The sequence below is a fragment of the Vipera ursinii genome (genome assembly GCF_947247035.1).
Source record: "Vipera ursinii genome assembly, chromosome: Z".
NCBI classification, from domain to species: Eukaryota; Metazoa; Chordata; class Lepidosauria; order Squamata; family Viperidae; genus Vipera; species Vipera ursinii.
Window position 1 is genome coordinate 52,695,311 of NC_139517.1, and position 221,039 is coordinate 52,916,349.

General features: G+C 38.9%; 2 protein-coding genes across 2 annotated transcripts; both read left to right on the forward strand.

Annotated features, from left to right (window-relative positions):
* The first annotated feature begins 85,881 nt into the window (after nt 1-85,881).
* LOC310649820 (uncharacterized protein) lies at nt 85,882-93,307 on the forward strand. The gene is made up of 3 exons (XM_083378615.1): nt 85,882-86,742; nt 91,038-91,271; nt 92,535-93,307. The coding sequence occupies exons 1-2, from the start codon at nt 86,202-86,204 to the stop codon at nt 91,070-91,072; spliced, it is 576 nt and encodes a 191-aa protein (XP_083234741.1). The 5' UTR covers nt 85,882-86,201; the 3' UTR covers nt 91,073-91,271; nt 92,535-93,307.
* Nucleotides 93,308-96,926: 3,619 nt separating this feature from the next.
* TMEM245 (transmembrane protein 245) lies at nt 96,927-218,194 on the forward strand. The gene is made up of 16 exons (XM_083377083.1): nt 96,927-97,553; nt 103,461-103,578; nt 113,149-113,250; nt 114,720-114,830; nt 121,746-121,937; nt 124,942-125,111; nt 130,819-130,923; nt 140,028-140,110; nt 156,867-156,957; nt 157,827-157,925; nt 161,003-161,134; nt 165,176-165,298; nt 172,713-172,858; nt 211,475-211,575; nt 214,721-214,895; nt 215,539-218,194. Exons 1-16 carry the CDS (start codon nt 97,005-97,007, stop codon nt 215,687-215,689), a joined length of 2,448 nt encoding a protein of 815 aa, XP_083233209.1. The 5' UTR covers nt 96,927-97,004; the 3' UTR covers nt 215,690-218,194.
* The last annotated feature ends 2,845 nt before the right edge of the window (nt 218,195-221,039 follow it).

A 221,039-nucleotide genomic window follows, 5' to 3' on the forward strand; every position in this document is an offset into this window, starting at 1 on the left:
TTTGTTCACTTTCCATCTCTAAAGTTAACAAAAAATTATACAACTTTTTAATTAGTTTCTCATCAGAAGTTAATAATATCTTATCAAACACATTTTGTTCTTTATAAAATTCAAACATTTTCATGTCTTTTTCATATCTATTTTGTATTTGTAAATGTACCCACCATGACATGTTGATACCCTGATGTTCCAATTCTTGCTTCGATTTTAATGTCCCATCAATATTTAAAATACCTTTGTATGTCCACGTTTTTTCAAAATCTAACAAATTTACGTGTGAAAAAGCTTCAATTGTTGATAACCACCCTGGAATTTTACATATATTTTCATTTTGATTTTTTCCCATACAGTTATCAAAGCATTTCTAATACAGTGATTTTGAAAATATCTATGAATTTTGTTTTTCCCATACCATAGAAACGCATGCCATCCCAACTGTAAATCGTGTCCCTCCAAACATAACAACCTTTTATTCCTAAGCATTATCCATTCTTTCACCCATGTCAGTACAGATGCTTGATAATACAAAGTCCACTCAGGTAAACCAAAAACCCCATTTTCTTTAGTATCTTGCAAAATTTTCTTTTTTATTCTAGCTTTTTTTCCCTGCCATATAAACTTCAGAACTAAGGAGTCCAACTCTTTAAAAAAAAGTCCCCCAAGTTTTATCGGGATTGTCTGGAACAAGAATAAAACCTTAGGCAATACATTCATTTTAATTGTAGCTATCCTTCCTAGTAAAGACAGTTTTAAATTCTTACATTTTTCCAGGTCTAACTTTATTTGTTTCAATAGTCTTATATAGTTGTCTTCTTTTAATGTTGAGCATTTAGCTGATAAATATATACCCAAGTATTTTACCTTTTTCACGATCTGTACCTCTACCACCTCTGATAGTGGATTTTTTTGCTTATCCGTTACATTTTTCACTATTATTTTAGTTTTTTCTTTATTAATTTTTAATCCCGCTACTTCACCATATTGTTCCAATTTTTCACACAATTTTGGAATCATCTTCAAGGGATCTTCCAAAATAAATATCAGTAGTTTATTGTTAGCTTCTTTAAAGCCTTTATTTATAAATATATTTGTTAACATTTCTCTTCACAGACGAAATGGGAGCACGGAATTTCTTTTCCCCTTGTTAGCAAACTTTTGAAGCCATTATTCCTCTACCACAGGCATATCAAACTGCTGGCCTGTGGGCCGGATACGTCATGCCAAAACTGCGTCCACCCCATTGCCGTCAATGGGGAAAAAGTCATGATACGTCACGCAACATCACATGATGTCGCGAGTGACATGCCTGCTCTACCAGAATTCAACATTTAAATAACAAGGACTCCAAGATGTCTATGGAAATTCTCAGTCATCCAGGTCATGATTGCCCCAAAAATGCTTTCCCAAGAGGCAACTAGACTTCTTTGTTTTTCCTTGAAGACATTTCGCTTCTCATACAAGATTTATTTTTATTCTTTTGAGATTGTACCAGACAATTTTAATGATATTTATTTTTATTCTTCTCAGATTCTACCAGACAACTTTAATGATAGTAAACAAAAAAAGAAAGGGCTAGTGAAAAAAATTCAGGTAAGTTCTATAATAAAGTTAGAGTGTTTTGCATGTAAAGCAAAGATTAGAAAATCAGAAATTACAAATGGTTAAAAGTGCATTGGGAGCATTGTAACTTTGGACTTGCAAGATATGGCTAATGTAGCTTTAAAATAGATTTAGCTAAAATGTGTGGGATACAGCTAAAGCATATTTCAGAGGGTTGGCTGTAACTTATATAGCTAAAAAGAATAAAGAAAAGAAACAACAACAGTTAAAGTTGAAGGAAGAATCAGAAAGTTAGAATCAGAATTACCAATAGATCCACAAAAGAAAATATTTAAGAAACAAATGGGGGTAATAAAACATAAATTAAATCTAGCCAAGATGGAAATAATGGCTCAACAGATTAAAAGGGTTAAACAGAACTTTTTTGAAAATGCCAACAAGCCGGGGATATGGTTAGCATATAGACTGAAAAAAGAAAAAGATAAAAAATTGATAAACAAGCTGCAAGATCCAAAAGGTGAATTACAGTTTCAAAATGATACAATTAAAAAAATTATGAAAGATTATTATCAGATACTTTATAAGGCAGAGGAAATTCCAAAAGAAAAAATACAGCAGTATTTTAAAAAAGCAGATTTACCAAAAATTCCAGAGAATATTCAAAACATATTAAATGGAAAAATATTAATAATGGAGATTATAGAGGCTATAAAAAGGCAAAAAAATGATAAAATTCTTGGCCCAGATGGATTACCTAAATCATTACAAGATGTATTAAGTCCAATCCTGAAAGAACTGTAATGAAATACTTCTGGAGGCTAAAATACCAAATACATGGACTGAAGCCAACATTACTTTAATACACAAAGACTCTTATTTAACACAAATAAAAAGTTATAGACCAATATCACTATTAAATGTAGATTATAAAATATTCACCTCAGTAATGGCAGAAAAACTAAAGAAATTTTTGATCAAATTTATACATACAGACCAAAATGGTTTTCTACCTAAAAGTCAGATAAAAAATAATTTAAGAATGATTCTTGATGTGTTAGAGTACAAAGAAATTCATTCAGGGAAACAGATGGCTTTAATATTCCTTGATGCAAACAAACATTCAAAAGATTTTTAAGAGAAGGATAAAGTTTACTCCACAATTATTTTTATTGGGTGTTATTACAGATTGTGATACTAAAGAAACTAACTTAATGTTGAATTTGATAACAGCTGCAAGGTTATTGGTAGGGCAAAATTGGAAGAAGGATTGCTTGCCTACTATAGAAGAATGGACACTTAAAGTGTCAAATTTAGCAGAAATGGCTAAGATTTCTGCTTATTTGAAGGATCATTCACAAGAAAGATACATTTCAGTCTGGAGAAGATGGATAGATTTTATTCAGAATAAATATGGGACTAAAATGTTCCATTTAGCCTATGAGTAAATTTTAGATTGTTATTATTATTAATAGTTTATTATAGTGGAATTTTTATTAGTTTTAAGTATATGGTATTTTATTATTTTTAGTATTAGTATTGTTTAATAATTTGGATATTGTATTGTTTAATAATTTGGATTTTAATTTGTTTATGTTTTTATTATTATTATGTATACTGTTATTTTGCTTGTATTTATGTTAAAGGGGAGTTAAAGCGCATTATGAACTTGGTTATTTATATAATTGGTTAATGTTAGTTAGATTATGATTATTATATTTGTAACCCTGTACTCAGCTTTGGGAAGTGGGGGAGGGAGAGGGGGGGTTGGTTTTGGGGATTTTTTGTAACTTTTATAAAACTTTTCAATAAAAAAAAAAGAAAGGCCGAGCGCCAAAGAATTGAGGCCTTTGAACTATGGTGCTGGAGAAAACTCCTGCGAGTCCTTTGGACTGCAAGGCGATCAAACCAGTCAGTCCTAGAGGAGATCAACCCTGACTGCTCTTTAGAAGGCCAGATCCTGAAGCTAAAACTCAAATACTTTGGCCACCTAATGAGAAGGAAGGACTCACTGGAGAAGAGCCTAATGCTGGGAAAGGTTGAGGGTAAGAGAAGAAGGGGATGACAGAGAATGAGGTGGCTGGATGGAGTCACTGAAGCAGTAGGCATGAGCTTAAATGGACTCCAGAAGAGGGTAGAGGACAGGAAGGCCTGGAGGAATGTTGTCCATGGGGTCGTGATGGGTCGGACACAACTTCACAACTAACAACAACATTTGCATTATACAGCATTTGTAGAGTTGGCACAGTAGGATGGTGATTTTCTATACCTAATTGTGTCTCTTGTTCTTTTTTTAATATCCTCTGTATAATTAGTATCTTTGGCCCCTAACTGATATATTATTTTCTGTATGAACCTTTTCAAAGATTTGACTAGAGACTCCAGCTCAGAGTTAAACATCTTCGTAGCTCCCTCTTGCGGTCAAAGAATATTATTTATTTATTTATTCATTTACCCCTTTTTCTAGCCAATCAGGGGTTCATAAAAATTGGAAAATTTCAACCATTCACCAGAGCACAACACAGGGCTACAGATTATTTTAAAAGTAGTTAATTAAGACCATGACTTTTACCCTTACATTTCTAAAGAAAAAATACTCCATACTTGTTTTAGCCTTATTAATATTAATATTCTAAAGAACAAGCTGTTCTGGAAAACATTTTAACTTATTTAGGGTCATTTTTTGCTATTATAGCTTCTTTTTCCCGAGTAGTCATTTTTAATATTCTCAATGTTGATAATTGTCCCAGGGATGGTACTCATATAAGCGAAATTCCACTGCTTGTAATGTAACACAAAGACAATAAATAAATTTGAGTAGAAGGAAGATAGCTGGATGCTGCACAGAGATAACTTTATAATTTATCTGCTATCTTCTACTTATCTTATATGCACTATTGCAGGCTAATTCTGCCCACAGCTGGGAGTTTGATCCTAAAGGGCTCAAAGGCCTTCCATCCTTCCAAGGTCAGTAAACCAAGGAGCCAGATTGTTGGGGGCAATATGCTGACATTGGAAACTACTCAGAGAGTACTGTAAAGCACTATGGGACAGTATATAAGTCTAAGTGCTCCTACCCTCCTCCCTCCACTAATATCCCCCTTTTTTCTAGCTTTACGTAATTTGCAATAATATGTTTTAGTAGCTGGAGAATGACAACCAGGTCTTACAATCTGATTTCCCATTGAAATGTATGATATTTCCCACTGTGATGCTCACCCCCCAAAAATAATTGCAAATATCTAAATGATCTCATAAAGTCAACTCATTATCTAAAAAAGAGATCACTACCTATTTTGTTGCCATGGTTCTGGCAATTCTATGATATCAGCAATTATGGTAAAATGATGTAACAACCAAACAGAACCCTTGAAATGTCGTGGCCTTCTCCTGCAGCCTCCATATGGAATAACATGTGGTTGCTTAGTAACCACAGAGAGCGACCGCTAATGTTTGCTGCCATACTCTAAGGCATCCATTTTGGGGTCAAATGAGCAAAAGGAGATGTGTAGAATAGAATGGCTGCCATCTCTGCTTTTCTTTTCTTAGTTGGGATCCTATTGGTATCTCTTAAAAGGTTGGATGGAGTCACAGATCCATGCCCAGCTTCAAATATTAACTGCAGAAACACTACCAATTCTGCAGGTGTGGATAATATGCTGATTATGGACACAGGAATTTCAGAAACTTCAGGTGACATCAGCCAGAGGTTTAACAGACGTCTGGAAATGTTAAAGAGCCATAAGAAAAAAGGACAGAGAGATAATTTGCTTGGAAAAAATCCAAGGGAAGAAGTCCTTTTTTAAAGGTTATTAACAAATAGGCGAGGATTTGCAACAATCACTGGAAAACCTGCCAGAGAGCAAGGGAAACCTGCTTCAGTTGAAAAATGGGGGAAGCGGGTAGGGGGACTAGTGCCTCCAAACCATAAGAGGTGGCTACAGGTGGCTCCCAAAGCAAAAATTACAGAATATGAAGAGAAAACTCACGAGTTGGCGATCCAAGAGGAATTGGCTAAAGAAATTTCAAAAACCTCTGGTGAAATCAGCTTGAAAATTAAAAGCCATCTGGAAAGGTTAAAGAGCCACTATAAAGTAGTACAGAAAGGTCAATGGCTTGGAAAATATCCAACAGGAGAAGATGTATTTCTTATGCTTCTAATAAAAAGGCGAGGATTTGCAAAAACCACTGGAAATTTTGCCGGACAGCAAGTAAAGCCTACTTCCCATACTATGGCTGAAGAAATAGGGAAGCCTCAGCACATTTCTTCCCTTAACAGGCTTCATCGAGAATCAGGTCATTCCTTACAAAAGCGCTCCATTTTACATCTTCCAACAGAGCTCCCTCCTTTGACTTCTTCTATTGTAGTGGAGGATAGCGGTAAGGACGGGGCTGGTAAGGTGGTCTTTGTTCTGAAGTCCACCAACAGATCAGCAAGGCCCAGCCATGTAAAACATATTATAATCACAGGGCAGGCAAAAAAGGAAAATACTCCAAGTGAACAAAACTCAGAGAAAGTTATTGAGAAAGAAGTTGAGCCCGAGGAATCCAGAAAGGAAAATCCACTCAGCCACTCAATAATTGGAGGAAGCAACTCCCAAATTCCTACTGATGAACTCTCACCTGATATATTATTGTTTAATGAGACACATTGGGAGCATCATGGACAAACCACCTCTGCTCCCCCTTCATTTGATTTTTTGTCAACCACTAATAATTTTCTTCTTCTGCATTATGACTTTGAATCTGAGTGGCAAAAAACGTTGGCAACTATCTTTCCAGATGAGGTTTCCAAGAACATAATTGGCCTGTTTATGTATTTTATCAAAACACACTGCAAAGAACACGCTATCCAAATTTGTCCTGTGGATCTTATCATGAAAGAAATCATTCAATCAGCAGAAATTGAGAGGTTATCTGCTCTGTGGAAGTTCTACTTGTTGCTGGCTAAAAATGTAAACCATATGCCTACAGCAAGCTCCAGAAAAATGGAGAAGCCTTCTGATGAGGTAAAAGCAACCTAGATAAGTAGTCATAAGAAGCGCACTCTTAGGAGCTTTACCAAGATTTGATTACCTAGATGTGTCTTTTTTTCCAGGAGACCAAATTGGTGTAAATTATTTGCACATTCATTTCTATAAAAGCAGTTAATCTAAAAGCCCTTTTAGATTGCTTATAGTAATGTGCGAACACCATTTCTCTTATGATTCCCATGTCTGTTCTCAAGCAAAAGTGACGTGTGTATATATATATAAAGTTGTTGCAGATGCTGATCAGCATCTGGGGAGAGTGGCATATAACATAAAGGTAAACAAAGAAAAACATTACGTGGTTCATCAGAATTAAATCAGAGATTTCAGATATAAAGATGTGGTTTTTTAAAATCTGGATTGGTAGAACTGCTTTTAAAGGGGTAAGTGAGCCTAAATATACTTTACCCCCTCCCCCTGGAGAAGGGATCTTTTTTATGGATTGGAAGAACCACAAGAGTCTGCAATTTCTTTTGTGTAAAGATCTTTATACTGGTCTTTAAAGAAAAGGGATTTCCAGAACAATGGTAGAGTTAAATGTTTCCTGCACAAGATGATGACAATGACGATAATGATGATGAAGAATAATTGTCTCTGACTGATTTATCAACAATTTCTGCTTTTGAAATTTGACACACTATTTTAAAAGGACAAAAGGGATATTGTAATAAATATCTAAAGAATTGTTTTGGTACTAAATTTGGCAAAGGTTTCCTAAACAATAGGAAAATTAACCTTGGATAATAATATACAATGGATACCTATATTTAAAAAATACCAAATAAGACTTACTTTAATTGAAATTTTTGTAATAATCCATACACAGTGTTGCACATAAAGAAATAATCATCGCTTGTTTACTTAATTGTCGAGTACTTTTAAAAAATATTTGTTAGCCTGACACATATGGTTTCTGCCATGTCCTAGCAGCAATAATACGTACTTTTCCCATCTATATTTATACGACTACATTTGGTCAGTGATTTATGCAGCCTTTAGTTAATGTTTTGTAAACAATTTTATATAAAATATATTACTTGCGTATTCACTGTATTTTAATAATTCCCAAGTGGGTTTATTATGAACTTGTATTTATAAGACTGATATAATCCAATGGGTATTTTGTCAGGTTTTGTGGGGATAATGGATGATTTGGCAGACAGACCTCAGACTCTTCCGTCTGTCTTGTATTCAGCAGACCAAACTGATGGGGAAAAGTTGCTAAGGAAAGTTACAAGACTGCATGGAGGGGAACAAAAATTCTGAAACTTGCTTTTGTCTTGCCTTGAGTTTACCATGAATTGGTAAGGGCCTCTGGTATAGCAAAGTGTAAACCAATAATAAACCAGGGCTCTTAAGTTCAAGATAATAAAACCTGATAAAAACATATTATGGATTAGTAAACTAACTTAAAGATATGGGTTTACAGATTAATTGTTGCTAAATTTTTATAGGTGTGATAATATGGGCTAAAACATTCAAATTAAGCAAATTCTAGCAGCATTATCTGAGAATTAAGCAGTTACAGAACAGTCTGATATATTCTGATGAGTACAAGTTGTCCACAATATCATTAGTCAGGATGAAGAAAATGTTGCAATACATGAAGGCTTTTGCTTCTCTTTGTTTAACCTTACAGACAGCAAGACAGGAAATTCCACAATATGGCAAAGTCTACCTTATTTACTTGGTGTTGGCTTTTTTGGTGACAGTATTTATTATGATTATTATTCTAATAATTCTTTCAATTCAGGTAAGCTAAAGTATTTTACTCGAGATCCTTATTTTAATTTATTATTCCACTATCTCTCAAAGCTGAATAATGAAAAAACAAACTTCTCCAACTCTCAATATATTGCTTTAGTGAAGAGCTAATTTCCTTTTTTATACACATATTTTATTAATTTTCTAATTTTACAATCATGAGTACTTAATAAACAACATGTTGTCTGGATCCATTGGTAATTCAGTGGTAGATACTAACTTTCTCAGTCTAATTCCAATACTACATCATCCAGTGCTTCCTTGACCCTCTCTTCTTCTGGTGGGCAAATACAATTCTTGTTACTGTTAATACATATACAATTAAATATAGACATCTTCATCACATTTTCTGGTATTATACATAATGTCAGTTTATAATATCTTTTCTAGCCAGAAAATATCTTAATTGCATTTGCACTTAAAATCTATTTGGTCAATAAATATCCTGTTTTTCCTGCTTTTTTAAAAAAAATTAATTTCCCATCAATGTTCAAAATATCTCTGTCACATATAATTTTCTCATAATAAATTATATTTGGGAAACCAAAAGCTTTCCTTATTCAAACCTTTATAGAATTCATATTTCCCATCTCATAACAAAGTATAATATTCTAGTTACAAATCCTATTCTTCTAATTATTTGATTGAAGTATTTTTGGAAGAACACTCAACCCATTTATATTCATTAAACAGCCTCCATCCTTCTCCTTCAGTGTTTTTTTCCTTTCTTGTTTGTCAATATTCAGCATTTCTCTTAACAGTTTTATCATCCATTTGATCAGCTCTTCTTCCTTATCCTCAAATGTGTTCTGAGATCTTGACAAATAATAGTTTTATCACTACATCTTCTATTTCTTTTTTTTATTATTAGAAAATTTTATTAAATGTACATTTAAAAACAAAAGTGGACATGATTCAACTTCCTTGGCTACAACACTGCTATTAGTATTACCTTATGTTACAAAAAGAAAAACAGAAACTTAAAATACATTCTATGGCAGGACAGAGTATAACAAACTGTACATATAACATCTGTAAATTTTTTGGTAAGCTGTCTTTCAGTCGTCAATGTTATATTTACATATCTTTCAGTTGTGTCCTGATATAGGTGCTAATAAGAAGTCCTTACATTATCAACTAATCAATCAATAGTCATCTCAGCGATCCTGCTTATCTCTAACCAATCGTACAAATTCTGCCAAATTTCATAATACTCTGTTTCAGATTTATTTTTAATCTCTAGAGTTAACCTGTCCATTTCGGCACAGGATAAAATTTTATTAATTTTTTCTTCAGTGGAGGTTTCCTTTCTTTTCCATTTTTGGGCATATGCCAATCTTGCTGTGGTTAAAATATGCAATAGTAAGTAGAAAGATGCTTTGCTGAGTTTATCATTAATAATCCCTAATAAGAAGGTTTCTGGTTTTAAACCAATTTTTTGTAATAATATTTCTTCAAACCAATTTTTTATCCAATGCCAAAAATTCCCACTACATGTGATAGTAAGTCCCTGGAAGCCTTCTGCATTTCCAGCATGTCGGTGAGATTTTTTAATCTATTTTTGGTAGCCTTGTAGGAGGAAGGTGTCATCTTTAAAACATCTTGTAAATTTTCTTTATAGGAGGTGGCTAGCGTTAATCTCCTGTTTCTATCCCATAATTATTGCCAATTATCTAGGTCAATACTGTAACCAAAATTTTTGCTCCAGATTAACATTGTTTCTTTTACCTGTTCTAACAAATCTTGTTCTAATAAACATTGATATATCTTTTTTATCATTTGATCTTCTGTTCCTAGAAGGATTTTATCTAATTGTCTATGCTCTAATTTTATCCCTGGTTTTTTTGTCTTTTCTGTATTGTGACTGTATTTGTACTGTAAGTATGCCCACCATTCCAACTCTATACCGTCTTCTTTTCCTTGTTTTCAGGTCTCCATTCTCGTCTAAGATATCTTTATATGTGATTACTCTTCCTAAATTTATGAATTTGGGGTGCATGAATATCTCTAATATGGAGAGCCAATTGGGGGTTTCTATATAATTATTTTTTAAAAATTTTATCCACATGTCTAATAGTGCCCGTCTAATATGATGATTCTGGAAGTACTGATGATCCTTATATTTCCCATCCCACATTATGGCATGCCACCCTATTTCCATGTCATGGCCTTCTAATGCTAGTAGTCTTCTGTTCCTTAAGTGTATCCAATCCTTTATCCATGCTGCTATTGCTGCTTGATAATATTTCTCCCAATTCGGGAGGCCGAGCCCTCTTCTTTCCTTTGCATCCTATAACAATTTTAATTTAATTCTCGGTTTTCTACCTTGCCAGATAAATTTGGATGTAATTCTGTTTAAATTTTCAAAAACAATCCTTACCTAATTTAATTGGTACACATTGGAATAAAAAGAGTAATTTGGGAAGTATATTCATCTTGATTGTTGCTATTCTCCCCATAAAGGAGAGCTGCAAGTTTTTCCATCTAAGTCTGCTGTAATTCGATCTATTAATTTGTCATAATTTTCTCTTTTGAGGGTAATACATCTTGCCGACAGTTGGAACCCCAAGTACCTTACTCTTTTAGATGTCTGGATATTAATTTTTTCTACTAGCTCAGGTTCTTGTAATTTGGACATGTTTTTAACTAACATTTTAGTTTTTTCTTTATTAATCTTCAACCCTGCGACATCTTCATAATTTTCCAGCACCTGTAATAATCATGTTCCAGATTCTAAAGGGTATTCCAAAATGAAAACTAAATCGTTTGCATAAGCCTGTAATTTAAATGTCTCTTTTCTGATTTCTAGTCCTTTAATCAGCTTATCTTTTTGAATTATTCTTTTGAGTGCTTCTAAAGAATAAATAATAGAGGAGATAGTGGGCAACCTTGTCCCATGCCTTTTTGTATTTGAATGCTATTTGTTAATTCTCCATTTATGATTACTTTTGCTTCTTGTTTGGAATAGATTGCTTCAAACATATTTATAAATTTCCCCCCAAATTCCATCTGTTTAAGTTGAGTCAACATAAAATTCCATTTGACATTATCAAACGCTTTCTGAGCATCAACAAAAATAAATGTCATTTGTTTTTCGCTGTGTAATTCATAATAATCTACGATGTCTAGTATGATCCTGACATGTCTAATTTGTCTTTTAGGCAAGAAGCTGTTTTGGTCAGTATGGATAAATTCAGCTAAATATTTTTTAAATCTTTCTGCCATTATAGTCATGAAAATCTTATAATCCATGTTCAGTAAAGAAATGGGCCTATAGTTTTTAATGCAGGTCAAATCAGAGTTTTCTTTAGGAATTAGTGAGATGATTGCTTCTTTCCATGAGTTTGGGGGTTTTGCTGTGTTTAGTACCTCATTAAATATGTCCAATAGGGTTGGGGCCAAAAGTTCTTGGAGGTTCTTATATATTTTGGGTGGTAATCCATCATGGCCAGGTGTTTTATTACTTTTTTGTTTTTTACTTGCTTCTATAATTTCCTGGACTGTTATATCTTTATTTAATATATTTTGAAATTCTTCTGGAACCTTCGGTAAGTCTGCTTTCATAAGATATTGTGATATTCTTTCCTCAGTAATCTTTTCATCCTCTTTATAAAGATTTTTATAGAATTCATATGTCACACATTTTTTCTTCATTTTGATGTACCATCTCCCCTGCTTGATTACATAATTTACTAATCTATCTTTTATCTTTTTGTTTTTTCAATCTATAGGCCAACCATCTCCCGGGTTTATTTGCCTGTTCAAAAAAATTTTGTCTAATACTTTTTATTTTTTGTGCCATTTCTCACTTTTCTATAATATTCAATTTATGCTTATTTAAATATAGCTATTGTTTTAGATCTCTACATTGTGGGGTTTTTTGTAGTTCTAATTCTAATTTTTTGTGTTCTTTAAACTTTTTCGATATTGTCTTTTGTTTTTGTATTCATTGGCCATGTATGCAATTTTAGTTCCTCTCATAACAGCCTTGGCCTGTTCCACAAATTTTGAGTGCTAGTCTCCTCTTTCTTATTTGTCTGGAAGAATGTCCGTATTTGTTCCTCCATCTTATGCTTAAATCATGTTTGGTTTAGGATTGCCTTTTTTAGAGTCCACCTCCTTGTTGTTGTCTTCTCTTCTTTCCATTTAATTATAAATGGACTCCAGAAGATGGTAGAGGACAGGAAGGCCTGGAGGAACGTTGTCCATAGGGTTGCGATGGGTCGGACATGACTTCGCAGCTAACAGCAACAAAAATAATGGGATTATGGTCTGCCCAAGTTTTAATGTCTATTACTACATCATCAATATCTGAATTTAATTCTTTCATTGTCCAGACCATATCAATTGTGGACCACAATTGATGCCGCCCTGAATAGTATGTAAATTGCTTTTCATTCGGATTTCTCTCCCTCCAACTAACTTGAATATTTAATTCTTCCACCATTTTAAAAAAAGTGCCTGGGTAATATTTTCCTGGTTCATTTCCTTACTTCCTCACTCTTATAATCTAATTTTCTGACTGTAATTGCATTAAAATCACCAATTATACAAATGTTCTCATATTCCATATCAGCAATAACCTTATGCAGTTTCTTATAAAATTGTCTTTGTTTTTCATTCGGGGCATAAATTCCTACCAGGGTGACCTTTTTTTATTCAGGGAAATTTCAATAATCAGTATTCTACCTTCCTCATCTTGATAGATTTGTCTTGCTGGGATTCTTTCTTTAACATATATCACAATTCCTCCTTTCTTCTGCTGTGAAAGCGATACAAATTTAATTGCTAACTTAGGGTAGTTTAGTAGATACTGATCTTGAATCTTTATATGTGTTTCTTGTAGAATAGTTATGTCTAAGTTTTTCTTACTGAGCTTATTCAAAATTATATTTCTGTTAGCTGGGGAGTTTAGTCCATTTAGTTCATTTACATTTAATGATAATACTGTTAATATTTCTCTATTACTGCCTCTGTTTTGATCTTGTCACTCTTGATGGTCTATCTTTCTTGAGTTCTTTGTGTCTACTTTCATCATCATTGTCATAGTTCATTCTCACTTTTTCTCTTCTCTCTGTTTCCCGTTCTTTGCCTTGTGATTCTCGTGTCTTTCTATTATGTCTCTCTGTATTGTTCTCTTCTCTTAACTCTCTCTCTTCTAGTTCATCTTCTTTGCCTAGGTGCTGCTGGAAAAACTCTTCTGCTTTGTCAATCGAATTTAGCCTATATATTTTTTCTTGCCAGATCACCAGAATCCCTTCCGGCATCTGCCACCTAAAATTGATGTTTTGTCTTATTAATTTTGATGTAATATGTTGGTAGGGCCTTCTCAGGTCTCTTACCCTCCTAGGGACTTGTTTAAGGACAGTTAGTTGTTTACCTCTGTATTCTATTGGGTCGTCCCTTGTTCTGTGCAAAATCTCATCCCTAATTGACTTCTTCATAAATCTGATATGTACTGTACTTCTTTGGATAAGTTATTTCTTCTCGCGTAATTTGTGTGAATTCTATATATCTCATCAATCTCATTTGCCATCTCATCTTTCCCTGTCCCTAGGGCCCTTGCTAACAAGTCCATCATCATTTTTGGGAGGTCCTCCCCCTTCTCTTCTTTCACATTTTGGAAACATATCTAATGGTCTGCTTTCTCAGTTTCAAGCAGGATGATGGTTTTTTCTAATTCTTTGTTTGCTTGCAAAAGTTTTTGATTCATTTCATCTACACTTCTTTCCTCCTTATTCATTCTGTCCTCCATTTCTAATAATTTCTGTTCATTTTTCAATATTTGTTGTTGGAAACATTCAAATTTTCCGTCCATTGCTCCCATCTTCTCTTTAAGTTCTCCAGTATCATTCCTTATTTCACCTATTTCTTTTTTAAAATCCTCATAATTTCTCAGCATAACCTCTTGCATGGATTGTAGCATTGCTTGTAGGTCTTTAAGTGAGACTGCACTCTCCCATGGCATCATCTCTTTTATGGAACTTTGCCCTGCTGGGCTTAATTCCGTCGATGGGGAAATATCCTTATCCTCAAATGTGTTCTGAGATCTTGACAAGTAAGATATCTTTTCCATTACCGGTTTTATCACTGCATCTTCTAATTTTTCATTTGTCTGTATCTTGTCTGTTAATTCCTTTCTTTAGGTTCTCCATCTTTAGATCTCTTTCTTCTAATTTTCCTTCTGAGTTACTAGTTCCTTTTTTGTAGTCATTGTCTGGATTTGTAAGTTTAGGTTAGAAAATTGTTCTTTTATCCCATTTGCATTATTTTTAGTCTCATCATGAAATGAAACAATTGTCTCTTGGATTGATTTCAATAGAAAAAGAATTCCTTTCTGAGATTCATTAATATTTTCTTGTTGGTATATCAAGCTGAGGATTTTGGAGACAAGTGTTAAAGATGTTTTTTTTATCATTTGAGGCTAAGTATGAAACACCTATTTTGTTTTTGTATGTAGTCTTTATAGTCCAACACAGATAAGCAGCCCAAGAGGGTTTTTTTTTCCTTTTCCCAGTTGCAGTCTGGAAAAGTGAAAGTTTCCAGGAACAACAAAGGGTCTTATTTAAGTCCGGGCTTCAAGCCAAGTTTGCTTTAAGCATAATAAATTGTAGTGACACTAGATGTCTTTGATACCACCTTCCAGTTTACCAAATCCAAGCCTATTTTACAGACTTTCAAATATCTTTTCTAAAAAAAAAAGTCTGAAAATAAGATCGGGTCTTATATTAATTTGTGCTCCAAAAGAAGCATTAGGGCTTATTTTCCACTTAGATCTTATTTTGGGGAAAATATGGTACTAAATGCATCCATCTGGCTGATGGTCTTAACTGGGGCTGATTTTTAGGGTAGAACTTATATTATGAGCATCTTGAAAAATGACGCTAGAGCTAAATGGCGAGGGTCCGGGATATCTGAGGGAACACCTGCTGCCGGCATCAAGCTCCCTTCGTCCAGTGCGCTCCAAAAAGGAGGGTCTTCTCAGGGTGCCGCCGGTAAAAGATTGCCGGTGGATAACACCCAGGGGGAGGGCCTTCTCAGTGGGTGCACCTGCCCTTTGGAACCAGCTGCCAATGGAGCTTAGGACTGCCCCCGACCTCCGTTTATTCTGCAAGGACCTGAAGACCTGGCTCTTCGAGCTCTCTGGCCCAGGCTGAGAATTTTAATTTTAATTTTAACTGGGGTTTTTATTTGTTCAGGGATTGATATAATTTTTTAATTGTTTTTAACTTTTGTATTTTTTGTTTTAATCACCCTGTAAACCGCCCTGAGTCCTTCGGGAAAGGGCGGTATATAAATATAATAAAATAAATAAAAATAAAATAAATCAATATTTTCTGGGTAGGTCTTATTTTGGGGAAATGGTATACATCTTTCATATAAATGATAAGAGTTTGTGTAATTTTCCAATACAGAAATGTATGCCACATTTTGTTTGAATATTGTTAAAAGGGTTTTATCCAGGCTAATATTTCACCATTTTTCTTTTTAATTGTTTCTTTAAGGACACTTCTGGATAGAATGGAGAGAGGTACACTTGAAAACCAGGTGTGTAAATGCAGAAGTGACCACTGGTGACCTGCTACTTAGTTATTAGATCTGAAAAACATGGCCCCACAACTATTACAGATGTGGCTTAGGTAAGCCTGAATTTAATAATAATAATAATAATAATAATAATAATAATAATAATAATAATAATAATAATAGGAGGAGGAGGAGGAGGAGGAGGAGGAGGAAGAAGATGACAACTGGATAGTGGATTTTTTTTTTAGATTTTGCAAGCTGCCATAAATTTGTTTAAATAAATAAATTAAAATATAATCCTGTCATTTTGGCAGTGTATTAAACTCAATGAGGCTTATCAGTACATATATGTTAGGACTGGGTTGCGGTGTTTAACAAAGGTTGGCTTTTACTTGGCAACTGATGTCTAGGGCAGGGCTTTTCAACCTTTTCACCCATTGTACCACTTTTAGGATAAGGCAATGTCTGAGTACCACCGGTCGCCCAGCAAGGTGTCAAAAACTTTAGGTTCTCCATCTTTAGATCTCTTTCTTCTAATTTTCCTTCTGAGTTACTAGTTCCTTTTTTGTAGTCATTGTCTGGATTTGTAAGTTTAGGTTAGAAAATTGTTCTTTTATCCCATTTGCATTATTTTTAGTCTCATCATGAAATGAAACAATTGTCTCTTGGATTGATTTCAATAGAAAAAGAATTCCTTTCTGAGATTCATTAATATTTTCTTGTTGGTATATCAAGCTGAGGGTTTTGGAGACAAGTGTTAAAGATGTTTTTTTTATCATTTGAGGCTAAGTATGAAACACCTATTTTGTTTTTGTATGTAGTCTTTATAGTCCAACACCGATAAGCAGCCCAAGAGGTTTTTTTTTTCCTTTTCCCAGTTGCAGTCTGGAAAAGTGAAAGTTTCCAGGAACAACAAAGGGTCTTATTTAAGTCCGGGCTTCAAGCCAAGTTTGCTTTAAGCATAATAAATTGTAGTGACACTAGATGTCTTTGATACCACCTTCCAGTTTACCAAATCCAAGCCTATTTTACAGACTTTCAAATATCTTTTCTAAAAAAAAAAAGTCTGAAAATAAGATCGGGTCTTATATTAATTTGTGCTCCAAAAGAAGCATTAGGGCTTATTTTCCACTTAGATCTTATTTTGGGGAAAATATGGTACTAAATGCATCCATCTGGCTGATGGTCTTAACTGGGGCTGATTTTTAGGGTAGAACTTATATTATGAACATCTTGAAAAATGACGCTAGAGCGAAATGGCGAGGGTCCGGGATATCTGAGGGAACACCTGCTGCCGGCATCAAGCTCCCTTCGTCCAGTGCGCTCCCACAGGGAGGGTCTTCTCAGGGTGCCGCCGGTAAAAGATTGCCGGTGGATAACACCCAGGGGGAGGGCCTTCTCAGTGGGTGCACCTGCCCTTTGGAACCAGCTGCCAATGGAGCTTAGGACTGCCCCCGACCTCCGTTCATTCTGCAAGGACCTGAAGACCTGGCTCTTCGAGCTCTCTGGCCCAGGCTGAGAAATTTAATTTTAATTTTAACTGGGGTTTTTATTTGTTCAGGGATTGATATAATTTTTTAATTGTTTTTAACTTTTGTATTTTTTGTTTTAATCACCCTGTAAACCGCCCTGAGTCCTTCGGGAAAGGGCGGTATATAAATATAATAAAATAAATTAAAATAAAATAAATAAATATTTTCTGGGTAGGTCTTATTTTGGGGAAATGGTATACATCTTTCATATAAATGATAAGAGTTTGTGTAATTTTCCAATACAGAAATGTATGCCACATTTTGTTTGAATATTGTTAAAAGGGTTTTATCCAGGCTAATATTTCACCATTTTTCTTTTTAATTGTTTCTTTAAGGACACTTCTGGATAGAATGGAGAGAGGTACACTTGAAAACCAGGTGTGTAAATGCAGAAGTGACCACTGGTGACCTGCTACTTAGTTATTAGATCTGAAAAACATGGCCCCACAACTATTACAGATGTGGCTTAGGTAAGCCTGAATTTAATAATAATAATAATAATAATAATAATAATAATAATAATAATAATAATAATAATAGGAGGAGGAGGAGGAGGAGGAGGAGGAGGAGGAAGAAGATGACAACTGGATAGTGGATTTTTTTTTAGATTTTGCAAGCTGCCATAAATTTGTTTAAATAAATAAATTAAAATATAATCCTGTCATTTTGGCAGTGTATTAAACTCAATGAGGCTTATCAGTACATATATGTTAGGACTGGGTTGCGGTGTTTAACAAAGGTTGGCTTTTACTTGGCAACTGATGTCTAGGGCAGAGCTTTTCAACCTTTTCACCCATTGTACCACTTTTAGGATAAGGCAATGTCTGAGTACCACCAGTCGCCCAGCAAGGTGTCAAAAACTTTAGGTTCTCCATCTTTAGATCTCTTTCTTCTAATTTTCCTTCTGAGTTACTAGTTCCTTTTTTGTAGTCATTGTCTGGATTTGTAAGTTTAGGTTAGAAAATTGTTCTTTTATCCCATTTGCATTATTTTTAGTCTCATCATGAAATGAAACAATTGTCTCTTGGATTGATTTCAATAGAAAAAGAATTCCTTTCTGAGATTCATTAATATTTTCTTGTTGGTATATCAAGCTGAGAGTTTTGGAGACAAGTGTTAAAGATGTTTTTTTTTATCATTTGAGGCTAAGTATGAAACACCTATTTTGTTTTTGTATGTAGTCTTTATAGTCCAACACAGATAAGCAGCCCAAGAGGTTTTTTTTTCCTTTTCCCAGTTGCAGTCTGGAAAAGTGAAAGTTTCCAGGAACAACAAAGGGTCTTATTTAAGTCCGGGCTTCAAGCCAAGTTTGCTTTAAGCATAATAAATTGTAGTGACACTAGATGTCTTTGATACCACCTTCCAGTTTACCAAATCCAAGCCTATTTTACAGACTTTCAAATATCTTTTCTAAAAAAAAAGTCTGAAAATAAGATCGGGTCTTATATTAATTTGTGCTCCAAAAGAAGCATTAGGGCTTATTTTCCACTTAGATCTTATTTTGGGGAAAATATGGTACTAAATGCATCCATCTGGCTGATGGTCTTAACTGGGGCTGATTTTTAGGGTAGAACTTATATTATGAACATCTTGAAAAATGACGCTAGAGCTAAATGGCGAGGGTCCGGGATATCTGAGGGAACACCTGCTGCCGGCATCAAGCTCCCTTCGTCCAGTGCGCTCCCACAGGGAGGGTCTTCTCAGGGTGCCGCCGGTAAAAGATTGCCGGTGGATAACACCCAGGGGGAGGGCCTTCTCAGTGGGTGCACCTGCCCTTTGGAACCAGCTGCCAATGGAGCTTAGGACTGCCCCCGACCTCCGTTCATTCTGCAAGGACCTGAAGACCTGGCTCTTCGAGCTCTCTGGCCCAGGCTGAGAAATTTAATTTTAATTTTAACTGGGGTTTTTATTTGTTCAGGGATTGATATAATTTTTTAATTGTTTTTAACTTTTGTATTTTTTGTTTTAATCACCCTGTAAACCGCCCTGAGTCCTTCGGGAAAGGGCGGTATATAAATATAATAAAATAAATTAAAATAAAATAAATAAATATTTTCTGGGTAGGTCTTATTTTGGGGAAATGGTATACATCTTTCATATAAATGATAAGAGTTTGTGTAATTTTCTAATACAGAAATGTATGCCACATTTTGTTTGAATATTGTTAAAAGGGTTTTATCCAGGCTAATATTTCACCATTTTTCTTTTTAATTGTTTCTTTAAGGACACTTCTGGATAGAATGGAGAGAGGTACACTTGAAAACCAGGTGTGTAAATGCAGAAGTGACCACTGGTGACCTGCTACTTAGTTATTAGATCTGAAAAACATGGCCCCACAACTATTACAGATGTGGCTTAGGTAAGCCTGAATTTAATAATAATAATAATAATAATAATAATAATAATAATAATAATAATAATAATAATAATAATAATAATAATAATAATAGGAGGAGGAGGAGGAGGAGGAGGAAGAAGATGACAACTGGATAGTGGATTTTTTTTTTAGATTTTGCAAGCTGCCATAAATTTGTTTAAATAAATAAATTAAAATATAATCCTGTCATTTTGGCAGTGTATTAAACTCAATGAGGCTTATCAGTACATATATGTTAGGACTGGGTTGCGGTGTTTAACAAAGGTTGGCTTTTACTTGGCAACTGATGTCTAGGGCAGGGCTTTTCAACCTTTTCACCCATTGTACCACTTTTAGGATAAGGCAATGTCTGAGTACCACCGGTCGCCCAGCAAGGTGTCAAAAACTTTAGGTTCTCCATCTTTAGATCTCTTTCTTCTAATTTTCCTTCTGAGTTACTAGTTCCTTTTTGTAGTCATTGTCTGGATTTGTAAGTTTAGGTTAGAAAATTGTTCTTTTATCCCATTTGCATTATTTTTAGTCTCATCATGAAATGAAACAATTGTCTCTTGGATTGATTTCAATAGAAAAAGAATTCCTTTCTGAGATTCATTAATATTTTCTTGTTGGTATATCAAGCTGAGAGTTTTGGAGACAAGTGTTAAAGATGTTTTTTTTTATCATTTGAGGCTAAGTATGAAACACCTATTTTGTTTTTGTATGTAGTCTTTATAGTCCAACACAGATAAGCAGCCCAAGAGGTTTTTTTTTCCTTTTCCCAGTTGCAGTCTGGAAAAGTGAAAGTTTCCAGGAACAACAAAGGGTCTTATTTAAGTCCGGGCTTCAAGCCAAGTTTGCTTTAAGCATAATAAATTGTAGTGACACTAGATGTCTTTGATACTACCTTCCAGTTTACCAAATCCAAGCCTATTTTACAGACTTTCAAATATCTTTTCTAAAAAAAAAGTCTGAAAATAAGATCGGGTCTTATATTAATTTGTGCTCCAAAAGAAGCATTAGGGCTTATTTTCCACTTAGATCTTATTTTGGGGAAAATATGGTACTAAATGCATCCATCTGGCTGATGGTCTTAACTGGGGCTGATTTTTAGGGTAGAACTTATATTATGAACATCTTGAAAAATGACGCTAGAGCTAAATGGCGAGGGTCCGGGATATCTGAGGGAACACCTGCTGCCGGCATCAAGCTCCCTTCGTCCAGTGCGCTCCCACAGGGAGGGTCTTCTCAGGGTGCCGCCGGTAAAAGATTGCCGGTGGATAACACCCAGGGGGAGGGCCTTCTCAGTGGGTGCACCTGCCCTTTGGAACCAGCTGCCAATGGAGCTTAGGACTGCCCCCGACCTCCGTTCATTCTGCAAGGACCTGAAGACCTGGCTCTTCGAGCTCTCTGGCCCAGGCTGAGAAATTTAATTTTAATTTTAACTGGGGTTTTTATTTGTTCAGGGATTGATATAATTTTTTAATTGTTTTTAACTTTTGTATTTTTTGTTTTAATCACCCTGTAAACCGCCCTGAGTCCTTCGGGAAAGGGCGGTATATAAATATAATAAAATAAATTAAAATAAAATAAATAAATATTTTCTGGGTAGGTCTTATTTTGGGGAAATGGTATACATCTTTCATATAAATGATAAGAGTTTGTGTAATTTTCCAATACAGAAATGTATGCCACATTTTGTTTGAATATTGTTAAAAGGGTTTTATCCAGGCTAATATTTCACCATTTTTCTTTTTAATTGTTTCTTTAAGGACACTTCTGGATAGAATGGAGAGAGGTACACTTGAAAACCAGGTGTGTAAATGCAGAAGTGACCACTGGTGACCTGCTACTTAGTTATTAGATCTGAAAAACATGGCCCCACAACTATTACAGATGTGGCTTAGGTAAGCCTGAATTTAATAATAATAATAATAATAATAATAATAATAATAATAATAATAATAATAATAGGAGGAGGAGGAGGAGGAGGAGGAGGAGGAAGAAGATGACAACTGGATAGTGGATTTTTTTTTTAGATTTTGCAAGCTGCCATAAATTTGTTTAAATAAATAAATTAAAATATAATCCTGTCATTTTGGCAGTGTATTAAACTCAATGAGGCTTATCAGTACATATATGTTAGGACTGGGTTGCGGTGTTTAACAAAGGTTGGCTTTTACTTGGCAACTGATGTCTAGGGCAGGGCTTTTCAACCTTTTCACCCATTGTACCACTTTTAGGATAAGGCAATGTCTGAGTACCACCGGTCGCCCAGCAAGGTGTCAAAAACTTTAGGTTCTCCATCTTTAGATCTCTTTCTTCTAATTTTCCTTCTGAGTTACTAGTTCCTTTTTGTAGTCATTGTCTGGATTTGTAAGTTTAGGTTAGAAAATTGTTCTTTTATCCCATTTGCATTATTTTTAGTCTCATCATGAAATGAAACAATTGTCTCTTGGATTGATTTCAATAGAAAAAGAATTCCTTTCTGAGATTCATTAATATTTTCTTGTTGGTATATCAAGCTGAGAGTTTTGGAGACAAGTGTTAAAGATGTTTTTTTTTATCATTTGAGGCTAAGTATGAAACACCTATTTTGTTTTTGTATGTAGTCTTTATAGTCCAACACAGATAAGCAGCCCAAGAGGTTTTTTTTTCCTTTTCCCAGTTGCAGTCTGGAAAAGTGAAAGTTTCCAGGAACAACAAAGGGTCTTATTTAAGTCCGGGCTTCAAGCCAAGTTTGCTTTAAGCATAATAAATTGTAGTGACACTAGATGTCTTTGATACTACCTTCCAGTTTACCAAATCCAAGCCTATTTTACAGACTTTCAAATATCTTTTCTAAAAAAAAAGTCTGAAAATAAGATCGGGTCTTATATTAATTTGTGCTCCAAAAGAAGCATTAGGGCTTATTTTCCACTTAGATCTTATTTTGGGGAAAATATGGTACTAAATGCATCCATCTGGCTGATGGTCTTAACTGGGGCTGATTTTTAGGGTAGAACTTATATTATGAACATCTTGAAAAATGACGCTAGAGCTAAATGGCGAGGGTCCGGGATATCTGAGGGAACACCTGCTGCCGGCATCAAGCTCCCTTCGTCCAGTGCGCTCCCACAGGGAGGGTCTTCTCAGGGTGCCGCCGGTAAAAGATTGCCGGTGGATAACACCCAGGGGGAGGGCCTTCTCAGTGGGTGCACCTGCCCTTTGGAACCAGCTGCCAATGGAGCTTAGGACTGCCCCCGACCTCCGTTCATTCTGCAAGGACCTGAAGACCTGGCTCTTCGAGCTCTCTGGCCCAGGCTGAGAAATTTAATTTTAATTTTAACTGGGGTTTTTATTTGTTCAGGGATTGATATAATTTTTTAATTGTTTTTAACTTTTGTATTTTTTGTTTTAATCACCCTGTAAACCGCCCTGAGTCCTTCGGGAAAGGGCGGTATATAAATATAATAAAATAAATTAAAATAAAATAAATAAATATTTTCTGGGTAGGTCTTATTTTGGGGAAATGGTATACATCTTTCATATAAATGATAAGAGTTTGTGTAATTTTCCAATACAGAAATGTATGCCACATTTTGTTTGAATATTGTTAAAAGGGTTTTATCCAGGCTAATATTTCACCATTTTTCTTTTTAATTGTTTCTTTAAGGACACTTCTGGATAGAATGGAGAGAGGTACACTTGAAAACCAGGTGTGTAAATGCAGAAGTGACCACTGGTGACCTGCTACTTAGTTATTAGATCTGAAAAACATGGCCCCACAACTATTACAGATGTGGCTTAGGTAAGCCTGAATTTAATAATAATAATAATAATAATAATAATAATAATAATAATAATAATAATAATAATAATAATAATAATAATAGGAGGAGGAGGAGGAGGAGGAGGAGGAAGAAGATGACAACTGGATAGTGGATTTTTTTTTTAGATTTTGCAAGCTGCCATAAATTTGTTTAAATAAATAAATTAAAATATAATCCTGTCATTTTGGCAGTGTATTAAACTCAATGAGGCTTATCAGTACATATATGTTAGGACTGGGTTGCGGTGTTTAACAAAGGTTGGCTTTTACTTGGCAACTGATGTCTAGGGCAGGGCTTTTCAACCTTTTCACCCATTGTACCACTTTTAGGATAAGGCAATGTCTGAGTACCACCGGTCGCCCAGCAAGGTGTCAAAAACTTTAGGTTCTCCATCTTTAGATCTCTTTCTTCTAATTTTCCTTCTGAGTTACTAGTTCCTTTTTGTAGTCATTGTCTGGATTTGTAAGTTTAGGTTAGAAAATTGTTCTTTTATCCCATTTGCATTATTTTTAGTCTCATCATGAAATGAAACAATTGTCTCTTGGATTGATTTCAATAGAAAAAGAATTCCTTTCTGAGATTCATTAATATTTTCTTGTTGGTATATCAAGCTGAGGGTTTTGGAGACAAGTGTTAAAGATGTTTTTTTTATCATTTGAGGCTAAGTATGAAACACCTATTTTGTTTTTGTATGTAGTCTTTATAGTCCAACACCGATAAGCAGCCCAAGAGGTTTTTTTTTCCTTTTCCCAGTTGCAGTCTGGAAAAGTGAAAGTTTCCAGGAACAACAAAGGGTCTTATTTAAGTCCGGGCTTCAAGCCAAGTTTGCTTTAAGCATAATAAATTGTGGTGACACTAGATGTCTTTGATACCACCTTCCAGTTTACCAAATCCAAGCCTATTTTACAGACTTTCAAATATCTTTTCTAAAAAAAAAAGTCTGAAAATAAGATCGGGTCTTATATTAATTTGTGCTCCAAAAGAAGCATTAGGGCTTATTTTCCACTTAGATCTTATTTTGGGGAAAATATGGTACTAAATGCATCCATCTGGCTGATGGTCTTAACTGGGGCTGATTTTTAGGGTAGAACTTATATTATGAACATCTTGAAAAATGACGCTAGAGCGAAATGGCGAGGGTCCGGGATATCTGAGGGAACACCTGCTGCCGGCATCAAGCTCCCTTTGTCCAGTGCGCTCCCACAGGGAGGGTCTTCTCAGGGTGCCGCCGGTAAAAGATTGCCGGTGGATAACACCCAGGGGGAGGGCCTTCTCAGTGGGTGCACCTGCCCTTTGGAACCAGCTGCCAATGGAGCTTAGGACTGCCCCCGACCTCCGTTCATTCTGCAAGGACCTGAAGACCTGGCTCTTCGAGCTCTCTGGCCCAGGCTGAGAAATTTAATTTTAATTTTAACTGGGGTTTTTATTTGTTCAGGGATTGATATAATTTTTTAATTGTTTTTAACTTTTGTATTTTTTGTTTTAATCACCCTGTAAACCGCCCTGAGTCCTTCGGGAAAGGGCGGTATATAAATATAATAAAATAAATAAAAATAAAATAAATCAATATTTTCTGGGTAGGTCTTATTTTGGGGAAATGGTATACATCTTTCATATAAATGATAAGAGTTTGTGTAATTTTCCAATACAGAAATGTATGCCACATTTTGTTTGAATATTGTTAAAAGGGTTTTATCCAGGCTAATATTTCACCATTTTTCTTTTTAATTGTTTCTTTAAGGACACTTCTGGATAGAATGGAGAGAGGTACACTTGAAAACCAGGTGTGTAAATGCAGAAGTGACCACTGGTGACCTGCTACTTAGTTATTAGATCTGAAAAACATGGCCCCACAACTATTACAGATGTGGCTTAGGTAAGCCTGAATTTAATAATAATAATAATAATAATAATAATAATAATAATAATAATAATAATAATAATAATAATAGGAGGAGGAGGAGGAGGAGGAGGAGGAGGAGGAGGAGGAGGAGGAAGAAGATGACAACTGGATAGTGGATTTTTTTTTTAGATTTTGCAAGCTGCCATAAATTTGTTTAAATAAATAAATTAAAATATAATCCTGTCATTTTGGCAGTGTATTAAACTCAATGAGGCTTATCAGTACATATATGTTAGGACTGGGTTGCGGTGTTTAACAAAGGTTGGCTTTTACTTGGCAACTGATGTCTAGGGCAGAGCTTTTCAACCTTTTCACCCATTGTACCACTTTTAGGATAAGGCAATGTATGAGTACCACCGGTCGCCCAGCAAGGTGTCCAAAACTTTAGGTTCTCCATCTTTAGATCTCTTTCTTCTAATTTTCCTTCTGAGTTACTAGTTCCTTTTTTGTAGTCATTGTCTGGATTTGTAAGTTTAGGTTAGAAAATTGTTCTTTTATCCCATTTGCATTATTTTTAGTCTCATCATGAAATGAAACAATTGTCTCTTGGATTGATTTCAATAGAAAAAGAATTCCTTTCTGAGATTCATTAATATTTTCTTGTTGGTATATCAAGCTGAGAGTTTTGGAGACAAGTGTTAAAGATGTTTTTTTTTATCATTTGAGGCTAAGTATGAAACACCTATTTTGTTTTTGTATGTAGTCTTTATAGTCCAACACAGATAAGCAGCCCAAGAGGTATTTTTTTCCTTTTCCCAGTTGCAGTCTGGAAAAGTAAAAGTTTCCAGGAACAACAAAGGGTCTTATTTAAGTCCGGGCTTCAAGCCAAGTTTGCTTTAAGCATAATAAATTGTAGTGACACTAGATGTCTTTGATACTACCTTCCAGTTTACCAAATCCAAGCCTATTTTACAGACTTTCAAATATCTTTTCTAAAAAAAAAGTCTGAAAATAAGATCGGGTCTTATATTAATTTGTGCTCCAAAAGAAGCATTAGGGCTTATTTTCCACTTAGATCTTATTTTGGGGAAAATATGGTACTAAATGCATCCATCTGGCTGATGGTCTTAACTGGGGCTGATTTTTAGGGTAGAACTTATATTATGAACATCTTGAAAAATGACGCTAGAGCGAAATGGCGAGGGTCCGGGATATCTGAGGGAACACCTGCTGCCGGCATCAAGCTCCCTTCGTCCAGTACGCTCCCACAGGGAGGGTCTTCTCAGGGTGCCGCTGGTAAAAGATTGCCGGTGGATAACACCCAGGGGGAGGGCCTTCTCAGTGGGTGCACCTGCCCTTTGGAACCAGCTGCCAATGGAGCTTAGGACTGCCCCCGACCTCCGTTCATTCTGCAAGGACCTGAAGACCTGGCTCTTCGAGCTCTCTGGCCCAGGCTGAGAATTTTAATTTTAATTTTAACTGGGGTTTTTATTTGTTCAGGGATTGATATAATTTTTTAATTGCTTTTAACTTTTGTATTTTTTGTTTTAATCACCCTGTAAACCGCCCTGAGTCCTTCGGGAAAGGGCGGTATATAAATATAATAAAATAAATAAAAATAAAATAAATAAATATTTTCTGGGTAGGTCTTATTTTGGGGAAATGGTATACATCTTTCATATAAATGATAAGAGTTTGTGTAATTTTCCAATACAGAAATGTATGCCACATTTTGTTTGAATATTGTTAAAAGGGTTTTATCCAGGCTAATATTTCACCATTTTTCTTTTTAATTGTTTGTTTAAGGACACTTCTGGATAGAATGGAGAGAGGTACACTTGAAAACCAGGTGTGTAAATGCAGAAGTGACCACTGGTGACCTGCTACTTAGTTATTAGATCTGAAAAACATGGCCCCACAACTATTACAGATGTGGCTTAGGTAAGCCTGAATTTAATAATAATAATTAATAATAATAATAATAATAATAATAATAACAATAATAATAATAATAATAATAATAACAACAGGAGGAGGAGGAAGAAGATGACAACTGGATAGTGGATTTTTTTTTTAGATTTTGCAAGCTGCCATAAATTTGTTTAAATAAATAAATTAAAATATAATCCTGTCATTTTGGCAGTGTATTAAACTCAATGAGGCTTATCAGTACATATATGTGAGGACTGGGTTGCGGTGTTTAACAAAGGTTGGCTTTTACTTGGCAACTGATGTCTAGGGCAGGGCTTTTCAACCTTTTCACCCATTGTACCACTTTTAGGATAAGGCAATGTCTGAGTACCACCAGTCGCCCAGCAAGGTGTCAAAAACTTTAGGTTCTCCATCTTTAGATCTCTTTCTTCTAATTTTCCTTCTGAGTTACTAGTTCCTTTTTTGTAGTCATTGTCTGGATTTGTAAGTTTAGGTTAGAAAATTGTTCTTTTATCCCATTTGCATTATTTTTAGTCTCATCATGAAATGAAACAATTGTCTCTTGGATTGATTTCAATAGAAAAAGAATTCCTTTCTGAGATTCATTAATATTTTCTTGTTGGTATATCAAGCTGAGGGTTTTGGAGACAAGTGTTAAAGATGTTTTTTTTTATCATTTGAGGCTAAGTATGAAACACCTATTTTGTTTTTGTATGTAGTCTTTATAGTCCAACACAGATAAGCAGCCCAAGAGGTTTTTTTTTCCCTTTTCCCAGTTGCAGTCTGGAAAAGTAAAAGTTTCCAGGAACAACAAAGGGTCTTATTTAAGTCCGGGCTTCAAGCCAAGTTTGCTTTAAGCATAATAAATTGTAGTGACACTAGATGTCTTTGATACTACCTTCCAGTTTACCAAATCCAAGCCTATTTTACAGACTTTCAAATATCTTTTCTAAAAAAAAAGTCTGAAAATAAGATCGGGTCTTATATTAATTTGTGCTCCAAAAGAAGCATTAGGGCTTATTTTCCACTTAGATCTTATTTTGGGGAAAATATGGTACTAAATGCATCCATCTGGCTGATGGTCTTAACTGGGGCTGATTTTTAGGGTAGAACTTATATTATGAACATCTTGAAAAATGACGCTAGAGCTAAATGGCGAGGGTCCGGGATATCTGAGGGAACACCTGCTGCCGGCATCAAGCTCCCTTCGTCCAGTACGCTCCCACAGGGAGGGTCTTCTCAGGGTGCCGCTGGTAAAAGATTGCCGGTGGATAACACCCAGGGGGAGGGCCTTCTCAGTGGGTGCACCTGCCCTTTGGAACCAGCTGCCAGTGGAGCTTAGGACTGCCCCCGACCTCCGTTCATTCTGCAAGGACCTGAAGACCTGGCTCTTCGAGCTCTCTGGCCCAGGCTGAGAATTTTAATTTTAATTTTAACTGGGGTTTTTATTTGTTCAGGGATTGATATAATTTTTTAATTGCTTTTAACTTTTGTATTTTTTGTTTTAATCACCCTGTAAACCGCCCTGAGTCCTTCGGGAAAGGGCGGTATATAAATATAATAAAATAAATAAAAATAAAATAAATAAATATTTTCTGGGTAGGTCTTATTTTGGGGAAATGGTATACATCTTTCATATAAATGATAAGAGTTTGTGTAATTTTCCAATACAGAAATGTATGCCACATTTTGTTTGAATATTGTTAAAAGGGTTTTATCCAGGCTAATATTTCACCATTTTTCTTTTTAATTGTTTGTTTAAGGACACTTCTGGATAGAATGGAGAGAGGTACACTTGAAAACCAGGTGTGTAAATGCAGAAGTGACCACTGGTGACCTGCTACTTAGTTATTAGATCTGAAAAACATGGCCCCACAACTATTACAGATGTGGCTTAGGTAAGCCTGAATTTAATAATAATAATAATAATAATAATAATAATAATAATAATAATAATAATTATAATAATAATAATAATAATAATAGGAGGAGGAGGAGGAGGAGGAGGAGGAAGAAGATGACAACTGGATAGTGGATTTTTTTTTAGATTTTGCAAGCTGCCATAAATTTGTTTAAATAAATAAATTAAAATATAATCCTGTCATTTTGGCAGTGTATTAAACTCAATGAGGCTTATCAGTACATATATGTGAGGACTGGGTAGCGGTGTTTAACAACGGTTGGCTTTTACTTGGCAACTGATGTCTAGGGCAGGGCTTTTCAACCTTTTCACCCATTGTACCACTTTTAGGATAAGGCAATGTCTGAGTACCACCAGTCGCCCAGCAAGGTGTCAAAAACTTTAGGTTCTCCATCTTTAGATCTCTTTCTTCTAATTTTCCTTCTGAGTTACTAGTTCCTTTTTTGTAGTCATTGTCTGGATTTGTAAGTTTAGGTTAGAAAATTGTTCTTTTATCCCATTTGCATTATTTTTAGTCTCATCATGAAATGAAACAATTGTCTCTTGGATTGATTTCAATAGAAAAAGAATTCCTTTCTGAGATTCATTAATATTTTCTTGTTGGTATATCAAGCTGAGAGTTTTGGAGACAAGTGTTAAAGATGTTTTTTTTATCATTTGAGGCTAAGTATGAAACACCTATTTTGTTTTTGTATGTAGTCTTTATAGTCCAACACAGATAAGCAGCCCAAGAGGGTTTTTTTTTCCCTTTTCCCAGTTGCAGTCTGGAAAAGTGAAAGTTTCCAGGAACAACAAAGGGTCTTATTTAAGTCCGGGCTTCAAGCCAAGTTTGCTTTAAGCATAATAAATTGTAGTGACACTAGATGTCTTTGATACTACCTTCCAGTTTACCAAATCCAAGCCTATTTTACAGACTTTCAAATATCTTTTCTAAAAAAAAAGTCTGAAAATAAGATCGGGTCTTATATTAATTTGTGCTCCAAAAGAAGCATTAGGGCTTATTTTCCACTTAGATCTTATTTTGGGGAAAATATGGTACTAAATGTATCCATCTGGCTGATGGTCTTAACTGGGGCTGATTTTTAGGGTAGAACTTATATTATGAACATCTTGAAAAATGACGCTAGAGCGAAATGGCGAGGGTCCGGGATATCTGAGGGAACACCTGCTGCCGGCATCAAGCTCCCTTCGTCCAGTACGCTCCCACAGGGAGGGTCTTCTCAGGGTGCCGCTGGTAAAAGATTGCCGGTGGATAACACCCAGGGGGAGGGCCTTCTCAGTGGGTGCACCTGCCCTTTGGAACCAGCTGCCAATGGAGCATAGGACTGCCCCCGACCTCCGTTCATTCTGCAAGGACCTGAAGACCTGGCTCTTCGAGCTCTCTGGCCCAGGCTGAGAATTTTAATTTTAATTTTAACTGGGGTTTTTATTTGTTCAGGGATTGATATAATTTTTTAATTGCTTTTAACTTTTGTATTTTTTGTTTTAATCACCCTGTAAACCGCCCTGAGTCCTTCGGGAAAGGGCGGTATATAAATATAATAAAATAAATAAAAATAAAATAAATAAATATTTTCTGGGTAGGTCTTATTTTGGGGAAATGGTATACATCTTTCATATAAATGATAAGAGTTTGTGTAATTTTCCAATACAGAAATGTATGCCACATTTTGTTTGAATATTGTTAAAAGGGTTTTATCCAGGCTAATATTTCACCATTTTTCTTTTTAATTGTTTGTTTAAGGACACTTCTGGATAGAATGGAGAGAGGTACACTTGAAAACCAGGTGTGTAAATGCAGAAGTGACCACTGGTGACCTGCTACTTAGTTATTAGATCTGAAAAACATGGCCCCACAACTATTACAGATGTGGCTTAGGTAAGCCTGAATTTAATAATAATAATTAATAATAATAATAATAATAATAATAATAATAATAATAATAATAATAATAACAACAGGAGGAGGAGGAAGAAGATGACAACTGGATAGTGGATTTTTTTTTTAGATTTTGCAAGCTGCCATAAATTTGTTTAAATAAATAAATTAAAATATAATCCTGTCATTTTGGCAGTGTATTAAACTCAATGAGGCTTATCAGTACATATATGTGAGGACTGGGTTGCGGTGTTTAACAAAGGTTGGCTTTTACTTGGCAACTGATGTCTAGGGCAGGGCTTTTCAACCTTTTCACCCATTGTACCACTTTTAGGATAAGGCAATGTCTGAGTACCACCAGTCGCCCAGCAAGGTGTCAAAAACTTTAGGTTCTCCATCTTTAGATCTCTTTCTTCTAATTTTCCTTCTGAGTTACTAGTTCCTTTTTTGTAGTCATTGTCTGGATTTGTAAGTTTAGGTTAGAAAATTGTTCTTTTATCCCATTTGCATTATTTTTAGTCTCATCATGAAATGAAACAATTGTCTCTTGGATTGATTTCAATAGAAAAAGAATTCCTTTCTGAGATTCATTAATATTTTCTTGTTGGTATATCAAGCTGAGGGTTTTGGAGACAAGTGTTAAAGATGTTTTTTTTTATCATTTGAGGCTAAGTATGAAACACCTATTTTGTTTTTGTATGTAGTCTTTATAGTCCAACACAGATAAGCAGCCCAAGAGGTTTTTTTTTCCCTTTTCCCAGTTGCAGTCTGGAAAAGTGAAAGTTTCCAGGAACAACAAAGGGTCTTATTTAAGTCCGGGCTTCAAGCCAAGTTTGCTTTAAGCATAATAAATTGTAGTGACACTAGATGTCTTTGATACTACCTTCCAGTTTACCAAATCCAAGCCTATTTTACAGACTTTCAAATATCTTTTCTAAAAAAAAAGTCTGAAAATAAGATCGGGTCTTATATTAATTTGTGCTCCAAAAGAAGCATTAGGGCTTATTTTCCACTTAGATCTTATTTTGGGGAAAATATGGTACTAAATGCATCCATCTGGCTGATGGTCTTAACTGGGGCTGATTTTTAGGGTAGAACTTATATTATGAACATCTTGAAAAATGACGCTAGAGCTAAATGGCGAGGGTCCGGGATATCTGAGGGAACACCTGCTGCCGGCATCAAGCTCCCTTCGTCCAGTACGCTCCCACAGGGAGGGTCTTCTCAGGGTGCTGCTGGTAAAAGATTGCCGGTGGATAACACCCAGGGGGAGGGCCTTCTCAGTGGGTGCACCTGCCCTTTGGAACCAGCTGCCAGTGGAGCTTAGGACTGCCCCCGACCTCCGTTCATTCTGCAAGGACCTGAAGACCTGGCTCTTCGAGCTCTCTGGCCCAGGCTGAGAATTTTAATTTTAATTTTAACTGGGGTTTTTATTTGTTCAGGGATTGATATAATTTTTTAATTGCTTTTAACTTTTGTATTTTTTGTTTTAATCACCCTGTAAACCGCCCTGAGTCCTTCGGGAAAGGGCGGTATATAAATATAATAAAATAAATAAAAATAAAATAAATAAATATTTTCTGGGTAGGTCTTATTTTGGGGAAATGGTATACATCTTTCATATAAATGATAAGAGTTTGTGTAATTTTCCAATACAGAAATGTATGCCACATTTTGTTTGAATATTGTTAAAAGGGTTTTATCCAGGCTAATATTTCACCATTTTTCTTTTTAATTGTTTGTTTAAGGACACTTCTGGATAGAATGGAGAGAGGTACACTTGAAAACCAGGTGTGTAAATGCAGAAGTGACCACTGGTGACCTGCTACTTAGTTATTAGATCTGAAAAACATGGCCCCACAACTATTACAGATGTGGCTTAGGTAAGCCTGAATTTAATAATAATAATAATAATAATAATAATAATAATAATAATAATAATAATAATAATAATAGGAGGAGGAGGAGGAGGAGGAGGAGGAGGAGGAGGAAGAAGATGACAACTGGATAGTGGATTTTTTTTTAGATTTTGCAAGCTGCCATAAATTTGTTTAAATAAATAAATTAAAATATAATCCTGTCATTTTGGCAGTGTATTAAACTCAATGAGGCTTATCAGTACATATATGTTAGGACTGGGTTGCGGTGTTTAACAAAGGTTGGCTTTTACTTGGCAACTGATGTCTAGGGCAGGGCTTTTCAACCTTTTCACCCATTGTATCACTTTTAGGATAAGGCAATGTCTGAATACCACCAGTCGCCCAGCAAGGTGTCAAAAACTTTAGGTTCTCCATCTTTAGATCTCTTTCTTCTAATTTTCCTTCTGAGTTACTAGTTCCTTTTTTGTAGTCATTGTCTGGATTTGTAAGTTTAGGTTAGAAAATTGTTCTTTTATCCCATTTGCATTATTTTTAGTCTCATCATGAAATGAAACAATTGTCTCTTGGATTGATTTCAATAGAAAAAGAATTCCTTTCTGAGATTCATTAATATTTTCTTGTTGGTATATCAAGCTGAGGGTTTTGGAGACAAGTGTTAAAGATGTTTTTTTTTATCATTTGAGGCTAAGTATGAAACACCTATTTTGTTTTTGTATGTAGTCTTTATAGTCCAACACAGATAAGCAGCCCAAGAGGTTTTTTTTTCCTTTTCCCAGTTGCAGTCTGGAAAAGTAAAAGTTTCCAGGAACAACAAAGGGTCTTATTTAAGTCCGGGCTTCAAGCCAAGTTTGCTTTAAGCATAATAAATTGTAGTGACACTAGATGTCTTTGATACCACCTTCCAGTTTACCAAATCCAAGCCTATTTTACAGACTTTCAAATATCTTTTCTAAAAAAAAAGTCTGAAAATAAGATCGGGTCTTATATTAATTTGTGCTCCAAAAGAAGCATTAGGGCTTATTTTCCACTTAGATCTTATTTTGGGGAAAATATGGTACTAAATGCATCCATCTGGCTGATGGTCTTAACTGGGGCTGATTTTTAGGGTAGAACTTATATTATGAACATCTTGAAAAATGATGCTAGAGCTAAATGGCGAGGGTCCGGGATATCTGAGGGAACACCTGCTGCCGGCATCAAGCTCCCTTCGTCCAGTGCGCTCCCACAGGGAGGGTCTTCTCAGAGTGCCGCCAGTAAAAGATTGCCGGTGGATGACACCCAGGGGGAGGGCCTTCTCAGTGGGTGCATCTGCCCTTTGGAACCAGCTGCCAATGGAGCTTAGGACTGCCCCCGACCTCCGTTCATTCTGAAAGGACCTGAAGACCTGGCTCTTCGAGCTCTCTGGCCCAGGCTGAGAATTTTAATTTTAATTTTAACTGGGGTTTTTATTTGTTCAGGGATTGATATAATTTTTTAATTGTTTTTAACTTTTGCATTTTTTGTTTTAATCACCCTGTAAACCGCCCTGAGTCCTTCGGGAAAGGGCGGTATATAAATATAATAAAATAAATTAAAATAAAATAAATAAATATTTTCTGGGTAGGTCTTATTTTGGGGAAATGGTATACATCTTTCATATAAATGATAAGAGTTTGTGTAATTTTCCAATACAGAAATGTATGCCACATTTTGTTTGAATATTGTTAAAAGGGTTTTATCCAGGCTAATATTTCACCATTTTTCTTTTTAATTGTTTGTTTAAGGACACTTCTGGATAGAATGGAGAGAGGTACACTTGAAAACCAGGTGTGTAAATGCAGAAGTGACCACTGGTGACCTGCTACTTAGTTATTAGATCTGAAAAACATGGCCCCACAACTATTACAGATGTGGCTTAGGTAAGCCAGAATTTAATAATCATAATAATAATAATAATAATAATAATAATAATAATAATAATAATAATAATAATAATAATAGGAGGAGGAGGAGGAGGAGGAGGAGGAGGAAGAAGATGACAACTGGATAGTGGATTTTTTTTTAGATTTTGCAAGCTGCCATAAATTTGTTTAAATAAATAAATTAAAATATAATCCTGTCATTTTGGCAGTGTATTAAACTCAATGAGGCTTATCAGTACATACATGTTAGGACTGGGTTGCGGTGTTTAACAAGGGTTGGCTTTTACTTGGCAACTGATGTCTAGGGCAGGGCTTTTCAACCTTTTCACCCATTGTACCACTTTTAGGATAAGGCAATGTCTGAGTACCACCAGTCGCCCAGCAAGGTGTCAAAAACTTTAGGTTCTCCATCTTTAGATCTCTTTCTTCTAATTTTCCTTCTGAGTTACTAGTTCCTTTTTTGTAGTCATTGTCTGGATTTGTAAGTTTAGGTTAGAAAATTGTTCTTTTATCCCATTTGCATTATTTTTAGTCTCATCATGAAATGAAACAATTGTCTCTTGGATTGATTTCAATAGAAAAAGAATTCCTTTCTGAGATTCATTAATATTTTCTTGTTGGTATATCAAGCTGAGGGTTTTGGAGACAAGTGTTAAAGATGTTTTTTTTTATCATTTGAGGCTAAGTATGAAACACCTATTTTGTTTTTGTATGTAGTCTTTATAGTCCAACACAGATAAGCAGCCCAAGAGGTTTTTTTTTCCCTTTTCCCAGTTGCAGTCTGGAAAAGTAAAAGTTTCCAGGAACAACAAAGGGTCTTATTTAAGTCCGGGCTTCAAGCCAAGTTTGCTTTAAGCATAATAAATTGTAGTGACACTAGATGTCTTTGATACTACCTTCCAGTTTACCAAATCCAAGCCTATTTTACAGACTTTCAAATATCTTTTCTAAAAAAAAAGTCTGAAAATAAGATCGGGTCTTATATTAATTTGTGCTCCAAAAGAAGCATTAGGGCTTATTTTCCACTTAGATCTTATTTTGGGGAAAATATGGTACTAAATGCATCCATCTGGCTGATGGTCTTAACTGGGGCTGATTTTTAGGGTAGAACTTATATTATGAACATCTTGAAAAATGACGCTAGAGCTAAATGGCGAGGGTCCGGGATATCTGAGGGAACACCTGCTGCCGGCATCAAGCTCCCTTCGTCCAGTACGCTCCCACAGGGAGGGTCTTCTCAGGGTGCCGCTGGTAAAAGATTGCCGGTGGATAACACCCAGGGGGAGGGCCTTCTCAGTGGGTGCACCTGCCCTTTGGAACCAGCTGCCAGTGGAGCTTAGGACTGCCCCCGACCTCCGTTCATTCTGCAAGGACCTGAAGACCTGGCTCTTCGAGCTCTCTGGCCCAGGCTGAGAATTTTAATTTTAATTTTAACTGGGGTTTTTATTTGTTCAGGGATTGATATAATTTTTTAATTGCTTTTAACTTTTGTATTTTTTGTTTTAATCACCCTGTAAACCGCCCTGAGTCCTTCGGGAAAGGGCGGTATATAAATATAATAAAATAAATAAAAATAAAATAAATAAATATTTTCTGGGTAGGTCTTATTTTGGGGAAATGGTATACATCTTTCATATAAATGATAAGAGTTTGTGTAATTTTCCAATACAGAAATGTATGCCACATTTTGTTTGAATATTGTTAAAAGGGTTTTATCCAGGCTAATATTTCACCATTTTTCTTTTTAATTGTTTGTTTAAGGACACTTCTGGATAGAATGGAGAGAGGTACACTTGAAAACCAGGTGTGTAAATGCAGAAGTGACCACTGGTGACCTGCTACTTAGTTATTAGATCTGAAAAACATGGCCCCACAACTATTACAGATGTGGCTTAGGTAAGCCTGAATTTAATAATAATAATAATAATAATAATAATAATAATAATTATAATAATAATAATAATAATAATAGGAGGAGGAGGAGGAGGAGGAGGAGGAAGAATATGACAACTGGATAGTGGATTTTTTTTTAGATTTTGCAAGCTGCCATAAATTTGTTTAAATAAATAAATTAAAATATAATCCTGTCATTTTGGCAGTGTATTAAACTCAATGAGGCTTATCAGTACATATATGTGAGGACTGGGTAGCGGTGTTTAACAACGGTTGGCTTTTACTTGGCAACTGATGTCTAGGGCAGGGCTTTTCAACCTTTTCACCCATTGTACCACTTTTAGGATAAGGCAATGTCTGAGTACCACCAGTCGCCCAGCAAGGTGTCAAAAACTTTAGGTTCTCCATCTTTAGATCTCTTTCTTCTAATTTTCCTTCTGAGTTACTAGTTCCTTTTTTGTAGTCATTGTCTGGATTTGTAAGTTTAGGTTAGAAAATTGTTCTTTTATCCCATTTGCATTATTTTTAGTCTCATCATGAAATGAAACAATTGTCTCTTGGATTGATTTCAATAGAAAAAGAATTCCTTTCTGAGATTCATTAATATTTTCTTGTTGGTATATCAAGCTGAGAGTTTTGGAGACAAGTGTTAAAGATGTTTTTTTTTATAATTTGAGGCTAAGTATGAAACACCTATTTTGTTTTTGTATGTAGTCTTTATAGTCCAACACAGATAAGCAGCCCAAGAGGTTTTTTTTTTCCCTTTTCCCAGTTGCAGTCTGGAAAAGTGAAAGTTTCCAGGAACAACAAAGGGTCTTATTTAAGTCCGGGCTTCAAGCCAAGTTTGCTTTAAGCATAATAAATTGTAGTGACACTAGATGTCTTTGATACTACCTTCCAGTTTACCAAATCCAAGCCTATTTTACAGACTTTCAAATATCTTTTCTAAAAAAAAAGTCTGAAAATAAGATCGGGTCTTATATTAATTTGTGCTCCAAAAGAAGCATTAGGGCTTATTTTCCACTTAGATCTTATTTTGGGGAAAATATGGTACTAAATGTATCCATCTGGCTGATGGTCTTAACTGGGGCTGATTTTTAGGGTAGAACTTATATTATGAACATCTTGAAAAATGACGCTAGAGCGAAATGGCGAGGGTCCGGGATATCTGAGGGAACACCTGCTGCCGGCATCAAGCTCCCTTCGTCCAGTACGCTCCCACAGGGAGGGTCTTCTCAGGGTGCCGCTGGTAAAAGATTGCCGGTGGATAACACCCAGGGGGAGGGCCTTCTCAGTGGGTGCACCTGCCCTTTGGAACCAGCTGCCAATGGAGCATAGGACTGCCCCCGACCTCCGTTCATTCTGCAAGGACCTGAAGACCTGGCTCTTCGAGCTCTCTGGCCCAGGCTGAGAATTTTAATTTTAATTTTAACTGGGGTTTTTATTTGTTCAGGGATTGATATAATTTTTTAATTGCTTTTAACTTTTGTATTTTTTGTTTTAATCACCCTGTAAACCGCCCTGAGTCCTTCGGGAAAGGGCGGTATATAAATATAATAAAATAAATAAAAATAAAATAAATAAATATTTTCTGGGTAGGTCTTATTTTGGGGAAATGGTATACATCTTTCATATAAATGATAAGAGTTTGTGTAATTTTCCAATACAGAAATGTATGCCACATTTTGTTTGAATATTGTTAAAAGGGTTTTATCCAGGCTAATATTTCACCATTTTTCTTTTTAATTGTTTGTTTAAGGACACTTCTGGATAGAATGGAGAGAGGTACACTTGAAAACCAGGTGTGTAAATGCAGAAGTGACCACTGGTGACCTGCTACTTAGTTATTAGATCTGAAAAACATGGCCCCACAACTATTACAGATGTGGCTTAGGTAAGCCTGAATTTAATAATAATAATTAATAATAATAATAATAATAATAATAATAATAATAATAATAATAATAATAATAATAATAATAACAGGAGGAGGAGGAAGAAGATGACAACTGGATAGTGGATTTTTTTTTTAGATTTTGCAAGCTGCCATAAATTTGTTTAAATAAATAAATTAAAATATAATCCTGTCATTTTGGCAGTGTATTAAACTCAATGAGGCTTATCAGTACATATATGTGAGGACTGGGTTGCGGTGTTTAACAAAGGTTGGCTTTTACTTGGCAACTGATGTCTAGGGCAGGGCTTTTCAACCTTTTCACCCATTGTACCACTTTTAGGATAAGGCAATGTCTGAGTACCACCAGTCGCCCAGCAAGGTGTCAAAAACTTTAGGTTCTCCATCTTTAGATCTCTTTCTTCTAATTTTCCTTCTGAGTTACTAGTTCCTTTTTTGTAGTCATTGTCTGGATTTGTAAGTTTAGGTTAGAAAATTGTTCTTTTATCCCATTTGCATTATTTTTAGTCTCATCATGAAATGAAACAATTGTCTCTTGGATTGATTTCAATAGAAAAAGAATTCCTTTCTGAGATTCATTAATATTTTCTTGTTGGTATATCAAGCTGAGGGTTTTGGAGACAAGTGTTAAAGATGTTTTTTTTTATCATTTGAGGCTAAGTATGAAACACCTATTTTGTTTTTGTATGTAGTCTTTATAGTCCAACACAGATAAGCAGCCCAAGAGGTTTTTTTTTCCCTTTTCCCAGTTGCAGTCTGGAAAAGTAAAAGTTTCCAGGAACAACAAAGGGTCTTATTTAAGTCCGGGCTTCAAGCCAAGTTTGCTTTAAGCATAATAAATTGTAGTGACACTAGATGTCTTTGATACTACCTTCCAGTTTACCAAATCCAAGCCTATTTTACAGACTTTCAAATATCTTTTCTAAAAAAAAAGTCTGAAAATAAGATCGGGTCTTATATTAATTTGTGCTCCAAAAGAAGCATTAGGGCTTATTTTCCACTTAGATCTTATTTTGGGGAAAATATGGTACTAAATGCATCCATCTGGCTGATGGTCTTAACTGGGGCTGATTTTTAGGGTAGAACTTATATTATGAACATCTTGAAAAATGACGCTAGAGCTAAATGGCGAGGGTCCGGGATATCTGAGGGAACACCTGCTGCCGGCATCAAGCTCCCTTCGTCCAGTACGCTCCCACAGGGAGGGTCTTCTCAGGGTGCTGCTGGTAAAAGATTGCCGGTGGATAACACCCAGGGGGAGGGCCTTCTCAGTGGGTGCACCTGCCCTTTGGAACCAGCTGCCAGTGGAGCTTAGGACTGCCCCCGACCTCCGTTCATTCTGCAAGGACCTGAAGACCTGGCTCTTCGAGCTCTCTGGCCCAGGCTGAGAATTTTAATTTTAATTTTAACTGGGGTTTTTATTTGTTCAGGGATTGATATAATTTTTTAATTGCTTTTAACTTTTGTATTTTTTGTTTTAATCACCCTGTAAACCGCCCTGAGTCCTTCGGGAAAGGGCGGTATATAAATATAATAAAATAAATAAAAATAAAATAAATAAATATTTTCTGGGTAGGTCTTATTTTGGGGAAATGGTATACATCTTTCATATAAATGATAAGAGTTTGTGTAATTTTCCAATACAGAAATGTATGCCACATTTTGTTTGAATATTGTTAAAAGGGTTTTATCCAGGCTAATATTTCACCATTTTTCTTTTTAATTGTTTGTTTAAGGACACTTCTGGATAGAATGGAGAGAGGTACACTTGAAAACCAGGTGTGTAAATGCAGAAGTGACCACTGGTGACCTGCTACTTAGTTATTAGATCTGAAAAACATGGCCCCACAACTATTACAGATGTGGCTTAGGTAAGCCTGAATTTAATAATAATAATAATAATAATAATAATAATAATAATAATAATAATAATAATAATAATAATAGGAGGAGGAGGAGGAGGAGGAGGAGGAGGAAGAAGATGACAACTGGATAGTGGATTTTTTTTTAGATTTTGCAAGCTGCCATAAATTTGTTTAAATAAATAAATTAAAATATAATCCTGTCATTTTGGCAGTGTATTAAACTCAATGAGGCTTATCAGTACATATATGTTAGGACTGGGTTGCGGTGTTTAACAAAGGTTGGCTTTTACTTGGCAACTGATGTCTAGGGCAGGGCTTTTCAACCTTTTCACCCATTGTATCACTTTTAGGATAAGGCAATGTCTGAATACCACCAGTCGCCCAGCAAGGTGTCAAAAACTTTAGGTTCTCCATCTTTAGATCTCTTTCTTCTAATTTTCCTTCTGAGTTACTAGTTCCTTTTTTGTAGTCATTGTCTGGATTTGTAAGTTTAGGTTAGAAAATTGTTCTTTTATCCCATTTGCATTATTTTTAGTCTCATCATGAAATGAAACAATTGTCTCTTGGATTGATTTCAATAGAAAAAGAATTCCTTTCTGAGATTCATTAATATTTTCTTGTTGGTATATCAAGCTGAGGGTTTTGGAGACAAGTGTTAAAGATGTTTTTTTTTATCATTTGAGGCTAAGTATGAAACACCTATTTTGTTTTTGTATGTAGTCTTTATAGTCCAACACAGATAAGCAGCCCAAGAGGTTTTTTTTTCCTTTTCCCAGTTGCAGTCTGGAAAAGTAAAAGTTTCCAGGAACAACAAAGGGTCTTATTTAAGTCCGGGCTTCAAGCCAAGTTTGCTTTAAGCATAATAAATTGTAGTGACACTAGATGTCTTTGATACCACCTTCCAGTTTACCAAATCCAAGCCTATTTTACAGACTTTCAAATATCTTTTCTAAAAAAAAAGTCTGAAAATAAGATCGGGTCTTATATTAATTTGTGCTCCAAAAGAAGCATTAGGGCTTATTTTCCACTTAGATCTTATTTTGGGGAAAATATGGTACTAAATGCATCCATCTGGCTGATGGTCTTAACTGGGGCTGATTTTTAGGGTAGAACTTATATTATGAACATCTTGAAAAATGATGCTAGAGCTAAATGGCGAGGGTCCGGGATATCTGAGGGAACACCTGCTGCCGGCATCAAGCTCCCTTCGTCCAGTGCGCTCCCACAGGGAGGGTCTTCTCAGAGTGCCGCCAGTAAAAGATTGCCGGTGGATAACACCCAGGGGGAGGGCCTTCTCAGTGGGTGCATCTGCCCTTTGGAACCAGCTGCCAATGGAGCTTAGGACTGCCCCCGACCTCCGTTCATTCTGAAAGGACCTGAAGACCTGGCTCTTCGAGCTCTCTGGCCCAGGCTGAGAATTTTAATTTTAATTTTAACTGGGGTTTTTATTTGTTCAGGGATTGATATAATTTTTTAATTGTTTTTAACTTTTGCATTTTTTGTTTTAATCACCCTGTAAACCGCCCTGAGTCCTTCGGGAAAGGGCGGTATATAAATATAATAAAATAAATTAAAATAAAATAAATAAATATTTTCTGGGTAGGTCTTATTTTGGGGAAATGGTATACATCTTTCATATAAATGATAAGAGTTTGTGTAATTTTCCAATACAGAAATGTATGCCACATTTTGTTTGAATATTGTTAAAAGGGTTTTATCCAGGCTAATATTTCACCATTTTTCTTTTTAATTGTTTGTTTAAGGACACTTCTGGATAGAATGGAGAGAGGTACACTTGAAAACCAGGTGTGTAAATGCAGAAGTGACCACTGGTGACCTGCTACTTAGTTATTAGATCTGAAAAACATGGCCCCACAACTATTACAGATGTGGCTTAGGTAAGCCAGAATTTAATAATCATAATAATAATAATAATAATAATAATAATAATAATAATAATAATAATAATAATAATAGGAGGAGGAGGAGGAGGAGGAGGAGGAAGAAGATGACAACTGGATAGTGGATTTTTTTTTAGATTTTGCAAGCTGCCATAAATTTGTTTAAATAAATAAATTAAAATATAATCCTGTCATTTTGGCAGTGTATTAAACTCAATGAGGCTTATCAGTACATACATGTTAGGACTGGGTTGCGGTGTTTAACAAGGGTTGGCTTTTACTTGGCAACTGATGTCTAGGGCAGGGCTTTTCAACCTTTTCACCCATTGTACCACTTTTAGGATAAGGCAATGTCTGAGTACCACCAGTCGCCCAGCAAGGTGTCAAAAACTTTAGGTTCTCCATCTTTAGATCTCTTTCTTCTAATTTTCCTTCTGAGTTACTAGTTCCTTTTTTGTAGTCATTGTCTGGATTTGTAAGTTTAGGTTAGAAAATTGTTCTTTTATCCCATTTGCATTATTTTTAGTCTCATCATGAAATGAAACAATTGTCTCTTGGATTGATTTCAATAGAAAAAGAATTCCTTTCTGAGATTCATTAATATTTTCTTGTTGGTATATCAAGCTGAGAGTTTTGGAGACAAGTGTTAAAGATGTTTTTTTTTATCATTTGAGGCTAAGTATGAAACACCTATTTTGTTTTTGTATGTAGTCTTTATAGTCCAACACAGATAAGCAGCCCAAGTGGTTTTTTTTTTCCTTTTCCCAGTTGCAGTCTGGAAAAGTGAAAGTTTCCAGGAACAACAAAAGGTCTTATTTAAGTCCGGGCTTCAAGCCAAGTTTGCTTTAAGCATAATAAATTGTAGTGACACTAGATGTCTTTGATACTACCTTCCAGTTTACCAAATCCAAGCCTATTTTACAGACTTTCAAATATCTTTTCTAAAAAAAAAGTCTGAAAATAAGATCGGGTCTTATATTAATTTGTGCTCCAAAAGAAGCATTAGGGCTTATTTTCCACTTAGATCTTATTTTGGGGAAAATATGGTACTAAATGCATCCATCTGGCTGATGGTCTTAACTGGGGCTGATTTTTAGGGTAGAACTTATATTATGAACATCTTGAAAAATGACGCTAGAGCTAAATGGCGAGGGTCCGGGATATCTGAGGGAACACCTGCTGCCGGCATCAAGCTCCCTTCGTCCAGTACGCTCCCACAGGGAGGGTCTTCTCAGGGTGCCGCTGGTAAAAGATTGCCGGTGGATAACACCCAGGGGGAGGGCCTTCTCAGTGGGTGCACCTGCCGTTTGGAACCAGCTGCCAATGGAGCTTAGGACTGCCCCCGACCTCCGTTCATTCTGCAAGGACCTGAAGACCTGGCTCTTCGAGCTCTCTGGCCCAGGCTGAGAATTTTAATTTTAATTTTAACTGGGGTTTTTATTTGTTCAGGGATTGATATAATTTTTTAATTGTTTTTAACTTTTGTATTTTTTGTTTTAATCACCCTGTAAACCGCCCTGAGTCCTTCGGGAAAGGGCGGTATATAAATATAATAAAATAAATAAAAATAAAATAAATAAATATTTTCTGGGTAGGTCTTATTTTGGGGAAATGGTATACATCTTTCATATAAATGATAAGAGTTTGTGTAATTTTCCAATACAGAAATGTATGCCACATTTTGTTTGAATATTGTTAAAAGGGTTTTATCCAGGCTAATATTTCACCATTTTTCTTTTTAATTGTTTCTTTAAGGACACTTCTGGATAGAATGGAGAGAGGTACACTTGAAAACCAGGTGTGTAAATGCAGAAGTGACCACTGGTGACCTGCTACTTAGTTATTAGATCTGAAAAACATGGCCCCACAACTATTACAGATGTGGCTTAGGTAAGCCTGAATTTAATAATAATAATAATAATAATAATAATAATAATAATAATAATAATAATAATAATAATAATAATAATAATAGGAGGAGGAGGAGGAGGAGGAGGAGGAAGAAGATGACAACTGGATAGTGGATTTTTTTTTAGATTTTGCAAGCTGCCATAAATTTGTTTAAATAAATAAATTAAAATATAATCCTGTCATTTTGGCAGTGTATTAAACTCAATGAGGCTTATCAGTACATATATGTTAGGACTGGGTTGCGGTGTTTAACAAAGGTTGGCTTTTACTTGGCAACTGATGTCTAGGGCAGGGCTTTTCAACCTTTTCACCCATTGTATCACTTTTAGGATAAGGCAATGTCTGAATACCACCAGTCGCCCAGCAAGGTGTCAAAAACTTTAGGTTCTCCATCTTTAGATCTCTTTCTTCTAATTTTCCTTCTGAGTTACTAGTTCCTTTTTTGTAGTCATTGTCTGGATTTGTAAGTTTAGGTTAGAAAATTGTTCTTTTATCCCATTTGCATTATTTTTAGTCTCATCATGAAATGAAACAATTGTCTCTTGGATTGATTTCAATAGAAAAAGAATTCCTTTCTGAGATTCATTAATATTTTCTTGTTGGTATATCAAGCTGAGGGTTTTGGAGACAAGTGTTAAAGATGTTTTTTTTTTATCATTTGAGGCTAAGTATGAAACACCTATTTTGTTTTTGTATGTAGTCTTTATAGTCCAACACAGATAAGCAGCCCAAGAGGTTTTTTTTTCCTTTTCCCAGTTGCAGTCTGGAAAAGTAAAAGTTTTCAGGAACAAGAAAGGGTCTTATTTAAGTCCGGGCTTCAAGCCAAGTTTGCTTTAAGCATAATAAATTGTAGTGACACTAGATGTCTTTGATACCACCTTCCAGTTTACCAAATCCAAGCCTATTTTACAGACTTTCAAATATCTTTTCTAAAAAAAAAGTCTGAAAATAAGATCGGGTCTTATATTAATTTGTGCTCCAAAAGAAGCATTAGGGCTTATTTTCCACTTAGATCTTATTTTGGGGAAAATATGGTACTAAATGCATCCATCTGGCTGATGGTCTTAACTGGGGCTGATTTTTAGGGTAGAACTTATATTATGAACATCTTGAAAAATGACGCTAGAGCTAAATGGCGAGGGTCCGGGATATCTGAGGGAACACCTGCTGCCGGCATCAAGCTCCCTTCGTCCAGTGCGCTCCCACAGGGAGGGTCTTCTTAGAGTGCCGCCAGTAAAAGATTGCCGGTGGATAACACCCAGGGGGAGGGCCTTCTCAGTGGGTGCATCTGCCCTTTGGAACCAGCTGCCAATGGAGCTTAGGACTGCCCCCGACCTCCGTTCATTCTGAAAGGACCTGAAGACCTGGCTCTTCGAGCTCTCTGGCCCAGGCTGAGAATTTTAATTTTAATTTTAACTGGGGTTTTTATTTGTTCAGGGATTGATATAATTTTTTAATTGTTTTTAACTTTTGCATTTTTTGTTTTAATCACCCTGTAAACCGCCCTGAGTCCTTCGGGAAAGGGCGGTATATAAATATAATAAAATAAATTAAAATAAAATAAATAAATATTTTCTGGGTAGGTCTTATTTTGGGGAAATGGTATACATCTTTCATATAAATGATAAGAGTTTGTGTAATTTTCCAATACAGAAATGTATGCCACATTTTGTTTGAATATTGTTAAAAGGGTTTTATCCAGGCTAATATTTCACCATTTTTCTTTTTAATTGTTTGTTTAAGGACACTTCTGGATAGAATGGAGAGAGGTACACTTGAAAACCAGGTGTGTAAATGCAGAAGTGACCACTGGTGACCTGCTACTTAGTTATTAGATCTGAAAAACATGGCCCCACAACTATTACAGATGTGGCTTAGGTAAGCCAGAATTTAATAATCATAATAATAATAATAATAATAATAATAATAATAATAATAATAATAATAATAGGAGGAGGAGGAGGAGGAGGAGGAGGAGGAGGAGGAGGAAGAAGATGACAACTGGATAGTGGATTTTTTTTTAGATTTTGCAAGCTGCCATAAATTTGTTTAAATAAATAAATTAAAATATAATCCTGTCATTTTGGCAGTGTATTAAACTCAATGAGGCTTATCAGTACATACATGTTAGGACTGGGTTGCGGTGTTTAACAAGGGTTGGCTTTTACTTGGCAACTGATGTCTAGGGCAGGGCTTTTCAACCTTTTCACCCATTGTACCACTTTTAGGATAAGGCAATGTCTGAGTACCACCAGTCGCCCAGCAAGGTGTCAAAAACTTTAGGTTCTCCATCTTTAGATCTCTTTCTTCTAATTTTCCTTCTGAGTTACTAGTTCCTTTTTTGTAGTCATTGTCTGGATTTGTAAGTTTAGGTTAGAAAATTGTTCTTTTATCCCATTTGCATTATTTTTAGTCTCATCATGAAATGAAACAATTGTCTCTTGGATTGATTTCAATAGAAAAAGAATTCCTTTCTGAGATTCATTAATATTTTCTTGTTGGTATATCAAGCTGAGAGTTTTGGAGACAAGTGTTAAAGATGTTTTTTTTTTATCATTTGAGGCTAAGTATGAAACACCTATTTTGTTTTTGTATGTAGTCTTTATAGTCCAACACAGATAAGCAGCCCAAGAGGTTTTTTTTTTCCTTTTCCCAGTTGCAGTCTGGAAAAGTGAAAGTTTCCAGGAACAACAAAGGGTCTTATTTAAGTCCGGGCTTCAAGCCAAGTTTGCTTTAAGCATAATAAATTGTAGTGACACTAGATGTCTTTGATACTACCTTCCAGTTTACCAAATCCAAGCCTATTTTACAGACTTTCAAATATCTTTTCTAAAAAAAAAAGTCTGAAAATAAGATCGGGTCTTATATTAATTTGTGCTCCAAAAGAAGCATTAGGGCTTATTTTCCACTTAGATCTTATTTTGGGGAAAATATGGTACTAAATGCATCCATCTGGCTGATGGTCTTAACTGGGGCTGATTTTTAGGGTAGAACTTATATTATGAACATCTTGAAAAATGACGCTAGAGCTAAATGGCGAGGGTCCGGGATATCTGAGGGAACACCTGCTGCCGGCATCAACCTCCCTTCATCCAGTACGCTCCCACAGGGAGGGTCTTCTCAGGGTGCCGCTGGTAAAAGATTGCCGGTGGATAACACCCAGGGGGAGGGCCTTCTCAGTGGGTGCACCTGCCCTTTGGAACCAGCTGCCAATGGAGCTTAGGACTGCCCCCGACCTCCGTTCATTCTGCAAGGACCTGAAGACCTGGCTCTTCGAGCTCTCTGGCCCAGGCTGAGAATTTTAATTTTAATTTTAACTGGGGTTTTTATTTGTTCAGGGATTGATATAATTTTTTAATTGTTTTTAACTTTTGTATTTTTTGTTTTAATCACCCTGTAAACCGCCCTGAGTCCTTCGGGAAAGGGCGGTATATAAATATAATAAAATAAATTACAATAAAATAAATAAATATTTTCTGGGTAGGTCTTATTTTGGGGAAATGGTATACATCTTTCATCTAAATGATAAGAGTTTGTGTAATTTTCCAATACAGAAATGTATGCCACATTTTGTTTGAATATTGTTAAAAGGGTTTTATCCAGGCTAATATTTCACCATTTTTCTTTTTAATTGTTTGTTTAAGGACACTTCTGGATAGAATGGAGAGAGGTACACTTGAAAACCAGGTGTGTAAATGCAGAAGTGACCACTGGTGACCTGCTACTTAGTTATTAGATCTGAAAAACATGGCCCCACAACTATTACAGATGTGGCTTAGGTAAGCCTGAATTTAATAATAATAATAATAATAATAATAATAATAATAATAATAATAATAATAATAATAATAATAATAATAATAATAATAATAATAGGAGGAGGAGGAGGAGGAAGATGACAACTGGATAGTGGATTTTTTTTTAGATTTTGCAAGCTGCCATAAATTTGTTTAAATAAATAAATTAAAATATAATCCTGTCATTTTGGCAGTGTATTAAACTCAATGAGGCTTATCAGTACATATATGTTAGGACTGGGTTGCGGTGTTTAACAAGGGTTGGCTTTTACTTGGCAACTGATGTCTAGGGCAGGGCTTTTCAACCTTTTCACCCATTGTACCACTTTTAGGATAAGGCAATGTCTGAGTACCACCAGTCGCCCAGCAAGGTGTCAAAAACTTTAGGTTCTCCATCTTTAGATCTCTTTCTTCTAATTTTCCTTCTGAGTTACTAGTTCCTTTTTTGTAGTCATTGTCTGGATTTGTAAGTTTAGGTTAGAAAATTGTTCTTTTATCCCATTTGCATTATTTTTAGTCTCATCATGAAATGAAACAATTGTCTCTTGGATTGATTTCAATAGAAAAAGAATTCCTTTCTGAGATTCATTAATATTTTCTTGTTGGTATATCAAGCTGAGAGTTTTGGAGACAAGTGTTAAAGATGTTTTTTTTTTATCATTTGAGGCTAAGTATGAAACACCTATTTTGTTTTTGTATGTAGTCTTTATAGTCCAACACAGATAAGCAGCCCAAGAGGTTTTTTTTTTCCTTTTCCCAGTTGCAGTCTGGAAAAGTGAAAGTTTCCAGGAACAACAAAGGGTCTTATTTAAGTCCAGGCTTCAAGCCAAGTTTGCTTTAAGCATAATAAATTGTAGTGACACTAGATGTCTTTGATACTACCTTCCAGTTTACCAAATCCAAGCCTATTTTACAGACTTTCAAATATCTTTTCTAAAAAAAAGTCTGAAAATAAGATCGGGTCTTATATTAATTTGTGCTCCAAAAGAAGCATTAGGGCTTATTTTCCACTTAGATCTTATTTTGGGGAAAATATGGTACTAAATGCATCCATCTGGCTGATGGTCTTAACTGGGGCTGATTTTTAGGGTAGAACTTATATTATGAACATCTTGAAAAATGACGCTAGAGCTAAATGGCGAGGGTCCGGGATATCTGAGGGAACACCTGCTGCCGGCATCAAGCTCCCTTCGTCCAGTGCGCTCCCACAGGGAGGGTTTTCTCAGGGTGCCGCCAGTAAAAGATTGCCGGTGGATAACACCCAGGGGGAGGGCCTTCTCAGTGGGTGCACCTGCCCTTTGGAACCAGCTGCCAATGGAGCTTAGGACTGCCCCCGACCTCCGTTCATTCTGCAAGGACCTGAAGACCTGGCTCTTCGAGCTCTCTGGCCCAGGCTGAGAATTTTAATTTTAATTTTAACTGGGGTTTTTATTTGTTCAGGGATTGATATAATTTTTTAATTGTTTTTAACTTTTGTATTTTTTGTTTTAATCACCCTGTAAACCGCCCTGAGTCCTTCGGGAAAGGGCGGTATATAAATATAATAAAATAAATTAAAATAAAATAAATAAATATTTTCTGGGTAGGTCTTATTTTGGGGAAATGGTATACATCTTTCATATAAATGATAAGAGTTTGTGTAATTTTCCAATACAGAAATGTATGCCACATTTTGTTTGAATATTGTTAAAAGGGTTTTATCCAGGCTAATATTTCACCATTTTTCTTTTTAATTGTTTCTTTAAGGACACTTCTGGATAGAATGGAGAGAGGTACACTTGAAAACCAGGTGTGTAAATGCAGAAGTGACCACTGGTGACCTGCTACTTAGTTATTAGATCTGAAAAACATGGCCCCACAACTATTACAGATGTGGCTTAGGTAAGCCTGAATTTAATAATAATAATAATAATAATAATAATAATAATAATAATAATAATAATAATAATAATAATAAGAGGAGGAGGAGGAGGAGGAGGAGGAGGAGGAGGAGGAAGAAGATGACAACTGGATAGTGGATTTTTTTTTAGATTTTGCAAGCTGCCATAAATTTGTTTAAATAAATAAATTAAAATATAATCCTGTCATTTTGGCAGTGTATTAAACTCAATGAGGCTTATCAGTACATATATGTTAGGACTGGGTTGCGGTGTTTAACAAAGGTTGGCTTTTACTTGGCAACTGATGTCTAGGGCAGGGCTTTTCAACCTTTTCACCCATTGTATCACTTTTAGGTTAAGGCAATGTCTGAATACCACCAGTCGCCCAGCAAGGTGTCAAAAACTTTAGGTTCTCCATCTTTAGATCTCTTTCTTCTAATTTTCCTTCTGAGTTACTAGTTCCTTTTTTGTAGTCATTGTCTGGATTTGTAAGTTTAGGTTAGAAAATTGTTCTTTTATCCCATTTGCATTATTTTTAGTCTCATCATGAAATGAAACAATTGTCTCTTGGATTGATTTCAATAGAAAAAGAATTCCTTTCTGAGATTCATTAATATTTTCTTGTTGGTATATCAAGCTGAGGGTTTTGGAGACAAGTGTTAAAGATGTTTTTTTTTATCATTTGAGGCTAAGTATGAAACACCTATTTTGTTTTTGTATGTAGTCTTTATAGTCCAACACAGATAAGCAGCCCAAGAGGTTTTTTTTTCCTTTTCCCAGTTGCAGTCTGGAAAAGTAAAAGTTTCCAGGAACAACAAAGGGTCTTATTTAAGTCCGGGCTTCAAGCCAAGTTTGCTTTAAGCATAATAAATTGTAGTGACACTAGATGTCTTTGATACTACCTTCCAGTTTACCAAATCCAAGCCTATTTTACAGACTTTCAAATATCTTTTCTAAAAAAAAAGTCTGAAAATAAGATCGGGTCTTATATTAATTTGTGCTCCAAAAGAAGCATTAGGGCTTATTTTCCACTTAGATCTTATTTTGGGGGAAATATGGTACTAAATGCATCCATCTGGCTGATGGTCTTAACTGGGGCTGATTTTTAGGGTAGAACTTATATTATGAACATCTTGAAAAATGACGCTAGAGCTAAATGGCGACGGTCCGGGATATCTGAGGGAACACCTGCTGCCGGCATCAAGCTCCCTTCGTCCAGTACGCTCCCACAGGGAGGGTCTTCTCAGGGTGCCGCTGGTAAAAGATTGCCGGTGGATAACACCCAGGGGGAGGGCCTTCTCAGTGGGTGCACCTGCCCTTTGGAACCAGCTGCCAATGGAGCTTAGGACTGCCCCCGACCTCCGTTCATTCTGCAAGGACCTGAAGACCTGGCTCTTCGAGCTCTCTGGCCCAGGCTGAGAATTTTAATTTTAATTTTAACTGGGGTTTTTATTTGTTCAGGGATTGATATAATTTTTTAATTGTTTTTAACTTTTGTATTTTTTGTTTTAATCACCCTGTAAACCGCCCTGAGTCCTTCGGGAAAGGGCGGTATATAAATATAATAAAATAAATTAAAATAAAATAAATAAATATTTTCTGGGTAGGTCTTATTTTGGGGAAATGGTATACATCTTTCATATAAATGATAAGAGTTTGTGTAATTTTCCAATACAGAAATGTATGCCACATTTTGTTTGAATATTGTTAAAAGGGTTTTATCCAGGCTAATATTTCACCATTTTTCTTTTTAATTGTTTGTTTAAGGACACTTCTGGATAGAATGGAGAGAGGTACACTTGAAAACCAGGTGTGTAAATGCAGAAGTGACCACTGGTGACCTGCTACTTAGTTATTAGATCTGAAAAACATGGCCCCACAACTATTACAGATGTGGCTTAGGTAAGCCAGAATTTAATAATAATAATAATAATCATAATCATAATCATAATCATAATAATAATAATAATAATAATAATAGGAGGAGGAGGAGGAGGAGGAGGAGGAGGAGGAGGAAGAAGATGACAACTGGATAGTGGATTTTTTTTTAGATTTTGCAAGCTGCCATAAATTTGTTTAAATAAATAAATTAAAATATAATCCTGTCATTTTGGCAGTGTATTAAACTCAATGAGGCTTATCAGTACATATATGTTAGGACTGGGTTGCGGTGTTTAACAAGGGTTGGCTTTTACTTGGCAACTGATGTCTAGGGCAGGGCTTTTCAACCTTTTCACCCATTGTACCACTTTTAGGATAAGGCAATGTCTGAGTACCACCAGTCGCCCAGCAAGGTGTCAAAAACTTTAGGTTCTCCATCTTTAGATCTCTTTCTTCTAATTTTCCTTCTGAGTTACTAGTTCCTTTTTTGTAGTCATTGTCTGGATTTGTAAGTTTAGGTTAGAAAATTGTTCTTTTATCCCATTTGCATTATTTTTAGTCTCATCATGAAATGAAACAATTGTCTCTTGGATTGATTTCAATAGAAAAAGAATTCCTTTCTGAGATTCATTAATATTTTCTTGTTGGTATATCAAGCTGAGAGTTTTGGAGACAAGTGTTAAAGATGTTTTTTTTTTATCATTTGAGGCTAAGTATGAAACACCTATTTTGTTTTTGTATGTAGTCTTTATAGTCCATCACAGATAAGCAGCCCAAGAGGTTTTTTTTTTCCTTTTCCCAGTTGCAGTCTGGAAAAGTGAAAGTTTCCAGGAACAACAAAGGGTCTTATTTAAGTCCGGGCTTCAAGCCAAGTTTGCTTTAAGCATAATAAATTGTAGTGACACTAGATGTCTTTGATACTACCTTCCAGTTTACCAAATCCAAGCCTATTTTACAGACTTTCAAATATCTTTTCTAAAAAAAAGTCTGAAAATAAGATCGGGTCTTATATTAATTTGTGCTCCAAAAGAAACATTAGGGCTTATTTTCCACTTAGATCTTATTTTGGGGAAAATATGGTACTAAATGCATCCATCTGGCTGATGGTCTTAACTGGGGCTGATTTTTAGGGTAGAACTTATATTATGAACATCTTGAAAAATGACGCTAGAGCTAAATGGCGACGGTCCGGGATATCTGAGGGAACACCTGCTGCCGGCATCAAGCTCCCTTCGTCCAGTACGCTCCCACAGGGAGGGTCTTCTCAGGGTGCCGCTGGTAAAAGATTGCCGGTGGATAACACCCAGGGGGAGGGCCTTCTCAGTGGGTGCACCTGCCCTTTGGAACCAGCTGCCAATGGAGCTTAGGACTGCCCCCGACCTCCGTTCATTCTGCAAGGACCTGAAGACCTGGCTCTTCGAGCTCTCTGGCCCAGGCTGAGAATTTTAATTTTAATTTTAACTGGGGTTTTTATTTGTTCAGGGATTGATATAATTTTTTAATTGTTTTTAACTTTTGTATTTTTTGTTTTAATCACCCTGTAAACCGCCCTGAGTCCTTCGGGAAAGGGCGGTATATAAATATAATAAAATAAATTAAAATAAAATAAATAAATATTTTCTGGGTAGGTCTTATTTTGGGGAAATGGTATACATCTTTCATATAAATGATAAGAGTTTGTGTAATTTTCCAATACAGAAATGTATGCCACATTTTGTTTGAATATTGTTAAAAGGGTTTTATCCAGGCTAATATTTCACCATTTTTCTTTTTAATTGTTTCTTTAAGGACACTTCTGGATAGAATGGAGAGAGGTACACTTGAAAACCAGGTGTGTAAATGCAGAAGTGACAACTGGTGACCTGCTACTTAGTTATTAGATCTGAAAAACATGGCCCCACAACTATTACAGATGTGGCTTAGGTAAGCCTGAATTTAATAATAATAATAATAATAATAATAATAATAATAATAATAATAATAATAAGAGGAGGAGGAGGAGGAGGAGGAGGAGGAGGAGGAGGAGGAAGAAGATGACAACTGGATAGTGGATTTTTTTTTAGATTTTGCAAGCTGCCATAAATTTGTTTAAATAAATAAATTAAAATATAATCCTGTCATTTTGGCAGTGTATTAAACTCAATGAGGCTTATCAGTACATATATGTTAGGACTGGGTTGCGGTGTTTAACAAGGGTTGGCTTTTACTTGGCAACTGATGTCTAGGGCAGGGCTTTTCAACCTTTTCACCCATTGTACCACTTTTAGGATAAGGCAATGTCTGAGTACCACCAGTCGCCCAGCAAGGTGTCAAAAACTTTAGGTTCTCCATCTTTAGATCTCTTTCTTCTAATTTTCCTTCTGAGTTACTAGTTCCTTTTTTGTAGTCATTGTCTGGATTTGTAAGTTTAGGTTAGAAAATTGTTCTTTTATCCCATTTGCATTATTTTTAGTCTCATCATGAAATGAAACAATTGTCTCTTGGATTGATTTCAATAGAAAAAGAATTCCTTTCTGAGATTCATTAATATTTTCTTGTTGGTATATCAAGCTGAGAGTTTTGGAGACAAGTGTTAAAGATGTTTTTTTTTTTATCATTTGAGGCTAAGTATGAAACACCTATTTTGTTTTTGTATGTAGTCTTTATAGTCCAACACAGATAAGCAGCCCAAGAGGTTTTTTTTTTCCTTTTCCCAGTTGCAGTCTGGAAAAGTGAAAGTTTCCAGGAACAACAAAGGGTCTTATTTAAGTCCGGGCTTCAAGCCAAGTTTGCTTTAAGCATAATAAATTGTAGTGACACTAGATGTCTTTGATACTACCTTCCAGTTTACCAAATCCAAGCCTATTTTACAGACTTTCAAATATCTTTTCTAAAAAAAAAGTCTGAAAATAAGATCGGGTCTTATATTAATTTGTGCTCCAAAAGAAGCATTAGGGCTTATTTTCCACTTAGATCTTATTTTGGGGAAAATATGGTACTAAATGCATCCATCTGGCTGATGGTCTTAACTGGGGCTGATTTTTAGGGTAGAACTTATATTATGAACATCTTGAAAAATGACGCTAGAGCTAAATGGCGACGGTCCGGGATATCTGAGGGAACACCTGCTGCCGGCATCAAGCTCCCTTCGTCCAGTACGCTCCCACAGGGAGGGTCTTCTCAGGGTGCCGCTGGTAAAAGATTGCCGGTGGATAACACCCAGGGGGAGGGCCTTCTCAGTGGGTGCACCTGCCCTTTGGAACCAGCTGCCAATGGAGCTTAGGACTGCCCCCGACCTCCGTTCATTCTGCAAGGACCTGAAGACCTGGCTCTTCGAGCTCTCTGGCCCAGGCTGAGAATTTTAATTTTAATTTTAACTGGGGTTTTTATTTGTTCAGGGATTGATATAATTTTTTAATTGTTTTTAACTTTTGTATTTTTTGTTTTAATCACCCTGTAAACCGCCCTGAGTCCTTCGGGAAAGGGCGGTATATAAATATAATAAAATAAATTAAAATAAAATAAATAAATATTTTCTGGGTAGGTCTTATTTTGGGGAAATGGTATACATCTTTCATATAAATGATAAGAGTTTGTGTAATTTTCCAATACAGAAATGTATGCCACATTTTGTTTGAATATTGTTAAAAGGGTTTTATCCAGGCTAATATTTCACCATTTTTCTTTTTAATTGTTTCTTTAAGGACACTTCTGGATAGAATGGAGAGAGGTACACTTGAAAACCAGGTGTGTAAATGCAGAAGTGACCACTGGTGACCTGCTACTTAGTTATTAGATCTGAAAAACATGGCCCCACAACTATTACAGATGTGGCTTAGGTAAGCCTGAATTTAATAATAATAATAATAATAATAATAATAATAATAATAATAATAATAATAATAATAATAGGAGGAGGAGGAGGAGGAGGAGGAGGAGGAGGAAGAAGATGACAACTGGATAGTGGATTTTTTTTTAGATTTTGCAAGCTGCCATAAATTTGTTTAAATAAATAAATTAAAATATAATCCTGTCATTTTGGCAGTGTATTAAACTCAATGAGGCTTATCAGTACATATATGTTAGGACTGGGTTGCGGTGTTTAACAAGGGTTGGCTTTTACTTGGCAACTGATGTCTAGGGCAGGGCTTTTCAACCTTTTCACCCATTGTACCACTTTTAGGATAAGGCAATGTCTGAGTACCACCAGTCGCCCAGCAAGGTGTCAAAAACTTTAGGTTCTCCATCTTTAGATCTCTTTCTTCTAATTTTCCTTCTGAGTTACTAGTTCCTTTTTTGTAGTCATTGTCTGGATTTGTAAGTTTAGGTTAGAAAATTGTTCTTTTATCCCATTTGCATTATTTTTAGTCTCATCATGAAATGAAACAATTGTCTCTTGGATTGATTTCAATAGAAAAAGAATTCCTTTCTGAGATTCATTAATATTTTCTTGTTGGTATATCAAGCTGAGAGTTTTGGAGACAAGTGTTAAAGATGTTTTTTTTTTATCATTTGAGGCTAAGTATGAAACACCTATTTTGTTTTTGTATGTAGTCTTTATAGTCGAACACAGATAAGCAGCCCAAGAGGTTTTTTTTTTCCTTTTCCCAGTTGCAGTCTGGAAAAGTGAAAGTTTCCAGGAACAACAAAGGGTCTTATTTAAGTCCGGGCTTCAAGCCAAGTTTGCTTTAAGCATAATAAATTGTAGTGACACTAGATGTCTTTGATACTACCTTCCAGTTTACCAAATCCAAGCCTATTTTACAGACTTTCAAATATCTTTTCTAAAAAAAAAGTCTGAAAATAAGATCGGGTCTTATATTAATTTGTGCTCCAAAAGAAGCATTAGGGCTTATTTTCCACTTAGATCTTATTTTGGGGAAAATATGGTACTAAATGCATCCATCTGGCTGATGGTCTTAACTGGGGCTGATTTTTAGGGTAGAACTTATATTATGAACATCTTGAAAAATGACGCTAGAGCTAAATGGCGACGGTCCGGGATATCTGAGGGAACACCTGCTGCCGGCATCAAGCTCCCTTCGTCCAGTACGCTCCCACAGGGAGGGTCTTCTCAGGGTGCCGCTGGTAAAAGATTGCCGGTGGATAACACCCAGGGGGAGGGCCTTCTCAGTGGGTGCACCTGCCCTTTGGAACCAGCTGCCAATGGAGCTTAGGACTGCCCCCGACCTCCGTTCATTCTGCAAGGACCTGAAGACCTGGCTCTTCGAGCTCTCTGGCCCAGGCTGAGAATTTTAATTTTAATTTTAACTGGGGTTTTTATTTGTTCAGGGATTGATATAATTTTTTAATTGTTTTTAACTTTTGTATTTTTTGTTTTAATCACCCTGTAAACCGCCCTGAGTCCTTCGGGAAAGGGCGGTATATAAATATAATAAAATAAATTAAAATAAAATAAATAAATATTTTCTGGGTAGGTCTTATTTTGGGGAAATGGTATACATCTTTCATATAAATGATAAGAGTTTGTGTAATTTTCCAATACAGAAATGTATGCCACATTTTGTTTGAATATTGTTAAAAGGGTTTTATCCAGGCTAATATTTCACCATTTTTCTTTTTAATTGTTTCTTTAAGGACACTTCTGGATAGAATGGAGAGAGGTACACTTGAAAACCAGGTGTGTAAATGCAGAAGTGACCACTGGTGACCTGCTACTTAGTTATTAGATCTGAAAAACATGGCCCCACAACTATTACAGATGTGGCTTAGGTAAGCCTGAATTTAATAATAATAATAATAATAATAATAATAATAATAATAATAATAATAATAATAATAATAATAATAGGAGGAGGAGGAGGAGGAGGAGGAGGAGGAGGAAGAAGATGACAACTGGATAGTGGATTTTTTTTTAGATTTTGCAAGCTGCCATAAATTTGTTTAAATAAATAAATTAAAATATAATCCTGTCATTTTGGCAGTGTATTAAACTCAATGAGGCTTATCAGTACATATATGTTAGGACTGGGTTGCGGTGTTTAACAAGGGTTGGCTTTTACTTGGCAACTGATGTCTAGGGCAGGGCTTTTCAACCTTTTCACCCATTGTACCACTTTTAGGATAAGGCAATGTCTGAGTACCACCAGTCGCCCAGCAAGGTGTCAAAAACTTTAGGTTCTCCATCTTTAGATCTCTTTCTTCTAATTTTCCTTCTGAGTTACTAGTTCCTTTTTTGTAGTCATTGTCTGGATTTGTAAGTTTAGGTTAGAAAATTGTTCTTTTATCCCATTTGCATTATTTTTAGTCTCATCATGAAATGAAACAATTGTCTCTTGGATTGATTTCAATAGAAAAAGAATTCCTTTCTGAGATTCATTAATATTTTCTTGTTGGTATATCAAGCTGAGAGTTTTGGAGACAAGTGTTAAAGATGTTTTTTTTTTATCATTTGAGGCTAAGTATGAAACACCTATTTTGTTTTTGTATGTAGTCTTTATAGTCGAACACAGATAAGCAGCCCAAGAGGTTTTTTTTTTCCTTTTCCCAGTTGCAGTCTGGAAAAGTGAAAGTTTCCAGGAACAACAAAGGGTCTTATTTAAGTCCGGGCTTCAAGCCAAGTTTGCTTTAAGCATAATAAATTGTAGTGACACTAGATGTCTTTGATACTACCTTCCAGTTTACCAAATCCAAGCCTATTTTACAGACTTTCAAATATCTTTTCTAAAAAAAAAGTCTGAAAATAAGATCGGGTCTTATATTAATTTGTGCTCCAAAAGAAGCATTAGGGCTTATTTTCCACTTAGATCTTATTTTGGGGAAAATATGGTACTAAATGCATCCATCTGGCTGATGGTCTTAACTGGGGCTGATTTTTAGGGTAGAACTTATATTATGAACATCTTGAAAAATGACGCTAGAGCTAAATGGCGACGGTCCGGGATATCTGAGGGAACACCTGCTGCCGGCATCAAGCTCCCTTCGTCCAGTACGCTCCCACAGGGAGGGTCTTCTCAGGGTGCCGCTGGTAAAAGATTGCCGGTGGATAACACCCAGGGGGAGGGCCTTCTCAGTGGGTGCACCTGCCCTTTGGAACCAGCTGCCAATGGAGCTTAGGACTGCCCCCGACCTCCGTTCATTCTGCAAGGACCTGAAGACCTGGCTCTTCGAGCTCTCTGGCCCAGGCTGAGAATTTTAATTTTAATTTTAACTGGGGTTTTTATTTGTTCAGGGATTGATATAATTTTTTAATTGTTTTTAACTTTTGTATTTTTTGTTTTAATCACCCTGTAAACCGCCCTGAGTCCTTCGGGAAAGGGCGGTATATAAATATAATAAAATAAATTAAAATAAAATAAATAAATATTTTCTGGGTAGGTCTTATTTTGGGGAAATGGTATACATCTTTCATATAAATGATAAGAGTTTGTGTAATTTTCCAATACAGAAATGTATGCCACATTTTGTTTGAATATTGTTAAAAGGGTTTTATCCAGGCTAATATTTCACCATTTTTCTTTTTAATTGTTTCTTTAAGGACACTTCTGGATAGAATGGAGAGAGGTACACTTGAAAACCAGGTGTGTAAATGCAGAAGTGACCACTGGTGACCTGCTACTTAGTTATTAGATCTGAAAAACATGGCCCCACAACTATTACAGATGTGGCTTAGGTAAGCCTGAATTTAATAATAATAATAATAATAATAATAATAATAATAATAATAATAATAATAATAATAATAATAATAATAGGAGGAGGAGGAGGAGGAGGAGGAGGAAGAAGATGACAACTGGATAGTGGATTTTTTTTTAGATTTTGCAAGCTGCCATAAATTTGTTTAAATAAATAAATTAAAATATAATCCTGTCATTTTGGCAGTGTATTAAACTCAATGAGGCTTATCAGTACATATATGTTAGGACTGGGTTGCGGTGTTTAACAAAGGTTGGCTTTTACTTGGCAACTGATGTCTAGGGCAGGGCTTTTCAACCTTTTCACCCATTGTATCACTTTTAGGATAAGGCAATGTCTGAATACCACCAGTCGCCCAGCAAGGTGTCAAAAACTTTAGGTTCTCCATCTTTAGATCTCTTTCTTCTAATTTTCCTTCTGAGTTACTAGTTCCTTTTTTGTAGTCATTGTCTGGATTTGTAAGTTTAGGTTAGAAAATTGTTCTTTTATCCCATTTGCATTATTTTTAGTCTCATCATGAAATGAAACAATTGTCTCTTGGATTGATTTCAATAGAAAAAGAATTCCTTTCTGAGATTCATTAATATTTTCTTGTTGGTATATCAAGCTGAGGGTTTTGGAGACAAGTGTTAAAGATGTTTTTTTTTATCATTTGAGGCTAAGTATGAAACACCTATTTTGTTTTTGTATGTAGTCTTTATAGTCCAACACAGATAAGCAGCCCAAGAGGTTTTTTTTTCCTTTTCCCAGTTGCAGTCTGGAAAAGTAAAAGTTTCCAGGAACAACAAAGGGTCTTATTTAAGTCCGGGCTTCAAGCCAAGTTTGCTTTAAGCATAATAAATTGTAGTGACACTAGATGTCTTTGATACCACCTTCCAGTTTACCAAATCCAAGCCTATTTTACAGACTTTCAAATATCTTTTCTAAAAAAAAAGTCTGAAAATAAGATCGGGTCTTATATTAATTTGTGCTCCAAAAGAAGCATTAGGGCTTATTTTCCACTTAGATCTTATTTTGGGGAAAATATGGTACTAAATGCATCCATCTGGCTGATGGTCTTAACTGGGGCTGATTTTTAGGGTAGAACTTATATTATGAACATCTTGAAAAATGACGCTAGAGCTAAATGGCGAGGGTCCGGGATATCTGAGGGAACACCTGCTGCCGGCATCAAGCTCCCTTCGTCCAGTGCGCTCCCACAGGGAGGGTCTTCTCAGAGTGCCGCCAGTAAAAGATTGCCGGTGGATAACACCCAGGGGGAGGGCCTTCTCAGTGGGTGCATCTGCCCTTTGGAACCAGCTGCCAATGGAGCTTAGGACTGCCCCCGACCTCCGTTCATTCTGCAAGGACCTGAAGACCTGGCTCTTCGAGCTCTCTGGCCCAGGCTGAGAATTTTAATTTTAATTTTAACTGGGGTTTTTATTTGTTCAGGGATTGATATAATTTTTTAATTGTTTTTAACTTTTGTATTTTTTGTTTTAATCACCCTGTAAACCGCCCTGAGTCCTTCGGGAAAGGGCGGTATATAAATATAATAAAATAAATTAAAATAAAATAAATAAATATTTTCTGGGTAGGTCTTATTTTGGGGAAATGGTATACATCTTTCATATAAATGATAAGAGTTTGTGTAATTTTCCAATACAGAAATGTATGCCACATTTTGTTTGAATATTGTTAAAAGGGTTTTATCCAGGCTAATATTTCACCATTTTTCTTTTTAATTGTTTCTTTAAGGACACTTCTGGATAGAATGGAGAGAGGTACACTTGAAAACCAGGTGTGTAAATGCAGAAGTGACCACTGGTGACCTGCTACTTAGTTATTAGATCTGAAAAACATGGCCCCACAACTATTACAGATGTGGCTTAGGTAAGCCAGAATTTAATAATAATAATAATAATCATAATAATCATAATAATCATAATAATCATAATAATCATAATAATAATAATAATAATAATAATAATAATAATAATAATAATAGGAGGAGGAGGAGGAGGAGGAGGAGGAGGAGGAAGAAGATGACAACTGGATAGTGGATTTTTTTTTAGATTTTGCAAGCTGCCATAAATTTGTTTAAATAAATAAATTAAAATATAATCCTGTCATTTTGGCAGTGTATTAAACTCAATGAGGCTTATCAGTACATATATGTTAGGACTGGGTTGCGGTGTTTAACAAGGGTTGGCTTTTACTTGGCAACTGATGTCTAGGGCAGGGCTTTTCAACCTTTTCACCCATTGTACCACTTTTAGGATAAGGCAATGTCTGAGTACCACCAGTCGCCCAGCAAGGTGTCAAAAACTTTAGGTTCTCCATCTTTAGATCTCTTTCTTCTAATTTTCCTTCTGAGTTACTAGTTCCTTTTTTGTAGTCATTGTCTGGATTTGTAAGTTTAGGTTAGAAAATTGTTCTTTTATCCCATTTGCATTATTTTTAGTCTCATCATGAAATGAAACAATTGTCTCTTGGATTGATTTCAATAGAAAAAGAATTCCTTTCTGAGATTCATTAATATTTTCTTGTTGGTATATCAAGCTGAGAGTTTTGGAGACAAGTGTTAAAGATGTTTTTTTTTATCATTTGAGGCTAAGTATGAAACACCTATTTTGTTTTTGTATGTAGTCTTTATAGTCCAACACAGATAAGCAGCCCAAGAGGTTTTTTTTTTCCTTTTCCCAGTTGCAGTCTGGAAAAGTGAAAGTTTCCAGGAACAACAAAGGGTCTTATTTAAGTCCGGGCTTCAAGCCAAGTTTGCTTTAAGCATAATAAATTGTAGTGACACTAGATGTCTTTGATACTACCTTCCAGTTTACCAAATCCAAGCCTATTTTACAGACTTTCAAATATCTTTTCTAAAAAAAAAAGTCTGAAAATAAGATCGGGTCTTATATTAATTTGTGCTCCAAAAGAAGCATTAGGGCTTATTTTCCACTTAGATCTTATTTTGGGGAAAATATGGTACTAAATGTATCCATCTGGCTGATGGTCTTAACTGGGGCTGATTTTTAGGGTAGAACTTATATTATGAACATCTTGAAAAATGACGCTAGAGCTAAATGGCGAGGGTCCGGGATATCTGAGGGAACACCTGCTGCCGGCATCAAGCTCCCTTCGTCCAGTACGCTCCCACAGGGAGGGTCTTCTCAGGGTGCCGCTGGTAAAAGATTGCCGGTGGATAACACCCAGGGGGAGGGCCTTCTCAGTGGGTGCACCTGCCCTTTGGAACCAGCTGCCAATGGAGCTTAGGACTGCCCCCGACCTCCGTTCATTCTGCAAGGACCTGAAGACCTGGCTCTTCGAGCTCTCTGGCCCAGGCTGAGAATTTTAATTTTAATTTTAACTGGGGTTTTTATTTGTTCAGGGATTGATATAATTTTTTAATTGTTTTTAACTTTTGTATTTTTTGTTTTAATCACCCTGTAAACCGCCCTGAGTCCTTCGGGAAAGGGCGGTATATAAATATAATAAAATAAATTAAAATAAAATAAATAAATATTTTCTGGGTAGGTCTTATTTTGGGGAAATGGTATACATCTTTCATATAAATGATAAGAGTTTGTGTAATTTTCCAATACAGAAATGTATGCCACATTTTGTTTGAATATTGTTAAAAGGGTTTTATCCAGGCTAATATTTCAAAATTTTTCTTTTTAATTGTTTCTTTAAGGACACTTCTGGATAGAATGGAGAGAGGTACACTTGAAAACCAGGTGTGTAAATGCAGAAGTGACCACTGGTGACCTGCTACTTAGTTATTAGATCTGAAAAACATGGCCCCACAACTATTACAGATGTGGCTTAGGTAAGCCTGAATTTAATAATAATAATAATAATAATAATAATAATAATAATAATAATAATAATAATAATAATAATAGGAGGAGGAGGAGGAGGAGGAGGAGGAGGAAGAAGATGACAACTGGATAGTGGATTTTTTTTTAGATTTTGCAAGCTGCCATAAATTTGTTTAAATAAATAAATTAAAATATAATCCTGTCATTTTGGCAGTGTATTAAACTCAATGAGGCTTATCAGTACATATATGTTAGGACTGGGTTGCGGTGTTTAACAAGGGTTGGCTTTTACTTGGCAACTGATGTCTAGGGCAGGGCTTTTCAACCTTTTCACCCATTGTACCACTTTTAGGATAAGGCAATGTCTGAGTACCACCAGTCGCCTAGCAAGGTGTCAAAAACTTTAGGTTCTCCATCTTTAGATCTCTTTCTTCTAATTTTCCTTCTGAGTTACTAGTTCCTTTTTTGTAGTCATTGTCTGGATTTGTAAGTTTAGGTTAGAAAATTGTTCTTTTATCCCATTTGCATTATTTTTAGTCTCATCATGAAATGAAACAATTGTCTCTTGGATTGATTTCAATAGAAAAAGAATTCCTTTCTGAGATTCATTAATATTTTCTTGTTGGTATATCAAGCTGAGGGTTTTGGAGACAAGTGTTAAAGATGTTTTTTTTTATCATTTGAGGCTAAGTATGAAACACCTATTTTGTTTTTGTATGTAGTCTTTATAGTCCAACACAGATAAGCAGCCCAAGAGGTTTTTTTTTCCTTTTCCCAGTTGCAGTCTGGAAAAGTAAAAGTTTCCAGGAACAACAAAGGGTCTTATTTAAGTCCGGGCTTCAAGCCAAGTTTGCTTTAAGCATAATAAATTGTAGTGACACTAGATGTCTTTGATACCACCTTCCAGTTTACCAAATCCAAGCCTATTTTACAGACTTTCAAATATCTTTTCTAAAAAAAAAGTCTGAAAATAAGATCGGGTCTTATATTAATTTGTGCTCCAAAAGAAGCATTAGGGCTTATTTTCCACTTAGATCTTATTTTGGGGAAAATATGGTACTAAATGCATCCATCTGGCTGATGGTCTTAACTGGGGCTGATTTTTAGGGTAGAACTTATATTATGAACATCTTGAAAAATGACGCTAGAGCTAAATGGCGAGGGTCCGGGATATCTGAGGGAACACCTGCTGCCGGCATCAAGCTCCCTTCGTCCAGTGCGCTCCCACAGGGAGGGTCTTCTCAGAGTGCCGCCAGTAAAAGATTGCCGGTGGATAACACCCAGGGGGAGGGCCTTCTCAGTGGGTGCATCTGCCCTTTGGAACCAGCTGCCAATGGAGCTTAGGACTGCCCCCGACCTCCGTTCATTCTGCAAGGACCTGAAGACCTGGCTCTTCGAGCTCTCTGGCCCAGGCTGAGAATTTTAATTTTAATTTTAACTGGGGTTTTTATTTGTTCAGGGATTGATATAATTTTTTAATTGTTTTTAACTTTTGTATTTTTTGTTTTAATCACCCTGTAAACCGCCCTGAGTCCTTCGGGAAAGGGCGGTATATAAATATAATAAAATAAATTAAAATAAAATAAATAAATATTTTCTGGGTAGGTCTTATTTTGGGGAAATGGTATACATCTTTCATATAAATGATAAGAGTTTGTGTAATTTTCCAATACAGAAATGTATGCCACATTTTGTTTGAATATTGTTAAAAGGGTTTTATCCAGGCTAATATTTCACCATTTTTCTTTTTAATTGTTTCTTTAAGGACACTTCTGGATAGAATGGAGAGAGGTACACTTGAAAACCAGGTGTGTAAATGCAGAAGTGACCACTGGTGACCTGCTACTTAGTTATTAGATCTGAAAAACATGGCCCCACAACTATTACAGATGTGGCTTAGGTAAGCCAGAATTTAATAATAATAATAATAATCATAATAATCATAATAATCATAATAATAATAATAATAATAATAATAATAATAATAATAATAATAATAATAATAATAGGAGGAGGAGGAGGAGGAGGAGGAGGAGGAGGAAGAAGATGACAACTGGATAGTGGATTTTTTTTTAGATTTTGCAAGCTGCCATAAATTTGTTTAAATAAATAAATTAAAATATAATCCTGTCATTTTGGCAGTGTATTAAACTCAATGAGGCTTATCAGTACATATATGTTAGGACTGGGTTGCGGTGTTTAACAAGGGTTGGCTTTTACTTGGCAACTGATGTCTAGGGCAGGGCTTTTCAACCTTTTCACCCATTGTACCACTTTTAGGATAAGGCAATGTCTGAGTACCACCAGTCGCCCAGCAAGGTGTCAAAAACTTTAGGTTCTCCATCTTTAGATCTCTTTCTTCTAATTTTCCTTCTGAGTTACTAGTTCCTTTTTTGTAGTCATTGTCTGGATTTGTAAGTTTAGGTTAGAAAATTGTTCTTTTATCCCATTTGCATTATTTTTAGTCTCATCATGAAATGAAACAATTGTCTCTTGGATTGATTTCAATAGAAAAAGAATTCCTTTCTGAGATTCATTAATATTTTCTTGTTGGTATATCAAGCTGAGAGTTTTGGAGACAAGTGTTAAAGATGTTTTTTTTTATCATTTGAGGCTAAGTATGAAACACCTATTTTGTTTTTGTATGTAGTCTTTATAGTCCAACACAGATAAGCAGCCCAAGAGGTTTTTTTTTTCCTTTTCCCAGTTGCAGTCTGGAAAAGTGAAAGTTTCCAGGAACAACAAAGGGTCTTATTTAAGTCCGGGCTTCAAGCCAAGTTTGCTTTAAGCATAATAAATTGTAGTGACACTAGATGTCTTTGATACTACCTTCCAGTTTACCAAATCCAAGCCTATTTTACAGACTTTCAAATATCTTTTCTAAAAAAAAAAGTCTGAAAATAAGATCGGGTCTTATATTAATTTGTGCTCCAAAAGAAGCATTAGGGCTTATTTTCCACTTAGATCTTATTTTGGGGAAAATATGGTACTAAATGTATCCATCTGGCTGATGGTCTTAACTGGGGCTGATTTTTAGGGTAGAACTTATATTATGAACATCTTGAAAAATGACGCTAGAGCTAAATGGCGAGGGTCCGGGATATCTGAGGGAACACCTGCTGCCGGCATCAAGCTCCCTTCGTCCAGTACGCTCCCACAGGGAGGGTCTTCTCAGGGTGCCGCTGGTAAAAGATTGCCGGTGGATAACACCCAGGGGGAGGGCCTTCTCAGTGGGTGCACCTGCCCTTTGGAACCAGCTGCCAATGGAGCTTAGGACTGCCCCCGACCTCCGTTCATTCTGCAAGGACCTGAAGACCTGGCTCTTCGAGCTCTCTGGCCCAGGCTGAGAATTTTAATTTTAATTTTAACTGGGGTTTTTATTTGTTCAGGGATTGATATAATTTTTTAATTGTTTTTAACTTTTGTATTTTTTGTTTTAATCACCCTGTAAACCGCCCTGAGTCCTTCGGGAAAGGGCGGTATATAAATATAATAAAATAAATTAAAATAAAATAAATAAATATTTTCTGGGTAGGTCTTATTTTGGGGAAATGGTATACATCTTTCATATAAATGATAAGAGTTTGTGTAATTTTCCAATACAGAAATGTATGCCACATTTTGTTTGAATATTGTTAAAAGGGTTTTATCCAGGCTAATATTTCAAAATTTTTCTTTTTAATTGTTTCTTTAAGGACACTTCTGGATAGAATGGAGAGAGGTACACTTGAAAACCAGGTGTGTAAATGCAGAAGTGACCACTGGTGACCTGCTACTTAGTTATTAGATCTGAAAAACATGGCCCCACAACTATTACAGATGTGGCTTAGGTAAGCCTGAATTTAATAATAATAATAATAATAATAATAATAATAATAATAATAATAATAATAATAATAATAGGAGGAGGAGGAGGAGGAGGAGGAGGAGGAGGAAGAAGATGACAACTGGATAGTGGATTTTTTTTTAGATTTTGCAAGCTGCCATAAATTTGTTTAAATAAATAAATTAAAATATAATCCTGTCATTTTGGCAGTGTATTAAACTCAATGAGGCTTATCAGTACATATATGTTAGGACTGGGTTGCGGTGTTTAACAAGGGTTGGCTTTTACTTGGCAACTGATGTCTAGGGCAGGGCTTTTCAACCTTTTCACCCATTGTACCACTTTTAGGATAAGGCAATGTCTGAGTACCACCAGTCGCCTAGCAAGGTGTCAAAAACTTTAGGTTCTCCATCTTTAGATCTCTTTCTTCTAATTTTCCTTCTGAGTTACTAGTTCCTTTTTTGTAGTCATTGTCTGGATTTGTAAGTTTAGGTTAGAAAATTGTTCTTTTATCCCATTTGCATTATTTTTAGTCTCATCATGAAATGAAACAATTGTCTCTTGGATTGATTTCAATAGAAAAAGAATTCCTTTCTGAGATTCATTAATATTTTCTTGTTGGTATATCAAGCTGAGAGTTTTGGAGACAAGTGTTAAAGATGTTTTTTTTTTATCATTTGAGGCTAAGTATGAAACACCTATTTTGTTTTTGTATGTAGTCTTTATAGTCCAACACAGATAAGCAGCCCAAGAGGTTTTTTTTTCCTTTTCCCAGTTGCAGTCTGGAAAAGTAAAAGTTTCCAGGAACAACAAAGGGTCTTATTTAAGTCCGGGCTTCAAGCCAAGTTTGCTTTAAGCATAATAAATTGTAGTGACACTAGATGTCTTTGATACCACCTTCCAGTTTACCAAATCCAAGCCTATTTTACAGACTTTCAAATATCTTTTCTAAAAAAAAAGTCTGAAAATAAGATCGGGTCTTATATTAATTTGTGCTCCAAAAGAAGCATTAGGGCTTATTTTCCACTTAGATCTTATTTTGGGGAAAATATGGTACTAAATGCATCCATCTGGCTGATGGTCTTAACTGGGGCTGATTTTTAGGGTAGAACTTATATTATGAACATCTTGAAAAATGACGCTAGAGCTAAATGGCGAGGGTCCGGGATATCTGAGGGAACACCTGCTGCCGGCATCAAGCTCCCTTCGTCCTTTGCGCTCCCACAGGGAGGGTTTTCTCAGGGTGCCGCCAGTAAAAGATTGCCGGTGGATAACACCCAGGGGGAGGGCCTTCTCAGTGGGTGCACCTGCCCTTTGGAACCAGCTGCCAATGGAGCTTAGGACTGCCCCCGACCTCCGTTCATTCTGAAAGGACCTGAAGACCTGGCTCTTCGAGCTCTCTGGCCCAGGCTGAGAATTTTAATTTTAATTTTAACTGGGGTTTTTATTTGTTCAGGGATTGATATAATTTTTTAATTGTTTTTAACTTTTGCATTTTTTGTTTTAATCACCCTGTAAACCGCCCTGAGTCCTTCGGGAAAGGGCGGTATATAAATATAATAAAATAAATTAAAATAAAATAAATAAATATTTTCTGGGTAGGTCTTATTTTGGGGAAATGGTATACATCTTTCATATAAATGATAAGAGTTTGTGTAATTTTCCAATACAGAAATGTATGCCACATTTTGTTTGAATATTGTTAAAAGGGTTTTATCCAGGCTAATATTTCACCATTTTTCTTTTTAATTGTTTGTTTAAGGACACTTCTGGATAGAATGGAGAGAGGTACACTTGAAAACCAGGTGTGTAAATGCAGAAGTGACCACTGGTGACCTGCTACTTAGTTATTAGATCTGAAAAACATGGCCCCACAACTATTACAGATGTGGCTTAGGTAAGCCAGAATTTAATAATAATAATAATAATAATAATAATAATAATAATAATAATAATAATAATAATAATAATAGGAGGAGGAGGAGGAGGAGGAGGAGGAGGAGGAGGAGGAAGAAGATGACAACTGGATAGTGGATTTTTTTTTAGATTTTGCAAGCTGCCATAAATTTGTTTAAATAAATAAATTAAAATATAATCCTGTCATTTTGGCAGTGTATTAAACTCAATGAGGCTTATCAGTACATATATGTTAGGACTGGGTTGCGGTGTTTAACAAGGGTTGGCTTTTACTTGGCAACTGATGTCTAGGGCAGGGCTTTTCAACCTTTTCACCCATTGTACCACTTTTAGGATAAGGCAATGTCTGAGTACCACCAGTCGCCCAGCAAGGTGTCAAAAACTTTAGGTTCTCCATCTTTAGATCTCTTTCTTCTAATTTTCCTTCTGAGTTACTAGTTCCTTTTTTGTAGTCATTGTCTGGATTTGTAAGTTTAGGTTAGAAAATTGTTCTTTTATCCCATTTGCATTATTTTTAGTCTCATCATGAAATGAAACAATTGTCTCTTGGATTGATTTCAATAGAAAAAGAATTCCTTTCTGAGATTCATTAATATTTTCTTGTTGGTATATCAAGCTGAGAGTTTTGGAGACAAGTGTTAAAGATGTTTTTTTTTTATCATTTGAGGCTAAGTATGAAACACCTATTTTGTTTTTGTATGTAGTCTTTATAGTCCAACACAGATAAGCAGCTCAAGAGGTTTTTTTTTCCTTTTCCCAGTTGCAGTCTGGAAAAGTGAAAGTTTCCAGGAACAACAAAGGGTCTTATTTAAGTCCGGGCTTCAAGCCAAGTTTGCTTTAAGCATAATAAATTGTAGTGACACTAGATGTCTTTGATACTACCTTCCAGTTTACCAAATCCAAGCCTATTTTACAGACTTTCAAATATCTTTTCTAAAAAAAAAGTCTGAAAATAAGATCGGGTCTTATATTAATTTGTGCTCCAAAAGAAGCATTAGGGCTTATTTTCCACTTAGATCTTATTTTGGGGAAAATATGGTACTAAATGCATCCATCTGGCTGATGGTCTTAACTGGGGCTGATTTTTAGGGTAGAACTTATATTATGAACATCTTGAAAAATGACGCTAGAGCTAAATGGCGAGGGTCCGGGATATCTGAGGGAACACCTGCTGCCGGCATCAAGCTCCCTTCATCCAGTACGCTCCCACAGGGAGGGTCTTCTCAGGGTGCCGCTGGTAAAAGATTGCCGGTGGATAACACCCAGGGGGAGGGCCTTCTCAGTGGGTGCACCTGCCCTTTGGAACCAGCTGCCAATGGAGCTTAGGACTGCCCCCGACCTCCGTTCATTCTGCAAGGACCTGAAGACCTGGCTCTTCGAGCTCTCTGGCCCAGGCTGAGAATTTTAATTTTAATTTTAACTGGGGTTTTTATTTGTTCAGGGATTGATATAATGTTTTAATTGTTTTTAACTTTTGTATTTTTTGTTTTAATCACCCTGTAAACCGCCCTGAGTCCTTCGGGAAAGGGCGGTATATAAATATAATAAAATAAATTAAAATAAAATAAATAAATATTTTCTGGGTAGGTCTTATTTTGGGGAAATAGTATACATCTTTCATATAAATGATAAGAGTTTGTGTAATTTTCCAATACAGAAATGTATGCCACATTTTGTTTGAATATTGTTAAAAGGGTTTTATCCAGGCTAATATTTCACCATTTTTCTTTTTAATTGTTTGTTTAAGGACACTTCTGGATAGAATGGAGAGAGGTACACTTGAAAACCAGGTGTGTAAATGCAGAAGTGACCACTGGTGACCTGCTACTTAGTTATTAGATCTGAAAAACATGGCCCCACAACTATTACAGATGTGGCTTAGGTAAGCCTGAATTTAATAATAATAATAATAATAATAATAATAATAATAATAATAATAATAATAATAATAATAATAATAATAATAATAATAATAATAATAATAGGAGGAGGAGGAGGAGGAGGAGGAAGAAGATGACAACTGGATAGTGGATTTTTTTTTAGATTTTGCAAGCTGCCATAAATTTGTTTAAATAAATAAATTAAAATATAATCCTGTCATTTTGGCAGTGTATTAAACTCAATGAGGCTTATCAGTACATATATGTTAGGACTGGGCTGCGGTGTTTAACAAAGGTTGGCTTTTACTTGGCAACTGATGTCTAGGGCAGGGCTTTTCAACCTTTTCACCCATTGTACCACTTTTAGGATAAGGCAATGTCTGAATACCACCAGTCGCCCAGCAAGGTGTCAAAAACTTTAGGTTCTCCATCTTTAGATCTCTTTCTTCTAATTTTCCTTCTGAGTTACTAGTTCCTTTTTTGTAGTCATTGTCTGGATTTGTAAGTTTAGGTTAGAAAATTGTTCTTTTATCCCATTTGCATTATTTTTAGTCTCATCATGAAATGAAACAATTGTCTCTTGGATTGATTTCAATAGAAAAAGAATTCCTTTCTGAGATTCATTAATATTTTCTTGTTGGTATATCAAGCTGAGGGTTTTGGAGACAAGTGTTAAAGATGTTTTTTTTTATCATTTGAGGCTAAGTATGAAACACCTATTTTGTTTTTGTATGTAGTCTTTATAGTCCAACACAGATAAGCAGCCCAAGAGGTTTTTTTTTCCTTTTCCCAGTTGCAGTCTGGAAAAGTAAAAGTTTCCAGGAACAACAAAGGGTCTTATTTAAGTCCGGGCTTCAAGCCAAGTTTGCTTTAAGCATAATAAATTGTAGTGACACTAGATGTCTTTGATACCACCTTCCAGTTTACCAAATCCAAGCCTATTTTACAGACTTTCAAATATCTTTTCTAAAAAAAAAAGTCTGAAAATAAGATCGGGTCTTATATTAATTTGTGCTCCAAAAGAAGCATTAGGGCTTATTTTCCACTTAGATCTTATTTTGGGGAAAATATGGTACTAAATGCATCCATCTGGCTGATGGTCTTAACTGGGGCTGATTTTTAGGGTAGAACTTATATTATGAACATCTTGAAAAATGACGCTAGAGCTAAATGGCGAGGGTCCGGGATATCTGAGGGAACACCTGCTGCCGGCATCAAGCTCCCTTCGTCCAGTGCGCTCCCACAGGGAGGGTCTTCTCAGGGTGCCACCAGTAAAAGATTGCCGGTGGATAACACCCAGGGGGAGGGCCTTCTCAGTGGGTGCATCTGCCCTTTGGAACCAGCTGCCAATGGAGCTTAGGACTGCCCCCGACCTCCGTTCATTCTGAAAGGACCTGAAGACCTGGCTCTTCGAGCTCTCTGGCCCAGGCTGAGAATTTTAATTTTAATTTTAACTGGGGTTTTTATTTGTTCAGGGATTGATATAATTTTTTAATTGTTTTTAACTTTTGCATTTTTTGTTTTAATCACCCTGTAAACCGCCCTGAGTCCTTCGGGAAAGGGCGGTATATAAATATAATAAAATAAATTAAAATAAAATAAATAAATATTTTCTGGGTAGGTCTTATTTTGGGGAAATGGTATACATCTTTCATATAAATGATAAGAGTTTGTGTAATTTTCCAATACAGAAATGTATGCCACATTTTGTTTGAATATTGTTAAAAGGGTTTTATCCAGGCTAATATTTCACCATTTTTCTTTTTAATTGTTTGTTTAAGGACACTTCTGGATAGAATGGAGAGAGGTACACTTGAAAACCAGGTGTGTAAATGCAGAAGTGACCACTGGTGACCTGCTACTTAGTTATTAGATCTGAAAAACATGGCCCCACAACTATTACAGATGTGGCTTAGGTAAGCCAGAATTTAATAATAATAATAATAATAATAATAATAATAATAATAATAATAATAATAATAATAATAATAATAGGAGGAGGAGGAGGAGGAGGAGGAGGAGGAGGAAGAAGATGACAACTGGATAGTGGATTTTTTTTTAGATTTTGCAAGCTGCCATAAATTTGTTTAAATAAATAAATTAAAATATAATCCTGTCATTTTGGCAGTGTATTAAACTCAATGAGGCTTATCAGTACATATATGTTAGGACTGGGTTGCGGTGTTTAACAAGGGTTGGCTTTTACTTGGCAACTGATGTCTAGGGCAGGGCTTTTCAACCTTTTCACCCATTGTACCACTTTTAGGATAAGGCAATGTCTGAGTACCACCAGTCGCCCAGCAAGGTGTCAAAAACTTTAGGTTCTCCATCTTTAGATCTCTTTCTTCTAATTTTCCTTCTGAGTTACTAGTTCCTTTTTTGTAGTCATTGTCTGGATTTGTAAGTTTAGGTTAGAAAATTGTTCTTTTATCCCATTTGCATTATTTTTAGTCTCATCATGAAATGAAACAATTGTCTCTTGGATTGATTTCAATAGAAAAAGAATTCCTTTCTGAGATTCATTAATATTTTCTTGTTGGTATATCAAGCTGAGGGTTTTGGAGACAAGTGTTAAAGATGTTTTTTTTTTATCATTTGAGGCTAAGTATGAAACACCTATTTTGTTTTTGTATGTAGTCTTTATAGTCCAACACAGATAAGCAGCCCAAGAGGTTTTTTTTTCCTTTTCCCAGTTGCAGTCTGGAAAAGTAAAAGTTTCCAGGAACAACAAAGGGTCTTATTTAAGTCCGGGCTTCAAGCCAAGTTTGCTTTAAGCATAATAAATTGTAGTGACACTAGATGTCTTTGATACCACCTTCCAGTTTACCAAATCCAAGCCTATTTTACAGACTTTCAAATATCTTTTCTAAAAAAAAAAGTCTGAAAATAAGATCGGGTCTTATATTAATTTGTGCTCCAAAAGAAGCATTAGGGCTTATTTTCCACTTAGATCTTATTTTGGGGAAAATATGGTACTAAATGCATCCATCTGGCTGATGGTCTTAACTGGGGCTGATTTTTAGGGTAGAACTTATATTATGAACATCTTGAAAAATGACGCTAGAGCTAAATGGCGAGGGTCCGGGATATCTGAGGGAACACCTGCTGCCGGCATCAAGCTCCCTTCGTCCAGTGCGCTCCCACAGGGAGGGTCTTCTCAGGGTGCCGCCAGTAAAAGATTGCCGGTGGATAACACCCAGGGGGAGGGCCTTCTCAGTGGGTGCATCTGCCCTTTGGAACCAGCTGCCAATGGAGCTTAGGACTGCCCCCGACCTCCGTTCATTCTGCAAGGACCTGAAGACCTGGCTCTTCGAGCTCTCTGGCCCAGGCTGAGAATTTTAATTTTAATTTTAACTGGGGTTTTTATTTGTTCAGGGATTGATATAATTTTTTAATTGTTTTTAACTTTTGTATTTTTTGTTTTAATCACCCTGTAAACCGCCCTGAGTCCTTCAGGAAAGGGCGGTATATAAATATAATAAAATAAATAAAAATAAAATAAATAAATATTTTCTGGGTAGGTCTTATTTTGGGGAAATGGTATACATCTTTCATATAAATGATAAGAGTTTGTGTAATTTTCCAATACAGAAATGTATGCCACATTTTGTTTGAATATTGTTAAAAGGGTTTTATCCAGGCTAATATTTCACCATTTTTCTTTTTAATTGTTTGTTTAAGGACACTTCTGGATAGAATGGAGAGAGGTACACTTGAAAACCAGGTGTGTAAATGCAGAAGTGACCACTGGTGACCTGCTACTTAGTTATTAGATCTGAAAAACATGGCCCCACAACTATTACAGATGTGGCTTAGGTAAGCCTGAATTTAATAATAATAATAATAATAATAATAATAATAATAATAATAATAATAATAATAATAATAATAATAATAACAGGAGGAGGAGGAAGAAGATGACAACTGGATAGTGGATTTTTTTTTTAGATTTTGCAAGCTGCCATAAATTTGTTTAAATAAATAAATTAAAATATAATCCTGTCATTTTGGCAGTGTATTAAACTCAATGAGGCTTATCAGTACATATATGTTAGGACTGGGTTGCGGTGTTTAACAAAGGTTGGCTTTTACTTGGCAACTGATGTCTAGGGCAGGGCTTTTCAACCTTTTCACCCATTGTACCACTTTTAGGATAAGGCAATGTCTGAGTACCACCAGTCGCCCAGCAAGCTGTCAAAAACTTTAGGTTCTCCATCTTTAGATCTCTTTCTTCTAATTTTCCTTCTGAGTTACTAGTTCCTTTTTTGTAGTCATTGTCTGGATTTGTAAGTTTAGGTTAGAAAATTGTTCTTTTATCCCATTTGCATTATTTTTAGTCTCATCATGAAATGAAACAATTGTCTCTTGGATTGATTTCAATAGAAAAAGAATTCCTTTCTGAGATTCATTAATATTTTCTTGTTGGTATATCAAGCTGAGGGTTTTGGAGACAAGTGTTAAAGAAGTTTTTTTTTATCATTTGAGGCTAAGTATGAAACACCTATTTTGTTTTTGTATGTAGTCTTTATAGTCCAACACAGATAAGCAGCCCAAGAGGTTTTTTTTTTCCTTTTCCCAGTTGCAGTCTGGAAAAGTGAAAGTTTCCAGGAACAACAAAGGGTCTTATTTAAGTCCGGGCTTCAAGCCAAGTTTGCTTTAAGCGTAATAAATTGTAGTGACACTAGATGTCTTTGATACCACCTTCCAGTTTACCAAATCCAAGCCTATTTTACAGACTTTCAAATATCTTTTCTAAAAAAAAAAGTCTGAAAATAAGATCGGGTCTTATATTAATTTGTGCTCCAAAAGAAGCATTAGGGCTTATTTTCCACTTAGATCTTATTTTGGGGAAAATATGGTACTAAATGCATCCATCTGGCTGATGGTCTTAACTGGGGCTGATTTTTAGGGTAGAACTTATATTATGAACATCTTGAAAAATGACGCTAGAGCTAAATGGCGAGGGTCCGGGATATCTGAGGGAACACCTGCTGCCGGCATCAAGCTCCCTTCGTCCAGTGCGCTCCCACAGGGAGGGTATTCTCAGGGTGCCGCCAGTAAAAGATTGCCGGTGGATAACACCCAGGGGGAGGGCCTTCTCAGTGGGTGCATCTGCCCTTTGGAACCAGCTGCCAATGGAGCTTAGGACTGCCCCCGACCTCCGTTCATTCTGCAAGGACCTGAAGACCTGGCTCTTCGAGCTCTCTGGCCCAGGCTGAGAATTTTAATTTTAATTTTAACTGGGGTTTTTATTTGTTCAGGGATTGATATAATTTTTTAATTGTTTTTAACTTTTGCATTTTTTGTTTTAATCACCCTGTAAACCGCCCTGAGTCCTTCGGGAAAGGGCGATATATAAATATAATAAAATAAATTAAAATAAAATAAATAAATATTTTCTGGGTAGGTCTTATTTTGGGGAAATGGTATACATCTTTCATATAAATGATAAGAGTTTGTGTAATTTTCCAATACAGAAATGTATGCCACATTTTGTTTGAATATTGTTAAAAGGGTTTTATCCAGGCTAATATTTCACCATTTTTCTTTTTAATTGTTTGTTTAAGGACACTTCTGGATAGAATGGAGAGAGGTACACTTGAAAACCAGGTGTGTAAATGCAGAAGTGACCACTGGTGACCTGCTACTTAGTTATTAGATCTGAAAAACATGGCCCCACAACTATTACAGATGTGGCTTAGGTAAGCCTGAATTTAATAATAATAATAATAATAATAATAATAATAATAATAATAATAATAATAATAATAATAATAATAATAATAATAGGAGGAGGAGGAGGAGGAGGAGGAGGAAGAAGATGACAACTGGATAGTGGATTTTTTTTTAGATTTTGCAAGCTGCCATAAATTTGTTTAAATAAATAAATTAAAATATAATCCTGTCATTTTGGCAGTGTATTAAACTCAATGAGGCTTATCAGTACATATATGTTAGGACTGGGCTGCGGTGTTTAACAAAGGTTGGCTTTTACTTGGCAACTGATGTCTAGGGCAGGGCTTTTCAACCTTTTCACCCATTGTACCACTTTTAGGATAAGGCAATGTCTGAATACCACCAGTCGCCCAGCAAGGTGTCAAAAACTTTAGGTTCTCCATCTTTAGATCTCTTTCTTCTAATTTTCCTTCTGAGTTACTAGTTCCTTTTTTGTAGTCATTGTCTGGATTTGTAAGTTTAGGTTAGAAAATTGTTCTTTTATCCCATTTGCATTATTTTTAGTCTCATCATGAAATGAAACAATTGTCTCTTGGATTGATTTCAATAGAAAAAGAATTCCTTTCTGAGATTCATTAATATTTTCTTGTTGGTATATCAAGCTGAGGGTTTTGGAGACAAGTGTTAAAGATGTTTTTTTTTATCATTTGAGGCTAAGTATGAAACACCTATTTTGTTTTTGTATGTAGTCTTTATAGTCCAACACAGATAAGCAGCCCAAGAGGTGTTTTTTTCCTTTTCCCAGTTGCAGTCTGGAAAAGTAAAAGTTTCCAGGAACAACAAAGGGTCTTATTTAAGTCCGGGCTTCAAGCCAAGTTTGCTTTAAGCATAATAAATTGTAGTGACACTAGATGTCTTTGATACCACCTTCCAGTTTACCAAATCCAAGCCTATTTTACAGACTTTCAAATATCTTTTCTAAAAAAAAAAGTCTGAAAATAAGATCGGGTCTTATATTAATTTGTGCTCCAAAAGAAGCATTAGGGCTTATTTTCCACTTAGATCTTATTTTGGGGAAAATATGGTACTAAATGCATCCATCTGGCTGATGGTCTTAACTGGGGCTGATTTTTAGGGTAGAACTTATATTATGAACATCTTGAAAAATGACGCTAGAGCTAAATGGCGAGGGTCCGGGATATCTGAGGGAACACCTGCTGCCGGCATCAAGCTCCCTTCGTCCAGTGCGCTCCCACAGGGAGGGTCTTCTCAGGGTGCCGCCAGTAAAAGATTGCCGGTGGATAACACCCAGGGGGAGGGCCTTCTCAGTGGGTGCATCTGCCCTTTGGAACCAGCTGCCAATGGAGCTTAGGACTGCCCCCGACCTCCGTTCATTCTGAAAGGACCTGAAGACCTGGCTCTTCGAGCTCTCTGGCCCAGGCTGAGAATTTTAATTTTAATTTTAACTGGGGTTTTTATTTGTTCAGGGATTGATATAATTTTTTAATTGTTTTTAACTTTTGCATTTTTTGTTTTAATCACCCTGTAAACCGCCCTGAGTCCTTCGGGAAAGGGCGGTATATAAATATAATAAAATAAATTAAAATAAAATAAATAAATATTTTCTGGGTAGGTCTTATTTTGGGGAAATGGTATACATCTTTCATATAAATGATAAGAGTTTGTGTAATTTTCCAATACAGAAATGTATGCCACATTTTGTTTGAATATTGTTAAAAGGGTTTTATCCAGGCTAATATTTCACCATTTTTCTTTTTAATTGTTTGTTTAAGGACACTTCTGGATAGAATGGAGAGAGGTACACTTGAAAACCAGGTGTGTAAATGCAGAAGTGACCACTGGTGACCTGCTACTTAGTTATTAGATCTGAAAAACATGGCCCCACAACTATTACAGATGTGGCTTAGGTAAGCCAGAATTTAATAATAATAATAATAATAATAATAATAATAATAATAATAATAATAATAATAATAATAGGAGGAGGAGGAGGAGGAGGAGGAGGAGGAGGAAGAAGATGACAACTGGATAGTGGATTTTTTTTTAGATTTTGCAAGCTGCCATAAATTTGTTTAAATAAATAAATTAAAATATAATCCTGTCATTTTGGCAGTGTATTAAACTCAATGAGGCTTATCAGTACATATATGTTAGGACTGGGTTGCGGTGTTTAACAAGGGTTGGCTTTTACTTGGCAACTGATGTCTAGGGCAGGGCTTTTCAACCTTTTCACCCATTGTACCACTTTTAGGATAAGGCAATGTCTGAGTACCACCAGTCGCCCAGCAAGGTGTCAAAAACTTTAGGTTCTCCATCTTTAGATCTCTTTCTTCTAATTTTCCTTCTGAGTTACTAGTTCCTTTTTTGTAGTCATTGTCTGGATTTGTAAGTTTAGGTTAGAAAATTGTTCTTTTATCCCATTTGCATTATTTTTAGTCTCATCATGAAATGAAACAATTGTCTCTTGGATTGATTTCAATAGAAAAAGAATTCCTTTCTGAGATTCATTAATATTTTCTTGTTGGTATATCAAGCTGAGGGTTTTGGAGACAAGTGTTAAAGATGTTTTTTTTTTATCATTTGAGGCTAAGTATGAAACACCTATTTTGTTTTTGTATGTAGTCTTTATAGTCCAACACAGATAAGCAGCCCAAGAGGTTTTTTTTTCCTTTTCCCAGTTGCAGTCTGGAAAAGTAAAAGTTTCCAGGAACAACAAAGGGTCTTATTTAAGTCCGGGCTTCAAGCCAAGTTTGCTTTAAGCATAATAAATTGTAGTGACACTAGATGTCTTTGATACCACCTTCCAGTTTACCAAATCCAAGCCTATTTTACAGACTTTCAAATATCTTTTCTAAAAAAAAAAGTCTGAAAATAAGATCGGGTCTTATATTAATTTGTGCTCCAAAAGAAGCATTAGGGCTTATTTTCCACTTAGATCTTATTTTGGGGAAAATATGGTACTAAATGCATCCATCTGGCTGATGGTCTTAACTGGGGCTGATTTTTAGGGTAGAACTTATATTATGAACATCTTGAAAAATGACGCTAGAGCTAAATGGCGAGGGTCCGGGATATCTGAGGGAACACCTGCTGCCGGCATCAAGCTCCCTTCGTCCAGTGCGCTCCCACAGGGAGGGTCTTCTCAGGGTGCCGCCAGTAAAAGATTGCCGGTGGATAACACCCAGGGGGAGGGCCTTCTCAGTGGGTGCATCTGCCCTTTGGAACCAGCTGCCAATGGAGCTTAGGACTGCCCCCGACCTCCGTTCATTCTGCAAGGACCTGAAGACCTGGCTCTTCGAGCTCTCTGGCCCAGGCTGAGAATTTTAATTTTAATTTTAACTGGGGTTTTTATTTGTTCAGGGATTGATATAATTTTTTAATTGTTTTTAACTTTTGTATTTTTTGTTTTAATCACCCTGTAAACCGCCCTGAGTCCTTCAGGAAAGGGCGGTATATAAATATAATAAAATAAATAAAAATAAAATAAATAAATATTTTCTGGGTAGGTCTTATTTTGGGGAAATGGTATACATCTTTCATATAAATGATAAGAGTTTGTGTAATTTTCCAATACAGAAATGTATGCCACATTTTGTTTGAATATTGTTAAAAGGGTTTTATCCAGGCTAATATTTCACCATTTTTCTTTTTAATTGTTTGTTTAAGGACACTTCTGGATAGAATGGAGAGAGGTACACTTGAAAACCAGGTGTGTAAATGCAGAAGTGACCACTGGTGACCTGCTACTTAGTTATTAGATCTGAAAAACATGGCCCCACAACTATTACAGATGTGGCTTAGGTAAGCCTGAATTTAATAATAATAATAATAATAATAATAATAATAATAATAATAATAATAATAATAATAATAACAGGAGGAGGAGGAAGAAGATGACAACTGGATAGTGGATTTTTTTTTTAGATTTTGCAAGCTGCCATAAATTTGTTTAAATAAATAAATTAAAATATAATCCTGTCATTTTGGCAGTGTATTAAACTCAATGAGGCTTATCAGTACATATATGTTAGGACTGGGTTGCGGTGTTTAACAAAGGTTGGCTTTTACTTGGCAACTGATGTCTAGGGCAGGGCTTTTCAACCTTTTCACCCATTGTACCACTTTTAGGATAAGGCAATGTCTGAGTACCACCAGTCGCCCAGCAAGCTGTCAAAAACTTTAGGTTCTCCATCTTTAGATCTCTTTCTTCTAATTTTCCTTCTGAGTTACTAGTTCCTTTTTTGTAGTCATTGTCTGGATTTGTAAGTTTAGGTTAGAAAATTGTTCTTTTATCCCATTTGCATTATTTTTAGTCTCATCATGAAATGAAACAATTGTCTCTTGGATTGATTTCAATAGAAAAAGAATTCCTTTCTGAGATTCATTAATATTTTCTTGTTGGTATATCAAGCTGAGGGTTTTGGAGACAAGTGTTAAAGAAGTTTTTTTTTATCATTTGAGGCTAAGTATGAAACACCTATTTTGTTTTTGTATGTAGTCTTTATAGTCCAACACAGATAAGCAGCCCAAGAGGTTTTTTTTTTCCTTTTCCCAGTTGCAGTCTGGAAAAGTGAAAGTTTCCAGGAACAACAAAGGGTCTTATTTAAGTCCGGGCTTCAAGCCAAGTTTGCTTTAAGCGTAATAAATTGTAGTGACACTAGATGTCTTTGATACCACCTTCCAGTTTACCAAATCCAAGCCTATTTTACAGACTTTCAAATATCTTTTCTAAAAAAAAAAGTCTGAAAATAAGATCGGGTCTTATATTAATTTGTGCTCCAAAAGAAGCATTAGGGCTTATTTTCCACTTAGATCTTATTTTGGGGAAAATATGGTACTAAATGCATCCATCTGGCTGATGGTCTTAACTGGGGCTGATTTTTAGGGTAGAACTTATATTATGAACATCTTGAAAAATGACGCTAGAGCTAAATGGCGAGGGTCCGGGATATCTGAGGGAACACCTGCTGCCGGCATCAAGCTCCCTTCGTCCAGTGCGCTCCCACAGGGAGGGTATTCTCAGGGTGCCGCCAGTAAAAGATTGCCGGTGGATAACACCCAGGGGGAGGGCCTTCTCAGTGGGTGCATCTGCCCTTTGGAACCAGCTGCCAATGGAGCTTAGGACTGCCCCCGACCTCCGTTCATTCTGCAAGGACCTGAAGACCTGGCTCTTCGAGCTCTCTGGCCCAGGCTGAGAATTTTAATTTTAATTTTAACTGGGGTTTTTATTTGTTCAGGGATTGATATAATTTTTTAATTGTTTTTAACTTTTGCATTTTTTGTTTTAATCACCCTGTAAACCGCCCTGAGTCCTTCGGGAAAGGGCGATATATAAATATAATAAAATAAATTAAAATAAAATAAATAAATATTTTCTGGGTAGGTCTTATTTTGGGGAAATGGTATACATCTTTCATATAAATGATAAGAGTTTGTGTAATTTTCCAATACAGAAATGTATGCCACATTTTGTTTGAATATTGTTAAAAGGGTTTTATCCAGGCTAATATTTCACCATTTTTCTTTTTAATTGTTTGTTTAAGGACACTTCTGGATAGAATGGAGAGAGGTACACTTGAAAACCAGGTGTGTAAATGCAGAAGTGACCACTGGTGACCTGCTACTTAGTTATTAGATCTGAAAAACATGGCCCCACAACTATTACAGATGTGGCTTAGGTAAGCCTGAATTTAATAATAATAATAATAATAATAATAATAATAATAATAATAATAATAATAATAATAATAATAATAACAGGAGGAGGAGGAAGAAGGTGACAACTGGATAGTGGATTTTTTTTTTAGATTTTGCAAGCTGCCATAAATTTGTTTAAATAAATAAATTAAAATATAATCCTGTCATTTTGGCAGTGTATTAAACTCAATGAGGCTTATCAGTACATATATGTTAGGACTGGGTTGTGGTGTTTAACAAAGGTTGGCTTTTACTTGGCAACTGATGTCTAGGGCAGGGCTTTTCAACCTTTTCACCCATTGTACCACTTTTAGGATAAGGCAATGTCTGAATACCACCAGTCGCCCAGCAAGGTGTCAAAAACTTTAGGTTCTCCATCTTTAGATCTCTTTCTTCTAATTTTCCTTCTGAGTTACTAGTTCCTTTTTTGTAGTCATTGTCTGGATTTGTAAGTTTAGGTTAGAAAATTGTTCTTTTATCCCATTTGCATTATTTTTAGTCTCATCATGAAATGAAACAATTGTCTCTTGGATTGATTTCAATAGAAAAAGAATTCCTTTCTGAGATTCATTAATATTTTCTTGTTGGTATATCAAGCTGAGGGTTTTGGAGACAAGTGTTAAAGATGTTTTTTTTATCATTTGAGGCTAAGTATGAAACACCTATTTTGTTTTTGTATGTAGTCTTTATAGTCCAACACAGATAAGCAGCCCAAGAGGTTTTTTTTCCTTTTCCCAGTTGCAGTCTGGAAAAGTGAAAGTTTCCAGGAACAACAAAGGGTCTTATTTAAGTCCGGGCTTCAAGCCAAGTTTGCTTTAAGCATAATAAATTGAAGTGACACTAGATGTCTTTGATACCACCTTCCAGTTTACCAAATCCAAGCCTATTTTACAGACTTTCAAATATCTTTTCTAAAAAAAAAAGTCTGAAAATAAGATCGGGTCTTATATTAATTTGTGCTCCAAAAGAAGCATTAGGGCTTATTTTCCACTTAGATCTTATTTTGGGGAAAATATGGTACTAAATGCATCCATCTGGCTGATGGTCTTAACTGGGGCTGATTTTTAGGGTAGAACTTATATTATGAACATCTTGAAAAATGACGCTAGAGCTAAATGGCGAGGATCCGGGATATCTGAGGGAACACCTGCTGCCGGCATCAAGCTCCCTTCGTCCAGCACGCTCCCACAGGGAGGGTCTTCTCAGGGTGCCGCTGGTAAAAGATTGCCGGTGGATAACACCCAGGGGGAGGGCCTTCTCAGTGGGTGCACCTGCCCTTTGGAACCAGCTGCCAATGGAGCTTAGGACTGCCCCCGACCTCCGTTCATTCTGCAAGGACCTGAAGACCTGGCTCTTCGAGCTCTCTGGCCCAGGCTGAGAATTTTAATTTTAATTTTAACTGGGGTTTTTATTTGTTCAGGGATTGATATAATTTTTTAATTGTTTTTAACTTTTGTATTTTTTGTTTTAATCACCCTGTAAACCGCCCTGAGTCCTTTGGGAAAGGGCGGTATATAAATATAATATAATAAAATAAAATAAAATAAATAAATATTTTCTGGGTAGGTCTTATTTTGGGGAAATGGTATACATCTTTCATATAAATGATAAGAGTTTGTGTAATTTTCCAATACAGAAATGTATGCCACATTTTGTTTGAATATTGTTAAAAGGGTTTTATCCAGGCTAATATTTCACCATTTTTCTTTTTAATTGTTTGTTTAAGGACACTTCTGGATAGAATGGAGAGAGGTACACTTGAAAACCAGGTGTGTAAATGCAGAAGTGACCACTGGTGACCTGCTACTTAGTTATTAGATCTGAAAAACATGGCCCCACAACTATTACAGATGCGGCTTAGGTAAGCCTGAATAATATAATAATAATAATAATAATAATAATAATAATAATAATAATAATAATAATAATAATAATAATAATAGGAGGAGGAGGAGGAGGAGGAGGAGGAAGAAGAAGAAGAAGATGACAACTGGATAGTGGATTTTTTTTTTAGATTTTGCAAGCTGCCATAAATTTGTTTAAATAAAGGCCTCGTGAACAGGACAGCCACACACGGCAGAGGTGCTGCTTGGGGCCGGAGGGGAGGCCGGGCAGATTGCAGGCACTGGTGGCAGTGCCAACATGGAGGGACTCGCCCATGTGATCATCCTACAGCCCCGAGCAGCGCCTCTGCCATGCGCATCTGTCCCGCTCACATGTGCGTTTGCCCTCCATGCTGCTGCCGCTGCCAGTGCCTACAATCTGCCTGGGGAACAGAAAGGAAGGTCTCAATAGAGATATACAAGATGCTGATTTCACACATTACTAGAATAAGATGGTCGATAAGATTGAATATTGTATAATTATATATAAATGGTATGTATATAAAATGTATATAAAACACAAAAATGATGTAAGACAAGAAGGAATGTCAGAACATTAACACTTTGTCCAAAGTTTTAAATAATAAAATTTGTAATAATTTTTTTTTTAAAAAGAAGCAGAATTGTGACAGGGCTGTCTTAGGACTCCTCTGATCTTTCCTATGTACAGTTGCTCTCTTCTGCATGGTAACTACTCACCATGTCAGAAATTGCAACAGCTCTGAAATATTGGAATTCTTACTCTTCTCAGAAAAAATAGGGCACATCAATATATGGATATTACTTTGGAAGCAGCTGAGAATAAGGATACTGGATCTATTATAATAATAATAGCTTGACAAAGGTTGAACAGCCTGATTAGAAGACTGTGTAGTTTTAAAAGCACATTGTAACATCATCTTTTATTCCTTTTGTATCTACAGAAGTTCAGAAGAGGGGGAGGAAGATGAAGAAGACTAATCCTACTCAGTGCTTTTTTTTTGTAAAAGAAAAAGGTGCCAGAACTCACACATGTCATACAACCCGCCTTGCCTACCCTACAAGGTTTCATCCCAAAAAGGTGCCGGAACTCCGTTTTGAGCATTCTATGACAAAAAAAGCCCTGATCCTACTTATCTAAAGCAGTTATTACTAAATATTATATTATTAAATACATTATTTGTTATTCACCTTTTTATTTTATTGGGATCTAAGATGGCGGACGTGCAGGCGGATGTGTTAGGCTGAGCTCTGCAGGTCCTAGAAAAGAGGTGTCCTAGGAGCCCCTCAGGGGTGTTTTATACCCTCTGTGTTGGGGTGAAGTGCAGTGGCAATGATTTAGGCAGCTGGACAAAGCTGTCTGCTGCCTGCTAACCTGGTTGTTGGCGTTCCACTGGGCTGTTGGTCTGCTGCTTGCCGGGCTGGATGTTCGCGGCATCTTTCCGCAGTGTCGGGCAACCTCCGAGCTGCTTTCGACGGCGTCTGGCGTTTTCGGCGTTTTCGGCGGCTGGTGGCGGTGTTTTCGGCGGCGACGGAGCCGGCGTCTTCGGATGGCTCCCGACTGTTGACGACTTTGGCGGAGATGTTTGCGGACCGCTTTGGGCCGTTTCTTTGGTCGTCCTGGTTCTGCTTTCAACTATGTCGGCGACGGCGCTTTCGGCCCATTTCGATGGCGACGGCAACGGCGGCGGCGTTGCTCCCGGGCCGTTCTGGGCCACTTTGTTATCGACCGCTGCGGTTTGGCCTGCTCCTCTCGGACTGTTTGTCCCGCTACCGCCGGGCCTTTTCGGCCCGCTTTCCATCGGCGGTGGCGATGGCGTCTCCTGGATTGTTTTCGGCTTCGGCGGCGTTCTGGTGGCAATGGTGATGGCGGCGGCGGCCGTAGCGGCGCTCCGGCAGTGGTAGCGGCCTCGATGGCTCGGCGGTGGTGTTGTGGTCGACCTACCTTCTCCTCTGTCTGCTCTGCTTGCTCCAGATGGTCTGGTACCCTCACTGTTTCTGGTGGCCCCGAAGGTTCCTGGGTTACCCGGTTAACCCCGGTGGAGCCCAGTGGAGCCCAGCGGACCCTGGTTATTCCGGAGGATCCTGAAAGACCTACGCTCTCCATGGCACCTGTTGTGATCCAGTCGGTGCCGTTGGATTTTGAGGGGGCTCCGGGGAAATCAGTAGACTTGGGGGAGTCAGACTTTGTAGATCACACTCTGGAAGGCCCCAATGACTGTAGAACTGAGGGCCCATGGAGTTGTGGCCAGGTACAACCTCCTGGAATGGTGGAGCAGCGGAGGACTTGGCCGTTAGCAGAGCAGACTATGATGGCTTCCTACATTACTATACTCCTGCCTTTACAAACTATCGTGCATTGTCTTTTACACAGCATCCCCAAAGGATTCAGAGGACCCTGGGTATTAGCCACCGTGAGAGGGTGGCTTGAACTTACATCTGCTGCCCCTAGAGGTGAGAGCTCAATGGGGCATGCTATACCCAGAGTGGTTGTTTCAGACCAACCCCCCCCCGGGAATTGGCTCTGCGACCGTCGTGAGAGGACGGTGGTCGTCCTGCCCGGGGGGTTCACCCAGCTGAGTGGCAGTAGCTGGGTGGAGGGCTGGGACACCTATTTATCCTCTGTCTAGATCCTCCTTATTGACTATCGACTATGGACTGCCTTTTATCTGGACTGCTCCTTATGCCTTATTTTAAGTACTCTTTCACGGACTTGTTCGCCCTCAGGGGTGCTCCCCCTTCCTGGGTGCGACCCGCCTTTCTAGCTGCTTATAATCTCGAGGAAGGGCCCATTTATTGGGACCCTGAGAGATGGCTGGGCACGGGTAGGGGCCTTCGACGTAAACCCAACAAGAGGCCCCTGGTTATTTTTTTGTCTAAATTTTTTTGGGGGTTAGGGAGGGGGGAGGGTACTGCTTACAAGCGGTGAGGCACTCCGACCCTCTGGTTCCGCCCCGAGGTCCCAGGAGTGAGGATGTGCAGCCTCCTGAGCTCCGGCTGGTGTACTTGAATGCCAGGTCTGTCGCTAACAAAGCTCCTCTCGTCCGTGATTTGGTCGAGGGTGAGCAGGCGGACCTGGCTTGCATCACGGAGACTTGGTTGGGCCCAGAGGGCGGGATTCCTCTGGTTGATCTTTGCCCACCAGGTTTCCGGGTGCTACACCGGCCTCGGGCTCAGGGTAGGGGTGGGAGTGTGGCTGTTGTTATGAGGGAGACCTTGTGTCCGCGGGAGGCCACCGTTCCCTAGATAGTCGGGTGTGAGTCTCTCTTCTTGAGATGCGGCCCTGGTGCACAGTTGGGCTTGCTGCTGGTGTACCTTTCGCCTAGTCATGCAGCAGCAGCCCTGCCTGAGCTTCTCAATGTCCTCTCTGGGTTGGTGATTGAGTTCCCGAAACTTATAGTTTTGGGGGACTTCAATCTACCATCTCTGGGAGGATCATCTGAGTTAGCTCGGGAGTTCATGGCTTCCATGAGGGCAATGGACCTGACGCAAGTAATTTCTGGACCGACTCCTGTGGGAGGCCACACCCTTGACCTGATTTTCTTATCTGGACGGTGGTTAGATGATCTTGGTGGGGGCTTCCCAATTGTTATGCCCCTGTCATGGACCGATCATCATCTCCTGCGGCTGGTCTTCCGTTTTGCCACCCCCCGCCGTGGGTTCGTGGAACCAATTAGATGGTACCGCCCCAGACGCTTGATGGATCCCGAGAGGTTCCAGGCAGCGCTGGGGTCCCCACCTGCCTCCTTTGCTCACAGCTTGGCAGATGCCCTAGTGGAAGCCTGGGAAAGGGCAGCCACTGAGGCTCTTGACCAAGTTGTACCCTTGCAGCCCCTGACCCGGTGCAGATCCCGTCGAGCTCCATGGTTTTCCGCGGAGCTCTGGGAGATGAAGCGTCAGAGATGGGGCCTAGAGAGCGGTTGGAGATCCAGCCGATCCGAATCCGACCGATTGCGACTAAGAGCCTATATCAGGTCTTATCTCGCTGCGATAAGGGTGGCGAGGTCTAATCACTTTGCTACCCTTATCGCGTCCGCAGATAATCGCCCGGCGCCCTGTTTAGGGTGACTCGCTCCCTCCTTAATCAAGAGGTGAGAGAGGAACCCTTGCAGGGTCGTGCCGAGGAGTTTAACCAACATCTGTCGGACAAAATCGCTCGGATTCGGACCGGTCTGGACTCTGACTGGGCAGAGTCTGATGATCAGGACACGGGCGGTCTTGTCGATATCACCTGGGAGGAGTTTGATTCTGTGACTCCGGAGGAAGTGGACAGGATTATGGGGCGGCTGAGCTCCACCACGTTTATTGGACCCGTGCCCTTCCTGGCTGGTCTATGCAGCCTGGGAGAGGACACGCAGCTGGTTCCAGGCAGTTATATTGGCTTCTTTGAATGAGGGTAGCTTCCCTGCCGTCTTGAAAGAGGCGGTGGTGAGGCCTCTCCTCAAGATGCCTGCCTTGGACCCAGCTGTATTGAACAACTTTCGTCCGGTCTCCAACCTTCGCTTTCTTGCGAAGGTTGTTGAGAGTGTGGTGGCGCATCAGCTCCCTCTGGTCCTGGATGAAGCGGATTATCTAGACCCGTACCAATCGGGTTTCAGGCTCGGGTACAGCACGGAGACGGCATTGGTCGCGTTGGTGAATGATCTTTGGAGGGCTCGGGACAGGGGACATTCCTCTGTTCTAGTCCTATTAAACCTCTCAGCGGCTTTCGATACCATCGACCATGGTATCTTGCTGCGGCGTCTCAGGGGACTGGGAGTGGGAGGCACGGTTTTACAGTGGTTCTCCTCCTATCTCCAGGGACGTTCGCAGTCGGTGTTGACAGGAGGGCAGAGGTCGACCGCGAGGTCTCTCGTTTGTGGAGTTCCTCAGGGGTCGGTCCTCTCGCCTCTCCTGTTCAACATCTATATGAAACCACTGGGTGAGATCATTCGTGGCTTTGGAGTTGGGTATCATCAGTACGCTGATGATACCCAGCTTTTTCTTTCGACCCCAAACCACCCCAGTGATGCCCTCAACGTGATGTCCCGTTGCCTGGAGGCGGTTCGGGTCTGGATGGGGAGGAACAGGCTTCAACTCAACCCCGACAAGACTGAGTGGCTTTGCATACCTTCATCCCAGGCCAATTTGGATATTCCATCTCTCTCCATGGGGGGTGAACTATTACCCCCCGTAGATAGGGCTCGCAACTTGGGAGTCCTCCTAGATTCACAGCTTACCTTGGAAGATCATATAGTGATCTATATGATCTATAAGATCACTAGGGGGGCTTTCGCCCAGGTTCGCCTGGTGCACCAGTTGCGGCCCTATCTAGGCCGGGATGACTTATGCACGGTCACTCACGCGCTCGTGACCTCTCGTCTGGACTACTGCAACGCTATCTATATGGGGCTGCCCTTGAGGACCACCCGGAGGCTCCAACTGGTACAGAATGCAGCCGCGAGAGTTGTGTTGGGAGTCTCCCGATACTCCCATGTTACACCTCTGCTCCGTGAGCTGCATTGGTTACCAGTTGTCTTCCCGTTAGATTCAAGGTACTAATAATGGTGTTTAAAGCCCTACATGGCAGGGGTCTGGAATACCTCAGGGAACACCTGCTGCCGGCATCAACCTCCCTGCGCCCTGTGCGTTCCCACAGAGAAGGACTCCTCAGGGTGCCACCGATCAGAGAATGTCGATTGGTGGCCCCCAGGGGGAGATCCTTCTCTGTGGGCGCTCCGGAACTATGGAATCAGTTACCGGTAGAGCTCTGGATGGCGCCCGATCTTCGCTCCTTTCGCCGCAATCTAAAAACATTTTTATTCGAACAAGCCGGCCTGGCCTGATGGGGGATTGGTGGGGTTTTTATTGCTGTATTTTTGGGGTTTTTATAAATGTATTGTATTAATTGTTTTTTAATGGGCAACTATTTAATCTTTTAATATTTGTAATTTTGCATTTTATTCTTGCCCTGTTCACTGCCCTGAGTCCTTCGGGAGAAGGGCGGTATAGAAATATTAATAAACTAAACTAAACTAAACTAAACTAAACTATTGTTATCCTTATCCTATTTCAGAATAGCCATTCTCCTATCTGGAGCAAATGCAGTTGTATTGGGCTAAGGTTCTTATTACTCCTGGCCCTAGTGGCTACCCATCATAAAGTCTATAGATTTTGTGGTGTTTTACAAATATGTAGAACATTCACATGGCATTTCTATATGGCAAGATTACCCTTGTATGTATGTATTCATTTATTTATTGCATCTCTAGAAAATTTTCAATAATATTTTCAGCTTCCCAAATGCAGAATACAGTATCAGATCTTTTTATATCTATAACTAAAAGTATGACTATAAAGTATATCATAAAAAAGTAGCAGGAAGTGAAATAAGACAGTGTGATTAAATCCACAACATTTGCAGTACAAAATGAAAATGTAACATATTAAAAAAGACTGGGGAATGTAACAATATTGATTTGATAGCAAAATAGAAAAATTAGTTCTATAAGACTATTCTCTTTTTTTAGTGAAAACATTCTATTTTCCTCACTTCATTTGTCAGGAGCATCTGAAAACAACATTTGAGAAAGCTATCATAGTTCTAATTGAGAGATGTGAGAATATAAACTCTAAAATGTTGTCCATAGATGTTGAGCCCATTCCAATTGTGGCAGAAGTGGAAGGTCCTAGAAATCTGATTTGCTAGCAATGATGGGGAAGTTTGGCAAGTCCTTGTCTAAATACCTGGGATTATTTTCTTTTGTTAGGAAAAGCAACCCTTTCAAGGGGGCAGCAGAGCTAGCAAAGTCCATTGTTAAAACAAGGAATCTCAAGACAATAAATCTGACTGAAGATGAAAGGATGAAGTTTGGCCAGAGTTGACTCCGGAGACTGCCTGGAGAAGTCCAGAACTCTAGAAGATAGGCTTAAGATACAGAAGGATCTCCACAGACTTGAACATTGGACACTATCTAATAAAATGAAATTCAGTGGTGAAAAAAGTAAGGTTCCTCACTTAGGCAAGAAAAAACAAATGCACAGGTATAGTATAGGTCAGGGGTAAGCAAGCTTGGCTCTTTTGTGACTCGTGGACTTCAACTCCCAGAATTCCTGAACAAGCATGTTTGCTCAATAGTAGCAACTGTGAGCGGGATCTTGGACTCCTAGTGGACAGACATTTAAATATGAGCCAGCAGTGTGATGCAGCTGCCCAAAAAGCCAACTCATTGCTAAGCTGCATTAACAAAGGGATAGAATCAAGATCATGTGAAGTGTTAATGCCACTTTACAATGCCTTGGTAAGGCCACAGTTGGAATACTGCATTTAGTTTTGATCATCACAAAGTAAAAAAAATGTTGAGACTCTAGAAAGAATACAGAGAAGAGCAACAAAGATGATTAGCGGGCTGGGGGCTAAAAGGTATAAGCAATGGTTGCTGCAATTGGGTATGTCAAATTTAATGAAGAGAAGGACAAGGGGTGACATGATAGCATTGTTTCAATATCTCAGGGGTTGCCACATAAAAGAGGGAGTCAACCTCTTCTCCAAAGCACCTGAAGGCAGGACAAGAAGCAACAGATGGAAACTAATCAGAGAGAACCAACCTAGAACTAAGGAGAAATTTCCTGACAGAACAATTAATCAGTGGAACAACCTGCCTCCAGAAGCTGTGAATGCTCCAACACTGGAAGTTTTTAAGAAGAGATTGGATAGCCATTTGTCTGAAATGGTATAGGGTTTCCTGCCTGAGCAGAGGATTGGACTAGATGATCGCTAAGATCCCTTCCAATTGTAAGGTCCCAGTTCCTTACATGAACTTGAGATATCATATCAATCTAATCAGATAAGCCAAGTGGAGACTTCTTGATCAAGCAGCACTTTATTTGATCAAATTAAGCAGCTGGGTGGAACGCTGGCAGAATTACGTCCAGAAGTGCCTCACCTTAGAAAGTTGGTAGCATTGCTTTATAAACTTTTTTAGCCAATGAAAATCAGTCAACAGCCATTACATCATAAGAAAGACATCAATCATTCCTGTACACTCCTTTATTCCCTCCTTCAGTATATTGCATCCATTTACATGTTTCCCATGTTTGCATGATATTTCCCTGGTGCAAAAGCCGATTACAAAAAGCAAGAAAGCAACTGTTAGACTAAACAACTTCCCTTTGCTCCAGAACCCTTCATTTCCTCCCTTTAATTTTGTAACAGAATGCTTTCTGTTACTTGGTGGCCAATGACATATATTCCTTTGTTATTGCAGTGATAATCAGGACCTTGGCTGGCTTACTGGGTTTATCACTACTTACAGAGGATGCTCTGACCCTCATCCCCAAGATGGTTGAAGTAACTGTTCTTTGGATAACAGGAAACACCATGGAGCAATTCAGTATCTAGTAGCTTGGAAACACCTCCCCTCCTCAGAAAATGAGTGGGTCAATAAACACCATGTTAGGGCACCAAAGTTACTTAAGAGGTTTCATATAGAACATCCTAACAAACCAGGCTAACATTTATATTTTATTTCCTCTACAGATCTTTCTTTTAAGGAGGGCAGATTGTCAGAATCCATTTATATCCCATTCCTAAATCCCTATCTGTATACTCCCAAATCTCACACCTCTCACTGAATTCTGCCATTCCCAAGGAGGAGGAGAAAAGATGTTTATTGGCTATCCCTATCCATTAGATGCAAGGTTGTTTATTCAGCCTGCCTGGAGGCCGTCATCAAAGACCAGGGAAAGAACCTTTGAACTGAGAAGAACAAAGAAAGGGGAGGGGGAGAGATTCTGGTTTGTATCTCCGATTAGAATCTGAAGGGGAGGAAGTAAATGTCGTAAAGGCATGGAAGATCCCTCTTCCCATGGAAGGTTTTGACACCTAAACCTTAATTGATCCTGGACTGACCAAATGGACTGAAGGGAGGGGGCTTTACTTGGGAACACTTTAAAAGTATCAATCTGCAACACAGTTTCCAGATCCTGTCTAAATTTTCCACTGACAATCATGTTTTAGTAAAAGCTCCTGCTTGGACAATCCTGTCTCCAAGAGTTCTTCTTTCCTAAAACGTGGATTGGGGTGGGTCCTGACACTTAGTTTTCTCTATGTAGGAAATCTCTTCAGTGAAGATAGGCCACAAGAATCAGGTCTGCTCACTTTTTTTATTAAAAAAAAGATTTTGGACAATGTCGAGGATAATACAACATTGCATCTGACACAAGTGGGGTAGAAGACAGAAATAAAATATTAAAATAATATACATACATCAGAAACAAATGCAAATGCATGTTAGAAATGAAATGTACAGGCATCCAGTCCAAACCAAGAATAAGGTAAAAGAAAAAAGAAAAGAAATGCAAAACAATTGCAAAGAGGGCACTAGACCTATGTGATTTCTTAAATGTAATCAGTGTATAACATGATATTATTAGCAGTAATAATAATCTTAAAACTCAGCAGTATATTTCTGGAAAGGCAGGACTGATTTAATTATCTTTCCAAGTCCATAAAAACATCATGTCAGTACCTTCTTAATAGACTAATTCCTTAAAGATGAAGGCGTTTTTGAGATAAATAACATGACTAAATATCTCTTCCATCTAGCACTAAAGTGATCGTACATCAAAGAGGTCAGTTCTGTGGATAAGAATATTAATTTTTACCTGTACTATAAAGAAAATATTAGTCATGTCTTTATTTAAACTTGGCAATTCCAGCAGAATTAAAGAATAATATAGGAAATGCTGCATGTGATTTGAAAGAAACTTCTTTAAAATGTTGATTGCACAATTTCTAATTAAGAAGGTATAGAGTCTAAGTTGCATGCCTACATATAATTGAGTACACACTTAGGAATATACTACTTTAATGTAGTTAAAGGCTTAAATAGAGTGGTTATCAGTAAAAAAAATTCCAATTACCAGAACTAGCTTCTGTTTTCAAGATTTTGGATTACATAATTCAAACAGGCATTATGTAATCACCTATTTAAACATTTTAATGTGTTCAATTTTGTGGCCATTCCTATCAAAGAACAACAAACAAGACAAATCTTTTAAAATACATTCTCAACTTAGAACCACAATTGAGCTCAAAATTTCTGTTGGTAAGCAAGATAGTTAAGTGATTTTTGCCCCATTTTATTTATTTTATTATATTTATATACCGCCCTTTCCCGAAGGACTCAGGGCGGTTATGTCCTTTCTTGCAGTGAATCATTCAATTGTTAAGTTAGTAGCACAGTTGTTAAATGAATCTGGTTTCCTCATTAACTTTGCTTGTCAGAAGGTTGCAAAAGGTGATCATATGACCCCAGGACATTGCAACCATCATAAATATGAACCAGTTGCCAAGTATCTGAATTTTAATAATCTGACCATGTGGATGCTGCAACATGTCACTTTTTCAGTGCTATTGTAACTTCAAGTGCTCACTAAACAGATTATTGTAAGTTGAAGACTACCTATATTGTGGTTTTAGGAATACACACACAAACTGAGAGTTTGTGATAGGATATTATGATAGTAAAAAGCTCATCACTACTATAATGAGGGAAGCATGTTACATGCTAAGAGTATTATGGGATAGATGAAGCTTAAGCACAAGTACTAGATATGTAAGTTTGCATTAACTGATGTATGATCTTTTTCTATAATTTTCTTGATTTAAAAAGGAATAAAAGTTATGTACAAATAATATTTAATTGTCCTTGTTAAAAGATCAGTGAGATACCCTCATTACTTCTGTGCAGAAATAAAGTTCCCTGAGTCTGTATGTCTTTTGGAAACATACATCAGATTAAAAAAATTGTCAGGTGCTCTGGCCAACAAATTCATAAAGGAGATTCTCTGTGTGATGACCAGATATAGTATGGGTATATTTGGCTTGGCACAGAACTTTTGTGAAAAAGATCTGGGTAAATCATAAGTGTTGTGTTGCTAAAAAAGGCAAAAGCAATTATAAATTCTGTCAACAGTAGTTGTAGATGAGGACAATAGTTCCTGTTGAAATAAAAAAGTGAAATATAAACCTATTAAACAAATGCATATTCTGTGTTGGTTATATTATCTAGAATTTTATGTTTTATTATTTTAATAAAGATGGTATAAATACTTTTAGCATGGCATCCATATCTCCTTCTAAGGTTCAGAAAACCTTGTTTTCTTTTTAATGAGTCACTTTTTTAATGTGCATAAACTAGCCTGTTCATAAACAATAGAGAGCATATTTTATACTTTCAAGTTGCAAGTCCAACTGGGAGAGTTAGTAATGCAACCCATACATTTGCTGCTTGTGGAATACTATCTAAAGTCAATGTTCTCTATTGTTCAATAGTCACATGTAATCAGTATCTTTTATTTGATCACTTGTTTTCTCACATATCAAATATACTAAATGTATGTCTCATTTATTTGTATACCCTATAAAAAATTAATCCTCTCCCCATAAACACTTTGGTTTTGCCTGAAATACTTGTGATTCATATTGTTGGGTAAGAGCGAAAAAGCCACTTTTGTAAAAGATATATTTTTCTCTTTCAACTTCAAAGTTCCTTCAACTTTATGCAACTCAACATGCCTGACTTTCTATACACCTTGTTCAGATACTCCTGTTCTGAGTGCTACCTTTTAAAGATTCAAACTAGAACAGGCTTAACTGAAGAAAATAGTGGAATAGTATAGAAATAATGTTCTTGCTCCCATTTGTACTTTAGAACAGCACAATCATGTCCTGACATCTATTTTATTCCTTTCCTCCTTGATTTTATCTTAATCTAATTCTAACTTATCATTAACACCTTAAACATTCATCAGCTATACATACTACTATTGCAAGCAAGGTAACTCCATACTGGGTGCATTTTATTTTTTTAACTATATTGCATTGTCTCTAATAAATGTTACTTACAGTCCATTTCTCTAACCAAAGTATTTTAAATTCTGTATCTATTTTCTTTCATATCCATTTCTTCTGCAGAAACATACTTTTGTACTTTTTTCAGGCTTCCAGAAAATAAGACAGAAAGCCTCTAAAATTTAGAAAAGAAATTGCATTTGTTTTATAGATTGATAACTTCAGACTAATTTAAGTTTCTCACCTCATTCCCTCCCTATATTGTTCAGAGATTAATGATAAACTTTGAATTAGGATTTTCTGACTATGTGGTTGATAGAAGAGGGTATTTGTCGCTCAGGGCTGAATCATGGGGTCCTTGGTGCTCTGAGTTTTCTTCCAGATGTTTTGCTGAAGTTTCTATGCATTAATTGAAAATTACCAAAGTTAAATGAATACAATGTCGACCATGTGTCATATTTTATACCTGCCTGTTGATGTCCTGAATAACAATTTATGATAATAATAACAACACATATCAAATGAAATAAAATTTTATGGCACAAAACCGCTTAATCGGTTGGATTAAAATATCCTCAAAAATGGTAAGGATTCTGTCAATCTTCAGCAGAAAAATGTTAGCTTTTTAAATAAAAGCAGGTATACGTGTTCTATGCGTAACGGGCAGCTGTTACATTTCAGGCTCTGTTAAAAGCCGAATGCCAGTGTGTGCGTTCCCGGAACCGTATTTATTAATGCCTAGTGGCTGAGATAGGGAATTGCATTCCCCAGAATTCAGTGCGGCCTCATTGCTTTTCTACGGTTGGTGCGGTGCTTTTTTAAGCTGGAGTGTGGTGAGATGTGGGACATAGCAATAATATTAACGTCTTAGCTGAGCGATATGATTAAATACAAGTATGATGATTCTTCAAGTCCGATATCAGAATCTGAACTGGACCCAGATCCTCTGCATTATCCACCACCTCCTCCTCTGCAATTGCCGCGTCTGGAGAAACCGCTGCGCCAGGCCTTCTACAACACCGGAGCTCTGGTGCTGGTGGGACTATGCTGTGGGGTGGGAGTACTCATTTATTTTATCCTCGAGGCGTTTTTGCGTCCACTACTGTGGGCTGTCCTATGCGGCACCTTTTTGCACCCGTTCAAAAGTTCCCTGACGGCATTTGGCCGTCGCTGGCTGCGTCGCCTCCGCCATTCTAACACACCAGTATTTTTGGCTACTTTCTTATCGCCACTGTTTTTTGCTAATGCGGCCGCCGAAACATTGGGCAACGAGATCATACGGCGCCGTCGGCTTCTTCTCCTTTTGAGTGCCGGAAGTCCCGTTTTGTATGGACTATACTGCGTCGGTACTTCCTTTGGAGTCCAGGTCGCTCTTGAGTATTCCGCCAGCATCATTTGCCGAGGACTAGATTATTTCAGTAGCCGTTGGGTAAGTTATAATAAACTTTGTGAAAGTAGCGGCATAGGTGGATTTACTCGTTATAGCGAGTTACATATTAACCAACCACCACGTCCGGCCCAGCCTGTTGGTCAGTCTAACCCACGTGAATTAGCATTACGAGTAAATTTCGGAGAAAATTCATAGGTGGGACGCATGCGTGAAGATTTTTGAACGAACAAGTTTAACCAGTAGCGACTTGAATTACCTCAGTGCAATTTGAACTAAGGTTACCCCCCTCTAAACTGTGCTAAACTTCAAAATCATTGAACTGAAAGGCATTAAAAATGACAATGCTTTTTGAAAGTAATGAGAGTCTATAGGAAAGAATTGAAAATAATTATTGAGCGTCATTTAAATAATTTCTTGTTACAAATGTAATCGATTAAACAAGAAACAGATCATAGAAGGAATGAAATGGATTACAGAAAAGTTATATATTGCTTTTTTAAAAAGCTGGATTTACAATACGTGTTGTTTTGATTGAAAATATGGTATCAAATATAAATGCAATAATGCTGTTTCTACTTTATTATTTTAATTGCTAATTCTAATATTTTGTTTAATATAATTTTAATGCTTTCTCTTCATAACAATGCTTGTATTATTAGACTAGAATTTCAATGTTTAAGAATATTGTAGTAATAGATTTCAAGGACATCGTGACAGTCTTCTGGGATTGTAATAGACCTTGAACTAGAAGTATGTGTACAAGCTGTTTTGGTACCAAATGCTTGTCTTGTATTCAGTCAAACTGTACATTTAAGCAAGAAACAAGCAGTCGCCATCCCCTTCTTACCTATGATGCATTTCTCTATTTTTTTATAAATTTAAACAGAGTAGAACCAAGCATAGATTCATTTGTAAGGCATATGAGCAAATAAATAAATGAAGCTATTTTTCAACAGTGTATAAATCAGATAGAATATTTTTTAACATTAGGGAAGATTAAAATTGCCCTAACAGGTTGAATCCTAAGTTTAACCCACTAGTACTTTTGAGTACAGAATAAAAGAGTTAATTGATTTTAAAAATCAAAGTGATTATTGTTTCATGGCTAACTATTTCAACCTGTTAGGGCATTTCTATTCCTAATGTTAAAAAAAATAGGGAAGGTTGCAGTGTTGCACTGCCTTTTAAAAGATTAATCAAGATCACTTGCATCATAAGTGATGTGGGAAGCAAGGCAAAGCAACAGCCCAAACCTTGCTCCCAATTATTCTTGGAAAGAATGAGAATTAGCAGCCCACCAAACAGTTTTCCAGTAGTATGTTGCTATCCAGAAACCTGCTGGTCAACCAATTGACTAATTGCTGAGGGTTTATGGAGAACAGCAATATTGAAATCCCTTTTTGAGTTGCTGGATTTTGGCACTAGGGGCTGTATGGGAATTCCCTTAATTATTACTAGAGGTAGATTGTACAAGTTCTAATGATGCAAAATTGGAGAAGGGGACATTTGGGCACCATAAAAAATGTGCTATTGTCCTCGCTTCAAATAATTTGAGTGCTGCAAGTATAGAGTGAACAACCTGCCTAAATGTAAATCTTTGCTTTTCTCTACATTGAAACTCATTTTGCCCATTGTTCAAGTTGGTCAAGATCTTTTTGGATCCTGAATTTGTCTTCTGGGGTATTGGCTACTCCTGCCAATTTGGTGTCATTGCAGATTTGATGATTTCCCCTTCAATTCCCTCATCTAAGTCATTTATGATGATATTGAAGAGTACTGGGTCTAAGATGGAAATCTTGTGGTACCCCTCTGCTTACTTCTCTCCATGTGGATGTAGTGCCATTGAGGACTACTCATTGAGTATGGTTTGTCAGCCAACTACATATTTATCTGGTGTTGTATATTCCACCTTTTTCTAATTTATCAGGGAGTAGGTTGTAGTCAACTTTATCAAATGCCTTACTGAAATCTAAGAATACTACATCCACAGCATTTCGCTGGTCTACTAGTTTAGTCACTTTATCAAAGAATGAAATAAGATTGGTTTGGCATGATCTGTTTTAAACAAACCTGTGCTGGCTACTAGTTATGACTTTGCTTCTAGTTGTTCGCAGATCCTTTTTTTTTATTATCTTTTCTAGGATCTTCCCAGGTATTGATGTTAAACTGATTGGTCTGTAGTTTCCTGGGTCCATTTTTCCCCCTTTCTTGAAGATGGGGACCACATTAGCCCTTTTCCAATCCTCTGGTACTTCCCCGGTGCTCCAGGATTTATGAAAGATGTGGTGCAATGTTTTTGAGATAATAACTGCCAGCTCCTTCAGAACTCTAGGATGTAGTCTGTTGGGTCCCTGTGATTTCTCTTTGTCAAGGTCGGATAGGAGTACTCTTACCATTTTCTTCCTTATTTTAATTTTGTTTCTAGTATGTCTTTTGCAGTAGTTTTTTTGGGCTATAGTTTCTTTTTGTGTGAAAACTGATGCAAAGTATGAGTTAAGCAGCTCTCCCTGATGCCTGTTTATTTCCTTACCATCTTCTCTCTTTAGTGAGCTTACAGTTTGTGTTTTAAGATGGCCATTATTTTGCCAGTGCCCCAAAAGTCTACAATTACGGGTCTCAGTGATTACCGTCCAGTTGCACTTACATCCATCATTATGAAATGTTTTGAGAGGCTGATAAAGGACATTATTGTATCTAGACTCCCTCTAGCACAGACATGTCAAACTCGCGACACCACATGACGTCTCGCGACATATCGGAGCTTTTTCACAATTGCCGGCAATGGGGTGGGCGCAGTTTCTTCATGACGCATCTGGCCTGCGGGCCGGCAGTTCGACACCCCTGCTCTAGCATTTGACTCGTTTCAGTTTGCTTACTGTCCAAATCACTGTACAGAAAAGAAATATGTGCAAATGCTGTTTGTGGACTTCAGTTCGGCATTTAATATAATCATTCCTCAGCATCTAAAGACAAACTGGGCCTTTTAGATTTTAATACTTTTTTGTGCAACTACCGTAGATTCTTGATTTCTTATTGACAGGTCCCAATATGTGTGAGTTGGGACTAATTTCTAACACCATTTTCTTCAGCACAGGTTCTCTTCAGGGCTGCATCCAAAGTTTGCTGTTGTTCACCCTGTTGACCCATGACTGCTGTGCAAGGTTTGCCACCAACCATATTGTGAAGTATGGGGACAATACAACAGTAGTGGGCCTTATTCAAGATAACAATGAGGGTGCTTACTGCAAGGAGGTAGAGAGTTTGATGAACTGGTGTAATAAAAACAGCCTAGTTTTAAACATTAGAAAAATTAAAGAGATCATTGTCGATTTCAGAAAAGGCAGGCACAGCCACACTCCTCTGTGTATTAATGATTCACCTGTGGAGATGGTTAGCAGCATCAAATTTCTGGGTGTGCAGGTAATGAGTAGGCTGGTTTGGTCGCTCAACAGCAAGACACTGGTGAAGCAGGCACAGCAGCACCTGCATTTTCTGCATTGCATGAGAAAAGTACATCTTCCTTCCCCTGTCCTGACCACTTTCTCTAGAAGGATGATTGAGAGCATCCTGTCATATTACATTAAGTCTGGTGTGGAAGCATTACTGCTTCAGATAGGAAGGTGGTGCAGGGTGTGGTGAGGATGGCAGAAAAGATTATTGGCAGTTCACTCTCTTCTATCCAGGACATAGCATAAAAGTGTTGCTTGAGCAGGGTCTGCAGTATTGTCTGGGACACCACACATCCTCTTCACGATCTGTTTTCCTTGTTAACCTTCTGGGAGGAGGCTTCGTGGTATGCGAAACAGAACATCCAGATTCAGTCACAGATTTGTTCCATACAGTATTAACCTTGTGTTATGTATGTATACACTTTTGAGAGTAGGCAAAAGAAATTTATTTTTAATGTGTGCCTGTGTGCCCACAGTAAAAAAATGACAATAAAGGTTGTCTTACCTTACTCCAGAGATTAAATAATATAATCTCTTGGGACCTAGAGTACATACCTTTTCCATTGCAGTCCCTGCCTTCTGGAATACTATTCTTCCAGAAATCTGCATGATTCCCACCCTGCTGATGTTCTGAAAGTCTTTAAAAATTTGGCTTTGTTCAGGCTTCAGATTAGAGTTATTGCTGAGCTCCTGCCAGTTTGTTTTTTTTGAGGTGTTTTATTTGTTCCTTCCAGATGTTCATGGTACTTCCTTTTTGTTTTATTGTTCTTATTTTTAAAACATAAGCTACCCAGAGTCCTTTGGAGTTGGAGTTACATTTAATAAAAATAAATACAAATAAATATTTTAACTTGAGAAAAGTTAAAGAACAAGGACAGCTTTTGAATAACTTTGCATGGTATGCCAATAGTGCCCTTTTATGGATCATGAGGCCCTGCACTTAGTCACTCACACGCTGGTCATTTCTTGCTTGGATTATTGCAACACGCTCTACGTGATGCTACCCTTGAAGAGTATTCAGAAGCTATAATTAGTCCACAACGCAGCAGTGACAACAGTTTTGGAGGCTATTTAGGATGGTACATATAACACTACCATTACGTGAGCTGCACTGTTTGCCAGTCTACTTCTGGATGCAATTCAAGATTTTGGTTGTTACCTTTTATGGTAGGGGTCCAGGTGATCTGCAGAACTGTCTTTCCCCATTGGGATTCTCCCATTCATGCTGGCAGAAAAGTCCCATCAACCAAGGTATTCTGGCTGGTGGGAGCAGGAGAAGAGCCTTTTCTGCCTTGGTTCCTGCCCTTTGGAATATCTTGTCACAGGAGGCAAGATCTGCCCCCTATCTTTCAGCTTCAGGAAAGTCCTTAAACCTGATTACGCCAGCTGGCATTGGGTCCTGAAGGAGTTGTTGTTGAGTGGAAATGGTTGATATACTAATAGAGGAGGCATCCCACCCTTCCCTTTCATACTTTGTTTCTTAGTTTGTTTTCATTATTGTCATCTTACTCTGTTTTTACTTTTAAAATTGTTGAATGTTTGTGGGTTTTATCTTGATGTAAGCCACTCAGAGTCACCTGAACCACCAGATGGGCAGCAAATAAATTTAATAAATTAATAAGAAATTTATTGCCTTTTAAAATGGTTGTAGTTCGTGTTGTTCACTGTTTTAATTTTGGTGTTCCAGATTTCTTTCTTTTAAATAAGTTTCTTCCAATACCTGAAGTGCTGTCATAGGGAAGAGAGGGTCAGTTTATTCTCCGAAAGCACCGGAGGGCAGGATAAAAAGCAACAGATGGAAGCTTATCAGTAGAAGAGGTAACCTGGAACTAAGGAGAAATTTCCTGACAATGAGAACAATTAATCAATGGAACAGTTTGCCTACGGAAGTTGTGGGTACACCATTACTGGAGGGCTTCAAGAAAAGGGACAACCATTTGTCCATGATGGAATAAGTTCTCCTACCCTGGGCAAAGAGTTGAACTAGAAGATCCCTTTCAGCCTATGATTCTGTGATTGTACATCTCCACTGTTAGCTTTTACCAATTCTTCCTTCCAGGGATTTTTTTCTCATAGGACGCTCAGAACGGAGTTCCGGCACCTTTTTTGGATGTAACCTTGTAGGGTAGGCAAGGTGGTTTGTATGACATGTGTGAGTTCCGGCACCTTTTTCTTTTACAAAAAAAGCACTTCTTCCTTCTACCTCTTTCTTTCAATTTCTATGATTTTATAAATATTAAATACTGAACATCTATTTGAGAAACTGCAAAAGCAAGACTATGATCATAGAAAATTATTTAACTGTCATTTAAAATGGAAAAACATTTTCTTTTCAAGTGAAGAAGATGAAACAGTTATATAATGCCTAGGAATATGCTGACTGAATTCAGCTTATGAGTTTTTAGTGCACAGTCCTGATAGACTGAACTTAATGTAATAGTTTGTTAGAGATTTATACTGAACATTGTCAAATTCCACCTCCTTTTTTAATATTCAGATATGGACCTTGATAGCAGGCTATCTGTTGACTGTGTTATTCAGATGGAACCAAAACACGGAGCGTTACTTGAGAGCAGTCTCAGTTCCTCTCTGGATCGTTCTGGTACTTCATTTGGGTGAGTGAATACATGTTACATAATATGAGTTGTTTACGTAGTTTTTAGAAACTAGTCAGAATCCCATTTATATCACATTTCATAAATGTATAGGTAGAACATTGTGCTTATTCTGGGGATTCTGCCATCTCTCTGAAGGGGGGGGGAGAGGATGGTTACTTAAGGCGATCTTCAAACAACAGGGAAACGTTTGAACTGGGGGAGGGAGGTGGAGAGGGGGATCTGGATCGCATCTTCATTTACAACTGAAAAAGGAAGAAGCCATAACAATAAAAACAAGGAGAGTTCCCTTTCCCACGGAAGGGCCTGACACCTAAGCAAATGATGGGAGCCTGACCAAATGGATCAGGGGAGGGGGCTGAAATGGGAATGCTTTATATAGGATTGAAATGTAACTTTGTTAGATTCCGTCTTGTATTGCCACAATCGATTCCATCCTAGTAAACATTTTCCTTTTGGACTAAACTTGCATCCAAGAGTTCTTATTTCCTAAGATGTGGATTGAGGTGGGTCCTGACAGTAGACGGAATCTGCTATAAGAGTCAAACTGGAAAACCTTACCGGGGGACTTTGCAACAAATACAATGTCTGGCGACGAAGCAAGAGAGGAGGGAAGCCCCATGGAGGGGGAGTCTTTCCCCCAAATGGAATCCCAGAGACGATGGGAAGCTGAAGCGGCATATTTCCCCGGGGAAGAAGCGGTGGAGCAGTACGACCGAAAACCCCAGTGGTCGATGGGCGTTGGAAGGAAACGTGAGTGGGAAAAGGCTTCGGGAGAAGTGACCCTGAGGCGGAGTAACCACCAACCGGAATGGAGGCAAGAGATGGAGAGTTCCCTGCACGCCAGTGAGGAGGAGCGGATCCTGGAAAAGGTCATTGATCTGATGAAAGCAACCCTGAGCTCACTAAGGGAGGAGAGAGCTGAAAATCGCAACCGAGGGAGCGCCTGGGGACGCAACTGGAAAGGTAACGGAGGGGATCCAGCACCTGAAACCCCAGGGCCGTCCAATGGAACAGGAATTGCTGCCTCAGCAGTACCCCCCCAGAACCACAGACGGGGACCAGGATGAGGAGCGATACCGGCCATGGCGCAGACAACGCTCCAGCCAAAGACTCCCGCCCCTGGAAGTCAAATTCAAGGGGGAGCCATCACGACTGGGATTCTTCCTAACCCAAGTCCTCAGCTACATGGAAGAGTACGGCCGGGATATCCCTAGTGACAAAACACTCATCCGAATTGTGCAATCCGCCCAGGACGGATCGGCTGCAGACTGGGTGGTGAACTTGCACGACTCCAATGCCCCGGAACTCGACGACTTCAACCGATTCATGTCATCTTTGAGGCGGCGGTTCGAGGATCCTTTGGCTGACCGTAAGGCCCGGGAGAGAATCAAAACGGTGAGGCAGGGCAGGTGAGCAGTGGCTGATTATACCCAAGAATTCCGAGCCATTGCCAGCAAGCTGAACTGGCCAGAAGACATCCTCCTCAGCCACTTCAAAGACGGTCTAAACTACGACCTGTATGACGCTTGCCTGCCTTGAGGAGACCCACCCCATCTCGAAGACTGGTACATCCTGGCAGAGGAAGTGGAAATAGACCTACTGAAGAGACACCGCAGAGGAAAACCATGGGGCCGCTTGCCACCTGAGCAAACACGCGAGGGGGAAAAACCACCAGCCACAGCAAAAAAATCAATGGGTTGTTTCAACTGCAGGAGAGAGGACCACCATGCTGTAGAATGTCGTTCAAAAGCTCCCCCACAAAAACCAGAGGCATCATCCTCCAAGAAGCCGGGGAAGCCCCAAGGCAACACAAAAGAATCTTCCATGAGGGGGACAGAGACTGTAGAGTCCACAATTCCTGCCAGGAACTGGGATTGGACTCCGGCCTGCACCGCAGGGATGGTGGACAACTCGGAAGACAGCTCAGAGGGAGAACCATTGGTAAGTGGACCCCTTCCACCCATACTTAAGACAGTGATTATATTAGCGTCCCCTATGCCTGAAGCAGCCAAAATAAAAGCTCTGATAGACTCTGGGTGCATCCGCTGCCTTATCAGCCCAACGCTGGTGGAGAGATTGAGCATCCCAGTGAGGAGGCTAAAACAACCAATCTCTTTTAGTCAATTAGATGGGACAATAGCAGGGGGGGGACCAGTCACCCTAGCCACTTTACCAATCCACCTATCACTGGGGCCCCATGAGGAGGACATAACGTTTATAGTGGCCCCAGGCATGGAATGCCCAATGATTCTAGGACTGGAATGGCTGAAGAAATGGAACCCCGGGATAAACTGGACGACAGCAGAACTCAATTTCCCAATGGGGGGGCAGAAGAACCTAGACTCCAAAAGCACCCCCCCCCAACCTGGAGGGAGGAGGCAGCAGCAGTGGGGGAAGAGAAGTTACCAGAGATACCGGAGGAATACAGGGACCTTGCTGAGGTTTTCAGTGAGGAACGTGCAGATGAGCTTCCCTCCCACCGCCCCACTGACTGTGCTATAGAATTCAAACCCGGGGCAAAACTCCCAAAACCCAGGATGTATCCCATGAGCCCAAGGGAAATGTCAGAAATGGAAAGATTCATAAAGAAAAACTTAGAAAGAGGATTTATTGAGCCTGCCAAACCCAAAGTGGCCGCCCCGGTTCTGTTCAGGGAGAAGAAAGATGGTTCTTTCCGCTTGTGCGTGGATTACCAAATCTGAATACAATTAGTCAATGTAATCTATACCCCCTTCCCCTAATGAAGGATATGCTATCCCACCTATCGAAAGGAAAGATTTTTTACCAAACTAGACCTGAGGGAAGCATACTACCGTATTAGGATTAAGGAAGGAGACGAATGGAAGACTGCATTCAACTACCCAATGGGGTGCTATCAATTCAAAGTATTGCCATTCGGACTGCAAGGGCCCCCCGCGGTCTTTATGCAATTAATTAATGACGTGCTGAGAGAGCACCTATATAAGGGGGTCCTGGTTTACCTCGATGACATCCTTATCTTCACAGAAACCAAAGAGGAACATATCAAACTAGTCAGAGCAGTCCTGAAGAAGTTGCGAGCTGCCCATTTATATGCTAAATTATCAAAGTGTGAATTCCATCAGGAAAAAATCGACTACCTGGGATATCGCATATCTTCAGAGGGCATCGAAATGGACCCTGAGAAGGTCAGGGCAGTACTAGAGTGGGCACCCCCCCCCCGCACACGGAAGCAATTGCAAAGTTTCCTGGGGTTTGCAAATTTCTACCGCCAATTCATCCCCGCATTTGGCCAAATAGCAATGCCCCTCACAAATTTGTTGAAAACGAAGGGGGGGTCACCCGTGAAACCCACCCAGCCTCTAAAATGGTCAATGGAATGTCAAGTAGCATTTGAGAGGCTAAAGAGACTTTTTTCTGCTGAATCTGTCCTAAAACACCCAGATCCCGACAAACCTTTTGTAATACAGGCAGATGCGAGGGATGTAGCGGTAGGAGCCGTACTATTACAAGAAAATGATGGGGGGACGTTGCAACCATGCGCATACACATCCAGAAAACTCACAGAAACAGAACAACGCTGGCCAATATGGGAAAAAGAGGCATTCTCGTTGAGGTGGGCATTACTAACATGGCGCCAATTTTTAGAAGGAAATAAAATACCTTTCCAGGTCTGGACAGACCACAAGAATTTGGAAGCACTAAAAACGCCCAGGAAGCTCACTCCTAAGCAAGCCCGCTGGTCCCAACATTTTCACCGATTCAATTTCATTCTCAAACACTTACCGGGGGAAAAGAACTTCCTGGCAGATGCGTTATCCCGCATGCCCCAATATAACAGCACAAGAGTTACAGACTTTAAACCACTTGTACCGGAACAACAACTGGCAGCACCAGTCACCACCAGGGCACAAGAAAAAATGAAGCTGAAGGTAGATAGCCAAACTGGAATAGAATTCAGGAACTCTTTGGAAAGTGATGAATGGTTCCAGAAAAATAAACATGTGTGCACAATTAAAGATGGACTGCCATGGGTGGGGGAGAAGCTATATATACCTGCCACACAGAGAATCAATTTCATGCAACTGTGCCATGATACAAAATCAGCAGGACTCTTTGGCTTTGTAAAAACCTTACACTTAACTAAAAGGCAATTTTGGTGGCCATCTATGAAAAAGGACATAGAAAGCTATGTGGGTAGCTGTCAAATTTGCGCGATGGCCAAAAGACTGCAAGGGAAACTGCCAGGTCTGTTACAACTGGTGGCAAACCCCTCAGCCCCATGGAAAGAAATAGCCATGGATTTTATCGTAGAACTGCCAGAAAGTAATGGAAACACCGTAGTCTGGACTGTCACAGATCTGTTCTCTAAGCAAGTACATTTCATACCTTACCAAAAAATCCCGACCGCAAAAGCATTAGCAAAACTGTGTACAGCATATTTACAGATTGCACGGGGTACCACAACGCATCATATCTGACAGAGGGGTGCAATTTACGTCGGCATTTTGGAAAGAATTTTTATCCCTCTTAGGAACCACCCAAGGACTGTCATCTAGTCACCATCCTCAGACAGACGGAGCTTCTGAAAGACTTAATAATATACTTGAACAATATCTGAGATGCTTTATTTATTTTCAGCAGTCCGACTGGACGGACCTACTGCCTTTCACAGAAGTTGCATATAATAATGCAGTCCACTCAAGCACAGTTTATACCCCTTTTCAAGTAGCTACAGGCCAGAGTTTCAACCCAATACCAGAACTAACCCCAAAAGAACCGGTCATCCCTGATATGAAGGAATGGATTGCTCAATTACAAAATACATGGCCAATCGTTAGGAAAGCGTTAGAAGATGCCAGAAAAGCATACAAGACACAGGCAGACAAAAAAAGAACCGATCCCACACCATTTAGGGTAGGAGAGATGGTATATTTATCCACAAAATACCTGAAATCACTCCAACCCTGTAAAAAACTAGGACCAAAATATATTGGACCCTTTCCAATTAAAAGAATCATAAACCCAGTAACAGTTGAATTAGAACTACCCAAAAATCTTAGACGAATACACCCAACCTTTCACTGCAGTCTATTAAAGGAGAGAACAACAATCACCACTACGAGCAAAAATCCCACCACCACCGCCCCCCATCATGGTGGAAGGAGAACAACATTTTGAAGTGAAAGAAATCTTAGATTCCAGAAAACACCATGGAACGATACAATATTTAGTGGCATGGAAACACCTCCCCTCCTCAGAAAATGAGTGGGTTAACAAACTCCATGTTAAAGCACCTAAGTTGCTTAAGAGGTTTCATACAGAATATCCGAACAAACCAGGCTAACATTTATGTTTTCTTTTCCCCATAGATGGACTCATCTTTTTTCTGAAAGGAGAGCCGAATGTCAGAATCCATTTATATCACATTTCATAAATGTATAGGTAGAACATTGTGCTTATTCTGGAGATTCTGCCATCTCTCCGAGGGGGGGGGGAGAGGATAGTTACTTAAAGCGATCTTCAAACAACAGGGAAACGTTTGAACTGGGGGAGGGAGGTGGAGAGGGGGATCTGGATTGCATCTTCATTTACAACTGAAAAAGGAAGAAGCAATAACAATAAAAACGAGAGTTCCCTTTCCCACGGAAGGGGCTGATACCTAAGCAAATGATGGGAGCCTGACGAAATGGATGAGGGGAGGGGGCTGAAATGGTAATGCTTTATATAGGATTGAAATGTAACTTTGTTAGATTCCCTCTTGTATTGCCACATCCTAGTAAACATTTTCCTTTTGGACTAAACTTGCATCCAAGAGTTCTTATTTCCTAAGATGTGGATTGAGGTGGGTCCTGACAGTAGTTAAGATAGGAAAGTTAGCTGGATGTTAGTCATAGTAGGTGATTATTGTCTAGGATGTTTCAATATGTTTTTGACATGAAAGGGAGTGTCCTCATTCCTCTGAAATATAACGTTTAATATATGAATTCATACATCATTACTTTAGATCAGGGGTGTCAAACTCAATTTCATTGAGGGCCGCATCAGCATTGTGGTTGCCCTCAGGGGGCCAGGTGGGTATGGCCAGGGTGGGCGTGGCCTACTGGGTGGGCGTGGCTAGAGTGTGTATGGCCTACTGGGTGGGCATGTCCAGCTCTACATCATTTGCATCAAGGTTACCTATGGGGGCCTGGGCAGGAGTGGGACAGATCTGATGGTCTCTGGCAAAAGGAGGGTCTCTGGGCCAGGGCCAAGGCAGTGGGGGCCGTTCCCTCACTGTTTCCAGGATGGCTTCACGGGCCACATGAAACCACTTTGCGGGCCGGATCTGGCCCCCGGGCCTTGTGTTTGACATGTCTGCTTTAGATCTAACATTATGTGTCACCTTAAACATTGTGTTTTGTAAACTAATTCATGACTCAGCATTATATATAAATGGTTATTCAAATAATGGTCTATTGTAATATTAATATTACTATATTTTTTCTTGTACATAAATATAAAAGGTAAAGGTTCCCCTGCACATGCATGCTAGTCGTTTCCAACTCTAGGGGCCGGTGCTCATCTCTGTTTCAAAGCCGAAGTGCCAGTGCTTATCCGAGGACGTCTCTGTGGTCATGTGGCCGGCATTACTAGATGCCAAAGGCGCACGGAACGCTGTTACCTTCCCACCGTAGTTGTCCCTATTTTTCTAGTTGCATTTTTATGTGCTTTGAAACTGCTAGGTTGGCAGAAGCTGGGACGAGTAGCAGGCGCTCACTCTGCTATGCGGCACTCGGGATTCGACCCGCCAAACTGCTGACCTTCTGATCGACAAGCTCAGCGTCCTAACTCACTGAGCCACCGCGTCCCTGTATATAAATATAGACCCTTGTAAATTTATGGATAACCTTTTTCAGTCTCATGGCTAAACTTTAACTTAGTACACTGCCTGGGAGTTAGATGGATTTGCTGTCTATGGAGAGAGTAAGACTGAAATACTAGGTCCTAATTTTGCATTTTTAAGGAGTTGATACTTCTGTAAAGTTAGTACCTTAATTCTTAAAAAAAACCAGAATACCAATTTTTGTTCCATAAAATTCACCAGAATGAAAATTTAGCCTGATTACTTTGGGAATTTTAGAAGTGGAACAAATGGGACTTGAGGAAATATATTTTACCCATCTTCACTTATAGATACAGTCGTGGCTGAAATTGTTGGCACCCCAGAAATTTTTCCAAAAAATGTATTTCTCACAGAAAAGTATTGCAGGAACACATGTTTTGCTATACACAGGTTTATTCCCTTTGTGTGTATTGGAACACAACAAAAAAAGGGAGAAAAAAAAGTAAATTGGACATAATGTCAAACAAAACTCCAAAAATGGGCCGAACAAAATTATTGGCACCCTTTCAAAATTGTGGGTAAACAAGATTGTTTCAAGTATGTGATGCTCCTTTAATCTCACCTGGGGCAAGTAACAGGTGTGGCCAATATAAAAATCACACCTGAAAGCAGATAAAAAGGAGAGAAGTTCACTTAGTCTTTGCATTGTGTGTCTGTGTGTGCCACACTAAGCATGGACAACAGAAAGAGGTGAAGAGAACTGTCTGAGGACTTGAGAACCAAAATTGTGGACAAATATCAACAATCTCAAGGTTACAAGTCCATCTCCAGATCTAGATTTGCCTTTGTCCACAGTGCGCAACATTATCAAGAAGTTTGCAACCCATGGCACTGTAGCGAATCTCCCTGGTCATGGACAGAAGAGAAAAATTGATGAAAGGTTGCAACGCAGGATAGTCTGGATGGTGGATAAGCAGCCCCAAACAAGTTCCAAAGGAATGCAAGCTGTTCTGCAGGCTCAGGGAGCATCAGTGTCAGCACAAACTATCCGTCGACATTTAAATGAAATGAAACACTATGGCAGGAGACCCAGGAGGACCCACACTGCTGACACAGAGACATAAAAAAGCAAGATTATAGTTTGCCAAAATGTACTTGAGTAAGCCAAAATCCTTCTGGGAAAACGTCTTGTGGACAGATGAGACCAAGATAGAGCTTTTTGGTAAAGCACATCATTCTACTGTTTACCGAAAACAAAATGAGGCCTACAAAGAAAAGAACACAGTGCCTACAGTGAAATATGGTGGAGGTTCAATGATGTTTTGGGGTTGTTTTGCTGCCTCTGGCACTGGGTGCCTTGAATGTGTGCAAGGCATCATGAAATCTGAGGATTACCAAAGGATTTTGGGTCGCACTGTAGAGCCCAGTGTCAGAAAGCTGGGTTTGCGTCCGAGATCTTGGGTCTTCCAGCAGGACAATGGCCCCAAACATTCGTCAAAAAGCACCCAGAAATGGATGGCAAGAAAGCGCTGGAGAGTTCTGAAGTGGCCAGCAATGAGTCCAGATCTGAATCCCATTGAACACCTGTGGAGAGATCTTAAAATTGCTGTTGGGAAAAGGCGCCCTTCCAATAAGAGAGACCTGGAGTAGTTTGCAAAGGAAGAGTGGTCCAAAATTCCGGGTGAGAGGTGTAAGAAGCTTATTGATGGTTATAGGAAGCAACTGATTTCAGTTATTTTTTCCAAAGGGTGTGCAACCAAATATTAAGTTAAGGGTGCCAATAATTTTGTCCGGCCCATTTTTGGAGTTTTGTTTGACATTATGTCCAATTTGCTTTTTTTCCTCCTTTTTTGTTGTGTTCCAATACACACAAAGGGAATAAACCTGTGTATAGCAAAACATGTGTTCCTGCAATACCTTTCTGTCAGAAATACTTGATTTTCTGGAAAAATTTCTGGGGTGCCAACAATTTCGGCCATGACTGTATCTATATTTGTTTCCTGTCAACTTAAACCATAAAATTTGGCAGCAGTTTACCCAAATTGATAATTGCCTTTTTCCATTATATATTGTTCTTTTTTTTTAATTTACCAGAACTTTTTAGTTTGTTTTGTACTCTTGACTTCCACTGAAAACTATATGGACTACATCAGACATGTCAAACTCATCAGCACTGTTTTGCCATTGCCGGCAATGGGGTGGGCGCAGTTTCTGTGTAATGCCTTCGGCCCACAGGCTGGCAGTTTGACACCCTTGGACTGCATCATATTAAATAGCAAGGGTTTTGCTTTGCTTTGCTTTGTTTTATGTTTTTGCCATCTAGTCAGGTTTTTGACTCCTAGCACCTTCGTGGACAAATTTCTTCAGTTTTCTTGGCAAGGTTTTTCAGAAGTGGTTTAATATTGATTAATATTGTTTCTCTAGGGCTGAGAGAAAGTGACTTTATTCAAGGTTATTCATCAGGCTTTTTGCCTATAAGACTCACCAACTTCCAGTTTTAAGCTTGATGCCTTAGCCACTATACTAAACTGGCTGTAAACAGAAAGTTAAAAATAGCATTTTCCTACATTTTGGATTAATTTTGAACATAACGTATTTTACAACAATTCAAAATTAATCCAAAGCATAGGAAAATGTTTTATCATGTTAACAGCCTATTATTTCTATTATATATCTTGGATAACAGTATTATTATCATCATCTTTGACAATATCTACCTGAGAAAAATATGGATGTATTAAATGATACATGTTTTTTTCCAGCTTCTGCAGCAGGATCTTGGAGAATTCCAATTGTTGTGCTTATAATTGTCTTAATGACTGTAGGTTTGCTACATGAGCAATCAAATGGAAAAGAGCATCCAGGTAAAAAGTAATTACTTTTTAAAAGAATGGAAAATAATTATTTTCTTTAGTGAACCTATTTAAAGACTCACAAAGATTCTAAAATTAAGATAAAGATAAAAAATTAAAAAATAGAAAAAATACAATAGAGACAAAAATAAACAATGAAAATGGGAGAAGTGATAATAACTAATGGGGAATAAAACAAATACAGTTGTACCTTGGTATCCAGCTGCTTCAAAACTTGTTGGATTTCGCACACAATGCATTTTGATGCAAAAATGTTTTCCTGCTACTTCTTGTTTGTTTGGTACTTGACTCATTGTGATAGGAAGAAAGGGATGGCCATGGAGAATGGATAGGAAGTTGGCCAAGCCAGGAAGGTCACTGCAAAAAGAAGCGGGGGATGGCTGCAGAGGGTGGACAGGAAGTCAACCCTGCAGGGAAGGTCACTGACATAAGAAAAGGGACAGACAGGAAGTCCTTCCTGATTAAAACAAAGGCTTATGGGCTTTGTTTGATACTCATCATTTTTAGTACTTGTTGCATTTCTTGGGACAATTAATAATGAGTACCAAGGTACTACTGAACTCCCGCAAAGAGCAAAAGGGCCTTCATTAATCTTTGCCAAAAGGTTGGGCTTCAAAGCCCCTTGAAACATCAGAAATGGGAGCTGTCCAGATCTCAGGAAATCTAATTCCAGAGTGTAGGCATTATTGTTTAGAAGGCACACTAAAGGTCCAGTAGATAATATTTAACTGGAGAGACTGGCAAATCAGCCAGGGCATTACTATGGGAGAAATATAGTTTTGTTTGAACACAAGTAATAGGTAATACATGCCAGCAAGACTTTTGATGTTTTTTGTCAATATGGTGGGGGAAAGGTTACTGATATTGCCATTCATTCAGAAAGGAGAGATCACTTCATTTTACTAAGTTGGATTTAGTATATGACTTTTAGAACCTATTTCAAGTTTTTTGACGTACAGGTAGTCCTTGACTTACAACCACAATTGAGGGCAAAATTCATTATGTGAGTTTTGCTCCATTTTACTACCTTTCTTGCTGCAGTTGTTAAGTGAATCATTGCAATTGATAATTTAATAACATGGTTGTTAAGTGAATCTGGTTTCCTCATTGACTTTGCTTGTCAAAAGATCGTTAAAGGTAATCAGATGATCTTGGAACACAGCAATGATCATAAGTATGAACCAATTGCCAGGCATCTGAATTTTGATCACATGATCGTAGGGATGCTACAAAGGTTGTAAGTGTGAAAAATGGTGATAAGTCCTTTTTTCAGTGCTATTGTAACTTTGAACAGTCACTAAGTGAACTGCTGTAAGTCAAGAACTGCCTGCATTCTTCTATTAAATTGTTCATATAGGTATGTTCTAAATTATTTGGATTATAATTTTACTGTGAAAAAAACCTGGAGAATTCAGTTAAAATGTATTATATGTTTCCTTTTCATTTATTTATTAATTCAGAGGCACAACTTGTTGGTCAAGTAACTTCCATTGCAGCATCTGCAGTTACTATGGTAATCTCTGTTACATGTTACGAATCAAGTAATGAAGATCATCCATTACAAACCTCAGGTGACTTTAATTCCAATGACTCTGTAAAAATATTCAAATATTTTAATTAACCTGCTTGTATGGCTTGCTTATATTGATTTGTGCAGTTTGATTTGATTTCAACATGTTTCTTTCTTGATCTGAAAGTTAGTGGATTTAAAAGGGTTGCTGAAATTAAACTTAATTTGATAGAGGTTAGAATGCAATATATGCTTCAGAAGGGATTTTATTCACCTTTTTATCAATCCTAATTATGAAACCTTAAGAAAAATTAAAATACCATTAAAGATTTTTTAACACTGAAATGTAAAGTGCAGATACTCTTCAATTTTCAGTTTGGCCTAATTGAGGAGGCTAGAAAAAACTGTTAAGTTGTCTGCTCATTTTTATATCTCATTTTCATTACAATTTGCAACAGTAACTTAATCACTTATCCCTTATCACTATCCTTTTCATTCTTACCACTGCTCTACCTGTGCTGAACTTAAAATGTATTTGAAAACTGCAGTTGATTCAAAATGCAGTGACTCAGGTACTCCTGACATTGGAAGTACATAATCACTGTTTTTGTGGAGTCTGCATGGATGCTGATTGTTGTGTGTGTGTGTGGTGTGGGAATACTTATACCTCAGAAAACAACTTCAGGATAAACAAGTATCCTGATAGATTTGAACACGGAGTCTTTTCCAGCAAAATGCAATTTAATGGTGAGATGTGTAGGGTTCCCCCTTCATGGATTACTGCCTTGTTGTGGCAAAGGGGCTTGTGTAATTCAGTGAAGCTATGAGCTATGCTGTGCAGGACCACCCAAGACGGACAGGTCATAGCAGAGAGTTCTGACAAAATGTGATCCACTGGAGAAGGAAATGGCAACCCACTCCAGAATCTTTGCCATGAAAACCCTATGGACAGTAAAGGTAAAGTTTCCCCTGCACATGTGTGCTAATTGCTTCCAACTCTAGGGGTTGGTGCTCATCTCCATTTCAAAGCCAAAGAGCCAGCGCTTGTCCGAGGACGTCTCTGTGGTCATGTGGCCGGCGTGACTAGACTCCAAAGGCGCACGGAACGCTGTTACCTTCCCACCGTAGTGGTCCCTATTTTTCTACTTGCATTTTTAGGTGCTTTCGAACTGCTAGGTTGGCAGAAGCTGGGACGAGTAACAGGTGCTCACTCTGTTATGCGGCACTCGGGATTCGACCCGCCAAACTGCCGACCTTCTGATCGACAAGCTCAGCATCCTAACCCACTGAGTCACTGTGTCCCTATGGACAGTACCAAAAGGCAAAAAGATATGACACTGGAAGATGAGCCCCTCAGGTTGGAAGCCGTCCAATATGCTACTGGGAAAGAGCAGAGGGCTAGTACTAGTAGTGCCAGAAAGAATGAAGCAACTGGGCCAAAGCCGAAAGAACGCTTAGATGTGGATATATCTGGTGGTGAAAGGAAAGTCCGATGCTGTAAAGATTTTGTCTCCATAGGAACCTGGAATGTAAGATCTATGAATCAAGGAAAACTGGACATAGTCAAACGAGATGACAAGTCTGAACATCGACATCTTAGGAATCAGAGAACTAAAAATGGATAGGAATGGGTGAATTTAATTCAGATGACCATCAGGTATACTACTGTGAGCAAGAATCCCTCAGAAGAAATGGAGTAGCCTTCATAGTCAATAAAAGAGTAGGAAAAGCAATACTGGGATACAATCCCCAAAATGACAGAATGATCTCAGTTCGAATCCAAGGCAAACTATTCAATATCATAGTAGTCCAAGTCTGTGCCCCAACCACCAGTGCTGAAGAGGATGAAATTGACCGGTTCTATGAAGCCCTATAGCACCTTATAGAACTAACACGAAAAAACAATGTCCTTATCATGGGGGATTGGAATGCTAAAGTAGGAAGCCAAAAGACAACTGGAATAACAGGCAAGTTTGGGCTTAATGAAGCAGGTCACAGGCTGACAGAATTTTGTCAAGAGAATACGATGGTCATAGCAAACACTCTTTTTCAACAACCCAAGAGACGGCTCTACACATGGACATCACCAGACGGTAAACACAGAAATCAGATTGACTATGTGCTCTGCAGCCAATGATGGAGAAGCTCTATACAGTCAGTATAAACAAGACCAGGAGCTGAGTGTGGCTCAGACCATGAGATTCTTGTTGCAAAATGTAGGTTTAAACTGAAGAAAGTATGGAAAAGCACTAGGCCACTCAGATATGAACTAAATCATATGCCTAATAAATACACAGTAGAGGTGACAAATAGATTTAAGGAATTAGATCTGATAGACAGAGTGCCTGAAGGACTATGGACAGAGGTTTGCAACATTGTACAAGAGGTAGCAACTATGCCCAATTGAATGCAGAGTTCTAGAGAATAGCTAGAAGAGATAAGAATGCCTTCTTAAACGAACAGGGCAAAGAAATAGAAGAATACAATAGAATAGGGAAGACCAGAGATCTTTTCAAGAAAATTGGAGAGATGAAGGGAACATTTCATGCAAAAATGGGCATGGTAAAGGACCAAAATGGCAGGGACCTAACAGAGGCAGAAGAGATTAAGAAGAGGTGGCAAAATTACACAGAACAACTATACAAGAACGAGCTTAACATCCCTGATAAGCACGATAAGGTGGTCACTGACCTCGAGCTAGACATCCTAGAATGTGAAGTGAAGTGGGCCTTAGGAAAGCTGAGCAACAACAAAGCTAGTGGAGGTGACAGTATTCCAGCTGAGCTATTCAAAATCTTAAAAGACGATGCAGTAAAAGTGCTACACTCAATTTGCCAGCAAATTTGGAAAACTAAACATGGCCACAGGATTGGAAAAGATCAGTTTACTTTCCAGTTCCAAAGAAAGGCAGTCCCAAAGAATGTTCAAACTATCGCACCATTGCACTCATTTCTCATGCTAGTAACGTTATGCTTAAAATCCTACAAGCTAGACTCCAGCAGTATGCCAATCGAGAACTACCAGAAGTACAGGCAGGATTTCGAAGAGGCAGAGGAACTAGAGATCAAATTGCCAACATACGCTGAATCATGGCGAAAGCTAGAGAGTTCCAGAAAAACATCTACTTCTGCTTCATTGACTATGCTAAAGCTTTTGATTGTGTGGATCACAACAAACTGTTGCAAGTTCTTAAAGAGATGGCAATACCAGACCATCTTATTTGTCTCTTGAGATACCTATATGCAGGTCAAGAAGCAACAGTGAGAACTGGACACGGAACCACTGATTGGTTCAAAATTAGGAAAGGAGTCCGGCAAGGCTGTATACTGTCACCCTGCCTATTTAACTTATATGCAGAGCACATCATGAGAAAGGCAGGGCTAGATGATTCAAAAGTTGGAATTAAGATTGCCAGGAGAAATATCAACAACCTAAGATATGCAGATGATACCACTCTAAATGGCAGAAAGTAAAGAAGAACTAAAGAGCCTCTTGTTGCGGGTGAAGAAGGAGAGTACAAAAGTTGCCTTAAAACTTAACATTAAGAAAACCAAGATCATGGCATGCGGCCCTCTCAATTCCTGGAAAATAGATGGGGAAGAAATGGAGGTAGTGACAGATTTTATTTTCCTGAGCTCCATGATCACAGCAGATGGGGACTGCAGCCACGAAATTAAAAGACGTTTGCTCCTGGGGAGGAAAACCATGGCAAATCTAGACAGCACACTAAAAAGCAGAGACATCACCCTGCCAACAAAAGTACTTATAGTCAAGGCTATGGTCTTCCCAGTTGCAATGTATGGCTGTGAAAGTTGGACTATAAGAAAGGCTGAGCGCCAAAGAATTGAAGCGTTTGAACTATGGTGCTGGAGAAGACTCCTGCAGGTCCCTTGGACTGCAAGGCGATCAAACCGGTCAGTCCTAGAGGAGATCAACCCTGACAGCTCTTTAGAAGGCCAGATCCTGAAGTTGAAACTCAAAGGTTTTGGCCACCTAATGAGAAGGAAGGACTCACTGGAGAAGAGCCTAATGCTGGGAAAGATTGAGGGCAATAGAAGAAGGGGACGACAGAGAATGAGGTGGCTGGATGGAGTCACTGAAGCAGTAGATGTGAGCTTAAATGGACTCCAGAAGATGGTAGAGGACAGGAACGCCTGGAGGAACGTTGTCCATGAGGACGCGATGAGTCGGACATGACTTCGCAACTAACAACAACGTGTAGGGTTCTGTAGTTTGGTATGAAAATCTTGTGTTCAGGTACTAGATAAGTAGTAGTTTATTTTTATTTGTGACAAGGTTTTTGTATCTTGGTAGATCACAGATTAAGGAAGAGCCTGCAGTGTGCTGCAATTGGCAAAATAGCCAGTGCAATCCTAGGTTGCATCAATAGATGATATAATATTGAAAGGAGAGGAAATATAATTTCGTTCTAATTTGTATTGGTCAGACTGTACCTGGAATACAGTTTTAATTGCCATCACACAACAAAATTGCTGAGAAACTAGAAAAATTACAGAGAATAGCAATATAGATAGCAAGGGGCTTAGAGACTAAATACTGTGAAGAGCTGTTAAAAGAACTGATTATGTTTAGCCTGAAGGCTAAAACGAAACATGATACTTGAAGGTTTGTCATAGGGAAGAGGGTATGGATTTGCCTTGTGAAGTACCCAAAGGTAAATCAAGAACTGATAGGTGGAAACTTTACAGAGAGAGAGAGAAGGAATAATTTCCTAACTGTGACAGTTATGAATGAAACAGCCTGCCTTCTGAAGTTTTGGATGCTTCATTTGTAGGCCTTTTGGAAGCAAAGTTTGAAGAGCCATTTATTTGGTATGGTCTCAGAGCAGAAGGCTGGACTAGAATATCTCCAAGATGCCTTCAATCCTATGATTCCATGATTTTAATATTCTATGTGCACTGGTGCAGAAACACCTGAAATTTTAAACACCTCTTACTGGCATCTGTTGCAGCGTCATTCTTGAATTACCATTCTGTCTGTTTGCTTTTTGCTTTATGTTCTGAGTTTTTACCACCCTCCATCTTTTGCTTTAGTTTAGAGCCTATAGATGAGACTGGTGAGGCAGCTTGTTGCAAGTTTTTCCCCCTAAACCCCCAATAACCAGACTGACCCAGACACAAAGCACTGGAAATTGACTGTGCTTTAATACCTCTTTTCAGTGGCTAAAGAATTGGACTTTTTAGTCAATATTTGAAAATCCTGAGAGGTCATATTCTTAACATATTCTGTTGTTTTTTGTTTATTTTAAAGTCTGCTAAAGCTCCAAACTCACTCATCAAATATTCTATGAGTTTTCAGGTATTGCAAAAATATAACCAAATTATCAGCAATTGCTCTCAATTTATAAACTTTCTTTTTTTGATATTTATACCTGTTATTTTCTCATCTTGCCTAATATCCCTATTTAAAACTTCCAAAACCAATATTAAGAAGGAAGATAAGGGGCATCCTTGTCTCGTACCCTTTTGAATTTCACATGATTAGTTAAATCTCCATTAACATATAAACTGCTTTGATCCCTTGAATAAATTTCTCCCCAAAGTCCATGTCTTCAAAAATTTTGAACATAAAAATCCGATTTAGGTTCTCAAAGGCCTTTTCTGCATCCAAAAATAATATCCAAAAAGCTGCCTATTTCTCACTATGATATTGTAGGTGTTCAGTGCTATTCAAAACAGTCCTCACATTGGCTTTTAACTGTCTTTTTGGCAAAAAGCCAGATCGATTTTCATGAATATATGTCTGTAAAATCTTCTTCAATCTTTCTGCTAAAATTTCACAAAAAGTTGTACATTATTAATAATGAAATTGGTCAATATTTTTTTATTCTCAAGACATCTTGACCTTCCTTTGGTAATAATGCAATATTAGTTTCCAGGTTTGAGGCATCTTTGCTCCCTATAACACTCCATTCATTGCATCCTTTAGTGCAGCGCCCACCAGCCTTTTGGGCACCTAGGACCAGTTCCAAGGAGCAAAGTTTTTCTGTGAACCAGAGTGGGCATGGTTTCACTTGCTGACTGCATGCCACGGATGAGGTTTCACTTGTTTGCATGGCTTGGTTTCTGGCATGCTATGGACCAATGCTGATTCATGGACTGGGAATTGGGTACTTCTGGTTTAATTGCTGAAGGAACTGATCTTCAAAGCATTTATAATATTGGCTTGTAAGACTATCTGGACCTGGAGCTAGGTTGTCTTTTATTTAGTTCCTGCTTTTTTCATATTTTCAGCTTTTTTCTTTCTTGCTGGGGTTGTGACTCTTTTCTTCTTCTCAGTTTTGATGCTTCTAGGGAAATGGCTAGAAAAACTTTTACCTCATAAAAGGTTTAAGAAAATAAACTCTCTTTCCCAGCAGTTTTTTCAGAAGTAGCTTATCATTGCCTGCTTCCTAGGGCAGAACAGAATGATTGGTCCAAGGTCACCCAGTGAGTTTGTACCTAATGTGGGATTAGAATTCATGGTCTCCTGGTTTCTATCCTGTTGCCTTAACTACTACAAGTAGTCCTTGATTTATGACCATTCAAACTTGAAAAAAGTGGCTAACAACTGTCCTTGTGCTTATGATCATTGCAGTGTTGCTGTGGTCGTGAGATAAAAAAATCAGACACTTGGCAACTGGCAGGTATTTGCAGCTTCCTAGATTATATGATCACCATTTGCGATGTTCCAGGGACCTTCCAACAAGCAAAATCAATGGGAAAGCCAGATTTGCTTAATGGTTGTTCATTTCATGACACAGCAAAAAATGTCGCAAAATTGGGTACCACTTTGTTAATAGTTACATCATGTTCCAATCTAATTGGGTCATAAGTTGAGGACTACTTGTAACAAAGCTGGTTCTATGTTTTAACAATAGAAGTGTTTTATGTTTAGTGATACTCTTCTAAACTTCTTCAAGGTAAGCCTGCTAATTCAATAATAAATATTTATTATTGTAATTATTTTTTTTTAGAAATTATAGGAGGTGATGGTTCCTTATCAACATCATCCAATGAGAAGAGCAGGCAGAGACCTGAGATTGCAACATTTCCTAAAAAGAAGAAAGCCAGTGATATCTACTTTGTTCTGCTGATATGGAGCATTGTAATAGTCCAGATTTGGTTTAACTTCTGGATAATTCAATTGCTGCCCTTGCCTTTCGCAGGTTATTCATTTTTTATATTGTGATTTACATTTTGATTGGATAGGTAACTAAATACTGTCTTTGAGATGGCAACATCATTCCACCTTTGTGCAGATTTATTTATCCCTTAGAACTCAGCCCAGACTTGCAGGTCTGTGAGCATACTACAACAATAGAGAAAATACCCAATCATAAAATTTGGTCAGAGCCAATTGGGAGACCAATTCTCAGAAACATACTGCCCTGACTTGCTTAATAGATAATCCTGCGTTTAACTAGCACTAAGATATAAGATGTTTTCTCTGTGTAGATACTTACTATGATGCCTACTGTATCAGCTGAGACACAGAATACTTCTAGCATGTTTATTATATTTTCAGATGATATATTTAGTCAAACTCCAATACTCTTATAGAGAGAGACAATACATTTACTAGGAGCTATTTCAAATTTTTTGAAAGTGCAGGGCTGGGAATGGGAAGCAGAGCCCAATCTAAACCCCACTTTTACTTATTCTGATTTATTATAAGCATAATTAAATAACACATCTAATTAATTTAATTACATGTATTATTTATCAGATTGTGACTACAACCTATTGTATGAAGAGAGTTACTAAATCAAATTACAACCACTCTTACTCTCTTTGTTCTAAAGAGTAATTACTTCCCCTGCCTGTCCTTTCTGTAAAGTTTGTATCTAGGACTGTTTATATTACACTAATTTTGCAATTTGCACCAAGCTTTTATCAATACTTTCTACACCTCCATTTTCATTTAAACCAATTAGTTCCCCATCTTGGATCAAAGACTTCTAGCACTGGCATAGAAACAGTTATGAAAATGTTGCTCTTAACAGTGCAAATCTTTTTCATATCTTTTTGATCCTTTTATGACCCTTTTATAGCAAAATTTCAACTGTGCTGCTAATTTACTATCTTTATATGCTAAATGAAACATTCTGTTTCATAGGAATTCAATAATATTTACTCCTCATTATATTTACCAGTTAGGATTAAATCTCTTGGGTTCTAAGACTAATAATCAGTGTTCGAAGACATACATCTACCTCCTGTTAAATATAACAGTGTTTTAAATATTTGTAAACCACTGTCATATTTCCACTCAATCCTCTTTTTGTAAATTATATTCGTCTAGTTTGTTCAAACATCCCTCATCCTGTTTTGTTTTCATATTTCTTATTCTGGAAGCTGACCTATAAATCTGTTCCAGTTTTTTTTTTTACATTTTTTAAAGCGGTACAGGTAGTCCTGAATTTATGACCATTTGTTCAGCAACCATTCAGAGTTATTGAGGTGCTTAGCTATGGCTCTTATGACTGGTCCCCATAGTTATGGCTGTTGCAGTACCCCCACAGTCACACAATCAAATTCAGACACTTGGCAACCCACTTACAGATACGACCACAGAGGCATTTCAACTCCCCCCACCTGCCTGTCTCCCCCCTGCCCTTTTGGCCTCCAGCCACAGCACTCTGGCACTCCACTCTGACACTTCACCATCTTTTTGCTCTTGCTGCTCATGAGACACTGCCTTCTGGGAGGCAGCCGTTGGTTTTCTTCTCCAGGTTGCACAAGGCCTTGCAAGACCCAGGAAGATGGCCTCATGTAATTAGCAACTGCCTCATAAAGGGCCAGTGGACGCAAAAAGACAGTTAAAGACAATTGGGACATTGGCATGTAGGGTGGCAATGGTAAGGACTGGGGCAGCAATGACTTTGCATTGTCCTGCTGGACTAGGCTGGGGCTGATCTTCATGCTTTGCTTTGGCTCAGGAGTTCTTGAGCCCCAGAACCACAGTGTTCCAAGAAGTCCCTTTGCCTTGGATTGCTGGGCCAGACTGGGGCTGGCCTTCGCACTGGCTTTTTGCACTCCCAGAGCCACAGCACAGCACAAAACCCAGTCTTAGGCTGGCTGTCCCAGTAGCCACTTGGGCATACCTCAGCAGCAGTAAGAGCAAGAAGATGGCAAGAGCAGATGGAGTGCAGCACGGAGAATCCATAATGAGGGAGAGTGCAGTTGGGACTGGGTTGTGATGGGGTGCTTCCCAGGCTATAGCAAGTGACCCCAGAGCCATGAAGTTCTTGGCTTGTTTGTTTCCCCCCAAAAGAAGGATACAGGGAAGCCAAAAAAGCAGAGAAATGGGGGAGATAAGGACCAATTGGAGGCAGTCCCAACATCTACTGAGTTGGGCTGAGAAGACTAACCCAGAATGGCTTGGATTAGGATGAGAATGTCATTAAACAACACAATCACATGATGTTGCACTTAGTAATGGAAATTATAATGCCCATTATGGTCGTAAGTTGTGGACTACCAATACTTCCAAGTGTTGTCTAGCTAGGAACTTACATCTTCATGATCTGGAATCAGATTTCTGTTCATGCAACCATTTTCAGCTTATTATTTCTAAGCACCTTCTCACATGTTTGCTTACTAACATCATGTTTGTTAAGGTTTTATAGGCTTAATGGAAAAAAATAAACATCCAGTCACCTTGAAAACTGAAGCAAAACTTATATGTGAAGTAGTATCTGTAATAGTGGTATCATAATCCTAAATTCCAGTGGTACAATTTTCATATGTATAAGAAAAAAGTTGACCATGTTTAATATTAACTGTGATCATCCAAAAGTAATCATTTTGAGGGCTTTTGATTCAAGAAAAACTTGAATATGAGCTTAATTCAATTGAATATGAGCCCTGGTGGTGCAGTGGTTAGAATGCAGTATTGCAAGCTAACTCTGACCACAGCCTGGAGTTCAATCCTGATGGGGCTCAAGGTTGACTCAGCATTCCAGTCTTCCGAGGTCAGTAAAAAGACCCAGATTTTGGGGTGCAGTATGTTGACATTGTAAAAAGAACCAGAAGGTGCTATAAAGCACTCGGGCAGGATATGAGTTTAAATGCTATTGCTATTAATTCCTACTGAAACAAATCGACTTTGTGAGCAAACAGTATGGATATTATATATGAAAAATGCTTAATTCCTTTTTTTGTTTGCAGTATGGGTTTTAAAAAAACTGTTGGTCCACTTTGGAATAGTCCAATTCTCATTGATTTACTGCAGTACGTACTGGCATATTCTGGAAGATTTTATGAGACAACGTCAAGAAGTTCTTTTACCACAACCAGTTAAGGGGCTTGGAAGAATTATCCTCAAATTAGACAGCAAGGTATTTAAAATTATTTGTGAAATTGTTCTAGCTCAAATAACTTTTAAGAAATAAGCACCCTGTACTTTGCCACAGCATTTTTCTATTAAAAATAATAAAAATACTGGTGGTGGGCTTCAGATTATGTAGCACAACTTTTCCAATGTTGTTTTTAGGATCTTATAGTTAATAACTGAATATGACAGTAAAAATGAAGCACTACTTATAGGAAAGGGACAGCTATTCTCTTACACGGTCCAAAATAATTTCTGTAAGGTTGGAGAAGCTTTTCATACAGTTTTGGAAACTTTAGAAAGAAGCGGTTGTGACGTCCATTTGGAAAGTTAGCTCCATCTTCCACGTTTGATTTTGCACTACTGGGGGAACCTGGAAAGGGTCGAAAGTCACCCTGTAGGGGCGAACCAGCAAGGAGGGGATGCCTGCTTAATCGCAGGAGGTTGGTAGCCCGTCTGCTTGATCTGGGGCAGCCCTCCAAACCGGTGGACGAAAGACCAGCCATAGCAATATGGCTCGTCACTAAGCTGCAGACAGCCAAAGTCAAACTTAACACCAGGCACCTACAAAGCAGCGTGGATGAGATTCGGTGAGATCTACCTCTCTTCGGTCCTAACTATTTTTTCTACCTTTATAAACTGCCTGTATTTCCCCCCATCCCCGTGAGAGAGGGAAGGGAGATTCTGTCCCACCCTCTAAAAACAACGGCGACTGACTATCCAGGGGAGTTTTAAAATGTTGCAAGAATAATCTGATTTTGACTGGATCTTTCTAAAATTTTTGGACTAAAAGATTTCTTATTGAAGATTTGGGTTTTTACTACAAAAAAGTAAAATTGGACAAAAGCTTTTAACTTAGCACACTACTAAGAGAACATGAATGAAGATCAGGAACAGATTCTCTTTATGTTGAAAGCAATTTATGAAACTATTCTTACAGCTACTGATGAAATAAGCTACAGAAAAGAACAAGATATCAGCCTAGATATATGAACCCAAACTTTGATTTACAACTAAAGAATCAACTACACAGAATATAATAGAAGAAGTGGAACACTTAAATACTATGATAGAAGATTCAATTGATCAACAAACACAGTTAACGGAAAACCCAGAAAAGACACTGACAACATGGAAAAGGGAAAAGACTTTCTATATGAACCAGAAGAAACCCGAGGATCAAGAAGTACAGACTGAAGGGAAGATAAACATTTCAGGGCAATTATGTCAAGGTGGAAAAATAGAGAAACAATTTGTCAGTCCTTCCAAAAGAATGTGACCAGATGGCCTTTTCTACTTCAGATAATATATATAATAACACAGGAAGATCTATTTGATGACTTAAAAAGCACGGACATAGAAGCCGAATTGGCAAAGAAAGAAAGCTAGAATAAGGCTGACGAAAACTGGGGTTTTGACTTATTAGTGAGAATTAAAATAGAACACACTCTAATAGACAAGATGTGTACTTTGAATACTAGATTTTGTTATGAGCTGAGATAAAGGAAACGTATTTAAAACTTGGAAGTATAAATATTAAAAGTTAAATTTGAATATTGATTTGCTTATAAAGGTTGAATGCAAAAATAATTAAGATATATATAAGCTAAAAATCTATTGATAAATGTAATATGTTTTAGTTAGCTACTATAATAACAATTATTAGCTTAAATATGAGATAGTAGCAAGAGAAAAAGGAAGTATTTAATGTTGAAATAAGAGAAATTTTGGTTACTAAATTTAAGACATTTTTGAAATTAATAGAAAATAAGAATGTTATATTGTATTATTAATTAGTTGACGTAAGATGGTGAGAAATAGAATATATTCAAATAGATAAGACGGATATCCTGAACATTAGATTTTGTTATGAATTGGGATAAAGGGACTGTGGTTATTTAAAACTTGGAAATTATAAATGTTAAATTTAAATATTAATGGGAAATTAAAAATTGGGAAAAACTAATTAGGATATTGATAGTTTATAAAGATTGAATATTAAAAAAACTAGGGTATGCATAAACTAAAAATTATTGATAAATGTAAGAAAGTTATTTTTATTTAATCAGTATAATAAGAATTGTATTAGTTTAAACATGAGACAGTAAACACTAAGGGGAAAAGAGAGGAAATATTTAATGTGTCAGAATCCATTTATATTTCATTACTAACTCCCTCTCTGTGCAAACCCAAATCTCACCCCCTTATTGGATTCTGGCATTGCCAAGGAGGAAAGAGAAGACAGGGTTGTTTATTGCCCCATCTCTTTCCCTTAGATGTAATGTTTGTTTATTCAGCCTGCCTGTTGGCCATCACAAAAAGACCGATGGAAGAAACCCTCTCCCTTTGAATTACAAACAACTAAGAAAGGGGGTGGGGAGAATTCTGGCTTGTATCTCTGAATGGAATGTGAAGGGGAGGAAGTAATTATGTTGCAAATGTACTGGTGGTTCTCCTTTTCCCAAGAGGGGTTTGACACCTGAGACTTGACTGATCCGGGACTGACCAAATGGGGACACTTTAAAAATATTGATCTGTGAGACAGTTTTCAGATCCTGTCTATTATATCCTCTGTCATCTATGTCTTAGTAAAAGTTCTTGCTGGGACAATCTTGTCTCGAAGAGTTTTTGTTTCCTAAGATGTGGATTGGAGTGGGTCTTGACATAATGTAATAGTTTGAGACTTGTACTAAAGATATTTGTATATTATTGAACTATCGATTAACTCAGCTGCTACGTTGCTTTTTAAATATTTAAATGTAAAACTAGAAAATCACTAAAACTTAAAAGAAAGAAGCAGTTGTGAAACTTATGTTACTACCTTAATATACCATTTTCAGACATTTTAAATTAGGAACAGTATTCCTAATTCTTTCCTTTTATTAACTAACAATTTTGAAAAAACTGGATAAAAATTAAAATATAAATGCAATTCTTGCAGGAAAAATTGAATCTTACTTTTGCAAGTATTTAGTATGCAAATGTAATAATAATATAAAGAGAACTTTCAATGACTTAGTATTTAGAGATGATTCAAGAATACTAGAGGGGTTCACTAGAATCATATTTTTTATGATTCTAAAAGAGAATCTGCCACAATCCATTTTAAGAGATAGTGATAGATTAGTGTTAAATATTCTTGTCGGGGATGAAGGGAGAAAGTTGATACTATTATCTGCTTGGGAGCGGGGTGGGTGGAGAAAGCAGGAATTTTTTTCCCCCTTACACTGTCTTTTTCATGTATGTATGCATTAGCTTTCTTTGTTAGCTTTATCTTTTTAATACAATTCTTAATAAAATTATTGAAAAAAGGATGTTATAACCCAGGTTCAAATTGTTGTAATTCTTTTGAAAAATAGAAAAAAAATAGAAAAAACACTTCTTTTTTGACTGCTTTAGCTTAATTTCAGAGATTTTTGTATAGCTGTTTGGATTAATGGCAAGGTTGATAGGCAACAAGGGCAGTTTTCACATTGTATTTAATGGATGTTTTGATTTATGTTACAAGTTATCTAGTGTCATTCAAATAGGAAACATATAAATAGAATATAAATAAATGTATAAATATGAATTAAAATTTAAGATATATACACATGCAGATAGTCCAGTTACTTAGCAATTGCTCAAAGTTATGAGTCATTTCCCTTTGAGTATCTGAAAACTGAATCATGGCAACTGATGTATCTTCTCAATCTGAGCAAGTTGGTTAGGCAGAGAGTCAACAAAAATAAGTCCAATTGCTGAGAGTCAGTTTTCAGACAATTAGCTGGATAACTGAGTATCATGATCAACATATTGCTGTGCATTTTGGGGAAGAAACTGAGTTTGGTGTGGGACATATTTTATTTATTATTTGTTATTTATTTGTTAAATATATTTGCTGCCTATCTTGCTCCAAGGCTACTTTAGGTAAAGTTGGTATATCTCAGTGACTATCCTATATTATTTTGGGGGTATTGCAAAAATATAACCAAGTCATCAGCAAAATGTCTTCAATTTCTAAACTTTGTTTTTGATATTTATACCTGTTATTTTCTCATCTTGTCTAATATCACTATTCAAAACTTGTAACACAAATATAAACACCAAAGGAAATAAGGGGCATCCTTATCTTGTGTCTTTTTGAATTTCAATTAATTGGTTAGATCTCCATTAATCATAATCTTTGTTTGCTGTGACATATAAACTGCTTTAACCCTTTGAATAAAATTCTCCCCAAAGTCCATATCTTTCCAAACTTTAAACATAAAAGACCAATTTAAATTGTCAAAGGCCTTCTCTGCATCCAAGAATATTAAAGCTGCCTGTTTCTCATTATAATATTGTAAATATTCAATAACGTTCAAAACACTTTTCACATTATTTCTTAGCTGTCTTCATGGCAGAAAGGCAGATTGATCTTTATGAATATGCCTGTAGAATCTTCTTTAATATTTCTGCCAAAATTGCAACAAAAAGCTTATAGTTATTGTTTATTAATGAAATTGGTCTGTAATTCTTTATCCTTGTGACATCTTTACCTTCCTTCGGTAATAGCACAATATTAGCTTCTTTCCAAGTTGGATTATTTCACCAAGTTTCAATGATATCTGTTATATAATATTTGTCTTACTGAAATAGGATCTCTAATTCTCCCTATTTATTTCCCATGCTCTGTGTTGTTGTTAGTTGCGAAGTCTTGTCTGACCCATCGCGACCTCATGGACAACGTTCTTCCAGGCCTTCCTGTCCTCTACCATATTCTGGAGTCCATTTAAGCTCATGCATATTGCTTCAGTGACTCCATCTAGCCACCTCATTCCTTGTCGTTCCTTTCTTCTATTGCCCTCAACTTTTCCAGGCATTAGGCCTTCTCCAGTGAGTCCTTCCTTCTCATTAGGTGGCCAAAGTATTTGAATTTCAACTTCAGGATATGGCTTTCCAAAGAGCAGTCAGGGTTGATCTCCTCTAGGACTAACCAGTTTGAACGCCTTGCAGTCCAAGGGACTCGCAGGAGTCTTTTCCAGCACCATAGTTCAAAGGCCTCAATTCTTTGGCGCTCAGCCTTTTTTATGGTCCAACTTTCACTGCCATAGATTGCAACTGGGAAGACCATAGCCTTGACTGTACTCACTTTTGTTGGCAGGGTGATGTCTCTGTTTTTTAGTGTGCTGTCTAGATTTGCCATGACTTTTTTGAATAGGACAGCTGGAATACTGATGTCTGGCTCAAGGTCAGTGACCACCCCATTGTGGTTATCAGGGACGTTAAGCTCGTTCTTGTATAGTTGTTCTGTGTAATTTTGCCACCTCTTCTTAATCTCTTCTGCCTCTGTTAGGTCCCTGCCATTTTGGCAAATAAGGGATTGCATTTTATGTCTTTTGGGCTTGGGCCTAACAGAGCATAACATAAAGTCACAGCTCTTTATATAAATTTTCATTATACTATGGGACATTTTGAGTCAAACAAAGTAGTTTTATGTTGTTCTTTTAACTTACTCTGTATACTGTTTGATTACTAATCACCTTAGGTCTGGAAGGCCAGTTATAACATTGATTTCTTTTAAGATGTATTAAACAGCTTTACTCATGCTGTTTCAGTACAGTATATCTGATCTTACAAAGTCTTTGTTACTAAAGATATCATTAAATAGAAGATTAGAACAAAAATGCTTGGATAGATGAATATGTTATTTTGATTCTGTAATGTTTATTACATTTTCTTGTTTTTCACAGATGAACGTGTGGTTGGAAAAAATCCTAGATAAAGTAATTAGCATATTCATTATATTTGTGCTAGTGATAGGCACCCTGCTGCTTGCGCTGCTCCTTACAGCAAAGGTATGTGTCCTATTAAACAATGCAACATTTTACTGAAACTTTATTCATTCTAATCTACAAATTTCACTAATGGTCAGAATTTTATTTCTTCTAAAAATTGATATGATCAGTGTATATTCTAATAATCACACTAAACATCTATTGTAATTGAAAGAAGCAAGCATTTTAGTTTCCCTCAGACTGGATAAGTTTGTTTTTCTAAGAAAAAAGCATAAGTATGTACAAAGCACAAAAACAATTCTGTTCCAGACAGGTTATTCGTATGTCAGGATTTTGATGTATTTAACTTTGTGAGTAGCCTGCATTGTATCCATTATATTAACAGGCCCTCTTATGTGGATAGGTGCATATTGACAAAGTATAAACTGTATTTTCTTTTCTTCTTTCCCCTTGAATAAAGAAGATAATATATCATTGCATATATCATTGTGGTTATAGAAATGTTCTTATAAGAAGACAAATATAAAATAAGCAATCTGTAAAAATGAAAATACTTTAATTTTTATTATGTCTATTGATGGCTAATTTGTCAGAGTACCAGACTTTTAGAAATTCCGTAGTGTTTTTGGACTTGGCTTAGTCTAGGATACTCAGTGTCCCAGTTAAGGCTGGTTAACATATAGTTAAATCTATCCATATATTGCAAAATTAAAGAGTTAAAGACATAATATCTATATAATATATATATATATATTAGCTCCAAGATTAATATCAGATTAGCAATCAAGAAGTAAACAGTACGCTAACAAAGAACTGCCAAACAAGCTAAGAATAAACAGCCCAACCAGAACCTCCAAGACCACTTCCACCAGCACTGACAGGGACAAGCCACTAGAGCAGGAGTGGGTGGATGTGTCATGCCAAAACCATGCCCATCCCATTGCCGGCAATGGAAAAGTCGCAATACGTCGCAACACGTCAGTGACATTGCAAGTTTGACACCCCTGCACTAGAGTATATATAGTAAGCCCATCTTACTGATAATGTTACCTAGTTTGTATAATGAAACATTTACAAGAAAACAATCAGGTTCAGAGCACCAAGGACCCTTCATTTCAACCCTGAGCTACAAATATTCTCGTGTATTGATAATGTAAAAGTTATCCCTTCCCTATATGCATATGATATCACAGCACATGCAAGACGTTCAAAAAGGTTCAGAGCAAAGGAGAATGATTTTGACAGTAAACCCTTCCATGGAAATTCTCTTGCTTCTACTGATAGAGGAAGTCAATTCCATATGTCCTGCCATGTTATAATTCTCTATTCAAACAGAACTTCATTCTATTTTTGTTTGCTTCATCTTTACATCCTGGAGATTCAGATGTGGGTTAATATAAGTTAAACTTCTTGTTCAATATGCAACTTTTGAGCCATGCAACTTTTATTTACTACTGTACTATTCCTGGGTCCATGTGAATTAATAAATTTTGACCACACCTTTAATCATAAAGTCAGCAGTTAAGCTTTTGCTTTCTTGACAAATACTGTAGCTACACATTTTTTTTAAAAAAATAACCATTGAGAAAATATTAGCATACTGGATTTTGAATATTAAGACTTTGAAATTATTTTTTAAAATGCAATGAATTTCAGTAGAGAACAATGTGGATGAAACTTAGAAATGAATGTTGGATAGTGAATGTTCCAATACTTGGAGACAGCAGAGATAAAGATCCAGAGAAAAATCACAAAATACAAAAAAACTGCAATCAAAGAAGGACAACTGGTAAATAAAGCAAAAAATAATACCAATAGCAATAGGTACCTTGGGTGCAATTCTAAAACATCTGGAGCACCACTTGAACACTTATCACAAAATCACAATCAGCCAATTGCAAAACACAGCAATTGAATTCAGGCAAGTGAAAAAGCTTACATTCTCTGACAGTGCATTTAAAGATAGGAAACAACTATTGCCTATCCCAGGTCCTTGGGAAGGACTCAATAGGTGGATAAAAATGCCAAATCCTGTCTAAACATCTGACTGTGCAACCAATCATCATAGTAATAATATGCTATGCTTTGGATGACACTTAGAAAATCCGTGCACTGACAAGTGTTCCAGTTGTCAATTAGAAAGTCTGCTTGGATCCATGCATGTACTATGCTAATACATTGCAACATCCTAGGTGTTCTTGAAGAGTCAGTTTGGTGGTGCGGTTACAGCATCAGGCTAGAAACACAGGGACCCTGAAGCAGCAACTTTTTGCCCTAGAAAAGAAGCAGTGGCAAACCACTTCTGAAAAATCTTTTCATGAAAAGTGCAGGCATTTGTCCAGAAAGTCTCCAAAACCTGATATGATTGAACAGAAGGGGAAAAAAATGCTAAGATAAACTCAGTGGAAATGACTGATAACAGCAGTTAAAGAACTGGCAGCCATGATTTCAAGTTTTTGTGTATGGAGTAATAACCAGAATCATAAAATGATTCAAAGTGCATATTGTGTAAAGAAGCAGAAGAAATAGTAGATAAACTCAGCTCAAACAAACTGATTATAAATAACATTACACAGTTGCTAAAATGATTTACTGGAACATTTATAAAAATTATGTGCCAATAATGAAAAATTTGTACGAAGGTATAGCTGAAAAAGTAGTTGAATGTGAGCAGATTAAATATTGTGGGATTTCCAGATTCAAACTGATAGAATCTTGACTCATAACACACCAGATTTAGATGTGGTTAAAGAAAGAAAATGTGTGTAATTGATGTAGCAATACCAGAGAATAACAGAGTTGTAGTGAAAAGGATGAATCAATTGACAGTGGTTGCAGTAAAATTTCACAACCTGACTAAGCAGTGTCATGACCAAACTATCAAAATTAATGGGGAGACACCTTGTCGTAACATGTTTGCTATAACAGTCTGTTTCACTGATATTGCTATATTGGATGATAATAGGATTAAGGAAATGCAATTAGAAAAAAATTACAAAACACTAGGATTTGCAGATTAAAGTTGAACACTTATGGAAAAATAAATCTGCTGTTATATGAATCATAATTGGAGCCCTTGGAGAAATAATTAAAGGACTTCCTCAGTATTTTGAAATATTGAATTTATCAGACCTAAACACTTTAATTTAAAAAAAAATGGTTTTAGTCGGAATCACCTTTATCCTCAGGCGCTATCTTAATGTTTCATATGTCCTTCATTAGGATTTGAATTACCAAGTTTTCATCCATTTAGACTGAATTTACAGTTGCAAGAAAAAGTATGTGAACCCTTTGGGATTACGTGGAGTTTTGCATGAATTGTCCATAAAATGCGCTCTAAACGTCATGTAAGTCACAACAATAGAAAAACACAGTCTGCTTAAAATAATACTACACAAACATTAGCTGTTGTCATGTTTTAATTGAACATAACATGTAAACATTCACAGTGCAGGGTGGAAAAAGTATGTGAACCCCTAGCCTAATGACTTCTCCAAGAGCTAATTGGAGCCAGGAGTGAGCCAACCTTGACTCCAATCAGTGTGATGATATTGGATGTGTTGCTGACAGCTGTCCTGCCCTTTAAAAACACACACCTGTTTTGGGTTTACTGGTCTCAAGAAGCACTGTCTGATGTGAACCATGCCTCGCAGAAAAGAGCTCTCAGAAGACCTACGATCAAGAATTGTTGACTTGCATGAAGCTGTAAAGGGTTACAAAAGTATCTCCAAAAGCCTTGAGGTTCATGTGTCCACGATAAGACAGTCTACAAATGGAGAAAGTTTAGCACTGTTGCTACTCTCCCTAGGAGTGGTCGTCCTGTAAAAATGACTGCAAGAGCACAGTGCATAATGCTTAATGAGGTAAAGAAGAATCCTAGAGTGTCAGCTAACTACAATAAGGAAAACATTAAACAAGAATGGAGTACAGGGGAGGACACCATGGAGGAAGCCATTGCTGTCCAAAAAAAATATTGCAGCACGTTTGAAGTTTGCAAAAGAGCACCTGTATGTTCCACAGCACTACTGGCAAAATATACTGTGGACAGATGAAACCAAAATTGAGTTGTTTGGGAAAAACACACAACACTATGTGTGGAGAAAAAAAGGCACAGCACACCAACATCAAAACCTCATCCCCACTGTAAAACATGGCGGAGGGAGCATCATGGTTTGGGGCTGCTTTGCTGCCTCAGGGCCTTGACGGATTGTTGTCATTGATGGGAAATTGAATTCCAGAGTTTATCAGGACATTTTGCAGGAAAACGTATGACCATCTGTCCGCCAACTGAAGCTCCGCAGAGGATGGGTGATGCAACAGGACAATGACCCAAAGCATACAAGTAATTCAACGAAACAATGGCTTCAACAGAACAGAATACGCCTTCTGGAGTGGTCCAGTCAGAGTCTTGATCTCAACCCGATTGAAATGCTGTGGCATGACCTTAAGAGAGCGATTCACACCAGACATCCCAAGAATATTGCTACACTGAAAGAGTTTTGTGCAGAGGAGTGGTCCAAAATTACTCCAGATTGTTGTGCAGGTCTGATCTGCAACTACAAGAAACGTTTGGTTGAGGTTATTGCTGCCAGAGGAGGGTCCAACCAGTTATTAAGTCCAAAGGTTCACATACTTTTTCCACCCTGCATTGTGAATGTTTCCATCTTATGTTCAATTAAAACATGACAAGAGCTAATGTTTGTGTAGTATTATTTTAAGCAGACTGTGTTTTTCTATTGCTGTGACTTAAATAATAATAATAATAATTATTAATAATTAATAAATAATAATAATAATAATAATAATAATAATAATAATAATAATAATAATAATAATAATAAAAGTTGGAAGGGACCTTGGAGGTGATCTAGTCCAACCCCCTGCTCAGGCAGGAAACCCTATACCATTTCAGGCAAATGGCTGTCCAGTCTTTTCTTAAAAACATCCAGTGTTGGAGCATTCACCACCTCTGGAGGTAGGTTGTTCCACTGGTTAATTGTTCTAACTGTCAGGAAGTTTCTCCTTAGTTCTAGGTTGCTTCTCTCCTTGACTAGTTTCCATCCGTTGCTTCTTGTCCTGCTTTCGGGTGCTTTGGAGAATAGCTTGACTCCCTCTTCTTTGTGGTAGCCCCTGAGATATTGGAACACTGCTGTCATGTCACCCCTCACCCTTCTCTTCATTAAACTACACATACCCAATTCCAGCAACCGTTCCCTATATGTTTTAGCCTCCAGCCCCCTAATCATCTTGGTTGCTCTTCTCTGTACCCTTTCTAGAGTCTCGACATCTTTTTTACATTGTGGTGACCAAAACTGGATGCAGTATTCCTGGTGTGGCCTTACCAAAGCATTGTAAAGTGGTATTAGTACTTCACTTGATCGTGATTCTATCCCTCTGTTAATGCAGCCTAGCACTGTGTTGGCTTTTTTGGCAGCTGCAGCACACTGCTGGCTCATATTGAAGTGATTGTCTACTAAGACTCCGAGATCCCTCTCACAATTACTACTATTGAGCAAAGTACCACCTATACTATACCTATGCATTTGATTTTTTCCTGCCTAAATGTAGAACCTTACTTTTTTCACCATTGAATTTCATTTTGTTAGATAGTGCCCAGTTCGAGTCTGTCCAGATCCTTCTGTATCTTAAGCCTATCTTCTGGAGTATTGGCTATTCCTGCCAGCTTGGTGTCGTCTGCAAATTTGATGAGTTCCCCATCTATCCCCTCATCCAAATCATTAATGAAGATATTGAAGAGCACTGGCCCCAGAACAGAGCCCTGGGGCACCCCACTACATACTTCCTTCCATGTAGATGCGGTTCCATTGAGGACCACATGCTGAGTACGGCCTGTCAGCCAGCTACGAATCCATCTGGTGGTAATGCTATCTAACCCACATTTTTCTATCTTATCAAGTAGTAGGTTGTGATCTACTTTATCAAATGCCTTACTGAAGTCCAAGTAAATTATATCTACAGCATTCCTCTGGTCCACTAATTTTGTCACTTGGTCAAAGAATGTAATAAGATATGTCTGGCATCATCTGTTTTTGACAAACCCATGTTGACTTTTAGTGATGACTTTGTTTGCATCAAGGTGTTCGCTGATTTGTTGTTTGATTATCTTTTCCAGAATCTTCCCAGGTATTGAGGTCAGGCTGCTAGGTCTGTAGTTTCCTGGATCTATTTTTTCCCCTTTTTTGAAGATGGGAACTACATCAGCTCTCTTCCAGTCCTCTGGTAGTACCCCAGTGCTCCAGGATCTTTGAAAAGTGGTTCTCAGATCACGTCTGCCAGTTCCTTGAGAACCTTGGGGTGTAATCCATCTGGTCCTGGTGATTTGAACTCGTCTAGACTGGACAGGTGCTCACTTACCATTTTCTTGCCTATCTTAACTTGCGTTTCTATTCTGTTTTTTATGGCACTGGTTTGGGTAGGTTGGACTGTTTTTTCCCTTTGTGTAAAGACAGATGCAAAAAACGAATTAAATAGTTCTGCTTTCTCCCTATTGCTTGTCACCTTCTTGCCACTTTCCCCCACTAATGGACCAATCATTTCCTTAACATTTTTATTGTTTTTTATATGTTGAAAGAAGCTTTTTTTGTTATTTTTGACTTTGGTCGCAAGCCTTAGTTCATTTTGAGCCTTAGCTTTCCTCACTTTATCTTTGCAGGCCCGGGCTATTTGCTGATATTCTGACTTAGTTATGTGCCCCTCTTTCCAATTCTTATACTTGTCCTTTTTATCTTTCAATTTATCAGAGAGTTCTTTATGCAGCCATGCTGGTTTCTTTTGAGAGCTGTTATTTTTCTTCTTTGTTGGTATTATACTAGACTGGGCCTTTATTATCTCACTTTTCAAAATTTCCCAAGCTTCTTGAGTTGTTTTCCCCTTTAGGATTCTCATCCATGGAATTCTTCCCATGGTCTCTCTAAGTTTATTGAAATTAGCTCTTTTAAAGTCCAAGACTCTAGTTTGGCTATGTTCTATTGCTTGTGCCTCCAGAATGTTGAATTCCAATATTGCATGATCACTTCCCCCCAAGGTTCCTGTGGCTTTGACACCATCTATCATTTCATCTCTGTTAGTGAGAATTAAATCCAATATGGCTAATCCCCTAGTTCCCTTCTCTACTTTTTGGGAGAGAAAGTTGTCTGATAGGTTTGACAGGAATCTGTTTGATCTTCCACTTGGTGCAGAGTTTGTCTCCCAGTTGATATCAGGGTAATTAAAGTCCCCCATTACTATTGTGATGTGCTTCTTACATACCTTAGTTAGCTGACTAGCAAAAAGTTCATCTATTTCCTCTGCTTGGTTGGGCAGCCTATAGTATACACCTATGGCAATGTTATTTTTTCCCCCTTTTATATTGACCCAAATGCTTTCAGGTTTACAGTTTTCGTCATTGTTGTGGTCTATTTCTGTAGAGATAAAGTTATTTCTTATATAGAGAGCAACTCCTCCTCTTTTGTTTAGTCTGTTTCTTTTAAATAGTTTAAATCCCTCTAGCTGTGTGTTCCATTTGTAGGTTTCATCCCACCATGTTTCCGTAATGGCAACAATATCATATCTGCCCTCATTTACCTGAATTTCTAGTTCACCCTGCTTACTATTCATACTCTGTGCATTAGTGTATAGACATTTGAATCCTTTATGACTGACGCTGTGTTTACTTGCTGCATAACTTGTGTGGTGCCTGGCTTCCCCTATTTTCTTAGATTGCCGGGGACAGTGATGTACTGTATCAATTAACTCACTATCCCCATTATTTAGTTTAAATAAATGACGTTTAGAGCGCATTTTATGGCCAATTCATGCAAAACTCCACGTAATCCCAAAGGGTTTACATGTATGATACATGATGATATATACAATTATAAATATCACATATAATAATGCAAACTATTAATTTCTGATTCATCTACTTTTAAGACAAAGAAATACTGATATTTTGCTACCCTTATCCCCACAAAATAATCTCTAATATGGGATCTTACCTGTGTCCAACCAGACTTATTTTCAGTCTTCCTCCAGTTGCATTCTAAGATTTTTTCGGATGCTTTGATCTCCCTAATTCCTTCAGTAAAGCACAGCACATCCTGGGATCATCACCCAGAAAGATGTCAGTTAAGGAGTGATACAATGCAAGGCCAAACCAACCACTAGATCCTCAAGGAAAATCCCAAGCTCTTTCTGGAATCCCACTGGTTCCATCATTTACCTGGGGCAGGCCTGTCTCAATGCATGGAGGGTGAGGGAGTCAAAAAGCAACCAGGAGTTATATATTCATAGCATTAGATTAATACTAATATCCTACGTTGTCAGATCACATCTCAACCACTCCAAGACAAAGAACAGATCTAAAGTGCAGCCTTTGGTATATATACAGTTGTCAATAAATTGGGTCAGATCCACGATTGCATGGCAGGTCATGTACTCTTGAGGCACCCCAGACTCAGTGCCCAGGTGGTAGATTGAAATCCTCAAGGACCAATGGCCCTGGGAACTCTATTTCCAACCCAGCAACAGAATCTTAACAGTTCAGGTAGGGATACCACTGAGCAGCAGAGAGAATGGTATACTAGCAGCATTCTGAACTATTACCTTAAGCTAGAGTACCAATTATCTACAGAGCAGAGTCCTTGAAAGCCTATAACAACTCACAGCAACTGATATCAGCTACTTCTCTTCCATTTCCTGGGCAATTGGCTGGTGCACACATTTCTGAAAGGGGACTCCCAGACCCTCGCCCCTTCTAGGCACATCAGGTCTCAGCAAGACATACCAGGTCAGCACTCCTCCAAAATAAGATTATAGGTAAGGAGCAGCTTTGTTACACAGTAGCTTGGCAATCAGAAACATCAGTGGCATCTTACATCAATGGCCACTGTTGACTTGGTTCCCAGGCATTGAAGGTAGAAGCCAAGGACCAGATAGCAGGACTGCTTGTGACCTCTTTCCCCTCCCCCCAGTGTTTATTCATCTCCATGTTGGATTACTGTAATTCACTTGGTATGGGGCCAATTTTTGAAAGAAACAAAACTCAGAATCTAGTCCAGAATAAGGATTACACCAAGCTACCAATCTTACTGACAAAATAAATGACAGGTGTGTATTTAATGGTGTGAGACATTCTTTTTTTTCTTACCTCTGTATTGCATTAGGTTCATCAGGAAAGTGTACATATGATTGAGGTAACAAGCAGGTTGATTAATGAAACGGTAGCCAACCACCCAGAATGGGCCAAGTAAGTAATGCCATATCTGATAGGATTTAAATATTCTCTTCATTTTGATATTGGACATTATTGTGTTGGGTATGGAAAATGTGAGAAAGAGGTTATAATTTATTTTTGGCCTATTGTTGAATTTTGAAAGCATTTAAAACCAATAAGCTATTGGCCTTAACCTTTGGATACTGCCTCAGTATCAAATTATTATCTTACCATTTTGTTATGTCAAATTAAGAAATTCATGTGCTTAGATTTCCTAATTATACAGGGAGAATTTTCTATCAATTAAATTATTTAAATTCTTCCTTGAATCCTAAAACAGAAGGGTTATTTAATGTCAGATAATTATTCTGTCTGTTCTCATAGTATTTGGTGATATGCCACCAGGGCACTTTCAAGCTGCTTTTTTTACAATAGCATTTTCCTATTTATTTACCTAGCACTCAAATCAAGAGAATACTTCGCTGAAATAAACCATGTTCCAGCATTTTATCCACTTTTTTGCACATGTATAGCATGGTGATTTGCAACATACCTTAAGCATGAACACTGTAACTGTTTCCTCTTCCTTAAATAAAATCTTTTATTAAGAAAATGCCAATTTATGTCAGCACCCTGACATGGATTTAGCCAGTTTTTCTCCTTAAATCTATTTTGCTGCATATCTGTACCGACCTGCCTCAGCTAATTCTCCCAAGAAAGCAGAACTCTTGAAACTGGCATTGTTTCAAACAGGAACTTTTATTGAGAGTTAGTGATAGCAGGAAAGCAAAGCAAGATCTAAAGATTTCCTGCACAAATTGCTACATTAAAACTTTCATTCACAAAACCCCACTCCAGAACCCAGCTGTCCAGTTCACGTCCAACCAATCCACAGGTGTGAAGTTGTTATGGGAACAGGAGATGATAAGGCATATTACTTTCCCCTTTTTACACCCAAAGGGATACATCAAAGTTTAGAAAGAACAAAGTAGAAGAAATACATCCATAAGGCCCCCTCTTAGCAGAGCAAAGCCTGCCTTCTCCCACTAGAATGGCAGAGCCCAGAAAAGAAAGCAAAGCCTCCCCCCTCCCACTAGAATGGCAGAGCCCCGAAAAGAAACATTGAAGGGGATTCTGACATGCTGCCCCTCTTAAAAGGAGAAATTTGCGCACTAGTGCAGCAGCCAAGGGATTGTGGGGCTCTGCACCCTATGGCTGGTTTCTGCCTGCTAGGGGACCTTAAATGGGCCTGAAGTTGCCCTGTACAGGCAACAAAGAAGGAAGGAAGTCCTGCCGATTGCGGAGAGATGGCGGTTGATCCAATCAGTTTGGGAAAAGCCCTCCAGAAGCCAGCTGGAGAAAGACTAGCTTAACTGCAGAGTCTAGTCCAAGCTACAAGCAGCCGGAGCCCAAAAGCACTACTTTAAGCTGACTGTAAATAACATGTTTGGAACTGGGTAAGAACAGTGGTTTTCTCTTTTCTACTTGAAAATTGATTTCCTGGCGGGGGGGGGGGAGAAAACCCCCAAGAAGCAAAAAGCTTTTGAAAGTGAGAAGGGTGCAGGATTTTTGCCCCACCCTCCTACAGATTGAAGCAACAAATTAAACTTTTCAGGGGGAATATAAATATACTGAAATGAATATAAGTCTTAATTTGGATAAGTTTAAAATCAATGGAATCTGTTAAGATTTTCCTTTTAAATTATGAAAGTAGAAGTAAACAATTGTCTATTACTGACTGGTGCTGACATCTAGTGGTGGATGAAAATATACAAAGCAGTTGCTTTATTACAGGGACTGGCAAAGCCCAGGAAAAGTTAACTTGGTTTTGGTGACCTTCAGTATCTTAACAACAGAGAACAGGTGTGACAAAAAAGAAAGAAGATTTTTTGGGCTATCTACAAAATGAGAATTGTAAATCTAAAAAAAAAGAATTGACCTTTCTGGATTACAAATACTAACTCAACTGTGACTCTAAAACAGTTTGCAGAGAAAGCAAAACCCTGATTTTTAGCTATCATGGAAAACCAGAGATCTGCAGAAAGAATATAGCAAGAAAAAACAATTTCCAGAAGGAAATCTATGCTATGTTGCAACTACTCCAAACAATTATCTCAAACCATGAAGAAATTAAAAATAACTTTGAAAATATAAATGAACACATCTCCAATTTAACTTTACAACATAAAAATAAAAACAGAATGAGCAGAAAAAACAGACAACTGAATATGAGACAAGATGGAACTTAACAATAGAAGAAAATATGACTTAACTCAGATGGAAAAAAAACTTACAGGAAATACTGGACATGGAAAAGATAACCTGTAAGTTTGAGGACAAGAAAAAAGATTTGACAAAATGGATTCTGCCAGGAGAACTACGAGAACTTGAGAGACAAAAAATGATAAAATCAAGAAAGAAAGAAAGGACAAGATTCTCAATGAATACGAAGGGGTGAAACCTTCCTACAAAAATATCTTACCTGTTTTGCCTTTTGTATCTGCAACAACACTTTTAAGATTATGGAAAGTTTCTTTGATTCAGCAAAGCATATTGATCAGGCAAGATGTTTGGCAAAAATAAGAAAAGAGGATAACGTGAGAATTAAGAAATTAGATGATGGGATTTACCAAGGTAAAGGTAAAGGTTCCCCCGCACATGCGTGCTAGTCGTTTCCAACTCTAGGGGCCGGTGCTCATCTCCGTTTCAAAGCCGAAGAGCCAGCGCTTGTCCGAGGACGTCTCCGTGGAAAAAATAAACATCTGTTTTGTTGTTGTTAGTCGTGTCCGACCCATCGCAACCCTATGGACAACGTTCCTCCAGGCCTTCCTGTCCTCTACCATCTTCTGGAGTCCATTTAGGCTCACGCCTACTGTTTCAGTGACTCCATCCAGGCACCTCATTCTCTGTTGTCCCCTTCTTCTCTTGCCCTCAATCTTTCCCAGCATTAGGCTCTTCTCCAGTGAGTCCTTCCTTCTCATTAGGTGGCCAAAGTATTTGAGTTTTAGCTTCAGGATCTGGCCTTCTAAAGAACAGTCAGGGTTGATCTCCTCTAGGACTGACCGGTTTGATCGCCTTGCAGTCCAAGGGACTCGCAGGAGTCTTCTCCAGCACCAGAGTTCAAGGCCTTAATTCTTTGGCCCTCAGCCTTTTTTATGGTCCAACTTTCACTGCCATAGATTGCAACTGGGAAGACCATAGCTTTGACTATACGCACTTTTGTTGACAGGGTGATGTCTCTGCATTTTAGTGTGTTGTCTAGATTTGCCATGGCTTTCCTCCCGAGGAGCAAGCGTCTTTTAATTTCTTGGCTACAGTCCCCATCTGCAGTGATCTTGGAGCCCAGGAAAATAAAATCTGTTACTACCTCCATTTCTTCCCCAATATGGTTAAAGAAATAGAAAGATTTTGGATATAAATGAAGATTAGTTTAAGAGGGATGAACCCCTCAAGTAACATAGTTGTCAAGCAATAACATTCAAAAATAACATTTTTTCTTTCTTTTTTTCTTTGTGTTTTGCTTTTTGACAAGAGAAATATAAAAATGTTGGGATGGTTTATATAAAAGAAATGTTTTCTCTGTCCCCTCCCTTTTTTTTTAAGGTATGAGAAATGTAAAAGTGTTGGGATGGCTTATATGAGAAAAAAGACTTAAAAGTGTAACTAATTTTGAGAAAATCTTAACCAGTAAGCATGCTTTGAATATTGTGGGGAAAACAAATTTAAATAAGAATTCTGTAAATAGTATATATGACAAGGCAGTTAAAAAAGAAGCTTTATATTGATGATGTTATTATTTCCAGAAATATGAGAAAAATATCTATACTTTAATTGTCATTTATTCAAATAAGAACTGTATTAATTTAAGTTGAAAAAAGAGAATATTGTTGGAAGAAGAGAAAATCAAGCAAAGCCATTATATGGACTATAGAATTATAGAAATTAATTGTTATTGATTATTTTTTTAAATACTAACCCAGACAACATGCTGTTTCCCAAATATTAAGATGATTATGTTAAAAATTAATAAAACATATTTTTTTAAAAAAAGGAGAAATCTGGAGAGAGAGAAAATAATGAAATAGGGAGGAAAGAAAAATATTAGGTTAATCAGGTTTGTCTGGGTAACAAGCATGAAAACATTTGAGCAGTTTAGGGGTTCTAACATGTTTTTTATGCACCCATTGATTTTGGGAAATTTGGAGATTTTTCCAGGCTACTAGGTATTGCGTAGCTCCATGGTGGCGAACCAATGGCATGCGTGCCACAGGTGGCATGCAGAGCCCTCTCTGTGGGCACACATGCCGTCGCCCCAGTTCTAGGTCTCCGCCACCATGTGCAAAAAAAAAAAAGGTTCAATCAATCAATTTCAACTTCTTGCAGGAAAAAAAAGATCTCACAAAGTTGGAATTGCTTGATTGAACTTTATTTTCAGTCCCACATAGCGGTGAAGAAAGTGACGTGTCAGGGCTGGAAAAAAGGTGCTGTGTGGGGGGAGTGGTAGGAGCAGGGCACTCCATGCGAGGGGTGGGGCAGGGCCTGTTGCTTCCCTCCCCCTGCCAGACACCTGCTGAAGACATGCAGGGTAAGGTTGCCACCCCTGCCCCTGGCCAGATGCCCTTGCCTCCCCCAAGTGGTGTTTTTTTTACTAACCTGCTTTCAGCTGCATTCTGTTTCTCCATTCGCTTCTCAGCCTTCGCCATGTGTTTGTGGGACAAAAAAAAGTTCCATGAGACTTTCTAACTTCTTGCGAGATCTCGCAAGAAGTTAGAAAGTCTCATGGAACTTCTTTTTCTTTTTTACCGATAGTCCCACAAACACGTGGTGAAGGCTAAGAAGCAGACGGAGGAACGGAATGCAGCTGAAAGGCAGGTTAGTAAAAAAAACAATTGGGGTAGGCGAGGTCATCTGGCAACCTTATCCTACATGGTGGTGGGAGGGTTAACGGGCATGGGTCCCCCAGGACGAACTGGGTAAAGCAGGGGAAGAGGAGGCTGGGCAGATTGCCAGCGGTGCCAGTGGCCAATCGCACGTGCAAGTGGGACAGCAGTGCAAGGCAGAAGCACGGGGCCAGAGGGGAGGCTGGGCAGGTTGCAGGCGCTGGCGGCGCCGGCAGCACAGAGGCCGATCACAAGCATGAATGGGACAGCTGCGCAGGGCAGAGGCGCAACCTGGAGCCAGAGGAGAGGCCAGGCAGATTGAGGGCGCTGCTAGCACCATCGGCACAGAGGCCAATTGCACACGCGAGCTGCACAGGCAGAAGTGCTGCCAAGGGCTGGAGGGGAGGCTGGGCAAATTGCAGGTGCTGGTAGTGGTGGCCAATTGCTTGGAGGCCAATTGCTTGCGCGACTGGCAGAGCTGCGCGAAGCAAAGTCGTTGCCTGGGGCTGGGGGGGAGGCCAGGCAGATTGCGGCTGTCGGCAGTGGCGCAGAAGTCAATCCCATGCATGAGCAGGACAGCTGCGTGAGGTAGAAGCTCTGCCCAGGGGGAGGGCCAGGGGGAGGCTGGGCAGGTTGTGGGTGCTGACAGTGCCGGTGGCACGGAGGCTGATCATAAGCACAAGCAGGACAGCCGTGCAGGGCAGAGGCACTGCATAGGGCCAGAGGGGAGGCTGGGCAGATTGCGGGTGCCTGCAATCTGTCCTGCCTCCCTTCTGACCCTAGACAGTGCTTCTGCCCTGTGTTGCTGTCCTGCTTGCGCATGCGATCAGCCTCCCCACAGCCACTGATACGGAGTTGCACAATGGGGACGTGTATCCGGGCAGCTCAGGCAAGAAGAAGGTGGGCTTCATAGGGCTGGACCCCTACACCCCCAAGTCCTCCCGTGACGGGGCGCTGCTGATTGCTGGCTTCAAAGGTGGCAGTGGCAAATGCAGCTCGATTCTCAGCAAGCCTCGTTTGCCACCTCCTGCCCAATGCTGCTGCCATGAGGCCGCGGAACAAGCCGGGTGGAGGTAAGAAACCCTGTCAGGGCGATGGGAGAAGGGCGCTCTGCAAGGGTTGGGTCCAACGCACGTGTAACTGCTACTTCGCTTTCTGTGCCGGGGCTAGGCTGGACTGGGCATGCAGCCTCCTCGCTGCTTCTTTCCCCACAGACATTGGGAATGCCCACCCTACGTACTGCTTGTCCCAGGGCACCTGCTGCCATCCCGCGCTTTCCAGCCCATCGTTATCAAGCTGGGCATGGTGAGCTCGGGCCTTGGCAAATAGAGGCTGGAGGGTAGTGAGAGCCGTGGCTGCCTGGCTCCGCCTGAGGACACATGCGGGGAGAGGCGCTGCCTGGCTCGGTAAGCCCCGGTCCACCTGCAGAAGGAGCAGAAGGATGGAGGAGGAGGGCTGCCCGGGGATGGGTGCAGGGCTACCCACAGGGGAATCTGACCAGCCTCAGCCTGGGGGAGGGGAGAGGCCGAGGAAGCCCGGAGGTAGGCATGCCCGGCCGGCCGGTAATGGGCTGGAGAGCACAGGACAGTGGCAGCTGTCCTGGAACGAGCAATAGGTGGGGTGGGTGCTCCCGATGTCCAGGGGAAAGAAGCCGCGCCCAGGCACGGCACGGAAAGCGAGGCAGCAGCCCTATGTTCACTCTCTACTATAATGGGTAGAGGTGCAGGGGGAACTGCTGGCCTTAAAGACAAGGTAATTTCAGGTTTTAACAGGCTGCAGTGGAATATGGGGTGGATTTGCCTCAAGAATTTTGGGAGTTCCAGCTTCCTCTGCGATAGGGTTTATTATGTGTTTTATTGGGAATGGATCCACAAATTTGGGCCCCAGTTTCTTTGAGGGCTGCAATGACTGAAGGATCCTATTAGGTATACCCGGTCCCCTACTTTGAAGTTTAGGTTTCATCTTTTTCTTGTCTGCCTGAGCCTTATAAGCTGCTCTAGTTTTATCTAAGGCTTTTGTGACTACTGGCCAGGTGTTCTGCAACTGCTTAATCAATTCCTTAAGGGAAAGGATGGTGGGCTTGTTATTTTGCAATTCAAGCATGGGGTTGAAAATGTGGCCAGTGGAACTTGAAAAGGAGTGAACCCCGGGCTAGAACGGACTGCATTGTTGTATGTTACTTCAGCAAATGGCAGGAGGTTGGTCCAGTACTGCTCCAATACTGAGTTGGTTTGCTCTTTCCCACCATTTGTTTGAGGATGATGGCTAGATGACAGGCCCTGGTCTGTACCCCAAAGGTCCAAAAATGCCCTCCAGAACTTTGAGGGGAATTGGACCCCCCTTTCAGAGATTATGCACTGTGGGGCTCCGTGCAAACAATAGATATGGTGAAGGAACATCTTTGCCAAAGTTTGCAATTGGTATTTTTGAGCAAGGGATGAAATGGACCTGTTTTGAAAACAGGACAGTCATCACCCAAATAATGGTATTATACCACTCTCTGGTAGTTCTACAATAAAATCCATAGAGCAGGGCTTTTCAACCTTTTCACCCATTGTACCACTTTTAGGATATGGCTACATCCGAGTACCACCAGTTGCCTAGCAAGGTGTCAAAAACTTGATGACCAAAAAAAAAAAAAAAGAAAAGAAAAAAGTGATGAAGTACAGGTGATTCTCAACTTACAACAGTTCGCTTGGTTACTGTTTGAAGTTACAATGGCACTGAAAAAAATGCTCAAGTCACAGCTGAGCAAGACACCTGCCTGCCCCCCTGGCAGCACTCTTCCTCCTGTCCGAGGTTTTCATTGTGAGCATTTCTGTTGAGGATTGGCAGTAGGGGTGGGGTGGGGGGTGGTGTTTGGTTGAGCAGGTTTTGGTCACTTCACATGACCCTGGGACACTGTTACCATCATAAATATGAATCAGTTGCCAAGCATTTGAATGTAAATCACAAGACCCTGGAGATGCTGCAACATTCCAGCTGATCGGCGCTTCTTCTGGGCTCAGAAGCACCAGGATCAGCGCTGAGCTCCAGCTGGAGCCTGGCACTGATTCTGGCATTTCCACTGAGCCCTGACAGCCCTACAGGTCCAGCCATCTCTCACCCAGGCTTATACAGTGCTGCCACTAGTTTACCTCATTCCCCTCCCCCGCTACCACTTTTCTAGGATGGTCACGTACTACCTGCCAGGTGCTAATGTACCACAGGTGGTACCCGTACCACTGGTTGAAAAGCCCTGCCATAGAGATCTCTCTCCAGAATGCTGAAGGGTTTGCGACTGATTACAAAAGGCCAGGTGTTTTTTCTTGACTTCATTTTGCTACTGCACAGTTAGGGCACCTGGCAACATAACCCTCCACATCTTTCTTAATGGAGGGCCACCAAAACTGTTGCTTTAAGAGATGTAACATTTTCACGAATCCAAAGTGCCCATCTGCTTTGGAGTCATGGCAGGTTTGCATAGTCCATAGTCTCTGGCTAACTGGCATATACAATTTCCTCCCTACCCATGCAAGGCCGTCTTGCATGGAACAGAGGTTTTTGTGTTTAAGGAATCAGTCATCTTTGTCTGACGTTTGTTTGAATTCGGATGTGACAGTGGTCTCTAGGAGAGGTTAACTCTTTGACTGCGCTCTAGTGGTCACTGGTGCTGCTAGCTGCTGCAGGAGAAGCATGGGTTTAACTATTTTTGTCTTTAAACTGTTATATTGCTGTAATTTCAATAAGGCATCTGGTAGGAAGATTTTCCCACTGGCAGATAACAGAGGAAAATTGAACTGTTGGAAGTACTGTGTCCATCAGGCTTGTTTGGGGGAGAGTTTCCGTGGGGTTTTCAGTGCTTCTCTCTGTCTCTGTCTCTCTCTGCAAATGGCGGAGGATGACTTGGAGCCGCAGGAGAAAGCTGAAAGAGCCGCATGCGGCTTCAGAGCCGTGGGTTGCCAACCCGTGCCCTAAGGGGTATTTTATTCCCTTCCCCTCAATAGAATCTCACTTTGCATTCATGTGACACATGCTAGCCAACAAAGGAGCTGGGCAACGATTGGAGGACAGTGGGAGGGGGCAGTCTACCACAAGCTGGGGAATTGCAAGATACCAAGCCAGGTTTGGAGAAGTAGCTGGGATAGAGGAATGAGAGAGATTTTTTTTTCTTTTAAAGGTATTTTAATTTTTTAAAAAACTTATTTAAATATTTCCTGAAAATATTTTTTAGATATTTTTAAAAGATAGTTTTAGAGTTCTTTAAAAGATACAATTTAGACTTTTTTAAAAGGTATTTTTTAGGTTTTCTGTAAAGAATTTTAAAATAAAAAGTCCTAAGTGCGAAGAACAGTTGTAGGCCATTTTGTTAAGTGCCATTGCAACTTTGAACAGTCACTAAACAAATTGTTATAAGTCAAGGACTCTTTATTTAATACTATCTCTAGTGATATCCATGATTAATTGTAAAATTAAAGTAAAGGTAGTCCTTGACTTTCAAACACAAAATTTCTGTTAATAAGTAAGACTGTTAAGAGAGTTTTGCCACATTTTATGATCATTCTCCACACAATTGTTATGTGAATCTACCAGTTGTTAAGTTAGTAACACAGTTATGAAATCAGGTGATCACAAAACGGGATCACATGACCCAAGACATTGTAACTGTCATAATGATGAGTCAGTTTCCAAGCATCCAAATTATTATCATGTGACCATGAGGATGCTTTAATGGTGGTAAATGTGAAAAATAGTCCTAAGTTACTTTTTTCATTGCCATTGTAACTTTGGTCACTGATAAGTTGAGGACTCAAGTGTCAAATTTTGAGTTATTTTAAAATGGATTCAAATGTATTGGAAGGATAGTTAAGGTCCAGGAAAAAAAAATTATGAAGGAAATTTGAAGTAACTTTAAAAAAGGATGATTCACTTATTGAAACTAGTTTAAGAGAAAGTCTGTTGTATTTATTTTGCAAATTTATTTATTTATTTATTTATTTTAATTCCATTTATATCCCACCCTTCTCTGAAGACTCAGGGCGGCTTACAAGCTTAGCAGTATTTACATTATCACAGAAACAGTTAAATAATGTAACCAGACTTGAAACAGAAACAAATCTATGATAATCAATCTTAAAACATTTCTTAAAACAGTAAAGCACAATAAAAATAAAAGCATAACAAATCCAATAACTTTCCCTGCTAAATTGACCTTGTTATAATGCCATATAACAAATGCTATTCATATATTATGAGCAAAGTTAATAAGGGAGGATGAATTCACTTAACAACCATGTGATTCACTTAACTACAATATTTGCTTAACAACTGTGGCAAAAATAGCAATTGCAATAGCACTAAAACTTATATAACACTTCACAGTGCTTTACAGTCCTCTAGGCAGTTTTTTGAGGTGGCTGGATGGAGTCACTGAAGCAGTAGGTGTGAGCTTAAATGGACTCCAGAAGATGGTAGAGGACAGGAAGGCCTGGAAGAACGTTGTCCATAGGGTCATGATGGGTCGGACACGACTTCGCAACTAACAACAACAACAACAAGGCAGTTTACAGAATCAGCATATTGCCCCCAACAGTCTGGGTCCTCATTTTACCGACTTCGGAAGGATGGAAGTGAGTCAACCTTGACCAGTGAGAATTGAACTGTCAAATTGCAGATGGCCGGCAGTTAGCAGAAGTAGCCTGCACTACTGCATCCTAACCACTGCACCACCAAAGCTCAGAGGTATAAAGTGGAGCAGAACTCACCAACCATTGATTAAAAACACCCCACGTATGGTTGGAAGTCAAGGATTACCGATATAGACTTTAGAGCAATGTTTGTGAAACATGACAAACTTTACACTTGTGAACATCACCTCCCAGAATGTATGGCTGAGGAATTTTGGGAGTTGAGGTCCACATCTCTTAAACCTGCCAAGTGTGAACAGGGCTGTTTCCCAGGGACAAGAATCAACCAGTAGTCAGTAACTCTTGTAAGAGAATACAAGGCTGAAAATCTCCTAAAATCTTTCTTGCAGATTTTAGGGCAAGTTTCTAATTCTTTTGCAATATGCCAAAGCGAAATTTCTTTACCCTGCCCAACCTAATCCTTTTTCTTTCCACAATTGATCAATGAACTTTTTTATATTCAAAGGCCAGCATAAGGAAAGAGGGATACAAAATTGTTTTAAAACCTAAAAGCATAAAAGACAAAAATAGAAAGCACACTGAAAGCTAGAAAACTTTTTTTTAAAAAAAATCTAAGAACATCTCTTAAAAATATCTAAAACTGGCTTTTAAAAAATTCTAAAAAATCTTTTGAAAAAAAGTTTAAAAAAACTTAAAGGAATCTAAAGCTAACTTTAAAAAATCTAAAAAAATGTTTTAAACCAATCAAAACATTTTTAAACAATCTAAAATCTACTTTTTAAAAAAACTAAATTGTTTTTTTAAAAAATCTAAAAAATACATTTTAAAAAATTGAAACGTATCTTTTTAAAAACTAAAAGATAATGTAAAAATATATATTTTAAAGTAATCGTTTTTTAAAAAAAAAATCTTTTTTCATGCTGCCCTGGGTTCTCCACCTGCTGCAGACCCCCGTCCTCTTTCCAGACATCTCTGTGGCTGCAACCAGTTTTCCGAAGGGTGAAAGAGCTTTGGAAGTGCACAACTCTGTCCCCAAGCCATACAACTAAGCATTCTGAAACTTTTTCACCCTTTGGAACTCCGGTTGCAGCACCTGACAGGCAGGCTTGGAGGCCCATTGCCCCGCCTCTCCTCGCATTGCTCTAGTTCCTCCATCTGCTGCAGACACCTCTGCTGCTGCAAACAGAATTCCAAAGGATGAAAGAGCTTCAGTAGGGACAATTAAAATTATTGCTGCATGTCTTCTCGCTCCCACCCTCCCTGCGCTTGCCACCACAAACGGCATCCCCCTGTCTGAGACCTGCTTCTCTGCAAAGAGCACAGAACCCCCACCCCTATTCTCTCAATGTTTTCTCTCTCCCCTGACATCTCACAACAGTCCCATTCCGGTGAGGACCCTGAAAATTTTTCCAGCAAGGTGAAGAAAGTGTCTCCCTCCCTCCATCCATAGCCCAACCCAAATGTTGGAGAAGGAATTTGAGCAGTTCAGGAAGCTAAGCTCCAGGGCTGTGCCCAATGGGAAGATAGAGGCCCACCAGTTGGCACATGGGCCGGCTGCCAGGTCATGAAGCTAATTGTCCTGCTCTACAAATTGGCTAGGACAAGTATCCCTGGACAAATTGCCCAGTTGGAAGGAGCAGGAGAGGAGTGGTGGGGGAGGAGTGCTGGGGGAGGGGCAGGCAAAGGTCGGCTTCAGTGGGGGATAATTGACTGCAGCCAATTATCCCATTCTGAAGCCAGCATTCTGAACATTTTTGCCAGATGTGAGGTCTCTTTCTTCAGAGTGAGAAAATTTTCCTTCCATCCACTGAAGAAAGGGAAATCCCCTTAAATTCCCCATCCTCTTTGCAACACTCCCTTCCAGCAATTCCAGAAGCCAGTAGAGAACTCCAGCATTGCCTTAACTTTCTCGGAGTCCATCTCTATCCCCTCATAGGAAATACAGTAACCCAAATAGTCAATTTTGCTCTGATGGAATTCACACTTTGAAAGCTTCAAAGCTGTCCTTCATTAGTGGGAGTGGGTAGATGTTTTCCACATACACAGTGTTTAACTCTCTACAGTCCATGCATAAGCGAAGGGGATCCATCCTTTTTCTCCAGAATAGCACCAGGGTGGCCACCCTGCATTGAGCTGGTTGGATAAATTCCTGGTTTAGGTTTTTATCTATAAAAAAGATGCAGCTCCCTTGGGGTCATCGAGTACGGTTTGGGCTTGGGTAGTTTATCCCTCGGCAAGATATCTATGGAGTAGTCTGTTGGTCAGTGGAATGGGAGCTCATCTCAGCCCTTCTTGCTAAACATGCCCTGCAAGTCCCGCCACTCCTTTGAAATTTGAGGCTCAGCCTTCTTCCACTCATGCATGGCAGCTCCTACTTCCTGTCTCAGTTTCAGGATTGCATACTTCCTAAACTAAAAGCATCCCATAAAAAAAAGAAATGCAAGAAGGCTAAGTGGTTATCTGACGAGGTCTTACAAATAGCTGAAAGAAGGAAAGTGAAAGGCAAGAAGAAAGGAAAAATGTACCCAATTTTATGCAAATTTCCATAGAATAGCAAGGAGAGATAAGAAGGCCTTCTTAAATGAACAATGCAAAGAAATAGAGGAAAACAATAGAATGGGAAAGACTAGCGATCTCTTTAAGAAAATTGTTTTCCCCAAAACAAGACCATATTTTATTTGTGGTTTTTTTTGCCTCCAAAAGAGTGACCAGGTCTTATTTTGGGGAGATGTGTTACCTCTGGCATCTACAGCCCCATCCAGCCAGTCTACTTTTTCTGGGGTTGAAGGAATAGCTTTATTCTGCAGATGCATTGTGGCCTGCATTTTACAGTCAGGCCTTTCCAGAAGGCCTATGCAGCTGTAAGGTTTTTCAGCTCAGAATCCAAATAAATCCCAATGAGACTCTGAACACGAGGCATCTGAATTAGAACACAGCTTTATTTCTTTGATCAAAGATATAGTGCTGGACACTCCACTCTCCTTTAGGCAGCAGAGAAGATGGAGAGCAGAGAACACATAATCAGAAAAGTTTTTGCTTTTTATAACTAATATACATCACAAGGTTCTTGCGCATCTAAAAAAAATTCTTTGAATCTCCTCATCTATCCTGGTGTTACATTTCTGCATCTCTAAGCTTGAACACACAATAGCACAATAACTGGCAATTAGCCCATTAACTTTGTTACTTTGCAGGCAGGTAGAGAGCTGTTACATTTTAAAGCCATGGCTGAAAAACAAGAAGGGAAAGTTTTACAATTCAAGGAGAGAGGTGGTAGGAGATGAGCGAAGTGTTGCAATTTCTTAGCTAGGCTTTTCCTTGAAAAAAACACAGTTTTAGAAACATTTTTTTTGGTCAGCACAATTTAGAATACAATGGAGCACATACAGAAAGGAAGCAAAAATAAATCAACAATAGCTGTTGTACATGAGAGATTGATTATACATAAAAGATTATATTTTGAAAGATTACACTTGGCTTGATCTCTACACAGCCAAGTACCAAGCTATGGATTCAATCCAGAGCTCGGTCCTTTGCTGCAGAGGTCTTGCAGAACTGAGCTATGGATTGAATCCATAGCTTTCCAGGCCTCCTGGGAAGGCCTGTGACTGAGAAATGCAGGTCTGGCTGCAGAAGGCGCCAAAGAAGAAATGGGCTGGTGAGGAGAGGCCTGGCTGCAAGGTAAGTGGGTGTGAGGCGTGTGGGGTAGATCCACACTACTACCCCTGCCCTAGCTTGATTTTTAAGTGTGTGCCTTGCCCCAAAACTAGGGCTTATTTTGGGGGGTAGGGTTTATATTAGGCCCACCCCCAAAAATCAAACTAGGGCTTATTTTCAGGATAGGCCTTGCTTTCAGAGAAACACGGTATCAAGGGAATATTGCAAAGATGGACATGATAAAGGACAAAAACGATACAGACCTAACAGAAGCAGAAGAAATTAAGAAGAGGTGGCAAGAGTACAAAGAAGAACTGTGCAAGAAAGATCTTAATGTCCCTGATAACCAATATTGTGTGATTGCTGACCTTGAGCCAGATATTCTGGAATGTGAAGTAAGTGGGCCTTAGGAAGCATTATCAACAACAAAGCTAGCAGAGGTGACAGTATTCCAGTTGAGCTATTTAAAATTCTAAAAGATGGTGCTATTAAAGGGTTGCACTCAATTTGTGAGGAAATTTGGAAAACTCAACAGTGGCCACAGGATTGGAAAAGATAAGTTTATATTTCAATTCCAAAGAAGGATAATGCCGAAGAATGTTCAAATTACCATGCAATTGCATTTATTTCACATGGTAGCAAAGTTATGCTCAAAGTCCTACAAGCTTGGCTTCAGCAGTATGTGAACTGAGAACTACCAGAAGTATAAGCTGGGTTTTTGAAGAGGCAGAGGAACTAGAGATCAAATTGCCAACATTCACTGGAAAAAGCAAGGGAGTTCCAGAAAAATTTTTTGTTTCTGCTTCATTGACTATGCTAAACTTTTCATTGTGTAGACAACAATAATCTGTGGCAAGTTCCTTAAAGAGGTAGATGTACCATACAGAAGCCTGTATGCCAATAGGGCCACAAAGCAACATTTCGAACCAGACATGGAACTACCAGTTGGTTCAAAATAGGGAAAAAGATATGACTATATTGTCACTCTGCTTATTTAACTTATATGCAGAGTACATCATGCAAAATGCCAGGTTGGATGAATCACAAGCCAGAATTAAGATTGCCAAGAGAAATATCAACAATCTCAGATATGAAGACAATACCATTCTAGTGGCAGAAAATGAAGTGGAACTAAAGAACCTCTTGATGAGGGTGAAAGAGGAGAGTGCAAAAAGCTGGCTTGAAACTCAGCATTAAAAAAACTAGGATCATGGCATCTGGTCTCACCACTTCCTGGCAGACAGGAAAGAAATGGAAGCAGTGGTAGATTTTATTTTCTTTGGCTCCAAGATCACTGCAGACTGTGAATGCGGCCATGACTTTTGCTCTTTGGGGGGGAAAGCTATGGCAAACCTAGACAGCATATTAAAAAGCAGAGACATCACTTTGCCAACAAAGGTTCATATAATCAAAGCTGTGCTTCGACTATATGGACTATGAGAGCTGGATCATAAGGAAGGCTGAGCACCGAAGAATTGATGCTTTCAAACTGCAGTGTTGAAGACTCTTGAAAAACCCTTGGATTGCAAGGAGATCAGATCTGTCAATCCTAAAAGAAATTAACTTTCATTGTTCTTTGGAAGAACAATACTGAAGCTGAAGCTCAAATACTTTGACCACCAAGTGAGAAAAGAGGACTCATTGAAAAAGACACTGCTGTTGGGAAAGATAGAAGACAAAAGGAAAAGAGGATGGCAGAGGATGAAATGGTTAGATAGTGTCATTGACACAGTGGGCATAGGTTTGAGTACTAGGACATTGAAGGAACTAAAAGCCAAAGTTATTAAAAGTGCAGGAAAGGAATATAGAGTTGGCTTATTTGATGAAGGTTAAAATAGATATGTAGTTATCTCTGGTAGCCTTTAATGGGCTTTTGCTGACTAGGTATGAATAACGGCTTTAAGAAATATGGAAAGAACAGAGCAGCTGTTTTAAGAGATGGTGATAAACTATGAAGGGGGGGAGTTACTTTTTTCCTTCTTTTTTGTACTTCCTATTTTTTTCTTTTTATATTTTTATAGTTTGTATTACTTTTTATTTTTCCTAATTGTAATGTTTAATAAAATTATAAAAAAGAAAAAGGTGCTTATGATTTATGAGTTTGTAGATTAGAAAAAGTAGCTTATGGAAAGATAAATTTTGAAGTAACCTTATAGAGAGGGTAAAAAATAAATGCATTTATAACTGCTATTAAAATTTTCTTAGGTATTTGCTGTTGTTATTTTCTTTATTTCTTTTCTAATATTTGTATTATCTTGTTAAAAATGTTTTCAATAAAGATTATATTTTCAAAAAGAGTCTCTATTCCTGAGAAATCCCTATGGAAGTTTGATATTTTCCATTGATCTGCATTATTCTGCCATTGTTAGAAAAATACTTGTACGTGAATATGTTTCAGATGAACACCAAGGATTCTTTGGAGTTGCATTTCAATAGCTATTGTTCACTATGCTGAACTTTCAGAAAAACATGTAAGTCTGAATTTGGCAGGAAAAACTACATTTAAAAACATCATTCCTATTAAAAATACCATTGTCTATCTGCATTTATTTACTGAGATAGTTTATATCCAGTTAGAATATGTGCAATCAGAATGCATTTTTTACATTTGTATTTCTTAATTAGTTGGCTTCCTGAAGCTCAAGTCATTCAGAAGGCTTTGAATTCAGCTGCTACTAATGTTTACCAGTATGGACGAGAATGGATAACATATAAGGTAATGATGAGATTCCTCTTTGGAAATTAATATTCTGATGTTTCTTACTTTCTTTTCAGAAAGATTCATGACTGCAAAAGTAACCTTTGATCTATATTTAGTATTGACATAGTTTGACATAGTTTGCAAATAGTTTGTCTTTAAATATTAATGAAAAATACCTTTTTGCTATTATTTATCAGATTTCATAGTGGTCTGCAAAATAAAACTACAAAAAGTATGTTAAAATAGATATATCAAATTATTTAGATTAAAACCATAAATTTGCAGTTGTTATTAAACTATAATTTGTAAATGTTAAATAAGCTTTTTTATTCTGCTCTCCCTTCTAATTCATTATGACATCAGATTTTAACAGTTACTTGTTCATCTGCTAAGTCCAATAAAAGACTTGCACAAGCTTATTTGGAGAATATACATTAGTCTTTATTAAGCAGTATTAACTGAGCAAAAAACCCTGTTGGTTCTGAACATAATGCAGTTCTGGATTTGATAAACTAAATTCTGTTACTTTACTTGTTCCCTTTATATACATTCTGATTACTGTCATGATTTAATTATATCAACCAAAGACATAACACCTGAAATTGTTATTGTTACAATTTAAATACTTTTCAATGGTATGGAAAGTTTTCAAACTGAATGACAATATAAAACATTCTCTTAATAAATAAAGGCCCTTAATTTTTGTAAATCTATTTTTTTCAATATTTGCAGTATTTCTAGCAAGTGAATGAATAAATGGGATGAGCATTTGTCTACCTAAAATAGTTTCTTTGATTAATGGATATTTAGTAAATATAAAATACATAATCGTCAGTGAATATGTTCCTTTTCAAATATTTTGATACATTTTTTATATTTTATAGCTTGATAAAATATTAGGAGAAAAAGTGAATAGCACTGCTGTGATTGAAAAGCGAGTTCTAGAGCTTTGGGACAGACTGTATCATTCTTGGTGTGCAAAAGTGAGTATCTTTTTTATATTGTCAGTATATTGATCCACGAGAAATTACAGCATAATATTTTGTTAACAGTTAAAAAGATAAATTTCACCCGATATGATTATGTAAATATCTCTTTCAATATGCATGATTCTGTTAATGACCTGGGGGCTTCCAATGAAGAGACTAAGAAGGCATACACATGGGCTGCAGTTACATCTGAAGCATGCCTAGCAATTATTGATTTATATTGAGTTAGCAACACATATGACAATGTATAACAAGTGATGTTGGTGACTGGATATACCTATTTTTTTCCTTCCTAGGGACAGTCTAGCTACACAAATCACATGCTATAAGCATGAATCCTTGTGAATCTTGTATTTGAATGAATTCTGTGTGGATCTGTCTTTTTGCTTAGTTTGGAAGCTGCAGCTATTGTAAAATGTGTGACCAAGTTGCTAAGTTAGTCTTTATACATAAGGCCCTAAAAAACTTGAGACTGGAATTGCTGACAGATTGTCCTTGTCACTACAGATAAGGACAATTGCTAAAATCATCTAAAGCAGTCCTGATATGATAACAACCAGAATGTCATCTGGCACTTATTTGCAGGCAGGACTTCTCAAATAGAGATGCTTTTACTTTGAAATACTGTCCCTTTTCCCTGACACTTTTGCAGCTCTGTTTTGGTCTCACTGTCACAGGTCTAGGACAATTCATTCTGGCCAAATAACCATGCCCATTTCACTGTGGCTTTTCCAGCCCAGTTTACCCACAGCTTGCCAATGTTATACTGTTATACTGTCACCATTACAACTCTGCCGCTTCTCCGAAGCTGCATAGTTGTGGGCGTTGCACCATGACACATCTTTATGGCTGATTCCCCCCAAGGGAGGAATAAAACATGGCTCTGACGCTTCTGGTCTTTGGCACATGCCCTTTGGCAAGAGGCTCAGGGGCCATCAACAGCTTCAGCAGCAGCCAGCAACATTCAGATGGCGGTGGGAGGTGCAGGCGCAAGTTTGCAAATGGACCCAGTTCAGAGATGAGTCAGACAGTCGGATTTGGCTAAATAAAGGTACTTATGAAAATAAAATAAAAATAATAACACTGATCTTTCTCCTTCTCTGTGTGAAAAATAAAAAATGGGTTACTTATACAGTTTAGTGCAGAATTGCTGAACCTTTTTTACAAGTACCTTTGAACAGGAACCAAACTAAGATTTAAGATGAAATTGATCCTGTTGTGTAAAACTAAGAATTCTGGGTTTTTTTCTATCTTTGTATATATAATAATAATAATAATAATAATAATAATAATAATAATAATAATAATAATAATAATAATAATAATAATAATTAATAATAATAATAATAATAATAATAATAATAATAATAATAATAATAATAATAATAATAAGTTGGAAAGGACCTTGGAGGTGATCTAGTCCAACCCCCTGCTCAGGCAGGAAACCCCTATACCATTTCAGACAAATGGCTGTCCAGTCTCTTCTTAAAAACTTCCAGTGTTGGAGCATTCACCGCTTCTGGAGGCAGGTTGTTCCACTAGTTAATTGTTCTAACTGTCAGGAAGTTTCTCCTTAATTCTAGGTTGCTTCTCTCCTTGACTAGTTTCCATCCATTGCTTCTTGTCCTGCCTTCAGGCGCTTTGGAGAATAGCTTGACTCCCTCTTCTTTGTGGCAGCCCCTGAGATATTGGAACATTTTAATATGTGTATTAAAGTCTTTGTGTGTCATTGAATAAAAGAATAGTGAAAATATTTCAGGGAAATTGAGAAAACTTTTATGTAGCTGTCAAATATCTTTTATCACCAGAGACAAGATTTTAAATTCTATTAGGAAAGTGCTAAAATAAGCCATTAAAAAATTACCTTCACCCTTGTTTGCCTGCCTAGGAAAACAGGCAAAGAAAGCCATGTTCTCTTTTTTATCCCTGTGCTTTTAAGAACAGCCTAATTTCCATGCCACAACATATTTTTCAGGATCATTATCATCACATCAAGCTTTTTAAAGAGAAATTTAGCTAAGGGCTGCATTCTCCCCCACCCTCCTTTTTTAGGTGTCAGCCATGTTCAGCCATTTCTTAGTCTGTGAAACTTGATGAGGAAACAAAGAACGAAAAAGAGATGTTTTCTATATGTTTCTCTATATTTCAATCCCAGGTTAAAAGAAAAATTCAATAGATAAAAATTCCAGATATTTTTCCAGTTCAAAAAGTATAGAAATCCTGTGATGAGAATCTAAGGACTTTACACACACACACACACACACACACACACACACACACACACACACACACACAATGGCTGCCTTTCTTCCATACAGAGAGGACAGAGATTATCAGAAGAACATATATCAAAAAGAAAAGAGAAAAAACAGTTCAACCCTAGCAAGTAGTTGAAATGAATCAGCATTCAACCACTAATCCAACTTTTAAAGCAGAAAACAAAATGAAACAATAAGTTCAAAAAGTGAAATTTAATGTCCAAGTGTGCTTAGGATAATGAAACTGCTTACAGAAAGATGTATATGTCCAGTGACTTTGATTGTGTCCAGTCGGAATTGGAACCTTCAGGACCCCACCTTCCCAACTGGGTCCATCATTGTCCAAAAGTCTTCTTGGGTAATTCCTAAATGTTCCCATTCAAAACAGGGAGCAGCACTGCTAAAAAAAACACGTTTTGGCACTAAAATCAGCAGATCATTGGTAAGAGAAAAAATATACTCTTAATCGTGCAACAGCCATCTTCGGTGGAAGTCCAATCCATCAACTTCTCCATGAATTTTTAGATTGTTCATCCACTCCCCAAGCATTTATTATATGAAAATAATTTAATGAATACTATTTTAATAGTACTACAAATAATCATAATAATAACACTAACTCCTTGTTAACCCCAGGCTCAATAATGATCACTTAGAAACACTATGCCATAAAGCATCCTTTTTGTGATATAATTTATACTGAGATCTGTAATCTAGACTAATCCAGCTTTTATTTGAAAAATAAAAGGAACATTTTCTCCTCTGAAAATGAATACATGAAATGTTTTGTATTATTTTACTTTTGTTTTATAGAATACAACTTATTCTGGACAACAAAGAAGTCACAAAAAGCATTTAAATCGTGAGCATAGTTGGAAAAGCGATATGCTTGATTGGCAAGATGTTGCTTCTTTTATTCATGAGAATATTGAAACATTTCTTTCGGTATGTGGCTTTTATAATAAATATTTCAGGAAATACTAATTTCTAAATTCATTTTAACAAAAATAAAAGCAAATTAATAGATAGTTCAAAAGGCTGGCCTTGTCAAAATCAGCATCTGAAATTCATTTTTGGTTCTTCATCAAAATGTTAAAATGCTGGCTTATAGTTCTTATCATTCTTAGTATATGCTTTCCTGTCTGTACTTATTTTTCTTCAGCTGCTGTTTTGCTAAATCCTGTGAATTCCTAGCCTCCATTACCGTAAATTTCTTTCATTATTATTCTTTTTTAAACTATCTGTGTACTGACTTCCTTCTACTGCTAAGCTTGTAAGCCGCCCTGAGTCTTCGGAGAAGGGCGGGATATAAATGGAATTAAAATAAAAAAATAAATAAATATATGCAAGTTATTCTCTGTCACATATAATTACATACATTCCTCTTAGCCAGATGCAGCAAAAACAAAAAAACAATAAAAACAGTATGGGAATAGGGAAGGGTAACTGTAGTATATTTATTATAATATGTAACTGTTAACACTTTTTACAAAGCTGAAAAAGAAGACTTTACATGTCTAGATTGTGGGCATGTGTAGCAAGACAGGAGGAGAGAATCCCTATTTCAAATTATGTACTCTGTGTCTATTTGCAAAACCAAGCTGACCCCACTGTTGTATCTGAGGTCAAAGATAAATTGTTATAGAAAAAGATACTGTCTTTCTTTAAAATAAATACAGGGATAAACTTGCAATTTAAATGAATAATGATTAGGTTTATATGTTTAAAACAGATTGTAATATATGCATATGCTATTGGATAACTTGAAAAAGACCAGCATAGAAACAGATCATTAAGAAGAAAATCTATGTGGCTATTTAGAGTTAATGAATCCCATTTCAAATATAGGTAGTCCTCAACTTACAACAGTTCATTTAGTGACTGTTAAAAGTTACAACAACACTGAAAAAGTGACATGATATTCTTCATATTTATGACCATTGCAGCATCCCCATGATTGCATGATCAAAATTCAGATGCTTGGTAATTGGCTCATATTTATGAGGACTGCAGTGTCCTGCGGTCATATGATAATCTTTTGTGACCTTCTAACAAACAAAGTCAATGGGGGGAGCCAGATTCACTTAACAGCTATGTTACTTACTTAACTGCAATGATTCATTTAACAACTGTGGCAAGAAAGGTTGTAAAACTCACTTAACAACTGTCTCGCTTAGAAAAGAAATTTTGGGCTCAGTTGTGGTAATTCAAGAACTACTCTTTGCATTTTTGAAATTCTACATTTTTATACAACCACCTAGAACTATTATTTTCTTTCAGTAAATAAATTAAATTAAATTTAATTTAATTTAATAATATTTCTATACCGCCCTTCTCCCGAAGGACTCAGGGCGGTGAACAGGGCAAGAATAAAAATACAGGATTACAAAAGTTAAGAAATGATTAAATACATGCCCATATACTAAAAATACATCTTAAAACCCCAATAAAATGACAATAACAACCCCCCCCAGTCCCCTCATCAGGCCAGGCCAGCTTGTTCAAAAAAGTATGTTTTTAGCTCGCAGCGAAAGGAGCGAAGATCGGGCGCCGTCCGGAGCTCAACCGGTAGCTGATTCCATAGCTCCGGGGCGCCCACAGAGAAGGATCTTCCCCTGGGGGCCACCAATCGACATTTTCTGACCGGTGGCACCCTGAGGAGGCCCTCTCTGTGGGAACGCACAGGGCGGAGGGAAGTTGATGACGGCAGCAGGTGTTCCCTAAGGTACTCCGGACCCCTGCCATGTAGGGCTATGAACACCATTACTAGTACCTTGAATCTCACCCGGAAGGCAACTGGTAACCAATGCAGCTCACGGAGCAGAGGTGTAACGTGGGAGTATCGGGAGACTCCCAACACAACTCTCGCGGCTGCATTCTGTACCAGTTGGAGCTTCCGGGTGGTCCTCAAGGGCAGCCCCATGTAGAGAGCGTTGCAGTAGTCTAGTCGAGAGGTCACGAGCGCGTGAGTGACCGTGCATAGATCATCCCGGCTTAGATAGGGCCGCAATGGCGCACCAGGCGAACCTGGCCAAAAGCCCCCCTAGTCACAGCCCCTATGTGGTCTTCCAAGGTGAGCCGTGAATCTAGGAGGACTCCCAAGTTGCGAGCCCTATCTACGGGGGGTAATAGTTCACCCCCCATAGAAAGAGGTGGAATATCCGAATAAACCCGGGATGAAGGTATGCAAAGCCACTCAGTCTTGTCGGGGTTGAGTTGAAGTCTGTTCCTCCCCATCCAGACCCGAACCGCCTCCAGGCAACGGGACATCACGTTGAGGGCATCACTGGGGTGGTTTGGGGTCGAAAGGAAAAGCTGGGTATCATCAGTATGCTGATCATCAGTAAGCTGATGATACCCAACTCCAAAACCACGAATGATCTCACCCAGCGGTTTCATATAGATGTTGAACAGGGGAGGCGAGAGGACCGACCCCTGAGGAACACCACAAACGAGAGACCTCGCGGTCGACCTCTGCCCTCCTGCCAACACCGACTGCGAACGTCCCTGGAGATAGGAGGAGAACCACTGTAAGACCGTGCCTCCCACTCCCAATCCCCTGAGACGCCGCAGCAAGATACCATGGTCGATGGTATCGAAAGCCGCTGAGAGGTCTAATAGGACTAGAACAGAGGAATGTCCCCTGTCCCGAGCCCTCCAGAGATCATTCACCAGCGCGACCAATGCCGTCTCCGTGCTGTGCCCGGGCCTGAAACCCGATTGGTATGGGTCTAGATAATCCGCTTCATCCAGGACCAGAGGGAGCTGATGCGCCACCACACTCTCAACAACCTTCGCAAGAAAGCGAAGGTTGGAGACGGGACGAAAGTTGTTCAATACAGCTGGGTCCAAGGCAGGCTTCTTGAGGAGAGGCCTCACCACCGCCTTTTTCAAGACGGCGGGGAAGCTACCCTCGTTCAAAGAAGCCGATATAACTGCCTGGAACCAGCTGCGTGTCCTCTCCCGGGCTGCATAAACCAGCCAGGAAGGGCACGGGTCCAATAAACATGTGGTGGAGCTTAGCATCCCCATGATCCTGTCCACTTCCTCCGGAGTCACAGAATCAAACTCCTCCCAGGTAAAAAGATGATACCACTGAAAATTATTCCTTGAGATGATCTACTTATGAGGGCAATTCGGAAATAAACTTCTGTTTGGTTATCAGTGACAGATACTTGCAGATACCGAACTTTTATTAAAACACATTAGAAAACTACAACGTTACATTACTTTTCAACATAATCACCATTCAGATTGAGGCACTTGTCTTAATGTCTTTACAAGATTTGAAATTCTTTAGTTGTAGTAGTAGTCGCTTGGCGCCACATCTAGGCTATGGGGGGGGATGATCAAAAACATCCCAATGGAACTGCTTCAAAAGTTTTTGGGTGTGTTTAGCGTTGTGCAGGCAAGCATTATTCTGAACCAACACCATGCCGGAAATCAGCATATCCTGACGCTTGTTATAGATGGCTCATGTTTCACAGTAGACTTCTGAACTGATGGTCGAACCATGCTCCATGAACTTCATTAGCAGTACTCTTTTGGCTCTTCACATTTGGCACGATTTTCTATGGTATCACTTCCAGTGTGGTGGTGATGTGAAGGAAGCATTAAATTATATGTTAGATTATATTTAAAAATAGTTTTCAGTAATGATATTTTATCTATCTATAAATTCACAATTTTTAAATAGAAACTGCAAAATCCACTGATGTAGATCCTGACACTAAAAACAACATCTACACTATCATAAAATGTTATATATCGAAAGATTTACTAGTTTTTCCTTTAGGTTACAAATTCATAACATTGGAAAGACAGTGAATCCAATTTTCTGCTCAATAAGTTAAAATATTTCAATAACTGATCATCCAGAATGTTTTTCCGCTTAGATTTAATCAAACTGTGTTTTCTTATAAGTTAAATTCATTATTCCATAACCTTGCTCTATGATAATGCATTTAATTCTTCATCTTTTTGTAGATCTTAGAATCCCTTTGGATAGTGATGAGTCATAATGTTAGCCTTCTTTTTACCACAGTTACAACTTTGCTAACAGTCCTCTTCCATAGTAGCACTGCAGTTCTTAATTTTGTTCTTTCACTGGTAAGTATGACCACATTATTTGTATGGACTTAACATGATTTTTAAAGTGAGCAGAATATATATATTCTGTCTTTATTATTTTTACAAGTAATTCAGGATGGCAAACATATCCAATAGACCTTTCTCCTATTTTCCCCACAACAATCCTGTGAGATGTATTGGGCTGAGAAAGAGTGACTGGCACATAAGATTCCTCTGTTATTCCATTCATCTTCTGTACTTTGAATGCAAAGGTGCACTATATTACTTATCTCAGGCATAATAATATGTGAGGTTGGTATAAATTCGTCCACTGCAATATAAATATTGTTTCCTCACAATTCTATGAATCTGCTGTACCAAAAGCTCTGCTTTTTCTCTACATAGACATTCATTCTAATCCTTACTGTGGTCTTTAGATATGAGTAGACAACCTTGGCTCATCCTTTTAAAGATACTTTATTTACCTTAACAGAGAAACAGAATGACTGAGAGTAGCAAAAAAAGTAGTGGCAATGTGAGCAACTTCTTGCAGGTTTCCCTAGTGACTCTATTTTTGGAAAGTTGGCAAGGAGCATTGGAAGTCAGCTGACTGATTGGAAAAGACTGTCACTTTTATGGGAAGAGGAGAAATAAAGGAATGACCACAGCGGGCAAAAAAGCAGAGGGAGAATGAAATGAGTGACTTCTGACTTTCTGCTGACTTCCCCATTGACTTTGCTCTAAGAAGCAGGCAGTGAATTTGAAAATCACTCATCATTATCCCTGGCTGACTGAAGGAATTGTCTGCCACTTTGCTGGTGGGAGGGTGAACAGAGAACCACTGATCGTAAGGAAAATTGCATTCTTGTTCTCCATCCCAGTATTTCTCCAAGGGCTCCCTCCCTCCTTCCCTCACTGGACAACACCATTAAAAGGTTTCAAATATTCAGATATTCACCACTACTGCAAGGTTTCAAATCTCAAGCTAATTGGGAGCAGGGACCAGAGAGAGGGGTGTGGATATGCCCCATCCATTTTCTTTGTGCCACACAATCAATGGGTTTCTGAGAAGAATAGTCAAAAGGCACAGTTGTGCTGTATCAGCCACAATTTTTATCTCATGGGAGTAATGGGCTCTGGATTTTGGATGTATTCTGTAAGTTGAGATACCTTGGTTCAAAACTTGTTCTGGGGTGCACCTTTTTGCCCAATGGAAGGGTGTAAATAGGCATAAGAGTTTTAGTAGTGTATAGTTTGCACAGTACAGTCCATATCAAATAGCTTTTGAAAACAAATAAAATATATAAATATTTTAAATATATAAAAAATAAAATATGAGTTTAGAAACTAAAGATGCTTACATTATCTCTATCCTTCTCTGATCTTAATGGAGAGTAAAGATTAGTTGGAAAGATGTATTTTCTAGGTGCAAAGAAATATTCTATTTCATTGTTCTCTCTGAACAGCCCTGATCAAGATTCCATCTAAAGAAGAGAGGCATTGTGTGGGGAAAACAGCTTCAGACACTGTTTTAGAAATTATTATTTTTTTGTAAAAGTTTTTATTGTTTTTTCCCCATACATTCAGTAATAATTTTTCAACAAACGTGTGCTGCCTGAGTTTACATTCACTAATACATATTTAATTCCTAATCCTTTATTTTTTCCTCTAGCCATCAATAACATAAGTCCCAAGTTTCATAATATTCCATTTCTTCTTTTTCTTTCAGTCTCATAGTCAATCTATTCATCTCTGCTCATTCTAGTATTTTTTTATTATTTCTTCATCTGATGGTATTCCTTAATTTTTCCAGTATTGCGCAAATATAATTCTTGCTGCTGTTGTGACATGCAAAATCAAATATGTGCTTTGTTTGTTAGTCTTTTCTGGCAATTGTACCTAATAAAAAAAGTTCAGATTTAAAATCTACATGTTCTCCCAATATCTTTTCTAGCCAGGCATGTATCTTTTTCCAATAACACTTTACTTCGTCACAAGTCCACCAAACATGATAATAAGTGCCTGACTTATGTTTACATTTCCAACATCTATCTGACATGTTTTTGAACATTTTTGCTAGTCTTGCTGGTGCCAAATGCCATCTATAAAACATTTTATATAAATTTTCTTTGTAGGAAATTGACATTGTCAGTAATTTTTCCCCCTAAATTTTGCTATTTTTCTAATTCTATATTGTGTTCAAAGTTTTTCACCCATCATTGTTTCTTTAACTTTTTCGCTTTCCATTTTCAAAGTTAATAGAAAATTATACATTTTCTTAGTTTTTCATCAGAAGTTAACAATGTCTTATCAAACACAGTTTGTTCCTTATAAATCCATACAGCTTAACATCTTTATCATATCTAGCTTGCATTTGTAAATGTGCCCACCATGTTAGATTGATACCCTGAGTTTCCATTTCTTACTCAGATTTTAAGTTCACTTCAGAATTTAGAATATCTCTATATCTCCAGATTTTTTCAAAGTTCACTAAATTTGGGTGTACAAATGCTTCCATCGTTGACAACTACCCTGGAAATTTCAAATATATTTTACATTTTATTTTTCCCCATGTTGTTAATAATGCATTTCTTATATAATGATTTTGGAAATATTTATGGACTTTATTTTTCCCATACCATAAAAAAATGCCACCCTAATTCTAAATAATGCCCCTCCAGATATAATAGACTTTTATTTCTGAGAGTTATCCATTCTTTTACCCATGTTAATACAGATGCTTGATAATATAAAACCCACTCTGGTAGACCAAGATCTCCATTTTCCTTCGCATCTTGTAACATTTTCATCTTAATTCTAGCTTTCTTTCCTTGCCGAATAAATGTCAAGATTAGTGAATTTAAATCTTCAAAGAATTTTTTCTCAAATTTTATAGGTATTGTTTGGAATAAGAATAAAATTTTCAGTAGTATATTCATTTTTACTGTAACAATTCTTCCTAATATTGACAATTGCAAGTTTTTCCATTTTTCCAAATCCAATCTTATTTGATTCAAATAATTTTGTATAATTATCTTCTTTTATCATTGGAACATCTTGCTGTTAAATATATTCCCAGATAGGACCCAGATTGTTGGGGGCAATTAAGCTGACTGTAATAATGCCACTTGGTGTGTGTGTGAAAGCCCTAATAAGCAGGCATATACATAGAATGAAGGCTACTGCTAAGTTTGTAAGCCACCCTGAGTCTTCGGAGAAGGGCGGGATATAAATGGAATTAAAATAAAAAATAAAAAAAAAATATTTGACCTTTTTAACCATTTGCAATTCTGTTTTTTCCAACATTCTTTTTTTTGTTTATCTGTGAGGTTTTTAACTATTTGTTTTCCCCCCTATTTATTTTCATGCCATTTCTCCATATTGTTCTATCTTTCCCAATAGTTTAGGGATCATCTCCAAAGGTTCTTCTAAAATAAATACCAAGTCATCAGCAAATGCTTGTAATTTATATATTTCGCCTTTTATTTCTAGTCCTTTAATTCCTATATCTTGTTTAATATTTCTATTTAAAACTTCCAGAGTGAAAATAAATAACAATGGAGATAATGGACATCCTTGCCTTGTGCCTTTTCTTATCTCAAAATTCTCAGTCTCAGTTCACAATCACTTTCGCTGTTTGTTTATTCTGTGTTGTTTTTATTGTGTTTATAAAGTTCTGTCCAAAGTTCATTAATTGTAATTGCTGAATCATAAATTGCCAGGAAACTTTATCAAAAGCCTTTTGGACATCTAGAAATATAAGGGCCAATTGTTTCCCTGGGTGTAATTCATAATATTCCAAAGTATCCATTATCACTCTTAAATTATTTTTGATTTGTCTCTTTGGTAAAAAAAACATTTTGGTCTGAATGTATAAATTCAGTTAAAAATCTTTTCAGTCTCTCTGCTATTATTGAGGTAAAAAATTTATAACCCATATTTAATAATGATATTGGTGTTTAATTTTTTATTTGTGTCAAATCTGAGTCTTTTTTGGTATTAAGGTAATATTTGCTTCTTTCCATGTGTTTGGAAGTTTGGCCTCCAACAATAGTTCATTGCAAACATCTTTCAGCGGTTCCCTTAGTATATCTTGTAAAACTTTATATTACTCTGCCGGTAATGCATCTGGTCCCGGTTTTTTCTCATTTTTTTGTCTTCTTATGGCCTCTGTTATTTCCATCATTGTTATTTTTTCCTCTAGCATACAGGTTTGTTTGTATTTTCAAAAAAAAATTGCTTTGCTCTTTTTATTTGCTGCGCCAATTTTTCTGAATCCAACAGAAAAATTGTGTTTTATTGCTTCCATTTCTCTTTTCAGAATCTTCTTTTACGGATTTATTTGCAGTTCTGATTCTAGTTTTTCAATTTTTTTTCTTTTAATAGTACATACTGCTGTCTTTTCTGTTTTGTTTTTTTTTGCCATGTATGTTATAGCTATACCTCTAAAATACGCTTTAGCTGTATCCCATACATTTTGTAATGTTGTATCTTCTTTTTTGTTTTCTTTGAAGAAAAACTCATATCGATCCTGGACCAGGATTTTTAACTGTTTGAGTAAAATGTATATTGTAATTTCCCTCTAAACATCTTGTACTCCAATTTCTTCTATCGTATTAAAAAAGATCTTAGGTAATCTTTTCCAGTTTTTCCTGTTTTACTACTTTTATAATCTAATGTCCCATCCAGCATCACATTAAAGTCTCCTATTAAGCAAATACAGTATTTTGGTACTCCATTTCTACTATTTTTCTGTGGAGATTTTTTTTTAAATTTTTATTAAGTTTATTGTTTAAAAACATTGGACACAGTACCAGCGTGCTGACAAGCCTTCTTGTCTACAATGTTCAAATATATATATATATACATGTATATATGTACATCAAAAATACACTTAAATACACTTAAATTACAAATCGGTGAAATAACACAATATTTAAAACAGTGAGCTAGTCTGTAAAACCTAATAGAGACCTTTCTTTTTATCCCTCCAAAGATACAATTTGTTCCAAATTCTATAGTAATCTGATTGATCTTTATTCTTTAGTTCCAAAGTTAGTTTGTCCATTTCTGCGCAATCCCAAATTTTCCTAATAGCCTCATTTTCTCCTGGGATCTCATTCTTTTTCCATTTTTGCTCAAATGACATTCTAGCTGCTGTGATAATATGGATCATCAAATATAGCACATCTTTAGGATATTTCTCTTTCATAATTCCCAATAAGAAAAATTCTGGACTAAACTCAATATCTTGTTTTAGTATTTCTTTCAGCCAAATCCAAATCATTTTCCAAAATTTTTGTGTTTTACTGCAAGACCACCACGTATGGAAATATGTGCCTATCTCTTCAGAGCACTTCCAACATTTGGGAGATGCTGTTGTATACATTTTTGCTATACGGGCTGGGGGAAGATGCCATCGATAAAACATTTTAAATAAATTTTCTTTATAAGATGAGGCCAGTGTTATTCTTTTATTTCTGTCCCAGAGTGTTTGCCAAGTACCTAAATCAATGTTATGTCCTAAATTGTTAGCCCAAATCAACATGGGATCTTTCACTTGCTCTTCAAACAGCTTGTATCCCAAAAGCAATTTGTATAATTTCTTTATCTGTTTGGTGTCTGGGCCCAATAATATTTTATCCAATGCTGTTTCAGAGGTATATATCCCCCATTCTTTTTTATCCTTCCTAAATCTTGATTGGATTTGTAAGTAGGCCCACCAATCGAGTTTTATACCTTGTGATTCTAGTTCATTTCTAAGTATCAATTCCCCCTCCTCATTCATAATATCCTTATACGAAATTATGTTACCCGCATCAAATAGATTTGGGTAAACAATCGCTTCAAGGGTGGATAGCCAGACCGGTACTTTAGTATAATTGTGAGATCTAATTTTTTTCCAGATATTAAGTAATGCTTGCCTAATTTTGATAGAATTCTCCCTGGTTGTTATTTGGTGCATAGATTACTACTAACAATGTTTGTTTTTGATGTAAGCATATTTCTACCATCACAATTCTTCCTTCATCTGAATAAATCATTTTAGAATCTATTGTCTCTTTAATATATACAGCAACACCTCTTTTTTTGTTGTGCTGATACATAATAAAGTTTCCCACTTTTGGGGTATTCCAACAGCTAATAATATTGTTTTTGTATACATGTCTTTTGCAAACAAATTATATCTATATTTAATTTCTGTAGTTTTTTTTAAAAAAGTCTTTCTTTTTGATGGGGAGTTTAGTCCATTTATATTTACTGGAAAAAATCCATTTTCTTTCTCCATTTCAATTATTTATATTTAGGTTTAGTCAATCTCGTGTTCCTCTGTACTCTGGGGGTTCCTTCATTCTCTTGGTCAGATTTCTTTCTGTTCTGTTTGTATAATTACTTCTTCAGTTGCTTCTCTTTGTTTCTGATCTTTCCTTTCCTCTTGTTGATGTTGCACTCTTTCATCTAAGGATGCCTGATTTCTTTCCTCAAAATCTTCTGCTTTCCAAACTGAATCCAATCCAATCGGTATCTTGTATTATTCCAATTGATTAATATCCCTTCTGGCATTAACCATCTAAAATTTATGCCTTTTGCAATCAGCTTTGTAGTTAAGAAATGATACTGTCTTCGAGTATCTCTTATGCCCTTGGGTATCTGCTTTAAGACCACAATTTCTTTATAGGTTAGTTACCCTAAGAATTATATCTAAAAACTTTTCACATCCTGTAGGTTAGGTACTCTTTCTTTGAGTTCACTTTTCTTCTGGCTGGCGATGACTTGGGGTGTCTGGGCTTACCAGGCAGCCTTTCCTCCGTCCTTTTAGAGCAGACATGTGAAACACAAGGCCCAGGGGCCAGATCTGGCCTGCAAAGTGGTTTCATGTGGCCCGCGAAGCCATCCTGGAAACAGTGAGGGAACGGCCCCCACTGCCTTGGCCCTGGCCCAGAGACCCTCCTTCTGCCAGAGACCCTGTCCCACTCCTGCCCAGGCCCCCATAGGCACCCTTGATGCGAACGATGTAGAGCTGGCCATGCCCACCCAGTAGGCCATACGAATCTAGCCACGCCCACCCAGTAGGCCACGCCCACCCTGGCCATACCCACCCGGCCCTTGAGGACAACCGCAATGCTGATGCGGCCCTCAATGAAATTGAGTTTGACAACCCTGTTTTAGAGGGTTTCTTCAGTCCTTTTGGACTGACTGCCATCTGGGCCAGACTCCTGAGGCATCCCTCCTTCTTCGTTGCCCCTTGGGTTCGCCGGGCAGAACGAAATCAGGTTAAGAAGCCGGATCCCTGGCTTCCTCCACCCATTTTGTTGAACACCAAACTGGAAGTCTCTGTTTTGGAAATTATTTTTTTTGCTGGAAGTAGATTTGCTTTTCTTTTTTTTCTTTCTTTCATTATACTGTGAATTTTGAGTTTAAAAAATCAAGTTTTCTTCTATCTGTTTTACAGGTGATTTTCCTGACCACATTATTCTACCTTTTAAGTTCCAGTGATGAATACTATAAGCCAGTGAAGTGGGTAATCAATTTAATCCCTTTGTTGCAGTCTGATGCATCTTCAAACATAGTCAGCGAATCTTTGGAGGAAGCCATAAGGTATAGTAGTTAATGGAATTATCTTGATATAACTTGCATGATTTGCAACAGTTTTTCCTGCCTACTGTATTTTCCGGCGTATAAGACGACTTTTTAACCCATGAAAATCTTCTCAAAAGTCGGGGGTCGTCTTATACGCCGGGTGTTAGGGGCAGTTTTATTGTCCGATGTTACAGGAAAAACCAGAGGCAACACCCCTCCACACATACACACACGCAGGCAACCTCGGCAGCTCATTGATGGGGGAGGAAGGGGGAGGGAATCACAAAATTGCTGTCCGTTGTCGAGCCCTGCGAGCCCGACACTACGCAGGGGGTTTCGTTCCAAAAACAAGCCCTGCTTCACCTAATCACTCCCCCACACACTGCACACGGCTCACTCCATGACCCGGCACTCCGACAAACAAGGGAGGAGGTCGCCCGTAATCAGTAAGCCCGACTATCAGCTGATCATCGGTTCCTGGCTCTGCAAACCCGACGACCAGCTGCTTCACGGCGTTTGCATGCGCCTGCATCGCAGGGCTTTGCTGAGGACCCCGCAGGCACTCAGGAGGACAGCCCAGTCTGCCTTGCCGTACAGGGAGCCTGGGCACTACAAAACATGCTAGCTGTTCCATTGCCTGCTGACGGACCTGTGCCGGGACTGCATGCTATAGCCTGCGCGCTGGAGGCAAGGGCCGGCTGTTTTCCGTCGGTGTCAGATGGACCGGAGCCGGGGACTGCTGGAGGGCAGCCCTGGGACGTGTGGACGAGCCCGCTGGAGCCAGATACGGATGGGGGGGCAGTTGGTTGGAGAGGGATAGGCACACACTGGGAGCACGTTAGCGTTTTCACCCGGGTTGGGGTAGAGGGGGTTTGGAGAAGAGTCACCCAGGATACTAACAGCAGCAAGGTTTACAACGCTGAAGTTGTCGAGAGTCGGAAGCATGTGGAGGTTAAAGAAATGCAGGCAGGCTCTGGATGCCGGAAGTGTACTTTGTACATTGCTAAGCACATTGATTTGTGCTTTATATTGTAAGCTGCCCTGAGTCTTCGGAGAAGGGCAGGATATAAATGGGATTTTTTTTTAAAAAAAATTGCGTACTACTTCTCGGATCGTCTTGGAGCCAGGGAGGGCTGGGCAGGCAGGGAGGGAGAGCTGACCCACCCAATCCAAGCAGACTTTGTATGCAGTGGGGTAGTCTTATACGGCAAGTATAGCCCAAACCCTATAATTTAACAGGAAAAGTAGGGGGTCGTCTTATACGCCCAGTCGTCTTATACGCCGGAAAATATGGTATTTATAAAAATGCTAAAACATGTTTCATTATTACAAAAAATCCTAGACTTAAGCAGGAGATATCAAAACAGCTAAAGGTGGGCATTTTAATTTTGTCTGAAGAAATTCTAAAAAGTTTGATGAATAGTTGTTTTTTATAGGCTATATTTAGTGGCTGATGTTATCATTAATATATTCTTTATATTTTTTTCCCAGTGTGTCCCCTGACTTGAGCTTCTAGATCATGTGCATTTTCAGCTATCATTAGCATAATTTGATTATTAATTATTCCTTCCTAATTTAAAAGCATGCTCATTTTGTTGCATAGCAGCCCTGCTTGGGTATATTCAATATATAAATTTAATAAATACGAAGAGAATCTTACTCCTTTTCCAACCTGGAGCCATGTTGCATCTAAACTGTAGTTTCTTGTCCTATATATAGATTTCCCAGGAGGAAAGTGAGATGTTCTGGGATTCCTGTTTTCTTAAGGATATTCCATATCATGACATGGTCAGCACAATCAAACATCTTTCTATAATCAGTGAAGCACATATTGACTTTTTGGGTTGTTTTTTTTTTGCTTTCTCAATTATCCAATTATGTATCAACAAGAATGTCTCTTGTTCCTTGGCCTTTTCTAAGATCAGTGTGAATATCTGGCATCTCCCATTCAGCGAGAGTTCTAATTTGCATTAGATAATCCTAAACATTTTTAGTAGCACATGAAATTAGGATAAGGATATTACACAGTGGTTTGAATATTCTGTTAAGTTTCATTTTGTTGGTATAAGCTATGAAGGCTGACCTCTTCCAATCTGTTGTCCACATTCTCCAGATTTGCTGGCATAGTTCATTTAGCATGTTTACGAATTCTTTTGATTGCCATATTTATAGGGCATTTTATCAATTAATTTTAGTAATGATTGGACTGCCAACTAAATTTTTAAATATTAGAGATTCTTGTGAATAGAAAATATATTCTAAGGTATCTTGGATACTGATATTTCTTCTGTACAAAAGTTTAGTATACTCCTTTCACTTTGTGATCTCCTTAAATTAGTTACCATATGTCCATTGACATTTTGTAGCATGCAGGTCATCCTCAAGTTATGAACAATGGTTCAGTGACCATTCAGTTATGGCACTGAATGAAGGAGACTTATGTCAACCCATGAAGTTTGTTTGTTTGCTTACTTATTAAATTACATGATTGATTATAAATATCCATCTTGCTGTCTGAGTTGCCGCTGTCATTGTGTCCCTGTGATTATGTGATTGTAGTTCAAGTGCTTGGCAACAGACTTGCAGTTTCAAGTGTCCTGCAATTAAAATCACCATTTTCTACAAGCAAAGTCAATGGAAAAGCCACAAATTGGTTCCTCTGCTTTTTTGCCCGTACGTGGCATCTATACAATTACCCATGCTCCATAATGTCTGCTCATGGCAACCATTCACCTGCATACACCTGCACTCTATAGTTCCTGCCTGGGCACTCACTCATCTGTCTGTGGCACCTGTACACCTGCCTGTGCTCTAGAGATACCTTCCCGTGACAATCACCTATCCACACATGCTTTATAGCAGAGTACCCCAAATTTTCCAGCTTTGTGGACCAGCGGGGGGAGAAGATGGTTCACCATGAGCAACGGGCATGCGTGCATGTACAGCTCCCTTTGTGCAAACAGCAGATGTGCACCCACTGCTTACAGAAATAGAGCAAGGCATCTATTCACCTACTGCTTCCACAAGTGGGGATACGCATGCGCTCATCCTCCATTTCTGGCATCCCAGTTCTGAACAGGTCATGGCCTGGGGACCCCTGCTCTGAACAGGTCATGGTGCCTGGCTGCCTGCTGCAACCACCACTGCCCTATAGTCTAATTATATTTTCTGCATTATTTTTAACCTTGTCTTTCCATTCTCCAGCCATAAACTGCTCATGTTCTTACATGCACATTTTTAAATATTAGATTGAATTTGACCATAAAATCATAAATTTCCTGTTTTTCTGCATTAATGATTGGAGTATAAATCTGGATAGTCCTCATATTAAAAGGTTATCTGCAAATTTTAGCAAATCACCTGCTATTGTCAAGCATGACATCATGTGACTGCAACTTGCAACTTTCTTCAAGCTTCCTCATTGACTTTGCTTGTCAGAAATCAGCAGTGGTGGTCACAAATGGCATTCAGGTGACTACAGGGTGCTGCAATTGTCATAAATGCTGGCCAGTTGCCAAGTGCCCAAATCATGATTCTGTGACCGCGGAGACACTGCAGTGGTCACAAATTTCAGGACCACTTGTAAATCTGGTTTTTTTTCAGTGCCATCATAACTTGAACAGTTTTTGAATAAGCAGAGGGTAAACAAAGGCCACCTATACATCAATTAAAAATTAGCTTTAAAACCTTGTCAAATCTGATTTTCCATTAGTATCTCAAATATTAGAAACAATATAATATTACTTAATTTGCTTGAATCTTAGCAGATTAGTGTAAGGTCCTGCTTCAACTAATCCTCCCAAGAAAGCAGAATTTTGAAACGTATTGTCTCAAATGGAACTTTTATTGAGAGGCAACTTTTATTGAGAGGCAATGATAGGAAGAAGGTTAAGCAAGATCTGATGTTTTCCCATGCAAAATATTATACTAAAGTATCCCATTCAAACCCCGCCCCAACAGCCAATGTCCGGTTTAATTTCATCCAATCCCCAGGTGTGAAGTTGTTATGGGAATGATAAGTGGAGTTCCCAGGCGCAGTCCTCTGGGTTTTGTTTCTTGACATCCTCCTCCCATCGGAGCAAAGTGGAGATAAGGCAAATGACCCATGGCACATTCCTTCCTCCATTTACACCCTGATGCATCAAAGGGGTAAAGAACAAAGTGGAAGAAATGCAAAGCCTCCCCCCTCCCAACAAAATAGCAAATCTCCCTGGTTGGGGGAGATCCAGGGGGTCTCTGGCGGGTGGAATGGTGGGCAGGAGGATCATCCTGCGAGGTGAAGCGAGGCGAGACAGGGGACAGGGCAGGGGTGCCATTGCCGCAAGGCGAGGCGAGGCGAGGCAGGGGCCAGGGCAGCTGCTGCCTGACACCATTGGCCCCCGCCCAGAGTAAGCACATGGGAGCTAACAGTGTCTGTCAGCAGCCACAGCCTGCTGGCCTCTCGATTGGCACACTGGGGCTTCGCAGCCCGCTGCAAATACTGGGCCAGCCCTCCAGCAGAAGGCAGAGGGGAGGGGAGGGGGGAAGCACATGATGCAGACCGCTAGATGTGCCTACTCCATCCCATCTGTTTTTGCTTGCAGTTGGAGAGCAGGTTGCTACTGGTCATCTCCTTAACCTCTCGCAGATCTTGCCCTTAGCCTGCACCTGAAGCCTGTTCCCCTTGCATACCTGACGCACCTTAGCTCCACCTCGGGCCGCTGCCACCACACAGCTCGTGCAGGTCCATTAGGCTACCATTGCTGTCTGGAGCACCTGGCCCATCCAGCACAAAGGTGAAATGGCTGGCTAGCAAGCCCAAGTAGAGGTGGTAGAGCATGTCCATGGCCAGCAAGCCAAAGGCCAACCCAAGCGGGAAAAGCTGAATCTCCACTGACACCATGTCCCCCCAGTCCCAGCTAGGCTTGTGTGCCTCGTCCCATCTCTGCTGGGCGTGATGCTGATGGGGATCAGGCTTTTCCTGCTTGGGGTGGCCTTTTGCCTTCTGGCCCTGGGCGTGCTCTACCACCTCTACATGGGGCATCCATGCTGACCGCTTCACCTCCTTCGTCCTGGGCGGGTCTGCAGCACTGGGTGGCAGCCTACTGAACCTGTGTGAGTGGCTGCGGCCGCAGTAGGTACTGAGGTGTGCTTCACCCGTCGGCCAAGGGCAAGACCTTTGAGAGGGCTGAGATGACCAGTGGCGAACGGCTGTGCAACCAAAAAGCCTTTCAGTGTTGCTAAGGATGGAAGAAGGTAAGTGCTACAGTACTTCCAACTCACACAGATTACAATAATCCTAAATGGAAAGATTAAAATGGTCTCACAATCAAGAGTTCTTCTCTTTTAAGCTGATCTATTCAGAGGAATAATAAAAAAAAACACCTCCATTGCTCGAACTTCAACAAGGGAGCCACAAGGCGACAACATGAAAGACAATTTGGGCTGTTGATTAAGCACTAGGCTAGAAACAGGGAGATTGTGAGTTCTTGTCCCGCTTTAATGTGAACTTTAGGTCAGTCACTCTGAGTGACTTTAGGTCAGTCACAACCGAACTTATCTCACAGGGTTGTTGTTGCTGTGGGGAAAATAGGTTGAGGAAAGAGTGTTAGGCTTGAGTTATTTATAAAGGCAAGATAAACATGAACCAAGATATACCTCAGCAGAAGTGACGGAGGGAGTGAGGGGATGGGAGCCAACAGCATAAAATTATTAAACAGATCATGATGTTAACAGCGCTATGAAGACTACCATCAATGGCTTAATAAAATAACCAAACACATCCATGGGATTAAAAACACAGGGAACACGAGTATGAGAAAAGCTATGGTCCAAAGAATTTCACCCTTCCCTCCCACCCGCCTTTGTTTAAAAGGCAGCTTTTGTCTATTCCTGAAGCTGCTGGTGTGACGAAGCCTCGGCCACTCACCTTGGGGCAGGGCCTGGGCAACTTTCTGATTAAGCATCGTCTTCGGAAGCGTGCAGGTTTTCGGTGGGACGGGTGGGGTTACTTCAAATCAGGGAACACCCATGTTAGTTATTGTTAGCAGGAAAAGCTTTGCTCTGATGCGCGGTAAGATGGTAAGTTCAAGGAGACTGTCGTATTCCATTCACCCATGGGTTGGCTTTTCCATGATACATACAACTCTTGTGTTTTTAAGAATGGTTTAAATGTCCAGAGAAAAAATACAGTGAGAAGCACCCCACTGCCAGCCACTACTTTCTCCCCTGATGGAGCCCTCCATTGCTGTTGCCACTTGGACCCATCCCTCACACAGAGCGCCCTGCTACCCCTGTCCCGACCCAACCCTTGCACAGAGCGTCCTGCTTCTCTGACCAGCCATCACACAGACCGCCATGCTTCTGATGCCCTGACCCAACCCTCGAACAGAGCGCTCTGCTCCTGCCCTGACCCAACCCTCGCAGAGTACCCTACTCCCGCCACCCCGACTGAACCCTTGCAGAGCACCCTGCTTCTGCCATCCTGACCCAACCCTCGCATGGGACACCCTGCTCCTGCTGCCCCGACCCAACCCTCACAAAGCGCTGTGCTCCCGCCACCCCACCCCAACCTTTGCAGAGCGCCCTGCTCCCGCCACCCTACCCAACCTTCGCAGAGCGCCCTACTCCCACCACTCCGATCCAACCCTCGCAGAGAGCCCTGCTCCCACAGCTCCCACCCCACTCCCACGGGGCACCTTTCCAGCTCCAACGTGGTCCCCCGTCACTTCCTCCACCACTGTGTGGGACTCAAAGTTCAATCAATCGATTCAAACTTTGTGACGGTGGTGGAGGCCTAAGGTGAAAAGATTTTATAAAATCGAGCTTAAAAAGCCACCTGCCCAGGGAAATTTTATGCAGGTTGCTCATGGACAGGACTGAAGGCCTAGGACTGGGGCAACGGCGCACTTGTCCACAGAGGGCTCTGTGTGTTTCCTGTGGCACACATGCCATAGTTTCGCCACCATGGATCTAGAGATTTCTCTTTTTTTGTATATATATTTTATTAGAATTTTTTAACAACATAAATCATTCAGTAATTTGTAAACAGTATGTTGTCTGGGTAACATTTAGAAGACAATCTTTAACAATTAATTTCTATGATTTATATTCCGTATGTTAATTTCATTTGATTTCCCCTTTCCCCAAAGTATCTTTCTTTGCAAAACATTAGATTAAGACAATTCTCATTATTTTAATTAACAACAGTTAAGTATATAGTTTCAGTAATCCTATTTGTCATTTTAGTTGCCTTATCGTAAATCCTGTTACCGTGTTCATTTCAGCTTATTTCCCCCCCCAAATTCTAAATATTCTTACTAGTGACAATTTTTTCAACAGTTAACTATATTTACATTGGTGGATTTAATTCTGTTTTTTCCATATAAGCCCTCTCATGCTTTTATATTTCTTAGTCAATAAGTAAAAAAGTAGAAAGAGAAAAGAAAAGAGGAGAGACAAAAAAGAAGGGGAAAAAAGAAAGAAGGGAAACAAGAAAAAGAGATAAGAGCACTGAGATACAAAAAACATACAACTTAAAATATGTATCCCTCTTAATATATATTTATTCCCTCAATTTCTTATTCTTTTTGACCATAGCTAAGAATGTATTTAATCTATTTAAACTTTAAGCATTCCATTCAATAGTTCTCATCTAATCCTTTAATTCCCATTCAAAACACATTTTTTATGTTTTTCTTATTGTCACATTTAAATAACTAAAACATTTGCTTTTGTTTAAATCATTTCCTCTTTTTTCTTTTTTTCTTTTAACAGAAAGAAAAAACCATATTAAGAAAAAAAATCATCCCTCTAAGAGTAATATATTTCAAAGTTTTTCCATTTCTTTAGCCATATTCAAACAAATGTTTCTTTTTTAAGTATTCTTTCTGATAAGTTCCATCATCTATTTTCTGGATTTCCATTTTAGTCTTTTTTTCTTTGGTCGTTGCCTTTCTTAATCAGTATGTTTTGCTGCATCATTTGTTTCCCTGTAAGGAATTTTTCCTCATTCTTTTCCTTATCTTCAAAGTTGCTTAGACATGTTGAAATATTTCCCATTTGAATTAAATCATTTTTTATTTTATATGGTTCCATCTTTAAGTCTCTATCCTCAGAATTATGTTCAGTCATCTCTACTGTATTTTCCTGGGAAATTTCTTGGAGTGAAATTAAGTTGAAAATAAGTTGATTCATGCTCTCAAGGTTATTCTGCATTTCCTTGTAGTTTAAAGTCATTGTCCTTTGAAATTGTTGCCGCTTATCATGTGTTTCCTTTTGTGAAGTGTTCATTTTATATGGTTTCATCTTTAACTCTATCCTCACAATTATATTCAGTCATCTCTACTGTATTTTCCTGGGAGATTTCTTGGAGTGAAATTAAGTTGGAAATAAGTTGATTCATGCTCTCAAGGTTATTCTGCATTTCTTTGTAGTTTAAAGTCATTGTCCTTTGAAATTGTTGCCACTTATCATGTTTCCTTTTGTGAAGTATTCATTACTTCAGCTTTGTTACTCTCACTTTGTTTACACAGCTGCATTTTCTAAAAACTTTGAGGGTCAGAGAAAAAAAATATCCTCACCCACCAGTAGGTGTCAGCATTTGCTCATTTTTCGGCTCTTTCTAGTCTTTTTTCTCTCTCTAAAGCAGACATGTCAAACACAAGGCCCGGGGGTCAGATCCGGCCCGCAAAGTGGTTTCAAGCGGCCCGTGAAGCCATCCTGGAAACAGTGAGGGAACGGCCCCCACTGCCTTGGCCCTGGCCCAGAGACCCTCCTTCTGCCAGAGACCCTCAAATCTGTCCCACTCCTGCCCAGGCCCCCATAGGCACCCTTGATGCAAACGATGTAGAGCTGGCCACGCCCACCCAGTAGGCCATACACACTCTAGCCACGCCCACCCAGGCCATACCCACCCGGCCCCTTGAGGGCAACCGCAATGCTGATGCGGCCCTCAATGAAATTGAGTTTGACACCCCTGCTCTAAAGGGTAAGTTTCGCCACTTCCAATAACCAAAAAGGAGGGAGCAGAATCTCCCTCCCCCTTTCCTTCTTCAGAGATCTCTTATTTTGGGGACTTTCTTCTTCAGGAAAATAAGTAGGATACAGAAAATCAATATTCTTACCCAGATTCAAGCATTCTGTTTTAAATCCGCTTAATTTAAAAGCTTATGACTTCTGTTGTTTCCAACTATGGCTGAACATGCAGTTAGTCAGCCCTTTCTTCTGTTGGTTTCTGGGAGGCTTCTCCTGGACCATTCGGAGAGATTTCCTTTCAACAAAAAGAAATTCCAGCCAAAGAGTTTGGCATTCCGAATCTTCAGACTGCTTGCTGGAAAACAGGAACAGGATCTAGAGCTTTTCTGACTATTGTGTTTTGTAGTTGATTCATCCACTCCTTAAGGGTTTGTTGTTAGGCATTTCTGGCATTGTACATATTGTCTGGATTTCAATACCTAGCTTGCTAATACATATTAAGTTCCTTTCTCTCTACCTCGTTTTTCCAGCCAATGATAAAAGGTATCCCATGTTCTAAAATAAACTGAGTCTTCTTTCTCTTTCATTTTCAATGTCAATCTATCAATTTCTGAACACTTTAAGATTTTTTTTATTAACACTTCCTCCATTGGTAGATCTTCATTTTTCCAATATTGAGCGAATATAATTCTTGCTGCAGTTAATATATGTAAAATTAAATATATACACTGTTTCTCATAATTTCCTACAATTTTGCCTAACAGGAATAATTCTGGCTTAAACTCTATGTGTTTTTTCATCATTTTCTCTAATCATGTATGTATTCTTAACAAAATCTTTTGGCTTTAGAGCATGTCTGCCAAAGATGGTAATAAGTGCCTGGTTTTTGTTTGCTAACCTCATGGGCGTTAGATGCCATCTATAGAACATTTTATATAAATTTTCTTTGTTAGGTACCGCTTTTGTTTTTTCAGCATTTCTTTCCCAAAGGCTTTGCCATTTTTCTAGTTCTATATTACATCCAAAATTCTTTGCCCATGTTATCGTTGTTTCTTTAACTTGTTCCCCTTCCATCTTTAAATATAGCATATATTTATAAAGTTTCTTAATAAATTTTTCATCTGATGTCAGTAATATCTTATCAAATTCTATCTGTTCTTTATAAAATCAAGATATTTTAACATTTTTCATATCTCATTTGGATTTGCAGACATGGCCACCATGATAGGTCAGTACCCTTCTAGTTCTTCTAGTTCTTGTCTGTTTTAATTTTCCTTCTTTATTCAAATATCTTTATAAGTCACAACTTTCTCATAGTTTAAGTTTGGGTGAACAAACGCTTCCATTGTTGAAAGCCATTCAGATATTTTCATATAGATTTTCGCTTTTATTTTTTCCCATTCTAGCAAAAGTGCATTTCTTATGTAGTGATATTGAAAGTATCTGTGAATTTTTTTCCCCGTACCATGGAAAGGCATGCCATCCAAGTTGTAAGTCATGTCCCTCTAGGTATAGTAATCTTCTATCTCTAAGAGTTATCCACTCCTCTATCTTTTTCATAAGCTTAAAGTTTGTCTCAAGAGGTTCTTCTAGTATAAAGTCTAAATTGTCTGCAAATGCTTGTAATTTGTATTTTTCATTTTTCATTTGCAGTCTTTTAATTTCCATATCTTGCTTAATATTTCTATTTAATACCTCCTGTGTTAGTATAAATAGCAATGGACACCCTTGTCTTGTACCTTTTTTAATATTAAAATTTTCTGTAAAATCTCATTTCAATCTTGGTAGTTGTGTAAAAAAAATTTCCTTTTTATAGGGGAGTTCAATCCCATTTTCCTTCTCCATGTCCTTCAATTATATACAGGTCTTAACCTTCTAGTTCTTATCTGTCTCTGTTCTCTTGCTCTTACCACTTCTTCTGTCTTTGTATTTTCAGATTCTTCTTCTCCCCTTGGTTTGGCTGCTCCTTCTAATGCTGTTTCTTCCTGTCTCTTTGTTTCTCTCTCTGGATGGCGTTCCGAACTTTCCCCTTTCATAAAAGCTCTGTGATTATCATAAAACTTCATTGCCGTATGTGGTGTGTCCAATTTGTGTCTTTTCCCATCCCAATTAATTAGAATCCCTTCTGGAATCAACCATCTAAAATTCACTCCTTTTTCAGTTAATATTCTCTTCATACATCTCTTATTCTCCTTAGAGTCTGCTTCAGGACCACAATCTCATTTTTCTTTATAACATAGAGGATCATCTCTCACTCTTCTCAAAATCTCATCTCTTATAGATCTTTTGACAAATCTAACAGATACTTCTCTAGGGACTTTTATTTCTTCTCACATAGCTTGAATTGACTCGAAATATTTGATCAAACTCTCCTTCCATTTTTTATTTCCCAATTTCCAGTGCTTCAGCCAATAGGTCCGTTATCAGATCCACGAGGTCCTCATCTTTATCCTCTATTATATTTTGGAATCTTAGGAAATAAGATGCCTTTTCCATTTCCATAATAGCGATTGAATCTTCCAATTCTCTATTAATCTGCATCAGCTTTTGGTTCTCGTCTTTTAGTTCTGCCAATTTTGGTCGGTCTCTAGTGACTTATATTCTACTTTTTGAATTCTTTGTGTAAGGGCCCACTTCAAAACCTCTGTTGTGATTCAGGGCCAGCCTGTGGGTTCGGCAGCCGGGTCGGATGACTCGGATGACTCAGACGAGGGGGAGGAGGAGGGTGTTGAAGATGAACTTGCTGATGATGGCTTGGAGGCTTCGCAGAGCCCCCAGCCAGGCCCCTCTGGCTTGGTGGAGACTCAGCTGCGCGAGCCCGACAGTGCAGATGAAGAGGACCCACAGCTGGCCCTGTTCAAGGACGCCCGACGCAGGAGGCAGACCAGTAGAAGCAAGCAGAGAAAGGCTGTGGGACTCCTCGGAAGGAGGCACAGGGAGGCCACGCCCTGAACTCTAATAAAGGGAGTGTTTGGGGAAGGGCTGGTTGCTGAAAGCAACCGCTCCGTTTGAGGATCAAAGTTCCGGTATCTTGTTTCATGTTTCGTTGTTTGTTTGTGTAATAAATCTTGGCAGACGTTTTCCAGCCTCAGACGCTCTCCAGCCTCTGCCGTTTGTACAGGGGTTGCCTTTCTGCAAGGCCGGTAGCAGGCTGGTACAGAACAGTTTGCTTTCAGCCTCCCACCCCTTACTACTACTATGGAGCAGCTACGTGCCGAGAATGCTCAGCTCACCCAGCAACTCACTTTGCTGGCAGCTCAGGTGGCTCAACTGCAAGCTCAGGTTCATGCTGCACCCCCACCCAGGAGAAAATGCCAAGTTGCAATGCCAGATAAATTTACAGGTACTCCAGAACTGTTTCCTGCTTTCCTGGGACAATGCCAGCTCTTTATCAGCGTGAGAGCAGCTGATTTCCCCACTGACCGGGATAAGGTGGGGTTTGTGTTAAGCCTTCTTTCGGGTGATGCAGCTCGTTGGGGCACGCCTCTGCTGGCTCAACCTAGCCCATTGTTGGACAACTTTGTGGGGTTTTGTGACCATATGCGTCAGATGTACGAGGACCCTATTAAGACGCAGACTGCCACTCGACGCCTGAAAGCTCTGAGGCAGGGTCAACGCCCCCTACAGGGCTATATCAGCGAATTCCGGCTGCTTTGCCAGGATTCCGCCTGGAATGAGGCTGCGCTCGTGAATGCCTTCCAGGATGGATTGTCGGAGGAGATGTTGGATGAGCTGGCCCGTGTGGATATTCCCTCAGACCTGAATTGGCTGATCCATCTCTGCCTGCGGATCGATGCTTGGTTGCAGCAGCGAAAGAGTCGCCGTGCCACCCCACAGACCCCTGCCGCCCCTGTTGTGCGTGAGCCCCCAGTTCAACGGGAGGAGCCAATGGAGCTGGGTGCCGCCAGGTCTCGTCTATCGGCGACTGAAATGAACAGATGACGATCGGGGGGTTGTGTTTTTACTGTGGGGACCCTGGACATTTGGCTGCTTTTTGCCCAAAGAAGCGTCAGCGGGCATCAGTGACCAAGCCTGCCCCGAGACAGTCCCCTACTTTGCTGTCGGGAAACGCCCCGAGCCCGATCTAGACGGTGTGATAGATCGGGTGTCCCACAACAACAACACCGAGCGATGCCCTTCCGATGGTGCCTGTGAACCTCCACGGCATCTGATTTTGGAGGCACGTCTGATCCTTCCTGGCAAGCCAGAGGGGATTCCAGTCCATGCCTTAATTGACTCTGGGGCCACCACAAACTTTATGGACTCAGCCTTTGTGGCCAAATGGGCTGTTCCCCAGTGCCCGGTGGATCCGCCCATGTTAGTGGAGACTATCGATGGTCGAGTGCTCCTGTCTGGGCCTATTACAGCCGCCACGCAACCAGTATGTATGGCCATCAGTTCCCATGTGGAGGCCATTCAGTTCTACATCACCTCAGATCTGCACTTCCCCGTGGTCTTGGGACTGGCGTGGCTCCGGGCGCATGACCCACAGATCTATTGGTCACAGAACTTGGTCACCTTCCCAAGCTTGCAGTGCGTGGACCACTCCCGCCATATCTGTGCCGGCCAGGTGGAGGGTTCCCCAGGGGTTTCCTTGCCTCCCGAACTGTCCGACTTTGCTGATGTGTTCAGTGAGTCAGAGGCGGATCAATTACCCCCGCACAGGCCCTATGACTGCTCCATTGATCTAGTCCCTGATGCGCCTCTCCCAGTGGGGCGTTTGTACTCCATGTCGGAGCCCGAGTTGGCTGCTTTGCGGGACTTTCTGGAGAAGAATTTGGCTCGCGGTTTCATCCGGCCCTCGTCCTCGCCAGTGTCTGCACCCGTGCTCTTCGTCAAAAAGAAGTCGGGCGAATTACGGCTTTGCTGTGACTACCGGAAACTCAACGCCATCACGGTGCGCAACCGTTACCCGCTGCCCCTCATCCCCGAGCTCTTGGACCGACTCCGGGAGGCTAAGATCTTCACGAAACTGGACCTGCGTGGAGCTTACAACCTCGTCAGGGTTCGGCCGGGTGATGAGTGGAAGACGGCGTTTGGTACTCGCTATGGACATTTTGAGTACACGGTGATGCCGTTTGGCCTGACCAACGCCCCCGCTGTGTTTCAGCATTTTATGAACGACATTTTCCGGGATTTGTTGGACCAGCTTGTCGTGATCTACCTGGATGACATCCTGATCTACTCCCCGTCGCGTGAAGTGCACCATCAGCATCTCCGTCAGGTCCTGCAGCGACTCCGAGAACATCGGCTGTTTGCCAAATTGGAGAAGTGCCAGTTTTACCAGGAGACCATCGATTTCCTGGGTCACCGTATTTCTCCTGAGGGCATCGCCATGGAGCCGAGTAAGGTTGAGTCTTTGCAGAGTTGGCAACCCCCGTGTCGCGTGAAGGATGTTCAGCGACTTCTTGGATTTGCCAACTACTATCGAACTTTCATCCCTGGGTTTGCTGCCTTGACAGCCCCCCTCACCCGGCTCCTGCAGAAGAAGACTCGGTTCCAGTGGAACGCACCAGAACAACAGGCGTTCCAGGCTTTGAAGGAAGCCTTCATGAAGGAGCCCACCTTGAAGCATCCTGACCTGCAACGGCCATTTGTCGTGGAGGCGGATGCCTCCGACATTGCCATTGGGGCCGTGTTACTCCAGGCAACGACGCCCAGCGGTCCCCTTTTCCCTTGCGCGTATCACTCGAAAATTGAACCCCTCGGAGCGCAACTATACCATCTGGGAGAAGGAGCTGCTGGCCATCAAAGCGGCGTTCGAGGCCTGGAGGCATCATCTGGAGGGGGCGCGGCATCAAATCGAGGTCCGGACGGACCATAAGAATCTGGAAAGCCTGCAGACCGCTCGGAATTTGAACCAACGCCAGATCCGGTGGTCTCTTTTCTTTGCGAGGTTTGACTTTCGGGTTCGGTGCATACCAAGCAAGCACAATCAAAGAGCGGATGCTCTGTCCAGGAAGCCCGAATATACCCGAGTGGAAGATAAGCTTCTGCCCAGGACAGTGATCCCCGTCGAATCTTTTGCTGCGGTACGGGAGCTGATTGATATACGGGCTCGGATCCGGGAGGCGCAGCAGCAGGAGGCGTGGGTGGCTCAGCGGAAGGAGGAGGTGGGGCCAGATTCGCCTTGGACGGTCACGGATGGACTCTTGTATTATCGTGACCGGCTCTATGTTCCGGGAGGGCCACTCAGGGACTCATCCTAAGCCAGTGTCACGATAACCCGGCAGTGGGGCATTTTGGCCTGTTCAAGACCCTGAACCTGGTCTCCCGTACCTTCTGGTGGCCCTGAGTCCGACACGACGTCCAGTCCTATGTCACCTCCTGCATCCCATGCAGGCAGGCCAAGTCAGCGACTGGGGCCCCGCCTGGATTACTGCAGCCTTTGCCAACACCCAAAAGACCCTGGGGGGCTGTGTCCATGGACTTTCTGACGGATTTACCCCCATCCTCTGGTTTCACGACGGTGTATGTGGTGGTGGACATGCTGACCAAGATGGCGCACTTCATCCCCTGTCGCGGCTTACCGTCAGCCCGCGCCACCAGTCGTATGTTTATTCAACAGGTGTTTCGGCTGCACGGCCTCCCCGATAGAGTCGTCTCCGATAGGGGGGCCCAGTTTACAGCCCACTTCTGGCAGGAGTTGATGCATGCGTTGGATATCAAGGTTTGCCTCTCGGCCGCGCATCATCCTCAAACTGACGGGGGAACCGAGAAGGTCATAGGTATCCTGGAACAGTATCTGCGCTGCTACGTCAATCTGCAGCAGAACAATTGTGTGGACTATCTGGCCATAGCTGAGTTTGCATTTAACAACTCGCAGCACACCTCCACGCAGATGACTCCGTTCTTGGCCAATGTGGGTTATCACCCCCGGTTTTTCCCCCTTTCTCCCGTGGACTCACCGGAGCCGGCAGCGAACGACTTCATGGCAGAGTTACAGGCGATCCATCGATTGGTGCGACGGCAATTGGAGAAGGCCAAGGCCGATTACAAGAGGTTTGCTGATCGGTCAAGACGGGATACGCCTCCACTATCGGTGGGGGATCGGGTCTGGCTGTCCACCAGGAACCTACCATCCACACGGCCGGTGAGGAAGTTGGATCACTGATATTTAGGACCGTTCCCAGTCGAGGCTGTCATCAATCCGGTCGCCTATCGCTTAACTCTGCCACGTTCCCTGCGCGTGCACCCAGTCTTTCATCAGTCTCTGTTGGTCCCCGAGCAACCGGCTTGTCCACTCCGCCAAGCGGAACCTCCCCCATCAGGACCTCGTGATGGAGGCAGCACCCCCGAGTACGAGGTCGCCAGCATCAGGGATTCCCGTTGGCTGAAACGTCGTTTCCAGTACCTGATCGAGTGGAAAGGTTACGGGCCGGAGGACTTCACCTGGGAAGACACGACCGCCGTTCATGCCCCTGCGTTGGTGACTGCTTTTCATGAACAATTCCCATCCCGACCGCATCCGGATCGGCAGCCCCGGGGGAAGGGCCCTGCGGTGCGGGATAGTGTTGTGATTCAGGGCCAGCCTGTGGGTTCGGCAGCCGGGTCGGATGACTCGGATGACTCAGACGAGGGGGAGGAGGAGGGTGTTGAAGACGAACTTGCTAATGATGGCTTGGAGGCTTCGCAGAGCCCCCAGCCAGGCTCCTCTGGCTTGGTGGAGACTCAGCTGCGTGAGCCCGACAGTGCAGATGAAGAGGACCCACAGCTGGCCCTGTTCAAGGACGCCCGACGCAGGAGGCAGACCAGTAGAAGCAAGCAGAGAAAGGCTGTGGGACTCCTCGGAAGGAGGCACAGGGAGGCCACGCCCTGAACTTTAATAAAGGGAGTGTTTGGGGAAGGGCTGGTTGCTGAAAGCAACCGCTCCGTTTGAGGATCAAAGTTCCGGTATCTTGTTTCATGTTTCGTTGTTTGTTTGTGTAATAAATCTTGGCAGACGTTTTCCAGCCTCAGACGCTCTCCAGCCTCTGCCGTTTGTACAGGGGTTGCCTTTCTGCAAGGCCGGTAGCAGGCTGGTACAGAACAACCTCATCCTAAGAAAGCAGAACTCATGGAAGCAGTTTCTTCCGAAAGGAATTATTAGGAGAAGCTGATGGCAGGCATAATAGACAGGATCTGAGGTTTTCCCGCTCAGATCAATAGGTTAAAAGAGCCCCAAGTTAACCTCACCCCAATAGTTCATCTGGTCACTTCGAATGGGCCAATCCCCAGGTGTTAAGTCCATTGTGGGAAAATGCTGATAGCGCCAGTCCATCTCAGGTTTGTAGCGGGGTTTGTTGGGTCTTCACATCTTCCCCTCCTAATTGGAGATAAGCCAGATGCATGGAGGCACCCTCTTTCTTCCCCCCTTTCTAGTTGACATCAAGGGAAGATACAGGGAGTGCAGAATTATTAGGCAAATGAGTATTTTGACCACATCATCCTCTTTATGCATGTTGTCTTACTCCAAGCTGTATAGGCTCGAAAGCCTACTACCAATTAAGCATATTAGGTGATGTGCATCTCTGTAATGAGAAGGGGTGTGGTCTAATGACATCAACACCCTGTATCAGGTGTGCATAATTATTAGGCAACTTCCTTTCCTTTGGCAAAATGGGTCAAAAGAAGGACTTGACAGGCTCAGAAAAGTCAAAAATAGTGAGATATCTTGCAGAGGGATGCAGCACTCTTAAAATTGCAAAGCTTCTGAAGCGTGATCATCGAACAATCAAGCGTTTCATTCAAAATAGTCAACAGGGTCGCAAGAAGCGTGTGGAGAAACCAAGGCGCAAAATAACTGCCCATGAACTGAGAAAAGTCAAGCGTGCAGCTGCCAAGATGCCACTTGCCACCAGTTTGGCCATATTTCAGAGCTGCAACATCACTGGAGTGCCCAAAAGCACAAGGTGTGCAATACTCAGAGACATGGCCAAGGTAAGAAAGGCTGAAAGACGACCACCACTAAACAAGACACACAAGCTGAAACGTCAAGACTGGGCCAAGAAATATCTCAAGACTGATTTTTCTAAGGTTTTATGGACTGATGAAATGAGAGTGAGTCTTGATGGGCCAGATGGATGGGCCCGTGGCTGGATTGGTAAAGGGCAGAGAGCTCCAGTCCGACTCAGACGCCAGCAAGGTGGAGGTGGAGTACTGGTTTGGGCTGGTATCATCAAAGATGAGCTTGTGGGGCCTTTTCGGGTTGAGGATGGAGTCAAGCTCAACTCCCAGTCCTACTGCCAGTTTCTGGAAGACACCTTCTTCAAGCAGTGGTACAGGAAGAAGTCTGCATCCTTCAAGAAAAACATGATTTTCATGCAGGACAATGCTCCATCACACGCGTCCAAGTACTCCACAGCGTGGCTGGCAAGAAAGGGTATAAAAGAAGGAAATCTAATGACATGGCCTCCTTGTTCACCTGATCTGAACCCCATTGAGAACCTGTGGTCCATCATCAAATGTGAGATTTACAAGGAGGGAAAACAGTACACCTCTCTGAACAGTGTCTGGGAGGCTGTGGTTGCTGCTGCACGCAATGTTGATGGTGAACAGATCAAAACACTGACAGAATCCATGGATGGCAGGCTTTTGAGTGTCCTTGCAAAGAAAGGTGGCTATATTGGTCACTGATTTGTTTTTGTTATGTTTTTGAATGTCAGAAATGTATATTTGTGAATGTTGAGATGTTATATTGGTTTCACTGGTAAAAATAAATAATTGAAATGGGTATATATTTGTTTTTTGTTAAGTTGCCTAATAATTATGCACAGTAATAGTCACCTGCACACACAGATATCCCCCTAAAATAGCTATAACTAAAAACAAACTAAAAACTACTTCCAAAAATATTCAGCTTTGATATTAATGAGTTTTTTGGGTTCATTGAGAACATGGTTGTTGTTCAATAATAAAATTAATCCTCAAAAATACAACTTGCCTAATAATTCTGCACTCCCTGTAGTTCAAAGAGTGTATATGCAGAGACAGTGAAAGTTACATTGTAGTGATGGAGAAAAACAAAGAAGCAACCCGCAGCATCTTCCCCCATCCCTTCCAGGAGTATGACAGAAGCCAGAAGAACAGAAAGAATAGAGTTTAGAATCAGAGTTAGGAAGAGTCGCCTTAGAAATATGGGTTCTGACACTTTGCTCGTTTTTTGTGACCATCTGTTTAAAGTGTTCCAATTGAGAATCTATGTTAATTTTTTGGGTTCATTTTATCAAGGTTGTCTTTTGTCTCCTTGTGGTTTTTCCTTGTATCTTTCTTGTGGGAGAAGATTGCTTCTTGAATCGCTTGTAATGTCGCTTGCACCTGTTTCTGAAAATTGCTAGCTTTTTCTTGTTGGATCATTGTTTCAATTGATCTCTGATACACTGGGCTTGCTGAGGCAAAGGATGGGGCTGGCGGCACTTTCTTACCAATTTTACTTAAATTTGGAATGCTCATTTTATTTCTGGAGTGAACAGTGTTGTTATATGCTACTTCAGCAAATGGCAGGAGATCAGTCCAATTGTCCTCTTGACAGTTAATAAACCATGTAAGGTATTGTTCCAAAACTGAGTTAGTTCATTCTTTCCTCCATTCGTTTGAGGATGATGACTAGAACTCAAGACCTGTTTTGTACCCAATAGGTCCAAAAAGGCTCTCCAGAACTTCGATGTGAATTGGACACCCCTGTCTGAAATTATGTGTTGGGGCACTCCATACGTTGCTAGGGTTTGGGCCGTTGGGATCTTTTGGCATGGGATGAAGGGACCTGTTTCAAGAACAAGTCAATCACGACCCAAATGACTGTATTTCCTGCGCTGTCAGGGAGCTCCACAATGAAGTCCATTGTGTCCTCTCTCCAGGGTGCTGAAAGGCTCGCTACCAGCTGCAAAAGGCCAGGTGGTTTTCCTTGCCTGTTTTTTGCTGTAGCGTTGGTAGGGCAGCTGGCCACATAACTTTCAATGTCTTTTTTCAACGATGGCCACCAAAACTGTCTCTTTACTAGGTGTAGAGTTTTTACGAACCCAACGTGTCCTAGCTTTGAGTCATGGGAGGCTTGCATAGTTCTCAGCCTTTGTGTGGCGGGAACATAGAATTTTCCACCCACCCACGCTAATCTAGCTTGCTTGGAGCAGGGGTTTTTGTTCTTTAAAAACTCATCCTTTTCTAGGGCTTGTTTGAATATTAGTGAGCATCTAATGACGTGGGTTCTTTTTAAAAAAGATTTTTATTGATTTTTTCCCATATATTCAATAGTATTTATTCAACAAACATGCTGTCTGAGTTTACATTCGCTAATACATATTTAGTTCATAATCCTTTATTCTTTCCTCTAGCCATCGATAAAATAAGTCCCAAGTTTGATAATATTTCATTTCTGCTTTTTCTTTCAGCCTCATAGTCAGTCTATCCATCTCCGCGCATTCTAATATTTTTTAAATTATTTCTTCATTTGATGGTATTTCTTCATTTTTCCAATGCTGCGGAAATATAATTCTTGCTGCTGTAAGAACAAAGTCAAATATATGCTTTGTTTATCATTCTTTTCTGGCATTATACCTAATAAAAAAAAGTTCAGGTTTAAAATCTATGTATTCTCCCAATGTTTTTTCTAGCCAAGCATGTATCTTTTTCCAATAACTCTTTGCTTAGTCACAAGTCCACTAAACATGATAATAAATACATAGAATGAAGGCTATTGCTAAGCACATTGATTTGTGCTTCTTAGATTGTAAGCAGCCCTGAGTCTTCGGAAAAGGGCGGGATATAAATGGGATAAAAAAAATGCCTGACTTACGTTTATATTTCCAACATCTACTGTATCTGACATGTTTTTGAACATTTTTGCTAGTCTTGTTGGTGCCAAATGCCATCTATAAAACATTTTATATAAATTTTCTTTGTAGGAAGTTGACATTGTCAGTTAGTAATTTTTCCCCACAATTTTTTCCCATTTTGCCATTTTTCTAATTCGCATCTATCTTGCATTTGTAAATGTGCCCATCATGATAAATTGATACCCTGGTTTTCCATTTCTTGTTTTGATTTTTGTTTTGACAGGGATGTCAAACTGCCAGCCCATGGGCCGGATGCGTCATCTGGAAGCCGCGTCCACCCCTTTGCTAGAAATGGCAAAACCGTCCCGTTAGGCTGCGCGACGTCTCATGATGTCGTGAGTTTGATAGGTCTGGTTTAGAATATCTGTATGTCCAGATTTTTTCAAAATCAACTAAATTTGGGTGTACAAATGCTTCCATTGTTGAAAGCCATCCTGGAATTTTCAGATATATTTTACATTTTATTTTTCCCATGGTGTTAATAATGCATTTCTTACATAGTGATTTTGAAAGTACTTATGAATTTTATTTTTCTCGTACCATAAGAAAGCATGTCATCCCAATTGTAAATCATGCCCCTCCAAATATAACAATCTTTTGTTTCTAAGAATTATCCATTCTTTTACCCAGGTTAATACAGATGCTTGATAATATAAAACCAACTCTGGTAAACTAAAACCTCCATTTTCCTTGGCATCTTGTAACATTTTCATCTTAATTCTAGCTTTCTTTCCTTACCAAATAAATTTCAAAATTAATGAATTTAAATCTTCAAAGAATTTTTTTCTCAGGTTTTATGGGCATTGTCTGAAATAGAAATAAAAATTTCGGTAATACTTTCATTTTGACTGTGGCAATTCTTCCTAATATTGACAATTGCAAGCTTTTCCATTTTTCCAAATCCACTTTTAATTGATTCAGTAATTTTGTATAATTATCTTCTTTTATCGTTGAACATCTTGCTGTTAAATATATTCCCGGGTATTTAACCTTTTTAACTATTTGTAGTTCTATTTTTTCTGACTTTTTTGTGTGTTTATCTGAAAGATTTTTAACTATTACTTTAATTTTTCCTCTGTTTATTTTCAGTCCTGCTTTTTCTCCATACTGTTCTATCTTTCTAATAGTTTAGGAATCATCTCCAAGGGTTCTTCTAAAATAAATACCAAATCATCTGCAAATGCTAGTAATTTTTGTTTCACCTTTTATTTCTACTCTTTTAATTTCTGTATCTTGCCTAATATTTCTGTTTAGAACTTGCAAGGTTAAAATAAATAACAATGGAGATAATGGACATCCTTGCCTTGTACCTTTTCTTATCTCAAAGTTTTCTGTATAATCTCCATTCACAGTCAATTTTCGCTGTCTTTAATATGTGTCTCTTGCAAACAAATTATATCTATGTTTAATTTCTGTAGTTTTCTAATATTTTATTTCTTTTTGATGGGGAACTCAGTCCATTTATATTCACTGAAAAAAATCCATTTTCTTTCTCCATTTCAATTACTTACATTTAGATCTTATCGATCTCGTGCTCCTCTGTTCTCTGTCTATTCCCTCACTCTCTTGATCAAGTTTCTCTTTCTGTTCTTCTGTTTGTTTAGTTGCTTCCTCAGTTGCTTCTTCTGTTTGTTTCTGATCTTTTCTCCCCTCTTGTTGATATCGTACTCCTTCATTTAAAGTTGTTTGGTTTCTTTCATCAAAGTCTTGTGCCTTCCAAACTGAGTCCAGTCAATATCTTGTATTATTCCAGTTGATTAAGATCCCTTCTGGCATTAACCATCTGAAGTTTATACCTTTTGCAATTAGCTTTGTAGTTAAGAAGTGATATTGTCTTCAGGTGTCTCTTACTCTCTTGGGTATCTGCTTTAAGACCACAATTTCTTTATTTTTTTATGCTAATGGGTCATCTCTAACTTTTCTCAGTATTTCATCTCTTGTTTTTTTCTTTCTGAATCTTTCATGAACTTCTCTACGTAGTTTATATTTCCTTGCATAGCTTGAATTCATTCGAAATATTTCATCTATTTCCATTTGTATCTCTGCTGAGTCTGCTTTCAAAGCCTCTGCCACTAAATCAATAATTACAACTGCTATGTCTTCTTCTCTGTCTTCAGGAATATGTTGAAATCTTAAATAAGTTTCCCACTTTCTCCATTTCTAAAACTGCCACCTCCCCCTCTAGGTTTTGATTTGCTTGTTCTAATTTTTCATTTTCTTGCATTAGTACTTCCATTTTTTCCAATATCATCTGATTTATTTTCCATTTTCTGAATTCTTTGTTCATTTTTCACAATCATTTGCTGATGAGCTTCAAATTGTGTCTTTATATCCAAGATTTGTTCATTTAATTTAGCAAAATTACTTTTTGTCTCTCGATAGTTTCTCTATTGATTCTTGAATTAATTTTAATGTAGTTTGCATCTCAGTTTGAGGAGTGCTTATTTTCTCACGCTGCAACATAGATCCCTGACTTCTTGGGCTCCAACAGAAGGTGCAGAGGAAGTTTTTTTTCATAAGTCTAGTGAGATTTGATGTACTCATTTTTTGAGCCAACTATCTTAGGCCAAAATCCAAACCATGAAAAGAGCCAAGTACTTTAGATCCAAATTCTCAAGGAGAAAAAAAACAAGAGAAAAAAAGGGGGAAAAAGCCAACTGTCTTAGGCTAAAATCCAACCATAAAATTGAGCCAACTACTTTAGGCTAAATCCAAATCCTCCAGTCAAATCATAAATGTAAAATTTATTTTATTTATTTTATTTTAATTCCATTTACATCCACCCTTCTCCGAAGACTCAGGGTGGCTTACAATCTAAGAATAAATCAAATGTGCTTAGCAATAGCCTTCATTCTATGTATATGCCTGATTATTATTAGGGCTTTCGCCCCCCCCCCCCAAGCGGCATTACAAAGTCAGCTTATTGCCCCCAACAATCTGGGTCCTCATTTTACCTACCTCGGAAGGATGGAAGGCTGAGTCAACCTTGAGCCTGGTGGGATGCGAACCTGCAATAATTGCAAGCAGCTGGTGTTACTTAAGGAGGCATTAGCCCACTGCTCCACCAAGGCTCTTTAAAATGCCCACTGTCTCCAAATAATTCCTATTTTGGTTATATCCAAAGTCAAGAGATATAAAGAGTCTTTTCTCATGCAAAGTCATATAAAGGCACTTTGTTTAGACCCGGTGTTGTTTCAAGGTCAAACACTTTTTAAGTTCTTTTATTATTTGGTATTAGTGTAGTATCTCCTTTCACCACTAGATGTTCTCATACACTGTATTGTCTATATCCGGCTTTAAAAACATTTTTACAAAGTTTTTTTTAAAGTTCTTCGTAAGTTATTTAACCTAGAAATTAAATCTAAACTTTTTTCCCACGTCCTGGAGGTTAAGCAGTCTTTCTTTAAGTTAATCTAAGTTCCATTTTTAGGTATTCTTTTATATTCCTTAAATTCCTTCCCTTCTTGAAATTACTTGCTGTTTTTAAGTCTCTTCTCCCCTAGTCCTTCGGGGGTCTTTACTTCGTAGATTTTTACCAATCAGGGGATCAGTATTTCTGTGTCCATAAGGAAAATGAATAAAAAACAGGCTCACCCAGTTTCAGCATGCTGTTGACAGCTGTTTGGTGGAGCGCCGCAGCTCCTTGTTTTTTCCCCCGGCTAACAATGACTTGGGCTGCATGTGCTTACCAAGCAGCCTTTTTTCCATCCTTTAGAAAGATTTCTTCAGTCCATCTGGACTGACCACCATCTGTTCCAGACTACCAAAGCTTCTCTTCTTCTTTGTTGCCCCTCCAAGGCAGCTTTCCAACCCCTTGGGGTTGCTGGACTGAATGAACTCGGGCTAAGAAGCCAGGGCCCTGATTCCTTCTACCTGTCTTGTCATGGCATCAGACCGGAAGACCCAGTGGCGTAGGGTTCTTTGCATGTGATCTGGTGATCACTGGGGCTGCTAATTGCAGGGTTGGCAATAGCAGATTGACTACATCTGCTTTGGTGCTGTTATATTGTGGCAATCTGGACAGAGAGCCAGCTAGGAAGTTCTTCCCTCTTCCCCTGGAAAATAATGGAGAGTGAAATTGAAGTGGTGGAAGTGCTGAGCTGATCGCGCTTGTTTGGGTGACAACTTCTTAGGCGCTTTAGGGCCTTGTGGTCAGTCCATACTTGGAAACGGATTTTGTTCCCTTCCAGGAAGTGTCTCCAGGTGAGGAGAACCCAGCGCACTGCATAAGCTTCCCTCTCCCAGACTGCCCAATGTTGTTTGGTCCCTGACAATTTCTTAGAGATGAAGGCGCAGGGTTGTAGTTGCCCCTGTTCATTCTTTTGCAGTAAAACTGTTCCCACAACCTCATTGCTTGCATCAGCTTGGATTTTAAACTCCCTCTCTGGGTCAGAGTGTTTCAGAATTGGCTCTTTAATTTTTTGAATGTCCCTTGGCATTCCATAGTCCATTTCAGGGGTTGGCTGGGTTTCGGTTTATCATCCCCCTTGGTTTTTAACAGGTTGGTGATAGGTAAGGCAATCTGGGCAAAAGAGGGAATGAATTGTTGGTAGTTGCTTTCTGGTGTGGGGGGCCACCCATTCTAGGAATGCACGCATTTCTCCAGGTCCATCTCCACTCCCTCATGGGAGATCCGGTAGCCCAGATAGTCAATTTTTTCTCTCTGGAATTCACATTTTGACAGCTTGGCATAAAATAGCTGCCCAGAGTTTATTTAGAACTGCTCTAACCAATTTCACATGTTCTGCTTTTGTTTCAGTGTAAATTACACCAAAACTACTTTATACAGTTGTACGTAGAGCACCTCATTGATCAATTGCATGTACACTGCTGGGGCCCCTGGCAAGCCAAAAGGGAGCACTTTAAATTGGAAACCGCCAAGGAGGAAGTTAAAAGCAGTTTTCCACTCATCCCCTTCCTTAATTCTTACTCTATAATATGCCTTCACAAGTCTAGTTTGGGGGGGGGGAATTCCCTTTTGACAAATGGGCCAACATGTCTTTCATGAGGGGCAGGGGATACATATTTTCCACACACACAGCATTCAAACTTCTATAATCCAGGCAGAGACAAAGAGATCCATCCTTCTTCTCCCTGAACACCACAGGTGCGGCTACCCGGGGTCTGGCCAGTTGTATGAATCCTCAGGCCAGACTTTTATCAATGAACTGATGTAACTCACTTAATTTCCTGGGGGTCATTGAGTATGATTTTGGATTTGGTAGTTTCGCCCCAGGGATGAATTTGATGGCACAGTCTGTGGGTCTGTGGGGAGGCAGTTCATCTGAGCTCCATTCACTGAAAACCTCAGCTAGATCCCAATATTCTCTAGGTATGGCCTGCCTAATTTCGTCACTTAAGGTGGCTATTTCACAGGGCCTCTTGTTTTCTGCCTGGCATAGTTCATTCGGCAGGGGTTTCTTCTAGGAAATTAAAAGCATCCCATTCTCCAGTCTACCAATGGGTTCCATTTTTTCAGCCATGCTAACCTCAAGGGGCCATTCCATTCCAAGGGCCACAATGAAGGTTAAAGTCTCTGAGTGGTCCCCTATGGCAGAGGTCCCCAAACCTTTGGGCACCAGGGACCGATTCCATGGAGAGAGATTTTTCCATGGACCGGAGGGGGCTTGATTTTGTGTGTTGCCTGCATCCCGTGGATGGGGCTTTGCTTGTTTGTGCAGACCAATTGCTGGCATGCCACGGCCCGATACCAGTCAACGGACTGGGGGTTGGGGACTCCTGCCCCATGGTTATCCCCAGGGGTTCAGTAGCTAATATGGCCAGGACATGCCCTGCAATGGATCCATCAAGTTGACAGAATGAGATGGGGCTTTTTAGTCTCCTTACCTGGACCCCTAGTTCCCCAACCAGGGCTGGGCTAACCAGGTATCTGGTGCACCCCGAGTATAAAAGAACAGTCAGGGTTACTTTTCCTTCTCTGCCCAGGATTAACAGGTCTATGGGAAAATTTTCTGATATGTATATAGTTACCTTTTACTACAGGGAGGGCAGAGCCAAGATGGTGGAGAGGCAGCAAAGGCTGTAAAGAGCTCCTCCAAAAGTAAAGGTTTTATTTTATTTTACTTTATTTTTATTTTAACTTTTTAACCTCTTTTAATATTGTATTTTAACCTACCTCTTTTAAACTTTTTAAACCCATTTTTAACCCATTTCAACTTTTTAAACCATAGTTTTAAACTTATTTTTAAACCTGTTTTAACAAACCTGAATGGGGAAAAGAAGGAAGAGACAGCACTCTGCAGCAGAAGGTATATCCAAGCCTTTGAAGCAGCAGAAAATGGAGGATTATATTGCAAACAGACAGTCTGCTCCAGTAAGTAACTCATTCGCAGGAACCTTATCAGATAAAGTTAATTTATGTGACTCATTGGAATGGGACTTACAGGCCGAAGTGGAGAGCAGACGGCGTGTGGAGTTGTCTTCCTCCCTCTTGGAGAATGGCTCCCCTCCTTGGAATCTGGCAACAGCCTCTTTTACACAGGAGGGAGATGTAGCAAATTTGAAGGGGGAAAATATGACAGACTTCCTCTCTAGACAATGTTTGCTTACAGCCCAAACTGTAAACTCAATATATAATCTCTTGTCAATTGTCATGGATAAGGTTGATTGTCTGAAAGAGTCTTTTGCAGAGTTTGTTAGGAGCCACCCAAATACTGTGGAAGGACTTGGGAGGATAACCATGGACAGACATGGGATGGCTAACTCAGAAGGTGAAAGTAGAGAAGGACCTTGTTCTCCTCCCAAAAATTTGAACACCTACAGAGAAAACACTCAATCAGGCAAAGGTCTAAGAGATGACCAATATAACTACAGTCTGCAAACTAACCAGGTTACTTTGCAAATTTATGACAAGAGAGTAAACAGAGGGCGTTGGAGCAATAGAAAAGCTATTAGGCTGTCCCTGAGCCAGCTGCTCCGCTGTGAATCCACTCTGATAGATCTACTACATGTAGAGTGGCTGCCAGCAAGAACACAATGTATGAGAATTCTCCTATCATTCAAGCAGCCCACAATTCCCTCCATGCTCTTCAGAATGAAGCCCTTTCTGAGCTTTTTCTCTATATTTCCAATAAGGGTCTTTTGCTCAGAAAAAGTGTGCCCACTCCTGGAACAGCGTCACCAAGAGGGAACTGTCGCTTTAAATCTAGGCTGCAACAGCCCTCACACTACTAAGCCTGAGGCTGCTGCAACTGAACTGACCCTGAGAAAGCAAAGAAGCAATATACGAACTGTGTTACCCACAGCTGCAGGAACTGCTGAGGATGTGCCAGAGGAAATGTTGATTGACCTATTCAGTGCATTGCCAGAACCTGAGCAAGTTAACATCATTCAAAGATTGGACGACCTAAAAGAGGCACTGATAACAACCCAATCTACAGCAAAGCCTCTATTTAATTTGGATCCACTAAACACGCAACCTTGTGACAAGATATTTAATCAACAATCTGCCTTTACCTCAACAGTAAAAAAAGGTGTTGTCACACAGGCTGAGAGTGGAGTAACTGCACTGACTGACCCAGCCTCTGAGAAACAACTGAAAGACAAAGGGCTTCATCACACAGTGCCCCCTAAGCTGACAAACACTAAGGACATAATCCAGCTTCCATCCTCATTTGATTTAGAAGTTCCCACAACATCTCTCCACAAGATGAACCCTCAGCCATGCCCCTCCAGAAATGGACATAAATCTATATTTATTGACTTAAGCCAGAGTACCTGCTCTTTGGAAAAAAAATCATTCTTGGAGCAAGAGCAGAGGCACACTGGCAACCGAGATATAGAGGAGCAACAACAAGTTCTGCAATCCACGAGGAGAAATATCGAACCTCACAACAACTGTGTTTATATGGGAAGCTTAGATGATATTGACCCAGCTCCATTGTCAAGTTGACATCTGGCATTTCCACCAACTAGCCAATTAACCAAGTCAGACCACGTTGCTTCTGAGAACCCCATACAATTGATGACCTGGAACATAGCTGGCTGGAAAAGGATGGTTGATAGTGGACTAATGAGCTTTCTTTCTAGATTTGACGTAATAGCCTTTCAAGAAACCTGGCTAACCGAAGTGGATGAACCAGTACAATTGCCAGGCTTTCAGGGATGGGCCTCCCCAGCCCTAAAAACAAAGAACAAAGGGAGACCCTCTGGTGGGCTATGCATTCTTATAAAGGAAGAGTTGCAATGGCAGGGAGAGAAATTATATAATGAAGATAAGTATCCGTACTTTCTAGCTGTCAAATTTGAATATGACCAGTTTGAGTTAATATTGGTAAATGTGTACATTCCTCCAAGCACATCCCAGCACTATAATTTTGAATATTGGATGGGCTTGGAAGTTATCTTAGAAGATTTATCTATATTGTACCCTCAGTCCATAGTGGTATTATTAGGAGATCTGAATGCTAGACTGGGTCCCTCTCTGTATGAGCTTGCCCAGAAGAAGGGAATCCCAGGGGAGTTCTTTGATAACCATCCTCAGTGGCTCTCAAGAGACTGTAAAAGTAATGCCGCTGGCCTGCTCCTAGTCTCCTTAATTTTTAAGGGTAATCTCCAAATTTTGGGAGGTAAGGACAAGAATTATACATACCCTTATACATACCACTCAGCCAATTCAAGTAGTGTACTGGATCTCTTTTGTGTGTCTAGAGATAAGGCTGACCTCTTCTCAGAGGTCACAGTACACCTTAGCGACAATAGCGACCATCAGCCTGTAAGTGTGACATTGCGAGGCCGCTCAGATTTAAGACCATATAACATGGCTGACAGATGGCTCACCAAAAAGGTAGAGGTGACCCAAAATAAAAGGTTAATTTGGGCCAAAGTTGATACTAAGGCAATATTAGAATGCCTTAAAACAGAGAATGCTACTAAGTGGGCTAGAACAATACAGTCATCTACTACTGACTGGATGTCAGCCTTCAATGCATTCTCCAATCTGTGTAACATACTGAAGAAACACCTAACAGCTAAACCTACTACAAAAAGAGCCCAAGTGGGTAGACCTCGCTGGTTTGATCCTGATTGCCAGCGACAGAAAAAGAAATTGAAGGCAGCCATGAGGCTTGCCCAGAGGAATCCTACTGCCCATATGCAAGCTAAGATGCTGCACACAAGAAGGGAATATAAAAAAACTATAACATTAAAGAAAAAACGTTTTGCCATTTCAATCTGGTCAGAACTTGAGTTGGCTGCCAGAAGTCATAATTCAGTATTATTTTGGCACTCAGTAGCAGGTATTCTGAAGGAACGGAGATTTGCATTTGACATACCAATCTCTGCTGCGGACTGGGAGAATTATTATCAGTGCTTGTTTGCCCCCACCGAACCGGTAAAGAAATTATTTTTAAACAGTGATTTGGTAAATCCGAGAACCCTCCCCCCTTGGCCACCAGTTTCAGAAAAGGAGATACAGTCCATCATTAAAAGCTTAAAGAGCAATAAAGCCCCAGGCGAGGATTTTTTACCAGCAGAATTATTTAAGAAATTTCCCAACTGGTGGGGCCCTGTATTAGCAGGTCTTTTTACACACATAAATAACACCTGCCATATACCAGACGGGTGGAAGATGGCAATAGTTGTCCCTATATATAAAAAAGGGAATAAAAAGGATCCTAGTAATTATAGGCCCATCAGCCTGATTGACATTGTAGCAAAAATATATGCTAGGTACCTTTTGAACAGAATTGAAATCTGGGTAGAGGAAAACAACATCCTCACAGAAGAACAAGCAGGTTTTAGACAGAACAGATCTACTATTGATAACTGCTTTGTTTTGAACCATCTAATTGCCAAATATGCCTATAAGAGGAGACCCCTGTTTGCTGCTTTTATAGACCTTACAGCAGCATTTGATATGGTAAATAGAGACGTACTATGGAGTAAATTGACATCTCTTAAAATAGAACCCAGACTTCTGGCTTTGATTAAAGCCCTTTACACAAGTACCTGTTTGAGGGTGCGGTATGGGGTTAATGGGGCCCTGACCAATAGGATTCACACAAATAAAGGGATAAGGCAAGGGTGTATCCTGGCCCCATTATTATTTAATTTATACATCAATGATTTGCCAGGGTTAATGAAGGATACCATGGTACACATGCCGATGATCCTAAATACTTACTGTAACAGCTTGCTTTATGCTGATGATATGATTTTATTATCATACTCACAAGTAGGATTACGTAGGCTATTAAGAAGATTCAGCTCTTATTGCCAGGATAACTCCCTAATTATTAGCAAATCCAAATCGAAAATAATGGTGTTTGGAAGAAACCATCAGAGACATAAGTGGCAATTAGACGGTGAACCAATTGAACAGGTTAATACCTTTGTATATTTGGGAGTAACTTTTTCCAAGACTGGATCTTGGGCCTGCCATCATCAACGAAGTACATTTAGAGCAAAAGCCCGTTTGAATTTATTGCTCAAACTAAAGAATCATAGTTACCCAGGGTCCCTAGCTCCACTACTCAAAGTTTAGAAGGCTAAGGTTACGACAATGCTCTTGTATGGAGCAGAAATTTGGGGTCTTTATTCAACCACAGCTTTAGAACGAACACAGTCCCAGCATCTGAGATGCATTTTGGGTGTAGATCCAAGAACATCTGCTGCAGCAGTTAGAGCTGAATTGGGAATTCATACAATTCAGGCATTATCTAAAATTAGAGCTTATAACTACTGGTGCAAAGTTAATGAAATGGAGACTGATAGACTTCCCAAATTATGCCTACTAGAGCAAATAAAACTACAATCACAAATTTCCTGGATCACCAAACTAACAAATTTTGTAAGAAGTTGTGGCCTTCCTGTTTCTTGCGTAACAGGAGAACAATCTAAAAAAAGAGTTGCCCAAAGAATTAAGGATATAGAAGCACAAACTGATATAGCTATCCTTAGTAAGGTGGGTAACTTGAAATGGCTGAGTAAATACAAATGTACTTTTCAAGTGGACAGTTATTTGAAGTCACAACTCCCAAAACATTTTAGGGAGATATTTACGAGAGCAAGATTTGAACAGCTTGACACAATGGTCAGATATGGGAGATTTCATGCTATACCGTACAATGAGCGTCTCTGCATTTGCGGAGCGGCAGAGGTAGAGGACCTGGCTCACATCCTATTTGACTGTTGTTTGTATAAGAGGGTGAGAGACAGGTATCTTGGTCTATATACCAAACGAATGACCCATTGGGATCCCCATATCATATTTAAATAAGAGAGTCATATCACTTTTAAAGTTGTACTTTTAAAGTTGTCAATTCTTTGGATAGTTGTTGCTTATATTCCTCTGTCTCAATAGTAATATCTTCCAATTTTGTTATATTCTGAAGTGTAAATTCTTGTGTAAAGTCTGGGTTTCAATTTGTGACTTAAGGTTGGCATGTAAATTATTAAATCTGGAGATAGACATCTCAGTGACTCTGTAAATTGTTTCAAGTATAAGGTTATAGTCAAGCAAGGTTTGTGGCTGATCCTTCTCCATTTTGTAATAATTATAAATAGTTCTTGGTGGAGGCTATTTTTCAAACAAAAATCAGTAACCTGAGTCCACCTCCACAAGTCTAAGCCAAATTCATCTCCAGCTGTTTCAGGTTTTTCTCTTAATGCCAAGGTCAGTCCAAAATGTAAGCAAGCTTGTTTGCCAATAGTATTCACTAGATATCACCAGAATACTTCAGAACCTTTTCAGACAGTATCTTTTTATGTATGTATGTATGTCCCCTTTTTTAGACTAATAAGTAGAATAGTCCATTTCTGTAAATATAGGAACTTTGGGCCAAAAGTAGAAAGGCAGTAAGTCCAGTAAATCAGTATAATTTAATACAAGGCTTTTTCTTTTCTCTCCCAATGTAGACAATGGCCGCTCTTAAGAAGGGTGGGGAGGAAAAAATCCCTTCCCTCTCTCCTCGCAAGGGGAAGCAAATTCGAGAAGCTTTGGCAGGGAAAGTAGACAATTAGGAAAACAAGAAGGCAATTCTCACCCAGTTTTCAAGTGCTTTCAAGTGCTTTGTTGTGCTTTTGGCTTCAGCAGGAAACGGCTAAATGATGGGCCATGGGAGTGGCTGATACTTTCTTCTTCAGTTTGGAGAGTAGCTCCAAGCCGATGGGAGGGCCGCCGCCCTTCTACTGCCGACTGGAGAGACCTCTCCCCCGCTCATCGCCCCTCCAGGGTAACTTTCAACCCCTTTACAGGGGCCCCCCGATGAAGAAATCCAAGCGACATGAGGAACAATTCCCTCGTGTGTCTGGGAGCACCGATATTCCAGAACTGGAAGCCTCATTAAGCTCATTCTTGTATAGTTGTTGTAGTTTTGCCACCTCTTTTTAATCTCTTCTTCCTCTGTTAGGTCCCTGCCCTTCTGGTCCTTTATCATGCCCATCTTTGCATGAAACGTTCCCTTCATATCTCCAATTTTCTTAAAGAGATCTCTGGTCCTCCCTATTCTATTGTTTTCTTCTATTTTTTTGCATTGTTCATTTAAGAAGGCATTCTTATCTCTTCTAGCTATTCTCTGGAATTCTACATTCAATTAGGTGTATCTTTCCCCCTTGCCTTTCGCTTCCCTCCTTTCCTCAGCTATTTGTAAAGCTTCCTCAGACAGCCATTTTGCTTTCTTGTATTTCTCTTTCTTTGGGATGGTTTTAGTTGCTACCTCTTGTACAATATTGCGTACCTCCGTCCATAATTCTCCAGGCATTCTGTATATCATATCTAATTCCTTAAGTCTATTTGTCACCTCTGCTGTGTATTCATCAGGGATATGATTTAGTTCATATCTGAGTGGCCTAATGCTTTTGCCTACTTTCTTCAATTTAAGCCTAAATTTTGCAATGAGAAACCAGCACTACTAAGTACAGAATTATTGTATTCCACCTCTGCAAATGGTAGAAGCTCATGATCTGAGCCACAGTCAGCTGACTCAGGAATTCTGGGAGTTGAAGTCTGTGAGTCATAAAAGAGCCGAGGTTGCCTACCCCTGATCTAGGCAAACAGAAGTCACACAATGGCCAGAGAATATTTCCTCTGCATACCAAAGCTAAGAGGGATAAGCAAAGCACAAGCAAGCAGCAGTTACAGAGCTTCATGAAAACTTTCCACAATCTCCTCCTGAATGATTCTTTCCTCCCCCCACAAGTGCCCATCTCTCCCCCTTCCCCCCCCCTTTGCATGGCAGCAAGCAGCATGCTGGCTGACATTTGTCCCCCTTAACAGGGCTATTGCCACATAACCCAAAAAGAAAGGACATGCAGGTAAACATAGGTAAACTAGGCAATACATGGCCAAAGAAAAGATAGGTCCACACTCAGGGTTTGTTAGGGTAATTTTCTGTGTAATGTTTGGAGTAGTTTAGGAGCATGAACATGTTCAGGATTTGCCCACTCAGATTGCAAAGGGGGAAAGTGTTTCCATGCAACTAGGTACTGCACCTTCCCTCCATGTTTCCTTGAATCTAATATTTCTTTAACTTCAAAAAGCTGCTCTCCATCAATGAAAATGGGTACAGGTAGGGTGACAGATGCAGGACCAAGAGGTGACACAGTTTCGGGTTTCAATAAGCTACAATGAAATACCGGGTGAATACATTTAAGGCTGAAGGACCCTCTGCACATTCTCCTGCAACGACATCACTCCTACAGCCATACCACTGGTGTCTGCTTGGATGACAAATGGGGAATTAATGTCAGGGTGTTTGAGTACGGGGCTCAGCAGCAAACAACTGCTTGAGCTTTTTGAATACTGCTTGGCATTCCATTGACCAAGGGGTTGGCTGGGTTTGGGCTTATTTTTTTAAAATTCCATTTATATCCCACCCTTCTCCGAAGACTCAGGGCGGCTTACAATCTAAGCACAAATCAATGTGCTTAGCAATAGCCTTCATTCTATGTATATACCTGCTTATTAGGGCTTTTGCCCCCCCCAAGCGGCATTATTACAAAGTCAGCTTATTGCCCCCAACAATCTGGGTCCTCATTTTACCTACCTCGGAAGGATGGAAGGCTGAGTCAATCTTGAGCCTGGTGGGATGCGAATCTGCACTAATTGCAGGCAGCAGGCAGTTTGACCCTTAGTCTTCAAAAAATTAGTAATGGGCAATGCAATCTTAGCAAAGGAGGGAATAAACTGCCAATAGAAGTTGGCAAAACCCAGGAAACTCTGTAATTGCTTCCTAGTGCTGGGATACCTATTTTAACATAGTTTGCACCTTTTCAGGATCCATCTCTATCCCTTCATGGGAATTGCAATACCCCAAATAGTCAATTTTGTCTTGGTGGAATTCACACTTGGGCAGTTTAGCATATAGCTTACCTGCTCTGAGTTTTTTCAGGACTGGATGCATTAGTTTTGCGTTTTCCTCCATAGTTTATGTGTATATCAAAATGTCATCTAAGTAGACCAAAATCCCTTTGTACAGATGTTCATGTAGTACTTCATTGATCAACTGCATGAAAAGCCCTCTGTAACCCAAAGAGGAGCACTCAGAACTGGAAACAAACCAAAGGGCAGTTAAAGGCAGTTTTCCATTCATCACCCTTCTTGATGTGGACGTTGTAATATGCTTCTCTCAGATCTAGTTTAGAAAAAATCCTTCCTTTAGCCAAGTGCGCTAGCATGTCTTTCATCAGAGGCAGAGGATAAACATGGTCCACACTCACAGAGGATAAACATTGTCCACACAGAAGCAAACAGTCCTGTCCTTCTCCATGAACAACAGTGGGGCTGCCATGGTCTAGCTCAGGGGTCAGCAACCTGAAACAGTGAAAGAACCACTCGGAACCGGTTCCCTCACAAAAGGAAAAACTGGGAGCCGCAAAAAATGTGTGTGCATGTGTGTACATGCGTAGAACAGGGTTTGACTGAAGAGTGGAGCCAAAGCGAGATATGCACCAACTTGCATATTTGAATTGATTAGTTGAACTTTTTTAGTCCCACTTTTTTTTTTTTTTTGGACTGCACATGGCAGAGGACTGGGAGCCGCAGGAGACGGCTGAAAGAGCCGCATGTGGCTCCAGAGCCACGGGTTGCAGACCTGTGGTCTAGCTGGTTGGATAAATCCGTGTTTCAAATTCTTGTCAATAAAGGCGCGAAGCATGTCTAGCTCACATGGGGCCATTGAGTAGATCTTAGGCTTGGGGAGGTTTGCTTCAGGGAGGATTTCTATGCTGCAGTCCATGGGGCAATGTGATGGCCCCATTCACTAAATGCCTCCCTTAAGTCCCAGTATTCCTTTAGAATCTTTTCCTCCCCTTTTGGGCACTCCTGCACAACAGTATCCAATTTCCTCTTTACCATGGCATTTTGTTTCTTAGGGGTTGGAGTCGCTTTCCTTTTTTCCCTGAGTTTGGGTCTGATTTTTAGGAGCCCCCTCCTCCAATTCACATGAGGGTTCCACTTATGAAGCCATGTAAGTAAGCATTCCGGACACCATTATAAAACTCAAAGTCTCTGTGTGGCTCCCTATTCCCATTTCCACCAGCTTAGTCACAAAATGGGCTGGGCCTTCCCCTGCCACTGATCCATGCAGTTGGCAAAAAGCTATGGGGATCTTAAGTCTTCTTAGTCCCAATTTTTTCGCCACCTCTGGACTGATTACACACCTGGTACACCCTGAGTCCAATATGGCCTTAGGTGCCTCATGAGGGCACCACTAGCTCACCGGGATGATCACAAGGATTACTTGTTGACTTACCAGGGGGTTGTCATCAGAGTTGGTGTCACTCTCCTCTGGAGAGGTTGAAGTTCCCAGACTCCCCCCATGGCCAGGAGGGGCAAATTCAATGACCTCTACTCCCTCTAATGCTGTTTCGTGGAATTGTGGCGGCTTCTCAGCCTTCCTTCCACTGGTGGTTACAGGCTTCAGGCTTGGTTTGGTGGAGTGGCATTTTGCGGCCTCCTTCCCAGACTTGAAACTTGCTGTGCACCACAACCTAGGTCCTGGACCCCCTTTTGAAGCCTTTAGGACTTCTTTACAAGTATGGGTAGGGGTGAAGATTTGCTCCAACCATGGCTACCTCTGGTGAAATCAATCTCCACTTAACCTGCCAGCACATACCGGTGCTGTAAGGGGGGCTGTGAGATGCAGGTGTGGTAGACTTCATGGTTGAGGCTATCGGGATCAGGATCTCTTCAGGCCATGTGGCTAGCCAGCCCATCAACCCTCAGAACTCTTGGATGTACATGGCCACTGACCTCCACTCTTGAGTGATGGTCTTCATACAGGCCCTTGTGTTCTGCCAGTGGGTCTTGAATTGTTGGCGTTTGCCCTAAAATGGCTTTAGTCCCACAACTGGGGAGCATTGTCATTGTGGAGGGAAACCATCCATTCGGCAGCTGTACCCTCCAGCACCATGGTCACATGTCTTACTCGGGCTGTCTCCATCCCCACTTCAGTCCCATACTCCTGAATGTAGTTCCAAATTTGTGCCAGGAAGAATCCCAATTGCTCGGAGTCTCCCTCATATATCACCCCCAAGGCTGGAGCCTTTGAAACCGAGTGTCTCTGAAGAGCAACCCCAGCAGGTGGAGGGACTTGTGCTGCAGCAACTGCTGCTGGTGGCACCGCTTGCATTTGTCCAGGTGGGATAGGCACAGCTCCCACTGTTGTAGCTCAGTCTATGGCTTGGTTCAGGGTGACCCAAGAAACCAGGCTAGTCATTTGTGTGAGGGTTTCCTGGGTTCTTTGACTCTCCATCACCTCTTGTATCAGGAATAGGGCTTGGTTTAACATGGCCTCCTCCAGGGTATCCTCAAGGGGGGGGTGTCTTCCACCTTCCCCATGCCCAGCGACCATCTGACATGTTTCTTGTTGTGGTTCAGCTCCCCCTGCCATTCCGCCTGAACTCCAGCATGGTGCGGTCAAGGTGGGGAGCCTGCCGCAACTCCAGGGTCCTCCAGCTCGCTCCCAGGGTTTGACATTTAATGCTCAGTCCCCACGGTAGATTGATGTCTCCAGGTTGACCATTAAAGCAGATCTTGCCTAATGTCAGGGTTGCCTCCGTTCAATCCCTAGGAAAGAAAACTCCTTTGCTCCATAGCATTAGAGAAAAGGTACTTTTACTAGGAAAGAACTGAATACAGCAAATGTGAGGCAAGATCTTCACGGTGCTTCTCATTATTTTTAAAAAATATTTACAACAAACATACAAGTTAAACATTGTTACAATGATAGAAAATGGAGCACTATATAAATAAATTTCTTATTTATTGTAATACTGATTACCAAAGTATTTGCTATAGTTGAAAACTTTTAAAAGTTTAAATTTGTGATTAAAATTTATTGGAAAGATTATATTCCGAAAAGGGGAAACACCAGGTAATTATCACAGTACTAAAAAAAGGATGTGCTGTTCCATTTCTGATTTTTAAATTGTTTAATTTTTATTTTTCACAATATTTATGCCAAGTTGCAAACATGTCTTGGTTATTTTTGGATAAGGAGTTTAAGTATTATTTTATTCATTATTTCTATGTAAAAGTTTCTACTATTAAGGAACTAAAAGACTGGTTAAATTTTGGATTTATTTTTACCTTTTTTTAAAAAATGTATTGCTTTACAATTAAGAACACCAAAAAAAGAAAAAGAAAAAAAGAGCAAAACACAAAAGAAGTAGTAATGTTGATATTATCAAAAAGAAAAAAACATAAACAGTTTTTAACAAAAAAAGAACATTTTATGTGTTCTTTTTTTTTCTTTGACAATGGATTTATTTTTATTCTTAAGCAAATTTATAGCAAATAGCTTTTAATTGGAAGGAACTGATAAGTACGTATTTATCATCATTATCTAAACAAACATTAATCTTGCAGTCTGATGCAGCATTTTTACTGGCTTTTATATTCTTCCAGAGGAGTATTTGATGCATCTCTCAAAATGGCTGGATTCTATGGTCTATATACCTGGCTGACTCATACCATTTTTGGAATAAACATTGTCTTCATACCCTCAGGTGAGAACAAAAAAAAAGTTGAATGTTTGTGTTTATGTTAATATCTAATGATCATGCTCCATTTTGGCAAGTGTTGACATTTTATCAGAACTTTAGTGTAATATTCAGTACTGAATCCTACACCATACAAAATATATAAATCCTTTCATTAAGCCGATTAACAGAATAACAGAATTGGAATGGACTTGGAGCTCAAGCAGGAAACTCTATATTGATTGGATGAAATCTGAATCCAGCCAAGGATAGGTAACATTCACCTTTCATGTGCTTAACTTATCAGATCCCATGACATCTAAAGCAGTAAAAGTGAAAAATAATAGAGTAGCAGCATCATTTAGTTCTAGCAGGTATTTGAATAGCCACATCATACTTAAAAGCCTCTTCTCATCTAGTTCTATGAAATAGTCTATTAGGCTCAGCTACTTGGAGTTTAAGATGATACTAAAGCACTTCTTTTCCTGGGTGCATATAAAACTGACTTAAAATAAATTAGTAAAGGTAAAGATTCCCCCGCACATGCATGCTAGTCGTTTCCGACTCTAGGGGCCAGTGCTCATCTCCGTTTCAAAGCCGAAGAGCCAGTGTTTGTCCGAGGACGTCTCCGTGGTCATGTGGCCGGCATGACTAGACGCCAAAGGCGCACAGAACGCTGTTACCTTCCCACCGTAGTGGTTCCTATTTTTCTACTTGCATTTTTATGTGCTTTCGAACTACTAGGTTGGCAGAAGCTGGGACGAGTAACAGGCGCTCACTCTGTTACGCGGCACTCGGGATTCGACCCGCCAAACTGCCGACCATCTGATCGACAAGCTCAGCATCCTAACCCACTGAGCCACCGCGTCCCTTAAAATAAATTACATTTGCCATTTTAAACATAGGCAGAGTGTTTTTATTCATTAGCAACAAACGTCCATTATATTAAGAGTAGTGTATCATTGTTTCAATTGTTATTTTGTTCTGTGTTTTACTTAAAAGGGGAAAACTTTATTAAAAAATTGCCACTACAATTTCTTGGAACAGGGATCAACTGGGACAGCCTGGGGATCAGTCAGGACAAAGATGTTCCCATACTTTTGTTCAGTTACTGATATCAATTAGAGCAAAGGCAGATCTTAAAGTTTGTAAGCCGCCCTGAGTCTTCGGAGAAGGGCGGGATATAAATGGAATTAAAATAAATAAAAAATAAAATAAAAAAAATAAATAGAGAAGATCCTCCTCTTTCAGGCAGGGAGCATCCCTGCCAAGTGTCAAGCAGACAACACCAGTTCCAAGAGAAGACCACAGCAAAGGGTCAGCACTGAGCTCATCACCTGCAGCACCAGTCTTAGGTCCTTGCAAGCTTCCTCACTAGGAGAGAGTCAAAAAATTGTGCTTATGGCAAAAACTTTTTTTTTCCCCAGGAAATGTTCTACACACCTAAATTTATTGAAATCTAATTCACCATGTTGATTTGACCCACTCTCTTTGTTTTTCTTAATTGTAATTTTAAATGTAAAGGATTGCAATAGCAATTCTAATTTTGTAGAATTTCTTAGCAATTTCTTCCCTTTTCTGATTGTCTCCTTTTTTGTTTTATTATAGTTTAACATCTATCAATGTAATTAAATTTCTTTATCTCCTTGATATGTGTGTCAAAAATAATGTGATAACTCAGTGGTAAAAGGTTGTCATAAAATAATTCTTACTAGTAAAAATGAAGCTCAACTAACAAAATCTAGACTCAATGCAATATAGAATTTCAGAATAACAGTTTGAAGGACCTTAGAGGTCTTCTAATCCAACTCCCTGCTTAAACAGGAGACCCTAAAATATTACAGACAAAAGGCTGTCCAATCTCTTTTTAAAAACCTCCAGTGTGGTTTTTTTAAAAAGAAAATAAATAAATAAATAAATAAAGGAATTAAATTTGCTGCCTTCTTTATTGCCGAAAAGGTATAGAAATCCTCAAACAATACATGAAATGTGGACCAAACATTTCACAAGGCTTTAAAAAGGGGGGAACTATCTTACTACCTACAGTTGAGTCGTGTTTCAGAATTTCTTGAGGATTCTGTAACTAAGGGGTCTCTAAACTTTTCAGTCTGAGGGCCACATTCAACATATTGCAAACATTTAAAGGCCAGAGGAAAAAAATCAGTTTTCTAAATAAGCAAATAAAAATTAATTGAATGTGTTTTATTTTGCGCAGTGTAAAATGATTCATAACAGCAACAAAACAGAAATGTGACAATTAGGAAGAAACAATACCATTCTTACACAGACAAATGGTATAAGAAAACTGTCAAACATTAGCAAATGCTCTGAAGAAATAATAAATTAATCCAATCTAGGTCAGTCATCGAGCCAGAGGTTTACTCTTCCAAGTTTCATTCATTTCCTTCACTCATATTAAATTAATAATTGCAATTGAGAAAAGAAAACTATTTTTGTCAATAAATTTTATTTAGCTAAATTTTACAAATTTACAAAAGAACCTGCCCAATTGGTGCAAATATTAAAGAGGAAGATGCTTCTTCATTCAGCATCCCTCCAACTGGCTCACAACCGGCTCACAATCCTAGCATCAGAGAAATCAGTGGTGAATACAGTCCTGCTTTCTTTTCCTATGCTGTTTGGAAAGGATTGGAGCACAGCATATGGGATGAGCTGGCAGGGTAGAAGAAACTTTCCAGAGTGCCAGATGTAGCCCATGGACTGTAGTTTAGAGAATCCTGCTTTAAGTGAAGAAACACTCAAAAGCGCAAGGATTTGCAAAGGGGAAGAATGAATGGGCAAGAGTTTTCCATGGTAACCATTCTTGTTCTGGTGCTGCCTTGAATATAAATGATGATCTTCTAATTCAACTTATAGTATTTTGTTATATCTATCATTATAACTATTTCTCATGTAATTGGTACTAGGTTATGATGTCTTAATTCTTGATTCCTTATCCAGTGGCACTGAAATTCAAGATATGCTAGCCCATTTTGTTTTATAAGCAAAGTAATTATAAACTCTTTTATCTTGCTTTCTTATATTTTATTTAAGTTCTCTGAATTTAAGTATTAGTATGCGATATAGTTGCAAAATAATTGTAGAATTACATTCTTAAATAATTGCAAATGTTACATTTTCCTTTCTAATTCTAAACTTCATCTCTTCTTAGCTCTGGCTGCTATACTTGGAGTAGTTCCATTTTTGGGAACATACTGGGCAACCGCACCTGCAGTTCTAGATCTTTGGCTTGTTCAAGGAAAAGGATACAAAGCTATGCTTCTCTTCATTTGTCATCTATTGCCAACTTACTTTGTAGATACAGCAATCTATTTGGATATATCTGGGTGAATATTTTAATATTTTTCTTTACTATAGTGAAAAACGTTTTGTAACAGATTAGCCAACATACAGAAATATTTAGATGAATTAGTTATATTAACACAGGAATCTTTATTATAAACAATGTTAAAAGAAAATAAGCATAGATGCCACTCTAAAAATTGTGGTGATTTTTAAAACCATATAGTAGTTATGGATTAGGTTATTTTCAGGAAATAGAACATTTATAAAATGTATAACGTGTTCTGGGCGACAAAAGACAGCATAGATAGTTAATGTGTGCAGTGGAGGGAATATCAGTGGAGAGAATATAAGTATAGAGTAGTTCTGACTTCCTTCATCACTGGCATATCCTCAAAAACAAATGTGATACATGGGAAAAAATCCTTCGTAGAAGGATGGCTTAAATATTTGTGGTTTTCTTCAACATTATTTACTTAGACCCTTTACTATGTTTCAAATTCTATTTTTCTCTTTTCTGTACAAGTCATGTTTTTGTGACTTCACAGAAATATATCTATCTCTGCTTGTGATTAGATATTAACTGCCTTCTTTTCGCGTCTTCCGATAACCCAGCATATAAAATCATCTTTCCAATGATAGTTCTTAAATGTCATTGCAATAATTTAATTTATTATTTGATTGCAGAGGAGGTCATCCTTATTTGACAGGTCTTGCAATAGCTGGTGGAACATATTACCTAGGACTGGAAGGAGCCATCATAGGACCCATACTCCTTTGCATTTTTATTGGTGCCTCTAATATCTACAGTGCTGTGCTTGTGAGTCCAACAAATTAATTACCTGCTCTATTACAAATGCATCAGACTTTGAAGATTTACTGGTAAACATTCATCCAGAAAAAAGCATTTCAAAAAGGTTATAAATTGATTTGCATTTTAATGAGTGAAATAAGTATTTGATTCCCTATCAGTCAGCAAGATTTCTGGCTCCCAGGTCTCTTTTATACAGGTAATGAACTGACAGTAGGAGCACTCTCTTAAAGGGAATGCTCCTAATCTCAGTGTGCTACCTGTATAAAAGACACTGTCCACAGAAGCAATCAATCACATTCCAAACTCTCCACCATGGCCAAGACCAAAGAGCTGTCCAAGGATGTCAGGGACAAGATTGTAGACCTACACAAGGCTGGAATGGGCTACAAGGCCATCGCCAAGCAGCTTGGTAAGAAGGTGACAACAGTTGGTCCGATTATTCGGAAATGGAACTGTCAAACTCCCTCGTCTGGGGCTGCATGCAAGGACTCACCTCGTGGAGTTCATGAGAATGATGAGGAATCAGCCCAGAACTACACAGGAGGATCTTGTCAATAATCTCAAGGCAGCTGGGACCATAGTCACCAAGAAAACAATTGGTAACACACTACACCATGAAGCACTGAAATCCTGCAATGCCCACAAGGTCCCCCTGCACAAGAAAGCACATGTACAGGCCTATCTGAAGTTTGCCAATGAACATCTGAATGATTCAGAGGAGAACTGGGTGAAAGTGTTGAGGTCAGATGAGATCAAAATCGAGCTCTTTGGTATCAACTCAACTTGCTGTGTTTGGAGGAAGAATGCTGCCTATGACCCCAAGAACACCATCCACACCATCAAACATGGAGGTTGAAACATTATGTTTTGGGGGTGTTTTTCTGCTAAGGGGACAGGACAACTTCACTGCATCAAAGGTGCGATGGACAGAGCCATGTACCATCAAATCTGGGGTGAGAACTTCTTTCCCTCAGCCAGGGCACTGAAAATGGATCATGGATGGGTATTCCAGCATGACAATGACCCAAAATACACAGCCAAGGCAACAAAGGAATGGCTCAGGAAGAAGCACATGAAGGTCCTGGAGTGGCCTAGCTGGTCTCCAGACCTAAATCCAATAGAAAATCTGTGGAGGGAGCTAAAGGTTCGAATTGCCAAAAGTCCGCCTCGAAACCTTAATGACTTGGAGAGGATCTGCAAAGAGGAGTGGGACAAAATCCCTCCTGAGATGTATGCAAATCTGGTGGCCTATTACAAGAAACATATGACCTCTGTGATTGCCAACAAGGGTTTTGCCACTAAGCACCAACACATGTTTTGTGAAGTGGTCAAATACTTATTTCACTCATTAAAATACAAATCAATTTTAACTTTTTTCAAATACATTTTTCTGGATTTTCTTTTTTTTGTTATTCTGCCTCTCACTGTTAAAGTTAACCTACCATTAAAATTATAGACTTGTCAATGGGCAAACGTACAAAATCAGCAGGGAATCAAATATTTCCCTCATTATAATAAAAATTAGTCTACCAATGGCATTGTCAAAATATGGATTTTTTCTTACGTAATTTCTATATTTAATGCTTTTGTGACTTGAAAAAAATGTTAAGGAAATAAATAAAAATAAATAAAAAAAGATGAAGATGCAAAATTATTCAGATGAAATAATTTGTAAATTGATATCCTTTTTGCTAATTATTTCACATTTATAAAATGACTTTTAAAGTACACATCAATGAGATTAAAAAAATGAATCCCTGCAGATTTTACTCCACTAGTCATTGATGATTATAGAGAGTCGTGTTCATCTCTGTTTCAAGGCCATTGAGCAAGAGCTGTCCAAAGACTTTTCTCCAGACATGTGGCCAACAGAGTGCTGTTACCTCCCCACCAAAGTGGTGGCTACTTATTTACTCGCATTTGTATGCTTTCAAACTGCTAGGTGGCAGGAGTTGGGGTGAGGATGACCTCAACTACAGACAGTTGCTCCTTATGATAAAACTTCAAGACAACAGTCTGCAATTTACAGCTCTGGGGGAATAAGGGTATAGCCATATTTGTCAAACCACATAAATATCATAAATATATGATTACAATTCTGCATAGATTATATTGCAAACAGGAAACTACCATATAATTATCACATTACTTTAAAAAATGTGTTGTATTTCTGGTTTTTAAATTGTTTAATTTTCATTTTTCACAATATTTGTGTCAAGCTGCAAGTACTGTCTTGTTTCCTTCTGGATTCTGTATTTTAAGCATTATTTTATTTTATAAAGTATTTCTATTAAAAGCTTTCTATTATTCAGGAATTAAAAGACTGATTAAAAATGTGAGTCCTTAAATTTTGGGTTTATTTTTACCCTTTTTAATTTTTTGTTGCTTTTTAATTAATAGTGCCACAAAAAAAGAGCAAAACACAAAAGTAGCAGTAATAGAGATACATACATTAAAAAGAAAAAAACACCTATAAACAGTTCTTTAACCAAAAAAATATCATTTTTATGTGTTCTTTTTTTCTCTGACAGTGGATTAAATATATTATTAAAGGATGCATTCAAAAAGTTTGTTAAATCTTTTGAATCATTGATATTTCTCCATAAATATGACCTAAAATGTGATCTGTTTTCCACACAAAAGAAAAAGAATCTCCCACACTCACACCTGAGGACTATCCCATGATTGAAATCTTAATTTCCCCTTTAAAAGAACAAATAATCCTATGGGTTCGCATACTTTTGCCACACAGAAATAAGTAGTTTATAACTTATGTGGAGAATTGTGATTACTCCCCTGAATGATTCCCCAGATACCTCTCAAGATGTCAGATTGGGGGAGGATGAAACCAGTTCTTGGCACATCAGGAGCTGAGTTGATTGATGGCTCTGAGCAGCCATCTATGAAGGGTTTGGCTGATGCTTCAGTTAGGGAAACATGCACTGCAGCCAGGCATGAGGAAGAAGAACTGCCTTGTGCACCTGATCCAAGAACATGTAGGACAGAGAAAGACTAATCTGTCTTCAGCCAATTGGAACACAGATGTTTTGGATTAATAGGCATTCTTAGGGTGCCTGGCCTTGGAATCTGATGCAAATTGGTGCCAAGCTTCTCTGATCTTCATCATCTATGATTACTCCCTCCCTATTTCCCATGGGCCAGCAGTTTGACACCCCTGCTTTAGATAAAGGAACAAGTTTAATAACTGTGTGGGATGCTAGTAAAGCTGTTATTTTATATAGTATAATTATAATCAATTAGAGAAGAAAAAACTTCAGGAAAAGATGCAAAAGATTCAGACAGAAAGAAATCAAACTGCAAAAGACATGGACTCTAAAATTTTACATCAAATTAAACTGCTATGGCAACAACAATACAAGAAATTGAAACAATACAAAATGGAAGTATGTGGGGAAAAAAGACACTTTGAGTTTTCAAATAAACCAGGAAGATGGTTGAGATATAAAAAAAGAAAGGAAAACGAAAAGGGAATGATTGAGAAAATCTGTGAAGGTAGCAATGTAATAATGAGCAATGAACTTATCAAAAAGCTTTTCAACTTTCATTCCAATTTGTATAAAAAAAGAGGAGTTACACATGTCTAGAATAGATGCATATCTTTTCAGACAACTGTTGCCTAAATTATCACAAACTCAGAGACAAGTTATGAATGACCCAATAATTAACTTTGAGAGATTAGGAGATATTTTAAAAAATGAGATCAGATAAAGCTCCAGACCCAGATGGCCGTACAAGCCAATGTTATTAGTATTTTGAGGATGAACTTCAGCCACTAAAACAGGCATGTCAAACACAAGACCTGTGGGCCACATGCGGCCTGAAATATGGTTCTGTCCGGCCCGGGGACCTGCTGGGCAAAGAGCAAAGGAGCGGGCCTGCTGCACCTCAGCCCAGGGCGACCGGGCATTGATCTACCTGGTTGCGTCCAACAAAGCCAGAATGCGCTCACCCCTTCCTGAGCATGGAGGAAGGAAAGAGATGAGAAGGAAGGAAGTGTAGCGGAGAGGGGAATTGGGGCGTGGCTCTTGGGGAGGGATTTTTAAAGGGGAAGAGAAGTTTGACTAGGGGAAGATAGGAAGTTGGCGAAAAGGCTTTTTATTCTCTCTCCAGAGAATAAACTTCCTACCTCGCTCTCCCTCCTTCTGGCTTGTCTTTCCGGAAAAGAGAAAATAAAATAATTTCCCCCAGTCAAACTTCTCTTCCGCTTTAAAAATCCCTCCCCAAGAGCATGCCCCAATTCCCTTCTTCCTTTCTTCCTTCTTTCTCTCCTTCTCATCTCTTTCCTTCCTCCACACTCAGGAAGGGGTGATAGGAGGGGGAGAAATTCCCAGCGCTGCCATGTTGCCGCCGGTCTTGCTATGCCATGTGTGTGAGGTCTGTCACGGTGAAAGGAAAGCCTCATGGCTGCGAGGCTGGAGGGTGTGTGTGTTAGTGCTGATCTACAACCTGGTTGCATCCATGAAGGCCAGAATGCACTCAGCCTTAATCCATGGGGCAGCCCCACCCCGTCCCCTGGGTGCGCATGCAAGTAGAGTTTGGCATCCCTGCTGGCTATCTTGCCCTGCAGACTGACTTCACCCAGCCCTCCGAGAGCAAACACAGTGAATACCTTAGGTTTTCTTTTTTCTTTTTTATAAACCTAGGTTAGAAATGTGAAACCGACTGAAACAAAAACCTGGTTCTTGACCATGTTGTCAGAATCCAGTTATATTTCATTTTTATCTATCTTCCTAGATTCAAAGGGTCCAAAGAACAAAAGGAAGAGTGTGTGGATGTATGTGCGAGGAAGAGTGTGCGGATGTATGTGTGGGGCACCTCTTCTGAAAATCAGTTGGATCTCACTCCCTCTGTATGTCCTCCAGCCGCACCCTGGCCTGCTGCTAGCTCCCCTTTAGTCATGACTGGCAGGGCCCGGGAAAGCAAGGGGAGGACATCAGAGCGTGAGACCTTCTGAGAAAGGGAGAGCCGAGCAAGCAGTAAAAGTGTCATAAAATCTTTTGTATTGGTAGACCAGACCCCTTTCGGCCACTTTTTTACATTGGTAGACCAGGACCCCTTCTGGAAAATCCTTTTGCATTGGTAGACCAAATCCCATTCAGAATTTTTTTTTACATTGGAAGACCAGGACCCCTTCCGCCAGTAATGTATAAGCAAAAGCCCCAAGTTATAAAATTAAGCACTGGGCTAGGAGCGTCCCTTACCTCTGGAAAGCAAGCAGAGGTCCTCCCGAACATCTGAAGTTCCCAAACATTGGTGGTGAAAAGTGAAGGTAAAGCCGGTAAGAGAGTGCCACATACCTTCTGCAGGGAGCAGAAGAGTCCTCAACAAACCCGTTTTTGGTCTGAAACCGTGG

What these genes read in the sequence shown, in the direction of transcription:
- LOC310649820 (XM_083378615.1), top strand. Translation starts at nt 86,202, where the DNA reads ATGGCTCGGCGGTGGTGTTGTGGTCGACCTACCTTCTCCTCTGTCTGC. An exon ending in TACATCTGCTGCCCCTAGAG is followed by an intron (nt 86,743 to 91,037) that starts GTGAGAGCTCAA and finishes TTCTTTTGTTAG; the next exon opens with GAAAAGCAACCCTTTCAAGG.
- TMEM245 (XM_083377083.1), top strand. Translation starts at nt 97,005, where the DNA reads ATGATTAAATACAAGTATGATGATTCTTCAAGTCCGATATCAGAATCT. An exon ending in ATATTGAAACATTTCTTTCG is followed by an intron (nt 161,135 to 165,175) that starts GTATGTGGCTTT and finishes ATCTTTTTGTAG; the next exon opens with ATCTTAGAATCCCTTTGGAT. An exon ending in TCTTTGGAGGAAGCCATAAG is followed by an intron (nt 172,859 to 211,474) that starts GTATAGTAGTTA and finishes ATATTCTTCCAG; the next exon opens with AGGAGTATTTGATGCATCTC.